Below are 279,187 nucleotides of genomic sequence, written 5' to 3' on the forward strand. Positions count from 1 at the left end.
ACCAGCAACCATTCAGCCATTATTGCTCTCATCATCCAAGATCGTTTATTAGCATACCCCTCCAAGTTCAGTTTTTTGAAGTCAGTACCCTTAAAACATCTAGGCTTCGTAGCCTTACCAATAATTAAAGGCTTTTCAAATTCGCCTATCGTAGTAACATGCCACTGAACAGTGAGTCGTCCTATTGAAACTTTGCCTTCTGAACAGTTTTCATATTATGGTCGTTGTTTTGCAGGGAAGTGTTCGGAAGAAAAGAGCAGTCTCGTCATTGTTAAAAATGTTTATTTCTTCAAAACCCTCACAAATTCCTGTAACGTTTTTTTTTGCCATTCTGTTTTCGTCCACTAAACTGGATTCAACATACACGGTTAGAAAAGAGATGATATGTCTACTCCTAAATTTGTCAAGTGTGACGTATAATTATTTATATATAAATTTTCGGTGCCTACAGTGTCACGTCTTTCAGTGTCACACAAATTTTTGTTTTTAAAGGGGATCACTTAAGACTATTTCCATGGGTTCGCCCCTCAAATTTCTCCCTCATATCACAAAATTGTCGTCTGATGTAGTAGAAACTGAAAAAATAAATTTCTTTTAAAGCACAGTTTCGTTTATAAATTATATTCAAAACCTTACACCTGTGTCACAGAACAAATCCTACATCGAGAATACTTTACACAAGTTTAAGAGAAGAAATGCTTCCGATAATTATTACAGTATTTAAAGAACATCAAAATATTAACAGGCTGAAATGAAAAAACAGTACATGAGACTATGTTAATCAATTCAACTGTAAAAAGTTAAGGAGCATATTATTAGCAAAATGAGAAATATCTAAAAGTGAAAAGCCAAAATGAGCACTTCTCAATTGGAGTAAATCAATGGCTGAAAGAGAGCACAATAACTTGAGCCATAACCGAATAAGAGCTAAGCAACTAAGCAAATAAGAGAGTAGGCAAAAATGAGATGCCAACAAAATGAGAGCTGTCCGAACTCCGTCGGCACTTACATACGGTTGCGCTCGTGGCGGCACCTCGTGACCCGTACGCAACACGAGCGCCTGCGGTCGCAATGCACTCTTAGCGCTCGCGGCGGCGTCTAGCGGCCCGTACGCAAGTTGTGCGATTGCTGTCGCAGGTCGACCCTTTAATCTATGATGTTACACAAGTCAACGTATAGAGCCCTAAGTCTTTGACGACTGCTAGAGCTGTTTAGCGGATCAAAGGCCCACTAAGTGGCAAACTATTGCTGCGAGTGCGACAGAACCATTCCCAATTCGAATTGTCAACTTTTAAGTCTGGTGTGTTGGGAAAAGAGTGTTTACTGGTAACGTTTTCATTACTAGTCCACGATTTCAGAATGCCATTTTTGTTTCTTAAAATGTCACTGATCTGTGTTTTTTCCAGCAGCAGATCTCGTGGCCGTATCTCTTTACACTAAACTCTTCCTTTGTGTAGATATTGATTATCTCGACCTTTTCATTCAGCTTTAACGGTTTCGGTTTTTGTGATATCTTGGCACTACAGTACATAAACTCTGCCGCTTGAAGTCAGCAACAGTATGCATTTAGGCCCTCTTCAGACGGAGCCACAGAGAAGCGTTTCTCGGTCGCGCTTCCTCTGGGAAAGCGCTGGTTTAAATGTTCGTCTTCACACGTGCCCTCTGTGGTGCTTGGTGGCAGACTCGCCAAAGGCGGCGCCAATTAACCGGCCATACAGTGGGTCTGCACATATGAAAAGATGGCATGTGAAGTCTGTGTAGCAGTAGCGGCACCATCAAAGCTGTTCGCGGCAACATCAAAGTTGCAAAGAGCTGCAGCTGCGCCATGTGAAGGCATGCATGATTATGATTTTTGCTTTTAACTTAACAACCGTCATTGTATTCACGCTGTCCGTTATTTGGAAGTCTTAACTGTAGTTGGGAAGCACATTTCAGTGTCCGCATCAGTTACTGTGAATGTCCACTATTCGGAAGAGTTTAACCATAAGGGATAATGTGATTTGGCAGGAGAATTTTAAAAAGTCTACTACTTACAGGAGTCCACTATTGGGGAGTATCCAGGGAAGTTTTACTTTATTTAAACACTTATGCGGCTTAGCATAATAGTGAGTGAAATATTAATATAATTGGACATGGATATATCAAAACACATTTAAAACTTGATTGACGTTACTGGGTCCCGAAGGATAATGCACTAGCCTAATGCTCAGGTTTTAACTCAAGGTGTAATTAATTGTAACTAAAAGTGTAAGAATCAACTACGGAAAGGTGGCCATACTGTTCTAAATGGATTTACTTTAGTTCCTTAGGTTGATCGACAGAGTAGTGCGAAGTAAGCAGGAGGCATTCGGAAGTTCCAAACGCTTATCTCACAGTTCGAGGGACGTAAATCACAGTTCTAAAATACTGAAGATCCAAAGAAACTGGTACAACTGCCTAATATCGTGTATGGTCCCCGTGAGCCCACAGAAGTGCCGCACCAAGGCGTGGCATGGACTCGACTAACGTCTGAAGTAGTGCTGGAGGGAACTGACACCATTAATCCTGCAGGCCTGCCAATAAATCTGTAAGAGTAGGAGACGGTGGAGATCTATTCTGAACAGCACGTTGCAAGGCATCCCAGATATGCACAATAATGATCATGTCTGGGGAGTTTTGTGGACAGCGGAAGTGTTTAAACTCAGAATAGTGTTCCTGAAGCCACTCTGTAGCAATTCTGGACATGTGGGGTGTCACATTGTCCTGTTGGAACTGCCTAAGTCCGTCGGAATGCACAATGGACACGAATGAATGCAGTCGATCATACAAGACGCTTACGTACATGTCACCTGTGAGAGTGGTACCTAGTCGTATCATGGACCCCATGTCACTCCAACTGCCTGCACGTGCCCCACACCTTTACAGAGCCTCCACTAGCTTGAACAGTCCCCTGCTGACATGCAGAGTCCCTGGACTCACGAGTTTGTCTCCATACCCGTAGATGTCCATCCGCTCGATATAATTTGAAACGAGACTCGTCCGACTGGTAATATGTTTCCAGTAATCAACAGTTCAGTGTCGGTGTTGATGGGCCAGGCGAGGGGTATAGCTTTGTATCGTGTAGTGATCAAAGGTAAACGAGTGGGCCTTCAGCTCTGAAAGCCAGTGGCGTAGCGTGGTTGTAAAGGTTGGGGAGACTCCACATTTATTATAGGTAGACAAAATAGTACAATAAATAATAATTTAAACAAATGAAACAAAATGCATCAAATAAAACAACAACAACAACCACTACTACTACCACCACTACCGCCTCAACTAATAATAATAATAATAATAATAATAATAATAATAATAATAACTAACTTGTTCAAGGAACGATGACAAATTTGTGGAACTCCAACAGCAAGAGAAGAAGCACTTATATTTTCTTGTATACAAGTGCAATGCGCCTGTCTTTTCTTTCCACGAATGAGTCTATAACTCGGTCTACAAAGATCTGATCACTGGATAACTCTCCAAGTAGTGTCTTTTCTATTGTTAACGTGCTCAAACACGACAGCAGGGTGTTGGGCATTGAATTCTTTAAATAATTCTTCACTCGTTTAATAGTACTCATGCTTCGTTCACTACCTGCTGTAGTCAAAACCAAACGCAGGAACTTCGTTGTTTCTTCATAAACAGTGTTTAAATCATTGTTGACAATGTACTTTAAAAGTATTCTGGGAGATAAGTGTTTTTTCACATCAGCGTATATGTTACACAGTGCATTTCAAGTTGTTCTTGTTTGAAAAATGGGTACTGTACTAATAACTGAAGCAGTTTCAACTTTGGAAATTCTTTTTGATAGTTCGGGGAACACTTTTCGTTCAAAAGTTCACAAGACGAATTTGGGGAAACTCTTGAAATCTTCTTTCCATCTGAACAATTTGCAAATCCAGTATCACGTAAGTTAGTGCCCCGAGAGATGTCTTTTGGCTGTCACGGAATGATAAGTTGCCATTCAAACACAAACTGCATTTAATGCATTCATCAACGAATGTTTCCGTTCTTAATCGCCGAAAGTTTCTGAAAACAGTTCTTATTTCGTCGTGGCAAGCAGTGATTCTGCCAGATTTTGACTGAAGAACATAAAAGAATTGAACAACATAAACAAAGCAGCCTCGGTAGAAACAAAGCAAGCAGACAAACGTAGGATCATCCATCCGTCGTTTCATTCTCATAGCACAGCTCAAAGATTCTGGGTCCCACTGAGAGTCTGTATCATCAATTGTATAATTAAAAATACTATATGGCTCTCAGAAATGACTAGATATTGTTCAAGTTGCCCTCTAATGAAAGTTCCAGTGAGTGTTTCTTGCATGAGGCAGGTTAAATCCTTCCTCTTAGCAATACAGTTCGTTGTGATGATTTGCTGAAAAACGAATGGAATGCAGTAAAATCACTTACAAACATGCGTACTTGTCGTATGATTTTGGAGGCATGTAACAGTACCAAAATCAGTTGGTGTGTGTAACAACGAATAAACAGCGCATAGGGACAGAACTGCTTCACCAGTTGTTGTAATCCTCTTTTTCTGTGCCCGCCATTACGGAAGCGCCATCATATGTTTGACTAACCACTTTTCTTTCCACATTCCATTCTTTCAATACTGCATGAATAATGTTTGACAAACCTTCAGCAGTTTTATCTCCGGAAACATCGTAATATCCAACGAATCTTTCCTCAATTTTGTCTGCAATACAGTATCTGAATATTATACTCATTTGACTCTCGCATGACACGCCTAATATTTCATGAGCTTGAATCGAAATGAAATTGCAGTTCTGAATGTCAGATCTTATTTTCTCATTAAGTGCCAGAGTTATCATTCCTATTACATCATTATGTATATCTGGAGAAGTTCCTTTAAAGGTTGAAGATGATAACAGATGGTCTAGGATTAACTGCTCTCCTTAAGCTAGTAAATTCAACAATTCCAGATAGTTATCTTTGTAGCTGGAGGATTGCTCCTCTCAATGGCCGCGAAAGGCTAGTTCTTGTTTACAAAGAATTACAATTGGCTGAATAACACAAGCAACTTGTTCGTTGTATTTTATTGCTGTCAGACGAGCGGCTTCAGAAAGGGCGTGCTCAATTCTACTTTTGACCAATAACTGAAATGATTCTTTGTTCTGCAGGTGACGTTTTGATATCTGATGCTTTGGTGCTTTCCGGTCAAAGTTCTTTATTGTACAAATGCCCTCATTGCACCATTCCTTTTCACCACCAAACAGAAGACATATATAACAGTGTGATCAGTTATTAACTGTATTCGCAGTCAGCTAAGTATACTTTTCGTACCAGGCTGTCTGAAATGTGAGTTTTTGTTTGGCTTCACTTTAAACTACACTGAGTATAGGAGTAGGTCGTTTGTCCTTCTATTCGCACTTTTTTTCGTACGGTATGTTAATGTAGAAATAGGCGTTTTTATTAAAAATTCTATAAGGTGTTCAGTTGCTCGCTCACTCATATTGGCGACACAATGAAAATATGCACTAAAATCTCACAAGAATGACTATGAACACAAACCGCGCGACTGTTCACTTCCGTGTTAAAATCCTGCATAGAAGCGGCAGAGACTAGTCTCGATACCTGCTAGCTAGTGCAGCGCACCGGCCATCGTAGAAGAGGGGAAGTGGAGGGGGCGCAGGCGCACACAGCCAGCTAAGGAGAAGGGAGGCAGTGACTGAGAGCAGTCAAGTCTGAAGCAGGCAAATACACCAATACTCGGGGTGCGGCGCGGGCTACAAGACTGATGTCTTCGCACATTTAGAGCTCTTAGCAGAAAGTTATTCATATGTTTGTTATGTATTACTATTGAATCTTTTTTAAGCACGAATACATGGGAGTCTCGAAGTCTCCCCTCACGCTACGCCACTGCTGAAAGCCCACATCGATGATGTTTCGTTGAATGGTCTGCACGCTGAAGCTTGTTGTTGGCCCACCATAGAAATCTCCAGCAATTTGGGGATTGGTGGCACTTCTGTCTCATTGAATGATTATTTTCAGTCGTCGTTGGTCCCGTTCTTGCAGGATCTTTTTCCGGCCAGAACGATGTCTGGGATTTGATGTTTTACCGGATTCCTGACATTCATGGTACACTCGGGAACGATCGTTGGAGAAAATCCGCACTTCATCGCTACCTCCGAGATAATGAGTCCCATCGCTTGTGCGCTGACTGTAACACCACGTTCATGCATCCTTAAATCTTTATAACCTGCCTTTGCAGAACCAGCAACCAATCTAACAACTGCGCCAGACACTTAATATATCACATACGTAATTTTAGAAGTTTATGTATAGATTGTATTACTGGTTTACATGTTATTTTGATCACTTTTTAGGACTTCTGAAGAAGGCTATAATATTAGAGTTGAAACCATGGTCGAGATTTAGAATAAACATAATTAGTGCAACTGTGGGCTGTTTTTCATTCGAGATAACTGATCAGCAAAATATAATTTTTATCACTAGAATTATTATTATGTGCACACTAAGCTAACATCTTGTGACTATAAAGAAGAAAGTGTTTGAACAATGACAATGACTACAATGTCTATGATGATTATGAGGGCATCTAAGGTGGTCGAGTGATAACAACATGCTACTTGGAGTGGTTGCTGTGCTTGTATAACAGTCCCTCGTACTGACTCAATAGATTGAAGACCAGTTCTAGGTTGTTCGTGCACGCAAAAAATGCGGTTAGACAGAAAGTTATGAAATCCGTTGGCAGGTTGTGATATTTGTCAGTAAACTGCGAGCCAGGGCGTGTCAATATATGCAATGTATTTCACTTACACATTTCAAAAAAACAACAAACTTAATATCAAAGGCATTGTTCTTCAAGATAAGCGTAAATTAGTTAAGTGTAATGCAGTAGCAAATGCAAGTTGGCGTTTTCCACGCCGTGCCTCGTTATACTTCGCTTCCAAATTTCAAGGAACAGGAAACATAGTCCTCGGAGGAAAATATCTCTTCTCCTGTATGCGGCATGGATATATTTACTGGCAATAACAACAATTTTGAAATTTCAACATTTTGTTGATGTAGGTTCATCTTTTTATTTCCTGAAGATATTATTACAAACTGTCAGTTGTAGTATATATATTTTGGTGATTAGTTTCGAATCGACTGGTTCATTCCCAAGGCTGACCTACTGAGGCTGCACTGAATGTGCCTCATGTTAACGACAACGATCTAAAATTGGCAATACATGCATCACATAGTGATTGCAGATAAATGTCATAATTTACTTATGCTCGTTAGACAAATGTGGGTTTCATTCTGACTTGTATAGTGAGTGTATGCACATTGTGACATGCACAATAAAACGGTCTACTTATTTTTTTTCCCCTCTTATACCCCTGGTGACTTTCGTACATACTGATTAATTTCGTTTGTGTTCCTCTTTATACACAGTCTCCTCCTTTGCGGCTAATGTATCCACTGATTAAGTGGGGTTGCGGCGTGTAGTAGCTAATGTCATATATAGAGAAATATTTCACCCACATACTAATACCTATCTCAAGTGTTAACACATATTCCACAATCAATATTTAAAATTATAAATAACTACATACCATTTTTAAAATTTTTCCACAGATTACAAAATAATACGTAATTATGTGAAGAAGTCCGTAAAATATGTTTGCATGAAACTAGAATAAAGGAAATTATTTGTTTGGTAGCTAGTCATAATCTGACAACAAATGAACGAAAGTTGGCGATCCTTATTGTATCAATCTGGTGAGTAGATTTGACTTGCATAGCTGCGATCTGTGACGAGCTGAAAATTGCCACATTAGTTTGCGAAGGAAATGTGCAACTCAATGGTTACCAGAATGACGGCAAGTTTGTAACATATTCACCTCCGTTTGCTATTTTTAAATGTGTAAAAAGTCAGCAGCTCCGCATTCTGCTGCAGATTCGAGGAGATGCTGCTACAGGGCTGCTTCAGCTATTTCAATGGCCATATGGAAATTTAAAAATTGTTCCATTCACTTAAAATCACTTCATTTCAGCAGAACTTATAAATATCAATCTATACTAAAATCTATTCATTGTACAGTCATTTTACAGTTCCTGCTTGTGGCAGCGTTTGAAAGTACTAAATGCTACATGGAACAGTAGACGTTGTTTTCAGGTATTTCATAATAATTCCAGCAGGTCCAATAAAATTTACTGACTGCATTAACATGTTTTTTATCGTATTACTTTGCTGCATTTTAGCACTTCAATCCGTTAAAATCGACTACATTGCTAAACTCCTCTCTGTCAGAAGCATTCCTGTAACGTAAAACGAATCTTCTATTTTACACGTTTATACTGCACGAAAAAGTAATGTCTCCTCTGACACAGATGTAAGACGATGTGCAACGTTTTGGTTCAGCTTCCTAATACGGTGAATAGTCTGTCTGGTATTTAATAATGTGGTTCTTAGTGGCATGTTCCGTTGTCTCTTTCTCCTGTGGTATGGGATGTACTTCAGGTGTATGTAACCATTTCGTGTTGGTACTTTGGTGACGACTGCATTTTATCATTGTGCTACCATTAATCTCATTTATCAAATAGTTATCAAAACTATAAATTCAGGCTCATTAGTTCTGGAGATAATTGACTACATTTCGCAGCTTGAGTAAAACAGTTAATAGACAGTTCTTTCATCAAGATGACACGAGGTGGACCATTACAGCATGCACTAACGTTTTTACTAGATCGTGAGGTATTAAATCAGTCATCTGTCGTTGCACTGTTCAATTGAATCAGCATCTCTACTCTACTAATCTTGATGTCGACAAGACTATAAAGGCTAATGATTCTCTCTGTATAGACATGTGGCAGTTCTTAATTAGACATAAAATTTTCATCCATGTGATTGGTACGTAGTCTCACCTACAGTATTCGCTAACACGATAACATGATAGACTTTCATAGAAGAGCCAATATTTTCTGCAGCGGAAAAGACATAGCCTACATTAATGAGAGAATATGAATAATTATTCACACAATATCAGCAATATTGGAGAAACTTTTAATGCTTATTTATTAAAAATTAAAACACGTATATCTTAAATATAACTTTGCTTATGGTCGCTATCGAAACGTAACTTCCCAGTATAAATCGGACTTCACAACGACACACTAATCTTTTGTGAGAATTTTTGATCATCTGCATTCGTTCTAAATCATATAAACGATGTTGTCTAAGAAAAACACAAACATCGCTTTGGTCTACAGACACCACAGAAAAGGCGAGGAAGGCTAGTAGGTGTTCCTAGGGCACGAGATTGGAAGCTGATAGATCTACGCCGCTTCATCGAGCAACGAAACAATGAAGTGGGGAACAACAGTACTGCAGCATAATAAGATGTTCAGTGGTTCTCAGGGGGAGATATGTGATGCACTCTGACCCGACACCATGTGGTCTAGGGATATGAAGATTTTGCTAGATCTGGTACGTCTGGTATCGAACGTACACAGAAACCAGTAACAGCAAGGTGTGTATGCCTTTCTCAGTCTACAGTGCTATGGAGTGGGCAGCAGCAGTGGGGACCAGAAGTAAATTCATCAATGCTCAGGTTGCTAGAATATGGATTCGTAAGCATTCTTTATGCTACAGCAATGCTTCAAGTCCTCACATGGGAGGCAGGACGGGCGTCGGATCTACCATCCTTGGCAGCGGTGCATTGTCATGCAGCGTGGGTCGGAGCAGAGCGTTCTCACTTGGCGCTTCCTGACAATGGCTGACGATGAGTAAGTGCTGATGCTGCAGCCATGGGCATACAGTGGCACAAAGATTTGTGGGGCTTGTGCTGAAGTTGGTGTCATCCGGGGAGTGAAAGTAGCTCCCCCGCCCCCTCGCCCCCCCCCCCCCCCCCACACACACACACATTCCACGATGTCTGGCAGGCAGCGTCTGGTGTCGCCAGTTATTACACCGGCAATGGTTAGTAGGATATCAGATCGACCCTCGATCCCGTCAGTGTCAGATGCAGAACTGTAGCAAAAGTATCCGGACACCCCCAAAAATATACGTTTTCATTTTCATATTAAGTGCATTTTGCTGCCACGTACTGCCAGGTGCTCCATATCAGCGACCTCAGTAGTCACCAGACAGGCTTCGAACGTGGTCAGGTGACTGGGTGTCACTTGCATCATACGTCTATACGCTAGATTTCCACACTCCTAAACATTCCTAGGACAGCTGTTTCCGATGTCATAGTGAAGTGGAAACGTGAACTGACAAGTACAGGACAAAAGCACACAGGCCGACCTCGTCTGTTGACTGACAGAGACCGCCAACAGTCGCAGAGGGTCGTAATGTGTATTAGGTGGACATCTACCCAGACCATCACACTGGAATTCCAAACTGCAAGTACTATGACAGTTAGGAGTGAGGTGAGAAAACTTGGATTTCATGGTCGATCGACTGCTAAAGAGCCATACATCACGCCAGTAAATGCCAAACGACGCCTCGCTTGGTGTAAAGAGCGTAAACATTGGACGACTGAACAGTGGAAAAACGTTGTGTAGAGTGATGAATTACGGTACACAGTGTGCGAATCTCATGGCAGGGTGTGGCTATGGCGAATGTCCGATGAACGTCATTTGCCAGCGTGTGTAGTGCCAACAGTAAAATTCAGAGGCGCGTGTTTCATGGAGGGGGCTTTCACCCGCTGCTGTTTTGCGTGGCAGTATCACAGCACAGGCCTACATTGATGTTTTAAGCACCTTCTTACTTGGCACAGTTGAAGAGAAATTCGGGGACGGTGATTACATCTTTCAATACGATAGAGCACCTGTTTATAATGCACGGCCTGTGGCAGAGTGGTTACACGACAATAACATCCCTGTAATGGACTGGCCTGCATGGAGTCCTGACCTGAGTCCTACAGAACATCTTTGGGATGTATAGGAACGCCAACTACGGGCAAGGCGTCACCGACCGACATCGATACCTCTCCTCAGTGCAGCACTCCTTAAAGAATGGCTGCCACGAATGAATATGCCGCTGGCAATGAGATGCAAGCATCACCTCCGCGGAGCTTCAGCGGTGGACCTACTATAGATCGAATGTCATGCACAGAGCCCATTTAGCGTGTTTTCCAGTTACAAAACACTCACAGACTTCCATAGTGGCCAGAGATCGACATTTTCTGAATAGAAGGTATACTAAAGAGTGGCGAATTTATAAACCTTTTGTATTTGTATGTGTTAGGGACTGAAGCTCCAAACACAGCAACGAAGTTGTGTACTATGTCCGCTGTTTGATATTAGATGTAGAGTAAATTAATGCCTGAAGTCACTGTTCATGAACGGCAAGCGTTCCTCGCTCCTGCATTCACTAAAAAACCACACAGCGTGGAAGGGAGTCACAAAATAAAACTAGTCATGCTCTACATTAAACACCAATAGCAGCTGGAGGTAAAGATAGTAGCCAAATTAATTAAAACACTCTGAAATATTGAAAATTTATAGCTATTTTTCTGGGACATGGAAGGAACAATTGTGACTGAAAAAAGAAAGCCGCAGTAACACTACATGCCGAGCGGCGTTTGGAAAGATATCTAAACGTTGAAATTATAACAGGAATAAAGGAAAAATAATGTGAACGATACTGTATACATAATTATAAAGTTCAGTATAAGAAAATAACTCTGCAAAAGTCTAACGTAATGATATATATAAATTTAATTTGGTCTGCAATGGTACACCGTTGTTAGCAAGAAAATGGTGTGGAAAGAATTAATAAATAAATAAATTTCAACAAATAAAAATTTATTGCAAAAGTGTTAGATCCCTTTTATGGGTATAGCTCTGTGTACATGATATTGATTCGATGATCTCCATATAGGTTTCAAGTTGCAATTCATAGTGAAGCTATGTTATTTTTCCTGTTTTCATACAAGAGTTCGATAGGGCCCTAATAAATCGACTCCGTCAATGTCAACATAATCCATTTTTAGCCTTCTCTTTTTTAAGTACAATCGTACTCAAAAGTAAGATTTCTTCTATCAGTGGACTCCTGTACAAAATAATACCAATAATTACACAACAGAATGCCTGATAATCATAAATTGGATTTTTTATGCACTGTATTAATATGTTACCGGAAAATATTCCTCTTAGCTGCCAGTGCTTTCGAACTAGCCACTGTGAGAGGCCTGAATAAATCCTTCTCTCATAATAGAGCAGTTCAGTCGTACTGAATGTCCTAGACAAATCCTTACTTCAATTTCATCAGCACACTTTATACAGTCCAGGTATGTTTAAACAATGTCACTTTAAAAACAAATTAAATATGTCAGTTACTTTACTAAATATGTATTTTACATCAGCAATTATTCATTTTTTTATCTATCAACACTTTAGTCGAAAAGAACCCAGAAAACTTTCTTAATTCACTTTTCTCAATCTGACACCACAATTAAGTTTTCAGGTTTTGAAATGAAATTTATTAATACATTTTGTCAGCGTCATTTTGTAATACGTGGGATCTACTTAATGAAACCTATTTTACTTTAATTTTAATAGCTTTAGTGTAATGACCTGCATCTACACACTGCTGAGGTTCGATCCATTCCTAACAAGAATAGAGATGATCGGCTGGCTATTGGTCAGGCAACACCAAAATTGTTACTACTCTGAAGCTACTGCAGTTTACTTCGCAATAATAACGCTTAAACACAAATACATAGCTGTTAGCTGCATCGTGTATCAGTAAATATGTATAGAGATTGTGAAATGGTGTAAAGTATTTTATTAATAATTACTTTTCACTGAGAGGAAATTATTAATTTTATTACAATAAATACAAAAATAATACATTCATCCTTAAGTAAATAAAATAAACGTACATGAAATTAATAATTCCATCTTACTGAGAAGAGAAAACTGAAAACTAAGTGAGCTATAATGGACAGTACCACAAGTTGCACTTGAGCCGTTTTCCGAAATTTCTTAACATTTGTCACATTTAAGTATCAGGATTATGTTCAGGGAAGATGAAACTGACATTTCGCAGTGACTTGTTACTTATACTTTAATGACATTTGTGTCGAGTTTTTGATTAAATCCTTTACTGGCATTCAGTATTCAGTAACAAGGTGCTGTTTCTCCTCTTCTCTGCAACCGGTGAATATCTGTAACATTTGTGAAGTTGAAGTATCAGTATTATATTCAACAACGTCTAAACCCCACATTAAGGGAGATATTTCGAAGTGCCTCAGTAATTATGCATTAAAGATGTTTGGTTCAAATTCTTAGTGAATTCCTTTCCTTTTAGTCATTACTAATCTGTAATGTGCTGTTTTTCCTCTCCTCTGCAATCAGTGAATGTCTGTAACAGGAAACAGAAATAATACATACATATATATTAAGAGGTAACTAATGCATTGTTAGCCTACCCCTAAAATGCTTTACAGCATATATAAACATATGTTGGAGGGAAAATTGCATTCCATAGCAGCTGAAGCACGTGGGACATTCCTTATATTCAAGAAACGATATAGAACTAATTGAGAAAATTATCGAAGAATAAGGTTACTGAATAAAACAGCAAGGTATACTAAAAAATCATTACAAAAGAATGAGCAAAACTGCTGTAGTCAACTTAACAGAAGAGGAAGCAAGATTCAGGGGACGAAAGTGCTAACATAACAATCTTGAATCAAACTGTAGAAAAACATACAGACCAGAGTAAGGAAATATATTGTCCTTTGATTTCATTAAACCGTTTGATCGTGATCTAGACAACAGAGGTATCTCTAACAGTTTAAGGGAAGTCATAAAGTGCATATATGAACAGTCGCTTGTATCTGTTGTAGGGAAGAGTATTCAAAATAGCTTTAGAGAGCATTGGGGATAAAGGTGCAGCTAATCCCTTTACTTTGCCCAAAAAATCAATTCTATAATCTTACTATACTATTTGATAACTAATAGGTAACTATTACTGACACTGAGAATAATCTGGGAAGAGAAGCATGTCAACAGTAAAGAGAGTTCGCTTCATGCAACCAGAAGTTACCTGGTAAGAAACAAAGACAACTGCAGTTTACGTGAAAAAGTAAATTTTGTCATGCATTGTAATACATGGGAAGTAGTAGAACAAGTAACAAATAATAAGTGCTTCGCTTGCAATAACTCACACGATGGCGGAATTGAGTTTGGAAATTAATGTCGAGAAACTGAGGTTAACGAATGGTAGCAATAACGTATGGGAACGAAAGCTGGTTAAAAAAATAAATAAGATGATGCACTAAGAATCCAAAGTGCACAAATTAAATTCCTGAGATGTGCCGTAGAACGCACACTTTCGAACAAGAAGTTCAGAAATAAGAGCAGAGTTACGATTAATAACATGAAATGAAAAATTAGAAGAAGGCTGAAGCAAATGTGAGGAGCACATCAGTAGGACGGAAGACAGACGCACAAAAAATACTACATTTATATTATGCAATATGAAGAAGCAACATGGGAAACGCTAAACGAGGTTAAAAGACAGACTAGTCTAAGTAGGCCAAACAGGTGATGTCTAATATGTACAGAAGAACATAACGATGATGACACCGTAGGTGTAAATAATAATAAGCCGTGAATTACAGTTCTCTTTTTCCTTTGCTTTCCCGGTCTTATCAAGATTTTGAAATAATTCTTGCAGGGAGGATCGTCCTCTATTAGTGTTTCGAAATTGTATAAAGGGTTTTTCCATACCGTTAGAAGAGTTTTTGCAGCAAGATATGCATGTTAGTACTTACCTCTTGTGGCATATCATATTGTGTCAGGAAATGGCATGAGTGGCACGTTCTCTCTCCAGAATGCCATGCGCTCGCCATATGGGTCGTGTGCGATCGAGAGGTTGGCCTGCATCAGTAGGTACCTGTGGCTGGCAAGGTCGTACGGCTGCCACACCACGGGATCCGCCTCAGGAGTAGGGTTGCTGTTGAGACACACAGTACATGCATTATCCGTTACGTCTTCTAGAGATCCTCATAAGAAAACGTGAATAGCAAGACTAAAAGTTACTTATTAATTACGTGATGAAGGAAGTTCAAAATAGCCCATGGTTAATTCACTGATATTCAGTTATATAAGCATTCCAGAAAAAATATCAGTAACCTTGAGGAGAACTGGCGACTGTTCGAAGTAACATCAACTCTATAATTGAGAATGGCTTCAGTTCCGCAATACCGAGAGGTATTAATTTTTTTTATCTTTATTGTAATTTCATGCCTCAGCTGAGGCGGGCCGGTAGCGGCCTACTTACGCCACTCTTCAGCCAAAAGACACAACATAAATACATGGAAGGCATAGAAAACAGAAAAAAACCATGATAAACACAAGATGAACACTGTACAAGGGGTCAAACGTCGTTCGATGGAAGACAGTGTGATGAAGGGTGGCACCACTTGAAAACAGATGAAGACGTCCAGGTGGAAACACGAACGTAGCAGAAAACACTGATGAAGACACTGTACACAGAAAGGGAGACACTGACGCACGGAAAACACTGGCGACGATCATTGGCGAAGCACTCACACTGACGAAGGGGGGGGGGGCTGCCTTCAGGTGGAGCCAGTGGGAGAAAGAAGGGAGAGTGGGGGGGAGGAGAGAGGGGGGATTGAAGCCTGGGGAGAGGGGTGGAAGCGGGAGACGTGGGAGAGAGGAGGGGGGAAGGAAGGTGAGGAGGGAGAGTGGGAGCCCTCCAGGAAAAAAGGGAGGAGAGAGTCAGAGCTGGTACAAGGGGCAGAAGCCACCTTGGGAGAGAGTATGGATGGTGTGAAGACGGAGAGCAGGTGGGATGCAAGAAAATAGGCATGGCAGTGGGCAGGGTTGGGCGAGGATAGGAGAGACAGGTAGGTGTGGAGGATTGAGCTTGCGGGAGGTGTAAAGGATCTGTATCCGTTCAACGAAAAGGAGAAGGTGTGAGAACATAATCAAGTTATATAGGATCCACATGGGGCATGGGAGACAAATGCGGTAGGCAAGGTGGAGCACAAGTCGTTCAAGGAATTGGAGGGACTTATAGTAGGTGGGAGGAGCAGAGATCCAGGCGGGATGGGCATAGCAAAGAACAGGGCGAATGAGGGATTTATACGTGTGTAGGGTGGTGGAGGGGTCCAGACCCCATTTGTGGCCAGGAAGGAGTTTGAGGAGGCAGAGTCGCGAATGTGCCTTGGCTTGGATCGTCAGATGGGGGTTCCAGGAAAGGCGATGGCCAAGGGTCACACCAAGCTACTTGAGGGTTGGGGTGAGGTGAATGGGATGGCCATAGATGGTGATATAAAAATCAAGGAGGTTGAAGGAAGGGGTGGTTTTGCCTTTAATGACTGTCTGGGTTTTGGAAGGATTGACCTCGAGCAGCCACTGGTTACATCAAGTGGTGAACCAGTCAACATGGGATTGGAGAAGATGTTGTGAGCGTTGCAGGGTGGGGGCGAGGACAAGGAAGGCAGCGTCATCAGCGTACTGGAAGAGGTGAATGGGAGGTGAAGGTGGCGGCATGTCCGCTGTATACAGCAGGTACAGAAAAGGGGAGAGGATGGAACCTTGGAGCACACCGGCGGAGGGGTAGAAGGTGTAGGAATCTGTGTTATGGATGGTGACATAGGAAGGACAGTGGGAAAGAATGGAGGGAATCAGATGGAGATAGTTAATAGGATGGGCAAAGGTTTGGAGTTTCAAGAGGAGACCGGAATCCCATACATGGTTCAAGGTCAAGGGAGAGGAAGATGGCGGAGCAACGGCAGTTGAGTTGTTTGGTTAGGAGGTGAGAGAGGTGGATGAGAAGGTCATCGGCAGAGAAGGATGGCTGAAAGTGGGAAGGAGGTGGTGCTGGTGGAGATGCTGCTGGATGCGTCAGGTGACGATTGATTCCAGGACCCTGCTGAAGACTGAGGTAAGACTGATGGGATGGTAGGAGGAGACAGTGGATGGAGGTTTGTCAGGTTTGAGGAACATCAGGATCTGGGAGGTTTTCCACAAGTTGGGGTAGAAGTCGGTGGACAAGACCACATTATAAAGTCGGTCCCGGGTGGACAGGAAGGAGGTGGGAGCTTCACGGAGATGATGATACATAACACTGTCATGACCGGGAGTGGTGTTGGTGTGGAGTCTAGAGATGTGATCATGAGTAGTGATTGGGGAATTGAGTTCAGTGTGTGTAATGTTATCCAAGTACTGTAAGCCAGGAGTGAGTGGAGGGGCAGAGGTGTCAGCTCAATCATGGACATCATGGAAGAAGGAGTAATCGAACTGGGGATCGTCAGGGATGGTAAAGACATCAGAGAGGGAAGAAGCAAAGTGGTTGGCCTTACTAAAGTTATCAGGAAAGGGGCGGTCATCATGAAGGAGAGGGTAGATCCAGTAAGGCGGTGGAAGGCTGACCAGTACATAGAGGTGTTGCATAAGACGGGTGCATGTCTGTCGCCAGTCCTGGTATTTCTTGGCCATGAGCAAGTTTCGGACGTGTCATTGGAGATGCCGGTGGCGTCGTAGTGTGTCCAGGACACGCGTGTGAAGAAAGGCATGGTAGAGGTGCCGGGTTTCATGGAGGAGGAGTATGGCCTGTGGGGATAAAGTGGGATGGTGTGGGTGGTTGGCGACAATAGAGATGTGGGCCTGCACGGCCTCAGACAAGGTCTGGTGGAGAAAGGAGGTGGCACATGTAATGTCATCAGGGTGGTGGTAGATGAGGGGGAGGGCTTTTGATCTGGGTAGTGAGGGTAGTGCGGTATGCATTCCAGTCGGCACAGGAATAGTCATGGACATATTTCCGGGGAGGGTCGAAGTGAGGGTCAGGACGGGGGTGACGACTGTCTGATACTGTGAGCACGACATTGAGATGATCACTGCCAATAGGGTCGAGGACGCCACCATCATGAGGCCAAGGAAGTTAGGGGAGTCCAGGATGACATAGGGAGTGGAATTGGATTCAGGGTGGGTGTGATGGGAAATGGGATCGAGGTCACCTTGGAGGGTGGAGAGGAATTGATGCCACCGCCGTAGCTGGGTGGTGGAACAACTGTGGATGTTCAGGTTGGCGGCAATCACGTAGCAGGAGAAGCTGCGGTCGATATGGGAAAGGAGGTCGAAAGGAATAAGGGCAGAGGGGCAGACATAGATGGTGGTGCAGGTAAAGGTAAGGCCGGGGAAGAAGAGACTGAGGATGAGGTGTTCTGTGGGAAGGAGGGGTTGGAGCCGAACAGGGGTCTGGCGGTGGTGGCCAATGACTGCCTTGCCACGTGCTATCAGGAAGGCATTATGAGAGCGGTGGAGGAGGTAAGGCAACATGTATACAGGATGTTGGGCTGGACAAGGGTTTCATTCAGGAGGATGGCATCCACGCACTTGGTCATGAGAGTATGCAGAAGGAGTTCTTGTTAATGGGAGGGGAGCGGATGTTGTTGAACAAGATATGGCGCTGTCGCGCCATGGTGGGGTTTAAACGAGGATGTCAAGGCGGGAGGAAGTAAAGTGGGTGAGCTTATGGGAGTAGGTGGTGAAGGTGTTGAGGTGAAAGATGGAACGGGCAGCGAGAGAGATCTGTTGGAGGGTATGGGAACGCTGAAAATGGTGGATATTTTGAAGGACAATGGTGATGAATCTGATGATATCCTCAGTTGTGGGGAGGGGGTGGTTGGTACACATTGTACTGGAGGCACCTCTGGCAGCAAACGGACTCGGGAGGGAAACGGGAAGGGTCGAATTTGTAATGGCGGTTAAAAAACAGGGCGTCCTCTTTGAAGAGGCGGTCGATGGAGGGGGCAGACTCTGAGAATTAAAAAAATGGTTCAAATGGCTCGGAGCACTATGAGACTTAATATCTGAGGTCATCAGTCCCCTAGAACTTAGAACTACTTAAACCTAACCAACCTAAGGACATCACACACATCCATGCCCGAGGCAGGATTCGAACCTGCGACCGTAGCGGTCACGCGGTTCCAGACTGTAGCGCCTAGAACCGCTCGGCCGCCCCAGCTAGCCTCTGAGAATACATGAAGAAGGTAGGGGTGGTAGAATTATGTATGCGGCGAGCCGCACAGATTTCAAGGTTGGGATGGGCGTTAAGCTCCGCCAACACCTCCTTCTCCTTGATCACTTGGCTAAGCCGAGGGTCGGCGAGTGGCACAGGGGTTGAGGTTGACGAGAGGAGGGGATGGATGGAGCAGGGGTGAGGGAGGCATTGGGGCCGCAGTGGATACGGGGGATTCACGAGAGGAATTAAGAGTTCTCTAGTATGCTATATGCAGCTGAAACCACTCACTAAAGATGAGATTCCGTTGAATAACCTAACTGCTACGTTTCGTCTACTGTTCGAAATAAGCGCAGACCATTAGGATGGGACTGAACTTGTGTAATTTAGACGGCCATTGCTGCTAAAATCTTAACTATTCTTCAAACCAGAATCGTGTGCAAGCAGCTCTGTGAACACACTGACGCCATCTTCGAACGCGGGAGTGTCCACAGCATACGCATCATCAAGATCTAGAACACAGGGCCACACCGGCTCACTACTAATGCTGTAATAAACGTTGTCGTTCACCTTAACATTACCCTCAATACGTTGACTCTAGTGATGGTACGGAAAACACCCACAAAACATTACAGGACCACCTCCGACCATAACTACTCTAGCGTACTCTCGCGTACACCGTGCGTTATAGCTGTCACCACGTCGTTGATGCTGGTTCAGACTGACCTGAATTCATCGACAGTGGCAATTTCTATTAGTAATATTTAAAAAATAGCCATAGGTTGCACAATAGACGTTATTAACTAAAGAACAACGTGTTTCGTTCGTATAGGGCATCTTCAGGTTATGTTAAAAAATTAGAAATTTTCTGCCAAGAAGCATTCGTCACGGAGGCAAGCTACTAAATAAAACTTGTCGAAAGGTAGCTTCATGAAGACGCTATTATGTCGGTCGTGGTCTGCGAGAGGTTATTTCATTCGGTATCATACCTCCTCACGGATGCTTTTTGGAAGAAAATTTCTGACCTTTCAATATAACATGATGACGCGCTATTCGGGCCATACGCGTTGTACTTAAGTTAATAAGGAATATTTTACTTTTACGACTGTTTTTAAGCAGTAGCAATGTGGCGTCGGTTCACCACCACACCAAGATGGAATTTCTAATTCCAATCGGCTCTCAAGCCAAATGCGAGTGAAAAAGTAACACTCGTCTTTTTACAGTGGATAGTCTCATGTTAACAAACCTAAATGTTTATAAATTCTTCTCTGAATCCCACCATTAGCGTTTACATTATATTGTAAGACTGTTTCTTCATTTCATCAGTTTTCAACCAGAAGAATTCAATTTTAGCTGTACCGATATATTCCTGTTTTCCATGGAGTGAAAAGGACTTTTCTGAATTATTGAAACACACTGTGTTACTAAATCGTAAGGTCGCAAATTCGCGAAGTACAACAAGTAGCTGGCGTTTATAAACACATTTTTCTCAATATAACTGATAAGAAATACATCTCGGCAAACAGCTAGCTGAATTACATTAGAAGAAAGAACACCATCGAGAAAGCTGTGAGGCAGTAGATCTGCCGTTTCAGTCAGTGCGCTGGTATCCATCTCACTGTGACAAGCAGATCCGTAGCATTTATCGACCTTGTAAAGTCGATAATGATACATAGAGTGTTTAAAAATTTCACCGTAAAACTTGGAAGGTATATAGAGTGTTTTGAGGAACAAAACGAGATCAGGAGCGTGTGTTCGGAAACGTCATCCGACACCCCACGTCAAAGTACCTATGTCCGTGTATGCATATATAGGGTGATTCCCAGATGATGCTACGTATTTCAGAGATTATGGAGAAGGATCAATTTGACGCAACGGGTCCTGGTCTGGACACGACCGAGTCGAAAATTACAAGCCACAATCTTTGTGGCAACTCACAGTGTAATACATGTACTGGTACCGTTGTTGCCAAGATTGTAGGGTAAGAAACTTCGAGAGGTGACAGTATGGACCAAAACAAGGTTAAAAAATCTAAGAAGGTAAACGTACGTTGCATTCTTTAAGAGCTATGAGCATTTGCTCAGTAGGGGAGATGCTTTTCACTACAGCGAAGATGAGCAAGTGCTTACAACTCCTCAGATATGCGTTGTAAAGCCCATGTTTACTATACATTTGTTCTTATTTTCGTCCGTATTACCACCTCTGACGGTGATCTACCATAAATTCTTAGCAGAAACAGTGTCGGTACACGCATTCCTCTGGCAGGGGTATTAAACAGATTTTCGTTTATAACTTTCGATTCCTTCGTTCCCGGACCAGGGTCCCGTACCTCAAACTGATACGTTTATCTTTCTCCGTAACCTCATCACGGAATCACCCTATTTGTACTTACGTTTAAGATAACGTGGCGGTAAAAGTACGTATGGCATGAGTACACATCAAGTTTTCAGTCCCGACGTACACATACATGCACATCAGGGCTTTTATAGTGTTATCCTGCCAAGTCTTTCCGCGAATTGAGACCTGATTTGCGCGACCGTGCACGTCATGCGGTTTCCGTTTTTGCCACTAGGTCGCGTGGAAGTCAGTTTCAGCGGGTTTTCTCATATCTTGAAACTTCAGATCTGAAGGATGGCGAGAAAAGTAAATTCAGTTTTAATATTCGTTTTTTAATTCTATTATTGTTTTTATCATGTTTTACTCCAAACAAGACATCAAGGAAGCGATATGTGCATGCAATTAAAACGATTGTTTCGTAGTTTTACAAACATCGACTGTTAAATTTGAAGTACACACTCATGTACATCAGGTCCTAGCTCACAGAATATAATGGTACTAACGCTAAGACCGATTCCCTTGCGAAATCGTAATTTAAAACGTAATTTGAATTAAAATCTGAAAATTTAGCTACTTATACTGTGGACGAGGAGTAAATTCGTTGTTGGTGTAATAGGTAGCGTGCTGTCTTGGTGACGTAGGTTTTGGGTTTTAGCTTTGCTAAACTCTACTAAGATTTTTATTTTTGTTATTAGGTTCAGTTTCATTTCTTTATTCAGTTACTTCAACAGTTACCTTCACTTCATTTAATTTTCGCTTCTCAGTTCTGACAGACGATGAAATTATAAAACTAGTTGAGACGAGTGACTTGAGTTCCTTGTCAGACGAAGATGAGGAGTCTGTTCATGAACTTCAAACTCCACCTGAAAGAATTGGTGTGCTTGAAATTGAAGCATGCAATGTGGATCTTACTCCTGAGGCACCTGTGTCTGACAATGACGCACACACTGTCGTCTACTAAGGTGAAGGCTATCTAAGTAGGTAGTACATTGGTGTAGTTCTGTGCGTCATCTGACACGATTTAGGTCAGTATTTTTCAGTGGTACTCAAAAATGGTTCAAATGGCTCTGAGCACTATGGGACTTAACATCTGAGGTCATCAGTCCCCTAGAACATAGAACTACTTAAACCTAACTAACCTAAGGGCATCACACACATTCGTGCCCGAGACAGGATTCGAACCTGCGACCGTGGCGGTCGCGCTGTTTCAGTCTGAAGCGGCTAGAACCGCTTGGCCACAAAGGCCGGCTCAGTGGTACTATTTGTTTGCAGAATTTGTAATCGACAACCTTCTGACGACAACTTTGGAGATCAGACAGATGGTGAAATGAGAAATCCTTCACAGTTTTTCTTCGAGTACTTCGCTAAAAATTTCTAGAAAACTGCTGCAAGATAAACTAATGTATATTATTGCCGAAAGAAGTCAAAAATTCTTGATACAAATACTAATGAAATTTTGTACCTTGTCGGCATTGAGATACTGATGGGTACATTGAAATTGCCCCAGAATATGCACTTGATATCCCCCTTGTATTATCAACCGCGACAAGAGATAACTACTACAAATTACGGAATAAGCTGCATTTTGTAAATAATTTGGAAGGTCTTGACCCAAATGACAAACTCTGGAGGGTTAGACCAGTAACTGATGCTTTTAGAATTAAACGTATTAGTCTACCCAGGTCTCAACACCAGTCTGTGTATGAACAGATGATTCCATTCACGGGGAGGTGTATTATGCGGACTTATGAACCTTCCAGACCTTATCCACTAGGCCTCAAAAATTTTATTTTGGTGTGATCTCATGGACTTCTCCTTGATTTTTCTATATAGACTGGCAAAGGAACAATTCCTGCAAGCTATCAAAAAGAACATGGCCGGCGAGCGGGTATACTCAAACTACCGGCTAGAATTGTACCCAATGATTAAAATCATGTAATTTACAGCGATAGATTTCCCACCAGTACAAAATCTGTTCAGCTTTTACTAGATAATATATTTCAGACAGGAACTGTGATGGCCAATAGAATAAAAGAAGTAGCTCCTAAGTTCAAGAGAGATTAGGAGCTTTAGCGGGGACAATGGGCTGAGTATGTAAGAGAGGGCCAAGAAGTTTGCGCCCTTAAATAGAAGGACAATAAATCCAACATTTTGTTATATGTGCGTAGGGAGCGAACCAGAGTGTACCAGAAAACGATGTTGTAATACAGAAAAAACAACGGTTAGTGTCAACCAGCTATCATCAAAAGTCATAATCGCAATATAGGTGGCATTGATCTTTTTGATAGATACATGGCATACTACAGGTCAAACATCAGGACAAAAATGTGGACAGTCAGAGTATGCAACCACTTCACTGATTTAGCCATAATTAATTCATGGATTATGTACAAAAGGTGTTGTCAAAAGAAGGGATACCAAAAGAAAAGTGGATGTCTCTCATTAACTTCAGAATTCACTTGGCCCACGACTTGGTAAAGGCTTCAAAAATTGTAGAGTCACTGGAACTATCGAAAGAAACTTCTCCGAGTGTGACACAGGAGTACGTCAGCAGTTCTGATAAAGATGAGCAGCATCAGCCCACAAAACGAAGTCGAATTGTAACAGCCAATTAGAGAAAGCAAATATGACAGGGTTGACCACCTTCCAGAAGATACTGAGAGTAGTTTTGTCTCAAGGTGTCGGTTACCAGTGTGAAAGTCACGTTCTCGCATAGTGTGTAAAAGGTGCAAAGTTTATTTGTGTGTATTAAAAACAATTGTTTTGCTAAATTCCATAAGCATGAGAAGTAATGTGTTCATAAAATGTAATGCTTACTTAAAAACGAGAAGTAGGGTGTACATTTTTCATTGTAAATAAAATTATGAGAATGCTATGAGATCGGCATTTTTTTGTCTGTCAAGACCCAATGTACACATATGTGTACATTCAGTTATTCAAACATTATATAAAATACAATTTCAAAATTTGTTTTTTCGTACTACTTTCAGATCAACTGCACCACAAAAAGCAACTGAAATATTTCTCCATTCTTTCTTTATCTTCGGGAAGTTCACCATTCTTCCGTCAAGCAGCGCATGCGTCATCATGTCCTTAATTTTATACTGGAAACTCATGGGAGTCGGACGCTTACACATGGAGACAACGCTGCAAGTCACTTTCGTACGTTTCGATGTAGGATTTAAATAATTCGACTAAGAGTAAGGTGAACCTAGATGTATTTAAAAATCAGATAAACTCATTACCGGATCTGGCGGCTGTAAGCTTCCATTGTCCATGACTTTAGTTGTGTGTTATCTGTAGATCATCGACAAAGAAAATAGTGAAAAGGGGTAAAATTATGCAGGTCTGTTGCGGTAGAAGTTCGCAGGGCATACTTTTATCCCATCAAGAAACTATCTGTGAAGTTTTTCGTTAGATACCTCATTATTCACTGTAGAGAACTTAATTTTTCTATTTTGTAGTTTTCCTTTCGTTGGGTAATGGTTTTTCAAACATACCTAACACTCAAACACACACCGAATATAAGCACGTCTTACATAGTGGTATTTTTTTTCAGGAACCGACCGAGAACATGAACGCGACAGCCATTGGCAGAGCCGTTCTACCATGAAGCTCCTGGCTTTACTGAAAACGTGAGCGCGATACGGCAACTATCCAGAGCTATCCCGTTTTCAGAGACTTCCTTAAAAAGACGTCTTACATATCACAGGTAGTGAGCAACTCGGCCGACTCACGAAAATATTTCCATTGGAGGAAGAATAAGTAATAGTGCATTACTGCATTTCCCTCGATAACAGATTTTTGGCTTTACTCTCACATTATTATGCTATTTACTTTCTGAAATCGCAGAAAAATAAACAGTTGCTAATTTTTTATTTCACATATTTATTTGCAATCCCTTCAGCTGGGTGTAAAATTACGCTCTGCGTACATTTTCCCCACGCGCACGTACTCAAAATTATTCTTCTAATAATAATTTGATAGCACTGAAACTGTTACTCAGTGTTACCAAGATGTCAAACTAGGTGTTGCATGCTGCCGTTCTTCATCTATATAAACGGTTTAAGAGACAATCTTACGCTGTTCGCAGATGTTGCTGTAGATAATCGCGTAGTAAACTTAGGACATCAAAAGAAACTGCAAAACGATTTAGAAAAGGTATCTGTTTGGTGCGAAAATTGGCAGTTGAACATAAACAATAAGAAGTGTGAGGTCTTCCACATGAGTGCTAAAAGGAATCCGTTTAACTTCGGTTACATGATAAATCACTAAAATCTGAAGGCCGGAAATTCAAATAAATATCTGAGAATTACAATTAGGAACAACTGAAATTGGAAAGACCGCACAGAAAACGCTGTGGGGAAGGCGAACCAAAGACTGTGTTTTATTGACAGAACACTTAGAAGCTGCAACAGATGTACTAAAGAGACTGCCTACACTACGTTTGTCCTCTTTTGGAGTACTGCTGCGCGGTGTGGTATCCTTATCAGATACGTTTAACAGAGTGCATCGAGAAAGTTCAAAGAAGGGCAACACGTTTTGTAGTATCGAAAAATACTGCAAAGAGTATCACTGACGTAATAAAGGATTTGAGGTGGACATTATTGGAACAAAGGTGTTTTTTGTTGCGGCGGAATCTTCTCACGAAATGTCAATCAGCAATCTTCTCCTCCGAATGGGAAAAAATTGTATTTGCGCTGAGTTACGTAAAGAGAAACGACTATCATAATAAAATAAGGGAAATCAGAGCTCTCACGGAAATATACAAGTGTTCGTTTTTTCCGTGCCCTGTCCAAGATTGGAATAACAGAGTATTATTGTCAAGAGGGTTTGATTAACCATCTGCCAGGCAAATTTGCAGAGTATCCATGTAGAAATAGACTTAGATGTAGATTTAGTTGATGTAACATTGCTGCAAGTTTTTAAAAACGTTTTGTAAAACAGAAATCCATACTTTTATCCCCCCCTCCCCTCCATACTATACAGGAGCCAGTGCCCTGTAACTACGAAGCTGTGTTGCGTCGTTGGTTCAAATGGCTCTGAGCACTATGGGACTTAACTACCGAGGTTATCAGTCCCCTAGAACTTAAACGTACTTTACCTAAGGATACCACACACATTCATGCCCGATGCAGGATTCGAACCTGCGACCGTAGCGCCTAGAACCGCACGGCCACTCCGGCCGGCGTTGCGTCGTTGGATGGCGTTTCCGGACATAGATTCCTATCCTCCTTTTCTCTTAATCCATCAAGTGGGACTGTAGCCGGTCAGGTTGTACTTGAATAACGGTGGAAAAACCAGCGGCTTTATTTGAATATAATGTCGTTTATTCTTTTTAAAACATGCTACCAGTTTGAGCTGTCGTCTGACCATGCAGGGCTTGTTACTGCCCCAGAAGGTATGGAATGCAGTTAATTTTGGCCCACTGCATACAATTCTGTTCATTCACATGAAAACGGTTTTGGATAGAAAGTCATGTTCAGGGCCTGAGGATGACACCATGTGGTGTCGAAACTGGTTGCATATTTTAAAAAGAATAAACGACGTTAGATTCAAATACAGCAGCTGGTTTTGTCGTAACTGTTCAAGTACTATCTTCCTTCTGTTGCTCAAGACACCTTTTACAGACCATCTAAGTTTGCCGGTGTGATTTTGAAACACTGTGTATCCATCGTTCATTAGCACCTTTAGGTAATTCATATTCCCCAGTATACGCACTCCACCCGTTCCAGCTACTGCCAACTTACATTCAGTTGTGTACTACTGCACTAGTAATAATTGAGAGCAGGCAGTAATGCGTCTGCGGTGGGAGAAGCCCACGACTTTTAACCGTAGCCTTCCCGGTACAGATTGTTGAGGCTATTAATGTCAACTTCAGCTGCAGCCTTGTATTCAGAAAATGTAAATTTATCAGATACCGCATTGCTGTAAATGTGCACTCTAATTTCCATGTTTTAAATTTTCGATATTCGCAGTTTCAGTCAGCGGAAATACCTACCCATACTTTGCGAAGTTCGTCCAAAGACGCAGCATGTTTCTGCGCACTTTGTCTTCTTCTGATTCAGGATCCAAGTTATACTCTGTATCTTTTCTCAAGAACAACATAGGCAACTCTCCTCCATGTGAAACTCCTGAAAGAAGAACGAAAGAAATGACAGATGGAAAAGATTTAGTTATGTTAACATTGAAACCAGTATACTGAATATGGCAAGCAAGCCGTCGACTTTCTTGCCGTCAAAGAATGACACAAAGCCCGCCCGGCTGGCCGTGCGGTCTAACACACGGCTTTCCGGGCAGGAAGGAGCGCCAGTTCCCAGAACGAATCCGCCCGGCGGCTTTGTGTCGAGGTCCGGTGAGCCGGCCAGTCTGTGGATGGTTCTTAGGCGGTTTTCCATCTGCCTCGGCGAATGCGGGCTGGTTCCCCTTATTCCGCCTCAGCTACAGTATGTCGGCGATTGCTGCACAAACAAGTTCTCCACGTATGCGTACGCCACCATTACCCTACCACGCAGACATAGGGGTTACACTCGTCTGGTGTGAGACGTTACCTGGGGGTTCCACTGGGGGCCGAACCGCACAATAACCCTGGGTTTCGGTGTGCGGCGACGGAGGGGTGAAGTGGACTGCGGTAGTCGTCGTGGGGTTCCGGACCACTTATGCTGCGGCGGGGACGGAGCCTCTCCGTCGTTTCTAGGTTTACGGTTAACATAACATAACATGACACAAACATACACTAGGATTTTACATTTTTACCAATTTTCTTAGAATTAATGACACTCCTATACATTTAATTCGACCTAGATTTGTTGCAGGTTACACTTGTTGTAAGGTAAATCCAGAACTGGTAATCAGAACCAAATATTCTTAATTAGGATCACCATTGCCACACTGACTGGAAAAAAAATCTATACCTTGGGTTGGATCTTAAACAGATCTCTCTCCCTTTCGTCGCTGAGAGTGAAACGTATTTAAAAAATGATTTCTGCTTTCGTAGCGGAAGTAAAACCTAAGCCACAGCTTTATTTAGAAAATTTAATTTAATATGTTGTATAAAGAGATTGTCTGAAGCACAAAGCTATGTAATTGGTTTACCACAATTCCTTTAACCCATATTACAAATAATGTAACGGTCCTTATCAAAGACAACAATAAAAAATGTTTTGCCACCTTTTGAAAAGGGGGATATGGCCTGTAACTATAAAGGGATCCTATATTTATGACATGTGCTAATATACTGTATTTAATGACAGAGTATAACCGATAGTGGGTGCTCGGATGCACAAGCTTTACACATAAAAGTAATCACTAAGAGCTTTTTGGTGCTCTCCGTAAGTTCTTCCTCGAAATACGAGTGATGGGCAATGCAGAGGTGAGAAGAAGAGAACCATTGCTCACTGGAGAGAAAGTACAGTGAAAGCTTTATTACTGATACAGGGGAATCATCACCATCCGGTTTTCTAACCTAGAAAAACTCCCCCTTGAGAAAGATAACGGATGAGCTAACCTCTTCACAAGTGAACAACGAGCCTGAAGTCCTCAGAAGACTCGCCAGTGGGGGAATCCCGTTTTGGATAAGCTGGGAGCCGTCGAGCTGTTATTGAAAACCGTGAGAGCACTTGTTCGATGAATTTACTATTCGCAAATGAAATTTTTTTGGGGACTTTCACTGTCTTTAGCAGAATGTGGGCATGCGGGAGCAAGTAATCAAGGAGAGGAGAATTTCCCAGCCGTCAGTGAATAATATGATCGTAACGACAAAGTTTCAGCACTCGAAAGCACAAGGTGGAGAACATCTACATCATGGCTGGTGAGTCCTTTTCGGCGGAATTTTTCTGTGGAGACACCCAATGAGGATTGAGCATTCATTATGATTCTTTTGAGAGACTTCATGTTGGGACTTCACCTCAAGACTTAATGGTTAGGACTTAACCTGCGCTGACCCATGGTTCTGAACCGATTCAGTGAGGACTTTATTCTACTCCATGTTGTTCTGATTCCCATTACAGTCTTAACTGTAGCTGCAGCCTCGTATTCTGCCAATGTAAATTTATTAGACACTTCATTGCTATAAATGTGCACTCTAATTTCCATTAATTCAGTCAAGTTACTCAAATCTCAGTGTCGCTGGCTTTCCGACTGTGGGCGTGACCCGTGACGTCAAGGTAATGTTTCGGCTATAAATATTTTATCCGTCGGCTTTCCGATCGCAAATAGAACCCGCAACATGGGGAGGCTCTGCCGACTGTTTTACAGCAACACTATTCTCTTCACATTTAATCTAGGCTTAGGAGTGGTTGTGCGCGTAGCAGGCACACTTATATTTTTTATTTTTGACAGCTTTTCTTAATTTTTCCTTTTCTCTTTATACCAGATTACTGGAGAAAGTGATTACACGTCTTGAATTATTTATAAATTTTAAATTTTGACTCGTTTTTGTAAGAAAGCCAGAAATTAAAAGTATCTTAAAACCTTATGCAGAGTGACAAGGAAAGGTCTCAGAAGCTTTTAAGGGTGTTGCACGATAGAATGTGCCAAGAAATAATTGTTGTGAAAAAACTTCGATACCTTGTGCAGTTTTTGGTTAACCAGTAAATGCAAATGGTCCGCCAGAGACCGTGTCGCCAGACACTGGGCTTTTCTTCCCTTATGGGCATCCGCGATTCATCGGCGCTGGTGGATAGAAGGTGTCTGAAGCGAAAATTGTGACCAGGAACAGATTTTTCGGGAAACAATGTCTTCATAGCTTTAAATATAGGCATTTCAAAGCCTAGCACTGCAGCTTCTGGTGACCACCCAAGAACCCATTTTCTGATTCCTGGGAAAGCTTTCATATATATTTTCACTTCTTCTGTAGTTCCGTCGTTAGCACGTATACTGTACAGTTGTCTGAACTGTTTCGAACAACAATCAGATGTCTCGTTAAAAAGAAGGCTTCAATTCTCGAACAGGATTTTATCTGCTTCTTCACAACCGAACACCAGTGTTATTTTCTCCAGAACAGAATCGTCACCAGTTTTCAGAAGACTGTTAAACGAACTCTTCGCCAGGACATGAAGATTTTTTTGACAAGTAGTAAGCTGAATCGAGAAATGTAAAACAAAAAAAAAATGTGACAGATGATGTTATCTCCAGACTCCTCAAGTTCAATCACCAGGGTTTCCAGAACATTCATTCCAGATCAGACGGCTCTCGTGTGTTTCTCCTTCCCCAAATATACTTTCATCTTCCAGCAGTACCTTGTTGCTCTGTCACAGATTGTCCATACCTTTATTACTGTATGTACTAGGTTTTGATGGCATGTATGGTCGAAATGAATGCGACATCGAAATGTGACCAACTGTTCATCCACGATCCTGGAATCTAAGTATCCCTCAGTTTCCCTCATCTCAGAAACTTCTCTGATTTGTTCCAGTTTGTCATTTGACATATGTTAACATCAGGATATTCCACGGTCAAAGCGTAACACCCTCAGTATAGCATGGAAGCGATTGCGAGACATTGAGCATTGAGCAGTGGTCGCCGTTCTCCACACTTCAAAGGTGAGTGATATCTTCATTTCTTGACTGGTAAACAGTCGGGAAAAGGATATAAAACAACTTTCCACTCCATCCTAATCTACTGTATATCCACCTAGGCTTTGTAAACGATTCAACTTTCCTTGTTTGTCCACAAACACACTTTCTCCATTAGGGGTACATGAAAAAACAACACAAAAAAGACTCTTCATTATCACAGATCCTAATCGAATACCTTGTAGGTCCCTGGTCTTCTTTCAGTACATCATTTTCGCACTGCCAACCAGAAATACCAGCCAGAGCATCAGTAGTCCATATTTCATTCCAATTACTAGAAAATTACTACTCGTACTCAACAGAATTTGCACTAATTCGTGACATCATCATCTTCGAGTTGTTCTCAGTTTTTAGCGACTTCTAGCTCACTATGATCATCACTGAAAAATTCAAATTCACTAGGTGGGTTTTCAGAACCAGACGACTGCTGCAACAGTTCCCTTATCTCGCCATCTAACATTTTCTTTTTGTAGAACAGACAACTGTTATGAAATAATGCACCAGACTAAATATGTGCTTATCACTCGGATGACTGTTGAAGTCTAAGATGCGAGGCAACAATAGCCAATAATGTTACAGACGCTGAGCAGACAGACATTATCACGATTAAAAATTGCATGTGACAGGACGGAATTGTAAGGCGAGTACTGAAGAAATCAATATGTAAGGTGTCAGGCAAATCCAACACCTTCCATGAAAACCCTGACATGATAAGCCAATCCAGTCGTATGTCACATAGCTCCGAATAAATCGTGACATTAAGTTAACCAAAGTAATACGAGTAACGAGTGAGCAAATGGAATACTACAGACTAACACAAGAATTCCAAAATGCATGTCATACCTTCCCACCGTGAGACAGACGCAGTTCCGAGGGGAGAAACGAGAACAGAAGCCGAGAGCAGAACCGTGTTAAGCTAGAAGGCCCTACGATAAGGGACAGACACCCACGTCACCAGCTAACCGCTAGGACCACCCCCCAGCCCATGTTAAAAGCTAGAGCCCTCCAGAAGAACAGTATAGATCTTACGATAACACAAAAAGGGCCACACCAGCCGCAAGTTTCAGCGTGAGACTTTTTCGCGTCTCTGTTACGTTGCAAACGTTAAAAACATTGCCCCACCGCAAAAAGTATAACGTTTCTCATGGGATAGAATTTTTGTAGGCGGAGCTTAAAGTTAACATTGAGACCCTGATTGGTCAGATGAAAACACAGCCAGATAGTTTTTTTTTAAACCAACATCGGTAAATTTTAGTAAGGAGAAGTTAGGAAAGAGTTGCTTCCTAGACGGCGAGGTGAGCGGAGCTGTGCTGCCCGCCGCCCCCTGACGAACACTGACAATGTAATGAACGCACGCGATGCTGCATTTTTGAGCTCATAAGGCTTCACTCAGAACTGCAGAAGTCTCATCTGTTACATCCCCTTTTTACGTAATACTAGTATCGATCGTCAATTGAAGCTCATGGTATTCACATTTGCTACGTAAGTTAAAATCTGAAACCCGATGATTTTTCTGTTATATAATTATTGAGAAGCCACATCAGCCACTGTAATTTACAAGTTAGATAAGTAATTAAAAATAATTGAGTGTCACTGTAGACCATTTTAAGAGTTTTCTCTTTTGTGAAACTTAATTTAAACCTAGATTATAGATGTGATATGGCATAGGTCATCCTTCGATCCATTGTAGAACTTGGAAACCCATTCATGGAATATTCGTTCACATTTTTGTTGAATGCAGTTGGTGTTTATCATCCTGTATTAAAACATTTCCTTTTATCAATAGTGCAATTTATAAACAATGTTTTGTGAGTAGAATAAAATTTCCAATGGTAAACTTAACTGCTTTTTCGACGTTATTTTACCAGCTAACTAAAAATAGGAAAGCCTTGAACCCCTTCCACTAAATTTAGTTAGTATTAAGATTCTTTCACAGGGAGTGCAGTGGAGCTGACGCTGAAATCATTAAGTATTTGGTTTTATCATACCTAGTCTCACTGAACTCTTCTGAACTCTGCATGCCATGTGTGGTCTGGCGTCTCCTTACCAGCAACAGGTCCCAGGTTCAGACTTGTCAATTCCCTAAAAAACACGCTCAGAGCGCCGTTGCGCGAAAATGGTAGGGAGACACGACTTAGAACAAACAGACTCCACGCAGAATGTTAGAAGTACTATACCATAAAGCCATAGGGAAATTTTTATAACTGATTTCTAAAGTTTTGACTAATGAGACAAATTAGGAAAAAGCCCTAAAATTTCATTGAAGCAAGGCATATAGTTACTAACAGAACGTAATAATAGAATGAGATTTTCACTCTGCAGCGGAGTGTGCGCTGACATCAAACTTCCTGGTAGATTAAAACTGTATGCCAGACCAAGACTCGAACTCGGGACCTTTGCCTTTCGCGGGCAATTGCTCTACCAACTGAGCTACCCAAGCACGACTCACGCCCCCGCCACACAGCTTTACTTCTGCCAGTATCTCGCCTCCTACCTTCCAAACTTTACGGAAGCTCTCCTGCGAACCTTGCAGAACTAGCACTCCTGAAAGGAAGGATATTGCGGAGACATGGCTTAGCCACAGCCTGGGGGATGTTTGCAGAATGAGATTTTCACTCTGCAGCAGAGTGCGCGCTTCCTGCCAGATTAAAACTGTGTGTCGGGCCGAGAAAGACAAAGGCAAAGGTCCCGAGATCAAGTCTCGGTCCGGCGCACAGTTTTAATCTGCCAGGAAGTTTCATATTAGCGCACACTCCGCTGCAGAGTGAACATCTCATTCTGGAAACATCCCCCAGGCTGTGGCTAAGCCATGTCTCCGCAATATCCTTTCTTTCAGAAGTGCTAGTTCTGCAAGGTTCGCAGGAGAGCTTCTGTAAAGTTTGGAAGGTAGGAGGCGAGGTACTGGCAGAAGTAAAGCTGTGAGGACGGGGCGTGAATCGTGCTTAGGTAGCTCAGTTGGTAGAGCACTTGCCCGCGAAAGGCATAGGTCCCGAGTTCGAGTCTCGGTCCGGCACACAGTTTTAATCTGCCAGGAAGTTTCTACGTAATAATAATCATATAATGCCCTCTGAGGGCCAGTGGTAGAGCGTTAACGGAAGGGAGCCATCTTTCTGACGTGACTCTTCTTCAGCCGGACTTTGCTCTCCAAAGCTTAGTCTTTCAGCAGCCGAGACACTGTTATGAGGCTCCTTCCTTGCGTTGTAGTTACAAGGTGAGTGATGCGCAACACAGTGGCCTATCCCTCTTAGCCTCCCCTCACCCGCGGAGACCACACTGGTGGCTAGGGTGGGGGGGGGGGGGCGATTACCAGCCCTCCCTCGTGTTATACCCTTTCTAGTTGGGGACTGTCAGACAGATATCAGAGGAATAGGTCCTCTTGCTGGAGGTGCCAAACCCCATCGCCTATGCAGCCAATAGATCCTGCTGAGGGTCCTGTACGAGACACAGCACACAAATGCCCTGAATACGCCCACAGTTTCACCAGCAAGTCCGGCTTGGGGGTCCATCGCCGCCGACAACACTAGGTGGCTGCCAACGTGGCCATCAACATGGACGATAAACTCGTGATGTGGACCAAGGAGGAGGGCCTCTCGCTCGCCCAGGCAGAGGCCGAGTTCTACTATGGGAGGGACTGCCGGTTATTCTTCACCAACAAGGAGCTCCCTTGCACCTTTCCCGACAGGGTTCACGCCATCAAAGGACTGAGACGTAAGCCTGTACATCACCAGCGCGTGCAGTTTCTGGCCATCCTGCAGGAGAGAGACGAGGAGGGACAGGCGTCCAGTCTAGGGCCAGCGAGGTCGCCGCCGACGACCAGGGGAAGGACAGCACGACACCGCCAGGGATGCCGCCGCCGGATGCCAGTGTTGACATAGCCATCTGGGAAGACCTCGCGGAGCTTTCTGCAACTGCACAGCGCTTCTTGGCCTGGACCACCGCATCATCGGTTTGGGGCTGGGGATACAGCCCGCCACCGTCTTGGGCATGCTCCCAGATGCCCTCACCTCAGTCGGCTCCATGGAGGGGGAGATTCACAGGTTCACGCCACACCCCCCCACCTAAATAGTAGCAGCCGCCTCAGCGCTGGAGGAAGTGGCGCCGGTGGGAGTTCGCACGCAGCCTGGAGGCCCTCCAGCGGTCCTGCACATGTGGCGTGTGGGGTCTCCTGCATGGCAGTCTGCTGCAACCACCACCTGACATACCTGTTGTGCACGATTTCTGGGCCGGCCTCTTTCAACAGCAGCCACTGTTAACCGCTGGCGCCATTCACCTCTTGCTGCACTCGCAGACTGTTGACTTCAAGTGCCTGTGGAGGCCGGTCACAGTAGAAGAGGTCGCCGCTTCCCTGCTGCCCAGGAGCTCTGCGCCAAGCCTGGACGGCCTGCCGAGCTGCGCCGCCCGCCAAGCAATATGGTGGTTAAGATAATGAATCTCCTCCTTCTTGCACGAGCACTCCCTCGCCCCCTCCTCCATGCCTGGAACACCTTACTCCCCAAAACGGTTCCACCACTGACTTTTATCCCATTAGTGTATGCTGAGTACTTCCATAATGGTCTAGCCTCATGCCTGATGCGTCTGTGTGCTGTAGATGTACATCAGTGGACCTTCATCCCTCGGGGTGGAACGCTGGAAAACACGTTCATCTTGGACTAGGCTCTCATCGACGCAGTCCGCTCCTGCCATTCTGTCTTTGTTGTGTCTCTCGACGTATCTAAGGTGTTCGACTTGCTAGACCATGCTACCCTATGCACCGTTCCGAAATCGCATGGGCTCCCGAGCGAATTTGCCGACTATGTTGAAAGCTACAGAGACAGCATGAGGGTGATAACGGATGGCGGCGGCGTGAGCGTGGCCGTGCAGCAGTCAAAGGGCATCCGTCAAGGGGCGTCCGTGAAGGGGACCCTCTCTCTACCCTCCCTTTCAACAAGGCCATGACATAATGCTTAACAACCTGCCTTCCCACACAGGATTCCGGATTTTAGGTCGCAGAGTCAATGATGCGGTCCTCACTGATGATATCCAGCTGCCTGCATCGACGAAGAGGGGCCTGCAATTCCTCATAGGTGGAGCCATGGCACCCCTCGCCCATTTGGGGCTGCATATCAACTTGTGGAAGTGTTTCGCCCCTGCTTTAGTGGCCTCTGGCCACGAGAAGAAGGTGAAGGTAGATGATTCTATCACCTTCACAGCTGGCAACGCCACCATGCCGGCCCTACGCATGGGTGAGACCTTCCTCTACCTGGGGCTGCAGTTCTCCTCTTCTGGTTGGTGCTTGTTCCACCATCGCCGCCATCGTCACCAGGGCACGCCTAAAGCCGCAACAGCGCCTCCTTGCCCTCGTCCACGTGCTGCTGCCGGGCCTGTATCATGGGCTGGCCCTCAGTCGCACCTGGATAAGTGCCTTCAACACCGCGGACACCGCGAGGCGTGCAGACGTCAGGAGACGGTTCCGCCTCCCAGAGGACACACCCTAGGACTACTTCCACTCTCCTGTAGACCCCGCGGGCCTTGGCATTCCATCACCCCACTGGATGAGCCTAGCCCCACGGCGGGCCCGACTCCTGACACTGCAGAGGATGGGGCCAGCTGCAGACGATGCAGGCCTGCGCGAGGTGCAGTTTGACGTCGCGGCAATCGAGCGGCACTTGATGTGGGAAGACCATCTCCTCACGACCTCAGAGCAGTTCGAGGACTTATGGGCGGCCCGTCTACACGTCGCCTTCGACGGTGCGACCCTCTCCGAGTGCGCCGCCATCCGAGGTACCACCAGAGGGTCGCCTATAGCCGTGTCTCCTCTCCGGGCGCAGCTTCATCAACGCCATCCGCGCCTGCATCAACGCCTTGCCCTCCAAGGCGCGGCGTAGACGCCGGCTCGCGGCTGACAACCGATGCCGTGCGGACGGCAGAGCCGACGATACCGTCAACCACGTCATCCAGGATTTCGGACATTGTCGTGTAATGTCACGACTCTGTTGTGAAGTACGTCGCGCGAGGACTCGTGCACAGGGGCTACGACGCCTCGGTGGAGCCCTGTCTTCGAACACCGGAAGGAGTCCGAAAGCCTCACATCGTTGTGATCAAAGACGCCCAGGCCTGCATAGCAGACGCCCAAAAGAACAACACGGCGTCCATCAGGCGTGCCGCCCTCGACCTGCGTCCCGGCGTTCAGAGTGTCACCTATTCACCGGCGACCTCCAATTAGAGGGGAACACAGTCCGCGGTCATCTTCATGACGCTGGGCTTTAAGGTGCGCGAGTTCTCCATCATCTCATCTTACGTCGTGCTGCGCATCATTCAGGATTTGTGAGAGTATGACAGCACAGCGTCTGATGCCCAGGGCTGGTGTTGGGTAGGGTGCTGGTCTCTCTCTTCCTGACTCCTGGGGTCTGTCACAGGAGCAATATTGTCTTTGTCCTAACGTCGAGTCATTCTCCAAAAGAATGTAGGAACATCATAACGACAGCTCGCAGAGATTGTTGGCTGCCGTACAGTGACTGAAAAACGACTGGGAGCGAGATCTAAGGACGACACCGTGTCAAGAAGACATTGCACGGTTCCCTGCGAAAGGACTGCACTACGAGAGGACCATAGGATTGTTTGACTGGTCCTGACGGACAGACGAATTATAGCAGGGGCAACCTGGGCAGAGGTTACAAGCAAATTGTCACAACGTAACGTCGGGAAGCTGGGTTGTGATCTGCAGTTGCGTTGCGTCTTTTGGTGCTGACTCTACATCACAGTCAGCCAGATTATAATGGGACACTGATTAGGTTTACGTAGTGCCGAGCGGCGTCTCGTTTCTGTCGATGATATCCGATCAACACAAACGTTTCAGTAGACGATCTGGTTTCGTTCTACACGTCATTTTAAAAGTCATCTGCAATTGCCTAGTGTATACTGTTTCTTGAAGCCTTGCGGCGTATTAGTCGTCGAACACTGTTCTTCTTTCTTCACAGTAGCACACCACAGATCAAGAGCGTGAACCATGGAAGCATCAGCATACTGGCCGGCTGTCGTGCTGTGAAGATTTCATCAAAAAGGTTTCGTTCTCTTCCGCGCATTTTTATTCGAACCTCCTTCACGGGCCGCGTATAGCGGAAGCAAGCGTGCAATTCAGGACGACCTCTGCTGTAGCGGTGGCAGTAGCAGCGGCGACTTGTGGTAGTTAAACCGCTCACAATTATTGAAGATTTTCTTTAGTTTTATTTGTTAAAGCCTGCCAAGCGAAAACAGAAATAATAGTGACATTATCGATATCATCAGGTAGCACAGTGATTATTTTACTCACCCCATGGATTTGTGAGAACGATGTCTCCTCTGTAGTCGAATATATAGAAATAAAGTGTCAAGTTAGAGACCTCGACGACTTTCTTTATCATAGCGTCGTTGGGATCAGACCATGCGAAGTCTTCGAAAAACTGAAAGGATAGAAATAAATACGACAAATAAACTGTCTTTGCTTCACAGAAGGAAAATGGAAGGGCAAAATGTGAATAAAAATTAAAAGACTGATTTGAACTAACGTAAGCTACTTGGAATCACTGAGCCGTTACTGATCGAACATAACAGACGTACTTATTGTAAATATTCGCCCGACTAATTTTCTCTGCCTCGTATATGTTTTACACAAATTTTAAAATGTGCACTTATTGTTTCTCGTAAATGTTTTACTGACAGGTAAAAGTGAAATACGATGGTCTAGCGAAGGCCTATACAAAACCAATACATCGACAAAGATCTTCCCAGTTGGGATAAATGGCAAAGACATGCGTGGTATTTACAGCGTCCTTAAACACGAAGCGAAAAATATAAAAATAACAAAAGAAATAGATAACAGTATGTTAAAGAAGGCTATGAGAAGAATTGTGGCTAATTGTAAAAATTATTTTCTTGTAACGTCGAATAAGAAACGGAAAAACTGAAACTAAAATTAATGTATACATACAAAGGCACACATTAATGAAAAACTTTAATGTCAGCAATGACACAGTCCGTTTGGATGAAGGTAACAAAAACTTATAACACGTGACTGGAATGGTTGAAATGCTTAACAAACAATTATGTGTTAAGTGAAACAAAGATGGAGACACGCAGAAAAGTGTTACAGAATTTTATGCAACATTGAGGAAGTGATACAACAAGAAAGGTAGTTTCATAGACGTAAATTTAACATCGTCAAATATTGTATTTCAGTTGAAATTCATTTAGCTCTAATTTTTCATCACATTCTCGTGTGATGTGACATCAGAAGTAGGAAACTGAAATATACTGATATATGTTGCTTAAGGAACACCGATAACCTATGCTATCATAATACGTAGAAAGAAAGAACATAAGTAATAAAGCCTTTGCTATAAGGAATAAAACTTAGGCTGATCATAGTTCAGTCTTCAGGGTTACTTAACGTTGTCTTGTAAGTAATGAAGTTGTGGGAGATCTTAATACGTAGAAGGCACTGCTGTAGTTGTCAACGTTGGGTGTCGAGAGATGAAAAGGTTAACATAGGCCAGCAGTGAAAAAACATTCATTAACGTACGGATATGTCTATGTAGAAAATAATCAGTGATCTCAGATTAATACCAAACATTTTAGTATTAATTAAAAGTATGCATTCCATAATTAGCAATTTCTTGATAGTGGTAAGTGTAGCAGTCCTGGGAACTCTATTAATGGTGCTTTATTCCTAACACGTGTGTCGTGTCATCAGTAAACACTTCCGGGCTAAGTTGCCGTGGTCGATCTGTAGAACTTCTTCTCCCTGACGTTTCGTTCTCAACTACGGAGAACATCTTCCCAGGTGAGTCGACTCACCTCGGAAGATGTTCTCCGTAGTTGAGAACGAAACGTCAGGGAGAAGAAGTTCTACAGATCGACCACGGCAACTTAGCCCGGAAGTGTTTACTGATGAAGACGCCGGCCGTGAAAGCCTACATGGGATGATACGTGTGTCGTGTATTACAAAATGTGACAAATCCGACGCCTATGTTTAACGATGATACTTAGGAAACGAAACTACCTTTCGTAAAAGTTCGCAATAGTGAGGTCGGCAACGATACCCGATGCTGTGCATTTCGACAATATCGAAACTAGGAAGGGTTGTAGGTAATTCACAACCATTTCCATAAATCTAACAAAACTGATGTTCTACCCGAACAGGCAACCATTTGTTGTTGGATATAACTCTTTTTATTAGACAATGAAAAGCGCAAAATAACGGAAAGTTGTTTACAAAGGATTCCTGTGCCGGTGTATGAGTTCCAAGTCGATTTCAGTGTAGGGAATAAGGATTCTGGCGACTAAGTCAGCTAAGCATGTAGTTACGTAACTTCGTACTTATGAAAACAGTTGGGCATCGATCAAAAATGGTCCCACGACTAGAAGTTGTGCCGTACCATAATGTCAATTCATTATCAGACGTGTTTATTTACGCACAAGGCTTTCGCAACTTTTCAAAGGAATCTTTAGTGATGGCGGCTGGCTTTCTTCAATCCGAAGCTCGACTTCTGATTAGTTTCAGACAATTTTACGACAACCACTGAGATAACAACCTAAAACGTAACAAACATTAAACCTCGAACGAATCTTTAATTCTGCAGGGATATGTAAGCTATAGTCGAATCTCCTGATTTTTTAAATTGAAAACGCTCAAGCTACAACAGTTCGAGCTACTGTAAGTTTTCCTTATCCCTAGCAGTACCAACGCATTGTCCATAAGCTACATTACCGCGGTGGGATACGTCATGCCCGCTATGAAGAGATAATGAATTATGAGCAGGTTCCAGAGCATGAAAATATCTTTTAGCACATTCTTAGCGATATCAACGCACTTTAATAATGTACACTACCGACCGGCAGGGGGAGGCGAGAGGGGTCGGAGGCGAAGGTTATTTTAAGCCAGCATAAAAATATTTAAAAAGGTAACATTCGTTAAGAATTTGATGTCTAAGTAATGTCTTGAACACAGAATTCTCAATATGACTTACACGGAGGGAAGTGACATTTACTACTACGACATACGTTTTTGGGTTACGTTTAACAGAAAAAACTATGGAATCTGCTAGAAGTATTCATTAAAAATAATCAACCTTTTCTTCAAAATTTTAAAATTTAATGTAAATGACTACTTTACAATATTTTCAAAAGGTTGGCACTCAGTACCCCCTCCTCCTTGGTGCGGCGAAGGTTAAGCAAAGATGCTTCACGAATGAAAAACGGGATTGTAGATTTTTTCCGTATTGTCATATTTTGAAATTTTTCTGTTGTAGGTTGCGGACTATTTTTGTAAAATTCTCAGGTATTTCTCCGGAGTCTGTTGTGAGAGTACTTTCTAATCTCAGTATGCCATGTGCGGCAAGTTCACTACGTGCACCAAAATCACGGAAGACTCGTTGTTTTTCGGTCCGAAGACGCCAAACGAGTAGCTAATATTCAATACATGAATGATGTCTTTCCTCACCGATTCAGTATCCAATTTTGCAAAAAACGTTTCATGCTATATTCCGATACACTCGGCGCAGAGTTTATCATCTTTCCCGAGTCGTTTTGATTAACTGAAGTAGAGTTTTGTTGTGGTCGTATATGCCACAAGTATGTACTGAATTGATGACCAAAATTGTTCGATGGGGGACGAAAACATTGGTAGATAAGGGGATGGGCTACATTTATCGTCTTTCTCCTTGGGATAGTTAGATCACTTGAAAATTCTGTATACAAGAACCTCAGTACGTTTGTTATATATTTTCTGTATTACCACTGTAGACTGGAAATGCGATTTTTATATCGAACATGTTCCTTTACTTCATACTTTTAATACTGCAATAAATATTTATCATCGGTACAGGTCTCTGAAAAACTTTTTCATGTTTTTGGAAGAGTCACGGTCGATTAAGAGCTCGCCTTGTTCTTAAATTGTTAAATAGCTAAAAGTAACGCTCTTATAACACTCTTTCATGGTACTCGTACTCCGGAAGGTGCTTATGTATCTGACGGTTACAACCGTTTAAGGATAGTCCGTACACTTCTCTCTGATGGGAAGTTCTGTGTGCAGTTACTTAGCTGATCAGGTATTCTGTAAGCTAGTACCTCGTTCACTACTACAGGAAGTAACTGTATAGAATGCCCTCCGGAAGTAAAGTCAGATGGCTTCAAATGTTCCAGAATTGTACAAGAGAATTTCGTTGCTGATAGAGACGACCTTTGGTTCACCGAATTACCTTAACTGATGCCACAGGGGGAGCAATTATTTTCTCTTAATCTATGCAGATTTGCACACGTGGGTTGATTTTCTAATCCGTCATTAAAATCGATCATATCGGACTTCGTACAACTGAAAAGAGGCACTGTGTTAAATTACTCCGCAGAGAAAAATTTTTAGATGATCAGTTGGACCTCAGCTCTGCCATTTTTCGTGCTCCCACTATCATCAACGAGTGACTGAGCAGATGATTTTTATCTACAACTATTGGTCAGGTCAGTAGCAAAATTAGAATTCGTTGGACGATTATCGTATTGGTCTTCTTAGCGAAATTTCGTTGCAATGAGCTTCCGTTTGTCGGCAACGCTTTGACTTTCTTTAAATCCACATAGAGCAACCACATTGAGTTACCGAACACTTTTATTCACATTGAATAGATAACCATGAAAATAAGGAAGTAGTGTTAGTACTAACTAATTACTCACAGGGATCAGAGTGTCTGAATCGTCGGCAGAAATTGTGTTGTTGTCGAAGTAGAAGTCTTTCACCTTCCATGCGGCCTCTGTCTGCTGTTCCACGGTAGGCAGGTGTAAGCTGGGACCTATCACAGCCGCGAAGTCTTTGTTCAAACCGGCTATGAGTTCCGGTCTCCCAAGAAGAATGTATCCTGAAATAAATTAAAAAGAATCACCTAGAGCAAAGAACTACGATGTGTAGAATGACTCGGACTACGAAGCAGACTCAACAAACGCCCAGTCTACTGACGAGTACAATACACATACACTTTACCGAAATGGGCAAGGGTGAAGATAAATCGATTAATATGGGAGAGAGTGTGATCACACTGAGGAATACTGACACTAGACAACATGCGAGTATACCAACACAGAACCCGTCTCAGATTTATAAACATCTAACAGCAAAATTCAGTAACTCGGAACACGAAACAGGCACACATAAAGGACAGAGAAACCAACCTCCGAGACAACTTACACGTTGACACATAATATAGGGTATTACCGTAAGAGCGTGCAAAAATTTAACTGCATGTAAAGGATGTTCCACTTATCAATTTGAGGTAGGGAACATGGAATCGGGAAGGCAGCTTAAGGAGATAATACTATGTACTTTTTTATTTGCGATAGTTACAGTTAATGGCAAATATCTTAATTGACATAATTAACGTACTGTTTGTATTTTATCTTACAAAATATCTTCAAACTGACGGCCATCAACCTCAATGCAAGCATGACATCGGGGAACAAGTTTCTGACACCTCCTAACATATATCCCTAATGTGTTTCGAATAATATCACAGGCAGCTAATTTCATATCCGTATCCACTGAATCATGGACCTTGCCGTTGGTGGGGAGACTTGCGTGCCTCAGGGATACAGATTGCCGTACCGTAGGTGCAACCACAACGGAGGGGCATCTGTTGAGAGGCCAGACAAACGTGTGGTTCCTGAAGAGGGGCAGCAGCCTTTTCAGTAGTTGCAGGGTCAACAGTCTGGATGATTGACTGATCTAGCCTAATGACACTAACCAAAACGGCCTTGCGGTGCTGGTAGTGCGAACTGCTGAAAACAAGGGGAAATTACAGCTCTCATTTTTCCCGAGAGCATGCAGCTTTGCTGTATGGTTAAACGATGATAGCGTCCTTTTGGGCAATATGTTCCGGAGGTAAAATAGTCCCCCATTCGGATCTCCGGGCGGGGACTACTCAAGAGGACGTCGTTATCAGGAGAAAGAAAACTAGCGTTCTACGGATCGGAGCATGGACTGTCAGATCCCTTAATCGGTCAGGTAGGTTAGAAAGTTTAAAAAGGGAAATGGATAGGTTAAAGTTAGATATAGCGGGAGTTAGAGACGTTTGGTGGCAGGAGGAACAAGACTTTTGGTCAGGTGAATACAGAGTTATAAATACAAAATCAAATAGGGGTAATGCGGGAGAAGGTTTAATAATGAATAAAAGAACTTGGAGTGCGGGTAAGTTACTACAAACAGCATAGTGAACGCATTATTGCGACCAAGACAGACTCGAAGCAAACGCCTACTACAGTAGTACAAGTTTACAAGCCAACTAGCTCTGCAGATGACGAAGAAATTGGTGAAATTTTGTTGTTCTTGCGGTCTTTAGTCCTGAGGCTGGTTCGATGCAGCTCTCCATGCTACTGTAACCTGAGGAAGCATCTTCATCTCTCCGTACCTACTGCAACCTACATCCTTCTGAATCTCCTTAGTGTATTCATCTCTTGGTCTCCCTCTACGATTCTTACCCTCCACGCTGCCAACCAATGCTAAATTTGTGATCCCTTGATGCCTCAGGACATGTCCTACCAACCGATCCCTTCTTCTAGTCAAGTTGTGCCACAAACTTCTCTTCTGCCCGATCATATTCAATACCTCCTCATTAGTCACGTGATCTGCCCACCTAATCTTCAACATTCTTCTGTAGCACCACATTTCGAAAGCTTCTATTCTCTTCTTGTCTAAACTATTTATTGTCCATGTTTCACTTCCATAAATGGCTACACTCCATACAAATACTTTCAGAAACGACTTCCTGACACTTAAATCTATACTCGATGTTAACAAATTCTCTTCTTCAGAAACGCTTTCCTTGCCATGGCCACTCTAAATTTTATAACCTCTCTACTTCGACCATCATCTGTTATTTTGCTCCCCAAATAGCAAAACTCCTTTACTACTTTAAGTGTCTCATTTCCTAATCTAATTCCCTCAGCATCACCCAACTCAATTCGACTACATTCCATTATCCTTGTTTTGTTTTTGTTGATGTTCATCTTATATCCTCCTTTCAAGACACTGTCCATTCCGTTCAACTGCTCTTCCAAGTCCTTTGCGCTGGCTCTGACAGAATTACAATGTCATCGGCGAACCTCATAGTTTCTATTTCTTCTCCCTGGATTTTAATACCTACTCCAAATTTTTCTTTTGTTTCCTTTACTGCTTGCTCAATATATAGATTGAATAACACCGGGGAGAGGCTACAACCCTGACTCACTCCCTTCCTAACCACTGCGTCCCTTTCATGTCCCACAACTCTTATAACTGCCATCTGGTTTCTGTACAAATTGTAAATAGCCTTTCGCTCGCTGTATTTTACCTCTGACACCTTCAGAATTTGAAAGAGGGCATTCCAGTCAACATTGTCAAAAGCTTTCTCTAAGTCTACAAATGCTAGAAACGTAGGTTTTCCTTTCCTTAATCTATCTTCCAAGATACGTCGTAGGGTCAGTATTGCATTATGTGTTCCAATATTTCTACGGAATCCAAACTGATCTTCCCCGAGATCGGCTTCTGCCAGTTTTTCCATTCGTCTGTAAAGAATTGGCGTTAGTATTTTGCAGCCGTGACTTATTAAACTGATACTTTGGTAATTTACACATCTATCACCACCTCCTTTCTTTGGAATGGGAATTATTATATTCTTCTTGATGTCTGAGGGTATTTCGCCTGTCTCATACATCTTGCTCACCAGGTGGTAGAGTTTTGTCAGGAATGGCTCTCCCAAGGCCGTCAGTAGTTCTAATGGCATTTTGTCTACTCCCGGGGCCTTGTGTCAAATGAGGTCTTTCATAGCTCTGTCAAACTCTTCATACAGTATCATATCTCCCATTTCATCTTCATCCTCTTCCATTTCCATAATATTGTTCCTAAGTACATCGCCCTTGTATAGACCCTTTATATACTCGTTCCAACTTTCTGCTTTCCCTTCTTTGCTTAGAACTGGTTTTCCATCTGAGATATTGATATTCATACAATAGTTCTCTCTTCTCCAAAGGTCTCTTTAATTTTCCTGTAGGCAGTATCTATCTTGCCCCTAGTGAGATAAGCCACTACATCCTTATATTTGTCCTCTAGACATCCCTGCTTAGCCATTTTGCATTTCCTGTCGAACTCATTTTTGAGACGTTTGTAACCCTTTTTGCCTGATTCATTTTCTGCATTTTTATATTTTCTCCTTTCATCAGTTAAATTCAATATATCTTCTGTTACCCAAGGATTTCTACTAGCCCTCGTCTTTTTACCTGCTTGATCTTGTGCTGCCTTCACTTTTTCATCCCTCAGAGCTACCCATTCTTCTTCTACTGTATTTCTTTCCTCCATTCGTGTCAATTGTTCCCTAATGCTCTCACTGAAACTCTCTACAACCTCTGGCTCTGTCACTTTATCCAGGTCCCATCTCCTTAAAGTCCCACCATTTTGAAGTTTCTTCAGTTTTGATATCCAGTTCATAACCAATAGATTGTGGTCAGACTCGACATTTGCCCCTGGAAATGTCTTACAATTTAAAACCTGGTTCCTAAATCTATGTCTTACCATTATACACTCCTGGAAATGGAAAAAAGAAGACATTGACACCGGTGTGTCAGACCCACCATACTTGCTCCGGACAGTGCGAGAGGGCTGTACAAGCAATGATCACACGCACGGCACAGCGGACACACCAGGAACCGCGGTGTTGGCCGTCGAATGGCGCTAGCTGCGCAGCATTTGTGTACCGCCGCCGTCAGTGTCAGCCAGTTTGCCGTGGCATACGGAGCTCCATCGCAGTCTTTAACACTGGTTGCATGCCGCGACAGCGTGGACGTGAACCGTATGTGCAGTTGACGGACTTTGAGCGAGGGCGTATAGTGGGCATGCGGGAGGCCGGGTGGACGTACCACCGAATTGCTCAACACGTGGGGCGTGAGGTCTCCACAGTACATCGATGTTGTCGCCAGTGGTCGGCGGAAGGTGCACGTGCCCGTCGACCTGGGACCGGACCGCAGCGACGCACGGATGCACGCCAAGACCGTAGGATCCTACGCAGTGCCGTAGGGGACCGCACCGCCACTTCCCAGCAAATTAGGGACACTGTTGCTCCTGGGGTATCGGCGAGGACCATTCGCAACCGTCTCCATGAAGCTGGGCTACGGTCCCGCACACCGTTAGGCCGTCTTCCGCTCACGCCCCAACATCGTGCAGCCCGCCTCCAGTGGTGTCGCGACAGGCGTGAATGGAGGGACGAATGGAGACGTGTCGTCTTCAGCGATGAGAGTCGCTTCTGCCTTGGTGACAATGATGGTCGTATGCGTGTTTGGCGCCGTGCAGGTGAGCGCCACAATCAGGACTGCATACGACCGAGGCACACAGGGCCAACACCCGGCATCATGGTGTGGGGAGCGATCTCCTACACTGGCCGTACACCACTGGTGATCGTCGAGGGGACACTGAATAGTGCACGGGACATCCAAACCGTCATCGAACCCATCGTTCTACCATTCCTAGACCGGCAAGGGAACTTGCTGTTCCAACAGGACAATGCACGTCCGCATGTATCCCGTGCCACCCAACGTGCTCTAGAAGGTGTAAGTCAACTACCCTGGCCAGCAAGATCTCCGGATCTGGCCCCCATTGAGCATGTTTGGGACTGGATGAAGCGTCGTCTCACGCGGTCTGCACGTCCAGCACGAACGCTGGTCCAACTGAGGCGCCAGGTGGAAATGGCATGGCAAGCCGTTCCACAGGACTACATCCAGCATCTCTACGATCGTCTCCATGGGAGAATAGCAGCCTGCATTGCTGCGAAAGGTGGATATACACTGTACTAGTGCCGACATTGTGCATGCTCTGTTGCCTGTGTCTATGTGCCTGTGGTTCTGTCAGTGTGATCATGTGATGTATCTGACCCCAGGAATGTGTCAATAAAGTTTCCCCTTCCTGGGACAATGAATTCACGGTGTTCTTATTTCAATTTCCAGGAGTGTATAATCTATCTGATACCTTCTAGTATCTCCAGGCTTCCTCCATGTATACAACCTTTTTCTATGATTCTTGAATCAAGTTATGGTCTTTGCAAAATAAAGCGATACAGATGGCCATACCCTAGGTGGAACCACAACGGAGGGGTATCTGTTGAGAGGCCAGACAAACGTGTAGTTCCTGAAGAGGGGCAGCAGGCTTTTCAGTAGTTTGCTGGGGCAACGGTCTGTATGATTGACTGATCTTGCCTTGTAACACTAACCAAAACGGAATAGCTGTTCTATTACTGCGAAAGGCTGAAAGCAAGGGGAAACTACAGCGGTACTTTTACCGAAGGCATGCAGCTTTACTCTATGGTTAAATGATGATGGCGTCCTCTTGGGTAAAATATTCCGGAAGTAAAATAGTCCGCCATTAAGATCTCCGGGCGGGGACTACTCAGGAGGACGTCGTTATCAGGATAAATAAAAACTTGTGTTCTACGGATCGGAACGTGGATTGTCAGATCCCTTAATCTCGCAGGTAGATTGGAAAGTTTAAAAAGCGAAATGGATAGGTTAATGCTAGATATAGCGTGAATTAGTCAAGTTCGGTGTCAGGAGGAACAAGCCTTTTGGTCAGGTGAATATAGGTTTATAAATACAAAATCAAATAGGGGTAATGCTTAGTAGGTTCAACAATGAATAAAAAAATAGAAGTGCGGGTAAGCTACTACAAACATCATAGTGAACCCATTATTGTGGCCAAGAGAGACACGAAGCCCACGCCAACTACAGTAGTACAAGTTTATATACCAACTACCTCTGCAGATGATGAAGAATCTGATGAAATGTATGATGAGATAACAGAAATTATTCAGTTAGTGAGGGGAGACGAAAATTTTATAGTCATTTGTGACTGGAATTCGATAGTAGGAAAAGGGAGAGAAGGAAACATAGTATGTGAATATGTTTTAGGAGTAAGAAATGAAAGAGGAAGCCGCCTGGTAGAATTTTGCACAGATCATAGGTTAATCATAGGTAACACTTGTTTCAAGAATCATAAATAAAGGTTGTATACATGGAAGAAGTCTGGAGATACTAGAAGGAATCAGATAGATTATGTAATGGTAAGTCATAGTTTTAGGAACCAGATTTTAAATTGTAAGACATTTCCAGGGGCAGATGTCGACTCTGACCACAAACTATTGGTTATGGACTGGATATGAAAACTGGAAGAAACTGCAAAATGGTGGGAATTTAAGGAGATGGGACCTGGATAAAGTGACAGAGCCAGAGGTTGTAGAGAGTTTCAGTGAGAGCATTAGGGAACAATTGACACGAATGGAGGAAAGAAATACAGTATAAGAAGAATGGGTAGCTCTGAGGGATGAAATAGTGAAGGCAGCACAGGATCAAGTAGGTAAAAAGACGAGGGCTAGTAGAAATCCTTGGGTAACAGAAGATATATTGAATTTAACTGATGAAAGGAGAAAATATAAAAATGCAGAAAATGAATCAGGCAAAAAGGGTTACAAACGTCTCAAAAATGAGTTCGACAGGAAATGCAAAATGGCTAAGCAGGGATGTCTAGAGGACAAATATAAGGATGTAGTGGCTTATCTCACTAGGGGCAAGATAGATACTGCCTACAGGAAAATTAAAGAGACCTTTGGAGAAGAGAGAACTATTGTATGAATATCAATATCTCAGATGGAAAACCAGTTCTAAGCAAAGAAGGGAAAGCAGAAAGTTGGAACGAGTATATAAAGGGTCTATACAAGGGCGATGTACTTAGGAACAATATTATGGAAATGGAAGAGGATGAAGATGAAATGGGAGATATGATACTGTATGAAGAGTTTGACAGAGCTATGAAAGACCTCATTTGACACAAGGCCCCGGGAGTAGACAAAATGCCATTAGAACTACTGACGGCCTTGGGAGAGCCATTCCTGACAAAACTCTACCACCTGGTGAGCAAGATGTATGAGACAGGCGAAATACCCTCAGACATCAAGAAGAATATAATAATTCCCATTCCAAAGAAAGGAGGTGGTGATAGATGTGTAAATTACCAAAGTATCAGTTTAATAAGTCACGGCTGCAAAATACTAACGCCAATTCTTTACAGACGAATGGAAAAACTGGCAGAAGCCGATCTCGGGGAAGATCAGTTTGGATTCCGTAGAAATATTGGAACACATAATGCAATACTGACCCTACGACGTATCTTGGAAGATAGATTAAGGAAAGGAAAACCTACGTTTCTAGCATTTGTAGACTTAGAGAAAGCTTTTGACAATGTTGACTGGAATGCTCTCTTTCAAATTCTGAAGGTGTCAGAGGTAAAATACAGCGAGCGAAAGGCTATTTACAATTTGTACAAAAACCAGATGGCCGGCCGCGGTGGTCTCGCGGTTCTAGGCGCGCAGTCCGGAACCGTGCGACCGCTACGGTCGCAGGTTGGAATCCTGCCTCGGGCATGGATGTGTGTGATGTCCTTAAGTTAGTTAGGTTTAAGTAGTTCTAAGTTCTAGGGGACTTATGACCACAGCAGTTGAGTCCCATAGTGCTCAGAGACATTTGAACCATTTTTTGAACCCAGATGGCAGTTATAAGAGTTGTGGGACATGAAAGGGACGCAGTGGTTAGGAAGGGAGTGAGTCAGAGTTGTAGCCTCTCCCCGATGTTATTCGATCTGTATATTGAGCAAGCAGTAAAGGAAACAAAAGAAAAATTTGGAGTAGGTATTAAAATCCAGGGAGAAGAAATAGAAACTATGAGGTTCGCCGATGACATTGTAATTCTGTCAGAGCCAGCGCAAAGGACTTGGAAGAGCAGTTGAACGGAATGGACAGTGTCTTGAAAGGAGGATATAAGATGAACATCAACAAAAACAAAACAAGGATAATGGAATGTAGTCGAATTGAGTTGGGTGATGCTGAGGGAATTAGATTAGGAAATGAGACACTTAAAGTAGTAAAGGAGTTTTGCTATTTGGGGAGCAAAATAACTGATGATGGTCGAAGTAGAGATGTTATAAAATTTAGAGTGGCCATGGCAAGGAAAGCGTTTCTGAAGAAGAGAATTTATTAACATCGAGTATAGATTTAAGTGTCAGGAAGTCATTTCTGAAAGTATTTGTATGGAGTGTAGCCATGTATGGAAGTGAAACATGGACGATAAATAGTTTAGACAAGAATAGAATAGAAGCTTTCGAAATGTGGTGCTACAGAAGAATTCTGAAGATTAGATGGGTAGATCACTAATGAGGAGGTATTGAATAGAATTGGGGGAAGAGGAGTTTGTGGCACAACCTGACTAGAACAAGGAATGGATTGATATGACATGTTCTAAGCCATCAAGGGATCATCAATTTAGTACTGGAGGGCAGCGTGGAGTATAAAAATCGTAGAGGGAGACCAAGAGATGAATACACTAAGCAGATTCAGAAGGATGTATGTTGCAGTAGGTACTGTGAGATGAAGAAGCTTGCACAGGACAGAATAACAAGGTGAGCTGCATCAGACCAGTGTCTGGAACGAGGACCTCAACAGCATCAACATTCCACTGAGGTCTCATACAGTTCATACACAAGGTAGATGTCCCCATAAGGATAAATCAACGGGATTCAGTCAAATGACCTCGCAGGCCATGGAATAGGATATCCCCTTCCATTTCTGTGAAGAGGATATACCGACTGAGAAATCTGCGGACATCCACACTAAAGTGAAGTGGTGCACCATCATATTGTATCCACATCCTCTCACGAACAGCCAAGGCTACGTTCTCCAACAACTCAGGTAGAACTCGTTGTACAAACCTCAATTTCAGGTGGCCACTCAGACGGCCACGTAGAAGATACGGTCCAACGAGATTGTCGCATACAATTCCGGCCCTGATATTCACAGCAAAGCGTACTTGATTTTGTGACTCTACTACAGCGTAAGTATTTTCCTTATTCCGCACATGGCTAATCATGCTGTTCGAAATACCATTACGATCAAATGTGGCCTAGTCAGTAAACAGCACGATTTCGAAGAAACCTGGTCGATCAATCCATTGTTGGAACAACCACTAACACAATGCGACTCTCTGTCCAATGCCAGCCACAAGCACTGCTTGGACTCGTTGTGGGTGATATTGGTGTAATTGTTGTTCGTGGAGTACTCGGCACAAGCTAATTTTTCCAGCCCCCATTTCACCTGTAATACGAGGAGTGGGTGTAGTGGGATCCTCTGCAACACGTTACGGCACCTCCTCTTGAAAATCGGCTCTGCGAGTGGTCATCGTGTTGCCAGGTTCTCGTTTTTTCTTTTCAACTCGCCGGCGAGTTAGTGCGACGGCTTTCTCACCTGAAGAGGGTGGCCGGGCGGACTGCCGAAATTTTGTGTGCAGATGACGATATGTTCCGGCTGCAGACCCGTTGTGAATATCACAACCCAGGTACTTATTTATGAATTCACACTGCACCTCCTACTGTGGTAGAATATAATGAACCGACTTCGATGTCTTTATCAAAAACGATCCACCAACTAATAAGCGCAAGTTCCACGCCACGCCACAGTGCGTCGCACCAACTCGTCTCATCCCCTGGATATTGTACTGCCACTGCTGCTACCCACTACTGCTGGCATCTACCATGCTTCTGTGATGCGGGGTCCCAAACCCCCTTGCAGAATCACACACCCTCTCGCGTGTCTCAGGCGGAATCCCGTGCCAAGATGACTTACACATATGGGGGTGCACTTTGTTCATACTTGTTGCCTTATACTTGCTGCCTTATACTTGCTGCCTTATATCGCGAGTAGAAGCTTGCAGAGACAGTATATATGTCATTCGACTCACTCCCGCGAGCTCAATACAGAGATACTATAAGAGAAATCGGAGCTCACATACAGCAATGTAACAGTGTAATACTTTTTTTATGTCGGCTCTACTACACACTAAAACTCATCATTCTCTCCAGAGAGATATAACTAGAAGCTCTGCTACTAATCATGTGAGGGAAGTGCTCTCAATCTCAGTAGAATCAAGAGTTACCAGCCCTCTTAATAAAGCTGTCTAAACAACTTGTGTCCTAAAATAAACAGAAATATAAAATGGTATTGAGATAGCGAATTTATACAGAAGAGAGTAACTAATTTACTGTCCACTTTATCATTCCGATGAGGTACTGCGAACTGTTCAGTGATAGGGTTCTTCTCATCAGAAGCGACAGCAGAATAACACCGACAACAATAGTTCAGGTGTACATGGCGGTGTCGGTAGCTGATGATGAAGATATAGAGAAAGTGTATGAGGATATTGAAAGGGTAATACAGTATGTAAAAGGGGACGAAAAACTAACAGTCATGGGAGACCGGAATGCAGTAGTAGGGGAAGGAGTAGGAGAGAAGGTAACCGGACAATATAGGCTTGGCACAAAGCATGAGAGAGGAGAAAGACTAATTGAGTTTTGTAACAAGTTTCAGCGAGTAATAGCGAGATGGAAAGGTGAAGAATGCATTTGAGGATACTGAACGGGTAAGTCAGTACGTAAAGGTATATCAAATTCTAATAGTCACGGGGAATGGTATGCTGTTGTAGGGGAAGGAGTACAAGAAAGGATTGTTTGACAGTATAGACTTGGTACTGGGAATAAGACAAAACAATGACTAATTGAGTTTGGGAATAAACATCCTCAGTAACAGCGAATACTATGTTCAAGAATTACAAGAGGAGGAGATATACTTGGAAAAGGCCAGAAGATAGGGTAAGACTTCAGTTAGATTACATCATGGTCAGACAGACATTCGGAAATCAGGCACTGTATTGTAAGTAGTATCCAGGAGCATACACAGTTCACAATGTAGTAGCGACGAAGAGTAGGCCTAAGTTTAAGAGACTAGTCAGGGAGAATCAATGCGCGAAGATGCTGGATACGTAAGGACTAAGGGAAGAAGAGATACGCTTGAAGTTCTCCAAGGCCACAAATACTGTAATAAGGAATAGCTCAGTAGGCGTTCCAGTTGAAGGGAACTTGAAAGGAAGTAACTGTCAAGCAACCATGGGTAATGTATTGGTGAAAGAAGGAAGTACAAAAATGATAAGGGAAAATTAGGAATACAGAGGTTCATGTCAGTTAGGGATGAAATAAATGGGAAGTGAACGGAAGCTAAAGCGAAACAGCTGCGTGAAAAATGTGAAGAATTCGAAAAAGAAATGATTGTGGGGAGGACTGGCGCAACATATAGAAAAACAAAACCACCTGCCGTGAAATGAAAATATAGGTGGTAATATTAAGAGAGTAACGGGAATTCCAATATTAAATGCAGAGGAGAGAGCGGATAGGTGGAAAGAGTACATTGAAGGTCTCTATGAGGGGGAAGACTTGTCTGATGACGTGACAAGGAGAGGCTGGAGTCATTACTGAAGAGATTGGGGGTCCAGTATTAGAATCAGAATTTAAAAGACATTTGGAGGACTTAAGATCAAATAAAGGATAGACAGTATTCCATCGAAACTTTTAAACTCGTTGGGAGAAGTGGCAACAATAAGATTATTCACGTTGGTGTAGAATATATGAGTCTCGCGATATACCATCTGATTTTGGGAAAAAGTGATCCACACTGAGAGCGACAGGCTGTACAGCATTGTGCCAGAATCATAAGGATCGTCTACAGTCAGCATCCAGTCTGCAGTCAGCTTCTGTGTGAGCATGAGCACTTGTATTCGTCGCACTATACTTATGTTCGCAAATATGGTTTATGTTAAATTTGACATGCTGTTATCCAATTATTTCCTTGATCTTCACATGCGTACGCATGATACGACATGATACATATCACAGATGGAAAAGATTATGTGAATTTGTAGAGCATAAGGTATAGTACTTTTCCAAGGGTATGGACAATTAATTTTGTACATCGTTATACTTGTCTTGTGAACCTATTACCCAGCCAAATTGATTCTGTGCAGTGTAGTTCCGAAGGTGATTATATAGTCTTATCGAAACTGGTTATAAAAATTAAGGCTTTAAAAGATATCTTGGATTCTGAAGTTTTCCTTTTCATTTTACTGCCGTAAAATCTTGTCGGTTTACTATTCATTCTTCTCCTTATGAATTTAAAATTTTCTTTGTTTCTGGTTGAAACATGTGCACATAACGTCTCAGTTAACTCTGCCACAATTACATAAAATTTCTTACCGTTTGTTAATCGCTATTATTATTATAACACTAAAACTCAAATTTCAAACAATTAGAACACGTAACAAGCTAAACAAATACTGCAAATAGGATCTGTTGCATAAAGATAGACAATAAGTCTCAAGGCAGCAATAAATAAATCCACAACATATCAAATAACCAAACTCCTATGTTGAGAGAAGTGATCGCACTAAGTATTATCAGATCTCAAAGCTATATCATTATACGTCATTAACTTATTGAAAAGAAGCAATACGACAGTAAGATTTGAAATTTTTTATGTTTCATAAATAGATTTCAAAAGGAAGGAAAACAGTTCTTAGTAATTGACTAATTCCTCTCCGAATTAAATGTCAAGGCTTTTTAATATTTGGAATGGAACAGATGTGATTATCTGTAGAAAATAAAGTGATGCAGAAAAAGACTACGGTAAGATTAGTGTGGAATTCTTTTTCTGTAACAGTGTGTAGATGTTCGAAAAAATAACATATTCTTCAGTATACCTGTTCTTTAATACGTGCGAGTGTCATATCTTATGTGAACTAGAGAACGTTATGATTCATTAATTGGAAATCAGATGATTATTTATTGAGAAAATTGGTGTACCGTGGATATATCAAAGACAATTTCGTTATTTTGTCTATAATTAAACTAAGTTTCATGTGAGTCAGCGCTCTGTAATTATGGATCCTATGGATATTAGTGTTCCTGTTTTTCCTGTAGGAGCAAATAAACTCAAATTACTAATGTAGAGTTTTCTTCAGAAAGGTGTATCCCAGCTGTTTATATGTATTTCTAATACTGTGTCACGTGAAACTGAGTCCTGATGAGGAACATCCTGAAACTTTTCTGCAGTCATCAATCACAGCTGAAACGTAAGCAAAAATTCGGAGTATTTTGGGGATACGTTCAAAATACATAGGTGTAATTTAGAACAAGAAACGTTTACTGGACGCAAAATGTTAATAAGGGGATGAAATGGACTGTCACTATTATTTGGGGTAGATGGTGGTGGTGATTCAAGGGTTGGAGTTGGGGGAAGATACAACCATTAACTATAGATGCATTACCTTATAATATCTCTTTCATTTAAAAGATTTTAGTTTTCGTACATTAATGAAATAGGCCACTAACTCTGATACAAATGCCGTGACCACCAGAATGACAAGAGTCAGCTGTTGGAACAAATACTGGAAGACGCAAAGAAGTTACAGAAAATTTATCCGAAACGTTTTCCGTTTAAATTTTGTACTAGCCTTGTACTGACCGAGAAAAAACCCGTCATGCAGCACGAGTGTAGCAGCTACGACTCGGATGGGGTAGACAAGGAATACGTACCAGTTTCGGCAGAAGCAGTGCCCATCATGATTGGCACGTTGTTGAAACGGCCGTCTATGAGCATCTGATTGGGGGACTCAGTAACTACAGCATCCTCCACATCTGGCTCGATATTTGGTTCCCACGGATGGTGTATAATTTGCTTCTTTTCCTAAAATGCATCAAAAGAAAATATAAGTCACACTTACAGCCTTTTAAGAGATGTATGTACCAAATCTTTGCACAGCAATAAGTGTTACTTCGCGGTGTTCACAACATTATGCGTTTTTATCTTGTGGAACAAATGCCTAGTGACAATAGGCATTTTGAATGAGAGAATTGTTTCACCAATGTAATTATAAGTCAATTTTGAAATGTCAGATGCTGGTTAAGAATTTTTCACATCGGCAGCAGTTGTTTTATTTGCTGGCAGTCACCATGTTCTAGTTATTTTTGCACAGAGTACAAAAACAGCGCAAGTACTGAGCACCGTGCGACAAGAGATGGCAAAGTACACCGTGAAGTGATACACACTGTTGCAATGGAAATATTAATTAAAGAAATAAAGGAACTGATATTCTCGTAATGTGTCTAGCAATAGATGCTGTGACCGGAGAAAATTATTTGATCACATAGTTATTGTTATTTCAAATTTGATGTTGGAAAGCAGCTGCTGCCCCTGTGTGTCCTAGAAAGTAAAATTAGGATCTCCATTCTACCCCACGATATCCAAAGATATATTGTCTGTTTGAATTTTGTACTCATCTTGTATTGAGCAAGACAAAAGTTGTCATGTATCACAAGTGCAGCAGTTACAATTCGGATGGAGCAGACACAGAATTTGAATTTCCATAAATTATTACTACTTCGATCACTTACGAATCATGTTCAGACATATAATTAAAGAAGAAGTAGTAGCAACTATCTGTGTAGGTAGATAATAAGAACTGAAATGGTTTAAAATTTAAAGTTCTTGAAACTGTTCCTTACTACTCACAAACTGAAAAAGTTAATTATTTTTGTATAAGAATTCAGAGATAAGGCTACAGTAAAAGGAAGGGTGCTGTACCAAACCTGTAACAGCGTTTAGTGGTATCGAGCAAGTTATTATTTCCAGAATAACCTCGTACACATCACAGTGTCATGGATGATGACGTTGATGCTGGCGATGTATCTATGTGGCTGCATCACAGGAGGGTCTCTAGCACCGGCAATAAAATTTTGAGTTGGGTGTGGGTTAAAGTCGTAGGATACAAAAATTTAACTTCAGTTGAAAAATAATAAAAATGGCCTGATGACATGCATATATACACACCACAAATAAAAAAATCTTCAAAGAACATTCTTTTTCTAGATCTAAGACTTACAGAAAAAAGGAAGAAGCAGTGGGAAGGATTAAAATAACACAGAAGATAGCTCTTTCAGACTATTGCCGGAATATAAAGGATGTGCCAGCCGCTCTGAAACACACTAAGATTTCCAGGCTAAATCTGAGGTTGGAGACCAAAATCTTCACAAAGTTGTCAAGGTTTATCACACTCGTATCACACTTGACCACTCATCACATAAGATATAGATCAGGTCTCCACCTAAATTTGCATCTGCTGTCTCAGCACAATAAAAAGTGCTCTCAGTTTAAAGGTAGCGTATTATGATTTCGACAACGTATGTCAGGGGACAGTGCCCATTCGGAGAGAGGTCAGGGTCACTTGATCCAAGGAGAGCGACCAATGTGATGGACGCTTTGGCCAGATTGTTGGCTCTGCCACCAATTGCTTAGAGTATCTCTCCGCCAGCCATTTATCCTCCCACAGTGTCACAGTTCTGAGTCAACAGCAGAATGACTGCAGGGGGGGGGGGGGAAGGGAAACTGTGCCACGTTTTGTCCCCTGTAGACCCCTTTCGCTGCTTGGTCTGCTTGATTATTTATCCGAATTTCCGCGGGCACTGATACCCAGCGCGGAGATACAAACTTCCCTTGCAACTGAGAAAGAAGCAGATTTTCTTCAATTTATTGTAACATTTTCTCTGAATAGTACAATTGTTGTAACATTATAGGGCACTAAGGAAATTTTAGCAGACAATGAACTTATTGTTGTGAAAGCACATCATTTGCCCCGAAGCCTTCAAGATCTCTGTGTCAAATACGGTGTATTCATTCGAAAGTCAAACCCTGAAGATGCGGTTGTGAAACACTACTGAACAGTCGAGAATGTCCCTTTGCTTTGAAACGCCAGTTGACATGATTTTAAAACCTTGATGCATATCCAAAAAGCTATAAAAGAAAGAAGTGCGATCTTTATGAAACTCCGTCGAATCGGAAATATCTGTGAGCCTCTTTAGGAGCCAAGGTGGAGATCTGCCCCAACCTTGGTTAAGATATCAAAATCAGACGTAGCCAGCTATAAGAGGCAATCCGTCCTACCGAATGAGGCCTTTATCTCTAGACCAAATGAGACTCGCAGGAACCTCACTGTGCCCTTAACATGAGGAGCAACGTGGCTCATTCTTACCCCAGTAAAGTGCAAAACAGAGCGTTAACATTTGGAAAAACCGCACACAGATTTTTCGGTTGAGAAATTAAAACCTCTCCTCTCCGCCAACTCTTCCAAACTTCTAATAGTCTGCAGCAATTGATGAGTGGTTGCTGTAACGCTGGAGGAGGAACAGAAGATGGAGAAACGTCTACAAACAACCAACACTGAACAGGTCTTATTAATGTCAACATTGTATCATTGATAACTACAACGAAGACTGTCACATTAAAAAAAACTTGGGGGACATGGTTCTCTTGTTCAGGTCGATTATGGAGGACGTCGCCGATTCGATATTTAAAATAGAGATTTTTTTCTTTTTTTTTTCTTAGTCATTAATGTTGTGACTGGTTTGATGCGGTCCGCCACGAATTCCTCTCCTGTGCTAACCTCTTCATCTCAGAGTAGCACTCGCAACCTACTTCCTCAATTATTTGCTAGATGTACTCCAATCTCAGTCTTCCTCTACAGTTTTTGCCTCTCTACAGCTCCCCCTAGTACCATGGAAGGCATTTCCTCATCTGTTAACATTCTCTTATCATCCTATCCCTTCTCGTTATCGGTGCTTCTCACGTATTCATTTCCGATTCTGCGCAGAACCTCCTCATTCCTTACCTTATCAGTCCATCTAATTTTCAACATTCGCCTGTAGCACCACATCTCAAATGCTTGGATTGTCTTCTGTTCCACTTTTCCCACTGTCCATGTTTCACTACCATACAATTCTGTACTCCAAACGTACATTCTCAGTAATTTCGCAGTGCGGAGTGGCCGCGCTGGTAGAGGCACCATATCACTGATTGCGCGAAATTCACACACATTTGAACATAGAAATTTCTTCCCCAAATTAAGGCCGATATTTGATATTAGCAGATTTCTCTTCGCCAGGAATTCCCTTTTTGCGATTGCTAGTCTGCTTTTAATGTCCTCCTTGCTACGTCCGACATTGTTTATGTTACTGCCTACGTAGCAGAATTCCTCAACATCATCTACTTCGTGACCATCAGCCCTGGTGTTAAGTTTCTCACAGTTCTCATTTCTTCGATTTCCTCTCAATCCATACTCTGTACTCATAAGGCTGTTCATTCCAATCTGCAGATCATGTAATTCTTCTCCACTTTCATTTAGGATAGGAGTGTCATCAGCCAGTCATATCATTGATAACCATTCACCTTGAATTTTAGTTCCATTCCTGAAGCAATCTTATATTTCCGTCATAGCTTCTTCGATGTAGAGATTGAACAGTGGTGGCGAAAGCCTACCTCCCTGTGTTACACCCTACTTAATATATTTAATCTATGTAATTCGTTCTCCACTCTTGTTATTCCCTCTTGGCTGTTGTACATATTGTATATGACACATCTCTTCCTAGAGCTTACCCCTACTTTTCTCAGAATTAAAAAATCTTGCACCATTTTATATGTCGAATGCTTTTTCCAGATCAACATATCCTATGAACGTGTCTTGATGTTTCTTTAGTGTTCCTTCCATTATTAACCGCAACGTCAGAACTGCCTCTCTCGTGCCTTTATCTTTCCTAAAGGAAATTGATAGTCATCTAGCCAACCTCAATTTTCTTTTCCATTCTTCTGTATATTATTCTTGTAATCGACTTGGTTGCATGAGCTGTTAAGCTGACTGTGCGCTACTTTTCGCACTTATCGGCTCTTTCCGTCTTCGGGATTGTGTGGATGATGCTCTTCCGAAAGTTATATGGTATGTCGCCAGACTGATACATTCTAGACACCAACGTGAATAGTCGTTTGGTTGCCACATCCCGCAATGATTTTAGAAATTCTGATGGAATGTCATCTATCCCTTCTGCCTTATTTGATCTTAAGTCCTCCAAAGCTCTTTTAAATGCACATTCTAATACTGGATCAACTATCTCTTCTAAAAATGGTTGAAATGGCTCTGAGCACTATGGGACTATTCGGGAGGACGACGGTTCAATCCCGCGTCCGGCCATCCTGATTTAGGTTTTCCGTGATTTCCCTAAATCACTCCAGGCAAATGCCGGGATGGTTCTTCTGAAAGGGCACGGCCGACCTCCTTCCCCATCCTTCCCTAATCCGATGAGATCGATGACCACGCTGTCTGGTCTCCTTCCCCAAACCAACCAACCAACCAACTATGGGACTTAACATCTGAGGTCATCAGTCCCCTAGAACTTAGAACTACTTAAGCCCAACTAACCTAAGGACATCACACACATCCATGCCCGAGGCAGGATTCGAACCTGCGACCGTAGCAGTCGCGCGGTTCCGGACTGAAGCGCCTAGAACCACTCGGCCACACCGCCCGGCTATCTCTTCTAAATCCACTCTTGTTTCTTCTTCTATCACATCAGACAAATCTTCGCCCTCATAGAGGCCTTCAGTGTACACTTTCCACCTATCCGCTATCCCCTCTGCATGTAACAGTGGAATTCCCGTTGCACTCTTAATATTATCACCCTTGCTTCTAATGTCACCGAAGGATGTTTTGACTTTCCTGTATGCTGTGTCTGTCATTCTGACGGTCATTTCTGTTTCGATGTCTTCACATTTTCCCTGGAGACATTTCGTTTTAGCTTCCCTGAACTTCCTATTTATTTCATTCCTCAGCGACTTGTATTTCTCTATTCCTGAGTTTCCCGGAACATTTTTGTGCTTGCTCCCTTCATCGATCAATTGAAGTATTTCTTCTGTTACCCATGGTTTCTTCGCAGTTGCCTATATTTTCCTTCCCAAGTTCTGTGCTGGTCCATTTTTGATACGTCCATTCTTCAAGCGTATCTCGTCATTCCTTAGTACTTACGTATCCCACTTCTTTTCTTCCTGACTAATCTCTTGAATTTCAACCTATTCTTCACCACTACTACATTGTGATCTGAGTGTATATCTGCACCAGGTACACTTTACAAGCCAGTATCTGATTTCGGATTCTCTGTCTGACCACGATGTACCACCTGGCCTTTTTCAAATATAACTGCTCCTCTTGTGATTCTTGAACAGAGTATTCGCTGTTACTGGTTGAAGATTATTTCAGAACTCAACTACCCTTTCCCTCTCTCATTCCTTGTGCCAAGCCCATATTTCGCTGTAACCTTTTTTTCTGTTTCCCCTACAACTGCATTCCAGTCCCTGACGACTGTTAGATTTTCATCACCCGTTACGTACTGTATTACCCTTTCAATATCCTCATGTATACCCGAATTATCGGTGTCGGTTTGCTTTCGATTCTGATGACAACCACCAAATCACTGAAGTGTTCACATTAACACGCTCTCTGCACTATCTTCCTGTTCATAATGAATCCTACTCCCTTTATACCATTTTCTGCTGCTGTTGATATTGTTGCAGAAGAAGCAGAGTAGTTCCGGGGTGTTGTGGTTATGATACTAAACTGTAGCATGGAGGGTAGTGATTTCAAAACTCACCTGGATTGTTCAATTTTAATTTCTATATTCTGTTCTAGTACGCTCTAGAAGTATCCACAAATATCAAGAATCATTGTACTGGAATGTTCTGTAGCAGTATGTGTACTTCATGTGTTCTGACCGGAGCAGTTCGCTCCGCGCTGTTGTATGCGCAAGTGCTGAATAAACCTTCGGTAGGTGAAGTTAGTGTCCGTCACTGATCCTTTTACACCTTCTTCTACGTGACATAATTCTGGTGGAGACCCTGGATACTGGAACGTGTAGTAGCGCACATTATCTACGACACAGTGGCTCCCATCAGGCCACGACAGAGTATCCGTTTACGTGGCGAGAAACCCGAGTTCAAGCCATGTTCAACAGATCACGATCTATCGGAGACAGAAGAAGAAGTGGACGTTATGATGACAGCAACTGTGTACCATCAATGAGACATTCTTTCAGTTTCTATGGTGACGATGGCCAAGATCCAAACATGTGGCTGAAGGTATATGAGCGTATAGATGCATGTACAAAATGGGATGACACCGTGTGTTTGGCTATGGTATTTTTCTACTTGGTGCGCACTGCCAGGCAGTGGTATGAGAACGAGGAGAAGTTCACAAACTGGGAAATATTCCAGGCGCAACTGCGCAAGTATTTCGGCGACACACAATGATAGAAGAGCAAGGATGAAGATAAATTAAAGTGCAGGGCACAGCTTCCAGAAGAAACTACAGCGTCTTACATTCAAGACGTCTTGGAGCTGTGTAAAATAGTGGATCCTAGAATGAAGGAGGAATATAAGGTTGCACATTTCATGAAGGGTGTTGCTGAGGACATGTATCAATCCCTAATCCTGAAGGAGGTTTGTACAGCAGACGGCTTCGTAAAATGGTGAAAGTATATCGAGAAAAATGCATCAAAAAAGAATTACACGCAAGAAGTTCGAATGGCTTCCAAACGTCGTATCGATGTCCGTGATGGAGGAAGCAACTGATTTCACAAGTGTTCTTCGTCAGATAATGAGAGAGGAATTTCAGAAGGCACTTGTTTTGAACAGCGAGCAAAAAACCGACACGCTTCAATAGGTCATAAGGGAGGAAGTGGAACAGACTTTGAACCCCATCTCTCGTCGTTAATTTCCCTTTGAAACGGTGAAAAAGTCGAGACCCAGGCGGAGTTACGTTCCCACAATGCCGCATGAGGAACCTGGTTGGGCACCAAGGAAGAGTGACGTCTGTAGGACCCAGGATAACCAACCAGTATGTTTCCACTGTGGACGACCGGGTCATGTGGTGCGCTATTATCGAGACAGGCGGCGGATATTTGATGACACCCGCGCCAGCAGACAGCAGACCGATCTTAGCCGACGACAACTCCGGGACGACGAAGATGAACAAGAAGATGTGGGTGCAGGACGACGTAGATCACGATCGCCGCAAGATAGCCGCTGGAGAGGACGCTCCCCAACACGCCGATCGATGTCTCCATCGTCGTTTAGAAGCTCCAGACGACCACCTAGCCGACACAGCCTGGAAAATTAAAGGGTGCAATCTTCCTTGGAAGTGAGGCCTCCGAAGAGGAAAATCCTCCGCCGTCGATCACTACAAAAATGATAGTAAACTACGTCGATATCCTCATGGATGGCCCACCACCCAGCTCTTGGATTCTGGAGCATCATATTCAGTTATTTCCTACAAGTACCGTCGACAGTTGCAGAAAACCGTATTCGTCGACAACAAAACATCTCTACTGAAGGTGACTAATGGGAAATATGTAAAACCTACAGGAAGATGTACCATTCGTGTGGGTATAAGTGGCCATACACAGCCCTTAGAATTCATCGTCTTACAATAGTCATGACGTCATTCTCGGATGGGACTTTTTGAAAGCTTCTCAGGCAATTATACATTGTGGTCGCTCCTAGATTATGCTAGACGAGATGAGACACTGCGGACAAGAAGATGCGCACCAGAGTATGTGGAGACTATGTGTGCTGGATAAAGTGATCATTCCTGCATCCGCGCTAGAAAGGTAACTGTCACGCGTCATGCCATGCATCGACCCAGTGATCTTGTGGTGGAATGTAAGAGAAGCATACCACTGAAGAATAACTTGGTCATCCCACCATCTGTCGTCTCGTTTAAGAACGGATTCGGTGAATTGTGGATAGTTCACTGTCGCCGAGAACCGCAGATCCTTCCAAGACGCATGTGCGTAGCAAACGCTGAGCTGTTAATTAAGAACAGCTGAGTGTCATAGAAATCTCCCATGCCGAGTCTGTGGGCGAAATTTGCGCTACCACTACAAGATCTTTTATCTCGACTATCACCAGATCTCACTAAGTAACAACAGAATAAGCTACTTGCCATTCTTCAAGGGTTCTCCATAGGTGAAGAGCAAATTTGACAAATCGACGGTGTAGCACCGGATTAGCATTGGAGACCATCAACCTATAAGCCAGAGAGCATACCGCGTGTCATCAACGGAACGTCGAATAATTCATGACGAGGTAGAGAAAATGATGAAGAATGACATCATTCAGCCTTCGCAGAGCCCATGGTCGTCATCAGTGGTCCTCTTCAGGAAGAAGGATGGCAGTTGAAGATTTTATGTTTATTACAGGAAGCTTAATATGATAACTAAAAAGGATGCTTACCCTCTTCCACGAATTGACGATACACTAAATTGTCTGAAGGGGCTAAGTTTTTCTCAACCATGGACATGTACTCGGGATGCTGGCAGATCGAAGTAGATGAGGCTGATCGTGAGAAAACTGCATTCATCACCCCTGAGGGCCTGTATGAGTTTAAGATAATGGCATATGGTTTGTGTAATGCACCAGCAACTTTTGAACGGATATCGATAATCTTCTAAGGCACCTGTAGTGGACGATGTGTCTTTGTTATTTAGATGGCATTATAGTGTTCTGAGAGCCATTTGATGAACATATAAAAAGACTGAGGGCCGTTCTTATGTGTCTCCAACAAGGCGGACTGAAACTTAATCCAAGGAACTGTCTTTTTGCAGCAAAAGAAATCAGAGCACTAGGACACCTTGTGTCAAACGTAGGTGTGAGGTCAGACCCAGAAAAAGTGAGATCTATAATGGAATTTCCCATTATTAAATGTATTAGAGATGTGATAAGCTTACTCGGATTATGTTCTCATTACCGTCTTTTTAACAAAGACTTTTGTATCAAAGCTAGGCTGATCCAAGAGTTGTTAAAAGCTGATGCCAAATTTATCTGGAGTGGTGCTCAACAAAATTCTTTAGATGTACTGCGAAAAGCTCTGACGACTGACACTGTACTTGGTCTGTATGATGAGAGAGTACCTACAGAACTACCCACAGATGCCAGCGGGTATGGGATCGGTGCTATTCTGGTGCAAATTTCGGATGGAAAAGAGAAGGTTATAGCCTATGCTCCTAGGACACATACAAAAATCGAGAGAAACTAGTCAACTACAGAAAGAAAATGTCTAGCTGTGATCTGTGCCATGTGTAAATTTCGACAGTATGGAAGGCCTTTCACAGTTGTTACAGGCCATCATTCACTTTGTTGGTAGACGGATCCAACAGGACGAATCGCCAGGTGGGCACTACGTCTTCAAGTGCATGGCATTACCATACTATACAAAATTGGAAGAAAACACTAAGATGCCGATTGTCTCTCAAGAGATCCTATGCAAGACCATCAAGACTTTAATGAAGATAGTGACTGTCTCGCTGCACTCCAGGATCTCTCTGCTGAGCAGAACAAGAATGCTAAGATATCTCCAATTACGCTTGCCTTAAATTGGTCAGAGGATGTGAAAGAACAATTTAAGGTAGTTAATGGATTACTTTGCAAGAAAAACTTTGATCCGTTTGGATAGAGGTGGCTATCAGTTATTCCTAAATACATGCGCTTAGATGTTCTCCAGAAATTCCATGACACACCTGAGGCAAGGCATCTAGGATTTATTAAGACATACGATAGAATCAGCAAGAGATTTTTCTGACCAGATTTATTTAGGAGTGTCTGTCGCTGTGTGTCGCACTGTCGAGAGTACCAGAGGAGAAAGGCAGTTCCTCAGAATCCACCTGACTGGAACGACCTCATCGGGCGATTTCCAAAGGTGGCAATAGATGGATTATTGTTTGCACTGATTATCTGACACGCTATGCCATTAGAAAAGCCATGAAAACAGCCGAAGCATCCGAGATAGCGAAATTCATCGTGGAAGACATTGTATTAAAACACGGTGCCCCAAGGTCGTTAATTACGGATCGAGGGAACGTTTTTCAATCGAATCTTGTGACAGAGATAAACCGTCGGTGCTACATTACTCATCACATGATGACTGCCTACCATCTGCAGACTAACGGGCCAACTAAACGACTTAATAAGACCTTGGCCGACTTGCTATCAACGTTCGTCAGTGTTGAGCAACTGGGATGAGGTGCTACCTTTCGTGAACTTTGACTACAATACCGCCAAACAAGACACCACAGGAATTACGCCATTTTTCCAGGTGCATGGGCGTGGGGCGACTACGACGCTGGACACTGTGTTTCCGTTACATCCTTATGACATGGATGACGACAACATCTGGCAGGTGTTAACCAGAGCTGAACAAGCTCGGCAGTTAGCTCGGTTCCGCACGTTGCAGGCTCAAGAAAACGGTCGCCGAAGGTATGACGCGAGCCACCGCCCTGTTGTCTATCGGCCTGGTGACTTCGTCTGGATCTTCACTCCTGTTCGGAAGGTTTGTCTCTCTGAGAAGCTCCCCAGGCGCCACCCTGGTCCTTATAAGGTTGTAAGACAGTTGTCTGATATTACTTATGAAGTTCAAGATTTCGACCCCGACACAAGACGACGAGAGATCAAAGATATGGGCCATGTCCTTCAAATGAAGCTCTATAAGGATCCTGCAAACCAGGGTAAATTCGAAGCTCCAGCGACAGGCGACAAGCGGAAAGGTGACGAAGAGCATAGCGGCAAAAGAAGTTGTATGAAGATCACCGCCAGGGCGAGAATCAGGAGACGGAGTATGCAGGACCGACGACTCGTTTCAATTGGTACTTGCGGTGCTATTTTGTTTCTATTCTCGCTTGTACTTTCCATAGTTGTGGAAACTCACAACAGTCTTCACCAAACACATGTGTCGTAGCAGTCATACAAACACCGTTCGCCATGTTCTCAAATTTTCGGTCAGGAAAACTTTCTGGTAAACGCGTCAAACATCCCCTACGTTTGACAAACTTGTCAAACATCAGCGTGCTCCTTTATGAAGGACATGATGTTCGCCATTGGCTGTACAAAATTATTTGTTCTCCTTCAGTTTTACAGTTTAGGCCTTTAGGCAACTGTCAAGTGGTACTGCGTAAGATTTCGCTTCAGAACATATTAACTCCTAAAATCTTCCGACACCTGCCTACATGTCATCGCCAGAGCTAAGCTTTTTCACTTTAGGAATACTGTAACAAACAGTAAATCGTTAAATGTTCGGCAAACGTAGTGAAGTTGACAAATTGTTTGATCGTTTGCAGGAGCCTTAACTCTGACGAAATATTGCGCCATAGTCTGGGCAAAGTTTCTCGGGTTAGTCTAGAGGTTTCCGTTCCCCATTGCAACAGCCACTTCGCTTCTCCCACCTCTCCCAGAAAACCTCCAAATGACCTTCTATACGACTGAACTTTCAGTGGAACAGTTTGTGATGTTTCCACGATTATTTATCACCATTTCTAATAATTAAGTGACATTTCACCTTTGCAGCCCGAAAGGCTGCGAAGTTCTTTGCAATTGGCCGTTCCTTGAACCTACCGTCAACCGTTTGCCTTGCTTTGACTTCTGAGTGGCCTCCATGCCACCACCAAATGAAAGGCTGCCATTTTAGCCGGCCTGTAGGTGTCTACATCTGCAACTACATGATTACTCTGCCTGGTAGCGGATTCATCCAACCAACTTCGAACTATTTCTCTACCATTTCTCTTTCGAACATTATGGGGAAAAACAAATACTTAAATAGTCCCGAGCGAGCTCTGACTTCTCTCTGCAGTAAATTTGGTTTTTTGGTAGGTAGTTTATTTTTTAAAGTTTAGGGGGATAGGAACTCGTGAATGAGACTAACCCTCATTCTCGATCCGAAGTAAAATTGACAAAAGAAAATTTATTTCTATGTGAACAAATTTCTATTACAGTTTTCTAAGTCGCCAAAAGAAAGTGTTTTTAATGCAGTATTGAGAATGTAACTTTTCACGACTGTATCGGACAATATGGGTCAATTTACTACAGAAATAACAACCTTGCATAATTTTTGAGATTTAACAGAGTGAATTTGCTTTTAGAATCCCTTTTTACCTAATTTTACAGTAGGCTGTGTAGATCTTCGTTTTCTCTTGATAGCTGCTGGTCAGGCTACTGTCTCCGTTGATTTTATCCCTCCGATTCTTGAAGTAGGTAGGTATGGAAATGATTTTTTTTCTAACTCTTGATCTTGCTGTTTTTCATATTCATTTATTGCTTGTACTTATTTACGACCAAACGAAATTGAGTTGCAATGAGATCTGACATTATCGAATTTCAGACTGGTCAATATCATTTACAAGAATACATCAGTCACTTGCACTGTTCCTATGAACTGCTCTACGTGTTATCAGAGTAAGAGATCTTAATTGCAACTGCTGCCGCTCTCGACTGGCGGACGTCTATCAACGCTACCGCACCTCTTTGGTCAGAGATAGCAATGGCTTGTCTTCGCTGCTTCCGACCAAAGAGCGCGTTTACAAGAAAATTTATTTATTTATTTTAATCTTAATTTACAAAAATGATAATTTAAATAATTAATTGCGTAATTTCATTTAAAATAAAAAATAAACATTTTCCTTTTTCGTCATTTGCGTCAGTGGGGAGGGTTCTGTTCCACTACATCTCGTTTTATTGTGATGATCAGTTCTCCCTGTGCAGATCTGCACTAACAAAATATTTTCACAATCTGAGGAGAGAAGCGTCTGCCACAACGAGAAACGCTTTTGTTTTAATGATTCCCAGCTCAGTTCGCATATCATATCTGTGGCACTCTTTCCCGTTTTTGGCAACAATACAAAACGCCCTGCCACTCTTTCAATTATTTTGATGTCCTATTTGATGCGCATCCCACAACGCATAACAATATTCCAGAAGCAAATGGAGATTCGTAAAACAAGCAGTCTCTTTAGAGACTGTGAAATGGATGTTTCAGTGGCGTAATGCATAGTCTCGGTAATATGATCGACCCATCCTTAGACACTGCCACAGTGCATAAACGCCAAAGTAGGCTGTAAAGCACCCAGTCTTCCCTACTGAGCACTCAAATTGGCTGCTGCCTTTTGGGTACCAATCTGTTTGGCAGGTGAGTGCAGATCGAGAAATGGTCACTTGACTGCAAGCCATAGATCACATCCCATTCAGTGTGTGCAAAGGCTCGAAAGTATACCAAGTGGTCAATAGCAATGAACGACCATATTGAAGTGTTGATGTGTGGGCAGTGCTCTCTGGTTAATTTATACTCCTGCTATGACTTTACGAGGCCCTCAATCGGTGTATTCGACGGCCATGTGGGTGCAGAAACACAAAAAGCAATCTCTGTGTTAAAATCTCCATTATGGTGTGAGGGTGGGAGAGCTGAGAATGAGTTCACTGGGAGCCAATGTATCCATTACTTCATGTTGGGGCAGGTTGAGAGACCATATTGTAAATCTATGTTGCGCATGCACTGATACAGCGACTGCTTGAAAGCTGGTGGATAGGGGCAGAGGCGACGAGTCTTATTAACGCTTACGAGAATAGCCATTCCTGCATTAAATTTAATCTCACGAAGATTGTCATTTTTGAGGACGATGTAGCCGCACAAACCAGGGGCATGAAATCGTTTAAAACTGGAGACAGATAACTGTGCATCTCTCCAGCCCTCGCATACTGCTCAATGTGAAGTGGTCCGTGGTCTGCACTCAGGTGACCATTTTGCAGTCTCGACTTACATGCTAAACGTATTGGTGCCTAACAGGCAGCGGTAAGGACGGTCAGGCTGGATACTTTACAGTACTGTCAGGTGACATAAACAGTTAAGCAGTCACAATTACTGTCTCCTACTGTCCGCGGCTCGTGTTCTTGCGGGGTCAGGGAGTACCTCTTTCTGTAAAGAGGTACTCTGTCACTTTATATGTCTGACAAATCTTCACAAGAATAACCTACACGACCTTAACTAGTAGCCTAATTACATTATACTGTAAGTGAATCCTCACATTAAAGCATATTAAAACCATTAAAATTGGTGAGTGGTGCAAAGGAATTGCTTTACACAGAAACAGAGAATAAAATACCTGTCGCAAAAGGTTAGTCAGGGGTACATGAACTGGTCAATTATCCCCCAATCTGCTACACTTGGCTCATTCATGCTATGCAAGGTCTAAATTAACTATAATTTGTACTTCATTACATCATACCTACCAAAATTTATTATTTCTACAACCACATTGTTTTAATTACCTATACGAATTCTTCTTTGTCTGCACAATAATTTGTACTATCAAGCAAGCAGTGCTACATAACACATTAAAATATGTTCATAAAAATCCTAATTCAAGATCGATAAAATTCCTTTGTTGATTACTAGATTCAGCTCATTGATGAGCCATCTGCGATCAAAAAAATAGAAAATTGCATAACAGAGGTGAACAACAGCAACATATATCTGGTATTTTAACTTACATTCTGTCATGAAAACGAGTAAAAGTTATTACCTAATTCAGGGTGCATCAGCCACCAGGCATTACACATGGTCATAATGTTTTAAGCTGAATTGCTTTTGTTGTCATATACACACTGAAAATCTTATATAGATTGTGACAAAAAAGGCCTAGAAAAGTACAAATTGTAAGTGTTGTTAAGTTATAATCTTACCAGGAGTACAAATCTCCAAGGCTGCAGTTGTCTTCTGTTCCAGTTCTCCCACTGTCCGTGATTCAATACCATGCATTGCTGTTCTCCAAACGCACATTGCCAGAAATCTGTTCCTCACATTAAGGCCATTGTTTGAATCAGGAGACATCTCTTCGCCAGTACTGCCATCCTTGCCTGCGCTAATCTTCAGTACATGTCGTCCTTGCTAACAGAATTCCTTAACGTCGACTACTTCGTGATCCCCAACTTTGATGTTGTGTCTCGCCATTCACATTCCTGCTACATGTCATTCACTTCGTCTTTGTCTAGTTTACTCTTAATACGTGTTCAGTAGTCAATAGACTGTTCATTTCATCCCAATCTGGAGGACTGCTAAGATGATGATCAAGGAACGGTAGTCTCGAGAGCGGCAGCTGAAAGCAGTTCGTGTGCTGATCATGGTGGTGTGGTGGCGGCAGCGTCAAAAATTAGGCTGGGCGTCATTGTATGCCCCGGTCGTACCGCTCATATGAAGCTTGTTCTGAGGATTTAAATGCCACTGTTCAAGGCTGACTTTGCTGAAGAAGCGGGAAACGTCTTTTATAGGGCAGTGCTTTAGATGCTATTGTCAATACACAGAAGGTTTTCGATGCAAAAAGGGCCTAACAGGAAGGGTTGCTGCATCAACACATCATTGTTCACAGCTGCTAACAGTGACAGTAGCTTGTTTACTACTTTGAACTGTGGTGGAGTTTTACTATTTTGAAGGCTACGTATAGTGCCGCCACCTGTCAGAGCTTCATGAAACTATCGAGGCTGAACCGGTAATATTTCAAGATGCCGTACAACAAATTCCGCATTTTTTAATCGAAACTGGCCGAGAAAGAAATGTATTGCATTATGTATTGAACGCTCCTCGTATGAGCATTACTGCGTTTATCTATAGAGGTTATCACTTTTAAATTTATATTAGCGAATTATGTATATAACTTTTAATAGCAGACTGTACTATTTTTCTGGCCACTCTCTCTAGAATTTTCCTCTACCCCTCCCTGTCATCCAGGGTGTAGTACTACCAAAATTATTGGCCTGGGTATTTAAATGATGTGAATTAGTTTTCAAATAATTATATAAATGGAGTAACAGAGTATTTCCATATGTAAAAGACGTAACCTTCATCAGCAGCAAAACAGACACAGCCACCCACCCACCCACCCTCCCACACCCACCCAATCAGCCACCCATCCACTCCCTCTCTCTCACACAAACACACACCATGTTTATGCCATGTGCATACATGTTAAACAGTACTTCGGAACAACCACAGTTGAGTTGAATATTTCCATATTTAAGTTTTCTATAAAACACATTATGCTTAACAAGGATCAAAAAATTAACTGTGCATAGAAACACAACTGATCAAACACCATTTTAGGGGGAAGTAGTGGTTTTGGAGAGACATTTATTGTGTTGTATATCTTCAACTGCATATTTTTGTGATATGGAAGCATAACTTTGTAATGTTCCAGATACAAAACGTTTACATACACCTTGTCCAAAGACAATGGTAGCTAAACAGTATCATTCCCATGTCTAAATCTGTCAAAACGTGCTCTTAGTTTGGCTGAAACTGATATCAGAATCAGCCTACATTACTGTGGCCCAATAGTATGGTATCAACTTTATCTTAAATTAGAAAATGTTTGTAATATAAAGATGGCAATGATAACAATGCTGCCATAAATACTACATGTGACTTGTATTATATAGCGTGCTGTACAGTAATAATGCCCATTAGTATATGTAAGAAATGAATATTTAAAAACAGGCAGTATTCTGAAATGAAATAGTATAGTGAAACTAGAATGCGACAGTGTAAATGCGATAACTTCATACTGTGCAGTAGCTACTGGATTTTAAAATTGCATTGTAACACAGGAAGCTAACGGTATATGCGCCATAACATGACAGTGGGTGTCAGCTACAGGATCTATGAATGTGTAGTCAATCTGCTATGAAATGGATCGGAATTGATTAAAATGTCAAAAACATCTCACATTGCATTTGAAATGGATGTATTCAATTACATCTACAAAACTAAAACCAACAAAATCAGTTCATAACTACAAAACAAAAAAATCCACAATTTAAAATAGTGTCATTCACAGACAGAGCTTCATGATAGAGCAGAATGAATGAGGGTATCAAAAAATACCACAGTGCATTTCAAAATGGCACATTCACTCAGAGACTCTCAAAACTGAATGAAATGGGATATGACGGGAACAGGATCCAAAGAATCTTAAGAGCATTTCGAATGGCAGCGTTGATACTCACCATTAATGGACTGAGATATCAGTTTCACAGACATCAAGCAAAATTTAACAGTTATTAAGTTGAAATTTACCAGTGCCAGCAACCCCAGACTTGTTTCATCAAGAAAAATGCTGTCATATTTGTGAGGTCAAGTGCATGTGTCAGTGCTCCATGTATGACATCACAAGCCCTTTATGGCTAAAATTGCAACAAATTGATTCATACATTGATATGTAACAGCAAAATTGTACCAAACTGGCTCACATACAATTTTTTTTCATCTGCTGATTGTGCTAATATAATCACACAGTGGAGACTACATTTCACTTTGAACTATACAACGCTAGTTTACTGAAAAATTGCGACAAAATGCTACATACATCACTACTGCCACACAAAATTGTAAAGATGATACTATAATTACTACTGGTGCAAAAAATTTTGCCCTGTGCAGGACAGTGACCATCACTGTATATTGTCAAAATCAGAAAAGCGGTTTGGTGGCTTTGAACATAAAACTCCCAATCAGTGTGTAGCTGCAACCTTGTACTGTGTCTTCATGCAGTCAGTATCAATGACCTGCATATGATGGTATAATGTCACAGTAATGGGGTTATAGATTGTTTGGTCATCTACAGGATATTGACCTCCACACATAATGTCACACAGTGGTTTGCCTGCTGAAACAAATCTTCACTTGGTAGCAGCAACAAGCCATAACTGCCAAACTAATAATTTTTCTTGTTAAAAGTAGTTCCGACTTGGCAGAATGAGTCTCAGTTAGCTTAGTCAGCGATGTAAGGTTTGTTACTGCTTGCTGTGACTATGGTGGTGTATGATGGAGATAATTTGTTACTATTTTATGTAATAGTAATTATGTATGGGGGTGTTTGTTACAATTTCATGGGACAGATGTGATTTATGGAGCACTTACAACCTTTTATGCTTTGTTACTATATGAGATCCGTTATGTGACACCCACTGTCAGGTTCTGGATCATACACCAGCAGAATAGCTGAAGGTAACAAACGTTTTGTACATTGGACTAATTGTTGCCCTCTTACTGTAACACAGTGGTGTGTGAACCTATATGTTACAATGTTTGGCGTAGCGTGACTTTTGATATCTATATGTTACAAATATGCATATGATTCAGTATTATTTGAGATCCATGATTTGACATCGATTATCAGGTTATGGGTCATGAATTAGCATTATCAGCAGAAGACGACAAACGTTCTGTACATGGGGCAAATTGTTACATGTTTACTGTAGCACAGTGATGTCTAGACCAATTTGTTCAAAGTTTTGTTATGTCATGTCTTTTGACCTAATCTATAGGGTACAGATATCCACCGTGACTTCACAAATCTGACAAATGCACTACTCGGACCAATTGAAAAGCCGTCTGCTGTAGCCGAGCGGTTCTAGGCGCTTCAGTCCAGAACCGCTTTGCTGCTATTGTCGCAGGTTCTAATTCTGCCCCAGGCATGGATGTGTGTGATGTCCTTAGGTTAGTTAGGTTTACGTGGTTCTAAGTCTAGGGGACTGATGACCTCAGGTGTTAAGTCTCATAGTGCTTAGAGCCATTTGAACTATTTGAAACAATTGGCAGCTACTGGTGTTACAGGACGGTTCTAAGATCGTACATCTGACAGACACTGTCAAATCTTGACTTGCTGATATTAATGAAACAGCTTTTGGTTGTTGGAATGCATCGCAACTTGAAACCACTTTTACCCGCTACTACATAATGAGCGAGTGCAGCAAGAATATGTCAAGGTTTGATGTTAGCAGACAATTCCACTATTACCCCCTCAACTGCTATCCCCACAACCATAATGTAAAAAATATCTTCCCAAGAACCTTTGACACTGATATCTTAATCCATTGACAGTCAATATGAAACCAGCATCTGCATTACATTTCCAAATTTTGTGAAGATCTGTACCATCCCATCCAGTTATGTTCCATTTTGAAGTTCTGTGTTTGATTGTCACAATCTGAAATTCGTTGTAATTTCTTTTTTAGGTTTCTATGAACTACATACAATAACATTTTCAAAATCAGTGTCAATGCATTGTGGAATTTTTATGACATTCCAATCCATTCTATTCCGTGCCACTGCAGGGTGGCCAACATTCTCCCACTTACAAATGGCCAGCTGTTGGTTTTAGAATACTGGTTTCAGAGCCCTGTAGTTTAAGAACAATGTATTAATGCCGAAATACATTGTTCATATAAGCTGAGAGCTACTAGTGTTCCATTGCAGTTTTGAGATCTTGTATCTGGCAGACAGTGTCAAGTAGTGGCCTATCAAAGGACAGCTTTTGGTGTTACAATGCCCTTTGAAAATCAGTAGCTGCCACCCACTATCAAGTTATGGAACATGCACTGTCAGATTCTTGTTTTGTAATACTATACGATTGTGTATTTGTTTCAGTCAACTGTCACTGCATCGCCTGCCTAGCATTGCAGCTTCCACTGTGTGACAGAATAATTTAGCATTATTAGCAGAAGATGACAAAGGTTTTCTACTGCAAGAAACACCAACATGGAGTCGCTATAATATTTAGGTGGCTTTGGAAGTGGATAGCTGAAACTATAGATACCTCGTTTCGTAACTATGTCTATATCTTTCTGCATCTGAAACCTTGTCCACTATGTCTTTGGCCAAGTTGTATTCTTCTACCCGAAAATGACGCTTGGTCAGTTCGTATGTGTTTGGTTATGTTCTGTGTTTACGTCTCATATTCAGAGCTTTGTGACAAGAATGTGGTATCATTTAGCAGTTGATTATGATAAATACAGTATTTACTGAGCCTTTTAGAGAGCTTAGGCACCATAGTACCACTCGGCAAAAGCCACGAACTTCTCTGAAAGTTCATCTTTTCACATACTCTCCTTTAGGCCTAAAATAATCACTGCCTGCTTTGTGCGTTACCTTAAGTGATATATATATATATATATATATATATATATATATATATATATATATATATATATATATATACTCCTGGAAATGGAAAAAAGAACACATTGACACCGGTGTGTCAGACCCACCATACTTGCTCCGGACACTGCGAGAGGGCTGTACAAGCAATGATCACACGCACGGCACAGCGGACACACCAGGAACCGCGGTGTTGGCCGTCGAATGGCGCTAGCTGCGCAGCATTTGTGCACCGCCGCCGTCAGTGTCAGCCAGTTTGCCGTGGCATACGGAGCTCCATCGCAGTCTTTAACACTGGTAGCATGCCGCGACAGCGTGGACGTGAACCGTATGTGCAGTTGACGGACTTTGAGCGAGGGCGTATAGTGGGCATGCGGGAGGCCGGGTGGACGTACCGCCGAATTGCTCAACACGTGGGCCGTGAGGTCTCCACAGTACATCGATGTTGTCGCCAGTGGTCGGCGGAAGGTGCACGTGCCCGTCGACCTGGGACCGGACCGCAGCGACGCACGGATGCACGCCAAGACCGTAGGATCCTACGCAGTGCCGTAGGGGACCGCACCGCCACTTCCCAGCAAATTAGGGACACTGTTGCTCCTGGGGTATCGGCGAGGACCATTCGCAACCGTCTCCATGAAGCTGGGCTACGGTCCCGCACACCGTTAGGCCGTCTTCCGCTCACGCCCCAACATCGTGCAGCCCGCCTCCAGTGGTGTCGCGACAGGCGTGAATGGAGGGACGAATGGAGACGTGTCGTCTTCAGCGATGAGAGTCGCTTCTGCCTTGGTGACAATGATGGTCGTATGCGTGTTTGGCGCCGTGCAGGTGAGCGCCACAATCAGGACTGCATACGACCGAGGCACACAGGGCCAACACCCGGCATCATGGTGTGGGGAGCGATCTCCTACACTGGCCGTACACCACTGGTGATCGTCGAGGGGACACTGAATAGTGCACGGTACATCCGAACCGTCATCGAACCCATCGTTCTACCATTCCTAGACCGGCAAGGGAACTTGCTGTTCCAACAGGACAATGCACGTCCGCATGTATCCCGTGCCACCCAACGTGCTCTAGAAGGTGTACGTCAACTACCCTGGCCAGCAAGGTCTCCGGATCTGTCCCCCATGGAGCATGTTTGGGACTGGATGAAGCGTCGTCTCACGCGGTCTGCACGTCCAGCACGAACGCTGGTCCAACTGAGGCGCCAGGTGGCAATGGCATGGGAAGCCGTTCCACAGGACTACATCCAGAATCTCTACGATCGTCTCCATGGGAGAATAGCAGCCTGCATTGCTGCGAAAGGTGGATATACACTGTACTAGTGCCGACATTGTGCATGCTCTGTTGCCTGTGTCTATGTGCCTGTGGTTCTGTCAGTGTGATCATGTGATGTATCTGACCCCAGGAATGTGTCAATAAAGTTTCCCCTTCCTGGGACAATGAATTCACGGTGTTCTTATTTCAATTTCCAGGAGTGCATATCAGCGTCTGGCATTGGTGGCCGGGAGACCCCTCGCGGGGTGGTTCGGCCGCCGCTCCAGAAGTTCTTTAACGCCACTACGGCGACTTGCGAGTGAATGAGGATGAAATGATGACACACAACACCCAGTCATCTCGAGGCAGAGAAAATCCCTGACCCCGTGAACATCCACCTACAAATGGTATGTCTAAATAATGCACATATACATGCATTGAAATGCCATATGCGGTCATTATACTAATTATTGCTGTACATTTTCATGATTCTATCCATGGGATGGATGGTGTGACTGAGGCTGAGACACTACCACACAGTACACAGCATGAGTGACTAGCTGTTGGCAGAGGCCACAGATGGTTCACCTTACGAGAGAGTATATAGGACGTGATTGTTAAGTAGAAGGAACAGATGACATTCGGAGAATCTGATAGCGCCGATGGGAGACTATATCCATCATTGGGATGAATCACAGAGAATGAGCTTTTACATACCTCCCTAAACTTGTAGAAGTCTGAAGTACCTGGAGCATGGCGAAATCTGCTCCACATATATTGATGAGTACATCAGGTGTTACACAAACAGTACAAGCAACCAGTGAGGTGACAATGATACGACCTGTGCCACTATAGCTAACAATTTTGAGAGAAAACCATCACATATACGTATATGTATGTTGATTCCTCTGTGCACTAAGTAGAGTACAGAACAGTCTAGCCTCCATGTCAAATATGTTAAATTTCATTTTAACAGAGTAAACGATATGCCTTTCCTGTACTAATTGTATTGTAACTTTACCAAAGTAGAATGTATGAAAGAGATGTTTCTGTGGTACTGTCAACAGTGTAGATTAAGTACTTCACAAAATTTATCAAATTATAACTAAAAATATTATTTTTCATGAACTCCCCCAGCAATTATGATGTAGGTTTCTTTAAAATATTTGTAACGAACAATGTTTTATGATGAAATTGTAAGTTATTTTATTATTTTTAGTAATGTTACCTGGTGTGAAAATTATTACATCTCCAAGTCTAAAAGAAGCTGTTGTGCTAGATAGTGCATTGCATTAATTTATTTAATCCATCATAATCATATTTATAATAATGTATCTGCAAAACATCTACACCAAATTTAATGTTATTAAGAAATCATTTGCATTTAATATTTCTGCCTAAGTCTATTTTTACAGTTTTGTATCTTTTTACTCATCAAGATGAATAATTTCCATTTCTATTGTTATGACTGAAACTCACATTTTGCTCAGCAGATGTAGGTGAAAAATATCTCTTATAACTATTTATTTTAATATTAAATTATTTTCCATCATTCGGATTCTTGATAGTCCAAAGTGATCTATATCTTCTCATTAATTTTCTTGATATCCAATAGTCAATCTTAAACTTATAAAATCAGTAAGTTAAAGACACATATGCCTTAAAATATTGTATTAACATACCTGAAGGGCTTGCCACAGTGATGATCAGTTTTCAGTTACAAGAAAAGTCTTCCCAGCATGATGATCAGTTTTCAATTGCAATCAAAATGTTTAAATTTTGGGAATTTATCGCAGAGTATTGTGTAAAGACAAGCAAAAAGGCTTCATCATGAGGTTACCCTGACACATTTCATGTAGAAGTTCTTTACTTACTTATTCTTACGAAATAACTTTATCTTTTGAAAAGTGTTATGATTTTATGTAATAGTTTGCATAGTCCTCTATTGGTCTCCTCCAGAGAACGTTTCAAATCTCTCATGTTCGGGAATTTCATTTTTCGACCATATTTTACTTTTAGTAGATCTAGATAGTTACTTTTGTGAATTCTTTGTGTGTTTCTACCAACTCACTTTCGATTTAGCGATACAAACATTCTGAGCAACCTCTTAGCATGGCCACTGAGGCATTTTTGTTTCCTTGAACTCAGTTTGATGTTAACCAATTGGAAGCCTTCGTCGGTTAGAAACCATGGAGCAGTTTTGTTTGAAATAGCATTCACCATTCTAGATCAGGGTGCCACACTTGGAGTTATCTTCTCGGCTACGACTTGGGAAGAAGACTGGCTCTGTATGGCGGTGGCTTCTGCTGGTGTGGAGATCCCATATGGATGAAATGAAAGGGTGAAATCATTTCAGCTATAAGCCATGATTGAAAGGCTACACAAAATGGTTATTTCAGGACTCCTTGCGAATTTCTACACGGCTTACATCTGCTTACCACACGTTGGAGTCACCATATCCTTATAAATAGTGAAACAGAAACTCATAGATTAATCAATTTTCATTAAATAGAAGCGGATTATAGTGACAGCCATTATTTTTGAATGAATAATGTTGTAGATACAAAGTTATCATCCTCCCCTGAATTGTAGAACTGTTATTGCTTTGTTCAAACAGACATTACATCTCGAGTGTTCCTTGCTCAACTAATTTTATTGTCTGCTACATTGAGAATTACTGTGGGCTTTTGCATCAGTTACCTTCTTTTTGCAAAAGTGTGTATTTACAGAAACGATATTGCTTCTGAACTAATCTATCCACAACTAGTCATTTCTATCTAAATAATGAACTACCCAATACCATGCAACATTGCCATGTTACTGGTGCCATTAATTGATCCTAATCTTGTGAATGACACCGTATAACGTTGTGTGCCTACCTTATTGCTGCAACTAGTTGTTTCTGACCATGACCAACGAATATTCTGATGTATCAGAGGACACACAATGAAATAAAGTCTCAAAATATTATTTATAACCACTGTCTTTTTGCGTACTACTAGATTAGTGACCCAGAGAAGTAGATCGATGATTGCTGCTTCGACAGTGACTGTTGGTTAAATGTGCTGTGGAGTGATCTGACAATTTATTGTAATGTTTGATGGAAATTATAATTTATGTTTCAATTTTGATATCTCAGATACTCTCTTAAGCTTAATATCAGTAATTAGACATCCAAGGAACATACTCATGACCACTGCTAGATGCTATAAGTAGTTTGTCAACACTTTCACACTTATTCAGTTCTTAATTACTTTCTTGATGAATCACTAATCACTGCTCAATGTTCAAATGGTAATTAATTAAAACTCTGTTTCAGTGTGTGTGTGTTTGTGTGTGTGTGTGTGTGTGTGTGTGCGTGCGTGCGTGTGTGTGAGAGACTACTATTTGTAGATACCATCAGGTGTCAGATTGATTTTCCAAAGTATTATCTGAGGTATAAATTTTTGTGCTTGCTGTATAGCTTAAAAGTTCAGGGTTTAACTATCACAACTTATGGGGTGTAGTTCAGTCCTTTCTACACTATATGTACCTTCCCAACTGATGCTTCAAATATAAAACTTGATTTATTTGTGCTATATTTTCTTTAATAAAAATTTTTCGGTTGTGTGAATACCATATTAACCCAATTTTTATTGTATTGATCATTTATTTATGAAATACTCTCTTTTTATTTCATGGGCTAGTAAATAGTTTCTGCCCTTGATTTTCCTCTTTTACTGTAATACTATCTCTTCGTAGATGTGTTCAGTTTGAACTTTTTTAAGCATTTTAGTGACTGCTTGAGCATTATAACCAATATCTACAGCTACGTACTTCGAAATGGCCACTATTTTTCTTTTCTGCATACTGATTACTAGTTTAAGCAAGACGTTGATTGGCGAAAGAAAGTGAACCATGTTGTATATTCTATGATGAAATGTGTGCAAATCGGTCTCCTGCAATGCCGCAGTTATGTTCAATCCTAAGGTTTAGTTTCTGATGGAGAACACGAAGCTTTGTGGGAAATTAATTTGTCTTTTTCACGTTCCATTTTAAAAATAAAGTGGAAATGAACTGAATGTAAAATCTGTGAACATCACCTACAAGAATCACATGAAAAACTGTGTCGCTAGTGATAAAATCTTTTCGGTTGATAATGGAGAATCGTTAAATGAAAACCATTTTACACCCAACGTGAAAATTTATGGGATTTTTGGTTTGATAGAAGCGTTTACAGTATCGAATGCAAATGGGTATTGCACTATATCGGAGAAATGGAGGGATGCATTTCATAGTGCCATACGGAACACATCAGATATGTTCGAATAGGGCAGACAGTCAAGTCCGTGGTAGCAGAGCATAGCTTCAATAAGGGACACATATCCGACTTATAATTAAAGAAGAAGCTATGCAGTGTCTTTGGGTTGTGGGACCTGATTCTTAAAGAGGCGATAGAAATACGTGTACACAACACGGGTTTCAACCCAGCACACAAATGCAAAATAGCTACCGCAACGCTCTGTTCTGAAGAAGGCAGTGTCCGCGGACAGAGTGGACAGACATAGCGACTCGATGCCTTCATCGTCGCCGCGGTGCGTTTCCCCACCACTAGCTACTCCACACTCCCCCTCCACCATCGCAGCACCCTCTTCTGGATTGGCTGCCCACAGATGTGGTCAGCCCAGTGGATATATAATTATGTTGCCAGAAGATGACGGCTTTTTTTTTTGTCATCAGGCTTCTGACTGGTTTGATGTGGCACGCTGCCAATTCCTCCCCGGTGCTAACCTCTTCATCCCAGAATATCACAAGCCACCTACGTCCTCAATAATTTGATGGATGTATTCCCACCTCTGTCTTCGTCTACAGTTTTTGCCCTCTACAGCTCCCTCTAGCACCATGGAAGTCAATCCCTCATGTCTTAACAGATGTCCTGTTCATCCTGTCCAATCTCCTTATTGGTATTTTCCACATATTCCTTTCCTCTCCGATTCTGCGCAGGACCTCCTCATTCCTTACCGTATCAGTCCACCTAATTTTCAACATTCATGTGCAGCAACACATCTAAATGCTTCGATTCTCTTCTGTTCCGGTTTTCCCACAGTCCGTGTTTCACTACCATACAATGATGTACTCCAGTCGTACAATCTCAGAAATTTCTTCCTCAAATTAAGGCCGATATTATATAATAGTAGACTTCTCTTGGCCAGGAATCCTCTGTTTGCCATTGATAGTCTGCTTTTGATGTCCTCCTTGCAACGTCCATCATTGGTTATTTTACTGCATACGTAGACGAATTCATTAACTTCATCTACTTCGTGATTATCAATCCTTATGTTAAGTTTCTCGCTGTTCTCATTTCTACTACTTCTCATTTCTTTCCTTTTTCTTCGATTTACTGTCAATCCATACTCTGTACTCATTAGACTGTTCATTTCGTTCAGCAGACCATGTAATTTTTCTTCACTTTTACTCAAGATAGCAATGTCATCAGCGAATCGTGTCAATGATATCCCTTCACCTTGAATTTTAATTCCGCTATTGAGCCAGTCATTTATTTCCATCATTTCTTCCTCGATGTACAGATTGAACAGTAGGAGCGAAAGGCTACAGCCTTGTCTTATACCATTTTTAATACGAGCACTTCGTTCTTGTTCGCCCACTCTTATTATTCCCTCTTGGCTGTTGCACATATTGTATATGACCCATCTCCCCCTATAGCTTACCCCAACTTTTCTCAGAATTTCAAACATCTTGCACAAATTTTGTCGAACACTTGCTACGAACGTGTCTTGATTTTTCTTTAGTGTTCCTTCCATTATTAACCGCAACGTCAGAATTGCTTCTCTCGTGCCTTTACCTTTGCTAACGCCAAACTGGTAGTCGTCTAGCGCATTCTCAATTTTCTTTTCCACTCTTCTGTAAGTTATTCTTGTAAGCAACTTAGGTGCTTGAGCTGTTAAGCTGATTCTGCAGTAATTCTCGCACTTGTCAGCTCTTGCCGTCTTCGGAATTGTATGGATGATATTTTTCCGAAACAAACTGCGTATTGCCTTCTGTCTCGGGTTCTTCGGCCGACGTTCATCTGATGATTTTACTGACGTTTCGCCACCAGGAGCGCCTGGCACTGTCAAAGCTTCACCTCCATTGCCGGTGGTGAACTGGCAGTGGAGGGTGAAGCTTTGACAGTGCCAGCCACTCGTGCTGGCGAAACGTCAGTAAAATCATCAGATGAATGTCGGCCGAAGAGCCGGAGACAGAAGCCAATAGGCAGTTTGTCAACGAATGGCGACCAAAGCCTTAAGAATTTTGTATTTTTCCGAAAGACAGATGATATGTCACCAGACTCATACATTCTACACACCAATGTGAATAGCCGTTTTGTTCCCACTTCCCCCAAAAGTTTTAGTAATTCTGATGGAATTACCCTTGAGCCTTATTTCATCTTAAGTCCTCCAACGCTATTTTAAATTCTGATTCTAATACTGGATCCCCTATCTCATCTAAATAGACTCATCTATCTTCTTCTATCACACCAGACGAATGCTCCCCGTCTAGAGGCTTTCATTTGTTCTCACCTACACGCTCTCCCCTCTACATTTAACAGTGGAATTCCCGTTGCACACTTAATATTATCACCCTTGCTTTTAATGTCACCGAAGATTGTTTTGACTTTCCTGTATGCTGAGTATGTCCTTCCGACAGTCATTTCTTCTTCGATGTCTTCACATTTTTCCTGCAGCCATTTCGTCATAGCTTCCCTACACTTCATATTTATTTTATTTCTCAACGACTTTCATTTCTATATTCCGAGTTTCCCGGAACATTTTTGTACTTCCTCCTTTCATAGGTCAATTGAAGTATTTCTTCTGTTACCCACGGTTTCTCCGCAGTTACCTTCTTTGTACCTATGTATTCCTTCCCAACTTCTGAGATGGCTCTTTTTAGAAATGTTCATTCCTCTTCTACCGTACTGCCTACTAAGCTATTCCTTATTGCTGTATGTATAGCCTTAGGGATCTTCAATCGTATGCCGCCCGGAGTGGCCGAGCGGTTCTCGGCGCTACAGTCTGGAACCACGCGACCGCTACGGTCGCAGGTTCGAATCCTGCCTCGGTCATGGATGTGTGTGATGTCCTTAGGTTAGTAAGGTTTAAGTAGTTCTAAGTTCTAGGGTACTGATGACCTCAGAAATTAAGTCCCATAGCGCTCAGAGCCATTTGAACCATTTTTGAACTTTCTTCAATCGTATGTCGCCCTTCCTTAGTACTTCCGTATCCCATTTCTTTGCATATTGATTCTTCCTGAATAATGTCTTAAACTTCAGCCTACTCTTCGACACTACTATATTGTGAGCTGAGTCTACATCTGCTCCTGGGTACAATCCAGTATCAGATTTCGTAATCTCTGTCTGACCATGTTCTAATCTAACTGACATCTTCCCATATCACCCCGCCTTTTCCAAATATACCTCCTCCTGTTGTGATTCTTGAACAGAGTATTCCCTATTACTAGCTGAAACGTGTTACAGAACTCAATTAGTCTTTCTCCTGTCTCATGTCTTGTGCCAAGCCTATATTATCCGGTAACCTTTTGTTCCACTTATTTCCCGTACAACTGCATTCCAGTCTACCATGACTATTAGATTTTCATCCCGTTTTACATACTGTATTACCCTTTCAATATCCTCATACATTTTCGCTATCTCTTTATCTTCACCTTGCGACGTCGGCATGTATACCGGAATTATCGTTGTCGGAGTTGGTTTGCTGTCGATTCTGATAAGAGCAACCCTGCCACTGAACTGTTCACAGTAACAGACTCTCTGCCCTATCTTCCTGTTCATAATGAATCCTACTCCCTTTATATCATTTTCTGCTGCAGTTGATATTACCCTATACTCATCTAACCTTAAATCCTTGTCTTCTTTCCACTTCATTGACCGCTACTATATCTAGATTGAACCTTTGAATTTCTCTTTTCAGGTTTTCTATTTTCCGAACCACGTTCAAGCTTCTGACATTCCACACCCCGACACGTAGAACGTTACCCTTTCGTTGATTATTCACTCATGGTAGCCTCCCACTAGGCAGTCCCCTCCTCGTGATCCAAATGGGGGACTGTTCCGGAATGTGTTGCCAGTGGAGAGATCATCAAGACACTTCTTCAATTACAGGCTATATGTCCTTTGGATACAAGTTACGTGTCTTTCATGAAGTGGTTTCCATTGCCTTCTGCATCCTCATGCCGCTCATCATTGCTGATTCTTCCGCCTTTAGGGGCAGTTTCCCACCCCTACGACAAGAGAGTGCCCTGAACCTCTGTTCGCACCTCCGGATTCCTTGAAAAGGCCGCTGGCAGAATGAGGATGGCTTCTTATGTCAGAAGTTTTCAGCCGTCGATGCAGATTATTAATCAAAACTTAAGAAAAGACGGGATTCGAACTCGGGACCGAAGACGTATTGATTATGAATTAAAAAGTTACCCCAGACCACTTGTGCATGATGGGTGAAAAAGTGCTTGATACGTTCCTACATGATAACGGCACAATTTGGCTGGTAGCCCAACCATATGCCGAGAAGGCCTCCAGTAACATTTTTCCTCACTGTGACTTCAAGAGTTCTGTGTATTTCAAGAATTATGAAGACATGGATTGATAGGCTCAGCCCCACCTGGTGGAAAACCAACTTAGCAGCTCACCACACTTACATGTGCTGCTGTTATTTTACATGTGATGAAAGAGATCTTTCACTATAATTTTTGACTTTTGACGACTGATGACTAGTCAATGATAAGATTAAGAATTTTAAATTTTTGATAATTTTGAAAAGTGTTACCCACTTACTTAGAGACTTATATCAATGATTTATTTCCATTTATAGACACTAATGTTACAATTAAATGATTGAAATTTGTGACAATTTACTACCGATACTATTAAAAATAAGTACTTTATTTAAGTATACATTTGCAGCATCTCTCATGATAATGTTGCTATTGTTGTGGTTTGACGCAGTTCTCCATTCTAGTCTATTGTGTGCAATATTCTTCATCTCGCAGTCTACATGCCTGCTTACAATATTCAAGCGTTGGTCTCCTTCTGTAAGTTTTACCCCATACGCTTCGTTCCATTACCAAACGAAAAATTCTTTGATGCCTAAGGTGTGGCCTTCTTCTACACGAGTTATGTCCTAAACTTCTTTCTTCCAAATTCGCTTCAGTATATCCTCCTTAGTTATTGGGTCTACCCATCTAAACTGCAGCGTTCTTTTACAGCACTGTAATTCAGAACCTTCTGTTCTCTTCTTGTCGTAATAGCCTTTCGTTCATGTTTACATTCGTACAAGACCTCGCTCCAGAAAAAACCTCCGGTAAAGACTTCCTAGCTTCCTCATTTGTGTTAGATGTGAACAAATTTCTCCCACTCAGAGATGCTTTTTCTTGTTAATTCCGGTCTGCATTTTATAATTTCCGTACATTTGCAATCATTAGTTTCCTGCAGCCCAAAAATAAAACTCATCTACTAATTTAATTGTCTCATTTCCCAAACTAATTCCCTCAACGCTACTAGCTAGACTTCGACTACATTCAATTAGCAAGATTTATTTTTAGTGATGTTCATCTTATAACATGTTTTCAAGGCATTGTTCATTCCATTCGAAGGCCTTAGCCTTTGCTGACAGAATTACATTATAATTGGCGAACGGTTAAGTTTTTATTTATTCTCCATTAACATTAATTCCTTCCCAAATATCTCATGGTTTCCTTCACGGCTAGCTTAGTGAATAGATGGAGTAACGTTTCGGATTGGCTACAACACTGTATCACTCCCCTCTTGTAACTGCTGTCTGATTTCCGCACAAGTAGCAAATAGCACAAGTAGCAAATAACCTTTGGGCAAAGTTATTTTATCCCTGCCATCTTCAGAACTTCAAAGAGTGTACTCCGGTAAACAATGTCAAAAACTGTCTACATTTTCAAATTCTATAAACATCGGTTTGCTTTTCATCGACTTATTACACGTAGGATTTGTTTGTTTGTTGTTGCTTTGGCGTGCAAAACAGTTGACGACATAAGCGCCGGCAGACGTAGTGTGATTACTGACTCAGGTGTTTCTACATTTTTCCTTATCTACTCCAAGATCTGACTCTACTGGTTTCTTCATTCTTCTGTAAATTATTCCTGTTAATATTTTACAAACACGACTTATTAAACTGATTGTCAGTAGTATTCACACCTGTCAGCACACGTCTTTAGTGGAATTGGAATTCTTACATTCTTTCTGAAGTGTGAGGGTATTTCGCCTGCCCCCTATGTCTTACACACGAGCTGGAATTTTTTTAACGTGGCTAGCTCTTCCAATGGTTCCGTAATTCAGAGGGTACCTTGTCTACGTCAGGTGCACTGTTTTTAGAGTTATGTCCTTCAGTGTTCGGCTGATTTTTTGTTGTTGACAAATGTCATGTCTCAAGTCTCCAGCTACCTCTTCTGCACTTTAAAATTCGTCCTCAAGCTCGTTCTCTTACACAGGCCTTCTATGTATTCCTTTCATCAAACGACTTTACCTTCTTTGCTTAGTAATGGTTTGCCGTCTGAGCACTTGTTTTTCATTCAGTAGCTTCCCTTTTAGATAACGATCCTTGTATTTTCCTATTCTTCCCCTAATTAAACTTCAACTTGTCGTCTACCAATCCACACAGGACTATTTTGCAGTGTCTGCCAGTAACACTGTCTATGTACCTGTAGTCCCTTTCGCCAACTCCATTTGCTTTATCTTTAATTTTTGACTTTTCGTCGGTTACATTCAGTCTCTCCTGAGTTATCCAAGTTATTAAATTAGTACTTGTCTTTTTATCGATGCAATTCTCTGCTTCGTTCCTATTTCATTCCTCAGAGCTACCCATTCGAATTCTGTAGTACGCTTATCAACAGTTTCAGTTCAAAGCGGACAAACGCTCCCTCTGAAACTCTCAAGAACCTTTCATTCCTTAAATTTATCCAGGTTCATCTCCTTAGTTTCTCACCTTTTTGCAATTTCTTCAGTTTTAATCTGCAGGTCATAAACAAATTGTAGTCAGAGTCCACATCCTGGAAATGTCTTACACGTTGAAATCTGGTTTTGTTATTTTCGCGTTATCATTATGTCATCAATCTTAAATCTTGCAGTGTAGCAGAGACCATCCACGTATATAACCTCGCTACACGATTCTGTAACCAAGTATTAGTGATGACTGAAGTACGCTCTGTGTAAAATTCTACAAAGTGGCTTCCTCTTTCACTCTTTTTCCCCAGTCCATGTTCTCCAAATACCTTTTCCTTCTCTTCCTTTTACTACTACCGAATTGAAGCCGCCCACCAAAATTAAATTTTCATGTCTTGTAATAATATCCTTTGTCTTATCATGCATTCCTTTACTTTCTTCATCTGCGGACCTAGTTGGCATACAAACCTGTACCACTGTGATGAGAGCTGGTTTGCAAGTTTATCTCGGCTACAATAACGGGTTCACGAGGCTCTTCGTAGCAATGTACCTGTATTCCTATTTTTTTTTTCAGGTTTAGGGCTAATATTGCGTTACCCCCCCATCCAGTTTTGTGTTGATGATCCAGTGCTCACAAAACCTAAAATCCCGTTCTTTATTCCCCGCCCAAATTAAAGGATCTAACATTCCACGCAATTTGCTCTGCCAGTCCTAGCATTCCTTATGACGACTTCCACCACCCAGAGATCGAATTGGGGAACCATTTTATCAACGGAATATTTTACATAAGAGGATCCCATAGTCACAAACTGCATGGTCGTAGCACAGAAAGTACTACAGTAGCTGTCCCCTTTTTTCAATAGCTTACATTACCAGACCAGTAAGACCATGTTGGCTAAACTTAAAAAGCTAGACCCATCAGTCTTAACGACTGTTTCCCCTAGACTACTGAAAAGGTTGCTGTTTCTCCTTAGGACGTATTAGACAGACCTCTCCGCAGATACCCCTAAATTGTGATTGCACGTGTTATCTGCGTTATTCAGGCAAGCAGTCAGCCCGATCTCGGTAAGGTCCATGATTCACATGGGACTCAAGATATTTCGTCATCTATAACCAGTTATCAGTTTGAAGAAACCTAGAAGATATAACAAACATTGCGTGACCCCAAGTCCCCCCTCACACTTTCCCCTACCATCACAGTTCAAATCTTGTTCACACTTTCGCTCATATGCAGTACACAGAAGGAAAAAGTTGTATTTTTACGTACCACTTCTGTCTGGATAAGAGAGTCGTTTACCAGAAGGTCTGTTACGTTCACAGATTGCAGAAAGTCGAGCAGCTGTTGTGAATCGTCGGTTTCGTAGCCGAGGGTGGCTCCTAGTTTGAAAGAATGAGTCCGGGCATTTGCTGTTGACAGCGGGTTTGCGACGACGAAGTTACTACTCTGAATAATAGCTCTTGAGAACAGACCTGCAAAAGGACGTATTACACATTTCAGTTAGTGTCGGCGCTGAGAGGTGTGTCACAGGTATTGCACTCAAACAGAAGCCTTGTTACTTATTCACCTTGTTACTGTCCCTCTGAAAGTACGCTTCAATGGATACTATTTCTGGGAAAGTAATAGGTAATCAGTTGTTAATAAGAAAGTGAATCAGTAAAAAATAAATCGTGTAATCAGACTCCTGCACATAATGTATACCCTCGACCTGATGCAAAAATATTTTGGTGGATCATCGAGACTCTGATAAGACATAATCCTCAAATTACAGAAAGCAATAAATTTTTACGGTATAACTTCTGTATGACATGATTAACATCTCACGTTCTAACTATTAACTAAGGTAAGTACGTCACTAAAGAAAAGAAAAAAAGTAGAGAATTAATAGCATAATAAGTAATCGGGCATAACTCGAGAAAGCAACTAAGCCTTGTGTTCAATAGAAGAAGGAATTCAGGAAGCTCCAATGTGGATTCCTTTAGCCCTTTGTTAGAGACTAAAACAACCTTGAACGGTATAAACTCTGAAGAAGAGTATTCTGTACCTGAAAACAGCAGCGATACAAGAGAAGCAAGACGGGAAATTTGCAGGTTTCTAAAAAACAAGAAACCTGTAATTGAACACAAAACATAATAGTTAATCTGTTAAAGAAATCTATTGGGGTAGTATTTTGTGGCGTCTGTGGGAAATTACCAACTGAGAGGTATTTTATGTTCACATGGAAATGGTACTTAGGGGGCTATATCTGAAAGTCTGTCATGAAGTATTACAGATGTTAACAAGTGCCTCGTTAGAACACTTTCTCACTATGCATACGTTGATATGTGCAAAAAAAGTATTGCGAGGTTCAAGAAATAGGAATATCTCAAAATGCATTTGAAATATTATTAACAGCAGCTGGCTATAGTTCAAGTGCAGTTTCTCATAGAGGTCCAGTGTGGACTCCAATTATCGGATGGCAGCAGAACGTAACAGATACGCTAAAGCTGTTAATGCGTAACCGATTTACGCTGGAAAAAAAAATTGTTCCAATATTGGCCACCAGGTGCAGATCTCGTCTACGCCTTCGATGCTCATACTGAATAAACTGTGTAAAGAACTTACTTACTGGCTTTGCCTTTTCTGCCCAAGTCCCTATGCTACTCCTTTACATATGGAAACATTGTTGTACGTCTTTCTTTGCATTCACAGCGGGAGATATGCGCCAGGTAGCGAAAACTGGAACTAATTCTTTTTCTTGCGTTAATAGGTTCCACATTAACGCAGTAGAGTATCTGGCAAGTGTCGTTGCCATACAAGAAGTCTGTACTGGACCTCTGTCAGTAGCTCACTCTAATTAGAATCAACCACTAGTTGATGGATCGGAGCCTCTGCGAGTCAACAGATCTGCACATAACGATCTGCAGGGGGCTCTTGATTATCTGTCATCACCAGTACAGCCTCTACGGGCAGTGATTCGAGATACTGGCCGGCAGTCAGCGAGTATTCCCTGGCAGTTTTCGTAAGACTGTTCATGTGTGCGCGGTCTTGCTTGCCTGTGGGACCCTGGGAGTTGCGTAGTGGGTGCGAATGTGACCAATGTGACCAGTAGTGAGAGGCGTTCAGTATATATGGCTGATTCTTCACGTGCACAACAGCCGCAGTACATCGCACATCCCACAACACTGCTGTAAAGGACGTAGTTCGGATCTAGCTATCGTCCTGCAAACGGATGTTATTCGAGGGTTATTTCAATTATCGACACACTAAAACAACGAAAATGACGTACCATGAAGGAATTATCAAACTGGTTCGGATATCGGTAAATGTGATGCACAAGCGCAGGCAAACAAATGATTACAATTTCATAAATGATGGATGACTTATACTTGAGGAAGAGATTCACAAATTTAGCAAGTGAATCACACAATAGTCCACCTCTGGTCTTCATGAAAGCACTTGTTCAGATTGTCATTGATTGATAGAGTTGTTGGCTTTCCTCCTCAGGGATGTCATGTCAAATTCTGTCCAATTGGTGAGTTAGATCGTCAAAATCCCGAGATGGTGGGAGAGCCCTGCCCATAATGCTCCAAACGTTCTCAGTTACGAAGAGGTCCAGTGACCCTGTTGGCCAGTGCACGGTTTGGCAAGCAGGAAGAAGCAGTAAAATCTCTTGCCACATGTGAGGTTGCTTTAGGTTTGGAGAAATGTAAGCCCAGGATGATTTGCCGTGAAGGGCAACAACAAGGGGCGTTATCGTCAACGTATCCCTGTGCTGTAGGGTATCACGAATGTTAAGCAGAGTGGTCCTGCTACGGAAAGAAATGGTACTCCAACCCATAACAGCTGGCTGTCGGGCCGTATGGCGAGTGATAGTCACGTCGTTACCCCACTGCTCTCCGGGACGTCTCCAGATCCGCCTTGGGCCTGGAATCTCATCGACTGCAGTAGTCTTTATGCTGATTCCCGCTTCGAATTAAGCCCGCCGACCAGCGAATACGTGTCTGGAGGCGCCACAGACATCAATAGGGTACCAGCGTGACTGTCGCCCATCATACGGCGCGTCATCCAGGTTTAATGGACGGGGTTGCCATTTCTTTTTGTCGGAGAACCCTTTGGTTGTCGACATTCGGATCCTTACGGCACAACGATAACTCTACGTTATTCTACGTCCCGTTTTGTTGCTTTTCATTGTAAGCCAACTTGGGCTTCCATTTCAGCTAGATAATGTCCGGACGCACCCATCTAGAGTTTCTAGAGCTCGTCTTCGTGCTTGCAAGGTCGCCGCGTCTCTCACCACCTGAGAACGTTTGGAGCATTAGGGGCAGGGCCCTCCTACCAACACGGGATTTTGACGATCTAACGCTCCAATTGGACAGAACTTGGCACTATGTCCCTGAGGAATGTATCCTAGAACTTTAACAATCAACGACATGCCGAATAACTGCTTCAATAAGGGTCACAGGTTGCACCAACATGTTACTGACACTCTCAATTTGTAAAGCTCTTTCTCTTGAATAAATCATCAACTTTTTTCTGAAACTGAACACCACATCTACCGATGTACGTTCTTTTCGGATAATTGCTTCGTGATGCGTCGTTTTTTTCTGTCTTATGATGTACATGTCAAACAAATTAATGTTGCGTGTACACGCGAGTTGGTGAAATCACTCTTGTTAAAGAAGGAACTTTCTTATAACTTGCGGTGTTCGTTGCACATTTCGGTTAGTAATTTTTTTATTTCAGTACAAATCAGCAGTTGCTAACTTTCACAACTTACTTTGAACTCGTCGTTTTATATTGGTCCCGTAATTTTTTTCATGTGTTAAATCTGAATAATTTTCCTTAACGACCATTTTCTTTCAAAAGGAAGATTGTTTTAATATCAGAAGTAGATTAAAATTTACCAAACGTTGGCAAGATAAGGCGTTAATCTTTCTACAGTTCTGATTTTTTTTTCAAGAAGGTGACGGAACAAGGGATACAGTCTTCGTCAATATCAGATGATTGTTAAGCTATTTCTACTTATTGTTGTAACAAACGGTGAAACGAAATGATCGTATGGCATTGATTGCTAGAAGTCCCCAGCCGGTGACGTTCTGCTGCCAAGTTGCAAGTCTTTTCATGAGACGTCAAATTAGGCGAACTGCGTGTCAGTGATGATGAAATGATGATGAGAACAGCACAACACCCAGTCCCAGAGTGGAGGAAAGCTCCGATCTGGCCGGGAATCGAACCCACGCCCAGTGTATTGCGGTCAGACGCGCTGATCACTCAGCTGAGGGGGCGGACTGCAACAAATGGTAACTGTTCTTTATTTTTTGTAAGCTAGAAGTAGAAAAACCAGCAATCTTAACTTCAGGAACCCGTGTTTCTCCTGTTACAGCTTCTACGCAGTGGAATTCCATCGACTGTACTGCGATTATTCCTGAATATGCTCTTAAGACTCGATTAACTAATACACTATGTGATCATAAGTATCCGGACAGCCCATGGACATTAGGTCCATTGTGCTGCCACGTACTGACAAGTACTCCATATCAGTGACCTCAGTAGTCATTAGACACCGTGAGAGAGCAGAATGGGGTGCTCCGTGACACTCACGGACTGAGAGCGTGGTCAAGTGATTGGGTGTCCCTTGTGTCACACGTCTGTACACGAGATTTCCACACTCTTAAACATACCTAGGTCCACTGTTTCCGATGTGATAGTGAAGTGGAAACGTGAAGGGACACGTACAGCAGAAAATCGTACAAGCTGACCTCGTCTGATGACTGACAGAGACCGCCTTCATTTGAAGAGGGTCATAATGTGTAAAAGGCAGACATCTATCTAGACCATCACACAGGAACTCCAAACTGCATCAGGTTCCATTGCAAGTACTGTGAAAGTTAGGTGGGAGGTGAGAGAACTTGGATTTCATGGTCGGGCAACTGCTCATATGCCACATGTCACGCCGGTAAATGCCTAACGACGCCGCGCTTGGTGTAAGAAGAGTAAACATTGGACAATTTAAAAACGGACAAACTTTGGAGTGATGAATTACAGTGCACAATGTCGCGATCCGATGGCAGGTTGTGGGTATGGCGAATGCCCAGTGAACGTCATCTGTCAGCGTGTGTAGTACCAGTAAAATTCGGAGGCGGTGATGTTATGGTGTGGTGTGTATTTCATGGAAGGGGCTTACACACCATGTTGTTCCGCGCGGCACTATCACAGCACAGCCCTACTCTGATATTTTAAGCACCTTCTCGTTTCCGACTGTTGAAAGGCAATTCTGGGACGGCGAGTGCATTTTTCAACACGATCGAGCACCTGTTTATAATGCACGGCTTGTGGCAGAGTCGTTACACCACAATAACATCCCTGTAATGAACTGACCTCCACAGAGTCCTGACCTGAGTCCTAAAGAACACCTGTGGGATATTTTGGAACGCCGACTACGTACCAGGCCTCACCGACCGACAATGATACCTCTCCTCAGCGCAGCAATCCGTGAATAATGGGCTGCCATCCCCCAAGAAACCTTCCTGCACATAACTGAACGCACGCCTGCGAGAGTGCAAGCTGTCATCAAGGCTAAGGGTGGGTCAACACCATACTGAATTCCAGCAATATCGATGGAGGGCGCCACGAACTTGTAAGTCATTTTCAGCCAGTTAACCAGACACTTCTGATCGCAAGGTATTCATTCACAGTATACGATGCTGATTTATATGCGACCATAAGGGCTTTGGATGTGATGAGATGTAATCACGCTACCAAATTCCTCATTTACTAGGGTTCCTACAAGCTGTGCTTCACTTATAATCGGAAGAAAGACACACCCAATTAATCAACGACTACCCGTTTCATCTACAAGTGCATGGAAATGGGGTGTCATTCATCTGGGTAATATGATATGTCGTAATTGAAGGAGACGAAGTAGCAAATGAAGCGGACGAGGCTGTCTTAGTGCGAAACACAATTTTATATCGCGCAGCACCGGCACATGCAGCTATCTCATTGTAGTGACACAGTATCACATATCTGTTGGAGGAGGAGTCTCTCATTTCACCTACCTTTTGGAAACCACGTACGTTTCACTACTAATGAGCACATATTGTTTCAAAATGTAGCCACAATGGAGTGGCCGCCGTGGGCTAGTGGTGCGGACACGGTAGTGCAGCGTATTCGTTGAGCCCACAGACCGCTATCTGTAGCAAATAAACTGATTGAAGTTCTCATACATGGACTTTGAAAGATGTCATGCGACATATGCTCTGAAATGCAAATGAAAAACCAACGAAGAACCAAATGGAAAGAAAGAAAAGGGATTAGCGTCTTTGATTAGTAATCAGAACATACCGGGTCCCCGGATAAATCCGCGTTTCTGTTGAAATTCTGAATAAAAATTATCAGCAACGGCGATCGAATACCTCTCGTATAACGAGTCACTCTTGTTCTGCCAACGGCCTTGTCAAAGACGATGAAGGAGCAGACAAAATTGTGGCAACGTTCTTGCCGTTGGTGTAATCAACTGCCCTTAAAAGGTGGAAGAATTAGCAGCGATCGAAGGTGTGAGCATGAAGAAGACACTAAGAACCACCGAATTCAAAACGCGTAATGTGTATTCACATGACATGAGGATGTTATTGAGAAAGTATCATCATCATATCTCCACTGGCAAAAGATTCACTACTAATCCTCCCTTCGCATCTCCTGTGGGGGTCTGCCATAGTGAAGGCTGCCACGAGAGAAAGAATGAATAACATACGAAAGTATAATATTCTAAGAGTCAGATCTTAAAACGTTGGTCGCCTGAATACGATAGGGAAGCCAGAAAATCTGAAAAAATGCGAAGCGTATGTCTCGATATAATGTGGATGAAAGACGTGAAATAGAAACATGCCAAGAATGTCTGGTCAGGCAAGTATAGGGGTAATATGAACAGCAGCAGAACGTGGTATAACGGAAATAGGATTCGTCATGAATAGGAGGCAGCACAGAGCTACTGTGCTCAGCGATAGGTTTATTCTCATCAAACAGGTGACTACAACAATAGTTGAGGCATGCATACCAATATCGCAAGCAGAAGATGAAGAAAAAGAAAAAGTATATAGGGACTTTGAAAATGTAATAAAGTATGTAAGTAGAGATCAAAATCTGATATCCATGGGAGAATGGAAGCTATATTTGAGAAGGGAATGTGAGACGGTATGAAGGGATGATGTGGAGTCCGCATTAGAAAACAGAGAGGGGATAGATGAATTGAGTTCTGCTTTAAAATTCAGTTAGTAATTGCTGGTCAGGGTAATACCAACAGCAGCAGAAAATGGTATAACCTGAGTAGGATTCGTCACCAATAGGAAAATAGAACTGAAAGTAAGTTAATTCGGAGGGCTCAGTGACAGATTTGTTCTCATCAGAGTCGACAGAAAACCGACACCAACAACAATAGTTCAACGATACGTGCAGACATCACAAGGAGAAGATGAAGGGACGAAGAAAATTCAATATGTAATAGTAAATGATCTAAAAACCATGGGCGAATGGAACATAGTACTAAGGGAAGGGAACGAAGAAAACGTTACCCGATAAAATGGTCTTATTTGTAGGAATCAAATACGAAAGGTACTAACTGGATATTGTATACATCCCAGTAGCAGCGAATAAATAATTTAAAAGTCACGAGTGGACGAGCTATGCTCGAAAATGGCCTTGACATACGGAAAGATTCCAGCGGGCTAACATCATGGTCACACAGAGATTCCGAATCAGTATTGGATTGTAAAACGTATCCAGGAGCACATACGAACTCCGATCGTAATTTAGTAAAGAAGAAGAGTAAAGTAAAGTTTAAGAGAATCGTCTGCAGGAACCAAGGTGTGAAGCAGAGGAATAGTGAAGTACAGAGGAGTGATAGATGTGTCTGTAGTTCTCTGAGGCTATAGAAACTGCGATAATGAATATCACAGTAGGTAGTTTAGTTGAAGAGGAATTGACATCTGTGAAAGGGCAATCACAGAAGTTCTACAGTCAAACATAGGCGTAAGAAATGTAACTGTGAAGAAACAGCTGGCAACAGAAGAAATACTTCAGCTGATCGACGAAAGAAGGAAGTATAAAAGTATCGGAGAAACTGAGGCATACAGAAATATGTCACTCAGGGATGAAATAAATAGGAACTGGAGGGAAGCCAAGGCGAAATAATCTTCGGAACAACAGATGCAGCGTAAAGAAAAGTCAAATCAAGTTTCAGTAAAATTAAAAGCAAGATCATCAATATTAAGAGTACCAGGGAAATTCCAGTGTTAAACGCAGAGGAGAAAATGGATAGGTGGAAATAGTACATTAATGGCCTTTATGATTGAGAAGACTTGTCTGCTCACGTGATTGAGGAAGAAATGGTAGTCGATATGGAAGATGTAAGAAATGCAGTATTAGAGTCACAGTTTTATAAACCGTGCAAGACTTGCTGTCAAATAAGGCACAAGAGATAGCTAATAATCCATTGGAATTTCTGAAATCATTGGTAAAAGAAGCAACTAAGTGATTTTTTTTGAAAGGCGTGTAGAATCTTTGAGTCTAGAGGCAAACCACTAAACTTTCGCGAAAATATCATCCACACAAACCCCACGATAGCAAGGGCAGATAACGGCGAGAACTATCGTACAATCAGCTTAACAGTTCTGCATCGAAGATGCTGACAAGAATAATATACAAAAGGATGAGAAAGAAAGTACAGAACCTGTTACATGACAATCAGTTGGGCTGTCAGAAAAGAAGAACACCACAGAGGCATCACAGACGTTACGGTTGATGATGCAAGCAAGACTTACGGAAAATCAGGATATGGGCATAGGATTTGTCAGTCTAGAAAAAGGGTTCGACGACGTTTGCCGGTTCCCGTCAGATCACCGAAGTTAAGCACTGGCGGGCTGGGTTAGCACTTGGATGGGTGAACATCTGGTCTGCCGAGCGCTGTTGGCGATCGGGGCGAGGCAAACTGAGGAGCTACTAGACTGAGAAGTAGCGGCTCTGGTCTCGTAAACTGGCATACGGCCGGGACAACATGCCCCTGCATAACCGCATCCAGTAACGTTTGTGGGCTGAGGATAATACGGCGGCCGGTCGGTACCGTTGGGCCTTCCAAGGCCTGTTCGGACGGAAAGTCTTATGTTAAATGGAGCGAGACATTCGAAATTTTGAGAAAAGTTTGAGTAAGCGATAGGGAAAGACGGACAACACGCAACATCTTCAAAAACGAGAGGGAACGATAAGAGTAGAAGAACAAGTACGAAGTGCTCGTATTAAAATGGTGTTTAATAGGGATGTAGCCACTCATCCGCAGTGTCGAGTCTATACATCGAAAAAGCAATGATGAAAATTAAAGAAAATTACATGAGTTGAATTAGAATTTAGAGTGAAAGGATGCTAGTGATAAGATTCGTTAATGACCTTGCTGTCTTCAGTGAATTTAAAGAACTGCACGACCTGCTGAATGGAATGAACAATCTAATTAATAGAGAAAAGGGATTGTGGCTAAACTGATGAAAGTCGGAAGTAATATGGTGTAGTAGAAACGAGATTAGCGGGAAACTTAACATCAATATTGGTAACCAAAAGGTAGACGAAGTCAGGGAATTCTGCTACCTTGGGAACAAAATGGCACATACCGGACGATAGAAAGAGGAGTTAAAAACAACCTAGCGCATGCCAAGTGGCCATTATTGGTCAAAATAAATCTAGTAGTGGAAACTACCTTCCTAATAAGAGGAAGAAATTTCTAACATTCTATGTCTGAAGAACAGCACTCTATGGGAGTGGATCGTGCACTCTGTGGAATCACGAAAGGAAGAGAATAATGCGTTTCAGATGTGGTGCAGTAGAATGATGTTAAAAGTTTGATTGATTAACGGGAAATAATGTTGTTGTCATAATCGGCAAGGAATGGAACACATGGAGAATACTGACCAGAAGGAGGGACAGGATCATAGAACATACGTTTAACATCAAGGAATCAATTCCATGGTTGTATAGGGAGCCGCAGGTGGCAAAATCAGTACGGAAATATAAAGACTGGGTCGTACACAGCAAATAGTTGAGCTTCTGGGGTGCAAGTCCTACTCTGAGAAGAAAAGAGTGATATAGGAGAGGAACTCCGGCAGGCCGCATCAAACCAGTCGGCGACCCAAAAGGATACCATTGTATAGCATCCGACGCATTACCAGTCCGATACAGTGGACCAGTCCGATACCACCAGTGTGGTGGTCTTTTTCTCTTCTAACATTGTTCTTCATCAAGAAAACTCACTGCCATTGGCAGAATTGTTCCGCTCCACAACACTGATGGTGATGTCACTTGTGACATCCAGATCAATAGACGGCTGGAAAACATCATTCTGTGGGATAAACAGTGACTCATATATGAACGGGACACTATTTGTTCGCCGTGGACAACGGTTTCGATGAAACATGAGATGAGCTCGTGTCATGTCGGCACCTGATCGTATCTAATTGAAGACACACATTGCGTCAAAACACTCTGATCATAAGCTGCTGTCTGTAACTTTACAGCCAAGGAATTTTCGCCTCCTTAATTCACACTCGTAAACCAGGCTTTAGCACGATCTTTAAGATGAACCCCATTAGTGTACAGAGACTGGGTGCGTGCAATGCAGCACTTCTCGTTGTTGAAGATGAGGTAGAAGAGGTGAGCATGCAGTTTGGTAGAAAATGGCGACCACAGGCGGCTGTGAACTTCATTACAGGCACATTTATTTTTGTTACGACGCTACTGGCAATGTCCCCGCCACAGAACATTATTTAGCTGGACACGTGCGAGCAGTGTGGTTCGGTATCCCCAAATGCATTAAAACTTCAACTGCATGAAACTCTCTAAGGGCTCCATAGGTGCAAAGTAATCCAACACCAGAATCCATCTAAGAGATCTCTGGACAAACTGGTTAACCTTTTCAGTCCGATAATACTCAGCAGGAAACGCGGTTCGAGAGGTGACTGTGTAGTCTCTTACTAAAGCATGTACTCTGCTGGTTGCACCTCTTTGGTTACTTAAAGCAAGTAGTCTACCACAGAGTTGTCACATGGTGTGTATCTTTCCTATACTGCCACGGGCTGTTTCCATCCTCTTTACTACTCCCAGAATCGTGGGATGATCCTACAGGTGACACTCAACTCCCAATCCACCACTCATTGACTGTGATCACTTTCTGTCACTTAAGCGATATTGAATAATGTCATCCGGATGTGTTCGCTGTGCTAGCTACGACTCGAATACTTGACGCCAAACATAAATAATAAGGTAATGAGAACGCTGTCTAAATAAATCGATTTAAACTGACGTCTGCATGCACACTTCGCTTATGTTCTCTCCCAACATCGTTTTACGGACACAGTGAAAGGTGGCTACACTGAGTCACAGCGCCAGAGATTGCGCCAAAGAGTATGATTCCGCCGCCTCCACTGGGCAGTTGTAGTTCAGAGGTTGCCGTGGGCAGTTGTAGTTCAGAGGTTGCCGTGGGCAGTGCTTGTTGAGAGGATGTCGATACCAGTACTAGTTGAGTGCATGTCGTGTGCAGTTGTTCTGTTGGGCGAAATAGCAGATGCTGTTCGATTGGGGATGTTGTAATGATCACAGTGTATTTTTCGTCAATATATATGCCGATAACAAAAATTTTTTTATTTCAAATTTCCTAAATAACAATGTCTCTTGGTCACAGGTTCAGTCAACAAAGCATCTGGCTTGTGTTCATGTATTAGACTGTAATTCTGGTTTCTATGTGCAGTTATAGTATTTCTGGTTTTTTAATTACTTCATTGTAAATGGTGTTTAAAATATCTTGTCGTATTGAGGAAGAACCGAGCCAGATACGTGTACGTTGAGTCACACTTCCACACACAGAACAGTTACATTTGTGCTTTGTTGTTTCGTAGTTTTTACAGTTGCTGGGGACTTAATTAATCAATTGTGTTAACGGAAATTTCCTTTCACTCTTTGTTGTTATTCTATGCAGTCAGATTGCGTACTAATACTACTCAGGGCCAACCGGTTACGAGACTTCGTAACCGGACATACAGCTACTAAAATTATTGCATTTTCATTTAAATAATTAAGCCCCCATGCACGTGGCGACCGCTGCTTCGGATCGTCCCTTGGAATTCTTTGATAGTGAAAATAGTAGACAGTAGTATTGTTGTAGTAATTTGTAGTTTAGTAATTGTAGTCTATATTGCATGTGTAGATTTGGTAATTGAACATTTGTAGTTGTCTTGTCATTCTTGTAATGGTATTTTTGCAGAATTAATATTGATGAGTCGTATACTGGTTTGACAATTTTGTCCAATTATGAAGATTTGAATTGTTCGTTAATCGTGTTTGTCGGGGAGCATTTCGTGTGAATGGTATTGTTGGTGATAAAGTGGTATATTTTGTGTAATTTTCGTATAGTGACGAGTTTTGTATGTTTTATATGTGATTACGCGATCGATGAAAAAGGCAGAAAATGATGGATAGTCAGAATGACGAAATTGTTAACATGGCGAACTCGCCAACACAGGAGAACAGTATGATGAAGTAGAAAGCAATTTAATAAGCCGGGAAAATAGTCCGTAACCAGTTCAAAGTTTTTCACAATCGGAAAATTTTCAGAATATGAGATTAACGATAGAAGATTCTGAAATAGTATCGAACACAGGTAGCTTTACTGCTATGACAAAGTAAGTTAGTGTTACGGGAAATGTTAGGGGCGAAAAGAATTTCGAACCAGTTAATATGGAGCAGTTGATGAGTGCAATATTAAATTTGGGAACATGGTTAGACTCACAAATAGGAACAATTAAAACTGATATGGGAACAATGGAAACATGGTTAGACTCACGAACAGGGACATGTTTCAAAAACATGAAAGATGAATTAGAAAAAGAAATTAGAGAAGAAGTACAACCGATTTTAAATGTTCACAATAATAGATTAATTTCGATAGAAATCAGACAAAAGGAACAGGATAGAGAACAGGAAGAAAGAGATCGCGCGATAGCACAAAAATTTTCAGAGTTAACTTTACAACGTGTACACGATAGGGAAGAAATATTTGAAAGAATCGATGAGTCCGTACCAAATGACAGAATAAATAACCTAACACAACAATATGAACAGTTAACTACTAAATGTGTCAATACTGAAACCCGAGTCGCGACACTTGAGGAGGACGTAAATAAACAGAAAGAACAAATAAGTGACTTATGGGAAAGAGATGAGGAGATTTCAGATAAATTTACAAGTCTTAGTTTAAATGGGGACAGAGATTCAGATGATACAGCTCCATGGCCATTTGCAGAAACCGAAGAGCACCAGAGCATAAATAAACATGTTGAAAATCAGGGAAAATTTAATGAACGCGTTAAAAGGGAATTTGAGGTGTTACGAAAGCAAGTTAAACAAATTGAAAGCGAAATCGTAGGAAAAGACAGTAGAAGAAATTTAGAATCACAGATAGCAGCGGGTTTTGAAGAAAATAATTTATTTCATTTACGAGATGAAACAAGAGAGCGCCAGGCGCGCGAACTTGATAATAATCGACATTCGGACTGGGACAGACGCGGTAGGTCTTCGTTGCCACGAGGCGAAAACTTTGACTATAAACACTTTTTAACTGTTCGGAAATTTAAGATCTTTCGCAATTCTAAAAATGACATACATCCAAGTTCATGGTTAGATCAATTTATGTACGCACTTCCACCAAATGGGCGACTAAGTCACAAAATGGAATTTATGTGCGGCTATTTAAGTCCTCAGGGGATTCGCTGGACTAAGTGAATATGTGCCGTAGTGTGCACAGGGCCCCGACCTGTAGTGGTGCTATTTCCCTTTTAGTTTTCTGCACCGCTGCCTACTGTTTTACTATTCTTTGTATCCATCAAAACAACTCTTCAACTATCAATCTATCTACAGCGTCGGTAAAGAATAACCGGATATGATTATTTTACCCAAAAGTGATTTCGGAAATTACCGTTTGGACTTACTGTATCTTCTGCAGCATTCATTCGTGGTTTAAACGAAATTTTACCTGTTTATCTTCGTGACAATATTACTTCATATGTTGACGATATTCTTATTGCTAAACGTTCTTGGAGTGAGCATAACAAAATTTTGGATTCATTATTACGTATTTTTGCAAGAGTTGGCATTACAGGGAACTTCGAAAAATCTGAATTTGGTCGTTCTCAGGCCAAATTTCTGGGTCATATTATTTCTACAGAAGGTATTCTTCCTGATCCAGAGAAACTAGACGCTATTCGTAATTATGCTGTTCCTACTACAAAACGTCATGTTCGTAGTTTCCTTGGTGTCTGTAACTTTCTTAGACGCTTTGTTAGACTGGACAATTTGGCCACACCTCGTTTATGTGAACTATCTGGAAAGAATTGTAATTGGTGTTGGGATGAGGAAGCTCAATCAGAATTTGAACAATTTCGTGATGCTTTAGTTGCTGCTCCACTTCTTTCACATCCGGATTTATCTAAAGACTTTTGTTTGGCGACGGACTCATTATACAAAGGCCTAGGTGCACACTTATTTCAAGAGATAGAAGAAAACGGCGTTGTAGTACAGAAAACTATTGCATTTGGAAGTCGTGTTCTCTCTAAATCAGAAAAGAATTATTCGATTACGGAACTAGAAGCCTTGGCTGTTGTTTGGGCTTTCACAAAATTTCGCATATTTTTGTATGGCAGACATACTAAGGTTTACACCGATCATCGAGCTCTGGAATTTCTTATGTCAACAAAATTAACAAATGGAAGATTGTCACTATGGGCGCTGTATCTACAGGAATTTGATTTTAGTATTGTTTACATACAGGGCTCTTCACATATTATTGCTGATGCTTTATCACGTGCATCTATGGGTTTGAAACAAGGTGCTGAGGAGGACTGCAAAGAAAACAATTATTGTTTGATGTATATTCAAGACGTTGCGTTTGAAAATTTTATTTCGTCTTCGCTCCAGGACATCGCTAAGGAGCAAAACAAAGATCCAATCTGGAAGGACATTAAGGAGATGTGGAGGAGAAAGGAAAGCGTAGCGATTAGACAGTATTATTTAGTTCGCCATGATATTCTTTTTAAACGAAAATCGGTCGACAACTCTGTTTGGTTAGTTCGCATTCCTGATGAGTGGGTTAATAAATTGATTTGGTATACTCATTTCAGTTATGCACACTTTGGTCCCAGAAAATGATTTCATAAATTACGAGAAAATTGCTACTTCAGTAATATGGAAAAACGTATTCAATCTGTTCTTGCCAAATGCAAATTATGTCAAAAGACTAAGCCGCCAACTGTTTCTCACAGAGCACCGTTGTTTCCTATCATTCCAGCGAAATTAAAGGAGATGGCTGCAGTCGACTTGATCATCCCAGTGGTACGTTCTACTAATGGTTTTGCGTACATTTTGGTTGTAGTGGAACTGACATCAAAATATGTGCGTTTTACACCTTTACGCAAAGCAACAGCTCGTTCAGTATCTAATGCTTTCATCAAACATTTTCTTAAAGAAGTGGGTCATGTTGATAAGGTTATACCAGATAATGGATCACAGTTTCGCTCTAAAATTTGGCTTCGTACTCTACGGCGTCGTAAGATTAAACCAATTATCATTTCACTTTTTCACCCTTAATCTAACGCTTCAGAGAGATGGATGAAGGAAATCAATAAATTGTGTCGACTTTATTGTCATCAGAATCACAGAACGTGGGATCAGTATCTTCATATTTTTCAAAGCATTCTAAATGAACTCCCTAATGATTCAACTCCTTTACCGCCTATATTGATATTAAAAAAAAACACCGACAAATCGCATTTCTGAAATCGTTCCTTTTCCGCCTACACGGAAACTGCGGCATTCTGGAGTTGTCAACCTGGCTCTACGAAATATTGCATCTGCGGCTGCTAGAAGAGAGAAATCAGCTAAACGTCCTGGTCGTTTAAAAACCTTGTCAGTTGACCAAAAGGTGTTAATTAAGTCTCACCGTTTGCCTCACAAAGGGAAAGGCTTGAGTCGCAATTTTTTTGCTTTATAACGGTCCATATAGAGTTCGCAAAATTATTCATGATAACACTATCGAAGTAGAAACTCTTTAATCTCGGCGCTCTAGGGGAATACATCATATATCGAACGTTAAAATTTTTGTGGAATGATACACGCAGAGAATAGAAAGATACCGCGCCGTTTTCTGGCGGCGGCACATACTCAAAGCAACAGTCAAGTCTGCTCGCCGCACAAGGCAGTCGTTGACCGCAAACAATTACTTCCTACGTCACCCGTACCTACAGCTGATCGAGCGCTCAGTGCGAACGCACTGACAGCCGTAAACAAACACACAGTCTAATTTCTCTGATTAAATTCAGTATAAAGCTATAGAGTTATTAACGTTCAGTTTTTTTCAGGATACAGTTGTATAAGATATTTAAGAACTTCAGGTAAATTCTGTGTGTGTCCGACGTTAAGAGGACTTGCTATCGACAAAATTTCAGGAAGAATGCAATTTCGAAGAAGAAAGTAATAAACTAAAAAGGTAACTATTAATTGAGATTATTTTTCAGGTAACATATTTCCACTTAGGTACATATTTTAGACGTAATTTGCTGCTCGCGATTACGTGATTTATACTTTGTGTTAATTGTTTTTGACAATGATTGATTAATGAACAGGGTTGTTACTTATGTGTATTATGCATCGCTTGGCTGCACTCCTTTTTCACTTATGTCACATTTTTTTTTACTATGTGCCTGCTTGCTTATTTATTTAAATTATAATTGTCACCTAATTAGTTGTGCTGATATGGTTATGTATGTAAGTTATACTTTGTGATTTATCTGCTTGCGCCTTCATGTTTACTTTTTAAGAGTACATATGAACATTTATTTGTTTATGCCGATATGATGCTAATGGCCTGTTTATTATGTAAGATATATATTTGCTGCTTTGCGTATGGATTGCGTATTTACACATGTCTGTTTTGTTGTCATAACTACTCTATAATTTGGTATATAGAAATGCTGATATACGGTGTACGAACATGGAGTCTAGGTCACACTATTGTATTAATTATAGATTGTTCGCTTGGCAGAGCCTCGTTCTAGGGATTGTGCTACATCCACTTGTTCACATTCTGTTCTCTACTGGTATCTATAATCTATCTACTCGCTATTGCATGTTTTGCTTACGCTCAGTGCTTTATATTTTAAGATAAGAAAATGAACTGCTATAATTCTACGAACGACATTGGTAGAAGAAACTTCATTGAAGTCACGTGAGCTGGAGGTTTTATGGAAGCTGTATAAATTTATGCTAATAGGAAGGAAGCTAACGACATATACCAACACTAGGTTTATACCATTGACAGATACACTGCATTCTTCGTGAGCAACTGAAATAGCAAGTAACACTTGACACAAGAAATACTCCACATGTTTGCTTCTGTTTTGGCATGATTCTTGAAGTGGTGTACACACTGTGAAATATTACGATCATTCACACTCCATACTCGTACTTACTTACTGAACGTTATTCAAACTAAAGGCTGTTAGAGGTCATGTGTGCATTTCTTTTATGTAATGATGGACAAGGTAACCAAAATGTATTTTATAATTCATAATGAGTAGAAGATTTGGGCCAGATGGATTACACAGAGGTTGTGTGTGGACATTGTGTCTTCGGATTCTATGGGATGATGAATTGAAGTTTGCACTAGGTTTTTATCTGTACTTGTTCGAGGAGACTGACTAGAGGAAAAGAGTAGTTATGGAAGTGAAATGATATTGGCGATAAGGTTTATATGTATCGATGTATTGAAGAGGGATTACTGAGGTATTGAAATTGTGTGAAGTTGATGATTACTGGAGTTTTGGTGGACAAGAGGTAAGGTAAATGATATTGATGATGAGGTTTATATGTATCGACGTAAGAGGTATTATTGAAGTATTAAGATTATGTGATGCTGATGGTTATTGGAGTTTTGGTGGATAAGAGGTAAAGTAAGTGAGGAGCATATTTTGTTTTTGTTGGTTTATATAGAACAAGGAGGATGAAGATGGCAGACTAGAACACTCAAGTGGAAGGAAGATTGTTTACACACACACTTTGTTAAATCAATAAGTAGTATATACTTTTTTTTTTTTTTTTGGAGAGAGGAAGTATTTGCATATCTTGGCACACTGACAGTTGTTCAGCAACCGTACATTTGATTTGGCTTGGAAAACATTGGTCTTGACATGATGCCGATGACGTTCACTAACTATTATTGACTGATATACACTGCTGCCACTACTACTTGATACACATGTTGAAGATCAAATTTTTGACAGAATTGCATTTACACAGTTAAAACTATTCAATTAGAAAGATGAGTGAGTGTGTTTTGTGGGTTTTCCTTCCCTAATCCCAAATAATTGGTACAGACCTACCTCCTAAATATTATTTTACTTGTTTGTTGTGGCTTGCACTGACGCCCATAAATATTATAGGTTTACTGATATTTGTGTATTTGTAATAGTTAATATGACAATTATCTGATATCATTTGTGTGTTTATTATAATTTGTATGTTTAGTGTAAGAGCATTGATAATAATTTTGTAAAAGCAATTGTGTGTGCATTCAAACTGTTGTTCGTGCCTGCACCTATCATCATTGATGGGTAACACTTGGAAATGTTTAATTTCTGCTGATAAACTCTGATGAACTGTCTGATTAGTGATAGTGAATATTATGGACTGTTACCTGCACTTGTTCAACATGATGCGTGCCACTTGGAAATGTTTAATTTCTGCTAATGAACTCTGATGAACTGTATGTAGTGATAGTGAATATTATGGACAGTTACCTGCACTTGTTCAACATGACGGGTGCCACTTGGAAATGTTTCATTTCTGCTGATAAACTCTGGTTAACTGATTGATTAGTGATAGAGAATATTATGGACTGTGTTTAATTTCTGCTGATAAACTCTGATGAACTGTTGATTAGTGATAGTGAATATAATGGACTGTTACCTACACTTGTTCAACATTGCTGGTGCCACTGATGGAAATGCTTCTACTGATATGATGTCACTTGTTGCTGTCTGCACCTGTTCCACATTACTGGGTGCCACTAAAGAACTGCTTCTACTGAGATAATGTCACTTGTTGCTGTCTGCACCTGTTCAACATTGCTGGGTGCCACTGATGGAACTGCTTCTACTGAGATGATGTCACTTGTTGGTTCAAATGGTTCAAATGGCTCTGAGCACTATGGGACAACATCTGTGGTCATCAGTCCCATAGAACTTAGAACTACTTAAACCAAACTAACCTAAGGACATCACACACATCCATGCCCGAGGCAGGATTCGAACCTGCGACCGAAGCAGTCATGTGGTTCCGGACTGAGCGCCTAGAACCGCTAGACCACCGCGGCCGTCTCACTTGTTTGTGTCTGCATCTGTTCAAAATTGCTAGGTGCCACTGATAGAACTGCTGCTACTGAGATAATGTCACTTGTTGGTGTCTGTGCCTGCTCACCATTTCTGAGAGGCCACTGTTGGAGCTGTTTAAATACTGCTGATGAAATGTTATGAGGCTGCTATTAGCACCTGTTGACCATTGCTGGGTGCTACTGTTGGAACTGTCAACTACCCTGAGGAGTGCTACTTGTTTATTGAACTATTGTAAATATTTTGTGTGCATATTTGTATAAACTGATTTTTTGTGTATTTACTGTTTATGAAATGTTATGAGACTCTTACCTACACCTATTCGTCATTGCTGGTGGCATTGATTGAATGATACTTGTGTAAACTCTTGTGTAAAATCACATGTGTCAAAGCATTTGTATTCCTTACTGTATTTTATGTATTAGGTTATTGAACGGTCAGTGCAAAGCCAAACTTTATTTAGTTATGTGATATTTACTTATTAATATTATCTTTTATTTTGTCTGTATTTTTTTGGACGAATTTGGTGGTATTTTCACCACCAATGCTGGCAAAAATACCATCAAATTCTAGCCCGTGGAGGAGGGGCATATGAAAGGTGGCTACACTGAGTCACAGCGCCAGAGATTGCGCCAAGGAGTATGATTCCGCAACCTCCACTGGGGAGTTCAAAAGTTGCTGAGGGCAGTTGTAGTTCAGAGGTTGCCGTGGGCAGTGCTTGTTGAGAGGATGTCGATAGCAGTACTAGTTGAGTGCATGTCGTGTGCAGTTGTTCTGTTGGGCGAAGTAGCAGGTGCTGTTCGATTGGGGATGTTGTAATGATCACAAGGTATTTTTCGTCAATATATATGCAGATAACAAAAATTTTTTATTTCAAATTTCCTAAATAGCAATGTCTCTTGGTCACAGGTTCAGTCAACAAAGCATCTGGCTTGTGTTTATGTATTAGACTGTAATTCTGGATTCTATGTGCAATTATAGCATTTCTGGTTTTTTAATTACTTCATTGTAAATGGTGTTTAAAATACCTTGTCGTATTGAGGAAGAACCGAGCCAGATACGTGTACGTTGAGTCACACTTCCACACACAAAACAGCTACATTTGTGCTTTGTTGTTTCGTAGTTTTTATAGTTGTTGGGGACTTAATTAATCAATTGTGTTAACGGAAATTTCCTTCCACTCTTTGTTGTTATTCGATGCAGTCAGATTGAGTACTAATACTACTCAGGGCCAACCGGTTACGAGACTTCGTAACCGGACATACAGCTACTAAAATTATTGCATTTTCATTTAAATAATTAAGCCCCCATGCAACAGTAACGCCATAATTCAGTATTCAATGTGTAGTTAGGTATAGTACAGGGTAAATGACTCATTCGTTTTCAGAGATCTGTATGTTACAGAGTATTACATGTTCAAATATGATTGATCCATGAATAGAACCGTATTAACACCTTTTATGTGCCCACCAGATGGCGTTACGAGAGTAGTGCCTAAAAATAAAGCGACAAAGGCAGAAAATAATTTTTGTGTGTTGGAATATGTGAGTGCCGATTCAGAAGGAATTATGGAAAAGAACCGCTATGTAAAAAGAGAACTGTGCGTTGGTATCGACGATTTTGGGCCAATGATTGTTGCTCTGAACAGAAAAGTACCGATCGATGAAATACGCCTGATCCAATTGCGGGGTGAGCGAGGGGACGTTTCGAACATAGTCCAAAGAAATGTCAACCTGCCGCGCAATCTACGAACTGTGATTACCGAACCAAACTATGTGGAAGATTTTGCGACAGCGGTTATATTTTAAACTGTACCATCTGCAGTTCACGTAGCAATTAAAACCGAAAGATTATGGATGGCGCATCACTGAGTTGGTGGCAGTGGTGAACATAATGTGGATCCGTTCTCTTGGCCCTGTAGGTTTCCTGACCTGACGCCTTTCGAATTTTTCCTTTGGCGGTACATTACGGACCGTTTCTCTGTACCCCCACTTACAAGAGCAGTGGAACAGTTCAGAGAACGTGTCAACGCCGCTGTGGTGACTATTGACAGGATGTTGCTACGTAAGGTATGGAACGAATATGACTAGCGATTGGACGTGTGTCATGTTATTAGAGGGGCGCTTATAGGACGTTTTTAGAGTTCAAAATGGACAGATGGCGAGTTTACACTTCTATTCCTGCATCAATCGTATTTGTGCATGTAATACTTAGTGATATTGAGAGCTTTTGAAACGAATGAATCATTTATAATAGTGATCTTATGTACACAACTTTGTAATCGCCATTTAGAAGTACGTTATAAAATAGTTCATGATGAACTACAGAAATTCTCCCAGAGCATCTATAAGGCAAACTTTAATACAAATGGATGAACTCTGTCAGAAGTTTTGCTCACCTGAGGACTGTGGCGAGATGAAGTGATAGCAGGTAGACAGTGCACCGGCGCTCTGTCCGAATATTGTGATTTGCTGCGGGTCGCCGCCAAAGCGCGCGATGTTTCTCTGTACCCAGGTCAGTGCCAGCCTCTGGTCCTTGAGGCCCGCGTTACCAGGGGCGACAGCGTCTCCCGTGCTCAGAAAACCTGCAATTAACCATGGCAACCAGGACATAAGAAAGTGACTAACAACAGAAGCAAGCTACCATGGCACACGGGCACTTAATGACAAATGGAAGTATACTGATCGCAATTATGTTTATTCAGTTTTCATGATGTGTTTGAAAAGCATATGCAGATGTATGATGAAGATATCTTAATTAACCACACAAAAATTACAAAGCAAAACTAATGCGACGCATGCCAAGATAAAAAACGACATTTTAAAATGTGCACGATCCAGTTACGTTAAAATGACCACTGCCTGTGTGCAACGTCAACGTGAAACAGTACATAGAGATTATACAAGGCCCCTTAAGAAATATAATAAATGCATCCTTCGTATCGGACATTTCCAGAGCAGTTAAAACAGGCAAGAGTTGTATCTTTACTTAAGAAGGTTATGTAGAAGACATAGAAAATTACCTGACCATTCCACTGCTGTCACCATTCTCAAAAGTAATACAAGCAATTATGAAAGACAGATTAATGAATTACCTGAATAAATAAAATCTATTAAGCGAATCAAAGTTTGGTTTCCAAAGTGGCAAAAATACGGAGTCAGCCATAGTAGAATTCACAAAAGTTGTACTTGATGCCCTTGATAAAGATGAATGTGTCACAGGCATATTTTTGAATGTTTCTAAGGTCTTTGATACAGTCGACCACAAGAATTTACTAAATAAAAAAGGAGCATTGGGAATAAGAGGGGTAGCTAATGACTGGTTTCGATCATACGTAGCAGATAGGGTACAAAGAGTGGAGATAACACATACTTCAAATAGATCCAAACATTCAGTAAAACAGTTATCAGAACCAAAATACATTAATATAGGGGTTCTGCAAGGTACCATATTAGGGCCAATACTATTCCTGATATACATCAAAGACTTTCCCAGTAGTGTTACTCATGGTGGAAAGATTTTGTTCGCTGATGACAGCAATATTATAGTCACTGAGAAAACAAATGAAGCTCTCAAGGAGGTTTACGATAGGTCAATAAGCAATACAATAACATTGACCAGAAAGAAAACTAATGCCATTAATTTTAGTTTGAAGATGGAAAAGGACAATTTTAAATTAAATGTAAATGCAACCTCTATAGATTGTGTAACAAATGCAAAATTTCTAGGAATAAATATTGATTCTCAGTTGAAGTGGTATAAACACACAAAGGTACTTGGAAACAGAATGTCATCAGCATGTTGTGCCCTTAGAATCCTGTCATCAGTGTATAACATGCAGTGTCTTTTAGTTACATATTATTCATGTGTACTCTCTATTCTTAGCTATGGCATTCTTTTTTGGGGAACAAATGTACAAAATATGAACACAATTTTCAAACTCCAGAAAAGAGCCATAAGAATAATAACCAAAATTAGTAGTCGAGCTCACTGTAAAGATCTGTTCAAAACACTGCGGATTTTAACTGCTCCATGTGAGTACATTTACCAGTCAGCTGTACACATCAAAAATATCATTGGTAATTAATGCACAAACAGCTCTGTCCATAACTGTGGAACAAGAGCTATACTCAACTTACTTTTACCAAGAAAAAAATAAACATAAAACTGAAAACAGCATTTTCTACCAAGGAGTAAAACTGTACAATAAATTACCAAGAGAGATTAAAGAAATTTCAAAAATACACTTATTTAAAAAGGCAGCTATAAAGGGTCTGTTATGCATTACATTTTATACATTGAAGGATTACTTAGATAATACAAAGTAGGGGCTTGGTAAAAAAAAATGGTTCAAATGGCTCTGAGCACTATGGGATTTAACATCTGAGGTCATCATTCCCCTAGAACGTAGGACTACTTAGACCTAACTAACCTAAGGGCATCACACACATCCATGCCTGAAGCAGGATTCGAACCTGCGGCCGTAGCTGTCACGCGGTTCCAGACTGAAGCACCTAAAACCGCTCGGCCACACCGGGTGGCGCAGGAATTTTTGAGACAAATTTCAAACTTCTGTGTCGCAAAGAGAGACAATGTCGGGGTTTCGAAACAGTGATCCTTTAAATGCATTGCACATTGCAATACATAAACATAATGAGTCGATCATTACACAAACCTCAGTACACAAGCACGTGCCCCCTTCAAGGTAGACAGCCTTCTGATGATCTGGATTATCAATGAGTTTTCTGAATTGAGAGCGTCATTAGAAGATTTTGACTATGTCAAAAAAAATAAGGCTGTTGAATGCCGATTGTTATGGCTTTAGAGCAGTTTTACTTTTAAGTTTTATCCGCTTCTTCATCTTCTTTGGTAACACCATGGGCTGAGTGATTGTGATGCCTTGTTGCGGAAGTATTCGTCGACCATTACACGTACTCCAAAATTAAGCAGTGGCTCGTATCGAACCTGTGACCCAATACCTTCTCACTGCCTCTAGATCAGAATATCGGAAAGCAATACTCACCAAACTGCCCCACGCGATAATTGACAGTGATGAGTATGACGCCATAGGAGACGAGAAAGTCTGCGCCGAATTCCTTATCAGAAGCACTGCCGCCTCTGAATCCACCACCGTACATCCAGAACATCACAGGTAGGTTGGTGCCCTCTTGTGGAACGCCAGGCACGAAGACGTTCAGGTAGAGGCAGTCCTCGGAACCGCTGCCGTCCTGTTGGACGCAGTCGCTGCCGTATTGACTGGCATTGCGTACTCCTTCCCAGTTTCCTGCCGGCTGCGGAGCCTGTAAGGCATTCCTAGGGTAATTTCAGATTTAGCAGAGGTTTATCACAATGTAATTTATGGAACATTTGAGGAATGTCTCACTATGACAGGTATAGACGTTAACCCCCCAATAGACGCGCAGGTTTTGAGGACACAGATACTGACGCGGAGTACAAATGTACTCCACCACTTTTTTGATTGAGAAAAGTCTTCTTTATTAAATTATGTTATTTGTTTGTTACGTCCTTTACGATGCATGAGTAAGTTGGTTACTAATACTTTTTAAACGAGGGAAGGAATTAAACATTTAATTTTTTAAACACAAAATTAGTTTTTGTCACTCCACCCATTTATTGCTCACAACATGTAACATTACACAAGAAGTAATGAAAGTATTCAAAATAACTTTAATGAAGAAGCTCATAATACACAAAAAAGTAATCACAGAGAATATGTACAATAAGAAATCACGTACAATTCTTACAAACAACGGTAGTCACATTTTGCACACACTCTTCGTGTTGATTTATTTCTTGGTCTTCCACATATTTTACAACACCCTCTTTCCTCCTTCTTTAGTTTGACTATTTACATTTTTTCTTCTGAGTTCATGAATCTGTGGTTTCACCATTTGACAACTAATTTCGTGAAGGAAATCAGCTCGTTTCACTTTGACATAGTTTTTGTTTGCTGAATAAATACATAAAGCATTGATAGCGGCGATATTTAAAATGTTGTAAAAATTGCTGTTGGCCATCTTTTAGTAGTTCTTGCTGTATCATAATTTGAGCAAAGTTGATCGAGTACGTCAACTCCAACTTTTGTGCGATTGTAGAATGTAACAAACTCTGGTTTGTTTTTTGAACTGGTGGACTCGTCAATCGATGGACGATTGTGCATACTTGAAAGTAAAATTACTGCTTTCTTTTTCTTTTCTCAGCAGTGTTGCATCATGTGTAAAGCCGAAAACAGAAGTGTTCATTTCTCGAGATTTTCTGGGTAAAAATTCCTGAGGTAATTCTTTCTTGTTGTGTCTGATTGTTCCAACATAAGTTTGTCTTTTTCTCAAGCAGTTCTTGGAGCAGAGGATAGATAGGAAACCAATTGTCGCCCTGATGTTACGTCCTGTGTTTAAAACTGGTTTCGCAATTCTCATGACGACGACCTTTCCTACATTGCTTACATCAAAAGGCCCCGCCGGCTGTTTTCCACAATAAATTTCCATATTCACGGTATACATTATTCTACAATCCGCTAATGCAAACACATTCACGCCATAACGAGCAGGTTTACTCGGTATAATCTGTGTGAATGAACGTCTTCCACGAAAACCAACCTGCTGCACATCAATTGCGAGGTACTCCCCACGAGAATAGTACTTCTGAAAGTTTTCTAACAACAAATTCATAAGTTCCCGTATTGGTCCCAATTTGTCGAGCTTTCTTCTCTCAATTTTGGTGATTATGTCATCAAATCGGAGGCAACGAAGCAAGAAATGAAACCTACTCCTCGACATAGTCAAATAGACTCTTTCAATACCATTGCCTTCCTCTTTGTCATATATTTTGCAAGTATTCAACTTGGAAGAGTTTAAAGTATCAGTGAAAAAGATTATACCAAGGACATGCACTTCACATTAATCTGTAAATTTTGCATCTCTTTCTGTAGAAAACTTGTTCCTGATTGTTTCTATATAATTATTGGTACTTTCCACGATCAACTCTATTATTCTCTCATCAATAATCAAGTTAATGCAATCGATTTGAGATTTTCCATTATTTGCCTCTCCTTTTGGACCAGGAACACGAAGAAAGATATTGCTGGCCTTTATTCAACATTAGGACAAGGGGGTAATTTATTCCATTTTGTTTTATCTTTTCCAAAACAAAAATCAGATTCTTCCCTTGCCTTGAAGTTCTCTTCCTTGTCGACATTATGTTCTTCCGATTTTTTCCACTTGCCTTGTTGAAGCTCTCTTCCATGTCCTCATTGTCTTCTTCCGATTCTTCCACGGCATTGTTTTCAGGGTTCGCACGTCTGCTCGATTATCACCCTCGCTTCAATCCATCGCACATCTCAGAATCACAATAGGAAGGCTCATCAGTCTGCAGTTCTTCGTCTAGCCATTGCATCCAAATCCTTTCATCAGAAGTGCGATCTGCCATTATACCTAAATAATACGATAAATTAATTCTACAATAGCAATCCAAACATATTTCAAATATAATAGAAATTAAAATTTTAACTTACCATATAAAATATGTACTGGTAATTCGATACTCGCGTGGAGTAAACGTATGCGCCAAACACGACAGGGAACACTCAAGACTTCCCCATGAGAAGATCGTGCAGGACGACGCACGGCACTTGTTGTAGGTACGCCAGACTCTGGGAATTTTAGCCCCGCCACTCTTGTCAACAATAAGAAAATAACGTGTAGAACGACAATGGGGTACATTTGCACTCGGCGCGAATAAGAGAAGGTTAAGAGAATACTATTCTCCCACAAAACTTTTCTTCTCTCACTGATGAATTCAGTCAATTTGTTTTCACAGAATAGAAGGTTTCCAATCACCACGTTAAAATAAAATATAAAAATGATGTAAAAACGTGACTGCTTTCTGATAACTTATTTCCTCGCACACTTCTTTTATGGGAGCAAATTTAACTAATGTTAGAAAAGCGATGCGCGACCCCTCCCGCCAGATGTTCGAGTCCTCCTTCAAGCATGGGTGTGTGTGGTGTTCTTATCATAAGTTATTTTAAGTAGTAAGTTTAGGGACCGTTGACCTAAGCAGTTTGGTTCCTTAGAAACTAACACAAACACAAAAGCGGTACAAAGGGTTCGTACCACAATAACGTGATATGTATTTTCCAATATCAACACAAATTATTTTCGGCGCCTTTCATTACATTTAGCATGTTACTTCCCGTGATTTGTTTTCTCTTTCACAACACACACAGAATTCATTTGAAGTCCAAAATGTTCTGAAACACAAATAATCCTTGTAATATAAATTCATAATATTTAGTTTTCAGCCAACAGACATTTCCTTTTCCATCAGATTTGCTATTTTAAATACGATACCTGCTCGTACTCGTACTCGTAGCTGTGCAGTCAGCGCAGCGTATTAGTAACCAAAGGATCCTGGATTCGATTCCCGGCCGGTTTGGAGATTTTCTCATTTCGAAGACGGGCTGTTGTGTTGCCCATACGTTCGTATCATCAAAACAGTCATGTAATTCTTGAGATGGCTGCATGGATAGTCCCCAAACGCCAGTAAAAGAAAAAAATACCCTGTTCGTAAAAAATGAGGCTCAGAGCGCTAGCTCACGAGATAATGATTTGGGCTCTACGCGGATCTATTATCGTAGCGCATTAACGAAAATGTGCTCGTAGATCGGCCAACCTGACTGTGGCGGTTATTAGGCGATTTCGCAAATGTGATACACAAAAGAGGTGAAAAACGAGAAAATACAAAACGGATTCTACTCGTTTCGCAGATAGATGACGCACATGCGTTTTGCTCAATTTGGTCCACTTGACAACTGTGCGTCAGGAGGGCATCTGGCCGCACAGTTTAATAATGAAATAAAATTTGTCTAGTATAGAAAAAATGGACCTTGTACATACGGAAAAGAGAAAGACTGTGGAAAAGAAATTTATCCTTAATACTTTAAGCAAACGCTACTATAAGAAAAAATGTATTTTCCAAATAGAGTTACGTTTGTTATTCATATCATTATTATTGCTATTGCTTTGATTTTTGCATCGAATATACTAAATATGATCACAGGAACAACAAGTAAAGCAAGACTTTTTTTTCTGAAATCGGGTTGGTTTTATTCTGAACTGCAGTACACCACAATATCCTCCACATTTTAGACTACAAAACTCTAGTTTTCAACATAATCTCCAATGCAACGGCCTTATGTTACCACCGAGCGAGGTGGCGCAGTGGTTAGCACACTGGACCCGCATTCGGGAGGACGACGGTTCAGTCCCGCGTCCGGCCATCCTGATTTAGGTTTTCCGTAATTTCCCTAAATCGTTCCAGACAAATGCCGGGATGGCTCCTCTGAAAGGGCACGGCCGACTTCCTTCCCGTCCTTCCATAATCCGATGAGACCGATGACCTCGCTGTTTGGTCGCTTCCCCCAAACAGCCCAACCCATTATGTCACCATACTGGGAGGGCCTGCACGCTTGCTTGGTACCCCTCTACTGGTAAAAGTCAGAGCCAACGTGCTGCTGCATCAGTAACCTGTCAGTCATCCACGTACTGCGTCCCACGGAGTGCATCCTTCTTCATTGGGCCAAACAGATGGAAGTGTTAGATCTGGGCTGTAGGGTGGATGTGGGGAAAGAGTTCAATGAAGTTTTGTGAGGCACTCTCGAGTGCGCAGACTTCAGGCTTCATGGAGAAGGTGTACTTTAATTGCATTTTTGTGGCGTTGAAAATGCTGGAGTCATTTCTTCAATTTCCGAGGGTAGCGTAACCATATCAAACAAATTAGACCCATTGGAGTCCCAAAAGACGGCCGGCACGACTTTACCGGCTGAGGGTGTGCATTTGGACTTTTTTCTTCGGAAGACAGGTGTTGTGGCGCCATTCAGGAAGCACCTATGAATGCGATGCTTTGATTTTCTGCCAAAATTAAATCAGTGAGATTTCTCTGGTGGAAACGCACCTCCGTTATAGACGCCACTTTGAAGACCACATATAGCGCCACCACCAGTCTGAAGTTCGTGAGGCTATAGGGGCTGAAGCGGAAATATTCCAGGATACCCCACAACAAGTTCTGCATTTTTCCAACCGAGAGTGGCCAAGACAAAAAAGTTGTTGCATCACTTTCGTACATGCCTACTGCCCCTTTCTCTCAAAGTGGCACAGCACTTTGTAACTGCAACTCGAGCTTTGATATTGTGGTTGTGTCACTGTTTGGGTTATCTTTGCATTGAATTGCTACAGGCACGAATTCGGTTGTTAGCTTCGACATGATGCGATCATTAGCACACGAAAAGCTTTCCAATACATTATCATAAGAGATTCAATCACTGGTTTGCTATGCAGCTGTACCTCGGTATGCATTAAGAATTTTTTGTATCTTCGCTCCAGTTCACAGGCTTCGTTGCCTATACTATCACTCCTCATACAGTACTCTCAGAACAATGATTACCTCCAGGCTTATTTCTTTGTTTCATTTCATTTTGTTTTCCAACAGTAATAACATCGACAACTATTTCGAATCTCTGAATGGTTTGTCGCAGTAATAACTTCGGTGGATGGCTAAACAGTGCTCATCATTTACTGTTCTATACAGGAGGAAGTGAGGAGCGCTCTCATTACAGTGAGTCATCATTTAACTTCCAGAATGACAGCAGGCTTATTAGCATTAATTGCGAGGATAGACGCCGCGTAGAGCGGGGAAATTTACACAAGGGGGGCGCTGCAAGTGACAATCGCACCTCGATCAGCCTTGTTGTATCACGAGTGGTGTCTCATTGATTTCTCTGGAAGAATATAATGAAGCACCATGACGGCGCTGCATGTCCAGATCCCTAGTATTGGGGCCTAAAGGCTGCTGTTAGCCAAGCGCCAGTAGTTTTACAAACCAGATCACGCCTGGAGCTAGTTTTTAACGATACCTCAAATCTCATCGGGAAATAGCCATTTGAGAGAATGACATCGTATAAAGAACTACCTCTGCTCCCTCTTCTGTTAAAAAGATAAGCCGAAAGGGTAGGAAAAAGAAAAGATGCTTTATACATTGCTTGATTGACCATAGAATTATATTACACTGTTTGACGATCTAAATGCGGACGACAATAAATTTTTCAACTTTCAAATGTCGAAGTCATTGTTTTACAGACTGCTTGGCTGCATAACAAAAGATACGTCATACAACTGGAATCGATACAGAACTAAACAAGGAGAGAAATAGGTCCTCGCGCTGTAGTGGTTACTATATTTTTCATTATATATCTTCAATAGTGTTCTAAAATTCGGAAAACACTTTATGACTTTCTGTGACCAGTGACAACACAGTAAGCCATTGGTAAATAAGAAACTTCTTGGCACATTAAGAATGAGTGCCACACCGAGATTCGAATTCGCGACCTTTGTCTTTTGCTGTACCATCTAAGGTACTCAAGCATGACTCAGGACCCGCCCTCACAGCTCCACTTGCGCCAGTATCTCGTCTCCTACCTTCCAAACTTCACAGAAGTTCTCCTGCGAACCTGCAAGGTTCCTAAACCAGTACATCGATCTCAACCAAACTTAGTACTCACACAATGATCAGCCAGAACTTTATGACCACCGATCTTCTACCAATATAAACCCCTCCAGGCGATAGCACCGTCGCCTGGACAACAGTGACTCTTGTTAAACACAAGCACAGTGCATGTAGTATCAGTAGACTGGGGAGGCCAAGCGATCTACCTGAGGGCAGATTATGATAGCTCGACTTGTCGAGTGTCGGAGGAGTGCTGTGGTGAGTATCTCCAACACGTGGCGAATCCAAGGTGAAACCGCGTTCAGATACCGTGGGATTGGGTGGCCACCCTTCATCACAGATGTTGGACGTCGTAGGCTGCGCAAGCTAGTAAAACAGGACAGGCGGCGAAATGTGGCGGAACTGACATCAGACATTGGTGCTGGGCAGAGTAAATTCTAGCGATGGGCCTCCGCAGCCGACTACCCATACATGTCATGTGTCAATGTTAACACCACGTCATCGGCAACTATGACTGAAATGAGCACATGACCATTGGCACTGGACGGTGGCGCAGTGGCAGAGTGTTGGATGGTCTGATGAATCCCAATACCTAATTCATCATGCCGATAGGAGTGCGCGAATCCGTCGTCTTCCAGACGAACAGCTCCTTAACATCTGTACTGTGGTACGGAAAGAACCAGGTGGAAGCTCCGTTATGCTCCGGGGAACATTACTTGGACATCCCTGGTTCCACATGAGATGCAAAGCACCGCCGGCCGGGGTGGCCGACCGGTTCTAGGCGCTACAGTCTGGAACCGCGCAACCGCTACGGTCGCAGGTTCGAATCCTGCCTCGGGCATGGATGTGTGTGATGTCCTTAGGTTAGTTAGGTTTAAGTAGTTCTAAGTTCTAGTGGACTGATGACCTCAGATGTTAAGTCCCATAGTGCTCAGAGCCATTTGAACCATTTCCCAAAGCACCATGACGTCCAAGGAGTATCGTACACTTGTTCCAGACTACGTACATCCCTTCATGAACATCATGTTTCCAGGCGGCAGAGGCATTTTTCAACATAATATGCTGAACGGGTTCAAGGAAAGCAGTGCTGGCCTTCCAACTCGCCAGACCTGAATACTATCTAACACATCTGGGATGCGACTGATTGTGGCGTCGGAGTTCGTCGCCCCCTCCCCGAAATTTACGGGAATTAGGTGACTTGTGTGTGTGCAGATGTGATGCCAACTCCCTCCTGCGTCTTATCAAGGTCTCATTGCTCTTCGCCACGGCGCATCGCCGGTGTTATCCGTGCCAGAGGTGGACATACCGGCTGTGACCTAGATGGTCATAATATTCTCGCTGATCATTGTATACCTTACTGTCAGGCAACTATCACTGTGGGGGGCAAGAGCAAAATACCTACAAAAGGGGTGGCGTGCGTGGGGGGGAGACGTGGTAAAAAAGAAGCGCAGCCCACAACGCGTGAATTGTCAGTATTCGAGAATGAGAGCACTCAGCCGACTTGCACCAGACTTTAGACATAATTTCAAAACGTCTCGAAATTTTTCTCCATGACAACCCCTACTAAATGATCAAAGGTAATAAATAAATGACTACCACTTTTCCGATGTTCATGCACGAGGCATAACGTTGTAATTTATTACTTCCTTACTACCAACTGTATACGCGAAACATTTTGCAGACGATATACACATATACAGGTGAATGTATCTGCAAAATTATATAATTGTTACACGCATATTTAAGAAGATTTGACGTCATAAACAATGAGATGCGTGGAAAACTGTCACATAATGCATGGCGTTTAAATTTATTACTTCTTTGCTACTAAACCTGTTCGCAATAACTTTTTTTTGGTAAGTCATCAGGCTTGTGACTGCTTGGATGTGGCCCGCCATGAATGCCTCTCCTGTGGCAATCTCTTCATGTCAGAATAGCACTAGCAACTTACATCCTATATTATTTGCTGCAAGTATTCCAATCTCTGTTTTCGACAGTTCCCTCTAGTACCACGGAAGCTGATCCGTGATGTCTTAACAGATATCCTACCACCCCGTCCCCTCTTCTTGTCAGTGTTTTCCATATATTCGTTTCCTCTCCGATTCTCCGCAGAACCTCCTCATTCCTTACCGTATCAGTCCTGCTAACGTTCTTTCGCACACCACATCTCAAATGCTTTGATTCTATTCTGCTCCAGTTTTCCCACAGTCCGTATTTTACTGCCACACAATGCTGTTCTCCAAATGTACAAGGGTTGCCCAGAAATTTATGCATCGCATTTTTTTTTCTCATCCGAAAGCAATGCTACGAATGCGAAACGTTATGCATGTATTATTTGAAGTCTCCTAAGCGAGCGCGCCAAGTTCCTGTCACTTCCAACAGATAGTGTAACTGCAGGACGGTTTCAAATGACATCTGTAGGTGCTGTATCTTACAAGCAACGTGCCTTCATTGAGTTTCTCACTCCAGAGAAAGAAACTGGGAAGATTGGTCACAAACTCTTGTGCAAACTCCATGGAGCATCTACTGTCGACAGAAGTAAAGTTAGTCGCTGGGCACAGAGGTGGGGTCACCAGAAGAGCTCCACGATTTGCTGCGGTCGTGAAGACCATCCACCCTTGCCACACTTGACATGTTGCAGCGAGATGATGTTGTCACTGGCGAGGACAGAAGCACTACGACTCGGCAGTTGGCGCTGCATCTGCCAATGCTGAGGAGGTGATTCACACAATGAAGCAATGGCTCCGCCATCAGAACAAGGAATGGTACCGACATGGGATGGACGCCCTTATTTCGCTCTGGAGGAAGGCCACAGAACGGGATGGATATTACGTGGAAAATAGGGTGAGTAATGTTTTGGTTGGCAGGAGAGCCAACACCGTGTTACTAGAAGGAGGCCGAAAGGCACGCGTTTTAGCTCACGCAGCCTGGCGTGAGGTCTGGAACAGGACAAGGAAATTAGAATTTAGAAAAACGGACGTAGCTGGTGGAATACTTAACTTTAATCCGTTAATGAAGAACGTCGGTCTTGCCGGTACATGATTCACAATATCAATGGTAACTGATAATGGCGCCTTGCTAGGTCGTACCAAATGACGCAGCTGAAGGCTATGTTAAACTATCGTCTCGGCAAATGAGAGCGTATTTTGTCAGTGAACCATCTCTAGCAAAGTCGGCTGTACAACTGGGGCGAGTGCTAGGAAGTCTCTCTAGACCTGCCGTGTGCCGGCGCTCGGTCTGCAATCACTGATAGTGGCGACACGCAGGTCCGACGTATACTAACGGACCGCGGCCGATTTAAAGGCTACCACCTAGCAAGAGTGGTGTCTGGCGGTGACACCACAAGTAGATAAAACACCATTCTTTCCTGTTTGTAATTCTCGTTACGTTCAATAAAGAATTGTTGAGGGAAGAAAATGCAGTGCATTACTTTCTGGGCAACCCTCGTATATTCTCAGAAATTTCTTCCTGAAATTAAAGCGTATATTTGATACTAGTAGCCTTCTCTTGGCCAGGAATGCTCTTTTTGTCAGTGCTAGTCTGCTTTTTGTACCCTCCTTGCCCCTTCTGCCATGGGATACTTTGCTGCCTAGGGGCCGGCCCGAGTGGCCGAGCGGTTCTAGACGCTTCATTCTGGTAACGCGCGACCGCTACGGTCGCAGGTTCGAATCCTGCCTCGGGCATGGATGTGTATGATGTCCTTAGGTTAGTTAGGTTTAAGTAGTTCTAAGTTCTAGGGGACTGATTACCTCAGAAGTTAAGTCCCATAGTGCTCAGAGCCATTTGAACCATTTGCTGGCTAGGTAGCACAATTCTATAGTTTCATCCACTCGTGACTGTCAGTCCTGATGTTTTCTCGCTTTTCTCATTTCTGCTACTTCTCAGTACTTTCATCTTTCTTCGATTTACTCTAAATCCATATTCTTTACTCTTTAGAGTGTTCTTCCGTTCAGCAGACCATACAGTTTTTCTTCACTTTCCCTCAGGATAGCAATATCAATAGCGAATCATATCATTGATATCCTTCCACAATAAATTTTTGTTTCCACTCTGGAACGTTTCTTGTATTACCGTCATTGCTTCTTCGTCATATTGATTAAATAGTAGAGGCGAAAGTCTACATCCATGTCGCACACCCTTTTTAATCCGAGCACTTCGTTCTTGGTCTCGGACTCTTATTTTTCCCTCTTGACACTTGTACATATTGTATATTACCCGTCTTTCCCTATAGCTTACCCCAATTTTTCCCATAATTTCGAACACTTTGCACCATTTGACACTGCCGAGTGCTTTTTCCAGGTCGACAAATTCTATGAATGTGTCTTGATTCTTCGTTAGTCACGCTCCCACTATCACCTGCACCTACAGAACTGACTCCCTAGTGCCCTTACTTTTCCTAAAATAAACCTAAGCGTCGTCTGACACATCCTCAATTTTCTTTTCCATTCCCCTTTATATTAGTCTTGTCAGCTATTTGGATGCATAGTCTGTTAAGCTGACTGTGCGATAATCATCGGAATTTTGTGGATGATGACTTTCGAAAAGTCAGATGTTATGTCGCTAGATATACATTCTACTCACTAACGTGAGTAGGCGTTTTGTTGCAACTTCAACAAATAATTTTATAAATTTTAATGGAATGTTGTCAGTCTCTTCTGCCTTAATCGATCTTAGGTCTTTCAAAGTTCTTTTAAATTCTTATTATATTTCTGCATCCCTTATCTTTTGTATATGGATTCATGCCTCTTCTTCTATTCCGTAATAAGACAAGTCTTCCCCTCGTAGAGGCCTTCAACGTATGTTTCACGGAGCTATTTCACCTTAACTTTCCTGCGCTTCCTATTTATTTCATTCCTAAGTGACTTGAATTTCCCTGAACATTTTTGTACTTCCTTCTTTTATGAATGATCTGAATTATTTATTCTGTTACCCATGGTTTCTTAGCAGCTACGTTCTTTGTACCTATGCTTTCCTATTAAACATTTGTGACTGCTGTTTTTAGAAATTTCCATTCTTCTTCAACTGAGCTATTCCTTATCGCCGTATCTATAGCCTCAGAGAACTTCAAGCGTATTTTTTCGTTGCTAAGTACTTCCGTATCCAATTTCATTCTGCATTGCTTCTTGCTGACTAGTCTCGTAAATTTCCATCTACTCTTCATTACTATTAAATTGTGATCTGGGTCTATATGTACTCTCGGGTATGCCCTACAATCTAGTAACTGATTTCGGAGACTCTCCCTTACCATAATGTAATGTAACTAAAATCTCACGTATCTTCCGGCCTGTTCCAAGTAAATTTCCTCCTCTTGTAATTCTTAAACAGAGTACTCGCTATTACTAGCCGAAATTTACTGCAGAACTCAATTAGCGTTTCTCCTCTCTCATTTCTAGTACCAGGCACATATTCCTCCGTAACATTTCTTCTACTCTTTCCCCCACAGTCGCATTCCAGTCCTCCAAATCTACTAGATTTTCATCTCCCGTTTCGTACTGTGTTACCATTTCAATATCTTCTTGAAATTCTCTATCTCTTCATATTGAGCTTGCAATGTCAGCATATCTATCTGAACTATCGTTGTGGGTGTTGGTTTTCTATAGATTTTGATAAGAACGACCCTTTGAGTGAACTGCTCACATAACTCATTCTCTCTCCTACCTTTCTATTCATAAAGAATCCTACTCCTGTTATATCATTTTCTGCTGCTGCTGATATTACCCTATACTCATCTGACCAGACATCCTTGTGTTTCAATGTCACTTCACTGACTCGCCAGTATATGAACACTGCGCTTTAGCATTTAGTGTTTCATATCTTCATGGTTCCCTATCACGTTGAAACTTCCACGTATGCCGCTGGATGCACCTGCAATGTTACATAATTGTACGAAACATAGTTCATAGAGCATGGCGTTATAAGCATTAAACAGAAGGCCAGATGTTGCGTGGGAGAGGCGTGGACGCAGAGTTGTAAATTAATACCTGGGCAACGCAGGGTTTCTTCGTTAATTTACTTATATATGAGGAAAAAGTAAACATGCATATGCTAACACTCTCACTGAAAACGAAGTTTATATTTGTCTGTGATAGGCATCCGACGGATAACATGTTACCAGACGCTTTAGCAGATATGTTCTGTACTTACTGTACATGGAAACGGTTTATTACAAAGGGCGTTCACTAAGTAAAGCAACACATTTTTTTGTCGGCCAATTTAGGTTAAAAAAATAGGGAATTTGTTGTGGGACATTCTCGAATATCACCGCTTCAGCCACTATAATTTCATGAAGTTTCGATAGTGGCGGTGCTATACGTTGCCTTCAAAATGCTGTCTGTAACGGTGGAACATTCCAAGCAGAGAGCTTCTTTTTGTGGAAAAACAAAGCATCACAGATATTTATAGGTGCTTGAAGAGTGTCTGTTAACTCCTGCCGGTGAACAAGAGCACAGTGAGTCGTTGGGTGAGGCCTCTTTCAGCAGTGCAACGAGGTCGCGTAAGTCTGTTCGACCTCCCTCGTACCGGCAGGCTGCACGCAGCTCCGACTCCTGTAATATTGGAACGTACGGAAAATATTACTCGAGGTGATCGATGGATTACAGTCAAACACCTCGCTGCATAACTGGACATCCCTATTGCCACTGCTGACGCTCTCGTTCCACCAGCTGGGGTATTAAAAGATGTATGCCCACTGGGTTCAAATGGCTCTGACAAGGGAACCTCCCCATCGCACCCCCCTCAGATTTAGCTATAAGTTGGCACAATGGATAGGCCTTGAAAAAATGAACACAGATCAATCGAGAAAACAGGAAGAAGTTGTGTGGAACTATGCAAAAAATTAGTAAAATATACAAACTGAGTAGTCCATGTGATGATAGGCAACATCAAGGACAATGGGAGTCAAGGAGCGCCGTGGTCCTGTGGTTAGCAAGAGCAGCTACGGAACGAAAGGTCCTAGGTTCAAGTCTTCCCTCGAGTGAAAAGTTTAATTTTTTATTTTCAGTTTATGTGACAAACTCTTATGTTTTCATCACTTTTTTGGGAATGATTATCACATCCACAAGAAAACCTAAATCGGGAAAGGCAGAAGAATCTTTTTTCCCATTCGCTAAGTGTACAAGTTAGGTGGGTCGACAACATATTCCTGTCATGTGACGCACATGCCGTCACCAGTGTCGTATAGAATATATCAGATGTGTTTTCCTGTGGAGGAATCGGTTGACCTATGAACTTGCTATCAAATGTTTTCGGTTCCCATTGGAGAAGCACGTCCTTTCGTCTACTAATCGCACGGTTTTGCGGTGCGGTCGCAAAACACAGATACTAAACTTATTACAGTGAACAGAGACGTCAATGAACGAACGGACAGATCATAACTTTGCGAAAATAAAGAAAGTAAAATTTTCAGTCGAGGAAAGACTTGAACCAAGGACCTCTCGTTCCGCAGCTACTCACGCTAACCACTGGACCGCGGCGCTCCTGAGTTCACATTTTCCTTGATGTTGCCTATCTTGCGGATGGACTACTCAGTTTGTATATTTTACTAATTTTTTATCATAGTTCCACACAACTTCTTCTTGCTTTCTCGATTGATCTGTGTTCAGTTTTTCAAGGCCTACCCACTGTGCCAACTTATAACTAAATCAGAGGGGGGTGCGATGGGGAGGTTCCCTTGTGAGCACTATGGGACTTAACATATATGGTCATCAGTCCCCTAAGAACTACTTAAACCTAACCAACCTAAAGACATCACACAACACCCAGCCGTCACGAGGCAGAGAAAATCCCTGACCCCGCCGGGAATCGAACCCGGGAACCCGGGCTTGGGAAGCGAGAACGCTACCGCACGACCACGAGATGCGGGCCCCACTGGGTTCCTCGCCGCAGAACAGAAGACCATAAAGAACAATGAAGGACAATCTGTGTGGAATTGCCGTTGAGTTGCGACGCTGATCGTGATAACTTTTGGCCGAAAATCGTCACATGCGATGATAAATGGGTTCATCACTTCCAACAGGAAACAAAGCAGCAATCCATGGAGTAGCACTACACCAACTTACCTTCGAAGAAAAAGTTGGAAGGGGTCCCTTAGCCGGTAAAAGTCATGACCATCGTATTTTGTGACTCAGAAGGGGTTATTGTATTTGAAGCCCTCCCTCATGGTGAAATGATCAGATCTGAAGTGTACTGCGATACCCTCAGGAAATTGAAGAAACGACTCCAGCGTGTTCGTCGTCACAAAAATCCAAACGCACTACTACTTCTCCATGAAATGCAGGGCCTCACACAAGTCTGCCCACCCAAGAGGAGCTCTCAAACTTTCATTGGTTTGGTCTGCCTCATCCACCTTACAGCCCGGATGTAACACTTTCCTATTTCCATCAGTTTGGGCCAATGAAGAACACACTCTGCTGGAAGCAGTACACGGATGGTGTGGAGATTATTGATGTAGCAAGACATTGGGTGCGACGTCGACCAATAGAGTGGCGCCATGCGGCCGTACAGGCCCTCCCAGCAACGTGGCGTAAGGCCGTCGTGGTGGAGAATAAGATGAAAAGTAGAGTTTTGTAGCCAAAAGAGTGGAGAATAATACGATGTATTGGAATCCCGAATAAAAGTAACATGCATCCCGAAAAAAAAAACTTGTGTTTGATAAGTTATTGAATGGCTCTCGTAATTTCCCTCACAACTCGATCTACGTAATTTGGTGTTTCCATATTTGCTCAGTTGTTAAAGAAATAACAGCAATACACACGTTGTGCCCTGTATTGTAACAAAGAGTTATTGAACAAGTGTAAGGCAGAGACATTGTGCTCGGATGATATATTGTACGCGCGTGCAGGTCCATCGAGGGGAAGTGAGGCCACTAGTCGCCCACAGCTGATAAGCTCCATATACCGCAATGCGTCTTGAAGGCCTTGGGCGGCTCCAAGTGAACAGAGCGATGGGCGGGCCCGGCAGCCAGTGGATCAATGGCGACGCCCTTTATCGTTGGTTAATATGTTTACGCATCTAAACGTAAGACAAAACGCACCGAACCCACTGGCAGTCAGAGATGTCACTCGTGACGTCAGGAATGGGCCACTAGCGCCTTCAGCTAATAGCGGTTTCGCAGCTCTGCTTCCACCGTCAACAGGAGACGGATATATGGACCGCAGCTGGGTTCGGCTGCTGTAAATAGTGCGAGCTGTTACATGCGGGCGACAGGTGTTCGGCTGAGAAGACTGAAAGTAGAGCTCCATCATGGATCTAAATGTCAGGTGTAATAACAACAAATTCGGTTTTCTGTACGATCAAGCTGGACAGAGAATCTCAAAAATCGAAATGTTCCCACATCACTGATTGGCTTGAGCGACAATGGACGTAACGTGATTACAGTTTTGTATCGAATACCGTCCACGTAAAATAGACATTGAAACTATCCATGGGATCGTACTAGATTGCAACGGAAAAGAGATTCGCGTCTCGTACTGGAGATATCTAAAAAGTTACTGTAGCCCACGCCGAGTTGGGTATGAGCAGTAAATTACCTTTCGAAATTTCTGGAGACCCTATCGCAAGAGCCTTAGCAACTTATTGGACGACCCACAATTAACAAAATCAATGTTTACAAAACACGAGTTCCATCTGTGTGCCGAATAGTGTGAGAGTTATCAAAATTGATCTACAGAAAGACAACATCTTATCCTCCTCACTCCTTATGTGGGAATTGAGCTACGAGATCGAAATTTAATTTCTCCCTAGCTCTGAGAATGAACTAAACCTCATGTGCCCCACTGTAGCATACACTTTACGCAATGTTCATCAAATGTATTCGTTCCTGCTTACTCACAGAAGGTGGCAGCATTTGTTTGAAAAATAAAACAGTTTTTCCCATGATCAGCACGCCTTTGCTTAATAGAATTAATTCCTGTTTCCTTTCAGTACTTTTGTAATATAATGGGTTTAGAAAAATCTGTAATCCGCTAATATACGCTACTCTACCGAATGAGTGATTGTTCATTTCCTCAGAACAACACAATGACATATGTTTTCGATGTAGCAATGGATCTATATTCGACAACGATCTATGTAAGTTTATGTCCTACAGAGTTGGCCTTTATTTTCATTCTCAATTTAAGGGATATGGTACTGAAGAATATATGAAATATCCGAGTTGTTCCCTAAATTTTTTTGGATGATTTTTCGTTTGCTATAGGGATGGTTGCCTTTTTCGTGTTTTATCTAAGGGATCACCATTTAACGATATAATTATGTTGAGCTTTTCTCTTACATTATTAGCTTTGCTCTTCCTTTTTTAGGTTTCCTCTTACATTAATTGTGTTTTAATTGTCATTTAAAGAACAACTGTCCATTTTCACGCTATCGTAAAAGATTTGAGTTAGCGTGGTAGTAAGAATGACTGAGTAGGCTGGAAGAAAGTGCGTGTTTCTTTAAAAGCTTGTTATTTATTTATTTATTTCATTTTAACCGCATTCATTCCTACCTACAACTGTACGGGCTCTGATAACCTTGCCGTTGATCGTTCATCAACCACAAACTCTCTTTCTTTCTCTCCCTCTCTCTCTCTCACTCTCTCTCTCTCTCTCTCTCTCTCTCTCTGGGAAACGGTTGCAACGGCCTTCTTCTGGGTCTACTAGTGCGTTCTAGCTATGCAGTGTCCCTTATATTTTGTTGTTATTGTTCACTGTGCATGCCATTACGTCATAATTTTATAAAGATAGTTACTTTCATTGGTCACTTAAGGAGGAAGGAGAGGGAAATTTATTTTAATAGGTTATTGCGGTGGAGGGAGAGCGTAACCTTTCTTGTCTATTGGCTCTTGTGTTATGTGCCACGACTGGTGGCCACCGTCGAATGAAAAGTTGGCTGCTGTTCACCAAATGCTGGAGGTCGGCCGCGCGGGGGCAGTTACTCGCCGGTAGTGCTCGTGCCTCGTGTTGACAAAAAAAAAAAAAAAAAATCGTTCAAATGGCTCTCAGCACTATGGGACTTAACTGCTGATATCATCAGTCCCCTAGAACTTAGACCTACTTAAACCTAATTAACCTAAGGACATCACACACATCCATGCCCGAGGCAGGATTCGAACCTGCGACCGTAGCGGTCGCGTGGTTCCAGACTGTAGCGCCTAGAACCGCTCGGCCACCCTGGCGGCTCGTGTTGACAAGTGTGGTCTGTTGCGCTCTGATTGCTGTCAGCCAAGATGGGGCAAGTCTGAGTCCATCCTCTGTATTCCAGTTATTAGGGTGTTTAAGTATTTCGATGACCTCTCTGATTTTGCGTTTCGTCATAGCCGCCTGCTTGGCGACATAGACGTATCACTTCTGTAGCAAACGGAACTGGGTAACATAGGGTAATGTGACGAGTTACGATTCCTGTGTTATCATGGGCACGGAAATCAACACAGCAGTACTATACCGCCAAGACTAGGAATGCATTTCACTGCTGTGTTGAAAGTTGCACGTGGCACTGAAATAGAAGTCAGTGGTTGACACGCATTAAAAATATATGCATTCACGGGAACAAGAGCCACAGTGGATGGACGTGAAGTCGTACATCTATCATGTTCTGTGGTGACTCCAACTGCGTCCTAAACCCCAAAGAGCAAACGGCTAGTTTTAACTCTTCTGAAGGGTTGTCTGTCTTAGTAAAAAGTGTGGATATAATTGATGCATGGGATCAGTTCCATCCGGGACAACTGGATTATCCCTACGCGTCTCCAGTAGAAGCCGGCCGGATGGACAGAGCATACATGGAAAAATCCGTAAATTCACAAATGTAAACAATATAGAATTTAGGCATGTAACACTCTGTGCCCATGTTGCCTACCATGTCACCATAAAACATCGGCCATAGAACGTTTCCAACGGCAGAGGCAAATAGAAGTTAACAGTGACCTTTTACGAGGTCATTTTATAGAAACAGACTTTCGTGAGATTTAGGGACGGATGTTAGTGAATATTCCCATGTATAGAACAACAAAAGAGAGACTCATAAACAGGGTCACCAACGGGCATGGGATTGTATCTTATACACATTCGGATATTAGAGTATTTACAAGTATTATACAACACTGCGATAGTGTCACAGAGAAAGCAGGCACTTGGCTTCAGCGGCTGGGTGTAATAGTATACCTTATCTGACAGCACAACATAGAATGAAAAGAAAAGTGTTTGCTGGCTTTTGCCTGAGGACGATACAGTCAAAACGAATCCTTCCTCAGAGACGATTTGAAAAAGTAATAAAGGCCGCGTCAAAGCATGGAGCACAAGACACGGATGTCATACCTATCAAACTGTACGACAAATATTGGGAAATAATGGGACAAAAACTAACAGAAACGTTGAATGAATTTCAAGGATAACTGCTTCGAGCTGTTTCACGGAGGATATTATCATTTTGTTGAAGAAATCCAATCCAGCGTTAATAAATTAATATCGCTCAGTAACCTTATTAAAGGAGGATTTAGAGCATATATACAAGACTCTTAAATGATAGGCTGAAATAAGTTATTTATCGTATTTCGGTAGGTCAATAACTAACGTATTGCCAGCATACACAGATCTGGTCCACTTCGATTCAGATTTGACAGTGAGTTTAACTTTTATAAATTTCGAAGGTGTCTACGATAAGGTTGAACATAAACACGTGGTAGAGACATCCTTATTCATTATCGTTTTCTTGTGCCCCTGTCTCCCATCGGCGCAGGGTCGACGTGGTTATTTACGGACGTGGCACGGTTAATTTAAGTGGTGGCCGCGTGATCTGTCACCGGAATTACGTGTTAGATTCGCTGCTGGTATTTGGTTTCTATAATCACTGTGTACCTGTACGGGAAAATTGCATGTGTAGTACCTTGAATGTAATCGAGTTCAGCTAAACGTCAACAGCGCAGATAAAATGAAGAAGAGCTTTGAGAGAAAAGCATTCACTGCTTGAGGATTACGTCCCATAGCCATGGAGCTGCTCCGGAGCAAGACTCAAGAGAGCTTGTCGGGACCAACGTTTAGCGGGCCTACTTTCCATGTCCGTCCGAGAAACGTGTAAGCTCTCTGATGTTACTTACATGTTTCACAGTGGTGAAGGGTTTGGCCTTTGATACCAGTTCGACATTACGAGGGTACTCCTGACTGTGTTGTCTGTACAGCAGTCATTCGTGGCCACGTGTGCATTTAGAGGGTTAAATACGCCTATGTAGGAGGTATAAGTACAATGGCAAATAATCAAGAAAAAGTGAATATTTTAAGTGAGACCACTAAAGATTATGACCTGGAGAGCGGGGCCAAAATGAAGTTACGTAAATCTCCCATCATAAGAGGATTGGAACCTGAAAAGGTATCATGTCCAAATAACACGTTTATCAAGAGAAACTGTGGTGTCACCGCCAGACACCACACTTGCTAGGTGGTAGCTTTAAATCGGCCGCGGTCCATTAGTACATGTCGGACCCGCGTGTCGCCACTGAGTGATCGCAGACCGAGCGCCACCACACAGCAGGTCTCGAGAGACGTACTAGCACTCGCCCCAGTTGTACGACGACTTTGCTAGCGACTACACTGACGAAGCCTTTCTCTCATTTGCCGAGAGACAGTTAGAATAGCCTTCAGCTAAGTCCATGGCTACGACCTAGCAAGTCGCCATTTGTAACATTGCATGTATCTTAAGAGTCTCACTTGATTCGTCAAGAGCGATGTACCACAAGGATGGAATAAAGTTAAGTATTTCCGCAGCTATTTACTTTTCTTTATAGCATTCATTACGTATCTTGTTTCAGACTTCACGCCATCCTTCGTGCGCTTATAGCGTGCATTTCGGCCCCCTCAAAAACACTGTGTCGGCACCTCTTGTCGACACAACAGAAACAAAAGACAGTTGTTTCTCTTTGTAAAAACTGAGAATGTATTCTAACTCAGATTTATGCTGCAACCGCATCACTTCTAAAACACGAGAAAAATTTCAAAATGAGCAATTTATTAACAAGTTCAAAGCGCCATTCCTGGAAATTGACTCGTTCTATGTGCCAGTACATAAGTTTTTGTTTCAAGTGCCGTGAATACAGAGCGATTACGATTTTCCGTGACGATACACGTAAAGAAATACAAAGGCAATATTTTGACTTGTACAGTTGTAATCAACCACAAAAATTTCTCGCAGCTTTTAAATGTATTACAAGAGAATGACAAACCTAAATTCAAGAAAAAGAAATCTCAGTATCAACCTCTGTTCCATACACACGATGGTCATCCAGCTGTGACCCGCAGGCCGCATACGGCCCGAACGAAGTATTCTTGCGGCCCGAGGTTCTCAGCCGTATTTCATAATAATCTGTAGCACTAACAGCCAAATACAAAAATCTCAACTAACCTTAAGAACCTCTTAAGAGTGTACTTTTCATGTTCAGTAACAAAAAATTCCTGAACTCGTTGGGAGAAATGGCAAAAAACGACTATTCACGCTCGTGTGTAGAATGTATCAGTGTGGCGAAATTCCATTTGACTTCCAGAAAAATTCATTCACACAGTTCCGAAGAGAGTTGAGAGTGTGTTAAATTACGATCAGTTTAGCTTTAGGACAGTCAGAGAGGCAATTCTGACGTAGCAGTTGATAATGGAAGCAAGACTAAAGAAAATAAAGGAACGTTCATAGGATCTGTCGACCTGGAAAAATCGTTCGACAGCGTAAAATAGTGCAAGATGTTCGAAATTCTGAGAAAAGTTGTGGCGAGCTATAGGGAGAGACTGGTAATATACAATAGGTACAAGAGCCAGAGGGAATAGTAGCAGTGGACAACCAAGAAGGAAGTACTCGTATTTAAAATGGTATACAACAGGGACGTAGTCTTTCGCCCCTGCTGTTCAATCTGCAATCTGTACTTCGAGGAAGCAATTATGGAAATAAAAGAAAGGTTCAGGTGTGGAATCAAAATTCAAGGTGAAAGGATGTCAATGATACGATTCGCTTATGACATGTCCTGAGTGAAAGTGAAAAAGATTTAGAGGATCTGCTGAATGTGAGAACAATATAAGGAGTACAGAATATGGACTGAGAGTAATTCGAAGAAAGACGAAAGTAATGAGAAATAGCTGAAATGAGAATAGCGAGAAACTTAGCATTACGATTGATGGTCAGGAAGTAGATGCAGTTTAACAATTCTGCTACCTAGGTTGTAAAATAACCAATGACCGACGGAGGAAGGAGAATATCAGTTGCCGAATAGCATTGGTGAAAAGGGCGTTCCTGGCCAAGAGAAGTCTACTAGTATCAAATATAGGCCTTGATTTAAGGAAGAAATTTCTGAGAAAGTACGTCTGGAATACAGAATTGTAAGGGTATGAAACACGGACTGTGGGAAAACTAGAACAGAAGATAATTGAAGCATTTCAGATGTGGTGCTACAGACGAATGTTGAAAATTAGGTGGACTTACAAGGTAAGGAATGAGGAGGTTCTGCACAGATTTGGAGAGGAGAGGAATTTATGGAAAACTCTGACAAGGCGAAGGGACATGATGATAGGACATCTGTTAAGACATCAGGGAATAATTTCCATGGTACTAGAGGGAGTTGTAGATGGAAAAAACTGTAGAGGAAGACAGAGATGGTAATACATCTAGCAAGGAATGGCTGCGGTTACCTTTGACGCTGCATCACAGACAGGAGCGCCTGCGATGGTGTACTCAACGACGAACCTGGGTGTACGAATGGCAAAACGTCATTTTTTCTGATGAATCCAGGTTCTGTTTACCGCACTTTGGAAGCGTGTATTCATCATCGGCATACTGGCGTATCACCCAGCGTGATCATTGGTTACACGTCTCGGTGGCCTCTTGTTCGCAATGACGGCACTTTGAACAGTGGACGTTACATTTCAGATGTGTTACGACCCGTGGCTCTACCCTCCATTCGATCCCTACGAAACCCTACATTTCAGCAGGATAATGCACGACCGCATGTTGCGGGTCCTGTAGGGGCCTTTCTGGATACAGAAGCGTGAGGCGCGATCTGTACCGGGAGATCGATCGTCACGTAGTATTCTGGACAAAATTTGTGAACTCAAATGGAAATCCCTCGAGCGAAGATGACGTCCTTTTCGTGAAACAATTTTGAGAAAATTTAGTGAACCGGCATTTGAAGATAACTGCAGAGACATTGTAATGCTGCCAATGTACGATTCACGTTTGGACCAGGAAGGGAAGACGAGAGAAATTAGAGCTTGTATGGAGGGATAGACGCAGTCGTTTTTCTTTCACTCCATTTGCGAGTGGAATAAAAGACGAATTAACTACTTGAGGTACGAGTTACCCTCCGCCATTCCGTGAATTCCTAAACCGCTCCTGGCAAATGCCGGGATGATTCCTTTGAAAGTGCACGGCCGAGTTCCTTCCCCATCCTTAAATTGATCCTAGTTTGTCCTCCGTCACTAATGAGCTAGATGTAGACGAAACAAACAGTAATCTCTCTTCCTTCTTTCCTTTACGTCTAGGTACCTGTAACGCTATACAAATTACAAATCGCATGTAGAATAGCACGTCAGTGTTGCACAAGATACCTCGGTGGCTTTCAGGAAGGCGAGTTGCCACAGGTAATCCTTCAGATCCTCGTCAAGCTGAAAGTTTCTTCTCAAGAAGAATGGCGCTATTGGTGCCTCACATGTCGCCTTTAAAAGAATTGTATCTCACAGCATGTAATAATCACTGTTCGCATTTATATTACTTGTTTTATGCCAAACTGACATCCCATTTATATATTACAAATTATTTCTAAGTTCCAACACGAGTTATTTATCCGAAACGCTGTTTGTTACTCCCTCTTTTACCAGTTTGCTACATTTTAGATACACGTCGACACTTTTTTCTTTTATTTTGTTAGTTTTGCTAAGATTCCTCGGTGGACTGAAGCAAGTGCAGTTTAGAAACTGTGCGCCCAGTCACTTTCTGACAGCTGTCCAACTTTACTCACTAACAGTTGAATACTCACCTGGAAACGCAACTTTCCGGTTGGCGGCACGGCATACGGGATACCCAAAAAGGCCGTGTAAGAGGTGTTGTAGACGCTCGTGGCTGTGGTTCCGCGTAGTGTTCCCTGCTGAACGGTCACCAGCATATCTTCTCCCTGCAACAGGAGTGAATTTCACATGGGTATGAGAATGGGATAAAAAATCTCCGTTACCAAAAGCTTTCGCCAAAATGTAAATAAACTCATTACCTCGATCATTAAGCCTGGAATGTTTCAGTAAATAAAACTTAAAACTCTTAAGAGAGAATCAATGCCACACTGACCCTCACTTTTGAAGTCATGAGGTGAATACAGATTGTAACTTCTTTGAAGTTACTGGATAAAGTAAAGCTCTGAGGACTGCTCAAGAATCATGCTTGGGTAGCTCAGCAGGTTAAATAGCACGCAAACCGCAAGTAGCGTTTGGCCACTTTTTCATCAGAGTCGCTAGACACGCAAACGTTTCCTCCTCGAGACGGTGCCCTCGGTCATGTTAACGTCCATGCAAAAGCGGCTGTCGTTTATGTAATTACGATGGTTAAATCACAGACCCGTCACCTAACCGGGTTAAGGGGCAGCCTGACTGTTGAACTGGCCCCTCCCTCCCGCGTGGGACCCATTGCAGTAGCACACATTTCTGCCTCCACCTCACACGCCATCAGCTCTCTTGCATCGAATACCGTTATGTACATACCGACTTGCCTTGTACCAGGAACCCACGGGACGTGACATGTGTCGCCTAATGATAGGATATGATACTTCGAATGTGGTGGGAAGCCGATTCCTACGGCCGCATGGCCCGTGGTCTGGCGTTGAGTTCACTATGTCCTCCTTGACACGAACGCTCGTCAGACCTTGTATCTAAATACATGACACATCTTCATCCATATGCCATTAACATGACAGATTCGCAGCTTTCCCCCAACCATGAACGCCCATTGAAATGTGCATCCTCTGCAGATGTGTGGCAGCTGATTCAGAAAATGCTTGCCTTTCGTCTACGTACGGCTCCCAATGCCATTGCACAGAAGACACTTCTGTTCCCCGCCGAAACTTATTTATACGAAGACTAAAGCGGTGACCCGGGTAAAAGGTGTATCAATCTCTTCCTTTTTCCATGTAGGAGATAAAGAGTGTCCTTGGTTTTTTAAAATTCTTGCAAGATCGATTTACCTTTCTCGTCCATAATCTGCGATACTTTTGGATAGCTCATTCTTGGACCGCCCCCCCCCCCCCCTGCATCTCGGGTGTCCTGGGTATGAATAGGTGCTTTCAATGTTAGAGTGTAATACCAGGACTCCGACCAGTGTATCGGAAAAATGGAATATTCCTAGAGAAGACGGGAGTGTAACATGCCAGATTGACTTCGGATTATGAGTGCACCTACCCACAAGTTGGTGGCGCGCGGATGCCATTTTGTTTGTTTCCACAATAATGCGTTTTTAATTCCATTTATGTTTTGTTTGTTATTGACGCTAACTGCACATCATTATTCTTCAACTGGAGGGCGTCTTATTTAATTGTTTATCATTTGGAGGAAAAAAGGAAAGAAAGAATGAAGGGCGGTAGAGCACTTCCCCGCGAAGGGCAAAGGTCACGAGTACGATTATTATCGGTCTGGCAACAAGTTTTTATCTGGTAGGAAGTTTCATATCAGAACACATTCCACTGCAGAGTGAACATTTCATCCATGAATTTTCGTTGTTTACGAGCCGCAAAAATTGGGTGTACAAATTAATGCTTCCGGTGTATTACATAACGTAAAAATGTAATTAATTCCACTTAAAATAAGAACTCGTTTATCACACAACTGCAATCATTTTATTTTCTTCAGTTAGCACCCCTGCCCTGTGAAAAATCTACATATACCAGAATGAGATTTTCACTCTGCAGCGGAGTGTGCGCTGATATGAAACTTCCTGGCAGATTAAAACTGTGTGCCGTACCGAGACTCGAACTCGGGACCTTTGCCCTTCACGGGCAAGTGCTCTACCAAGCACGACTCACACCCCGTCCTCACAGCTTTACTTCTGCCAGTACCTCGTCTCCTACCCTCCAGAAGTAAAGCTGTGAGGACGGGGCGTGAGTCTTGCTTGGGTTGCAGGTTGGTAGAGAACTTGCCCGCGAAAGAAAAAGCTCCCGATTCCGAGTCTCGGTCCGGCACATGGTTTTAACCTGCCAGGAAGTTTCAATCTACATATTGGTCGTAGTTCATGTGTCCACTGCAGCTGACTTCACAATTCCTGTCAAGTGTTTATTTCCTTCCGAATAATTTGTATGCTGCCTCACGTTATTCTTGAGCAGAAGCAGACTTGATCTCTTAATTTTACAAATTCTGAAGACTATCGAAGTGATCTGTAGTAAGTAGGAGAAGTCATAGGTCTCATGCTCAATCAGAAATGTTCATTTTATTTCTCTGAATTATTTTTGTGTCCAGTGTGTAGTATTGCTTACATATTGTAAGGTTTCTAGCCGAAAATTTCATCTTAACGGCAATTCATTTTTAATATCCCTCTCTGATTTGAAGATATTGGGTTAGAAACGTAATATGTTCGAGAAAGTAGTTCTGAAGTGAACAAATGTGAGGATTTGAGTGAAGATCAGTGGGGTAAAAACAACTTCGTAAGAATATCAAATTATACGAATACTGAATATATTTACGTGTACCGGGCAGAAAATGAATGAAAACTCTCGTTTCTTACATACAAGTCCCATCCAAAGGAGCAAACGAGATCAGCCAGTTCGGATAGCTGAATAAAAATTAGATATTCCCATATTTTTCATAAAAACGTGAGCTCTGACAAACATGTAACATTATTCACTGTGAAATAAAACCGCAAGCGCTTTGAATGTCAATGTAACGTAAGTACGCAAAGGCAGTGCAAACCGGGAACCGTCTCAGTATAATTCTAGACGATGTATCTTCAACATGCCCATTTCCGTTTCAAAAGACATCGTCTATAATAGGCAAGTTGACACGCTGATGCTGCAGCAAACGCAAGAACATGGTGCGTCGCTTCGTACACAGTCCATTGGTTTTTGCTAACCCAGCCTCCCTGCTAAGCAATACTATTGGCTGGTTTACATAAGAGTTTAAGCTCCTTGCTTATGACATGCGTTCCAGTTTCGTCCAAAGGTAAAGTTCTTCTTCCACATAGCTGTATGACTAAGGCTCTGTGAGACACGCTAGTGTTTATCGTTGTGCATATGAATACATTACATTAAACGTTTCAACAGAAGACCACTTTTATTTTAACATGTAAAGAATCAGGAACACAAATATGTCTGTATTGTCATCAACCTCATCAGGTATCTTACTCTTCGTTCTCTAAAGCCTTTTAAGGCATTTCTTGTACAAGTGCAAAAGCGTCATTAAAATCACACAAAGGAGAAAAGTTTATGACTATTAAAGACAGTTAAGGTGCGACATTGCACTGCGTTTCCTTAACCTATTTTGCATAATCCATATAAACCTTTTCAACACCATTGCGACGATTTTATCATGTTGTGAAAATTCCCGGAATTATGAATCTTTCCCAGATATTACTTCCAACAAAGTTTACGAGTAATAAACCTAATTTTCAGTTTTCTTTCTACGTGAAATGTCTGTAACATTTCGAACAAATTGCTTTATGAAAGTATTTTACGATATCGTGAGACACAGCCATCACTATCTGTGTTGGCTAATAAACAATATACTAAAAAGTTCGTATAGACTATTATTTACAATGTCATGTCAGGTTCATATGGCCACGTTATTACCACGGCCTCATCAGAAATACTGGACATCAAAAGAATAAACAGGTATTCACAATCAAGAGGTAGCCCATCAATCGTTATATTTCATATCTCATGCACGACCTCTTGAGTACGAACACCTCTTTTCTTCTACTGATGTTCAGCACCTCTGAAGGACTTACGTAAATAAAATTGCTCTGTGAATACGGCATGACATAATGTAAATAAGATATGAAATTTTGTACTGTGATGGTGGTTGGTATCCAAAACCAGTAGTAATAATATGGGATAAATAGACGTCCGTGTAGCATGCACTTTATAAAATACTTTAAATCTGTTGGCAATCGCCTTCTAAACGTTGGGACGTCGACCTTATAATGCCACCTGTTGACTCTGCGTCCACCACTCTGGCTACAAGCCTCAGAGTGTCCGACACTCAGGGATTACCTGGTAGAGGGAATCAACCAGTTGTCTGGGGTGTCCACCTAAAAGCCCTGCCACAGTGAACCCAATCCCTAAATTCAGCACGATCTTAAATCCTTAAGTTCATTTTAGAACTTTCCTCCCTCCATCCCTCCTTCCTGCCCCCCCTTCTTTACCCCCAGTCTACCTCTCTTTTCGCCACCACCACTCGGTGCACTCCAACATTCTTCCGAAAGTTCATACATACATCTACTAAGGATTCCCCAATGTGGCTAATTACTGTGCCCCCACTGACAAATGCTCCACTCTCTGATAACAATACCTTCAGGTCATTGCCCATAACCTACCATCCTATATCAAAGTCACTACCATATCATTCACCGATTCTTCACACTTCGTGTTCCTTTACCAGCCAGCACCCTGCTCTTCACTGTTGAAATAACCCCCCTCTGCTTCCTCTAATACAATGGCCTTACTGCTGTTGAACATTACTTTTCCCAACTCCCAAGAGACTGCATGGCCAACTTCATCCTCATCCACATTTAATTCTCTTTTGAAGGCATCATCTACAAACAAACATCCAGTACAGGAATTGGCATCTCATCCTGTGCCAGTCGATTCGAGGATCATCTAGAGCAATCCTTTCTACACACTCAGAATCCAATTCAGATTCATTGAGGACATATTCGTGGTCTGAAGGTGAGGCCAATCTATGCACATTCCTTCAGGCCTAAACGTCTTTTTCCCCATTTAATTTATCTGGTCATCCTCTGCGAACAAGCCACCTCGATGTTGAACTCCACCTCAACGATGGATAGATCGGTACCTCCATCCACATATAAGCAATTTGTCACCAACAACACTTCCACTTCAACAGTTGTCACTCATTCAGTACTAAGAAGTCCCTCCCATACAACCTCGACATCCATAGTAAAAGCATCACGCTACAAATATGCCAAGTGTTTCACTGGCACTTTCACAGATCGAAATTACCCTGCCCAACTTGTCCATAAACAGTCGACTTGCCTCACATCACCTATCACCCCCCCACCCCACGTACCCTTTGACCAGTAACAAAGGAGCAATCCTCTTTTGACTCAGGACCACCCAATACAAGAGCAAATGAATCACATTCTCTGCCAGGTTTCGACTACAACTCATCATGCCCTGAAATGAATAATATCATCCCCACTATCCTCCCCACCCCATTTACAGTTGTATTCCTCCACCCACTTAATGTACACAATACCCTTATCCGCCTCTACTCTAACCCTGCACCTAACCCCTTGCTCCATGACTTGTATCCCTGCAGTAGACCTAGATGCGAGACTTGTTCTACACATCCTACCAGTACCACATACTCCAACCCTATCAGAGGCATCTTCTAACTCATCAGATTTAGGGCCACCTATGAAAGCAGCCATGTGTCCTTCCATCTCAGCAGCCACCACTGTGCTGTATCCTATGTGTGCATAACTACTGACAAGCTGCCTGTCTTAATGACTGGTCGAACTGTGCCCAGTACTAAACACACCTTCTATCCCATCTACACACCCACTTATTACTTTCCCCTCTCCATATGTCCCCCTGTCTCGCCCCTTCACCCTCACCACAGCCATTGCACTTAGCAATCTATCCTGTCCTGACCACCTCCATCTGCATTTCCTCAGGCAGCACTAGCAGTGCCCCCAGTCCTATCCTGCTGTCCTTCCCCTCCCCATCCCTCACTTAATACCAAAGCCCCACCCCAGCCAGATGAGTGTTCTTATACAAGATATACAGCAACAGTTGGGTATTAGTTCCTGGATACAGTGACCATGTGTGTGTGAGTTGTGCCTGTGTGAATGTTTAAACGTGAGTTGATTCCTACTTTATAAAATGGAATTTTTCCAGAAGCTTACTTATTCAACATCCTTTTTCACGGCATCTGTCTGCGACTTAGCACCCCATACTAGAGATGGGGGAACCGCTCCTGAACTGTTTTATAGAGTTGAATCTTTCAAAGGAGTGAACAATCAGTGATTCAGAAAAAAAGAACGGTAGCTCCAAACGTTTCCCACAGCAGAGAGAGAGAGAGACGGATCATATCAGCGGGGCCTCTGCTGGTCAGAGCACACTGCGCGCCACACAACACAGCCAGCGCAGGCCTCTGCCCTGCTTCTGCCTTGGCTGCCTGCATTGTGCAGTGCCCCATTGGATTTTGTGTTTCACATATCCCGTGCCGTCCCTGTGCTTCCTCTGCCGCGTGCAGTGTCTGGTGCACCTTAGCATCGCACTCCGTCGGCGATCGTTTCAGTCTCACGTCCTGCCCTCTGGGCAGTTGATGCGTGCAACAGGACAGAGCCTCCTAGCGGAGAACATAAGAACTACTTGCAACAACTTGCTCGCAAGAGAGCGGACGATTTGTCTTGGAGCGGGTGACTGGTGGCCGCTCACCGCTCCCCACACCCTCGGAACTCGCCCGCTCAACGCTCACCCCACCGTTCTCGACTCTAGCCAGAGCGTTGAGCAAAGCAACTCAGGTGTCACTCTGGTCTCTGCGGTCTTAGCTCACGCAGCAATACAGCTCGCGGCTCGACCAGCTTGACTCAGCGCCTCTGCATCGGAGTTCGTCTATACTGGATATTGTTCTTTGTACTAATGTCGATGTGTATATTACATAATTATGTTATGTATACATCATTTGTTTTTATTTTATTTTTATTTGTTTAAACTGAGCAGATGAGGTTCCTGACGACTCCTCTTACTATAGGATTTTTTATTATGGACACTCGAATTTACACTTTAATTACGAGCGAACCAATAAACGTATCGCAAAATGTGATACACCAATATTGTTTTATTCTGCATAAGGCTATATGCAGCACTTTGGTCTTACAGTCAAATTTATATTATTTTTCTAATTGTAGTACGGATTTTGCGATTTTGGGCGTCTTAGGAAGGAAATGTTCACTTTAAAAATATATGGCTTGGGCTGTATTTGTACGAGGTTAATGAAATTTTAATACATTATAGCCAAATACATTGTTAATGTAAATCTCAAGTTACAAAATTTTCCGATCACCCAAAAAACCACGATAGTGCAAAATAAATCGATAATCAAAAACTTTGTCATATCGTGGAAATTTCAATAAACAATACAAAATTCTTACTCATTATCTGTGTTACTTCAAAATAGGATCAAATAAGATCAAAATACAGGTATAGTACTGGAATAAACCAAGTTTAAAGGGCAATGTGCCTTCCATTTATTTTCTATTGTGAATGAGTGGTGAGTCATGAAAAAGACCTAGTTCATTTCAGGGAGTGAACAGTTCGGAGCCGATCTCTGAAAAGAACAGTTTTGCCCATCTCTACCCCATACAGAAGGCGGGTAACAATCTGTCCTTATTGTTTTTATTCCATCACGGACCTTACATCATTTGAAATGCATTATTTCGTTCACTTTTCGAACTGTCTGTCGCTTACACTGAAGTAGTGGATAACATAATGTCTTACATTGGCGCAAGCTGCGAAGGCGAGAAGGTTTAATGATGCACTCGATGATAGGCTTGGCTCCATAGCTGACGGTGTCTCCCACCGACAGGGACCACTTGCATAGTGAAAAGGGAACTATCAAGAGATGGGTAGTAAAGTTTACTGGACAGGAGGAATTCTTATGCTGACATCTGCTTGAAGTGGGTGTAAAGTGATTTCATAACTTCAGCATGTGTTGTTCTGCTAGAACTTGAGATACTCTTGAGCTGAGGAGGGACTGGGGATAGGAGGAGCTAGACTGCTTGACACAAGTCTGAAAGGCTGTATAATACTGGGGTAAAGTTGGTCATGGATAAGATTTATGAAGAATTGTCGTCCCACACGATGTATAAGGGGGGAAGGTAGCTCCAATTTGTCTTTTATAAAATGAGTGGTACATGTATGTTATCTTGTAGCTCTGTGATACAATTCGCCAGTCGATAAGAAGATTTCTAAAAAGAAAACTTGAACCTCATTCAGCCTGCTCTTCTCTTTCATATCAAAGTGTTTGAAACTTGTTCACTATAGGAATATGGAATTAGCTTGTTTCCAATTTTGTGTTAATTAATAAGGTGACCCTATGTCACCGTTTGAGACACCAAACGTTCTTTTTCAATAGTTGGTTATGCTTGCATTATTTACATTACTCATTTTCAAAAGGTGTCAAAACGCTTTGTGATTTTGTCCATTATAAACGGATTTTTTGAAATCCTGCACTGTGAAAGCAATGGGTTTGTTTATAAATAACTTTTCGGCTACCAATCACAATTTTCTTTTACTCGTATTTTACACGACACGTTTTTGGAAATGATTCCCGTTTCCAAGTGTGTTTTCTCTTTGTACTATGCCATTCTTAAGTAATGTTTTCGATGTGAGAGGTTGTGCTTTGTTTTATTCTCCGTACTGAAAGTAAACAAAATGCGCAATTTTTAGGTAGTTATCGACTTTTATATGTAATTAGTGGCGAAATTCTCAAGAACTTGTATTTACAGTTTTCTTATTGTCCGTTCGTGCAGAATCTCACACACGTTATACATCATGCACCATTTTCAATGCACAGTACACATCGAAAATAACTTGCATAAACAGACAGTTGTCAAGATGTTTTTATATGTAGTTAACAGTGATAATGTTACAGGTCTTTCATAGATACGCTTTTGTATTGAAGGTATCTACCTTCTGCGAACCTTTCCGAGTCATCGGTTCGACGACTTCTTTGGTAGGCTTGACTAGCTGAAAACATGACTTTATGTCAACTTGTGTTTCCCAGAGAAACGCTCAGAGTACCGTGGGCACATGTACGTCGCCGCAGATATGGTGAATTACAACTACTATATTCACGGAAGCCAGATTGATATCTGTCAAATAATTTGTTTGTGGTTAACTAATTCGTAATCTGCTCGTAGACTACGTATTCTAGGACCTTACGCATGGCTGGAAGATAAAAATTGGGTGATATAGGGCTGGGAGCTGTGGCGGGGACTTCCTGTGGTAGTGGTTTGACAGGTGTCTCTTTCCAGGCAATAGGGAAACCAGATGTCAAGGACTGATTGAAAATATCTGTTATATGGAAAGCAGTGGGTTCTGGCATTAGGACTGAGACCTAACGGGTCCAGTAAATACTGATGTAACACGCATGACAGCTTTTTTTTAACAGAATTGTTAGTAATCTAACATTTCGATTGAGGCTGTTATGTCAACTATCACATTTACTTTGCAACTATATAGAACACGCAGTTTTTACTATTCAACGTCTGGTTTACATCTTTTGTGAGTTAATGCCTGAGCTTAGTGTTTCTCACGGACTGACTAACACTGTTGCCTTTGTGATAGTAAGCAACATGATATTCAGTTGTACCTGATCTATGGAATCTCTGAGTTTCCTGAGTTGTTTTACCTCAATCGTTTTCACATACGCTGGTTTCCTCTTATTTTTCCAATCTATCTGGAACAATAATTGTACCGTAATATAATGGAATACATTTGTTGGTCATCAAATCAGAAGGTTTCTCTTTTATGTTCCTTAACGTAAGGTACGTTATCTACCAATCTGTCACTTGTATCTTTGTTGCAGTTTAAGATACACTGATGAACTTAATGTCTGTGTAAGTAGTCAGTTGTGTTTTCCTTTCTTGAACATTCTAGCGAGCACAACTTGGAATTTACGTTACAGGCACACATAACAGCTGTGGATATTTGAGTTGTGCAATTTACTCTCTTTGAGGATTTCACTGCAAATGTATGTATTAGGCTGTGACAGTTTACTGTATAATGAGTAAGGTGAAGCCGAAGTGGCTTTAGATTTGAAGAAGAAAGTAATATGGTATACATGAACATACAGTCGAATTGTTTCTCTTCATTAGTGTTGGATGTATATAGCTTGATAATACGTCAGAGCTTATTTACGCCCTCTCACATGTTAAATCTGACCTGTTCTAGAAGACATAGATGAATGGATTTTCTCTGTTGAAGATCGCTTGCTTTGTTTCATGTCTCTGGCAGAAATTTTATATGCATGTTTGCATCTTGAAACATATGGTGGAACTTGTCGCGATGACAGGCCAGAGACTTAACATTTTATGTAAACTGAAGGTTGAAGAGTTGGTTGTGGGAGGGTGGAGGGAGGAAGGGAAAAGTCAGAAATTCGTTATGGAACTTTACGCGGAGTCAGTGTGACGAGTCAAAATGTGTGCTTGACCGGGATTCCAACCTAGGATCTCTTGTTTACTAGGCAACTACGCTAATCACTGCACCACCTGGACACAGCGTCTATCGTTATTGTGCAGACTCGACTGACCAAAATTCCTACCTCGCACCACCTAACCACAGTGCCCATCTATGTCCACCTTGCTCGCTACTTTGAGATTCCTGCAGGGGGTCGAACGTCATTGTACATTCGTACTGACGATGTCAGGCTCATAGCTCATCGAGGCGAATCAGGTATATGAATGCATGGTGTCTGTTGTTTCGGACATGGCCAAAAGCCCAGACACCATATCAGAGTCAAAGCATGAGGTGTGTGCTGAAGGGGTTAGTTAGGTTTAAGTAGTTCTAAGTTATAGGGGACTGATGACCTGAGATGTTAAGTCCCATAGTGCTCAGAGCCATTTGAACCATTTGAAGGTGCATGGAAACTGGAAGAAGGTAGGAAGGATGGTTTTGTGATCGAGGCTAGCTGGGTTATACAGCTGTTACACGAAAAAGAAGAGGTAGTGGGAAGTCGAATTTCACTACATAGACCAAAAACAATTCTCACACAACAGTAGATAATGCAAGATAAGAAATGGTAGCGGATGATTTAATGTCAATAGCTCTAATGATAAGTAACACCAATTATTTGGTAATAAGGCGCTAAATAAAATATAGTAAGGTTAAGCCACTACAGCCACATTAAAAAGCAATAGTAATAAAGTAAAGTAATTCAATATCAAATGGGTAAGTCACATCTATGTTGTACGGAAACAATATGATACAAATATATAAATAGTCGCTGCATGAAATGACGTGTTTTTAGGTTCTACTTGTTAGGTTTTCAGTTCATTTGCAGTGAAAACTGTATTTCTTAGCAGCTTCTTCGTCATTACCGTGTCTTTAAGGGGATACAAGTTGTCTAACTCACATCTGGAGACTCCCAGCTGTTGTCAGAGCTCACAAATTTCTTCTTCTCTCTTAAAGTATTCCTGTATATGATACATATATCACGGTCTCGTTTACACCACTTTTTGACTTCCATCGTCATTTTCTGTCAGTGCACCCCTAGCTCCTCTCAGGCAAGATTTATCACTGTACTTTCGAAGTTCTCCTTGCCGTGATCTGGAATTCCAAACAGTGTAAGATCTCTGATAGTGATCCAGCTAGTCAGATTTTTCTGTTCGACTACGTTTGGGTAATCAGGCCATATTCACAGTTCCCTTCAATTATTTGGTCAGGGCACAGACATGGATCACATACACCTACAGTGTTTTCAATACGTTTCACGCAACACTGTTGCAGTGACAGCATCAGCAACAGTCTGGACCATTGCCCTGAAGCATTTTTTGTACCTGTTTTGTTGCACTCACGTGGACCTTGATGAATTCACCTCTGCGAACAATGCCCAGTTGTGTGTTCATAGCATTCTCTGTTGGCTCGCCTCATTGGCTCTCACCGGCCTGGCCATTGCTGCATACTGCTCTTTCGTTATCCATTTTAGATGCAGTTACATATTAAATATCATCAAAAAGAATGGTAATGAGGCATTAGATCACAGATCTCGAAAATATTTAGCAGTGTTTCTATATAAGAACAGCTTCAAATATCAAATAATCTGCGAAACAAACAAACATGCATGACTCACTAGCAGCTAAATATGTTTTAGTCTTCTCTACATAGTTTGATTCCAAAACTCTTTCTAACTCTTATTTCAATAATGAGTCTCCTATATCTTCTTCTTCAGTCATAAATGAAAACAAAATCTCCCATCACATTGTCGTCCTTCAGACACTCATTCCACCTGCCAGGTCTGTTTAACTCTAATCATTCTGTTGCACCTATAAAGTTGATGCCCTTTCTTTGTTCGTTAAGGAACAATCAAATAATTATAATTTAAATGAATGTAAATGTTATTCTGTTATATGAATTTGATCCCAAAGTACGGTGGTTTCATTATATAGGATAAGTACCATTTATTATAAATGATTTATTTTACTGTTGTGTTAACTGGAACAGTAATAGGATTAATATTAACCCTAAGAGATGGCTACCTCAATTTTGTGGCAAATTCAGATAGAAGGATCAAATACTGACAATAAAGTTTCATCTCTTTAGTATAAAATATTTTTCTCTGTTATTTGTATAAATGTTGTTTAATTACATAAATTTAACAAGTTTATTTCATTATATAAAATTAATGAAATGGGAAAGTAATTAAAGAGATAATAGTGTAGTGATTTTGAAACTAATTATGCAATTCACCAATGTCCCTTCAATAACAGCTGGTGTCAGTTTAGGCCATGTTTGATGAATGTGCACTGTGTAAATAATAATCCAGGCAGAAGGATTGTAAATCTTCCTTAAGTTTATGATTTTGGTGTTACATCACTCTTAGCTTCTAATGCTGTAACTGTTCAGGAATATAACACATCTGACGGTTCTGTTGTGATTAGACATTGTGTTCATATGTAAAATTGTTAAATTTTTACATATAGAGTCCAACATACATGAATTTACAGTTATCTTTCTTCTTTTATGTGAACATCTGCTACAACATGAATAAAATCTGAATATCCATATCTTCAGTTCGAATGTCATCCATGAATTTAATCGTGACCATTGATTCAATAATATAAACTAAAAAATAAAACAGCTCTATTTATGGTGACATAATAAAATTCATCTTATAATTGATAGGAATGTTCAGATAGTTCTGTTCAATGTCCATGAAGTATATTTAGTAAATGGTGTCTAGTTTGTGACTGGGGCATTACCTGCAAACATTGTAACTGAAAATAATACCACTATTTTGAGAAACAACTATATTAGCTCTGTTAATGGTGAATTACTACCTTCTAATGACATAACTGATCATGTTGTCATAATGTTCCATTAAAATTGCAATCCAACAGTACTAAACTCCTATGTTGTGATGTAAAAATTGTGGCAGATATGGACAGCTGTATTCTACTGCACAGCAATTTTATGGTCATTGTGTTGAGCTACTAATAACAGCTCTAATTATTAGTACCCATTTTGTAACCATTCTTGTCATCTCATAACAATGAATATAATAATATCAACAATGTGTTTCTTGACCAAATACTTTAGTAGTCTGAATATCATTCAAGTATACCTGCTAATCCTGTATATTGATGAGCAGAAAATATTAACTTTCTTCCATCACATATAGTTGTGAATTGGGATTTTAATCATGTGCTGTTTTTGTTAATATAGTGCATATTTCATAATTATCTCCTAAAATTGCAAGTATTACTCATAGAGGTAATACACATAGAAACTCAAAGACAACTTAATAGGCATCATGTGAAATGGAACAATTAAGCAATGTGATATCTGTTAGACCTCCAGTTACAAAAAAGAAGAAAAAAGGTATATGATATATAGAGATGCAATATATGTCATGTGAAAGTTTATCAAGTGATTGATGTATCAGTATCTGGTATTCTCACACTATAAATCCTGTTGGTCTGTTTGTTTATGCAATATAAATTATTTCGAATATTCCAAATGATTCTAACTTTATGTGAAGAAATATTACATACAATTTTTAACATGGCTGTCTCTCAACAACTGTAGCTTTTTTATGAATATTCTATAATATCATGTGGTTTAAATAATAATTCCTGTATAGCCTCATATATGGCTGTGTTGTACTTTATTTCCCCTACGTTTTTGTAATTTCAAAAGTGCATTAAGCTCTTTTCCTTTGAATTTGGTTTTCCTGTCAATTGTTGTTTAGTTCAGATGTTTCTGTCATAATGGCTCAAGTGGGCATATGCAACTGTTTGCGTCTGATAGGGGGCGCAGCTTGTATCATTTTCTTGACAGCAATGTAAGCCTCTAGGCCGATCAGTCTGATGTTGCCCCTAGCAAGGCATATGTGCCAAAAGGATGAAAGTGTTTAATTTTAATTTTTGATTTGAGCGTATCTGTTCTAAATCTAGACCATTGCTTTCTCGTAGTGTAACTCCACATAAGTAACCTTTGAATGCCATGACAATTACCTTGGTTAATAATTTTGTCAAACATATTTTTCTCTGTATTATTTTGTAGGGTCTCTTAAAATTTCATTCTAAGGGAGACGTCCCTAGAGGAGTCGAAACCTAGGTCAGTGTACCAAACAGTTACTTACATGCAGTTGGCTATGTAATATTAAATATTTCAAATCTAAATCTCTTCATGTATGAAGAATTACAAGATTTGTCGACATAACACAACATTACTTAAATTTCGCTCATGGGATACCAACAAAACTTAAATATGACTAGCCATATACAGATGTGAATTGTTTAAATTAAGTGAGTAAATGCTCCAGTTAAATAAAATCGCTTTTATTTCAAGAAAATGCACCATTCTGGAATATTTTAATGTGGGTAACAGCAAGAATGATACGAGTCATGGAAGTACATTTGCTTGAGAGCAGGTACAGCCAAGCCATATGGAATAAGAAGAAGAAATTTCTCCAGAGGGTCTAAGCAACCACAGATGCCACTATTTTGAAAAGTAGAATATGAAATGCTTGACCCATTCGATGGTAACTATGAAAAAGAGTATCTTTGCCATTACATGCTGCTAAAGGGTGTATTAAGTATTTCTACTGTATTATTTGTGCGCTCTGAATAGAGTAGAGTATAGCAGATAAATTAGTGATAGTACAAATGAAAAACGATGTTTAGTAAAGACGAGGAAAACAGTATCTCTTTCAAATATAAATGTAATGAAATAAGAGAAACAATCCATTGACAATAACCACAAATCCACTTGCCTGTAACTGTTGCGCTGAGAGTCTACTTTCAGATAAACGACACTTATTAATACTTGAAAGAGAAGTAAAAAGACTGTAGGGAACGATCAGTGGCTGACATTTTTGCGCTTCTGAGATAGCTGTAATACTAAAGGTGATGTTAGTTACCACTACACTACGTTGCGTTGTTATACAGAACTACAGAAAGACTGAATAACCTTCACGTGTTCTCTCTGGTCACATAGTGGAAAAACCGGGTCTGTGAAGGTGTGTTACATGCGGCTTGTCTCAAACGGAAGATGCCCCTACCAAATGAGTAATCCGAACATTTTCTAATGCCATACTCGAATCTGTTGGTACTCAGAATGAATCTTTCATTCGACACCGGAGTGTGTTCCATATTAAAGCACACTGATTGGTATATACTATTTTTGGATTGTTCAGTATTTAAGAGAGATTACGACAGGTTTACCTAGATATTTACTCGAAGTAATTGTTCTGCATTTGTGTATTCATATAGTAGAGGGGCCTTCTGTCTATGTATTTGTAACTAACCCTCAACTTACACAAATGTAAAGCATTGCGAACACATGGACAGAAGGACCCTTTATTGTATGACTACAAGATAGGTACAATCACTGGAAACTGTTCCTTGCATAAAATGTCTGTGAACGTGCGACTGAGAGATCTGAAGTGCAACGACCATACAAAATTAATCGGGAAAGTTCTCAGAAAGTGTACCCCATCAACAAAGGAAGTACCTTACATGACACTCATTCTATCAATACTTGAACATTGCTCGTCAGTCTGGGATCCGTACAAGACACGATTAATAGAGGAAATGGAGAAGACAGCAGATGAACAGCACGTTTCGTTTAAGGTTCATTTAGTAAGCGTGAAAACGCCACGGAGATGGCCAATAAGCTCCAGTGACAGACGCTGCAACACAAGGATTCTGCATCACAATATAATCTACGGTTATGTTTCTGAGAGAGTACGTTTGTAGAAGAGCCAACCAATATACTGCGTACTCCTATGCATATCTTGGGAAAAGAACGTGAAGAAAAGGGTTTGGGATGCTCATCGAAGCATCTCAGCAATTGTTTTTTCCGCGAAGCATTCACAACTGGAACAAGACAATGGGCAAATGACATTTGAACACAAAGTACTCACCACCATACACCATAGGCTTGTGGAGTATAGATGTAGATGTAGATTTGTCTATTTCCACGACGTAGTTTTAATACATAAGGAATTTTCTATACAACATGCAGAGTCAAGGAATTTTTAAGAGTCTCTTGCGGATGATGTCTGAAACGCTACTGTAGTGCAATAGGAACAGGTCTGAGAGATTGCGCAGAATATACCGTCATCAATATTTACCTCGCAGAGCGTCACTAATGCGACGATTGCTAGCGTGGCGGTGATTGAGAGATTAAGCTGCATGGCTGGTGCGTTGTTATCTTGTTTCACTGCTGCGGAGAGCGCCGCAGCGTCCTGCAAATCACAAGAGTTCCACTGAGATAAGTTTTGTGATATTCCGACACTTTATATACAGCAGCGATGTATTCGAACATTGTGCTAGGGGTTATCTGGTGAAGCTGCTGTTATCACCATTAACGGCGGAAGTTATGAAACGTCCCATAATTATAAAGCTTCTTCGCTGAGAATACCTTCTCCTGTTGGATTACAGTGCAGTGTACGTCTCAGATTTCTCACATGTGAAATTTCTAGTAATGATCATGCACCATGTTTCAGGATGTAATGAAAGTTTTCAGAACTTTATGTTGATAACGGATGGTTGCACAAGGTGGCAGCAGATTTGGCATCTTTGCTGTGGCGTCGGTCGGATGTCCAGGTTTCGAGGAGTCTGGTATTTCGTCAAAGAGACGAGCAGGAAAATTTATATTTGAAAGCAAATTTTTACTGGAAATACAACGAAGGTTTGGGAGAATCAAACTAATAGCAATAAACGACAAAATCTACTGAAGAAAAGTACAGAGCAAGTTAGGAGCCGTGAAAAGAGCAGCTGACAGCCGACAACGTGTATTTGTAAAGGAGGGGGCACAATTAATGACAGATGTGCCACCTCTAAAATGTCTGAAACAGTCGCCGTAAAACCTTTCTTAAATTCACTGAATATCGTTGTCAGAATTAGTTAAAGGGCTTTAATTCTTGCAAATGTGTGCAACGAAGTTTTGAAAATGGTGGAAGGGGGAGGGGCGAGAGGGGGTAAGGGGACAGTAAACAGCTCTGAAGGATGAGCTGACTGTAAGCTGGTAATATACGCGCAGTCGTGGTGTGACAAACGTGACGACTGTGGCTCTCCTAACAGAAAACGGTCGCGAGTGATTTCTACGGTAGCTTCCAATGATATCGTGGCCTTGAAAGGTGTCCAGCCACTACACAAAGGCATAAGTCGAAAGCGACGTGTGGTTTTGTTTCCGTATTAATGTCTTAGAGAATATCCTATCGGTTTTAAGTCAAACAAAAGCTATAAGTATATTCTAGTATATAGATCATGTAGAAATCTAAAGATAAGGATTTAGACCGACGCCGCTTGAGTCATCTGTCGACACTAAGATGACATTACCTGCAAAATCTTCGAGAATTGAGTAATCGTCTAGTGCCCAGTGAGAAATACGTATTGCACAATATCATTAATAATAGAAAATAAACTTAAGTCAACTTTCGAATCAGTAACGCTTTTACTTTCTGCTTAAACCATGTACCTTAACAGAGTAGAAGATCAGCAACAGCACTTAAGGTTTCCTTCCAAGAGTTACCCTCCGCCATCAGCTCTCTTTTTCGAAAGTCTTGACCACTAGGGAACCTTGTAACTAACTGTAGCAACTGTAGTACTACTAAGGATGCACATCCATGTGTTGAAACTTTTCGAGTCTCGATTCGATTTTCCAGCATTGTTACTTCTTAGATGAATGAAAGAAAGAAGGAGAGCATGCTGACAGGGCCATCCCATCAAGGCACGGAAGATGGTTAATGATCTTTGGGGCAGAGGATCGGTGACAACTTGAAGACGTTGAAGCATGAAGAGGTCATAGAACAGCCAGGTGGGTCACATGTCTGCTACAGCCGTCAGGCCCTGTTTGTATAGACCACACTAGTGGACGATATAGGCCTTATGCTCCTGCAAAATAAATTAACCCAAAGTCACTATATCAGTCACTCGATCAGCAAAGCTGATAACAACAACCACTGAAAGAATTTTTATTTATTGTTCAATCTCAGTAGCACATTTTTTATTTTATGACACGTTTCGATCACTGTGGACCATCTTCATATCTAAGTAGTATCGTCGTCAGCCCGTCTTGTATATTCAGACCGCTCTGGAATAATTTTCCGGAAAGACAAGACGGCCTGCTGGGGCAACTATTGATCTGAAGATGACCCAGAGTAATTGAAACATGTCATAAAACGATAAATGTGCACTGTCGGTAACAGTGAAAATTGGCCGCTTAGTTCTTAACACGGTTCATGGAAGTTTACCCGATGTATGTAGAAAGAGTGTCGGTCTCTTGGATGATGATGATTACTGTAAAATTAATTGACGAGAGAACGTTGGAAACTGTGGGCAGCCAATGAGCTGGCCAGGACAAACACGATGACGCTTTAGAATCGCTGTTGACAGTTGAGTGTGCTTTGTTTCGAAATTTTGTGGAAGATTAATAATGGCAGAAGTCAAAGTCGGCACATACTTTTCTTCGTGACTCCTCTTGCCGACTAATTATGACTCCCGAAATGCCTTGAGTGCTTTAATTTTCGTAAAACTTTCCTCTTACAATAGAATGGTCACAGATACGCTCTTGCATTCCTTGCTGTACCAGTATTTCAGAAGGACATACATCACGGAGAATTTACTTGGTGCAGTCAAGGTCTTCTCTTCAAAACTAATCTTTCGGTCTGTATCGGTGTATTCGCTGTTTCGAACGTGCGTCGCAGATCCGTTTTAGACCATCGGAAAGCAATTTCTTCATTGTTTTGTTTCTTCCGAGCGTACTACAAAGTATGAATAAAGGAGTAAATTTCCAGGGCGTGTGCCATTCAGATGGCTCTTCTAGTAACTAAAGAATTGTAATATCGAATATATACTTACTTTACTTTACTTTACACGTGGCTAAGGCCTTATCGACCATACACCTGCTCTACGAGCCTCTTCCAATTATTTCTATCCAGGGAAATTGTTGTCCAATCAGAGTTGATGCCCATCCTAGCTGCATCTTCCCGGATATTCTCCATCCACCTAATTCGAGGTCTTCCTCTTCTTCTCTTTCCTTCTAATTTCTTAGTGGATGCTATTTTGGGTAGTCTGTTCTCCGGCATCCTTGCTACATGACCAGCCCAGTTCAGTCTTCTTTTCTTTAACATATCCACAATGGTACTATGTTTGTACAGCTCCCGTAGTTCTTCATTTTTCCTTATCCTCCACTCCATGACATTTTCATCGAAGATTGGTCCAAATATTTTTCTTAGTATTTTTCTTTCAAATATCAACAGTTTTTTTCATCTTTTTTCCTGAATGTAATAGCTTCACATACATATAATGCTACTGGTACAATAGTTGACTGATAAAAACGGATTTTGAATTCAGTACTAAGTGATCTCATCCTTAAAATTTTGATACAGCTGTAAAAAGTTCTATTAGCTGCTGCTAGCTGGGCGTCTATTTCTATTTCTGCTCTATTGTCTCTGCTAAAAAGACTCCCTAAGTACTTGAAGTGGTCAACTGCCTTGAAAGTGAGACCATTTACGGTCAGTGGTGTATTCTTTTGGAGTTTTTTACTTATGACTAGATATTCTGTCTTTTCTTCATTCACATGAAGTCCAGCTTTCTCAGCTATTTTGTAATAATTTTGCATCATCCTGATTAATTCAGCTTTTGAAGTGCTTATTAAGGCTACATCATCTGCATAAGCAAGTCTAGTAATGTTCTGTCCCTGCAGTTGGATCCCTTGTGGATTAGTTTTGGTGAATTCTCTATCAATCTTCTCTAAGATAATATTAAATAGAGTAGGTGAGATGGCATCCCCTTGTCTCAGTCCAGTGTACACCTTAAAATTTTCAGTCTCTCCTGCAGGTGTCTTAACTTTGCATATGGTTTCTTCCAAACACATTTTAACTAATTTGATTAATTTTAATGGTATTTCAAATTCTTTCATGGTGTTTAAGCGTGTCTGTCGGTGTATGCTATCATAGGCCTTCTTGAAGTCTATAAATAGAATATGGATATCTACATTAAATTCCCATGCCTTCTCATTTATTTGTCTCAATGTGAATAAGTGATCCAAAGTGGATCTGTTAGTGCAGAAACCACATTGGTAGTCCCCAATCAGTTCTTCGGTTATGGGAATCAGTCTGTGTAGTATACACATCGACAAAATTTTATACGTGACATCGAGTAGGGCAATTCCTCTGTAGTTATCACAGACAAAGGGATCATTCTTCTTAAAGATGGGGCATATAATTGCAGTTTTCCAATCGGCCGGTATGTTTTCTGTCTCCCAAATTGTTTCAATTAAGGAATGTAGTTCTATTTCCAATTGTGGTCCTCCATTTTTTAAAAGCTCAGCATATACCTGGTCTTCCCCACAGGCCTTGTTGTTCTTTAATTTCTTTATTGTTTGTCTTATTTCATTTACTGATGGTGTGGTGACTTGTATATCAACTGTATCTGGTTCTTCAAATGTAAAGTAATATTGTGGATCATTGCTGTTGAGCAGCTGTGTAAAGTATGTCTTCCATGTTTCTTGTATGTCATTCTTGTTCGTAAGTATTTTCCCATTATGGTCCTTTATAAACTGTTCCCTTTTAGTGAATTTTCCCAAGGACTTTTTTATATTCTGGTACATCTGCCTTGCTCTGTGATGCTTGAAATCATCCTCCGCTTCTCTTACCATGTTGTTGTAGTGTTTTCTCTTCTCTTGTCTTAGAGTTCGTTGTGTTTCCTTGCGGATTTTATAGTATCTCTTCTTTAGTGTAATATTGTCCATGTCTTGTAACCATGCCTTCCTCGCATTTTGCCTCTCCAGTACTCTTTCTTGGCACTTTATATTAAACCAGATTTTGTTAGTTCGTTTTCTTTTACCTATAGTTTTGGAAGCTACATCTTGAATACTGTTTCTGAGGTGTCTCCATCTACTTTCCACGTCTTGCTGGTCACTATGTGTCAGTCTAGATTCCGATAGGTTAATTTCCATTTCTTTCCTAAAGTTTTCTTTTATTTTTTCTTCTGCCAGATTTTCTACATCGTACCTTTTAATTTCAACCCTATTTGTACTTTGTTTCTTTTTTAGCTTTATTTTCATTTGGGCTATGATTAACATATGATCTGTCTCCCAATCTGCTACCTTAAAAGTTCTAACGTCTTTAATACTGTTTTGAAATCGTCTTTGGATGGCGACATGGTCAATCTGGTTCACTACTTTTCCATCTGGTGATATCCATGACCCTAAATGAATGCGTTTGTGTTGGAATTTTGTGCTGCTTAATGTGAGACCATTTGCCATTGCAAAGTTTATGAGTCGCACACCATTCTCTGAACTTTCATCATGTAAACTGTAATTCCCAATGGTTGGTTTGTAGATATTACATTTATAAATGTAATATCAAACCACTGAGCCTGGATTGTAATGTGTGATATTCGGTTATTAATTGATTTGAATTCCTTTATTGTGTCAATTGCTGTTTAATGAATGTAAAAGCCCGTTCCAAATTCATGGCGCTGACCGCAGTCTCCATACATTATTGTCCCGTCTCCTATTTTCATTGATCCCGTTCCCTGCCATCTTATTTCTTGGAGCGCTACCAGTTGTACCTAACACTTAATATCGAATATATATCCTTCGTAATTTCTTTTCTGATGTACGGCCACTGGATTCATCCCACACAGAACTGCTAACTAGTGGCCCATTTTTCTAAAAATGTTTGAGTGAATTCCACTTTTCAGAATGTGTCATTCAAATTATTTTCATCAGAGTAAGCACCTTGAGATTTTGGAATGAAACCACATTCTCTAAACAGCTACTTTTCCAAATTAAATTAACTTAATTCTTGCAAATATCATTGTAGGTTACATTCAGTATATTTTTGATAAGTACACGTCTTTATTAAAAACATATAGGGTAACCCATCTCACTTACACTTTTTCTTTCTTCAGAGAACAGCCACGAGTAAAACCTACACATGTCTCCCGTTGCCATGTTAAAATTTGTTTCTTTTGCCAAAACTCAGCGAAATTTAGTCTCAGCTCACTAACGTGTTGTGCAGACGCAATTGCGAGAGAAATCTGAAACTGTGGTTTATTAAGTGACGAACTGAGGAAAAGTAAAGTCAGAATTTTATGAAAAAGGACACCCTCGGTACAAAATAATTCAGCAGCTGTCAATGACCTTTAAAATTTTCACTCTTTCATGGGAAAAGTCTGCAGTTTGTGGAATAACACAGTAGCTAATGAAGTTTTGCGTAGTAACCATGCAGCGAAACACTCCCCTCTTTATGTGCTGTCATTTGACAAAATCTCACATCGATACCTCTACATTTATGAAACATGAGGAATGTTGTGCGTAATTCACCTTGGCTTTGTCGCTGGCGGGGTGCGATCGCAAATGAGTGCACTACGTCAGAACAATTTCCTCGACATTGGTGACGGATGGAGACCTCCAACCAAGTCTAAAGAAAAATTCAATATGAGAGCTAAATTTCATATGCAGCAACATATTATGTAATATTCACCAGACAGAAAGTCATAGCGACCCGTTTTACATTGGAAACATTTTCCAATTTCGCGAAATGTCCTACTGATACGTAAATATCCCAGTAAGTATGAACATTAACGAAATATGGGCACATCATAATGAACCTGACATATAAGGCTACAATTAAAGAAAAACGAAAATTTTTTACCGAATAGTTTCTGTAAAATCATTCGAGAAAGATTGCAGGGCGTACGCGCCTGTTTCGTCATCGCCGGCCGTCCGAAAGGAGGCAAATTCTTGTCGGCCTCCCGTTCTTAACAACCGAATGAACTCTCCCACCTTTTTGGACTAAAATCGCTCACTGCGCATCGACCACCGTAGCATTCGCCAGTTATACACTGAAGTCAACGCGATTTATGAGGGTTCCCTGCACATTAAAAATGGTGGGACTTGGATGTCTGATCACCACTGACGGCAGTGCTCGCTCTGAAACGTGCTGCCGTGCTGGTCACAGGTTTGTAAGGAGTTCTTGTCACAGGGCGCTCCATTCCTCCACCAGCACGGTTGACAGCCGCTGGATGGTCTTTGCTGAATGTGGATGTGCTGCATTATGAGATCGCATTCGTGCTTAATGGGTTTTTAAGCAGATCAGACCATTCACTGAATGTTCTAAAGCTTCAAGACTTTCTCCACTTGCACAGTTGGAAGCTGTCGCACATTGTGATCCACTAAGATCATGTCAGAGCCGAATGCATCCCTGAAAAGATGCGCATAGGGAGGTGTTACAGTGTCACAATTACATCGACCGTCGTATGGTGAGATGAGGGAACACCTATACCCAGGAATGTTGTCGAAAATGATTGTTTTGGTTATAAAAGTGTTATAGTGTGAGGAGACAATGTTGCAAAGCTGACCTCCAAATTTTTAAACATGATACACTGGTCAATGTTATTGCAACACTGTACACATTCCCTACATACGTCGTTTCAGGGTACATCTGGCTCTGACTTCATAACTACATATGCAGTGTGCTACCGCATCGAACTGTGCAGGTAGAATGGGTCTTGGAATGGGACGATATATGCGGCTAATGGATTGGCCTGCCTATTCCCGCGACTGAAATTCCATTGAGCAGTGTGGGATGCATTGGGGCATGTACAGTATTGCAGCACGTGCAGATGCACCAACCACCACCCAGCACATGTCAAAAGTGCTAGTGGATGGATGAAACGCCCTACCACAAGAACTCCACATCAGACTTGTGGCCACTATGGGAGAACATTACAGAGCATGGATTCTCGTCCGTAGTGATCACACACCTAGTTAAGGACTGCATGCATTGCCAAGACGCCATTATATCTTTCTTTTAATTTAATTTTGTTGAGTTTTGGGATTCATTCTTTAATAATTACTGTTAGAGGCTCAGTTTATTTAATATAATTTCTGTCTTTGAATAGAAGTGTCCCTACTGTCCTTCTTACTACATATTTCTTTTAGTTACCTTCTGTACCACACTGCTGCAGCTCTTGGTAAGTATGGTACACGTTCCATTGGCCTATGATACTTCTTTAATGTTTCTTTAATTTTTGCACATCAGTGTATTGTCGGAGTCAAGGTAGATACGAAGCCACTCCCCAACCAGCTGGGCAGAATTTAAGAGAAAATATAAAGTTCTGCAATCTGGCACTAGACAGATCCTTCGGGGCCGATTGTCCAACATGTGATCCTCTGCCAGTGGCGTCACCCTCTGTCAATGACATCATGCTCTGCTCAAGACTTCATTGGATGCGACTTGGAGCACACCGCTCTGCACGCCTTTGTTGGGCTAAAGAATGTATATTGAGATGAAATTACTCAGATTGTTGAACAAGACGTAAACGCGTAACGGTGGCTTGGAATTCGATATTAGGAGAAAGGAGAGATGGAAGAAGTATAGGAGAACGTGGACTGGGGAAGAGGAATAGATGGTTAAACAGCCTGTTAGAGTCTTGCTCGGAACATAGTTCAATCCTTGGCTTAAGGATTATGAAAGAAGGCGGAAGTGTACGTGGAAGAGACGTGGGGACGAAGGCTTCAAATAAAATACATTGATAAGACATAGATTTTGAAAACATAGTTTAAACTTCGAATCATATCGAAACGCATTTGCCTGTTTTCACTATAATTTACTTACAACGGTTAGCAAATTAGAACTGAAGAAATGGCAGAAAAATAAGTGAGGTGAATAAATTGAAAAAAAAAAGATTGACTGTGGAGATTTTCAAACTGACACAGGGGAAAGGAATACGGGACAAGACGGGTGGGTAGAGTAGAGAGATGAAATAGTGGAGGCAGCAGAAGATCAAATACACAAACGTACAAAATCCAATAGAAATCACTGGACAACAGAAAATATTTTAATTTTAATAGACGAAATAGAATAATACGAAAATATAAAATAACAGGAACTGAAGCATACAGAAAGGAATACAAACGTCTGAAAAATAAAATTGACAGGAACTGAATAATATCAAAGCAGGAATGGTCATGTGGGACATACAAAGCTGCAAAGGGAAGCATTACTAGCAGAGAGATAGACGTCACCTATAAGAAAGTTAAAGAAAGCTTGGGAGAATAGAAGATATACCTCTATGAATATGAAGAGGTCTGGTGCGTAGGTTGTACTGCGCAAGGAAGAGGAAAAGGGAGCTGTGAAGAGAATGTAGAGGGCGACTCCAAGAAGATGTTAAATACTTTCAGACATGATGGAGAACTGAAATTGTATCAGTTGGATGTAATGGCCACTGGTCCAGATACGATCGAGTCCGAAGTTATCAGCGAAAATCGTTTTGATACCTCTTACAGAGCACAGGTATTATTGTAACTCTTCAGGCCTTCCCGGCGAGATCTTGACATGTGGAAATATTGGGTCTACTGCCGGATGTTTGTGTCGCTCTGGCGCAATATTTCGGCCACGTAACTCATTGCCTTCTTCGGGTGCTACCTGAAACTGCCGTGTTGGAGTGTCTTGTCCAGTATTTATGCCCAGATGCCGCTGGGTGCTCTCTTTGCCGTCCACGCCCGCCTGGCGCTGCTTGTAATGTGTTGTCTCTTCCCCGGTGTTCCCTAGTACGTCCGCGTCCGGCCAAGGGCCATCAGTGGCAGCTCTCTGTGGCCTGTCCTGTGTCGGGCGTTCTGTTCGCGGTCCGCGCCAGTCAGGTGCTGCTCCTGAAGTTTTTACCCCTCCCTGGTGCTCCCACAGACGTCCGCGCCCAGCTCGTCCGCTATCTGTGGTCGTGACAGTTGTCTGCGGCCGGACCCGCATGTGGCGTTCCGTTCGGTGTCTGCTCCCACTTGGCGCTGCTCCCAAGATGTTGGCACTTCCCTGGTGCTCCGACGGACGTCCGCGCCCGCCTAGTCCACCATCTGCAGTTGTGGCAGCTGTCTGAGGCCCACCTTGCGTCGGGGGCTCTCTGTTCGCGGTCCACGACCGCCTGGCACTGCATGTAACGTGTTGTTTTTTCCCCGGTGCTCCCTCAGACATCCGCGCCTGACTTGGTCACCATCTGTGGCAGCTCTCTGAGGCCTGTCCTTTGTTGGGCGCTCCATTCGCGGTCCGCTCCCGCCTGGCGCTGATCCTGCGGTGTTGGCACATCCCTGGTGCTCCGACGGTCGTCCATGCTCGGTTCGTCCATCATCTACGGCTGTCAGAGGCCCGTCCTGCGTCGGGAGTTGCGTTCGCAGTCCGCACCCACCTGGCGCTACTCCTGCAGTGTTACTACTTCTTGAGGAGTTTGTTGGTTCATTTCGTTGAGCCCTAATAAGCTCCAGAGCCGGACTCCACGCCGAGCTGGTAACCGCTGTCTTTGTTTATTAGGTTGTCAGTGACCTTGATCTCGATGGCCTCCTTTATGACACTATCCCAAAATCTTGGCGTCTGTGTCACAATTTAGATGTTGCTGAAGTCCATTGAGTGGCCGTGCTCCAGACAGTGCTCCGCTATGGCAGATTTTGTTGCCTGTCCGAGTCTGGTGTGCCTCTGGTGTTCTTTGCACCTGACGTCCACCTACCTGGTTGTCTGGCCAATGCATGACTTTCCACACTGGCACAGGATGTTGAAAAGCCTGGTTTACGTAGCCCCAGGTCGTCCTTCACACTCCCTAGCATGGTCTCAATTTTGGAGGGTAGACAGAAGATACTCTTTATATCATATTTTGAAAGAATTCTGCTGATCTTTGCAGAAATAGGTCCAGCATATGGCAGGTAAGCCACCTTCTTCGCCTTCTCTGGCTCCTCTTGTGTACCCTGTGGTTGACTGGTAGTACGAAGTGCCCTTTGGATGTCTGTGGAGGTGTATCCATTTCTGCTGAACACCAGCTGTAGATGTTCTATCTCTATGGCCAGACTTTCCTTATCTGACAGAGCTCAAGCCCTGTGAACTAACTTTTTCAAGACTCCATTCTTCAGTGCCGTGTGGTGGCAGCTACTGGCTTGAAGGTATAAGTCAGTGTGGGTGGGCTTACGATACACACTGTGCCCCAAAGTGCCACCTGCCTTCCTCTTGACCAGGACATCCAAGAATGAGAGTTGTTCATCCTTCTCTAGCTCCATAGTAAATTTTATACTTGGGTGGCGTGAATTTAGACGTTCTAAAAAGTCATCTAGCTTCTCCCTACCATGGGGCTAAATGACAAAAGTGTCATCGTCATACCTAAGAAAGCACTTGGGTTGGTGAGTGGCTGATGCAAGTGCCTCCTCTTTGTACCTTTCCATGAAAAGGTTGGCTACCACTGGTGATAAAGGGCTGCCCATTGCCACTCCTTCCATTTGTTCATAAAATTGACCCCCATAAAGAAAATATGTTGAGGTCAGTACATGCTTGAACAGGTCGAGCAGGGCACCATCGAACTTCTCTCCAATGATATTGAGTGAATCGGTGAGTGGCACTCGTGTGAAGAGCGACACCACGTCGATACTGACTATGATGTCAGAGTCCACGACGTGTAGCTGCCTTAGCCGTTGTAGGAAGTCCTTCGAGTTCTGTATGTGGTGTGCACATTTGCCCACATATGGTGCCAATATCTTCTTCAGGTATTGTGCAGTGAGGTATGTCGCTGCGCCGATGTTCCTGACAATAGGTCGAAGTGGGACCCCCTCCTTGTGGACCTTGGGGGGTCCATAGAATCTGGGTGGTAAAGGTGCTTTGGGATGAAGCTTCTTGGTGACCTGTTCAGGTAGACCTGTCTCCTTCAGCAACTTCCAGGTCTTCTTGTCCACCTTGTCAGTGGGGTCACCATCTAGTGGTTTGTAAGCAGTGTCTTCCTGAAGTTGTTGTACCTTCCTATCATACTCCAACTTGTTTAAGATGACTGTGGAGTTACCCTTATCAGCTGGCAGAACTACAATGCTTTCGTCCTCCCATAGCTGCCTGAGTGCCACCCTCCCCTTGCTCGAGATGTTGGATTTGGGGGGCTTCGTCCTCGTGAGTGCCCTGCAGGTCTCCCTGCGGATCCCTTCAGATACGTTGGAATTTAGTGTGTTGATGACTTGCTCAACCGAACGGATGAAGGCTGCAACAGGTACGCTTCTGGAAGTCACTGCAAAGTTGAGGCCCTTGCTGAGTGCTTTTGAGGTGCCCTCATCGAGCTGCTTGTCGCTCAGGTTGACCACTGTTCGTTTGTCTCCATCCTGCTCTACCTTCTTGTTAAGACGCTCAAACTTGGCCTGTTGACATGCTGTTGATTTCCTCATGGTGCATTCCGCCAAGGACCAGGAGGCACCATCAACCTGGTCCCAGTCTTCATGGGTCAGGGTGGCTGCTATGGAAGGGTGGAGATACAGCAAATCCCTAGACGTGACATCTAGGTGGTGGCGCATGTCACACACTATTTGTCTTATCGGTGTGAAGCTGGGTCGGTGTTTGATTCCGTTCGCCATTCTGGTGTTAACATGATGCTTGAACATGGCGAAGACAGGAACTACATCCCCCTCTCAGCATCGCAGAAGGAAACTGAGAGAACTCAGCATCCTCCTCTTCCTAAGTCGAAGCTTATCCAGCTTCTTGATATTACGGTATTACGGTACATCTTCCCCCCGTAGAGTCATCTGATGTAACTCTTCAGGCTTTCCCAGCGAGATCTTGAAATGTGGAAAAATCAGGTCTACTGCCGGAAGTTTGTGTCGTTCTGGCACAATATTTCGGCCACATAACTCGTTGCCTTTTTCAGGTGCTACCTAAGACTGCCGTGTTGGAGGATCTTGTACAGTATTTATGCCCAGAGGGCGCTGGATGCTCTCTTTGCCGTCCGCGCCCGCCTGGCGCTGCTTGTAATGTGTTGTCTCTTCCCCGGTGATCCCTCGGACGTCCGCGCCCGACTTGGGCGCCATCTGTGGCAGCTCTCTGAGGCCTGTCCTATGTCGGGCGTTCCGTTCGTGGTCCGCGCGTCAGGTGCTGCTCCTGAAGTTTTTACCCCTCCCTGGTGCTCCGACGGACATCCGCACCCGGCTCGACCACCATCTGTGGTCGTGGCAATTGTCTGGGGCCGGACCAGGACATGGCGTTCTGTTCGTTGTCTTAGTGTCGTCGAAGCACCAGGGAAGTGCATACACCTTGGGAGCAGCACCATGTGAGCGCGGTTCATTGACCGGAATTCCAAATGCGGGTCCGGCACCAGACAACTGGCACGACCACAAATGGTGGACGAGCCAGGCGGGGGCGTCCATGGGAGCACCAGGGAGGGGGAAAAACCTCAGGATCAGCGCCAGGCGGGAGCTCACCGCGAATGGAGCGCCCGACACAGGACTGGCCTCAGAGAGTTGCCACAGACGGCGCCCAAGCCGGGCGCGGACGTCCGATGGAACACCGGGGAAGAGACAACACATTACAAGAAGCGCCAGGCGGGTGCGGACGGTAAAGAGAGCACCCAGCATAAATACTGGACAATAACCTCCAACACGGCAGTCTCAGGTAGCACCTGAAAAAGGCAACGAGTTACTTGGCCGAAATATTGTGCCAGAGCAGCACAAATATCCGGCAGCAGACCTGATTTTTCCACATGTCGAGATCTCGCCGGGAAAGCCTGAAGAGTTACATCAGAAGACTCTACGGGGAGGAGATGTACCTTAATATCAAGAAGCTGGATAAGCTTCGACAGTGGAAGGGGAGGATGCTGAGTTCTCTCAGTTTTCTTCTGAGATGCCGAGAGGGGGATGTAGTTCCTGTCTTCGCCATGTTCAAGCATCATGTTAACACCAGAATGGCGAACAGAATCAAACACCGACCCAGCCTCACGCTGGTAAGAGAAAGAGTGCGTGACATGCGCCACCACCTAGATGTCACGTCTAGGGATTTGCTGTATCTCCACCTTTCCATAGCAGCCACCCTGACCCATGAAGACTGGGACCAGGTTGATGGTGCCTCCTGGTCCTTGGGGGAATGCTCCATGAGGAAATCAACAGCATGTCAACAGGCCAAGTTTGAGCGCCTTAACAAGAAGGTAGAGCAGGATGGGGGCAAACGGACAGTGGTCAACCTGAGCGACAAGCAGCTCGATGAGGGCACCTCAAAAGCACTCAGCAAGGGCCTCAACTTTGCAGTGACTTCCAGAAGCGTACCTGTTGCAGCCTTCATCCGTTCGGTTGAGCAAGTCATCAACACGCTACCTTCCAATGTGTCTGAAGGGATCCGCAGGGAGACCTGTAGGGCACTCACGAGGACGAAGCTCCCCAAATCCAACATCTCGAGCGAGGAGAGGGTGGCACTCAGGCAGCTATGGGAGGATGAAAGCATTGTAGTTCTGCCAGCTGATAAGGGTACTCCACAGTCATCTTAAACAAGTTGGAGTATGATAGGAAGGTACAACAACTTCAGGAAGACACTGCTTACAAACCACTAGATGGTGACCCCACTGACAAGGTGGACAAGAAGACCTGGAAGTTGCTGAAGGAGACAGGTCTACCTGAACAGGTCACCAAGAAGCTTCACCCCAAAGCACCTTTACCACCCAGATTCTATGGACTCCCCAATGTCCACAAGGAGGGGGTCCCACTTCGACCTATTGTCAGTAACATCGGTGCAGCGACATACCTCACTGCAAAATACCTGAAGAAGATATTGGCAACATATGTGGGCAAATGTGCACACCACATAAGGAACTCGAAGGACTTCCTACAAATGCTAAGGCAGCTACACATCGTAGAGTATGACATCATAGTCTGTATTGACGTGGTGTCGCTCTTCACATGAGTGCCACTCACCGATTCACTCAATATCATTGGAGAGAAGTTCGATAGTGCCCTGCTCGACTTGTTCAAGCATGTACTGACCTCAACATATTTTCTTTATGGGGGTCAATTTTATGAGCAAAGGGAAGGAGTGGCAATGGGCAGCCATTTATCACCAGTGGTAGCCAACCTTTTCATGGAAAGGTACGAAGAGGAGACACTTGCATCAGCCACTCACCAACCCAAGTGCTTTCTTAGGTATGTCGATGACACATTTGTCATTTGGCCCCATGGTAGGGAGAAGCTAGATGACTTTTTAGAACATCTAAATTCACGCCACCCAAGTATAAAATTTACTATGGAGCTAGAGAAGGATGGACAACTCTCATTCTTGGATGTCCTGGTCAAGAGGAAGGCATATGGCACTTTGGGGCACAGTGTGTATCGTAAGCCCACCCACACTGACTTATACCTTCAAGCCAGTAGCTGACACCACGTGGCACAGAAGAATGGAATCTTGAAAAAATTAAATCACAGGGCTCAAGCTCTGTCAGATAAGGAAAGTCTGGCCATAGAGATAGAACATCTACAACTGGTGTTCAGCAGAAATGGATACACCTCCACAATCCAAAGGGCACTTCGTACTACTAGTCAACCGCAGGGTACACAAGAGGAGCCAGAGAAGGCGAAGAAGGTGGCATACCTGCCATATGCTGGACCTATTTCGGCAAAGATCAGCAGAATTCTTTCAAAATATGATATAAAGAGTATCTTCTGTCCACCCTCCAAAATTGGGACCATGCTAGGGAGTGTGAAGGACGACCTGGGGCTACGTAAACCAGGCATTTACAACATCCCGTGCCAGTGTGGAAAGTCATACATTGGCCAGACAACCTGGACGGTGGACGTCAGGTGCAAAGAACACCAGAGGCACACCAGACTCGGACAGGCAACAAAATCTGCCATAGCGGAGCACTGTCTATAGCTTGGCCACTCAATGGACTACAACAAACCAAAATTGTGACACAGACGTCAAGATTTTGGGCCAGTGTCATAAAGGAGGCCATCGAGATCAAGGTCACTAACAACCTAATAAACCGAGACAGCAGTTACCAGCTCAGCTCGGCGTGGAGTCCGGCTCTGGAGCTTATTAGGGCTCAACGAAATGAACCAACAAACTCCTCAAGAAGTAGTAACACTGCAGGAGTAGCGCCAGGCGGGTGCGGACTGCGAAAGCAACTCCCGACGCAGGACGGGCCTCTGACAGCCGCCACGACCGCAGATGATGGACGAGCCGAGCATGGACGACCGTCGGAGCACCAGGGATGTGCCAACACCACAGGATCAGCGCCAGGCGGGCGCGAACCGCGAATGGAGTGCCCAACAAGGGACAGGCCTCAGAGAGCTGCCACAAATGGAGACCAAGTCGAGTGCGGAAGTCTGAGGGAGCAACGGGGAGGAAACAACTCTCTACAAGCAGCGCCAGGCGGTGGCGGACCGCGAACAGAGAGCCGCCTACGCAAGGTGGGCCTCAGACAGCTGCCACAACTGCAGATGGTGGACTAGGCGGGCGCGGACGTCCGTCGGAGCACCAGGGAAGTGCCAACACCTTGGGAGCAGCGCCAAGCGGGTGCGAACAACGAACGGAACGCCACATGCGTGTTCGGCCCCAGACAACTGCCACGACCACAGATGGTGCACGAGCCGGGCGCGGACGTTCGTGGGAGCACCAGGGAGGGGTAAAAACTTCAGGAGCAGCACCTGACTGGCGCGGACCGCGAACGGAACGCCCGACACGGGACAGGCCTCAGAGAGCTGCCAGAGATGGCGCCCTAGTCGTGCGCGGACGTCCTAGGGAACACTGGGGAAAAGACAACACATTACAAGCAACGCCAGGCGGGCGCGGACGGCAAAGAGAGCACCCAGCACTCTCTGGGCATAAATACTGGACAAGATCCTCCAACACGGCAGTCTCAGGTGGCACCTGAAGAAGGCAACGAGTTATGTGGCCGAAATATTGTGCCAGAGCGACACAAACATCCGGCAGTAGACCCGATTTTTCCACTTGTCACCAGTATTGTTGTTTCTAAAACGGTAGGGTAGACAACTTTGAGAGTTGGTAGTATGAACCAAAACAAGGAAAAACGTCGAGTGAGCATAGGCTCTAAAATTCATACTTTAATAGCTAAGAGCACATGTTAAACTTCGATTGAAACTCATTTCTTCTACTGAACACGTGCTCGTAGCTCTTAATATACGCATTTTAGAGAAGATTTTTACTCGCTATTTTGGACCATACTACAACCTCTGAAAGTTACCTTAGCAACAATTGTACCGGTACATCCATTCCACTGCCAGAGGTATAAAGGAGATGTTCACTCAGGGTGGCCGGAGTGGCCATGCGGTTCTAGGCGCTACAGTCTGGAACCGTTCGACCACTGCGGTCGCAGGTTCGAATCCTGCCTCGGGCATGGATGTGTGTGATGTACTTAGGTTAGTTAGGTTTAATTAGTTCTAAGCTCTAGGCGACTGTTGACCTCAGAAGTTAAGTCGCATAGTGCTCAGAGCCATTTTGTTCACTCAGTCGTTTCCTGCCAGGGTCCTTACCAGAAACTGGTACATATTCGTTCTTACCGTCCTTGGTAGTTTGTAACATCATCACGGAATCAGCCAGAATAGTGCACTAACGGCCAAAGTTCCCGATCGCCCATGATAAAAATTACATACTATATTTCGATGTACAAACACACTGTACAAAGTAACTCGACTAACAAATAAATATTCTCTTCCTCTGTCACTAAGTACAATACGATATGGTTTAGATTTTAGTGCCTTCCAAGTATTCACCCTTTGCCCTCAGAACAGTTGCACAAACTCTTGGCAATCTAAAGATACGTTTTTGTTGTGATTTTTCAGATGTGGCAGTCCTAAAAATTTGTAAACTATTCCGTAGATCTTCAACATTGGCTGGCTTAGTTCTGTGACCTCCCTGTCAATTTTAGTGGGCTTTAAGTCAGGTGACTTAGTTAGCAAAATCATATTTTTCAGTTTTCCACATTTCTCTTTCCTGTTGACGTACTTTCTGTGTAATTTAGAAACATTCGTGTGATCATTGTCATGCTGCAGAACTAAATCGAGACCAATAAATCACTTGCTAGGTTGAGCTGCATTGTTGATCAGTATCCCTTGATATCCTTCATTTTTAATGTTCCATTATTTCTCACTACAACGCCAACTTTATCACTCGAAAAACACACATCTTGACCGACCCTCCACTATGCTTCATCGTTGGCGTCACACATTGACTCTTCATATGGTCTCCATGACGTCGATGGACCAACACTCGAGTACGGCTTCCGAATACGTCAAACGGATTCGTCAGTGAATAACACCTTTGCCAATTACTGCACGTTTCAGTTTTTATGTTGATGTGTACATTGCAATCGTTTCACGTTATTTTGTTTGCGTAATAAACGCTGCGTCGATTACCCGTTTATACCTTGTTCACGAAGACAGCGTTGCACCGTTGAAACAGAGACTGGAGCTGCTCGTCTAGTATTTACTTCCTGGCGAATATCAGCTGCAGCACGCGTCCTCTGACGTTTACTCTTTACACATATTAAACGATCTCCCCTGGTTGATGTTACTCGGTATCTTCCAGACTGCGAACCACTTGCATTGGCACCAGATTGCTTGAAAATCTGTAGTGGTTCAAATGGTTCAGCTGGCTCTGAGCACTATGGGACTTAACTTCTCAGGTCATCAGTCCTCTAGAACTTAGAACTACTTAAACCTAACTAACCTAAGGACATCATATCACACACATCCATGCACGAGGCAGGATTCGAACCGGCGATCGTAGCGGTCGCACTCTGTAGTGTATACACCATAGCACAATGGGTTACGTCAACTGTTATTGCTATTGTCCCAGTAAAATAGCCTTCATGATGGAGAGATACAATTACAGCTCGTTTTTAAATTCCGTTCTAGTACTACCGAGTCATTACGAAGTAATATGGTATTAAACTGGACAGGTACACAAACACACTGCTACATGCACACAACGTACTATAAATTAATGCGAACTGATTGCTACACGAACAGCTTAAGAAATGAGGCCTATTCGATTGGAACCATCATAGGTGAAGGAGTGACATTGTTGTGGATACTCATCAGAGTCCCTGTATGCGAACAATCAACCAAATACACGACAGAGCGCTTAGCGTTTACGTTATTTTTAATTTACTATCAGAATAGGTATAAGACTGAATATTCGAAACAAGATATCTGTTTTAATTACAAATGTATAGTTGCGACAGGTGACCGAAAAGTTCGGGAGCGTCTCCGGAGAGTGCGCGCTTGTCCACCTGTGAGACTAGAAAGCACTCACTGCGCCGATTTTAGGAGCCTGAATAATTTTTTTTTTCTTTAATGCAATCTATGATCACAAAATTGTTAGGTCTGTAGACTACTGGTTTCGGTTAGCAGTGACCATCTTCAGACCTATTTATATTATAATAGGAAGTCTTTTAAAACAAATCTGAAGATGGTCATTGCTGACCGAAACCAGTAGTCTAAAGACATAACATTTCGTGATCATAGACTGAAATAAAAACATTTATTCTGCACTTTCTCAATCACCGTAGTATTTGCGATTAAGTCGCAGCTTGTGATTTGAAGAGCTCTGTTTCACATCGTGCAGGGGCCATGTACCAGGAGGGGCCGCTGGACTATCGCTGAGTATTTCTTGTGTGCTGTTCTTAACCGAGAACCTGTTTGCGACTTGTTGGATTTAAGGAGCAATAACTCCGTTTGGGATTTTAGATTACAGCGTGTATTTAAAGTACTGTGATACCTATAAGTCTCTTCGTTTGGAACCAGTCACTCGGAATTGTCATACCATTAATGGACAGTTCTTTTTTTTTTCGTCAGTCTTGTGACTGGTTTGTTAGGGCCTGCCGCGAATTCCTCTCCTGTGCTAACCTCTTCATTTCAGAGTAGCACTTGAAACCCACGTGCTCAATTATTTGCTGGATGTATTCCAATCTCTGTCTTCCTCTACAGTTTTTGCCCTCTACAGCTCCCTCTAGTACCATGGAAGTCACTCCCCTCATGTCTTAACAGATGTCCTATCATCCTGTCCCTTCTCCGTATCAGTGTTTTTCACATACTCCTTTCCTCTGCGATTCTGCGTCGAATATCCTCATTCCTTACCTTACCAGTGTACCTAATTTTCAACATCTGAAATGCTTCCATTGTCTTCTGTTCCGGTTTTCCCACAGTCCATGTTTCACTACCGTAAAATGCTTTACTCAAGGCGTACATTCTCAGAAATCTCTTCCTCAAATTAAGGCTGGTATTTGATATTAGTATACTTCTCTTGGCCAAGAATGCCCTTTTTGCTAGTCTGCTTTTGATATCCTCCTTGCTCCGTCTGTCCTTGGTTATTTTTCCACCTAGGTAGCAGAATGCCTTAACTTCATCCTCCTCGTGGTCATCAATCATGACGTTAAGTTACTCATTGTTCTCATTTCCACTACTTCTTATTACCTTCGTCTTTCTTCGATGTACTCTCAATCCATACTCTGTACTCATTAGACTGCTCATTCCTTTCAGCAGATCATGTAATTTATCTTCACCTTCACCTAAGATAGCAATGTCATTAGCGAATTGTATTATTGATATCCTTTCACCTTGAATTTTAATTCCACTCCAGAACCTTTCTTTTATATCCATCATTGCTTCCTCGATGTACAGATTGAACAGTAGGGGCGAAAGGCTGCATGCTTGTCTTACACTCTTTTTAATATGAGCACTTCGTTCTTGGTCGTCCACTCTTATTATTCCCTCTTGGTGGTTGTACGTATGTATATTACCCATCTCTCTCTGTACCTTTCCTCTACTTTCCTCAGAATTTCGAATATCTTGCACCATTTTACATTGTCGACAAGTCCTGTGAACGTGTCTTGATTTTCTTTAGTCTTGCTTCCATTATTAACCGCAACATCAGAATTGGCTCTCACGTGCCTTTACCTTTTCTAAAGTCAAACTTTTCATCTACGCATCCTCAATTTTCTTTTCCATTCTTCTGTATATTATTCTTGCAAGCAACTTGAATGCATGAGCTGTTAAGCTGATTGTGTGGTAAATCTCGCATTTGTCTTCTCTTGTGGTCTTCGGAATTGTACGGATGATTCTTTTCCGAAAGTCAGATGGAATGTTGCCAAACTCATACATTCTACACACCAATTTCAATAGGCGTTTTGTTGCCTCTTCCGCCAGTGATTTTAGAAATTCTGATGGAATCTTATCCATCCCTTCTGCGTTAATTGATCTTAAGTCCTCGAAAGCTGTGTTAAATTCTGATTCTAATACTGGATCTCCTGTTTCTACGGTTTCGTTATTTTACGATTCTGGAGCTTAACCAACCCTAACATTGGTTTCTCTTTACTGAGGATTCAAACTCCTTTATAATGATCTGCACAGATTGGAATTGATTCGAGTTCAGTCGTGTATCATCTGGATTGTCCACAGGACCCGTCATACTTTCGTTGGACTCCATTTTGTTGTGGACCTTAAATTGAAAATTTAAATAATCTAGTAGTGTTTAGTACGATCTTTCATGAACATTTAGAGGCAAGGTCCGCTAAGCAAGAAGGTTAGGCAAGTACCGCTTCATTTGTGTGTCGCATGTTTGACTGTTAAGCCACGCACTGTAAATCTTGGCAGTCATGGAATTTTATAGGTAGGGAATTTAGTTTCTACCAGTGGAGTGAAGGTACCAAGGCCATTCGGAATTCTTGTCTTCCCTGAAAACGAATGACATTTCCCGTTTCGTGGGGACGCATGAATGCTTACTTGAGGGGCACTTGGGCATCTACAAAACTGCTATGAAAATTAAGAAGCACCTCATCAGTCCGACATTGAGTAGGAATGTTATAAGGCTGGTTGGTGAGTGAGAGGCCTGTATAACGGCGAATCCAAAATCTACAGTCGTTGGGGTCGCCTTCTCTCGTGAGGAGATTTCGATTGGGAAGGTTTTTACCCATTAATTGCTGCCTCCTCCTCGTACCCAAAAGGGAAACAAATACATACTTTCGATAATGACGCACTTTCTGTATTCTGGGTCTTCTGTCTTGTATCATGGTGATGTCAGGCTGACCGTTCAGCATCTAGCTACCGGTTTTATATTTTTAGACCGCCTAAGATCTTACCTAGCGGTAACGCACAAGCTTCTGCCTCCAGAGAGCTTAAGAAATTTCGTTTCGAGAAAGCGATATCAAACGTGAGGAACATTCATCACTATTCGCAGCGATCCTTAACTGAGAGAATCTCTAATCTGCCTTCATTATTTTTTACTCTCGCATGTGGACGAAGTGGGACAAATATATACCATGCCTAAACATGACTTATGGTCTGTAAACGACCTCCTCGTGGAGCAAGTCGCACATAAGGTCATCTGGAAGAATTGCAACAATGAGCAATATTCATTTGGCACATGTGAGGGAGGCGCAGCACTACGAGGGTAGCCTGGTAGAAAAGCAAGAAAAATGTTTGTTTCGTGCACTTTTCTTCTTACTTCTCAACATAGTCACCTTTAAGGGATATGCACTTGATCCAGAGATCCTACAGTTCTGTCATCTCATCGGAAAAGTAGGTTGCGTCAAAATGTGCAAAATACTTGTTGACTACAAGTATCACTTCCTCATCTGAATGAAATTTCTTCCCAGCTAGTCAATGTTTCAAGTTAAGGAACAGGAAGAAGTCTCTTGAGACTAAATCTCGAGAGTGGTGTGCATGAGGAACCCATTCAAAGCATAGTTCATGCACTTTCGCCATAGTTATCGTTGATGTGTGGGATGGTGCATTATCTTGGTGAAAGAGCACCTTTTTTGTGTCAACCTTGCCATTTTTTCAGCCAATGCAAGTTTCAAAAGCATGAAGCACAATAAGGTCCAGTTACAGATGTACATTTTTCCAAGTAATCTATGACCATTATTTCCCAGGACGCCCAAGAAACGGTGGATATCACCTTGCCAGCTGACAAAATGGTCTTTGCCTTCTTTAGTGCACTTTCACTAGCCATTATCCGTTGTTTTTACTGCCATTTTGACCCTGGTGTGTAATTATGCATTCAGGTTTCATCAACAGTCACAAATCGCTGCAAGAAGTCTTGCGGATGTGATAAAACATAGCCAGACATTATGCTGAAACGTTGTGCCGGATGCGCTTTTGATTGACTGCGAACAGTTGTGGCACCTGCGACACACACAGCTTCTTCACAGATAATTCTCAGTAGATACCCGTAGCATCTTTGATTGTAATGAAAACGTTGTCGGTCCCGGATTCGAAACCCGCGACCTCTCAAATCTTGATTAATAATCAGCACTGGCCGCCGACGATTCCCAGCGTAAGAAGTCTCCTGAAAGGCCTTTCAAAGTGGGCTGAGAAGCGGACAGAGGTTCAGGTCACTCTCTTATCATTAGGGTGGGAAACTGCCCCTAAAAGCGGAAGAATCAGTGTGAGGATGCAGAAAGCAAAGGAAACCACTGCACTGAAGACACATGACGTATACCTGTAGGACACGTGACCTGTAATCGCATCTCTGGAGAAGACTGCCGGGGGGGGGGGGGGGAGTAAACCTGTAGATATGGTGGAAGACAGTAAAGTGAAATGCAAAGAAGACGATGATTCCTGGTCCGATGAGTATAGGGTATCATCAACAGCAGCAGAAGATTGTATAACTTGAGTAGAATTCGTTATGAAGAGGAAGATAGGACAGAGAGTGTGTTACTGGTAACAATTAAGTGATAGGGTTGTTCTTGTCACAATCGACAGCAAACCAATACCGACAACGAGAGTTCAATTAAACATGCCGACGTCAAAAAAAGCTGAAGATTAAAAGATTGAGAAACTGTACGAGGATACAGAATGGGTAACATATACGCAAAAGGAAATGAAAATCTAATACGCATGGGGGACTGGAATGCAGTTGTAGGGAAAGGAGTAGAACAAAACCAAATGTTACACGTGAAAACGGACTTGGAACAAGGAATGAGAGAGGAAAAACACTAATAGAGTTGTGAAATGAATTTCGGCTAGTAATAGCGAATCCTCTGTTCAAGAATCACAAGAGGCGGAGATGTACTTGGAAAAGACCAGGTGATACGGGAAGGTTTCAGTTAGATTGCATCATAGTCAGACATAGATCCGAAATCAGATACTGAAGGGCTACACAGAAGCAGATATAGTCTCAGCTCACAATTTAATAATGATGGAAAACAGACTAAACTTTAAGAAATTAGTCAGGAAGAATCAATGGGCAAAGAAGTGAGATACGGAAGTACTATGGAATGACGAGATAGACTTGAACTTCTCTAAAGCTACATAGAGAAAATGTGAAGAAATCGAAAAAGAAATGAATAACAGAAGGACTGTCGCTATATAGGAAAGTCAAAACAACTTTCGGTGAATTAATAGCAAAGGCGATAACATTGAGAATGCAACGGGAATTCCACTGTTAAATACTGAGGAGAGAGCGGATGCTTGCAAAGAGAATATTAGAGGCTTCTATTAAGAGAAAGATTTGTCTCATATGGTAGAAGAAAAACCAGGCGTCGATATAGAAGAGATAGGGGATCCAGTATTAGAATCAGAATTTAAGAGAGCTTTGGAGCATCTAAGATCAAATAAGGCACAAGGGGCGGACAACATTCCATCAGAATTTCTAAAATCACTGGGCGAAGTGGCAACAAAACGACTATTTACGTTGATGTGGAATGTATTAGTTTGGCGACATACCTTCTGACTTTCTGAAAAATATCATCCACACGATTCTCAACACAGCAAGAGCTGTCAAGTGCGAGAATTATCGCCCAATCAGCTTAACCGCTCATGCGTCCAAGTTGCTTACAAGAATAATGTACAGAAGAATGAAACAGAAAGTTGAGGATATGTTACATGACGATCAGTTTGGCTTTAGGAAAGGTAAAGGCACAAGAGATACAATTCTGACGTTGCGGTTGATAATGGAAGTAAGACTAAAGAAAAATCAAAATGCGTTCCTATGATTTATCGACCTAGAAAAAGCGTTCGACTATGTAAAATTGTGTAAGATGTTCGAACCTGTGAGGGGAGAATCGGGTAATATACAATTAGTACAAGAGCTAAGACGAAATAATAAGAGTGGACGATGAGAACAAAGTGCTCGGATTAAAAACGGTGCAAAATATGGAAGTAGTCTTTCGCTCCTACTGCTCAATCAGTACATAGAAAAAGCAGTGATGGAAATAAAAGCAAGGTTAAGGAGTGGAATAAAAATGGAGGTGAAAGGATGTCAATTATTCGATTCAGTGATGACATTTCTCTCCTCAGTGAAAGTGATGAAGAATTACAGGATGTGTTGAATGGAACGAAGAGTCTAATGCGTACAGAATATGGGTTGTGAGAAAGATGAAAGTAATGAGAAGTAGCAAATATGAGGTCAGCGAGTAACTTAACATCAGGATTGATGGTCATGCTGTAGATGAAGCTAAGGAATTCTGGTACCTATGCAGTAAAATAACCAATGGAGGACGGAGCAAGGAGAACATCAAAAGCAGTCTAGGACTGGGAAAAAGGGCATTCATGGCCAAGAGGTGTCTACTGGTATCAAACATAGGCCTTAATTTGAGGAAGAAATGAGCGTTTTGAGTACAGCATTCTATGATAGTCAAACATGGGTTTCTGGGAAACTGTAACAGAAGACAATAGAAGCATTTGATATGTGGTGCTGTAGACGAATTTTGAAAATTAGATGGACTGATAAGATAGAGAATGAGTAGGATCTGCACATATCCAGACAGGAAAGGAATTTGTGGGAAACACTGACAAGGCACAAGATGATAGGACATCTATTAAGATTGGCTTCGGTCGTACTAGAGGGAGCTGTAGAGGCCAAAACTGTAGAGGAAGACAGACATTGGGATACATCCAGCAAATAACTGGGGACGTAGGTGGCAAGTGCTACTGTAAGGTGAAGAAGTTGGCACAAGAGAGGAATTCGTGGCGGGCCGCATCAAACGAGTTAGAAGGCTGTTGTCTCAAAACGGAAAGAAAAACGCGAAACAGCAAATCCTCTGCGAACTATATTATGCAGTTACTCAGTTGAGATTCCTGCAGTATCAAGGCTCATAAGTCTCATTAACTTTTATTCAACTTTCTTCCATCACCAACTTTCTTCCATCACCATGTCATGGATTTTGTGAATGGTTTTCCTTACCGTGACTTCAACTGAATGGCCGGAGCGCCCATAGTTTTCGGTGCTTGACCGACAACGCTTAAATTCATTAATCCAAAAATAAATGGTTTACAGTGGCGGTGCAGAGCACGTGAACTTCATCCAAGTTATGTTTTGATTCTTGCCGTAGTCCAAGTCTTCAGTTGAAAATGATGACAGCACGAAACACGTTTTTCTTCATTGTCCACCTTAGTCGATACACTGACCAATTAAGACTCCTGTCACAAAAGAAACGATTCTTGGGGTAATCAGGCTTACCAGCCATAAAATGGCAACAAAAATGTTTCATTCTTTCTTGGAAATTTACCACATTTATCACACCACCCTACTATAATCGGGGTTGGCATCGTATCAAGTAGAATGTGGCTGATGTCGTCCTTGTCAGAAATTTTTGAGCCCAAGACCACAGGGTTAAAAGAATTTTGTATCAGTTGTTACCAAGTTTTGTGGGACATTGTACGGCCGTTAAAGTGTTGACCCCAGCTGTAAAGCAGTCTGACAATAAGAGCTGCCGGATTCACCTAAGCCAAGTTAAGAATGGCCACTGTATATGATCACTATAAAACACCCCTGTGCTATTTCTCGGAGGGCGTGATTCAGCAGTGTCGGCTCGTATCGATAGTGCTCTTCCACAGTTATCCATGCTAATACCGCAGCAGTGGGTACACGAGCATCTCCTGAGATGGCGCAGCCTGTTGCTTTGCAAGGCTTGAAAGCTCTCGCCGCTCTGGCTGGAGTTCTGTTTTCGACCTCGGATAGGGGTGGATGGTTAGAGGCTGCGCGGACTGAGCACAGCACACCGGGGCAATGCGGAGTCACAAGAGGAAGCGGACATGCTGGTTGTAGGCTGCTTGCGTTCAATGCGAAGGTGGTTATGTGGCACGACTGGCCTCACTGGTGAAATGGCTGTGGAGGCCTGCAGGGTGCTGGGTTCACTAGTTTAGGCCCGGCCATAATAGGAAGACGAGGGTTTGGTTAGCACTTTTCTCGATATTTGTATCCGACATTAGTGCAGTCTGGGGAGATTCAGCGATGCAGAAAGTTTGGCAAACTATTGTGGCAAACATTGTTTTGACTTTTTGACATTCCTGTTCTGTATGTGAGTGCTGGTCTGACAACTTGAATTAAACGGGACCTGATTGGTGCTTAAAGCTTCACAGGTAAATTCACTGGAATGAAATGTTTCTTGCCTTTAATTTATTTTACTCTATAGTGTGGATTACTGTAACTACAGTTTACAACAATATTAAAGGATCACTTTTTCGAAGTCCAAATTTTGTTAAAACGTGCCTACAGTGTTCCCCTGTAACGGTGCAAAGGCGTGGCGTCGCTCTGCAATGTCACCATAGGGCTTGGACACGCTTCAAACATCAAGGTGTCGAGAGATCTGAAAACAGAGCCACAACTCAGAAGTTGGTGTGACATGTAGAGTGATTTAACAACGTCACATTGGAACGAAATTTCAATACAGTTTTGAAAAATGCCACCGTGGACGTGTCACACGATGAGAAAGTCGTCATAGCCTCGATTACGCACATTTCACACCTTCTTTCGATGTCTCTGCGATAGAGGTCAGTACCGCGACATTTGGCCTTGAAATCACGCAGTTTTATAATGGGTGGCCGAGGGTTACATTTCAGAACACCACCGCTCATTATCATATCAGAAGAGCAACATTTCTTCAATGAAAAGGGCTGCGCTGCGCAAGTTACTGGAAGATCCTCAGACGGTGGTCCTTCAGGCGGATAAGGGGATTGCCACTGTGCTGTTGCCACGTGATATGTATGATCAGAAGATATATAGTTTGCAGAGTGAGACAACGTACAGGAAGCTCGATAAAGACCCTACTCGGAAAGTAGAAAGGAAAACGTCAGAGTTGCTAAACTCCTCTTTTCTGACGCAAGAAGTTGTGAAAAGATTGAGACCTCACAGTTCTGTCCCACCGAGGTTATATGGTCTTCCAAAGATCCATAAGGATAATGTGCCCTTACGCCCCATAGTGAGCAATGTCGGTGCTCCAACATATGATTTATCTAGTCATCTAGCTTCGCTACTGAGACCTTTTGTTGGCAAATGTACGCACCATATTCGCAACTCTGCGGACTTTATCAACAGACTGAGAACACTACAGCTGAAGGATTCGGACTTGTTAGTAAGTTTCGATGTCGTTTCACTCTTCACGAGGGTCCCTCTTTTGGATTCATTGTCACTTATCGGCAATAAGTTTACGGCCGATATAACGGCGCAGTTTCACCATGCCCTGTCCTCTACTTACTTTCAATTTAATAATGAATATTTTGAGCAACTTTACGGTGTTGCCATGGGTAGTCCTGTGTCCTCTCTGGTAGCAAACTTTTATATGGAAGACTTGGAGGAGTGGGCTCTCGATTCGGCGATGTTGAAACCAACAGTCTTCTGGCGGTACGTCGACGATACCTTTGTAGTGTGGCCTCACGGTGAAGAAGAGCTTTCACGGTTTTTACAACATCTGAATTCCATCCACACAAACATTCAGTTTACGATGGAAGTTGAAAAGGATGGCTGCCTACCATTTCTGGACGTCATGGTTAAACGCAGGGTGGATGGGTCATTGGGGCATTCTGTCTATCGAAAACCCACGCATATGGACCTGTACCTGCAGGCGTCAAGCTGTCATGATATTATGCACATCAGGTCAGTACTGCTTTAAGGAGGAAAAAACGTGACCACCCACAGGATCAAGAGGAAAAGGAGGTGTTTAAGTCCAGAGCATTTCTCCCATATGTCGGGAACATTTCATCGAAAGTAGGCAGAATTTTAAAGAAACATCGTGTGAAAGCAATCTTCCGGCCACCTACAAAGACTCGTGCTCTTCTGGGCTCAGCCAAGGATGATCTGGGAGTACGGAAGGCTGGAATTTATAAAATACCTAGCGAGTGTGGGAAAGCCTACATTGGTCAGACCACACGCACAGTATACGACCGCTGCGTTGAACATGAGCGCCACACTCGCCTTTTACAGCCCAGTAAGTCGGCCATAGCCGAACATTGTATTTCCACAGGACATACTATGGATTATTCGGCCACGAAAATCTTGGCCCCATCGAGATCTTTCTGGGACTCAGTTGAAGGAATCCGTGGAAATACTTTTAGCGGAAAATCTCATTAACCGTGATGGCGGCTTTTTATTGAATAAGGCCTGGGACCCGTTGATTTCTTTAATTTCAACAAAAAGAAAACTTTTTATGGCATCTGACATGTCGAGCGACAAGTAATTTTAATTTTAATATTGAAATTTTGCATTTTATTGTTTTGGACATATCTGCGTGCATGTTTTACTTTTTTCACGCATTCGTTTGCGCTCCATAGATGCAGTAATATTGTAGAGGGCCTTGGAGTCGACAGGTGGCGCGCATGCTACGGTAACTTAAGCATGCGCGCCGGCGGTACTTTTACGTATAAATAGAGCGACTTGCACTAGCAATCTCCCCTTCGGTGGGAATTGAAAATCAATAAAAATAAAAAAAATTGCAATCTCCAGTGTCAAACACTCGCTTGAAGATGGCTGTAAGGTTGTCAGCCGAAATATCGTGGAAAGAAGTCGATGAGATCCGGCTGCAATCCCGAAATCTTGTGGAATATTCGATACGCCGGGAAAATTTCAAGAGTCACATAAATAGGCTTTGATGCTTTGGATCACGTTCAGATTTCGTAGTGGTGGTTTCAAGCTGTACATGAGGGAAAAAGGTGAGCTCGCGCTGCGGTCCAAAGGTATTTGATCGCATTCAATGGCGATTTCGACCGCAAAATGTGTGGAATCAACGCCCCAAGGGAAGGAGTGATTTCATTGACGCCCTTTGTGCCACCCTGAGTGGCCTTTTCGTGCTTGAGCCGTGGGGTTTCTGATATGTTATCCTCGGCCACCCATAGGAAAATTGCGTTATTTCAACGCTGTATGACGCGTATCTGACCTCAATCGTTCTTTTTTTACAAATGACTTTACTGTATCGTAAAATATTGTTTTTTTTTTTTTTTGGTATTTGCAGCTGCTTATTCATTCTTATCTATAATAAACCGTACGAACCACTCAATAAATTCCCTAGGTGTTATGTGAAGTTGTTAGTGTATATTTATTTCAATGAGTTCTTTTCTGAATGTTCTACAACGGCCAGTGGCAGCGGGAACTTAGACGAAGAATTCGGTGGAGCGGCATCTTCAGAACTGGTGGCCAGCGCCTTCTCTTTTAGTGCATTACCTGCTTACTGCAAAAGATTTTGACGGTCCTCCAGGCACGTTTGGTTTTAATTGTACACCTTTTGGCCGATGGTGGTCCTTAAATTCAAAATTCATTCCTCGTTTCAGTGAATATAATTCTGTCCTTGTATTCGAATGATGTGTATTTGGTCGCCTGGCACTTCCCCTCCCAGCTCGTCCTCACTACCTTTGTCATATTGTAACTCTGACAGTGATAGAGCGGGACTCGGCAAGTCAGCTCATCATTCATTGAAAAGCCGACGCTAGATATTTAATGTTGTTAATCGTTCACACCTAGGCTAGTAGCGTTAAATTAATGATTCTTTAGTCAGAACACTCTGGCTACAGCTGAATACTGGCTATATTTCTTTTACCAGGGCATCAGCAGTGGCCTAATATGTACAGGGTGCCAGGAGTATAAGAGCAGATATTGTGATCATTGGCACCTTAGTATTTACCCCCTTCATGTGTTGGTTGTTTTTTTCTCTGCGTCTTCCCGCAAATATATGATGTCATTGACTACCTCATGTTGCCTGCATAGTCGTACACATACCACTAAGAAGACTATGCTTGTCAGTGTAGACCAAACGTTTAGCGTCCACAGTTACACATCTGACCTGCTGGCCAGGATAAAATAATGGTCAATGGTTCGCTCTTGTCAGATGTGCTTGTAGGTAGTCTGCCAACCCCCTATAAAAGTGCTACTCCTTATAACTACAGTTATTGCTCTTCACGTGATGTAAATGCTCATGTAATGTTGTTCATTACTATATACTCAGTCCCCAGGATATATATTCTGGGGACTGAGTACGATGTGATGAACAGCATTACACCAGATTTTACATCATTTGAAGATCAGTGACTGTAGTCATGAGCGCAGGAAACAAACCGCACACACACTCTTCCACCATGTCGCTCATATTATGCACTTTTTCCAACGGTGAGATTTACGAGGGAGTGCGAATAAGTAATGCCCCCTAAATTTTACGTCAAAAATCTTAAATCTATATAAATAAAACAAACGTTATTAACATTCTACATCGTTATTCTTCATGTCTGCATATTTATTTCTGAACATAGTCACCCTGCCGAAGAATACTACCGGCCGGTCGCAGGTTCGAATCCTGCCTCGAGCATGGATGTGTGTGATGTCCTTAGGTTAGTTAGGTTTAAGTAGTTCTAAGTTGTAGGGCACTTATGACCTCAGATGTTGAGTCGCATAGTACTCAGAGGCATTTGAACCATTTTTTGAAGACTACATTTCGCGCAACGTGAGACCTCTGCTTGCACTGCTTCATCACAGTGAATGCGAATTCATAGAAGATGTTTAAGTTTTTGAAACAGACGACAATCATATGGGGCCGCGACGGGATTTGTGGAGGATGATCGATGACAAAGAACACAAGGCGTCGGATTGTTGCACATGTCGCAACGTCGCGCCGCTAGTGTACGGTGTGGCGTTGCCCTGAAGAAGACCGTGTTCCATATTATAGTACTGAGTTCCTCACTCACCGACATAGTTACGTTACAGACAGCCATGTTACAGACTACAATTCTTAGCCCTCTGCCGTCAGAGGGCTGCAAATATGTAGACACGAAAATGAAGATGTAGTATGTTAATAATATTTGTTTTATTTAATAATCTTTAAGATTTTCATATAAGAAATTCGGAGGCATTTGTTTTCAGCAGTTTCTCGTATATTGAGCAGCCTGCGATCATAGTTTGAGTGTCTGTATGTGTCAGCTTTTTGGCTAGGTTTTTTTTAGTGAGTTGGTAATTGATAAGTGTGGTCATTGATAAGTTGCTTGCTCTGTACTATAAGTGTGACGTATTTATTGGGATTATTTATTGTGATGGTTTTCATGCCTTTATTTAAATATTCCACAGATATGGAGAAATTACAGTCACACATCGAACATCTGATGTGTGCTTTATATCTTGTGTTAAAATTCCTGTTTGTCATTCGAACATACGCTGCATTGTAGCTTTGACCTTAAAGTTGACTTATATTTGATATCTGGAATTTCACACTCTTCAATGTAGAGGTGGTTAAATACGTTCGCATACTATTTAGAGTTTTATTTGCTAGCAGAAGACCTGGTTTCATAATCATGTTCTCAACTCTGTGTGTTTATGTGTGTACAACATTGTCTGCCAAGTTGTTTCGTTTGTGTTGTGTCTCTTTTATTGTTTGTACCTCAGAATCTATGTAGAACGCGTCCGTTAAGGCATCAGTCACGCTTTGCTACTGGAAATGTTACCGGTGTTGCTCGATTAATATATCGAACAAATGAACTTTTTTGAGAATTTAACACAGTGTAGGTTCGTAAGGACAGTGAAGAAGAATGGAGAGATGTAGATGCGTAGCAGATCCGTTCACTGCGGGATGTCTAGATCTGTCATGCAACATGACTGCTACATCCTCCAGTACCCAGAATTTGGACAAATAAAACTTCAGTTAACCGTTTCTTGTAAATGAAAACACCGTTATCCTGTTCCAGTTTATCCTCAGTGTCGACCCACAGGAAATTTATTTACGATAATATAAAATGAAATCAACCGAAAATTAAATCATCAGAAAGAAATCTGCAAACGAAGAGGCTCCCTTCTACCCCAAACAAAAGTTTCAACGTCGCAGTATAAACTTACAAACACAGATACGAACTCAGGCACATGCATAAGATTATTTCACACGACATTGATTAAAGCAATAAGTCGTAGTGGAGTGGAAGTGAAATAAGAATTATTGTCTCAGGTTATTACGTGCCATCGGACAAAGCCGCAGACTGCCAAGATAACAGTGGCAGCTTGAGCACACCTATCACAAGCCTTTGAGGTAATTCATCTGGCCGTTATCAGCTGCTAAGGACCAGCGCGTAAACCTTTATACTCCAGATAAAAGTGAGAAATACTTACAGATGTTCCTCCTCTGAAGACGTTTCCAGCAGAGGACAAAGTTTGCAGCCAACACGGCTGCAGCCACGACCCAACTGCCGGCACGCCTGCTCTCAAGGTCACCAGCCAGCACAGTAAGCTTCCCCTCCCCTCCCCCCCCCCCCAAAAAAGCCATCCACCACTCTTTCGGCTCTGTCCACCACACCGACCTCATCCTCCTGCTTATGTAACCTCCAGGACGACAGCAAAAATGTGCTTGCCATAGTTCGTCATTTATATACTGTGAAATAACGACGGTCATTTACTTCTGTGCTTGATGAAAAGCAAGAAAAGACACTACAAAAATTATACCAAAATTCAAGAGCTATGTAACTTCCTCACAAGTCTTCAAAGTCGGCAAAATTACTTTATCTTCACCACAGGCACCTTTGATCAACTTGCTGCAATATCTGTTCATATACAACTTCACAATATTACGAACTTAAATTTAAGGGCACTCTTTTTCTTTTATTATTCCTTGTAACCGAAATTTACTGCGTAAGTGATTCAGGGAACTTACGCATACGAGTCCTGTCAGTAACACACTCAATCATCTTAAAAAAGAAAACGTGCATCAAAAGAGTGCGCCGTAGCGTTCCCTCTAAAGTTGTTAGACAAAGAGAAGAAGAATGATTAATGTTTCATGTCTTGTCTGCAGTATGGTCGTGAAAGACAGGGTGAAAACTAAATCAAGTAACTCAATGGTCGTCGTGTAAACTGCGAGTCCAGTGTGCTACCCACTACGTTGCCTCGCTCGGTAAAAAGATAAAGCAGATAATGTTATAGACGACAGAGTCACTACCGTGAATTATCATATTGTAAAATTTTTAATAAGATGGAATGGAGAAAGCTGTGATACACGGTTTGTAATTATTGGCTGCTAACTTTGATAACCCAGAGTCACAGGAGCCACCGTTTTACTTTTACTTTTTGTTGAATTTTATTCTCTGTTATGAGTGTTCTAACTAGTTTGGTGCAGTCTGCCAAAAATTCCTCTCCTGGACCAACCTCTTCATCTCAGAATATCACTTAGTTGTTAGATGTATTCCAAGCTCTGTCTTCCCCTCCAGTTTTCATCCTCTATAACTCGCACTAGTACCTTGGACTCTATTTCCTTGTGCCTTAACACGGGTCGTATCATCCTGCCCCTTCATCTTGTCAGTGATTACGATACGTTCCTTTCTTCACCTATTCTGCGAAGAACCTTCTCATTCATTTTCTTCTTAGTGCACCTAATTTTGAACATTTTTGTGGAGCAGCGCATCTCAAACGCTTCATTCTCTTCTGTTCGGTTTTCCACAATCGACGTTTCACTACCATACAATACCTTGCTCGCAACATACGTTTTCGAAATTTCTTCAAGTCTTATATTTGATACCAGTCTGTTACTCTTGGCCATGAATGCCCTCGTTGCCTGTCCTAGTCTGCTCCTTATGCCCACCTTACTTTGTCGAACATGGGTTATTTCGCTCTCAGGGTAGCAGAATTCCATATTTTCCTCTGTTTCGTGATCACGAGTTTAGACGTTAAGTTTTTCGCTAATTTTAATTCTGCTACATCTCATCACTTTCATCTTTCTCCTGTTTTATTTATAACCTTATTCTGTAAATATTAGACCTTTTCATTCATCAGGTCCTGTAATTCTACTTCACTTTCACTGACAACAGTAATGTCAACAGCGAATATCGTCACTGACGGATTGAATATCAGTCCCACACTTGAATCTTCCTTTATTTCCGTCATTGCTTCTTCGGTATGTAGGTTGAGCAATAGGGGTGAAAGACTGCATCCCTGTCTCACACCCTTCTTATTCTGACCACTTGGTTCTTAGTATTACTCGTATTTCCCCATATTTTACTCCTTTTTTTCCAGAATTTCAAACATTTTGTACCAATTTATGTTGTTGAAAACTTTGTCTAGGTCGGCAGACCCTATGAACGTCTCTTGATTTTTCTTCAGTCTTGCTTCGAATGGCAAGCGGAAAGTCAAAATTGCCTCACTACTGCCTTTCCCTTCCTAAAGTCTAACTCATTGTCATCTAACTGGGTCACCTACCGTGATTCCGATGGAATGTCTTATATCCCTTCTGCATGAATTCATGACTAGTCTTCCAGAGTTCTTTTAAATTCTGACGCTGATACTGTATCGCCCAAACCTTCCATATAAATTCGAATTTCTTCCTTTATCACGTCATGAGGCAAGTCCTCTCCAGCGTACTCATTCCACCTATCCACTCTTTGTCTGTAACACTGGTAGTGCCATCGCATACTTAACGCTACCAACATTGCTTTTCACTTCAGGCATCTTTTACTTTTCTATATGTTGAATCAGTCCTTTCGATGATCGTTCTGTTTCGATAACTTCACATCTGTCCTGTAGCTTTACGCTATCGTATACAATTCTTCAAAAGCCAGGAAGATAATAGGTGTTTCTGTCAATCGTTCATAGTCCAGAAGCAACGAGGTGGCCATTTAAACTATGTAGTGCAATAAAGTAATATTACTAATTTTAGTATTAAATTGTGTCTACACAGTACTGCAATCGGTCACTTTAAATTTTACGATAGCTACAAGTCCTTTAATGTCGTTAACTCACAATATGCAATGACGTCTTGAACGAATACACACAACAACATAATTAGCGGAGGCAGACTAACACCAAACACTTTCGGAAAACGTCATTGTCTTATAAGCAAGAACACGTGGAGGAAAGTTTACCAAAGCAGCAGAGTGCTAACTGGATAACGTCAGGCGCTGAGAACGGTCTTACAATTATTTCCGCCGCCTCGAAGTGTTGCTATCCCGTACGCGCGCAAAAGCAGCTGTCGATGGCCCGTGTTGTGGCTGACCTTGACCGGAAGCGTCTCGATTCATCACGGTGTTGAATCACGTCGCGCGGTGGCAGGAGTGTTGCTACAGCTTGTGCAACTACACGCTCTTACATGCTCTGTGGCGGATGTCTCGAGTTGGTGCTGTGAGAAACGTATAACTCGTAGTGCCGGAAGAGATGACATCACATCACAACCGAAAACAGACATCTGCATCCGTTCTCTGAGTTGGCCATAATTTCAGCACTTGACACTGGTTCCAGTTATCGTGCAGACAGTGCTCCAAAGCATTTTTCGTCTGCTTTATTTGCATATCAGCATGCATCTGAAGATAAATGGAGTAATTTTAGATTGATTTCGGATTGCAATCAACGGGAAATGGCATAATTTATGTGCGATATCTGGCTCGCATTCGAAGAGAAATGGCACAATTTTAGTGCCGTATTTGCGGTGTGTTGTTGCCTATTAGTGCACGATACCTGCCCGTCACTGTACAATACAGTCGTGATACTTGTCCTGCCGTGTGCGTCTTCAATGGGCCAAGATGATACTGGACGTCTAATATGTCCCAACTGATCTCTGTTTTAAGTCTTTTGAATTACGCAATGCATCGAGTACACCGATGGCGAAATTAATTTAATCCGATATGTGTGAAATATGTAGTTCAGGCAGTGAATGGTGCTTTGACGTTTTGGAGGTATTTAATGTACCATGACTTGTCACCAATGATTCAGATTACGGTTACAATGAACCAGGAGAAGTACTTCTATATTCTTCGTGCATATCTAATACTACAGTTTCTTGACAAGTCCACTACGGACACTCCCCTAGATCGAGCTGACAACAGCCACGTTCACAGAAGAACATCCACAACATCTTGCTTTGACGAACACTCAAGCCCCCTGCGATTGGCCCACTAAACCACTCGAAGGGAATTCCGCAGTAATATCTGGGACTATATGGAAAAACAGATGAAGAGTAGTAAACAGCATGTGAGCAGGTTGGTACCTTCAGCAGATCTAATCATTAATGCTTGGGTTCAGCTGCAAACTCATAAAAGTTCGAGACGGTGTTACATATGGATGTGACTAATTTTTGGTCCCTTGTGTTTAGTTTTACTACCAAAACTATGGCCCTAGTGAAAAGTAGGCTGTTACAAAATGTATTATAGTTCATTGCTTTCCCCCCAACCATCCCACACCGGATAGAGCGGAAGTGGTCGGAAATGCCAGAATTCAAGTTATTCTAGGAAAAAGCTGTTTGAATCAATATGTTCCACGTTCGTAAAATGTTAGGCTATCTGCATGTACGTTAGAACTGGATAGTACAATGGATAGTACAATGCTGTCCCTGGGAATCAACGAGAACTTATTGTCGCTTGTAAGAAAACGTGACTGAGCACTTCCTTTGTAGTACACTGTTTGATAATCTTCTCTAGAAAGATGTGAGAAGGAAACAGGAATTATTAGTGCACAGTCTATGGAAAGGATCGGTCCTATTGTTTGAAGAGCATGTGGTCAGTGCTCCATCAGGGCTTAAGGTTGCCCTAGTCGTAGGATTCACGTACTAGTGAGCGATCTGCCTGTTTCTCTTCTTCAACGGCTTGCGATGTGTAAAACTAATTACAAAGATAACAGTGCAGTTGCCCATATTTGAAATACCGTTACCTGCACATACGTCAACGTAGACATTTACATACATACTCCGCAATCCACAATACGGTGCGTAGCGGAGGGTACGTCGTACCACAACTAGCATCTTCTCTCCCTGTTCCACTCCCAAACAGAACGAGGGAAAAATGACTGCCTATATGCCTCTGTACGAACCCTAATCTCTCTTATCCTTGAGGACATTCCGCGAAATATAAGTTGGCAGCAGTAAAACTTGAAACGTCCCCTTAGAAAAATTATACAAGACTATGCTTAAACTGACACACAATATTTTTAGCGCAACGCAATCTGACTTTCAAAAATCCCTACAAAAGAATGGCCTTGACTAACATTAACCTATACGCTTCACAAATCACTTACCTCACCAAAAATCTTCGTTACTCGAACTACTGCAATACAGCGAGCGCCACTACTGCCAGCTAAATAAAAGATTCAAACTACGGAAGGCACTAACTACTGATGGCCTAGTTAGCAAATGAAAGATTTTAATAGAGAACAAACAATGTATTTACCTCAATAGTGTTCAAAAGTCATAATGTATATAGCAGTTCATGATATCCAGTATTACAAATTTCAAAACTCCGCCATCTCTCTCCTCAAATCCACCACTGTTGGCGGCTCACCTCCAACTGCGCAACGCTACGCACTGTTAACAGCCAACAGCCCAACACTACAATGGCGAGTATTACAACAATGCAAAGCAGCCACAGACTGCACACAGCACAGCCAGTGATTTTCATACAGAGCACTACGTGGCGTTACCAATAAAAAAACCTAAACAGCCTACTTACATATCCCCCATGCTCCCCACAAAAAATTTTACAAATTGTTTTGGGCAGTGCCCAATAATGATTTGATAAAATTTTTCATAATTACAATAACAAAGATATCAAATGCACACACCTATTGATACAATGTTGGTCAAAAGCTAAAATTTTCTCACAGTCCATAAAGACAGTCCTGATCATTCATCACAGTAAAATTGCAGTGTTTTTTTTTTTTCTCAAAGTCTGAGCAGTAAAACAGAATGCACACGGAAGTAGTGGATTTCCATGCATTCTTGAAGAAGTAGTGTTGTCCTTCCAACGGAAAGACAGTGCTGACTCTTGACATGCAGACAGGTAATGGGCCACAACAGGGCAAACCCACAGCACCGTCAGTCGAAGTTGAAGAATATTGGTAGGTAGGTCATCACAGAGCAGACCCACTGTAGTCCTGGTAGAGATTATGGTATTGGTGGGCCACCAGAGGTGCAGACCCACCGCAGTCCTTATAGAAATAATGGTATTAGTGGGTCATCAAAGATGCAGACCCATTGTAGTCCTTGTAGAGATGGCCAGCAGCCATCTGTTGTGACTGTGCAAGTGCACAATCACCACTGAAGAGTCTTGCAGATACTGTAGCAAGTCCATAACCACCACTTGTGCACTCACAAAGTTTTTGGAATTGTCCTCAGAACCAGCAATGCTGTTATCCAGCCCCTTACTGAATTATTAACACAAGTGCAAACACTAACAGTCCCTACTTCTCACATATTGTCCAAATACTATGACCAACAGAAACATGTGCAGTGAAATGGAACTTACAAGTTACTTAATTTGATGAACTGGTGTCAATTACAATTTTATAACATCAGAATACAATTACAAAGGTACAAAATACATCATTAAAGAACATAACAATACAGATAACATTTGTAGTACAGGCTTTACAAAAGAATCGAAATAACATATACATCAGTGTTACAGGAATTATGACATAAGTTCATACATAAAAGATCAGAATAACTTTTGAAACATCAACTTCACACATGAGCATTAAAACAGAACAGAATTAATAATGTCTAACATCTTTACAAAGTAAATAACATATTGTTAATGCAAATTATATTTGGGGATAACAGTATTCCTCATCGTAGTCATGTAGCTGAGTATTAGAAGAGAAATAAAATTCTATGAAACAGTCCACAGAGACAGGAAGAAAACAAATACACAAGGGTACACAAACAGATAGTGGGATAACACAAAAGGAAAGGACAGGGTTCGTTTTCAGTGTAACATTTGGTACTGCAATCCAACCCAAAACTTCATTCCATAGATCTTTTTTTTCTTATTTCAACATTTGTTTCCACCAAAAAAATCCTATCCAGGCATGCTTTCTGTATTCTGTTCATATCCTCTTTCAAAAATAGTTTTTCTCCACTGTACACTACTTTTTTGGCCAAATCATTTTCTTATAGCTTCTCAATGCATTTCTTCCAATCCATCATAGTTAGTTTCTTATATAGTCTACCCCATCTTAAGCTAACTTCAATCTACTGAGCTCAGATGCTAAACTAAGGGACGAGGCAATGCAGCAGCATAAAACAATTAATACAAACAGCAATAAAAAATGGAAGTTGTCAAAGTAAGCTGCAGTAAATCGAAATTACCAAGCAATGCAACATTATAACTAATATAAGCCAATGTGCAGCAAAAAGAAAAATAAATCAGTAGTAAAACTAGATTAACAGAGCAATACAAAGTGAAATTTAGTAGCACTATGCCTGGCAAACAGCAGCAGCAAATGTAATAACTTATATCTAAATATGGCAAAGCTCAAGCAGAAAAAATATTACACTAAAGATGGCCATGTCTAATACCTATGTCACATCTTAACACTAGGGTGATGCATCACAATTTATTCTACAAAAGAAATTACCAAGTACTTGAAAAGAAAATTCTGTATGCAATTCCTGTGAAGCGAAATGTCTTTTTGTGCTCCTTCGTTTTTTTGAAGTACATCATAAAGTTATTCTATACTTGGTCTGTAGGCATAAAATATTTATATTAGTACATCTATAAAATTATATTTTAACCAATGCTGCAGGGCAGCTAGAAACTAGATACTAAACAAATTGAGCAATCTCTCAACTAGAAAGACAATAGATGTAAAAATGTTTCTCATCATTTCATTAGGCATAAATTAAGAGCTCCACAGTGTAATCACATGTTTTCAAGTTTGAGTGTGTCGTATTTACGATGCTTTCTACAAAGGAATGTCAATAGCGAGGATAATGACCCCTTTTTTTTCTCCACCTGTGTCTCTGAAAGGCACACACTAATGGCTTTTTTCCGGGCGTCTGTCGCACAGCTGGATGCCCACGACGCATTACATGAAGGTGGTCACTTAACTTTCTTACTGAAATATTTACGACAGCAGTTTCCGCTACAGTGACAGTCTCATATAAAAATATTTCGCAGGTCAAGAATTTGCGTTACAAATCTGTAGAAACAAAATGCTGTTCATATAACAGTGTCCAAAAAATTTTCGTCGCCATTGTAATACATTCACGCATTTACATACATTTCATAACTCTTAAAGTACGATTCTTGGTTTCCAACAACCTTTTTCACAAACCACAGTCCCTAAACACTACTCATTATTCCTTACCTTATTCGTCGACACTTCTTCAATATTTCGTCATAAGAGATACGTAGCATAATCAAATAACTCATATAGCATCAGCTTATTGATCATAAACATACCGCTACAGCATAATACACATAGTCATCGTAATAATAACATCATAACACCTCAGTCAACTCCCAAAATCGTCGTAGCTTCCTCCAATAATTTCAAAACCTAAAAAAAAATTCTCTGCTCATGTCAAAAGTGTCATCTGCCTCAAACGTACTTTAAAAATCGTGATTCCATACCAAATATATCATTCAAAGCTCTCATAATATCACAATGGGTCCAAAAAAATATGAACAGTTCACAAAGTACAGACAAAATACAATTTCGTAAGTGTGAAGTTATCCAACTGTATAATTACGTAAACATTTGTCACTGATTTAATAAAAAAATGTTTTTTTCTCTGTTAAATAATCAGATAGCTGTGTAATTTATGTGTTAGAGAAATATGGTACCGATGTGTAAAGTTGTATAAGCAAATACCATATTAGCGAGGGCTCCTTGTTCTTGCCAAACACATGGTACACAAAGTAAGCGTGTACCCACCTGAGGATTAATGTAATTATACCCTCAGGTGTTACAGATTACAGCAATGGAATGAAATGTATCACGGAAAACTTTCTTTGTAATTCAAAAATCTTTAAAAATAAATGTTTTAAGTACAAAATTAATCACTGAAATGCGTGTCCTGTAGCGCTAAATGTGCGTCTTGCTGTAAGATAATTCTGTTAAAGTGTCGTAGTTATCGTCCTCTGTAAGCAAAGTTCTGCTGAAGTCAATGTACTCACCTCATCATAAACAAAAGTGACATCGTAGTTATTATGCTTATTGCCGTGATGAAGAAAGTACTATAATGTAACGTATTGTTGTGCTACGAAAAAGCCTGTCTCATTGTAGCTATACCACAAAAGTTACTACTGAAACATGTTTTACTTTCCAGAATAATACAGAAAAACTGTGCAGATATAAAACAGATACACCGCAAAAGCAACATTGTAAATTGTCACTCATTAGTAGCGTCGTGATAAAATCGTGTAACTGTCACATAAACTAACCACTGTGTCACCTGGTATTTCACAGAAAGTACTTTAAATCCAGACTGTATTTTCAAGTAAACCAAAATGTTGCATTAAAATCTCATTAGCAGTACTGGTAAATGTTCTAAGTATGTGAGCCTTATAGTCGTTACGTAATCATGCAACTAACAAGCAAGAATGTACAAATAACAACATTGTGTCGTCTGTTCATTATAACAATGCATTCATAATTTCTGTTGAAATACGTTCTCTTGGTTCTTGACTGGATATTTAACTTCAAACATTGTTGCATATTAACAGATTCTAAGTCTGACAAAGACTACTAGCAATGTAAAGTGAAAAGTTATATGGCAAAGTCAAAGTTAAAAAGCAGATTATCTTTCAATAAACGGTTTTACATGTGAAATGTGGTGTAAACCTTTACTCTTCCTAGTACGCAGAGTTTCAACTTCAACGCAATTATCATGTGGTATACGTCGGATTCTGTAAGGTCCATTGTAAACTAGAAAGAATTTGTGACTCAAGTGTTCCTTCTTATGTGACAATGAATGAGCTTTAATGAGAACTTTCTGACCAATAGGTAATTTCTTTGCGTTTGCTTTACCGTGTAGTTTTCTCCTTTTGTCTGCTGCAGATTTTATATTTATAATAGCCAAATCAATTATGTCTTTGTGTCGAAGTTTACGTGTATTCGGGAAAGGTACAAGCTCTCTGATTCTGTTCGGTGGTTCTTCATTCTTTAGTACAAGAGTAGGTGGTAAAGCAGTGGAGTCATGAGGCATTTCATTCAGCACGTTTTGAAATAAGTGTAAATATCTGTCCCAATGCCGATGCTTTCTGTGACAATAAAGTCTGCAAAGCTTATTGATTTCTTTCATAATCCGTTCGGAGGGGTTACAATGTGATGAGTAAAATGAAATAAAAACAGGTTTGATTTTATGATTCCGAAGCATGCGTGACCAAACAGCAGATCTGAATTGCGGTCCGTTATCTGAAATGACTTTAGCAACGTGGCCAACTTCACGTAAGAAATTTTTAACAAAGGCGTTGGATACAGACGGTCCAGTGGCTTGACGTAACGGAGTGAAAGAAACAAATTTTGAAGTAAGTTCAACAGCGACTAGAACGTACGAAAATCCATTCGATGTTCTGACAAAGGGTCCAAAGATATCAACAGCAGCAAATTCTTTTAATTTAGAAGGAATGATAGGAAACAACGGAGCACAATGTGAGATAGTAGATGGTTTCGCCTTTTGACAAAGTTTACAAATACACAAGACTCTTCGAATTCTCTTTTCCATATTGTTAAAATAACAAGTCGTTCGAAGAATATGATAACATTTTCTTGGACCAAAATGTGCGTAGCTGAAACGAATGTACAAAATGAGCTTATTAACAAAATCGGCAGGAATGCAAAGTACCCATAGCTTGTCATCAACAGTACAGCGTTTGAACAGTATGTTGTTTCTAACCAGATAATAATGCCGAATCTGTGTGTGTGTCTTTTCATGCCATTTGCTCTTGATGTCTTTCCAAATCGGATCTTTATCTTGTTCATGAGCAATGTCCTTTAAAGATGTGGTGATGAAGTTTTCAAAGGCGACTTTCTGAATGTAAGGAATACTGAAATTTTTCTCGAGGTTGCCTTCTGTGTTACTTTTCTCAAGCCCAGCCGGTGCGCGTGACAGTGTGTCCGCATCAATGTTGTCCTTGCCGGGAATGTAGACTCTGTGAAGTGGAATTCTTGCAGAAACAATGCCCAACGTTTTAACCTGTCATGATTTAATTTTGAAGACATAAGAAATTGTAATGCACGATGATCACTGTATACTTTTACGTGCTGACCAGAAAGAAAGAAACGGAATTTGTTAAATGCCTAAACGATATCTAAAGCTTCTAATTCAGTAACGGAATAATTTGTTTCAGATTTTGTTAGCACTCGGCTAGCAAAAGCAATGGTTTTCTGAATGGTAGTGTCATTTTCTATGGCTTCTTGAAATAAATGGGCACCAAGACCGACTTTAGAAGAATCCGTGCTAAGGCAGAAATCTTGTGACAGATCTGGATGAGCTAGTATTGGCGCGTTAAGTAGCGATTCTTTCAAAGAATTGAATTCAAACTGTGCTTGTTCGTCCCAGTTCCAAATAGTATTTTTTCCAGTGAGAGAACAAAGTTTTGGTGTAACAAGAATTTGCATATTCAGAAAACGACGGTAAAAATTTACGAGACCTAGGAAACTGCGGACTTGTTTTTTTGTGGATGGAACTGGAATGGCTCTGATTGCTTCTAACTTTTTAGGATCCGGCTGAATGCCTTCAGAAGAAATAATATGTCCCAAAAACCTCACCTTTGACCTACCGAATTCAGACTTTTCCAAGTTAACTGTAATTCCAGATTCTGCAAAAATACGTAACAGACTGTTGAGGATGCGATTATGTTGTTCCCATGAAGCTTCTGCTGTTAGAATATCGTCCACATATAAGGTGATGTGACGTTTTAAGAACTCAGGTAATATGGAATTTAGCCTGCGAATGAATGCTGCTGAAGAAATGTTCAAACCAAAAGGAAGTTTCCGAAACTGATAACAAACGCCGAAACAAAGGAAAGCTGTGTATTTTCTACATTCTGGATGAAGTTCGATCTGATAAAAGCTGGATCTGAGATCAATGGAAGACAACACTTTTACACCATTAAAATTTTGCAGAATTTCTTCCAACGTTTGCGGGTTGTCTGTTTCAGGAATAATGATAGTATTGATTTGTCTCGAATCTAAGACAAGCCTGATCGATCCATTTTTCTTCTCAACAACATGTAATGGATTGTTGTATGAGCTTACTGCAGGCTCAATAATGCCCTCGTCAAGCATAGATTGTATTTCTGTTCTAACACGTTCCCTATAATGTGCTGGAATAAAGTATGGTCTAACACAAAATCTAGTATGCTCACGAACACGAAATTGGTATTGAAATCCCTTGATTGTTCCTGTTTTGTGAGTAAAAACTGTGGAATGTGCTTGTAAAATCTCAAAAAGGTCCTGCCTATCAGTGTCATTACAATTCTCAATTGTTTGAATTTTATTCTGAATCAACTCATTAATTTCAAATATGCCGTCGATATCATCCCTGTCAGTACTTGCAGAGTGATTGTTAGTGTCTAGTTGCGTAGAAAATTCCGAACTGTTGTCTAACAGAAGGTAAAGCCGATTAATTTCCTCGTCATGGTTTGAGAGCCAATCTTCAAATTTCAAAGCTATTGACTTACCTTCCTTCTCTAAACTTATTTCAGCATCGTGAAAGTTTAAGATTGCTTTGTATTCATTCAAAAAGTCTACTCCCGATATAATTTCCGTCGACAATAATGGAACAATAAGAAAGTTCATAGAGAAGCTGTGGCTTTGGCAAAAGGATTCTAAATTGGTTTGTTGGCGTACATCTACACTTTTTCCAAAGATTGCACCTTGTAATTTAATCTTACGTAACGGAAGTGTGGGGCAATCGTTCGATTTGTTGCATTTGCTAAAAGCTGTTTCACTAATTACTGAAATGGGACTGCCAGAGCCAAGTACTGCCGTAAATTTTACGTCATTTACAGTAATGTGAATCACAGGATATGCAATGTTGTTATGTTTTACGTCATGTTCCTGGAGTAAGATGTCCCTAATGTCTTCCATTTTTACGTAATTACTAGCTATGGCAGCTGCGTCGTCAGTTTCATAAATACGTTTTGTGGCTGCCAGCGGTATGAGTCATTGCCTATTGTGTCTTTGTTGGCGCGCGTCGTTATTGGGATTTGGAGACCTAACTTCTACAAATTCACCTTGTCGAGAGGGCCCTGCTCTGTTCGAATCCCGCCAGTTCTGATGCAATTCAGGTCTGTCGTTGATTGTCTCTGTGGTAGTCATTACCGCGGACAGGTGACCTTCCCCTGTAATTATTACTACTCTGCCAACGGTTGTCATACGGGTGTTGTCTGTTATGGTCACGATTTACGTTGAAAGAATAGCCTTGTCATGTATTATTTCTGTCATCGCGGAATTGTGACGGATGTGATCCGTAATTGTTGTGCTCCTGTTTTCGCGTTCCGCGATTGTCAGTGTCAATTTCCAGTTCTTGTAACAGTCCCTGAAAAGCTTCAATATCGTCTTTGCAACGTCCTGCTAAAATAATATGTCGTAAATGTTCAGGCAGTTTGATTAAGCAAATGCGGATGTGTTCTGAGGGGCTGTATGGGCTTGACAGGTACTGATTCTTGTGCAACATGTCTTCAAAATATTTCACAAGACTGGAAAATTCAGATTGTTCGAAATGTTTCATCATTATGATGCTATGTTTTACTCGGTCTTGTGTAGCTTGAGGCCAATATGCTGAGAGGAAGGCATGATAAAAATCTCCTTCACTGTGACAATCGTGAATGACCGATCGCATTCTTACAGCTGGTTCATTCTCCAAGTGGCCACACATAAATTCTAACCTGTGCTCCAATCACCAGTTGGGAAGAAAACAATGAGAGAATTGATGGAGCCACGCTTGTGGATGAATGTCGTTGGCAGAATTCTTAAAAGTTTTGAATTTACGTGTAGTAATGAACAGCTTATAGTCAAAAGCATCGTGTCGGCGAGTAGCATATCGGTCATTGTTACGTCGTGTTGGCGGTTCCATCTCAAAATTCGGTGCACCTTGCCAATTTCTTTCATAATTTCTGAAATGCCCTGTGTTATTATTTTGTGGCTTTTCCGTATTTCTAAGTTCCTCTTCCCGTGTTGGAGCGCGAGTGTCCTCTGAAATATGAAATTTTTGTATTACTTGTGCCAACTGATCTTGTACTTCCCGGATTTCTCTTTTGTATTGCGTATTAATTTGATTCTGATTTTCTTTGAATTTCTTAATTTGTTCACACTCTTCTGTGTCAGTGATGGCTACAGGTCTTGTGTCATTCAGATCATCATCTACCTTCGCAGATAAGTTAGTGAACTGATCCGAAAGTTCTGCTACTTTCTCTGATAGTGTACTTATTTCCTCAGTGTGTTTTTCTGAACCAAGTTTCAGAGTGTCCATTTGTGTTGAAATCGTATCTACTGTGTCCTTTAAGTTGTCTTGAGTTTTTGCAAGTTGCGTAACCGAATCGGTAGATGCAACTGAGTCAATTTTAGCTTGCAAGATGTCGTGATTTTCATGAACAATAGTTTGCAGTTATTTTATGGCCGCTTCGTGATTCTGTATAGCATTTTCATGACGCGAAAAAATAGGTTGAAAATACTCACAAATTTGTGTTTTTACGTCATTACAGACTTTTTGACATTTCGATTCGATGTTATGTAACTCAGTAGTTAAATCTTCACGTGTTTCTTCAAGCGTGGTGTCTAACTTTTGAAGATTTTGTTCCATTGTGTCTAACGCTTTAAGATTTTGTCCCACTGTGTCTAACTTTTTAAGATTTTGTTCCACTGTGTCTAACTTTTGAAGATTTTGTTTCATTGTGTCTAACTGTTGCTGTGTTTGTCTCTGGTGATGTTCCATTGTTTCTAACTTTTGAAGCTTTTGCTGTGTTTGTCTCTGATTTTGTTCATTTGTTGCATTAGCTGTAATAACAATGCATTAGTGTCTGGAATCTGTTCCTCTACGCTTTTCGGCAGTGCTTTTGCACCGGCAACATTCACATTTTGACAAACAGAAAATGTGTCTTGACTTATTTGAGAAAACGGTGAGGACGCAAAACCTGAATCTACAGTATTTGCAAAATTGTGTCCTGTCATATCGGATTCCTGAGGCGAGCTATTGCCGAGCGATCGATCGATAATGCTTCCCTGTTCACTAATTGTTTCACTGCCTACGCCATTGTTTGCCGCCCGCTCCATTTCCCTATGCACAATTACCAAATTACTATGTTGAACATTAGTTAATTCATTACACGGTGGCGCTAACACACTGCTTTCGTCTTTACTGTCATTTCTCAGTTTACTTTGGAGCCTAGTATTACGTTTTCACACGCCATAATTGTCACAATATTTCACACGATAACACAGAAAAGCACAATTTGAAGAGCAAACTAACAAAACATATTAACATAGCATTGAAAATAATATCTAATTAATTGCAAGCGCAGCTGTGAAATACTTGGTGCAAATCTACATGCATGCCACAACTGTGTACAACAATGAAAAACTACAACTACAAAGGAAATTCTCTCTATAATTACGCGCTAGCAATAAACAAAAGCTACACTAATTACACTAACTACAAGGAAAAAATCAGAAGATTCCAGTGAGGTATCCTCGGCTAAGGGTCGACATATGAAACGTCCCCTTAGAAAAATTATACAAGACTATGCTTAAACTGACACACAATATTTTTAGGGCAACGCAATCTGACTTTCAAAAATCCCTACAAAAGAATGGCCCTGACTAACTTTAACCTATAAGCTTCACAAATCACTTACCTCACCAAAAATCTTCGTTACTCGAACTACTGCAATACAGCGAGCGCCACTACTGCCAGCTAAATAAAAGATTCAAACTACGGAAGGCACTAACAACTTATAGGCATAGTTAGCAAATGAAAGATTTTAATAGAGAACAAACAATGTATTTACCTCAATAGTGTTCAAAAGTCATAATGTATATAGCAGTTCATGATATCCAGTATTACAAATTTCAAAACTCCGCCATCTCTCTCCTCACATCCACCACTGCTGGCGGCTCACCTCCAACTGCGCAACGCTACGCGCTGTTAACAGCCAACAGCCCAACACTACAATGGCGAGTATTACAACAATGCAAAGCAGCCACAGACTGCACACAGCACAGCCAGTGATTTTCATACAGAGCGCTACGTGGCGTTACCAATAAAAAAACCTAAACAGCCTACTTACAAACTGTACTGCAGTCAGCCTCAAATGCTGGTTCTCTAAATTTCCTCAGTAGCGATTCACGAAAAGAACGCCTCCTATCCTCCAGAGACTCCCACCCGACTTCCTGAAGCATTTCCATAACACTCGCGTGATGATCAAACTTACCTGTAACAAATCTAGCAGCCCGCCTCTGAATTGCTTCTATGTCCTCCCTCAATCCAACCTGATAGGGATCCCAAACGCTCGAGCAGTACTCAAGAATAGGTTGTATTAGTGTTTTATAAGCCGTCTCCTTTACAGATGAACCACATCTTCCCAAAATTCTACGAATGAACCGAAGACGACTATCTGCCTTCCCCACAACTACCATTACATGCTTGTCCCACTTCATATCGCTCTGAAATGTTACGCCCAAGTGGCAGTGTTAAAGTAGTAAATCGTTTGTGGCGGTGTCAGGGGACGAACAGAAAGGGATTTAGTAATCCTAACGATAATTCACAGAACAACATAAGTACTCTCAGCAGTTGTTTGCAGTGGTTGCTGACGAGACGAAATTTATTTCCGCATAATTGCAGTGGAGCAGCGTTTCTCAGTACTTCAGTATTCGGAGCCCAATTTTCAGTAATAATTGTCATGCCATAACGATAGCTAAAAAGATATAAACTTTAAAAATTACCAATAATTACTAAATTTATTGACGCTTCGCAATATCTATCCACTACAATGTAAAAACCAAAATCCATGGCTCTCTATTGCTCTCTCTCTCTCTATCTATCTATCTATCTATCTATCTATCTATCTTTCTTACAACAGATAGCAGGCGAATGTTCGCTCGAAAGTCTCTCTGCTGATGAAGAGTTCACAGCAAGTGGCAAAACTAAAAAACAGTTTATTAATTGCATGGGGGCTTAATTAAAATAAAATGCAAATATTGTTTAATTTTTCGTAGCTGTTTGTCCGATTACGAGTCTCGTAAACGGTTGGCCCTGACTGTTATTATTACGCAATCTGACTGCTTAGAACAATAACAAAGAATGAAATGGAAATTTTCATTAACACAATTAATTTATTAAGTCCCCAGCAACTATAAAAACCTACGAAACCAAGCACAAGTGTAACCGTTCTGTGTGTGGAAGTATGACTCAACGTACGCATCTGGCACGGTTCTTCTTCAACAACACAAGAAATTTTAAATATCATTTATACTGAATTAATTAAAGAAAATAAAAATACCATAATTACTCAAGAGAACCACAATTACACTCTAATCCAAGAACACAAGCCAGATGCTTTGTTGACTGAACCTGTAATGACGCATTATTTAAAACATGGAAATAATGAAAAATAAATCAAGTTTCGTTACCTTCATATATTGACCAAAATCACTCTAATCATTACAATATATCTCTACACCGACTCGCTATTACCACATCTCAACAAGAACTTTTCAGTATCACATCTCAGCAAGCACTCTCTACTAGCACATCTCAACACGAACTGACTACTACGAGTCCTCGACAAGCACTGCCCACTACCAGTTCTCAATAATCACTGCCAGTGGAGACGGCGGAACAATGCTCTCTAGCGATCTCTGGCGCTGTGGCTCAGTGTAGCCACCTTTCATATGCCCTTCCTCCACGGCTAGAATTTGATGGTATTTTTGCCAGTATTGGTGGTGAAAATACCACCAAATTCGTCAAAAAAATACAGACAAAAATAAAAGATAATATTAATACGTAAATATCATATAACTAGATAAAATTTTGGCTTTGCACTGACCTTTCAATAACCTATTATATAGAATACAGTAAGCAATACAAATTCTTTCATACATGTGACTTTACATAATAGTTTACACAAGTATTATGAGGTTAAACAATTCAATCAATAGCGTCAGCAATGACGAATATGTGCAGGTAAGAGTCTCATAACTTTTCACAACCAGTAATACACAAAAAATCAGTTTATACAAATATTCACATAAACGCTTTCCATAGCTCAAGAAACAAGTAGTTGACAGTTCCAGCAGTAGAACCCAGCAATGGTCAACAGGTGCAAAAACCAACAAATGACATTTTTTCAGTAGAAACAGTCCATCAGTGGCACCCAGTAATGTTGAATAGGTGCAGACACCAACAAGTAACACCATTTCAGTATAAGCAGTTCCATTAGTGGCACCAGCAATGTTGAGCAGGTGCACACAGCAACAGGTGACATCTTTTCAGTAGAAGCAATCCATCAGTGGCACCCAGCAATGTTAAACAGGTGCAGACACCAACAGGTGACATCTTTTCAGAAGAAACAGTCCATCAGTGGCACCCAGCAATGTTGAGCAGGTGCAGACATCAATAAGTAACACCATTTCAGTATAAGCAGTCCATCAGTGGCACCCAGTAATGTTGAATAGGTGCAGACACCAACAAGTAAGACCATTTCAGTATAAGCAGTTCCATTAGTGGCACCAGCAATGTTGAGCAGATGCACACAGCAACAGGTGACATCTTTTCAGTAGAAGCAGTCCATCAGTGGCACCCAGCAATGTTGAGCAGGTGCAGACACCAACAAGTAACACCATTTCAGTAGAAACAGTCTATCAGTGGCACCCAGCAATGTTGAGCAGGTGCAGACACCAACAAGTAACACCATTTCAGTAGAAGCAGTCCATCAGTGGCACACAGTAATGTTGACCAGGTGCCGACAGCAAGAAGCAACATCATTTCAGTAGAAGCAGTCCATCAGTGGTACCCAGCAGTGTTGAGCAGGTACACACAGCAACAAGTCACATTTCTCAGCAGAAGCAGTTCCATAAAATTCAGTATCACTGATCACACTGTTCATCAGAGTTTATAAGCAGAAATTAAACATGTCCTAGTGGCACCAATCATGTAGAAAAGGTACAAGTAACAGTCCATAATTTTTACAATCACTGATCACACAGTTCATCAGCAGAAATTAAACATGACTAAATGTCACACATCATGTTGAAAAGTGCAGCACCATCACTAATCAGACAGTTCAGGCATGAACAATAGTTTGAATACACTGTCAGGTCCCCAGAGGATTTAATTAACCAAATGACATAGCTATTCATAATGTAAAGGTTCAGCCAGTATTTCTTACGCGGACGCCGCGCAGTACCGCGGGCACGGAAGGGAAAGTGTAACACAGTACAAATAGCCGGAGCTAGTAAACACGTCGAGGGGACGAACAGCGCGTCTCCCAGACCTTGGAGGGTGAGAAGGAACTTTCCGTCAGGGACTCGGCTCGACATATCGAAACCAATGTAGGTCCACAGCAACGAAATGTCCGAGAAGACCGAAAAATAAGTTAGAGAAAGCGGATGCGAGGGCTGCGTCCGAGCAGGGCAGACCTTCACAATGAGTATTTAAGGGCATCCACGAGCAGCAAGAAGCAGAGTCGTCGCAGAAGTCGAAGAGGGCACAAGCAGCCCGGCAGCCTCGGGAAGGTAGCAGCCGCTACTAATGAGTTCATAGTAACTGCAACTACAAGAAGACGGTGATGCTCTGGTGGAATCAACTACAACTGTCAGTTAAGTAGAAGTTGTTACCGTGGAATAGTTTTGAACAGGGACAGTTTGTCTCGGTCTCAAGTAGCCTCTACAGCTAGTTCAGCAATAATAGGAACAAGTCACTGGCTGGGGCTTGTCTCCTGTGGATAGTATAAAGGTCCTTTAGTTAAACGAAGAGTAAAGTGGAGATTCTGGCTGAATCTATAGAAGTATACAAAGTAAGGGGAAGGGTCTGACACCTCACATGTTCTTTGTGATATTAATTGAATAAATTAAGTTAAAGGAGAAATCTCACCTTACTGTGTTTTCAGTACTGACAATTCCCCTTTGTACCCGCTACCTATGGGAAGTATTGTATAAGGTATCTACACCTTCTGCACGCCCTTAGCCAGTCCAGGAGATTCTACTCCCTCTCACCTCCGTAATAAAGACTAGTTAAAGGGAACCACAAACCCATAATTGTCGTCAACGTCCTGATTGCGCCACGCAGGCTCGACCAACTCTATATTGGTATCCGGGACCTGTGCCGGGACGCGACATTAAAAATTTTTGGTGTCAGATGTGGTGGTATGTGTGGTGCCGTGTATGTGTAGATCCATAATACCAAGGTGGGGGAAAGATAAGTAGCAGCAGACAGTTGTACCACCGAGTATCACCGCAAGAAGAAGAGGCCCGTACGAGTAGCAGTGTCCAAGACTCGACAGACCAGAGGAGCCCAGCAGCCCAACGAGAGATCGAGTAGCAGAGCCCGCAGTAGGAAGGCCCAGCAGAGCCCAGCGGACGGGACGAGCAGCGCAACAGTAGACAGCGACCAGAGGAGTCCAGCAGCCCAGCGAGTAGATCAAGCAGCAGACACAGGCAAGACAGCACGTCGAAGTAGTAATAAGGTCCTTTGTAATTGTAAACAATGACGTCCTCCAGTACTGATAAGAGTGGCATAAGCGCGAAAGATGCGTTAGTTTTAGTTCCTAAGGTTTTCGAGGGTAACCGAAGGAAATTACAAGAGTTCATTGAGAATGTGAATGCTGCATTCGAGGTTGTTAAAAGTGAGGACGAGAAGTTATTGTTCCAATATGTAAAGTCCAAAATAACAGGGGAGGCCAGGGCGAAGCTATTAGTACGGGATCGAACAAATGATTGGCCGGAGGTTCGAAGCATACTGGAAGAGAATTATTCGGATAAGAGAACCATAGATTTCTACGCATGTCGCATGTTCCAAGCAAGGCAATATCCGGGAGAATCTGTAGCATCTTGGGGTAATAGGATAGACGAGCTATCCAAATCGTTCAGAGTTGCCGTAACCCGAGTAACAGAGAAGGCGCAGCTAAAAGGCGCATTAGAATTGGTTTACGCACTAGGTCGTGCATGCTTTATTCAGGGGCTAGTAAATGATAGAATACAGACGATTGTGCGCAGCAGAGGGGAAGAAATAAGTCTTGGGGATGCAGTAGAAATAGCACAGCAGGAGGAAAGTGCACTGCTATCGATGAAAGAAAAGGGACAATTTCATAAAGGGGCTCGTAGAGAGACGGAAATTAGAAGTAACTGGGGAGAAAAATGCTATAATTGTGGGAAAAAGGGCCACATTGCTAGAGAATGTAGGAAACCAAAGATGATTAGTAAAGTACGATGGGTAAAGACACCCACTAGGGCAGAGGAAGCTAGGAGGTTCCAGAAGTTTTGTTATAATTGTGATGAATCGGGGCATACGGATGCTATGTGTAGTAAAATTATAATTTGTGAGAAATGTCAGAGACGTGGGCATAAGGCGACGGAATGCCGAACCCCTAAGTGTTTTATATGTAATAAGTATGGGCATACCGGATACCAATGTATGGAAAAAGTAAAAGTAACCTCAGGAAAGAAGAAAGTGGTTTCGGGAAACTAAGGAGGTGGGATACGGAGCAGTCTCGTGTTACCACCATCAAATGGCCCAAGGTTAGGGTGATAGACTGCAAGGCAGAAAATGATGTTATGACGACTCATTGCCAAGAAATCGGTAGAGGATTGAAGTTTTTAATAGATACAGGAGCACATATTAGTCTAATTAAGGAAGAAGATATGATCCCAGGGTTACCAGTTAACAGAGCACAAGTGCGGAGGTTAAAAGGGGTAACAAATGGTACAGTAAGTACGCTGGGTACTGTGATATTAACTTTGAGAATAGGCAAAACTGTGTTGGGGAAACACACATTTCACGTGTTAAGCAAGGGAACAGATGTCCCGTATAATGGCTTGGTAGGCAGAGATTTTCTACAAAAGCAAAGAGCAGTCATTGATTACCGAAATAGAAAGTCAGAAATAAATGGATGGACAACGCCATTATTAGCAGTGCCCGAAGAGGAAGCAACAAGGGAAACAAGCGAGGTACAAAGCATGAGAGAGATAAATGCGCATCAGAAGGGTAAGGACCCGACAAATGGAAAATGTAGGAAGAAACGATGTTATAGGCCGCGCCACGAAAATTTAAAGGACCAGAGTGTCGTCGGTGAAAGTAACGGACCGAGACAGCCATCAGGTGGGGTGATTCACAGCCAGGAACGCGAAAGTAGCGACAGAAGTGGAACAATCGGACCAAGGGAGAAGAAAGTTATGAGAATTTGCGTCAAGGGACACGAAGCTATTTCAGAGGGCGAAGAGATTATTGTACCAAAACAAGAGATAACACAGGGTATTTATGTTCCAGAAGCGATAGTACGAAACGTAAAAGGGAAGTGTATCATTAGTGTACTGAATACAAGAGAGGAAGAATGTGATTTAACTTCCATACAATTAGTGGCAGAAAAGATATGCAATGAAGCCACAATACGAAGAGTGCAAGATGCGCCGGAACAGGCAAAAAGTTATAGGGATCGCAGTTTAAAGGTCCGAGGAGCTTTACGAACGGAGCAGTTAAATGACAAAGAAAAGCATGAGTTGCAGAAACTGTGTAGTGCATATTGCGATATGTTTTATTTAAAGGGGGACAAGTTATCCTTTACAGAAACAGTAAAGCATACCCTTCCGATACTGCCTGAGCATAAAGGCAAGGTTATCAATGTTCGACCATATCGGATTCCAGAAGCACAAAAACAGATATTGAGGGAACATATAGAGAAAATGCTGGCTGATGATATTATTGTGGAAAGTCAGAGTCCCTGGAACGCACCCGTTTTGTTAGTTCCAAAGAAGATTGATGCTAGTGGGCAAATGAAGTACAGGTTGGTGACGGATTACAGGAAGTTGAATGAGATTTCAGTAGGGGAAGCGTTCCCAATACCGAATATATCGGAAATACTGGACCAGTTAGGAAAGGCTAAGTATTTTTCCACGTTGGACTTAGCAAGTGGCTACCATCAGATATTAATGGACCCTCAGGACAGAGAGAAAACAGCCTTCAGTGCCAATTATCAGCACTATGAGTACAAGAGAATGCCAATGGGATTAAAAGGAGCACCCAGTACATTCCAGAGATTAATGAATGTTGCACTAACGGGGTTACAAGGGACCAAGTGCTTGGTGTATTTAGACGATATAATTTGTTATGGAAGCTCATTGGTGGAACACAATGAAAAATTGAGGGAAATTTTCGATCGACTAAGGGAACACAGCTTAAAGTTGCAGCCAGATAAGTGTGAATTTCTGCGTAAAGAAGTAGTATTTCTTGGACATAAAATCACAGATAGAGGGGTACAGCCGGACGAGAGGAACGTAGAAAAGGTGAAGAAGTTCCCAGTACCGAAAACAAAAAAAAAAAAAGAGTTAAAAGGATTCCTAGGATTAATCGGCTACTATAGAAAATTCCTGAAGGACTTCAGTAAGATTGCAGCACCCTTGCACAAATTGCTGAAGGGAAATGAAAATTATGAATGGGGAGGACAGCAGCAAGAGGCATTTGAACAGTTAAAAGAGAAGTTAATCAATCCCCCCATATTACAATATCCCGATTTTGAGAAACCGTTCGTTATTACCACAGATGCTAGTGGGGAAGCGATTGGAGCAGTTTTATCTCAGGGGAAGATTGGAAGCGATTTGCCAATAGCATATGCTTCAAGATCATTAAACAAAGCAGAGAGGAATTACTCAGCAACTGAGCTAGAGTGTTTAGCGTTAGTATGGGCAACAAAACAATTCAGACCATATGTATATGGGAGGAAATTTACAATTGTCACAGACCATAAGCCACTAACTTGGATTTTCAGTGTAAAAGACCCATCATCGCGTTTATTAAAATGGAGGCTAAAACTAGAAGAATATTCATACGAAGTTATATATAAACCAGGGCGACTGAACGCCAATGCAGATGCATTAAGCCGAATGAGACAAAGTGACGAAGAGGCACAGGCGAAGGAAAGCCAAGAGCCAATACGAATGATAACCGAGACTAATGAGGTAGAGGAAGAGGAGGCAGAGCTAAGTGAGGAACAGAAAGCCGAAATTTTGAAGGAGGTACATGATAATCCCCTAGGAGGACACCAAGGTATTCACCGAACTCTAGAACGTTTAAAGAGATACGGTTCATGGAAAGGAATGAAAGGTGACGTCGAGCAATACATTAGAACATGTGATAAATGTCAGCGAAATAAGTTTACACAGAGTAAGATAAAGATGCCATTAGTTGTTACAGACACGGCAGAAACTGTGTTTGAGAAGTGTTACATGGACATAGTTGGTCCTTTAGACGTAACAACAGGAGGTAATAGATATATCTTAACATTTCAGAATGATTTGAGTAAGTTCACGGTAGCTATTCCAGTGGAGAGGCAAGACGCAGATACAATAGCCGAGAAATTCGTCGAAGAAATTATATTACGATATGGAATTCCATCAGTATTGTTAACAGACCAAGGATCAAACTTTCTGAGTCAAGTGTTTAAGAGATTATGTAAAATGTTGAGAATCAAAAAGATCCAGACCACTGCTTTTCACCCCCAGACGAATGGAGCGTTAGAAAGGACGCATCGAACGCTAGTGGAATATTTAAGGCATTTTATAAACGAGGACCACAGCAATTGGGATAAGTGGGTTCCTTACAGTACGTTTGTTTTTAATACTACCCCTCATAGCAGCACCGGGTATACCCCATTCGAGTTACTGTTTGGGAGAATTGTGAATGTACCAGGAATCTTACAGAAAGAGACAGCCACAATAGGGTACAATTATGACGGTTATGTAGACCAGTTCAAAACAAGAATGCAGGAAGCACATTGGGTAGCACGAAAGAAAATAAAAGAGGCAAAATTAACCAACAAGGCTTACTATGACAAGACAGAGAATTCACGAAACTTTAAGATAGGTGACAGAGTGCTGGTACATGACGAGACCGTGAGACGCGGGAGATCGAAGAAACTAGATTCCCAATTTAGAGGTCCCTACGAAGTAGTGGAAGTAGATTTGCCTAATGTAGTACTGAAAACGCATAGGAAGCAACAATTAAAGGTACATGCTAACAGGCTGAAGCCATACTATTAGGCTATGAAATTTCGCTTAAAGGCCCAGCATGGTGCCCAGACGCGCGACATTTTGGATTTGGATTGTCATCTTCATGGGGTGGTCATACTGTTTTCAAGCACCTGGTGAAACGGACAATGTCGTGGAAATTCACCCGATAAAGGCATCTCCAGGCCTGTACTACCACCATGAAGGAGAAGTAGAAATTACTAGTACAACGTGGAAACTGGTAACATATGTTAACCTTAAAACATTAGATGAGAAATTCTATGCTGCTGCAAGGATGGGAACAATGGCGGTGCAACAATGTAGGGAAAAATTAGCGCGTTTAAACATTAGTAGAACGGAGTGTAACGTATTAAGTAAGGGAGTCGAACAGAGTGTAGAAAGGTTACAAGAAACAAAATCACTTATACATCAATTAACTAGGCCCGGAAGACGTCAGAAAAGAGGTATTTTTAACTTTGTAGGAGAACTCAGTAAAATATTGTTCGGCACTTTGGACGAGGCGGATGCTGCATATTATAAGACGCATATCGATCGGATGGAAGCAAGATCCGAGCAGTTATTGAAGTTATCAAAAGAGCAAGTGGCTGTAGTCAGAGCCACGCTGACTGGTCTAAACAGAACGGTAGAATCAATCAGTTCAAATGAGCTATTGCTCAAGAACGGAATGGCCAAGCTAGAACAGTTTATCACGTATTCGTTGAAAACAACCGATCACGGTTTGAAACGGATGGCAGCATTCATGACGATCAATGAGCAGCTCCTGCAGTTACAAAACTTGTTTAATGAGATAGGTACGCAATATGAACAACTAGTAAGTGCCATAGTTCATGCACAGAAGGGTATCCTTGCACCTCATATTGTGAATCCAGTACAGATTGTTCAGAATTTAAGATTAATTCAAAACGACTTAAGAGATGTAAGATTTCCCATCCCTCTAGTAGAAGAATATGGGTATATACTTTTAAAAGTTATGGATCTTGATGTATTTGTAACCAAGGAAGTATTAGGTTATGTTATTAATATACCCCTAATTGAAAATAATGAATTTAATCTATACAAGATGTTACCACTACCAGGGGAAGTAACGGCTGGCACAGGACAGTTTACTTACATACAGCCGGAAAAGGAATATTTACTGTTAGATCGCTCTAAAAAGTTATATGCTAAGGTATCTTATGAGCAGTTAGAATGTAAAGAAATAGATAAGAATAGAAAAATATGTAAACAGACGTTTGGCCTAATATCAATGTATGACCAAGAGGACTGTGAAGTGAAGTTACTACAAGAGTCACAGATCCCAACTAATTGTGTTAAGAAAATGATTTCCTTGGAACGAAGTTTATGGACTCGTTTGAGTACCAATGAATGGTTATATATAGTACCTAAGGAAGAGGACATGACGATTTCATGCAGTTCACATCCGTCACAGGACGTAAAACTGCTTGGGAGAGGAATAATAAAATTCAAAAAGAATTGTAAAGGATATGGGACACACATATATATTCAATCAGATAAAGTGATTCAAAGCAACTATACTAGGAAAGATATTATACCTGACGTAGATATTAATTTAGATTGTTGTGAGGAAGTGAGAACGATAATTAATGAGTCGGAAATAAGATTTGATTTACCTTTGAAGCACGTCACTTCCAATCTAGATGATTTAAGAGTAGCAGGTAAAAGACTGGACGAAATTAGTAAATTCATAGACAAGGAACAAATTGAATTAGAAAGAGAGAAAAAAGTCCAAACATATTCAATTACTACGTATATCAGTATAAGTTTAATTGTCATAGTCATTGTATTTCTGTGTTGTGCGAAGTGTAATTGTTGTAAGTACTTATACAAGAAGTTGTTTGACGAGAATGGAGGAGGGAGCTGTTGTCGCTCGATTTGTGTAAGAACAACGGTAGTTAACGCAACTGAAACATCCAGACTACCTGTAAGACCCGGCGACAGAGACGAAGAAGTAGTAATTTATGAAAGGCATCCACGAGATGCGGACGACAGAGTATTCATAAAGAATAGACGATAGAACATAGCAAGTAGTCATTTTCTTTCAGGGTAATATAAGGAACATTTTTGTGATATTGCGATGTAAAGTTGTTTCTCTTTCAGGAAAAACAAAGAATTGTAATAATTTGATGTATTAACGGCACTTTGAATAGTGCGCATTAATGTACTTTTGGGGGGAGGTGTCAGGTCCCCAGAGGATTTAATTAACCAAATGACATAGCTATTCATAATGTAAAGGTTCAGCCAGTATTTCTTACGCGGACGCCGCGCAGTACCGCGGGCACGGAAGGGAAAGTGTAACACAGTACAAATAGCCGGAGCTAGTAAACACGTCGAGGGGACGAACAGCGCGTCTCCCAGACCTTGGAGGGTGAGAAGGAACTTTCCGTCAGGGACTCGGCTCGACATATCGAAACCAATGTAGGTCCACAGCAACGAAATGTCCGAGAAGACCGAAAAATAAGTTAGAGAAAGCGGATGCGAGGGCTGCGTCCGAGCAGGGCAGACCTTCACAATGAGTATTTAAGGGCATCCACGAGCAGCAAGAAGCAGAGTCGTCGCAGAAGTCGAAGAGGGCACAAGCAGCCCGGCAGCCTCGGGAAGGTAGCAGCCGCTACTAATGAGTTCATAGTAACTGCAACTACAAGAAGACGGTGATGCTCTGGTGGAATCAACTACAACTGTCAGTTAAGTAGAAGTTGTTACCGTGGAATAGTTTTGAACAGGGACAGTTTGTCTCGGTCTCAAGTAGCCTCTACAGCTAGTTCAGCAATAATAGGAACAAGTCACTGGCTGGGGCTTGTCTCCTGTGGATAGTATAAAGGTCCTTTAGTTAAACGAAGAGTAAAGTGGAGATTCTGGCTGAATCTATAGAAGTATACAAAGTAAGGGGAAGGGTCTGACACCTCACATGTTCTTTGTGATATTAATTGAATAAATTAAGTTAAAGGAGAAATCTCACCTTACTGTGTTTTCAGTACTGACAATTCCCCTTTGTACCCGCTACCTATGGGAAGTATTGTATAAGGTATCTACACCTTCTGCACGCCCTTAGCCAGTCCAGGAGATTCTACTCCCTCTCACCTCCGTAATAAAGACTAGTTAAAGGGAACCACAAACCCATAATTGTCGTCAACGTCCTGATTGCGCCACGCAGGCTCGACCAACTCTATATTGGTATCCGGGACCTGTGCCGGGACGCGACAACACATACAATGCTTTTACACTAAACATACAAATCATAACAAACACACAAATGATATCAGATAATTTTCCTATTAACTATTACAATACACAAATACCAGTAAACCTATAACATTTATGGGTGTCAGTGCAAGCCACTACCAACAAATAAAATAATATTTAGGAGATAGGTGGGTAGGATTAGGAAAGGAAAACACACAAAACACACTCACTCATCTTTCATCCACATTAAGTACTACTGTGTAATTGAATAGTGTTAACTGTGTAAATGTAGCTCTGTCCAAGATTTGATGTTTATCATGTGTACCAAGTAGTAGTGGCAGCAATGTATAACAGTCAATAATAGTTAAGTCAACGTCATAGTCATCATGTCAAGACCAATGTTTGCCAAACCAGATCAAAATGTACGGTTGCTGAACAACTGTCAGTGTACCAAGATATGCAAATGCTTCCTCTCTCAAAAAAAAAAAGTATATACTGCTTAGTGATTTGACAAAGTGTGTGTGTAGACAATCTTCCTTCTACTTGAGTGTTCTAGTCTGCCATCTTCATCCTCCTTGTTCCATATGGACCAACAAAAAAAATATGCTCCTCACTTACTTTTATCCACCAAAACTCCAATAATCATCAGCATAATCTCGATACTTCACTAATACCTCTTCAATACGTCGATACATATAAACCTTATCATCAATATCATTTACCTTACCTCTTGTCCACGAAAACTCCAATAATCATCACTTAATCTTAATACTTCAATAATACCTCTTCACTACGTCTATATATATAAACCTCAGCACCAATATCATTTCACTTCCATAACAACTCTTTCCTCTAGTCAGTCTCCTCGAACAAGTACAGACAAAATCCTAGTGCAACTTCAATTCATCATCCCATACAATCCGAAGACACAGTGTCTACACACAACCTCTGTGTAATCCATCTGACCCAAATTTTCTACTCATTATAAATTATAAGATACATTTTGGTTCCTTGTCCATCATTAAATAAAAGAAATGCATACATGACCTCTAACAGACTTAGTTCGAATAACTCTCAGTAATTAAGTACGATTACGGAGTGTGAATGATCATAATATTTCACAGTGTGTACACCACTTCAAGACTCATAGCAGAAGCAAACATGTGGAGTATTTCTTGTGTCAAGTGTCACTTCCTATTTCAATTGCTCACGAAAAACGCAGTGTAATAACTGTCAATGGTCTAAACCTAGTTTTGGTATGTCATGTCGTTAGCTTCCTTCCTATTAGCATACATTTATACAGCTTTCATAAAACCTCCAGCTCATGTGACTTCTATGAAGTTTCTTGTACTAATGTCGTTTATGTCGAATTACTGCAGTTCATTTTCTTATCTTAAAAATATAAGGCACTGAGCATAAGAAAAACATGCAATAGCGAGTAAATATACCAGTAGAGAACTGAATGTCAACAAGTGGATGCAGCACAATTCCTACAACGAGGCTCTGCTAAGCGAACAATCTATAATTAATACCACAGTGTAACCTAAACTCTATGTTCGTAAACTGTACATCAGCATTGCTATATTCAAAATTGAAGAGTAGTTATGACAACAAAACAGAAATGTGTAAATATGCAATCCATACAAAAAGCAGCAAACATATATCTTACGTGATAAACAAGTCATTAGCATCATATCAGCATAAGCAAATAAATGTTCATACGTAACCTTAATAAGTAAATATGAAGGCGCAAGCAGATAAATCACAAAGTATAACTTAGATACATATCAGCACAACTAATCAGGTGACAATTATAATTTAAATAAATAAACACAGCAGGCACATAATAAAAAAATATGACATCAGTGAAAAAGCATAGTAGCCAAGCTATGCATAATATACGCAAGTAACAACACTGTTCATTAATAAAACATTGTCAAAATCAGTAAATGTACACAAGCACGTCGCTTCACAAGTAAATTCATAGAACATGAAATTTATCACAAAGTATGAGTCACGTAATCGCAAGCAGCAAATTACGTCTAAAGTACGTACCTAAGTGGAAATATGTTACCTGAAAAATAAACTCAATTAATAGTTACCCTTTTTAGTTTATTAGTTTCTTCTTAGAAATTACATTCTTCCTGAAATTTTCTCCATAGCAAGTCCTCTTAACGTCGGACACACATAGAATTTACCTGAAGGTCTTAAATATTTTATACAACCGTATCCTGAAAAATACTGAACGTTAATAACATAATTTATCAAGTCACTATAGCTTTATACTGAATTTAGTCGGAGAAATTAGACTGTGTATTTGTTTACGTCTGTCAGTGCATTCGCACTGAGCGCTCGATCAGCTATAGGCGCGTGACGTAGAAAGTGATTGTTTGCGGTCAACGACTGCCTTGTGCGGCGCGCAGACTTCACTGTTGCTTTGAGTATCTGCCGCCGCCGGAACACGGCGCGGTATCCTTGTACTCTCCGCATGTTTACGTATAACTGTTGGTTTCTCAAAAGTATGTCATTCCACAAAAATTTTTACGTTCGATATATGATGTATTCCCTTAGAGCGTCGAGATTTAAGAGTTTCTACTTCAACAGTGTTATCATGAATAATTTTGCGAACTCTATATGGACCGTTATAAAGCAGAAAAAATTTGCGACACAAGCCTTTTCCTTTGTGAGACAAACGGTGAGACTTAATTAATACCTTTTGACCAACTGACAAGATTTTTAAACGACCAGGACGTTTAGCTGATTTCTCTCTTCTAGCAGCCGCAAATGCAATATTTCGTAGAGCCAGGTTGACAACTTCAGAATGCCGCAGTTTCCGTGAAGGCGGAAAAGGAACGATTTCAGAAATGCGATTTGTTGGTGCTTTATTTTTTAATATCAGTAGAGGCGGTAAAGAAGTTGAGTCATTAGGAAGTTCATTCAGAATGTTTTGAAAAATATGAAGATACTGATCCCATGTTCTGTGATTCTGATGACAATAAAGACGGCACAATTTATTGATTTCCTTCATCCATCTTTCTGAAGCGTTAGATTGAGGGTGAAAAAATGAAATAAAAATTGGTTTAATCTTACGACGCCGTAGAGTACGAAGCCAAATTTTAGAGCGAAACTGTGATCCGTTATCTGATATAACCTTATCAACATGACCAACTTCTTTAAGAAAATGTTTGATGAAAGCGTTAGATACTGAACGAGCTGTTGCTTTGCGTAACGGTGTAAAACACACATATTTTGATGTCAATTCTACTGCTACAAAAATGTAGGCAAAACCATTAGTAGAACGAACCACTGGACCGAACAAATCGACTGCAGCCATCTCCTTTAATTTCGCTGGAATGATAGGAAACAACGGTGCTCTGTGAGAAATTGTTGGCGGCTTAGCCTTTTGACATAATTTGCATTTGGCCAGAACAGATCGAATACCTTTTTCCATATTACTGAAGTAGCAATTTTCTCGTAATTTACGAAAGCATTTTCTGGGACCAAAGTGCGCATAACTGAAGTGTGTAAACGAGGTGTGGCCAAATCATCCAATCTAACAAAGCGTCTAAGAAAATTACAGACACCAAGGAAACTACGAACAGCACGTTTTGTGGAAGGAACAGCATAATTACGAATAGCGTCTAGTTTCTCTGGATCAGGAAGAATACCGTCTGTAGAAATAATGTGACCGAGAAATTTCACCTGAGAACGACCAAATTCAGATTTTTTTTAAGTTCACTGTAATGGCAACCCTTGCAAAGATACGTAATAAGTAATCCTAAATTTTGTTATGTTCACTCCAAGAACGTTTAGCAATACGAATATCGTCAACATATGAAGTAATATTGTCACGAAGATAAACAGGTAAAATTTCGTTTAAACTACGAATGAATGCTGCAGAAAATATAGTAAGTCCAAACGGTAATTTCCAAAGTCACTTTTGGGTAAAACATTCAAATCTGGTTATTGTTTACCTACTGTCTAGATAGATGGATAGTAGAAGAATTGTTTTTTTATAGATGCAAAGAATAGTGAAAGAGTAGGCAGCGGTGCAGAAAACTAAAAGGGAAATAGCACCACTACAGCTCGGGGCCCTGTGATCCCTACGGCACATATTCACTTAGTATAGTGAATCCCCTGAGGACTTTAATAACTGCACATAAATTTCAGTTTGTGACTCAGTGGCAAATCTGGCGGAAGTGCGCACGTAAATCGATCCAACCATGAACATGGACGTATGTCATTCCTAGAATTGCAAAAGATCTTAAATTTCCGAACAGTCAAAAAGTGTTTATAGTCAAAGCTTCCGCCTTGCGGCGACAAAGACCTACCGCGTCTGTCCCAGTCACAATGACGATTATTGTCAAGTTCGCGCGCCTGGCGCTCTCTTGTTGCATCCCGTAAATGAAATAAATTATTTTCTTCAAACCCCTCTGCTATCTGTGATTCTAAATTTCTTCTGCTGTCTTTTCCTACGATTTCGCCTTCAATTTGTTTGACTTGCTTTCGTAATGCCTCAAATTCCCTTTTAACGCGAACATTAAATTTTCCCTGAATTTCAACATGCTTATTTATGTTCTGGTTCTCTTCGGTTTCAGCAAATGGTAATGGAGCTGTATCATCTGAATCTCTATCCCCATTTAAACTAAGACTTGTCAATTTATCTGAAATCTCCTCAACTCTTTCCGATAAATCACCTATTTGTTCTTTCTGTCTATTTACGTCTTCCGTAAGTGTCGCGACTCGGGTTTCAGTATTAACACATTTGGTAGTTAACTGTTCATATTGTTGTGTTAGATTATTTATTCTGTCATTTGGTACGGATTCCTCGATTCTCTCAAATATTTCTTCCTTATCGTGTGCACGTTGTAAATTTAACTCTGAAAATTTCTGTACTATCATGCGATCTCTCTCCTCCTGTTCTCTATCCTGTTCCCTTTGTCTAATCTCTACTGCAATTAATCTATTATTGTGAGCATTCAAAATCGGTTGTACTTCTTCTCTGATTTCTTTCTTTAATTCATCTTTCATATTTTTGAAACACGTGCCTATTCGTGAATCTAACCGTGTTTCCATTGTTTCCATCTCTGTTTTAATTTCAGATCGTAACTGTGACCCCACTGTTTTTAATTCAGATCCTAACTGTGATCCCAGTGAGTCTAACCGTGTTTCCATTCTTCCCCTATCTGTTTTTAATTCAGATCGTAACTGTGATCCCACTGAGTCTAACCGTGATTCCATTGTTCCCATCCGTGTTTCCATTGTTCCCATCTGTGTTTTTAATTCAGATCCAAACCGTGTTTCCATTTTTAATATAGCACTCATCAACTGCCCCATAGTAACTGATTCGAAACTCCTTTCGCCCCTAACATTTCCCGCAAAACCAGTTTCCTTCGTCATAGCTGTAAAGCTATCTGTGTTCGATACTATTTCAGAATCTTCTATCGTTAATCTCGTATTCTGTGAATTTTCTGATTGAGAAAAATTTTGAAATGGTTCCGGACTATTTTCTCGACTTATTACATTGTTTTCCATTTCATTATTCATCACACTGTTTTCCTCTGTTGGCGAGTTCGCCATGTTAACAATTTCGTCTTTCTCACTATTCATCATTTTTGTCTTTTTCATTGATCGCATAATCATTTACAAAACATACAAAACTCGTCACTGTACGGAAATTACACACAATTGCACATCAAATTACACACAATTACACATCAACAATACCATTCACTCGAAATGTTTCCCTCAAACACGATTAACGAACAATTGAAATAATTGCACTAAATCGTCAAACGCGTATACAAGACAACAAATCAATTTCAGAGAAAAAATACCATTATAAGAATGACAATTACCAAATCTACACATGCAAAACAGACTCTAATTACTAAACTACAAATTACTACAACAATGCTACTGTCTACTATTTTTACAATCAGAAGATTCCAAGGGACGATCCGAAGCAGTGGTCGCCACGTGCATGGGTGCTTAATTAAAATATAATGAAAACAATTTTTAAATTTTTCGTAGCTGTTTGTCCGATTACGAGTCTCGTAAACGGTTCGCCCTGACTGTTATTATTACGCAATCTGACTGCTTAGAACAATAACAAAGAATGAAATGGAAATTTTCATTAACACAATTAATTTATTAAGTCCCCAGCAACTATAAAAACCTACGAAACCAAGCACAAGTGTAACTGTTCTGTGTGTGGAAGTATGACTCAACGTACGCATCTGGCACGGTTCTTCTTCAACAACACAAGAAATTTTAAATATCATTTATACTGAATTAATTAAATAAAATAAAAATACCATAATTACTCAAGAGAACCACAATTACACTCTAATCCAAGAACACAAGCCAGATGCTTTGTTGACTGAACCTGTAATGACGCATTATTTGAAACATGGAAATAATGAAAAATAAATCAAGTTTCGTTACCTTCATATATTGACCAAAATCACTCTAATCATTACAATATATCTCCACACCGACTCGCTATTACCACATCTCAACAAGAACTTTTCAGTATCACATCTCAGCAAGCACTCCCTACTAGCACATCTCAACACGAACTGACTACTACGAGTCCTCGACAAGCACTGCCCACTACCAGTTCTCAATAATCACTGCCAGTGGAGGCGGCGGAACAATGCTCTCTAGCGATCACTGGCGCTGTGGCTCAGTGTAGCCACCTTTCATAATAAATAGCCCTTTTAATTTTGGGAAGGGTGGATCGATGAGTTTTATTCACCGAAAACAAGAGCATTTCGTATACTATTACCATTTTCAATATTCTACCTTTGAAAAACCGAATTTCATGCGTTGGTTATTTTGAAGACGAAGTATAACTCTGAGCTGAACGTAGAAAAACAACTTAGAGCGTCTGTTTCTAATATCCTTCGAAATGCTTTTCTCTGCAAGCCAGACCGAAAGGAGGCCTTAACAACTACAAAACTTTATTTTAATTTAGTAGTAGAAAGTTATGTATCAAATGCGTTATGCAGTATGTTTATAAGCGATGTATATCAGTGTAAATGTGAATTTTAACTTTTATTTTGTCAGAATGTGTTTTGCTTTACTTTTCTTTCAATTAATTGATCAGTTTTTTCAGTCTTTTTTGTATTTTGTTATACCTATTCTCTGTTTTATCAAAACCAGTTTGAAGGATTTTACGCAAGGGGAACTAAAAAACACGGAACGTATTGTTTATCTTTATCACATTTTCATTTATTGAAAACAATGAAATGAAAAATATTTACATTTCAGCAACCAAGGATTTCAAGAATATTAAAAATTTAAATTCCGCTATGTGATGTATGTGCTTGCTTTTGAGAACAAAGTTCCTCAAGACGTGATGCAACAGGAGAAATGGCCACTCGAAGCTCTGTGCTTGTATTTAGCTTTGAAGAGGATTTCGACTACATAGATGTCGGAAAGCCAGTGTCGTACAAGTATGCTGTTGTGAAAGTAATCAGAACCTTCATTGCGTTTTGGCTCAGCTTTGTGGATTCCTTGCGAAACAACAACACAGGAACTTCATTATATTTACTTTTCGATGAAGTATCACAAATGAGGTCAGTAAATCGTTGTTCTTTTATATTCAGATGTAATGGTCCAGGAGCATTTATGAACTGATTTTCAACCCAATTAAATCTATCAATATAATCGCTGAAATACATTCCGAAAAGAACCTTCAGTGCTGCAAGATGATGAAGAAGGCAGGGTTTTACCGCCATTGGAATTATCGGACTCTCCCTGTCCTGTAACATAGACACTATAGAGGCGAACATACACTAAATGATCAAATGTATCGGGACACCTGGCTGAAAATAACACAAGTTCGTGGCGCCCTCCGTCGGTAATGCTGGAATTGAATATGTAGTTGGTCCACCGTTATCGGTGGTGACAGCTTCCACTCTCGCAGCCATACGCTCAGTCAGGTGCTGGAAAGTTTCCTGGGGAATGGCAGCTCATCTTCACGAGGTGCTGCACTGAGGAGAGATATCGATGTCGGTGGGTGAGGCCTGGCACGAAGTCGGCGTCCCAAGACATCCCAAACCTATTCTATAGGATTCAGGTCAGGACTATGTGCAGGGCAGTTCATTACAGGGATGTTATTGTCGTGTAACCACTCCTCCACAGGTCTTGCATTTTGAACAGGTGCTTGATCTTGTTGAAAGATGCAATCGCCATCCCGAATTGCTCTTCAACAGTGGGAAGCCAAAAAGTGCTTAAAACATCATTGTAGGCCTGTGCTGTAATAATGTCATGAATAACAACAAAGGATGCTAGCCCCATCCATGAAAAACACGACCACACCATAACACCATCGCCTCCGAATTTTACTGTTCGCGCTACATACGCTGGCAGATGACGTTCATCGGAATTCGCCATACCCATACCCTGCCATCGGATCGCCACATTGTGTACCGTAATTCGTAACTCCACACAACGTTTTTCCAAGTGTTAAATAGTCCTAAGTTTACGCTCCTTATACCGAGGTAGGCGTCGTTTGTCATTTACCGCCGTGATGCCTGTGTGGCTTATAAGCAGCTGCTCGACCATGAAATCCAACTTTACTCACCTCCCGCCTAACTGTCTATGACTTGCAGTGGATCCTGATGCTATTTGGAATTCCTATGTGATGGTTTGGATAGATATCTGCCTATTACACATTACGACGCTCTTCAACTATCGGCAGTCCCTGTCAGTCAACAGACTAGGTCGGCCTGCATGCTTTTGTCCTGTACGTGTCCCTTCACGTTTCCACTTCACCATCACATCGGAAATAGTTGAAAGGTGGCTACACTGAGTCACAGCGCCAGAGATTGCGCCAAAGATCATTTATTCCGCCGCCTCCACTGGTGCAGGGTCGAGTACAGATGTTGTTCTGTTGGGCGAGAAAGTAGATGCTGTTAGGTTAGTGTAATGTATAGATGGAAGATGTTGCAATGATCACAGTGTATTTTTCGTGAATATATGTTGAGTTAAAAAAATATATATACATTTCTTTAATGAAAATGCCTCTTTGTCATAGGTTCAGTCAACAAAGCACCTGGTTCGTGTTCATGTATTAGACTTGTAATTCTAGTTTCTATGTGCAGTTATAGTATTTCTGGTTTTTCAATTAGTTCATTGTAAATGGTGTTTAAAATATCTTGTCGTATTGAGGAAGAACCGTGCCAGATACATGTACGTTGAGTCACACTACGACACACAGAACAGTTACACTAGTGCTTTGTTGTTTCGTACATTTTATAGTTGCAGGGGACGTAATTAATCAATTGTGTTAACGGAAATTTCTTGTCATTCTTTATTTTTATTTTATGCAATCAGATTGCGTGCTAATACTACTCAGGGCCAACCGGTTACGAGACTTCATAACCGGACACACAGCTACTACAGTTATTGCATTTATTCATTATTCTTTTTAATTAAGCCCCCATGCACGTGGCGACCGCTGCTTCGGATCGTATCTTAGAATTCTTTTGATAGTAAAATTAGCAGACAGTAGTACTGTTATAGTAATTTGTAGTTTAGTAATTGTAGTCTATATTGCTAATACAGATTTTGTAATTGAACATTTATAGTTGTCTTGTCATTCTTCTGATGGTATTTTTGTAGAATTTAATTTTTGATGGGTCGTATACGGGTTTGACAATTTTGTGCAATTGTGAAGGTTGTAATTGTTCGTTAATTGTGTTTGTTGGGAAGCATTTCGTGTGGATGGTATTGTTGGTGATAAAGTGTTATATTGTGTGTAATTTTCGTATAGTGACGAGTTTTGTATGTTATGTAAAAGATTACGCGATCGATGAAAAAGGCAAAAATGATGGATAGTCAGAATGACGAAATTGTTAACATGGCGAACTCGCCAACACAGGAGAACCGTAGGATGAATAATGAAGTAGAGAACAATTTAATAAGCCGGGAAAATAGTCCGGAACCAGTTCAAAATTTTTCACAATCAAAAAATTTTCAGCATACGAGATTAACGACAGAAGATTCTGGAATAGTATCGAACACAGATAGCTGTACAGCTGTGACGATTGAAGTTAGTTTTACGGGAAATGTTAGGGGCGAAAAGAATTTCGAACCAGTTAATATGGAGCAGTTGATGTGTGCAATATTAAATTTGGGATCACAGTTAGGATCTGAATTAAAAACAGTGGCAACACGGTCAGAAACTGATATGGGAACATTGGCAACACGGGTAGACTCACAAATAGGAACAATTAATACTGATATGGGAACAATGGAAACACGGTTAGACTCACGAACAGGGACATGTTTCAAAAACATGAAAGATGAATTAAAGAAAGAAATTAGGGAGAAGTACAACCGATTTTGAATGCTCACAATAATAGATTAATTTCAATAGAAATTAGACAAAAGGAACACGATAGAGAACAGGAAGAAAGAGATCGCGTGATGGTACAAAAATTTTCAGAGTTAAATTTACAACGTGCACACGACAAGGATGAAATATTTGATAGAATCGAGGAATCCGTACCAATGACAGAATAAATAACCTAACACAACAATATGAACAGTTAACTACTAAATGTGTCAATACTGAAACCCAAGTCGCGACACTTACGGAAGACGTAAATAAACAGAAAGAATAAATAGGTGACTTATCGGAAAGAGTTGAGGAGATTTCAGATAAATTGACAAGTCTTAGTTTAAATGGGGACAGAGATTCAGATGATACAGCTCCATGGCCATTTGCAGAAACCGAAGAGCACCAGAGCATAAATAAACATGTTGAAAATCAGGGAAAATTTAATGAACGCGTTAAAAGGGAATTTGAGGTGTTACGAAAGCAAGTTAAACAAATTGAAAGCGAAATCGTAGGAAAAGACAGTAGAAGAAATTTAGAATCACAGATAGCAGCGGGTTTTGAAGAAAATAATTTATTTCATTTACCAGATGCAACAAGACAGCGCCAGGCGCGCGAACTTGACAATAATCGACATTCGGACTGGGACAGACGCGGTAGGTCTTTGTCGCCACGAGGCGAAAACTTTGACTATAAACACTTATTAACTGTTCGGAAATTTAAGATCTTTCGCAATTCTAATAATGACATACATACATGTTCATGGTTAGATCAATTTATGTACGCACTTCCGCCAAATTGCCCACTAAGTCACAAACTGGAATTTATGTGTGGCTATTTACGTCCTCAGGGGATTCACTACACTAAGTGAATATGTGCTGTAGCATGTACAGGTCCCCGAGCTGTAGTGGTGCTAGTTCCCTTTTAGTTTTCTGCACTGCTGCCTACTCTTTTGCTATTCTTTGTATCTATCAAAACAACTCTTCAACTATCAATCTATCTAGAAAAGGAGTCAGTAAAGAATAACCAGATAGGACTATTTTACCCAAAAGTGACAGTTTTCATGATACTGATGAAAACGAACCGGCGACGCTCATGCGCGCACTTATTAGAGATTGTAATAATTTAAATGACTTTTATGATGTATTTCTATCAACATATTGTTCCGAAAACACGCAAGACAGAGTCAAACATAGTCTTATTATGCAGCGTAATTTTAAAGTCTCAGTTCGGCACGCCGGCAGAATTCTTTGAATATATGATTCGAATCAATTCCTTTCCAACCCTTTTAGCCCGACTGAATTAATTCGCATTTGTTTAACTAAGCTGCCACAATCGATAAGACACATTGCTTTAGCCGGAAGACGTAAAGACGACATTGAAACTTTTAAGACTTTGCTACAAGAACTTGAGTATGACAACGACGACGGGACTTCTTGTAACTTTTTCAGTAACTGTAATCACAATAGATTTTCAGAGAAAAGGGATAATGATCGGAACGGACGTTGTAGCGGTAATTTTGAAAATGCTAGACGAAACAGACAGGACAATAGATACCAGCCTTATGACAATAACAGACGCTCTAACAGAAATTACACAGACAATTATAATAACGGAAATTCCTACCGGAATGATCAATCATATGGAAACAGGAATCGGTATCATCAAGACATAAATTATTCATACAATAATAGAAATTCGTACTACAGAAATAACTAGGGTGTTAGATCTAACAATAATTTCAGAAGTACAGTCGAAATTACACAAGAAGTAGTCATGCAGATAGCCAGGAAAATAGAAATTTTAATAACAGACACAACCAAGAATTTACATGTAACGGACAGGAGGGACCTAATTGGCATCCTCCAAGTGACAGAAATTCAGAGAGACAAGTGCAAATCGTAGAAATTTATCCGCGAAATGACGCGAATAATCAAAGACGTGACGCAAACAATCGACAGTGACTTGTAGCTTCGGCTTCTGGCAGCCATATAGACGGTTCAGAAAGTAATGACGCTACGACTTTACACTACGTGCGCATGGAAGACATGAGAGTTATTTTGCTAGACGAAAAGGAAAATAATTTAGACGCATTTTTACATCCCGTTATTGTTCATGGTGGTCCTAGTTCATGAACCACGGCCAACGTATGAGTGGCCAAGTAAGTGGTCCCAACAGTCGGGAAACCAGTTACTTTGGAATAAGGCTGGGCATCTCGGACATATTCTGAGTCGTGGTCACCTTTGTGCTCATACGGCAAAGACTACCAAATCCACCGGTTAGTCCCTCAACCGTTAGGGGTAAAACTCAATGGGACTCGGGGCAAGTAAGGCTAGCAACCTGCTTCCCCGGTACTTTAAATATGATGCTGGCAACAATCAGAGCAAAATGCCTCGGACCTTTGGAGGTGACGGAGTCCCACCTCTAACTGACAAACCATGGACTCCTAAGATACGACTTGGAAAACAAATGGTAATGAGATGGGGAGCTATTAATATCAATGGGGGCTACTCTGGGAAGAAGGTAGAGCTGGCAGAGGCTGCAAGTAAGATGGGCCTGGACGTTTTAGCTGTTAGTGACATTCGGGTAAGGGGTGAGAAAGAAGAGGAAGTGAGAGAATACAAGGTCTACCTGTCAGGAGTCAAAGCAGGAATAGCACAATGGGGTGTAGGGCCTTACACCAGGAAAGAAATGGAACCCAGCGTAGTTGCCATAAGGTATGTTTAACGAACGACTGATGTGGATAGATTTGACAGTGTCTAGCAAGAAAATTAGGATTGTGTCAGTACATTCGCATTGTGAAGGGACAGATCAAGATAAGATGGATAGTTTTTATGATGCACTCAGTGATGTAGTTAGAGTAAAGGACAAGGACAGTGTTCTGCTCATGGGTGATTTTACTGCCAGGATTGGAAATCGAACAGAGGGGTATGAAAAGGTTATGGGTAAATTTGGAGACGATATGGAGGCCAAAAGGAACGGGAAACAACTCTTGGATTTCTGTGCCAGTATGGGCTTAGTAATCACAAACTCCTTTTTGAAACATAAGAACATTCACCGTTATACTTGGGAAGGCAGGGGAACCAGATCTGTCATTATATAATAACAGATCAGGAATTCAGGAAGCTGTGAGGGACACACATGTATTCAGGGGATTCTTTGATGACACTCATGATTATTAAATCTGCAGTGAAATTGGTATTGTGAGGCCGAAAGTGCAGGAGGTCAGGTCCATATATAGGAGGATTAGAGTGGAGAAACTTCAGGATAAGGAAATCAGGCACAAGTACATAACAGTGATCTCAGATAGGTACCAGTTAGTCATTGGAAAAGGAATGGACAAGGTACAGGGACACAGTACTAGAAGTGGCTAAAGAATGTCTTGGAACAGTAGTGTGTGAAGGTAGGATGAAGCAAACAGCTTGGTGGATTGACACAGTCAAGGCAGCCTGTAAAAGGAAAAAGAAGGAGTATCAAAAATGGCTACATACTAGAACTCAGGTATACAGAGAAAGTTATGTTGAAGAAAGAAACACAGCCAATCAGATAATTGCAGCATCCAATAAGATATCTTGGGAAGACTTTGGAAACAGGTTGGAGACTTTGGGTCACGCTGCTGGAAAACCATTGTGGAGTGTAATTAGCAGTCTTCGAAAGGGAGGTAAGAAGGAAATGACAAGTGTTTTGGACAGGTCAGGAAAACTGCTGGTGAATCCTGTGGATTCCTTGGGCAGATGGAGGGAATATTTTGAAGAGTTGCTCAATGTAGGTGAAAATACGATCAGTAATGTTTCAGATTTCGATGTACAATGGGACAGGAATGATGATGGAAATAGAATCACATTTGAGGAAGTGGAGAAAATGGTCAATAGATTGTAGTGCAATAAAGCAGCTGGGGTGGATGAAATTAAGTCGGAACTCATCAAATACAGTGGAATGTCAGGTCTTAACTGGCTATACAGGATAATTGAAATGGCCTGGGTGTCGGGACAGGTTCCATCAGACTGGACAAAAGCAGTAATCACACCAATCTTTAAACATGGAAACAGAACAGATTATAACAACTACAGAGGTATCTCTTTAATCAGCGTTGTGGGTAAAATCTTCTCAGGTATTGTTGAAAGGAAAGTGCGAGTATTAGTTGAGGACCAATTGGATGAAAATCAGTGTGGGTTTAGGCCGCTTAGAGGTTGTTAGGACCAGATCTTTAGCTTACAGCAAATAATGTGTTATGAGTGGAACAGGGAATTGTATCTATGCGTCATAGATCTAGAAAAGGCATACGACCGGGTTCCTAGGAGGAAGTTATTGTCTGTTCTACGAGATTATGGAATATAAGACAAACTTTTGCAAGCAATTAAAGGTCTTTACATGGATAGTCAGGCAGCAGTTAGAGTTGACAGCAAATTGAGTTCATGGTTCAGAGTAGTTTGAGGGGTAAGACAAGGCTGCAACCTGTCTCCACTGTCGTTCATATTATTTATGGATCATATGTTGAAAACAATAGACTAGCTTTGTGGGATTAAGATATGTGAACACAAAATAAGCAGTCTTGCATATGCGGATGACTTAGTTGTGATGGCAGATTCGATTGAAAGTTTGCAAAGTAATATTTCAGAGCTAGATCAGAAATGTAAGGACTATGGTATGAAGATTAGCATCTCCAAAACGAAAATAATGTCAGTGGGAAAGAGATATAAACAGATTGAGTGCCAAATAGTAGGAACAAAGTTAGAGCATGTGGACGGTTTCAAGTACTTAGGATGCATATTCTCACAGGATGGCAACATAGTGAAAGAACTGGAGGCGAGGTGTAGCAAAGCTAATGCAGTGAGTGCTCAGCTACGATCTACTCTCTTCTGCAAGAAGGAAGTCAGTACCAAGACTAAGTTATCGGTGCACCGTTTAATCTTTCGACCAACTTTGTTGTATGATAGCGAAAGCTGGGTAGATTCAGGTTACCTTATCAATAAGGTTGAGGTTATGGATATGAAAGTAGCTAGGATGATTGCAGGTACTAGTAGATGGGAACAATGGCAGGAGGGTGTCCACAATGAGGAAATCAAAGAAAAACTGGGAATGAACTCTATAGATGTAGCAGTCAGATCTAACAGGCTTAGATGGTGGGGTCATGTTACACGCATGGGAGAAACAAGGTTACCCAAGAGACTCATGGGTTCAGCAGTAGAGGGTAGGAGGAGTCGGAGCAGACCAAGGAGAAGGTACCTAGATTCGGTTAAGAATGATTTTGATGTAACAGGCTTAACATCAGAAGAGGCGCCAATGTTAGCACTGAATAGGGGATCATGGAGGAATTTTATTAGGTGGCTATGCTCCGGACTGAACGCTGAAAGGCATAATCAGTCTTAAATGATGATGATGATGATGTTATTGAAGTATGTGTAAGAATAAGTTCACTGCTGTTTTAGATTCTGGGAGCCCATTGAATGTTATTAGTGAATGAGGTTTTCATATATGTGTAAGAACTATTGCTTGTCGTGTATTACCTGTTTCTAAAACTACAATTCGAGGAGCTATTTCTGGAAAAAGTGTGGAAGTCAAACAACAGACCAACTTAAATATCATTTGTCAAGGATATGAATTTTTTTGTGAATTTTATTATTGTTCCATTTCTCAGTACACAAATTATATTAGGTTTTGGTATACACATTTCAGTTATGCACACTTTGGTCCCAGATAATGCTTTCATAAATTACGAGAAAGTTGCCACTTCAGTAATATGGAAAAACGCATTCGATTTGTTCTTGCCAAATGCAAATTATGTCAAAAGGCTAAGCCGCCAACTATTTCTCACAGAGCACCGTTGTTTCCTATAATTCCAGAGAAATTAAAGGAGATGGCTGCAGTCGATTTGTTCGATCCAGTGGTTCATTCTACTAATGGTTTTGCGTACATTTTGGTAGCAATGGAATTGACATCAAAATATGTGTGTTTTACACCTTTAGGTAAAGCACCAGCTCGTTCAGTATCTAATGCTTTCATCAGACATTTTCTTAAAGAAGTGGGTCATGTTGATAAAGTTATATCAGATGATGGATCACAGTTTCGCTCTAAAATTTGGCTTCGTTCTCTACGGCGTCGTAAGATTAAACCAATTTTCATTTCACTTTTTCACCCTCAATCTAACGCTTCAGAGAGATGGATGAAGGAAATCAATAAATTGTGTCGTCTTTATTGTCATCATAATCACAGAACGTGGGATCAGTATCTTGATATTTTTCAAAACATTCTGAATGAACTCCCTAATGATTCAACTTCTTTACCGACTATGTTGACATTAAAAAATAAAGCACCGACAAATCGAATTTCTGAAATAGATCCTTTTCCGTCTACACGGAAACTGCGGCATTCTGAAATTGTCAACCTGGCTCTACAAAATATTGCATCTGTGGCTGCTAGAAGAGAGAAATCAGCTAAACGTCCTGGTCGTTTAAAAACTTTGTCAGTTGGTCAAAAGGTGTTAATTAAGTCTCATTGTTTGTCTCAGAAAGGAAAAGGCTTGTGTCGCAAATTTTTCTGCTTTATAACGGTCCATATAGAGTTCGCAAAATTATTCATGATAACACTGTTGAAGTAGAAACTCTTAAATCACGGCGCTCTAAGAGAATATATCATATATCGAACGTTAAAATTTTTGTGGAATCACATACTTTTGAGAAATTAGCAGTTACACTTAAACACGCAGAAAATATAAGGATACCGCGCCGTGTTTTGGCGGCGGCACATACACAAAGCGACAGTCAAGTCTGCGCGCCGCACAAGGTACTTGTTGACCGCAAACAATTACTTCCTATGTCACGCTTACCTACAGCTGATCGAGCGTTCAGTGCGAATGCACTGACAGCCGTAGACAAATACACAGTCTAATTTCTCCGATTAAATTCAGTATAAAGCTATAATGACTTGATAACTTATGTCATTAACGTTCAGTTTTTTCCAGGATACAGTTGTACAAAATATTTAAGAACTTCAGGTAAATTCTGTGTGTGTCCGACGTTAAGAGGACTTGCTATCGAGAAAATTTCAGGAAGATTGTAATTTCGAAGAATAAAGTAATAAACTAAAAAGGTAACTATTAATTGAGTTTATTTTTCAGGTAACATATTTCTACTTAGGTATGTACTTTATATGTAATTTGATGCTCGCGATTACGTGATTTATACTTTGTGTTAACTGATTTTGACAATGATTGATTAATAAACAGGGTTGTTACTTATGTATATTATGCATTGCTTGGCTGCTCTACTTTTTCACTGATGTCATATTTTTTTATTATGTGCCTGCTGTGCCTATTTATTTAAATTATAATTATCACCCGATTAGTTGTGCTGATATGGTTATGTATGCAAGTTATACTTTGTGATTTATCTGCTTGCGCCTTCATGTTTACTTATTGAGATGTATATGAACATTTATTTGCTTATGCTGATATGATGCTAATGACCTGTTATTATGTAAGATATATACTTTCTGGTTTGTGTATGGATTGCATATTTACACATTTGTGATTTGTTGTCATAACTACTCTTTAAATTGGTATATAGAAATGCTTAATACTGTGTACGAACATGGAGCTTGGGTTACACTATGGTATTAATTATAGATTGTTCGCTTGGCAGAGCCTCGTTGTAGGGATTGTGCTGCATCCACTTGTTGACATTCTGTCTCTACTGGTGCTTACGCTCAGTGCTTTATATTTTAAATAAGAAAATGAACTGCTATAATTCTACGAACTACATTGGTACAAGAAACTTCATTGAAGTTACATGAACTGGAGGTTTTGTAGAATCTGTATAAATTCAAGCTAATAGAAAGGAAGCTAACGACATGAAATGCCAACACTAGCTTTACACCATTGACAGTTATTACACTGAGCCATTGAAATAGCAAGTGACACTTGTCACAAAGAAATACTCTACATGTTTGCTTCTGTTTTGCCATGATTCTTGAAGTGGTGTACACACTGTGAAATATTACGATTTATTCATTCAAAGTATTATGTGATCATCCATACTACGTACTTGCACCTACTTACTGAAAGTTATTCAAAATGAAGGCTGTTAGAGGTCATGTATGCATTTCTTTTATTTTATGATGGACAATGTAACCAAAATGTATTTTATAATTCATATTGAGTAGAGGAATTGGCTCAGGAGGATTACACAGAGGTTGTGTGTAGACATTGTGTCTTCAGGTTGTATGGGATGATGAATTGAAGTTTGCACTCTGATTTTATTTGTACTTGTTCAAAGAGACTGACTAGAGGAAAGAGTTGTTATGGAAGTGAAATGATATTGGTGATAAGGTTTATATGTATCGACGTGTTAAAGATGTATTATTGAAGTATTGAGATTGTGTGATGATGATTATTGGAGTTTTGGTGGATAAGAGGTAAGGTAAATGATATTGGTGATAAGGTTTATATGTGTCGACATATTGAAGAGGAATTATTGAAGTATTGAGATTATGTTATGCTGATGATTATTGGAGTTTTGGTGGCTAAGAGGTAAAGTAAGTGAGGAGTATATTTTTTTGTTGTTGATTTATATGGAATAAGAAGGATGAAGATAGCAGACTAGAACACTCAGTGGAAGTAAGATTGTCTACACACACACTTTTTTAAATCAATAAGCAGTATATACTTTTTTTGGAGAGAGGAAGTATTTGCATATCTTGGAACACTGACAGTTGTTCAGCAACCGTACATTTTGAAATGGCTCAGCAACTGTACATTTTGAAATGGCTTGGCAAACATTGGTCTTGACATGATGACTACGACGTTGACTAACTATTATTGATTATTATACACTGCTGCCACTACTATTTGATACACATGTTGAACATCAAATTTTGACAGAATTGCATTTACACAGTTAACACTGTTCAATTACACAATAGTACTTAATATGCAGAGGAAAGATGAGTGAGTGTGTTTTGTGTCTTTTCCTTTCCTAATCCCAAATAATTGGTACCGTCCTACCTCCTAAATATTATTTTACTTGTTTGTTGTGGCTTGCACTGACACCCATAAATATTATAGGATTACTGATATTTGTGTATTTGTAATAGTTAATATAACAATTATCTGATATCATTTGTGTGTTTATTATAATTTGTATGTTTAGTGTAAGAGCATTGATAATAATTTTGTAAAAGCAGTTGTGTGTGCATTCAAACTGTTATCCGTGCTTACACTTATTAACATTGGTGGGTGCCACTTGGAAATGTTTAATTTCTGCTGAGGAACTCTGAGGAACTGTGTAATTATTGCTGGAGAATATTATGGACTGTTACCTGCACCTGCTCGTCATTGCTGGGTGCCACTGATGGAACTGCTTCTACTGAAATAATGTCACTTGTTGCTTTCTGCACCTGTTCAACATTACTGGGTGCCACTGATGGAACTGCTTCTACTGAAATGATGTCACTTGTTGCTGTCTGCACCTGTTCAACATTGCTGGGTGCCACTGATGGAACTGCTTCTACTGAAATGATGTCACTTGTGGCTGTCTGCTAGGAATACTAGTGCAGATATTGTGATCATTGGTACCTTAGTGTTTACCCACTTCACGTGTTGGTTGTTTTTTTTCTCTGCGCCTTCCCTAAAATATGTCATGTAATTTACTACCCCATGTTTCCTGGTTAATCGTACCTGTACCACTAAGAGGATTATGCCCATCAGTATAGACTAAACATCTTGCGTCCACAGTTCCACACCTGACCTGCTGACCAGGAGAAGACAATGGTCAACGGTTCGGCCTTGCCAGATGTGCTTGTAGCTAGTCTACCAACCCCCTAAAAAAATATACTGATAACTATAGTTATTGATCTTAAGATGACGTAAATACTGATGTAATGTTGTTCATTATGCTGTACTCACACCCCAGGACAAATATTCTGGAGACTGAGTATGGACTGATGAACAAATATACATCAGTATTTACATCATTTGAAGACCACTGACTGTATTCATCAACTTAGGAAACAAACCGCACACACCGTCTTCCACTATGTCACTCATATTATGGACTTTTGCCAACGGTGAGATGTATGAGCGAATTTACGTCAAAAACCTTAAATCTATATAAATAAAACAAACGTTATTAACATTCTACATCGTTATTCTTTATGTATGATTGTTTATTGCTGAACATAGTCATCCCAGCGAAGAATACATTTCTGTCAACGTGGGACCATTTTGTTGAAGCGATCACTGCAGAATGTTTGACTTTATTGAGCAGACAACAGCCTCACCTCTACTTGCACTGCTTCATCACAATGAATGTGAACTCATCGAAGGTGTTTGTTTTTTAAACAGACGATAATCATATGGGGCCACGCGAACACAAGGCGTCGGATTGTTGCATATGTCGCACCGCTAGTGTATGGTGTGGCGTTGCCCTGTAGGATAGTGTGTTCCATATGTGGAAGAACTCTTCGAAGTCCAAATTCAATTAAGTACTGCGTTTCCCACGCACAGACATAGATAAGTTCCAGTCAGCCATGTTACAGGCTACAATTCTTAGCCCTCTGCCGTCAGAGGGCTGCAAATATGTAGACACGAAAATGAAGATGTCGTATGTTAATAACGTTTGTTTTATTTAATAATCTTCAAGAGTTTTCATATAATAAATTCCAAGGCATTGTTTTTCAGCAGTCCCTCGTATATCGAGCTGCCTGCGATCAAAGGTTGTGTGTCTGTATGTGTCAGCTTTTTGGCTAATGAGTTGGTGTTTATAGGTGTGTGGTCATTGATCAGTTGCTTGCTCTGTACTGTACGTATGACGTATTTATTGGGATTATTTATTGTGATGGTTTTCATGTCTTTCTTTAAATGTTCCACAGATATGGAGAAATTACTGTCACAGTTTGAACATCTCATGTGTGCTTTATATCATATGTTAAAATTCCTGTTTGTCATTCTAACATATGGTGCATTGTAGCTTTGACCTTCAAGTTGACCGATGCTTCATTTCTGGAATTTGGTACTCTTTAGAGTAGAGGTTGTTAAGTACGTTTGCATCCTATTTACAGTTTTATTTGCAAGCACTAGACCTTGTTTCACTATCATGTTCAAAACTCTGTGTGTTTATGTGTATATGACACTGTCTGCCAAGTTATTTCGTTTGTGTGATGTTTCTTTTACAGTTTGTACCTTGGAGATCTATGTGGAACGAGTCCGTTAAGGCATCAGTCACGCTTTGCTTCTGGAAACGTTACCAGTGTTGATCGATTAATAAATTGAACAAATGAACCTTTTAGAGAATTTAACATAGCGTAGCTTCGTAAGGACTGTGAAGAGCCAAGGAGAGATGTAGCTGCATTGCAGATCCGTTCACTGGCGGCATGTCTAGATCTATGATGCAGCATGACTGCTACATCCTCCATTACCCAGATTTTGAATAAATAAACCTACAGATAACCGTATCTTGTAACTCAAAGCAACACTATCCTGTTCCAGTATATTCTCGGTGTCGGCCCACAGGAAATTTATTTACGATGATAAAAAATGAAATAAACCGAAAATTAAATCATCAGAAAGAAATCTGCAAACGAAGAGGCTTCCTTCTACCCCAAACAAAAGTTTCAACGTCGCAGTATAAACTTACAAACACAGATACGGACTCAGGCACATGCATAAGATTATTTCACACGACATTGATTAACAGCATAAGTCTCAGTGGAGTGGAAGTGAAATAATAATTATTGTCTCGGGTTATTACGTGCCATTGGGCAAAGCCGCTGACTGCCAAGATAACAGTGTCAGGAACAACACAGCACTGTACGCCGCTGGTGCAATTGGCAGCTTGAGCACACCTATCACAAGCCTTTGAGGTAATTCATCTGGCCGTTATCAGCTAAGGACCACCACGTAACCCGTTATACTCCAGATAAAAGTGAGAAATACTTACAGATGTTCCTCCTCTGAAGACGTTTCCAGCGGAGGACAAAGTTTGCAGCCAACGCAGCTGCAGCCACGACCCAACTGCCGGCACGCCTGCTCTCAAGGTCACCAGCCAGCACAGTAAGCTTCCCCTCACCTCACCCCCCCCCCAAAAAAAAAAAAGCCATCCACCGCTCCTTCGGCTCTGTCCACCACACCGACCTCATCCTCCTGCTTATGTAACCTCCAGGATGACAGCAAAAATGTGCTTGCCATAGTTCGTCATTTATATACTGTGAAATAACGATGGTCATTTACTTCTGTGCTTGATGAAAAGCAAGAAAAGACACTACAAAAATTATACCAAAATTCAAGAGCTATGTAACTTCCTCGCAAGTCTTCAAAGTCGGCAAAATTACTTTATCTTCACCATAGGCACCTTTGATCAACTTGCTGCAATATCTGTTCATATACAACTTCACAATATTACGAACTTAAATTTAAGGGCACTCTTTTTCTTTTATTATTCCTTGTAACCGAAATTTACTGCGTAAGTGATTCAGGGAACTTACGCATACGAGCCCTGTCAGTAACACACTCAATCATCTTAAAAAAGAAAATGTGCATCAAAAGAGGGCGCTGTAGCGTTCCCTCTAAAGTTGTTAGACAAAGAGAAGAAGATTGATTAAGGTTTCATGTCTTGTCTGCAGTATGGTCGTGAAAGACAGGGTGAAAAGCAAATGAAATAACTCAATGGTCGTCGTGTAAACTGCGAGTCCAGTGTGCTGCCCACTACGTTGCCTTGCTCGGTAAAAAGATAAAGCAGATAATGTTATAGACGACAGAGTCGCAACCGTGAATTATCATATTGTAAAATTTTTAATAAGGTGGAATGGAGAAAGCTGTGATACACGGTTTGTAATTATTGGCTGCTAACTTTGATAACCCAGAGTCACAGGAGCCACCGTTTTATTTTTACTTTTTGTTGAATTTTATTCTCTGTTATGAGTGTTCTAACTAGTTTGGTGCAGTCTGCCAAAAATTCCTCTCCTGGACCAACCTCTTCATCTCAGAATATCACTTAGTTGTTAGATGTATTCCAAGCTCTGTCTTCCCCTCCAGTTTTCATCCTCTATAACTCGGACTAGTACCTTGGACTCTATTTCCTTGTGCCTTAACACGGGTCGTATCATCCTGCCCCTTCATCTTGTAAGTGATTACGATACGTTCCTTTCTTCACCTATTCTGCGAAGAACCTTCTCATTCATTTTCTTCTTAGTGCACCTAATTTTGAACACTTTTGTGGTGCAGTACATCTCAAACGCTTCATTCTCTTCTGTTCCGGTTTTCCAAAATTGACATTTCACTACCATACAATACCTCTCTCCAAACGTACGTTCTCCGAAATTTCCCCTTCACATTAAGTCTTACGTTTGATAACAGTGCGTTACTCTTGGCCATGAATGCCCTCGTTGCCTGTGCTAGTCTGCTCCTTATGTCCTCCTTACTTCGTCGATCAAGGGTTACTTCGCTTCCAGGGTAGTAGACTATCATATTTTCCCCTGTTTCGTGATCACCAGTTTTGACAAGTTTCTCGCTAATTTTATTTCTGCTACATCTCATCACTTTCATCTTTTTTCTGTTTTTTTTCCAATCCATATTCTGTACACATTAGACTGTTCTTTTCATTCATTAGATTCTGTATTTCTCCTTACACTGAGGATAGTAATGTCAACATCGAATCCTGTCAGCGACAGACTGAATTTTGATCCTACTCTTGAACCCTTCTTTATTTCCGTCATTGCTTCTCAGATATGTAGGTTGAACAATAGGAGAGAAAGACTGCATTCCTGTCTCTCATCCTTCTTATTCTAAGCACTTGGTTGTAGGTTCTACTGTCTTACTTTTCGGTCTTACTTCGAATCCTGCCTCGGGCATGGATGTGTGTGATGTCCTTAGCTTAGTTAGGTTTAAGTAGTTCTAAGTTCTAGGGGTCTGATGACCTCAGAAGTTGAGTCCCATAGTGCTCAGAGCCAAAATTCGGTATTACTTCTTGTACATGTTGCATATTACTCGTCTTTCCGCATATTTTACTCATTTTTTCCATAATTTCAAATATTTTGTACTTATATCGTCTAAAGCTTTTTCTAGGTCGACAGACCCTATGAGCGCCCCTTGATTTTTCTTCAGTCTTGGTTCGAATGGCAAGCGAAAAGTCAGAATTGCCTCATTAGTTCCTTTCCCTTCCTAAAGTCTAACTGACCGTCATCTAACTTTGGTCACCTACCCCGATTCCGATTGAATGTCATCCATCCCTTCTGCATTATATCATCACAAGTTCTCCAGAGCTCTTTTAAATTCTGACTCAAATACTGGAGCTTCTATATCTTCCATATAAATTCGAATATTTGCTTCTGTCACGTCGTGAGGCAAGTCCTCTCCCTCATTTAGACTCTCAGTGTACTCGCTCCACCTATCCATTCATTAACAAAGGAAACCCAATCGCACACTTAGTGTTACCACCCTTGCTTTTAATTTCAGGAAGGGTTTTTTTATTTTTCTGTAAGCTGAATCAGTCCCTTCGATGATAATTTTTGTTTAGATATCTTCATATCCGTCCTGCAGCCTTTTCGCTATCATATAAAATTCTTCGAAAGCTGAGAAGGTAATAGGTGTTTCTGTTTATCAGTGTAGTCCACAAATAACGTGTTGGCTACTAAAATTACAACAATATGGTACAATAAAGAAATTTTATTAATTTTAGTATTAAGTGGTGCATACACATTACTACAACCCATCACTTTAAATATTACGATGGTTCGAAGTCCTTTAATGTCGTCAGCGCATAATTTGCAGTACACAATAGATTGTTCACAACAACATTCTTGGCGGAGGCAGACTAACATCAAACAGTTTCGGAGAACGTCAGTGTCTCGTAAGCAACAACTCCTGGAGGAAAGTTCACCAAAGCAGCAACGTGCTAACTGGATGACGTCAGTCACTGACAAACGTTCTTACAATAATTTACGCAGCCTCGAAGTGCTGCTGTCCCGTACGCGAGCAAAAGCAACTGTCGATGCCCCCTGTTGCGGCTGACTTTGACGCGAAGCGTCTCGATTTATAGCGGTGTCGAGTCACGTCGCACGGTGGCAGAAGGAGCGTTGCTACAACTTATGCAACTACACGCTCTTATATGCTCTGTGGTGGATGTCTCGTCTTGGTGCTGCGAAAAACGTAGCACTCGTAGTGCCAGATGGGATGACGTCACATCACAACAGACATCTGCGTCCGTTCTCTGAGTTAGCCATAATTTCAGCGCTTGACACTGGTTTCCAGTTATCGTGCAGAGAGTGCTCCACAGCACGTTTTCGCCTGCTTTATTTGCGTTCCAGCACGCATCCGAAGATAAATTGCGTGATTTTAGAGTGATGTGGGATTGCATTCAACGGAAATAGCGTTACTTAAGTGCAATTTTCGGCTCGCATTCGAAGAGAAATGGCACAATTTTAGCGCCCTATTTACAGTGTGCTGTAGCACATTAAATCAGGATACCTGTCCGTCATTGTGCAGTGGAGATTTGAAGCGGGGAACTTCTTCAAAGTGTCTTGTTCTGGCCGTCTCCAGTGGGCCAAGTTGATACTGAACGTGTAGTGTGGCGCAATGGATCTCTGTTTTACTTCTTTTAAATTACGCAATGGAATACACCGATGGCGCAATTAGGGATTTAATTCCATATGTTTGAAGGATGCAGTTCAGGCAGTGAACGGTGCTTTGATGTTTTGGAGGTATTTAATGTACCATGACTTGTTGCCAATGATTCAGGTTACCGTGACTATGAAGCAGGACATTTACCTCTTCATTCTTTCTGCATATCTACTACTACAGTTTCGTGACAAGTACGCTACGGACACTCTGTATTCCGAGATGACAACAGTCACATTTACAGCACAGCATTCATAACTTCTTGCTTGGACTAACACAAAATCATCCTGCGATTGGCCCACTATATCAATCGAACTGAATTCCGTAGAAATGTCTGGGACTATAGGGAAACACGTATGAAGAGCAGTAATCAGCGTATGGGCAGTTTGGTTACCTTCATGAGATCCAGTTATCAATTTGTGGGTTCATCTGCAAATGGCATATCCTGAAAAACTCATGGACTCACTCCCTGGTCGAAGTGATGCCATTATAAGAGTTCAAGACACTGTTACATGTGGATGTGACTAATATCTGGTCCCGTGGTTTAGTTTTACTACCAAAACTATGGCCCTAGTGAAAAGTAGATTGTTACAAAATGAATTATAATTTATTGCTTTTCCTCCAAATATGTCTCACAGTATAGAGCGGAAGTTGTCGGCAATGCCAGAATTTAAATTATCCTAGGAAAAAGCTGTTTGAATTAATATTTCCCACGTCCTAAAATGTTGTAAGAACGTTGTCAGTGACTGACGTCATCCAGTTAGCACGCTGCTGCTTTGGTGAACTTTCCTCCAGGAGTTGTTGCTTACGAGACACTGACGCTTTCCGAAACTGTTGTGTGAAGGAAACCAGCTCAGTATGCTAAGATTAGGAATGCACAATCTATGGAAAGGATCGGTCATATTCTTTGAAGATCATGTAGTCAGTGCTCCATCAGGAAAGTTTGGCCTAGTCGGTGGATACACGTCCTAGTGAGCGATCTGCCTGTCTCCATTCGTCAAGGGCTTGTAGTTTATAAAACAGAATGAAATGGTAGCAATACCTTTATTATTAAAGTACATGTGCTAATATTGGAAATACCGCTCCTTGCACATACGTAAATGTAGACTTTCTTGGCGTATACTACCCATGAAAAGCTCTTGGTTCTGCAGCCGGGTGGCAGTGTTAGAGAAGCACATCGTTTCTGGCGATGTCAGGGCACTAGTAGAGAGGGATTTAGCGATTCTAACGATAGTCTACAGAACAACATAAGTTCTCTCAGCAGTTGTTTTCAATGGTTGCCAACTAGACGAAATTAATTTCCTCATAACTGCAGTGGAGCAACGTTTCTCAGTATTTCAGTATTCGGGGCCCAATTTGCAGTCATAATTGTCATGCACTAGCTAAAGCTAAAAAGATATAACTTTAAAAATTACCAAAAACAAGTAAATTTATTGATTGTTTGTACTGTTCTAGGGGTCTCCAGCCCGGTGCAGTCGTTTTCAAACCGCGATATTTCGACAGCGTTCCTTGCCGTCATCTTCAGGTGATACCTGCAGACTGAGCATCTCCTTTTTTTTTTTTTTTAAATAAGAGGTGGAGCCCCTCCACGCCCACACCGGCATGATGGCCAACACAAAAGGTCTACTGCCATCTCCTTATAAGGGTTAGTATTCACTAAAGTGAGGTGTCGCAAGATGTGGGTACTGCGATGTTTGCGTACGTCTGGTTAGGATTAACCATTAATACGCGCTCATCTGGAGATAGATTGGTCGAAATCTGACGAAGGGCAGCGGTTTTAAGGGCAGAGGGAAAAAAAGTGCCAAGGCAAGTTCCAAGGGAAAAAAACCTCTGCGAAAGTTGGGTCGGTTGGTAAGAGCAGAAGCGGTTGTCTTGCTGCCTGCGATAGGTTGTGCAAGGATAGGCTTTGTTAGTAGTGGGTATCATGCATGTCGAAACCTTGACGTTGTGCGTTTGAGCTGCTCGGCGGCTGGCGCTGGATGCTGGTACAGAGTCCTCGTTCAGCGTCAGCAACCTGCAACAGTTAGGTTTGTTATCGGTCTTGTGTCCGATAGGTCATATACCGGAGGCACAGTGTGAGGGAATGTTGGCAGATTGTTTGTGCGTCTGTGGGCGAGCTCGTCGGTGTCCCTGCTGTGGCCTGTTGGTCGGCTCTAATAGCAGCTGGTAGTTGCCAGTCAGTGTTGCTGATATGCAGGGACTTGCCGACGTTTGTCGCTGTTTGCGTATGTTAGTTTACCATAGGTGGCTATGCCCTAGCTAGCAGTGTCTTTGGCCGCTTGTGCTTCCATCTGTGGTTGTGATCGTAGTTTCCCAGAGTGAGGATGAAAGGATTGTTCGAGTGTCTCGAGTTCCTGTATAGTCGTGTGGCGTGTTTTTTGAATACTTCCTCGAGGGTATCAAGGCGGTATTCATGGTGAAGATCCACGGTGCGTGTGTAGCGTGGAGCGTTGCTAATGATTCGTAGCACCTTGTTTTGTATGATCTGCAGGCGGCGCAGTCGTGTAGGAGCTGCATATCCCCAGACGGGAGCTGCGTACGTCATCAGAGGTCTAATCAGTGTCATGTATATGACCTCGACGCCCTCCTATTAAGTGTGCTTTCCCTGTTGAGCATTGGGTAGAGCTGTCTGAGCCTCGCGTGCGCTCGGTTGGCAACGTATTCGATGTGGTCGCCTCATGTAAGTTTCCGGTCCAGCCAGACACCAAGGTACCTGACTTTCTCTCGGAAACGTATTCTACGGCTTTATCCGTGAACTCCTGGAGGACACGGTTTTGAATGCCATCAGGCCCAGGGGCTTTTCTAGCGTTGGTGTGCTTGATAGCCCTTGTGATCTCATTTGTGCTAGTACGTCTTATTTCGTTGCGCGAGGGCTGGGCTACAAGTCGTGCAACCTCCTGGTCCGTTTCAAGTGTGAATGCTGGGTCTGAAGGAACCAGATTCGGCATGAAGGACGCTTCAAGTGTTGTGGCCGTAAGCTCTGCCTTTTCCGTCGCGGAGTAGGCCGGGCCGTCTGGTCCTTGTAACGTGGGAATGTAATGTTTCTCCCTGGTGAAGTGTCTGGCCAGCTGCCACACGCCAGGACGTGTGGTATCCAGCCCAGCGAGTTTCTGTGCCCATTGCTCGTTTATGAATGTTTGTATTTTATTCCGTATTATACCCTGGAGTCTGTTGACGTGCAGTTTATAGAACGGGCGCCTGGTACGCTGCCAGTATCTCCTGAGGCGGTTCCTCATTGAGATAAGGCCCAGGATTTCCTGTGACAGGGCCGTCGAGTGTTGTCTTGGTGTTGTAAATGGAATGGCGTCAGTCATTGCGTCTTGGACGGCAGTTGTGAGAGCCTCCACAGCCTCATCGATTTGCTGTGTGTTGTTAGTTTCGCGGGTGTCAGGAATGCGACTATCAAGCGTTTCCTTCAACAGTGTCCAATTCGCACGCTTGTAGTTAAGCATCCTGCATGGTTCGATGTCCTGCAGTGTCTCTTCCATGTGCAGTATTACAGGCATGTGGCCTGAGTCCAGATCGTTTTCAACCGTAAGGTTGAGTGTGCATGTGATGCCCTTTGTGAGGGCTATGTCTAACACGTCTGGCCTATGTCGAGCCTGTGTAGGCACGAACGTGGGAACGTCCCGCCCAAGTGAAGCATCTCCTCTGAATCCCCTTTATACTCTGATCGCTCCCCACCCTTCCCCCGCGTCCTGCCGCACGCGGCGCTTCGTGGGGTGGTGGTGGGGAGGGGCGGGCTGCTGGCGGCTGGGTGCGAACTGGGGACCATCAGATGTCCTGTGGCCTTCCTCAGGCGCGGAAGTCGCTTTGGGTCGGCGCTGTGCTTTTAGTTGGCTGAGTGCTAGGTCCCAGGATTTGCTGAGGTTGAACCCGGCGTTTCTGTAGATCAGCTCATGAGCTACACGTAATTCAATCGCCTCCTTCAAAACACAGTCCCCAAAAGACGAGGCCTGCCTTAAAACTTCCGTTTTCGTGTACTCCATAGTATCTCCAGTATCGATGTAGTGTTCCGCAACCACAGATTTTGTAGACTGCTTCAGTTCAGCGTGCCTTCAGTGTTCCTGTGTTCCTGGCATCTTTCTTCGATTGTTCGTACAGTTTGCCCGATGTATCCCTTACCGCAATTACACGGAATACGGTCACCCGGTTTGGGGAGCTCCAGGTCATCTTTTACTGTACCTAGCAGGCCACGCGTTTTCGGAGGTGGGCGGAAGACGCATTCGATATATTTCAGAAAAAAAATTTGTTTTGTTTTCCTGTTAATTCGCGATATTTGGTTTCAAGATGTTCCTTAACTTGTTACGCTTCATGTTATCAACAGCTAAAATGGTTACACAAATTACACAATGCAGACGTTCATCATCACTGATTGTAGTTTTCGTGAAGCCTAGCAATAAGTAATTCTCATAATACCTTCTCATTTTCGCCTTTGGAGTACCTCCATTCTTTCCGCCACTTAAAGGACAACCCTTGTTTCATGCCTATCACCAACCAGGGACCGCTTCATATTGCAATGAAATCTTCCTTGTCAAGTCTAAAAGATTGTAAAGAGGTGTCGAGATTCAGGAGCCAAAGCTTGCTTGCACTGTTCACGTCAGTTAATGATACAGTTACACTGCACCCGACAACGGCCCATTCCGCAGAAGGCCATAGTCATTAAAGAAACAAGTGCTAAAAATACAACCGCAGTTTCGCTGTCGTCTACCGCGTCTGCCATAACACCGACGTCGAGCGAAATTCAATTCAGATCAAGGGCATCTTTTTTGTGCTCAGGAAATGATAAACATAAGTGTTTGTCACAAAGAAATTATTACGAAATTATTTGCTTCTGCACCAGCAATTACCATGTGAGCTGTTAGTTACATAACAACCTGACAGTACTCCCATCTTCAGCGGTAATGTTGAATGGGAAGTGAGACTGCATATCGTATCCATCGTGGGAATTTGATTTCCAGTGATTTGTGGTTGGCAGATTTATTGATAATACCGAATTTTTTATGTAGATCTCGTTTACTTGACTCTGTTATTGATAATGAAAAAAAGTGTATACCTCTAACAGTAGCTTTAAAAAATGTGATAAGAATATTGTAATAGGTTTATAAAATGACTTGTTATTAGACAGCCGGCCGAAGTGGCCGTGCGGTTAAAGGCGCTGCAGTCTGGAACCGCAAGACCGCTACGGTCGCAGGTTCGAATCCTGCCTCGGGCATGGATGTTTGTGATGTCCTTAGGTTAGTTAGGTTTAACTAGTTCTAAGTTCTAGGGGACTAATGACCTCAGAAGTTGGGTCCCATAGTGCTCAGAGCCATTTGAACCATTTTTTGTTATTAGACAATGACACGAAAATGAACATTACAGGTGCCCAACGTTTCGTGAAGCAACTTTACACGAAATGTTATTACGTAATTATTTGCTTCTCCATCAGCAATTACCTTGTGAGCTGTTAATTATATAACTGCAAGAGGAGACGGCATTGAGCCACAGCAAGGTTTTCACGAGTCACGCCTTATGTCAACGGAACAAAAAGATCTCGGTCGCTTTTTATAATGCTGCCGACAGTCCATTACAGTCGCCACCTGCTGCTTCCTGGCCGTCGCCTTCAACACAGCTTCCGCTCCCCCCCCCCCCCCCCCCCTCCACTCGACCTAACCGATGATTCACTTTACACCACTGCAGCGCTCTGAGGCAGTACACAGAAAGAAAGTACAGTGACTACATTTTTTGTGGCGTCATCTATACCCAGTAGTAGTTCTTTTGTGCGATTCATCTTCTTAGTGCACTTTCTTGTACAGTCGCAATTTGTAAGCGGCATCTGTCTTGTGTTATTTTGTGTTTCTTAAATCTTACCAGTCTTCATTATACACTTGAATGATGGATAGGTAGTGGTTTTGAGTAACCGATCTGTACAGTACTTCAAAGGCAGTCAAGAAACTATTGTCCGATTAAAATTATTTGATACTTGACGTCTGTCACGTGCCACTACAATGTATTCACATCTGCTGGCCTTTACGGCGTCGTTATAGGTGACACAGAAACACTGTGGATCGCTTCACAAATGCTGTCAATGTGTAACAAAGAGCAATGTTGGAAGTATACCCTGTCAGGTAAGTCGGAAACAGGAAATACTCTGTAGACAGCTGTTTTTAAGTGACCATTGACTAAACTGTGGATCACGACGCGTTTTGTAGCACAAAATTTAAATTCACTTCCCACGCTTACCATAACATCATGATGTGCAATGCGTCCAAGGAAACGGTTGTCAACAGTCAGCGGCACAACTGAAATGACGATTACTTTGTCCTCAGCGATGAAAGCTAACCTATACAAGCAAACTAAAGACAGACAAGCAGTCCTCGTTGATACTTGGCTGCAGATTATAGGCAGCAAAGACATATTCCGAACGACAAAAGACTGGCAGGAAGAAAAATAAGTGCAAATAAAAAACCAAATACGATGATGAAAATTATGCAGCAAAGAAAAAGCAATAAAGAAATTACATTAAGCTAATTAACACAATAATAGTAATAATCAAATTCTTTCGATTATATTTAGAAATAAAAAGAATTTCGCTACATTTGATGAGATTTGAACCTAATGATCCTCCGCATGTCAGGTTTATGCGCCAACCAGTGTGGTAACGCACAAGACTCAGTTAAGTTCCACGTTTGTGATTGTGGTGCCTTAGTCGCAACAGTGAAAAGCAGCCTTCGAAAACTCGGCTTATCTAGTGTGACTATGATAACTGTGATTATGATAACTCAATATGAGAGGCTGAATCGCGTCTTGTGCAGAAGTATCCAGTGGTGTTTGGTTAGTGCTGTGTGTGAACATGTGTATTTCACTATCATCGTAATGTATTTTGTTATTTTTTTTGTTTGGTTATCATATGTGATGAAATACAAAATAAAAGTGCCAGACACAAATTGTAGATCCAAACACATCAAGAAATAACACTGGACAAGGAATTCGACGTAAACCGTCCAACTGTTGTGGTTCTTTGACAACAGCGAATGGTTCGGGCGGACGGTGAGTCTGATTCGAGGAAACCATCTGCAAGGCGTCATGTGTGAAGTATAAAGTAATAACCGAACTATAGACACCCGATGGTCCCACTCACTCCCTATAGTCCGCTGGCGCTAAGTGCTGCGATTCACCCACGTCCTTGCTTTGTTGCTGTATGTCTACTGTTAAGAGGCGGTAGGGCAAATAAATGTTCTGTGTTACTGTGAGATATCGTGTGTTCACATGTGGTTTCAGTCTTCTGTGAAATGGTGTACTGACGTGTACTTGATAGTGAGAGAAATGTAGGTAGATTGCATGTGTGTTGCTAATCCAGTCAGTGTGGGCAAAGAGCGAAAAGACATTGGAAAACAGCGTAACCAACGTGCTGAAGATGTTTTACTGGTCTGGCCCACAGTGAAGAAGCCAGAATACTAAAAATTGATCGCAAGATCAAGAAATGACAACAAAACTTACTTGTATTTCCGAATCGACTGTATTTCATATTAAAAGTGCAGTAATATTGGCGGAATCTCTTAATGAACTTGAATAATGGTAATTAAAAGCAACAGCTGTATTGTAATGCCGCTGTTGCTAGCGCACAGTATAAATAATACAAATTCAGAGGGCTGCAGGTTGTGTAAGCTAAGGGACCGATGACCTAAGCAGTTTGGTCCTATAAGATCTTACCACAAAATTACAAAATTACAATTTTTCAAATTCAGGACCCTTGGATGCTTTAGGTGAGTGTATGTGTCTACTAAAATTAATTCAAACACAACTTAACTGTACATATCAGCTATTGAAATTCTACATCCAGACATACAAGCATCAACAGGAGTAAAAGAGGGATCTTAATCCACTGTTATTCTCTTTTCTGTATACTCTCTATGCTACACAGGTAGTCTCACTCATATCATGAATTCAGCGCTTTATCTGAATGCTTCCTACCAGAGCTACTGTCAGGTGCTAGGCCCCCATTCATGCACGTAGAACCACAAGTTGTCACATTGTATGTGCTGGTGAATAGTAGCATTCTTGTGGGACGTACCTGATGGTCGATGAGTTGATGGAGTTCTGGTGGTTGTACAGAATAGGGTGAACGACAGTAGGTCCGATAAGTATGGAGGGTCCTCTGTTGACCGGTGCTGCTGCTGTGGCATTGCAGATTATACATGTATATTGAACACTTCAGTATATTTGTCTAGCACTTCCACTATGGCGTCCTGTGCTGCTGCAATTAAAAAAAATAACGAAACGTAACTATAAGTGAATATAATTACAAGTGATTAAGTACACTATAATCATTATCTGTTGAATGTATACCTACTTTCAAACTTATCGCGCTTTCTGACCTACTTTCAAATTTGTTCTGTTATTTGACCAATCTCTACTCATATCGCTTCTTGATGATCTTTTCCCACCTTGTACAGATATGATATGATCTCTATTGGAAGAAGCAGAGACGGGGGGGGGGGGGGTGAAGAAGAGGAGTGGGGGGAAGGAGAGGAGAGGAGTTCGGGCAGAGGGAGGAGAAACGTAGGGGACAGCCTTCAATAAGGCAAACAAACATGTAATATGACACCACTAAAAAAGTGCTAAAGGATGCTGAGTCAACGAATCCGGCTTGTTTTCTCAATGCCACTCTTGTCGCAACAGTCCTCAGGGTGCTACATGATTCCAGCGTCCACCTGTTAGGCGCAGTTAATCAGTATTTCAGTTTCGGAAATTGATGTATTTTAGGTTTTGTCCTAAATTTCCTTCAGTTTCAAATGAATTTCATCATCATCCTCATTGAATGAAGTTTTGACCTGTTCTCTTTTAGAGATTTATTCTACTTCCAAATCCTATATCTTCTGATAAGAAAAATAATTTTCAACAATTTATATGTTAGCTGTAGGCAACTGAACTACACTGTATACCACATACATAATTTTTTGAGCTTTTAATTTCTGTCCCTTATTTGATTAAAACATCATCAAATGAATTTTGCGGTCCTTCCATTTCTTTTATCAAATTTAAGGTCTTTATGTGGATCTTTTGTTTGGATGTATTTCATTCTTGATTGGTTTTTCACAACAGATTTACTCAAATTTGGATTGATGTCCTAAATGTACAGTATTTTTAAATGTGTTTGGTGATAGACTGATCAAGCTGATTTTTAGTTCATTTTACTGCTTTGAATTCCACATCAGAATTTTAAATTGATTTTTCGATAATTTCCGTGCATTTTTGAGTCATTTCATTGAAGCCCATTAGAAAAACCGTCAGATGATTCTCAGTTACTGTAGTCTTTACCCGAGTGCTTTCATCTGATACTTCACTGTGAACATCCATACCGACTGTATCTGCAGATGCATAGGAGTGCGTTAATTACGTAACATTCGTAATTTTCACTTAAACTTTGTAAACAGTTATTTCATCAATCAATTCACTGGCACCAACATCTGAACTAACCGAAGTACTCGTGTTGTGATGATCCTCCATCACGTATTTAGAGGATTGATCATCATCATCTGCTCCTAACTATAGTGTTCATCATGGAAATAGTCCCCTCAAGATCATCTCACCACATTACAGCATTCCACAAAAGAAAATAAGAACCAGCATTACAAGAAATACTGTTGAAATTCTTTTTTAATTTCTTTAATTCAGCTTGTGGACAAAACAGAGCCACTAACATATTCGGACTGAAAATAAAATATGAACTTTTTCAAAGTTTATAGATGCATGTGATATACATTTTACAGTGAAAATGTAGACCTATTCTGAGATAAAAATCAAAATACCGCGAGAGGAGTGAAACTGTTTCTCCTGTGTAGCGATAACTGTCGTCGCTGATGAATTTCCTTTCAGTAGGACCTCGTAGGAACTTCCAGTGAGAAAGTTGTTAAGACACCTATGAAATTAATTTTCATAACATCTGAGACATCATTAATATATCAAGTATGAACTTTTTCATTTATTTATTTACTTTTACGGGGTCTCCGTGGTTGACAGCGTGCGAGTACTTGTATGACGGCATCAGCATTTTAGTTCCGACGGCTCGCCTTAATACGAGTGAGAGAGAATGCTCCCTCCCTCCAGACACCTTGTTTTATTTGCAGCACTTACTGACATTCTGCTTCCTCTGCAGGTCCGGGGCTACAATAGGCCTGAGCTATTCCTGCCTGTCGTAAGAGGCGACTAAAAGGCGTCGCAAAGGTTTCGGCCTTTCTGTGATGGTCCGCTGTATGTGGACCCAAGTGGGGAAGGGCGCCTTACGTGCTGCATCCTGTCCATCGTGCACTGGGATCTTTAGTACACATTATCGTCGTGGATTTGCAGTTCTGCTTATTATCCAGCTGTTGGGCGAGGACACCTTTGTAGTTGCCTTTTCCTCCATCCACTGTTCGGTGTCTTTTTCTGTGCCAGCGATGATCATGGATTCCTTTGCACCTCATATCCAGCACTGTAGCCAGTCTGTTGTGATGTGGTCGCCGTGTACTCTGTTGGTTGATGCCCCCTGACTACACATGGATCGCTCTGCTGATGCCTGCGCCCTTAAATCCACATGTATGCCAAGGCATAGATGCCATTGGGATTCCCAGCAATGGCCATCCTGCCAAGCAGCCTTTGCTGAGGCTGGGTGGCGACCGTTGGGTGGGCCCCTAGTCGGAGTGGGTGGCATCAGGGCAGATGACACACCATTAAGCGTACTACGTCAATACTTGCCGGCGGTCAAACATCAGCAATATCTAAGTGCTCCAGGTCCCAGTTTAGTACAAGGAAGTACAACCCCAAATCGTTCCTCTCTCTGTTCACACCATGGGAGAAATGCCTGGCTAAGGATGGCAGCGGAGCTTATTCACCCAAGTACCTTGTATGTACGAGGGCTGATGGGGAATCCTTCATATCGATGAAGCCTGTTTCTTGTAGAGCATTTAGATGACAAGTTTGGAGAGGTGTCGGTCTTGGTAAAAACAGCATCTTCTGCCCAGTCATGGGCATTACTCATCTGTGACAAGCTGGGGGATGTTTCTGATACCATAATGCCCCATAAGAGCTTAAATATCGTGCGGGGTATTATATTCCACAGGGACCTTCTGTTACAGTCTGATGACGAGCTGCCCGCCAATTTAGAGTGACGAGTTGTTCATTTCGTCTGGCGCATCCATCAGGGTCCGAGCGATAATCAGATTGCCGCTGGTGCCCTCATCTTAGCCTTCGAGGGTGACACATTACCCGAAAAGGTCAAAGTGATGGTCTACTGCTGTGATACCAAGCCATATATCCCTCCCCCAACGCGGGGAATAAGTCTTCCCGCTGTACTTCCAGTGTCACCTGTCGATATTGTCGACGTCCATCATATCCCAATACTCCAAGGACCCGCCTCCCATCTGTGTCAATTGCAGAGAGCACCATTCCCCTTGCTCGACAGTCTGCAGAATTCTACAGAAAGAAAGTAAAATCGTGGAATACAAGACACTGGACCAACTGACCTACACTGAGGCTAAGAGGAACCTTGAATGCCCACATCCTGTGCGTATGACATCTTCTTACGTTGCCGCTACGGCAAAAGTTCTAGCCCCATCAGTTCCTCCAATTCCAGTCAGCTCTCAGAGTCGTAAGACTACACCTGTCCTGTTGATGGTGGGGGGGCTCTTTCCTACCTGTTGCTCCCACACCACCTACCTTGGAAGCACTGACCCCTCAACCATCAGGGACATCAGACCGCACTTCTCAGCTGGAGAAGCGTTAGTCTTCTTCGGCTCCTCTCGCTAGGAAGAGGTCCCTTGAGTGAGTTCCCAGGTTACTACCAGTGGGAAAGCAGACACCTGCCTGTGGCTTAAGCGCCCATAGGCAGCTGGTAGTAGGGCTTCAGTCCCAGAGACTGAATCAGTGAAGCCCTCCCAGCCAGAGAAACCCAAGGAGCAGTGAGAGAAATCAAAAAAGGACACCCCGTAGAAAAAGGAAATTGCGGTGGCATCCACACCACTGCTTCCTACAAGCTCTGCATCCGAGGATGGAGATTCTGGCCTGTGCTGAGGTCCTACATCTCGCCGGGCTCTGAGTCTTTGACAGCAGGTGACCCTGAGGCATAAACTGCCTCTTTTCTCGCTTCATGCCTTCCCAGCCCCAGGACGATGTCAACCTGCAATGGAATTTCGGCGGTTTTTTTTCCACCACTTGGCTGTGCTACAACTTTAAGCTTTGTACCCGCTTTCTGTATTGCCCTCCAGGAAACGTGGTTTCCGCCCTTTGTGGCTGTATGGGGTATTAGAAGAACCATAGCGACTATAATAGAGTGTCAGGAGGGGCTTATGTTTATGCCCTGAACTCGGTATGTAGTGAACCTGTGGCCCTTCAAACTCCTCTTAAAGCTGTGGCTGTCAGGATAAGGAGGACACACGAAATAACCATCTGCAACATATATCTTGCTCCATATGGTTCAGTACCCGTGAATGTGTTGGCTGCACTGATTCATCAACTCCCTAAACCTTTCCCACTTGTGGGAGATTTTAATGCCCATAAACCCTTGTGGGGTGGCACAATGCTTACTGGCTGGGGTAGAGATGTCGAAAATTTACTGTCTCAATTCGACCTCTGCCTCTTACATACTGGGGCCCTCACACATTTCAGTGTGACTCATGGTATTTACTAGGCCATTGATTTATCGCTTTGCAGCCCAGGACTTCCCCCATCTGCAGCGCGGCCGGAGTGTGAGGAGCTGTTCCCATTGTTACCAGGCTTGTGGCTCATCAATCTTTACTTAACCTACCAACCAGCCCCAACTGTTCACATTGTGTCGTTTGACTCTCGTTGTGGGCTGTTGGGACATTCCCACGAGCAACAACGTGTGTTTTCAAGTTGGCGAAATTCTAGCTCCTCTCCAGCGGAATCTTCCGCCTTGTAGCCGTTAACTTTCCGGTTACCTGCCCTGGCCATTGACGTAAATTCAGGCAGTGTATTTTCCTCGTCATGTTGTGGCTGTCCAGCACAGTGTGTAGTTTGACAGCTGAATGTGTAATTTGTTGTGGGCGCTGATGCCTTCTGCTGTTGTTCCAATTAACTCCCTTTTGTGTGCTGGTCGGGTAGAGCGGAAGTTATCCTGTCGCTTGGTCCGTTGACTGTCTGTCGGCTGGGTTGCCGTCAGATTGAGAATTGTTGGGCCGACTGCCTGTCTCACCTAAGCGAGCTTTAGTGTTTGAATTCCAGGCTGACCCTTGGAAACTTCTGAGCGCCGTTTGATGTGCTGCCTTTTATTATTGGTCCTTGTTGTTTGTTTATGTATGGCTTCTAGCCGATTTTAAATTAAAGTTGTTTTGCCCTTAAGCCGTGTGATTGTTTGGGTCTTCAGCCCGATTTAAAGAAATTGTAGGATAACGCATTCTGCCATTTAAAATTCAAATTCCTGTTTAGAGCCTTAAGTTATTGGCCTTCAGCCGATTTTAAGTTAAAGTTGTTTTGTCCTTAGGGCGTGAGATTGTTTGGGCTTTCAGCCTAATTTAGAGAAATGTTTTAAGATAAGGCCTTCGGCCTTTTAAATTCAAATTTCTGTTTTTGTGTCTTAAGTTATTGGACTTCAGCCGATTTTGAATTAATGTTGTTTTTCCCTTAAGGGTTTTTGAGCCTTCAACCTAATTTAGAGAAATGTTTTAAGAAGAAGCCGTCTGCCTTTTAAAATTCAAACTCTTGTTTTTAAGTCTTAAGTGACTGGCCTTCAGCTGGTATTAAATTAGTTTAGCTTGAGGCGAGAGATTGAATGGTGCATTTAGCCGGAAATTAAGTTCTAAAATTAATAATTGAAAGGCAACAGCCCGCAGTCACTATTTTTAATGAATTAACGGGGTTTCAACACTGCTTGGAGTGTCTTCCTCAGAATTTAAATCAAAGAATGGTCTATAACATGGTCACAGAATTATGACTAAAAACGTCTGAGGAAGACACTCCTAGCAATGTTGAAACCCGGTTAATTCGTTAAAAATAGTGACCGAAGGCTGTTTTCTTTCACTTGCAACTATTCACGGTCTCTGAACATGCATCCATGTACAAAATTCTAAAAGTAATGTTTGGCTTGCTATGTTTTTAATGTTTTCATTACTCTTGTAGTGTATGTCAAATGAATAAAGTATGCTCGAGTGCAACTGACAGCCACACATTTTGGCCACTTTCCAAAATTTAAACTATCTGTCCTGTCCTGGGGGTATAGCAGGGGATCTCAGTGACCACCTCCCCGTCAGTCCTCTGACGTCATGCCCATGGACGCCTACCCAGATGGGATTTAAACAAGGCAGACTGGTAAGCTTTCACCTCTGCCGTCACCACTGGATCTCCCCCACGCGGTAGCACCGATGAGATGGTTGAGCGAGTCACCAGGACGATCGTTTCTGCGGCGGAAAACGCGAACCCTTGTTCCTTAGGACGCCCCAGGCGAAAGTCGGTGGCTTGATTGTCACCGAAAATCGTTGAGGCAATTAAGGAGCTTCTCCGAGCTCAACAGCGACATAAGCGGCACCCTTAGCTTTCAAACGGCTCCATGTCCGCTTTTGCCAGCTTATAAAAAGACACAAACAGGAGTGTTGGGAGAGGTATACGTCACCTCCCCGGTCTGGACGTATATCTGATGTGTTTTTGGACACCATATCCTGACAGGTGTTCTTGGCATTAACATCAATGGCGTGTTATTTACCGACGCAAACGCAGTTGCCGAGCACCATCCTGAGCGCTACGCTCGAGCCTTTGCAACGCAGAATTACCCCCCACCCCCCAGCTTTTCGCACCCTCAAGCGGCGGGTGGATGGGAAAGTTCTCTCATTCACTGAACGTCCCAGTGAAACCCATAATGCTCCATTTACCGACCGGGAGCTCCTCAGCGCAGTTGCACATTGCCCCAACACAGCCCCTGGGCTAGATCGGATAAACAGTCAGATGATTAAACATCTCTCGTTGGACTACAAGCGACATCTTCTCGTCATCTTCACCGGGACCTGGTGCGATGTCGTATTTCCATGGTAAGGGCGGGAGAGCACCATCGTTCTAGTGCTCAAACCTGGTAAAAGTCCACTTGATGTGGATAGATATCGGCCCATCAGACTCACCAACGTTACAACTTTCTTTGTAAGCTGTTAGAACATATGGTATGTCGTCGGGTGTGTCGTACTACAACTGATAAATTTGTGTCCCTCGATTCTGCCATCAGAACAGTCTTTTCTAATCGTCAACAATTGGTTGCCGTCTTTTTCGATTCAATGAAAGCTTATGATACAACCTGGCGACATCATATCCTTGCCACTTTATATGAGTGGGCTCTTTGGGGGCCGCTCCCAATTTTTATCCAAAACTTCCTGTCACTCCATACTTTCCATGTTGAGGGTAATGCCTCCCATAGTTCCCCCCATATTCAGGAGAATGGAGTACTACAGGGCTCTGTATTTTTAGTGGCCATTAACGGTCTAGCAGCAGCGATAGGGACATCGGTCTCACCTTCTCTGTCTGCAGACGACTTCTGCATTTCATACTGTTCCCTGTTCCTCCAGTAGTGGTGTTGCTGAGAGGCACCTACGGGAGCAGTCATGGCTCTAGCCAACAGCTTCCACTTTTCAGCCGCAACGTCGTGTGTCATGCACTTCTGTCGCCGTCGTACAATTCATCCTGAACCAGAATTTTATCTTAATGGCGATCCACTCACGGTAGTGGAGACATGTCGATTCTTCGGACTGGTTTTCGATGCTCGATAGACTTGGCTTCCTCATGTTCGTCAGTTTAAGCGGAAGTGCTGGAAGCACCTCACCGGCCGGGGTGGCCGAGAGGTTCTAGGCGCTACAGTCTCGAACCACGTGACCGCTATGGTCGCAGGTTCGAATCCTGCCTCGGGCATGGATGTGTCTGATGTCCCTAGGTTAGTTAAATTTAAGTAGTTCTAAGTTCTAGGGGACTGATGACCTCAGATGTTAAGTCCCATAGTGTTCAAAGCCATTTGAACCATTTGGAAGCATCTCAAAGCCCTGCACTGCCTGAGAAACACCATCTGGGGTGGAGATCGCTCTACGCTGCTGCAGCTCTACAGAGCCCTTTTTCATTGCCGCCTTGGCTATGGAAGTCTGGTTTAGAGTTCGTTGGCGCCCTCAGCGTTGCGTTTACTCGACGCAGTGCACCACTGTGGCGTTCGACTAGCGATGGAAGCTTTTAGGACGAGTCCGGTGGAGGCTGGAGTCCCTCCATTGAAGGTTAGGCATGCACAACTGCTCTCCAGTTACGTTGCACACATTCGTAGCTCTCCTGTGCATCCGAATTATTGTCTCCTTTTCCCAACCACTGCGGTTCATCTCCTCTCGGCGGCCCAGGTCAGGCCTTAAGGTCACACACAGTTCGTATCCGATCCCTGCTGTGTGAACTAGAGTCCTTTGCTTTACCACCTCCCCTCCGGGCCCATCTGCGTACACCTCCATGGTGTTACCTAGGCCGCGCTTCTTCTGGACCTTTCGCATGACCCTAAGGTCTCAGTTTCTCCCGCAGCTCTCCACTGTCACTTCCTCTCGATTCTTGACATGTCCCGGGGCTCTGAAGTGGTTTACACAGACTGATCGATGGCTGATGGTCACGTTGGCTTCGCTTATGTTCACAGAGGACATATTGAAGAGGACTCCTTGCCAGATGGCTGTAGTGTTTTCACTGCAGAGCTGGTGGCGATATCTCGTGCCCTTGAAGACATCCGTTCATGCCCTGGCGAGTCGTTTCTTCTCTGTACCGACTCCTTGAGCAGCCTGCAAGCTATCGACAAGTTCTACCTTTGCCATCCTTTGGTAGCGACCATTCAGGAGTCCATCTCTGCCCTGGAACGGTCCAGCTGTTCGATGGTGTTTGTCTGGACCCCAGGACACGTCGGCATCCCAATCAATGAACTTGCTGACAGGCTGGCCAAACAGGCTACACAGAAACCGCTTATGGAGATCGGCATTCCTGTAACTGACGTGCGTTCATTGTTATGCCGCAAGGTTTTTCGGCCCTGGGGGACGGAATGGCATAACACTATGCACAACAAACTCCGTGTCGTTAAGGAGACTACGAATGTGTAGAAGTATTCTATGCGGGCCTCTCGCAGGGACGGCTCCGTAATGGCCACGGTTTGATGACTCACGGCTAACTCCTGTGCAATGAAGACCCACCTCACTGCCGATGCGGTGCCAGGTTGACAGCGGCCCATGTACTGTTAAGCTGTCCTTTTTGGCTGCCCTGCGTCATACTTTTCGTTTACCGGACTCGTTACAGCTAATTTTAGCAGACAACGCCTTATCAGCTGATTTAGTTTTACGTTTTATACATGAGGGGGGTGGGGAGTTTATCCCTCTAAATTTTAGCACTTCTCCTGTGTCACTCTGTTTTCTCTCTCATTCTACTTTTAGGCTAGAGGTTTTAATATGTTGTAGAGAGGCTGGCTTATCCTTTTTATTCTCGTGATCAGCCAACCATGGTAATCAGCTCTTTGTTTTAATCTTGTCTACCTGTTTCTTGCGTCTCTCTGCGGTTATCTTGGTTCAAAATGGCTCTAAGCACTATGGGACTTAACTTCTGAGGTCATCAGTCCCGTAGAACTTAGAACTACTTAAACATAACTAAACCTATGCACATCACACACATCCATGCCCGAGGCCGGATTCGGACCTGCGACCGTAGCGGTCGCGCGATAGCGCCTAGAACAGCTCGGCCACTCTGGCCGGCCGGTTTTCATGTACTATTTAGTTCCTTGTAGTGTTGTTGCCCTTCTGTCGTTTTGCGGTTTTTCCTTCCTCTCGGTATTGTGCTGTATGTCTCGTTTATTCCATTTTTCCCTCATAAGAAGAAGGGACCGATGATCAAGCAGTTTGGTCCTTCCCCCCCCCCCCCCCACCCCACACCTTTTAAACCAACCAAACCAATCTTCTGTCACTACACGAATCAGTCAGATCGCTGATACACTCTATACAAAAGTCACTATAGGTACTTCCAGGCTATATTCCCGATAAAATCGAACAGAATGTATTTTTCTGTTTGTGTCCGTGAAATCCAAGTTTTATCGAAGTATACTACAAAACTATTCTACTCAGTAGTCAGTTAAGTGAATTTTGTACCAAACTTCGTGCTTGCTTCAACAATGTCTCTGCACTCCATTAAAAATTTTTGTCAGTATATATACACTACCACAGTTCATCACGAGTAGTGACTGGCGTATTGTGACGAGCCAGTTTGTAACGACAACTGTACATATAATAATTTTTTTCTTTATGAATTTAGATAAATTAATGTAAGCAATGTTTTGAACTTCTTTTTCAGTTCGTATCGTCATGTTAAAGAAACAGTGAGCAACTTTTGGAATGAATATTATTATTTATGTTGGATTTCAAATAATGTGGTAATCAAAGAGAAGTGTATTTAATGTTAAAACTATTGTAAGATGTGAAAATTGTAATTTATACACTTGGTCCATACGTAGGTAATGCATTAGGATATGTGTAGTAGAAAACCTGTGGTGAATACCCTACCTGTAGGGGAGCGGGAAAAGGTGGAGGCAGGCGAGCGCGGGAAAACGCACACTGGCGCGGTTCAGCACAACGGGCTCAGTAACACAGTCGGAGGCGAGCAACAGTCGGAGTTGTGAATCGGTCAGAGGAACACGTACTGTACCGAGGCGGCTACCCAGGAAAAGTGGATTCCATTGAGCCTCGGATGCACCGATTCCGACGACTACTTGGCATGGCTATATTCTGAGGCACAAAGTTGGAAAGATTACGACGCTAAGAAGAAGGAAAGTGCCTATGTAGCGTGAGCCTTAGCCGTGTTTGTATGTGTGCCGTGCTGCCCGCTATCTCGCTGCCCGCCAACCGCCGCACCGACTTGCACAGGTCAAACATTTATTTCTTCTTTAGAAGTGTATCTGTGTGGACCAGTGTCAAAAACGTTTCTAACTGTTCAATAATAACGTGACTTTTACCAGAATTGCCTTAGCCATGACTTATCCTGATCACTGACCTAGACAGGATCCTTACCTCGTATTGGGCAACCCGAGTATCCTGAAGTGAAAGTTTAAAATTAGTGTTAATAAGAATTATCAGTAGATCAATCTATGCTATAAAGAAGTTTAAAGTTCTATGTGTTATTGCAAATGTTGGTAAAGAACAAAAGTATGACTAACTTGGAAGAGAGTTTTTTGAATTGAGTTAGCGATATTATTTAATTAATCTGAGACAGAAATAATGACAGTTAAATTATTCAGAAGTAAGACAAAAGAGTAGTTATCCATAGATTGATAATTTTGAGTGTTAATTTGCCTTTTAGTACTTAATAGTTTCAGTATAACAACCATAACAGTTTCATCCCCCCCCCCTTCTCTTGTCCATTATTTCAAACCTTGAAATGTGCTGATCAGATTTGACCAGTAAAGCTAAGTTCTATATTAATCCTAAGTGTATTAGTGTTGTTTTCCAATTTTAATAGTGACATTGTATGTGTGCTTTCAAAACTGCTCATTCTAGGACAATCTATGCCCGATTTCAGTCTGATCAATATACAAAATGCAGTTCGTAGTAATCATTGCTGTGTGGTGTTGTGTGAATTTATCTCGTCCAAATTAGTACGAAAAGAGAAAGCTTTAGTTCAGTGGATTTTTCTGGTTCCAAACTTTGCCATATAACGCATCGTTACTACGTGTTACTATGCTTGTACATGCTCCCACTTGTACAAGGAAAAACTCACTCATTGCCTAAGGAGGCTGGCGACCGAATTATTAATTATAGGTAGTATCTACTGTGTATACTTCTTGTCCATGTGAACGAGCAATTATACTTTACATTTGCTTGATGCATCACTGTAGTTATTGACTGAGTACAAGTCCGATCTTGCTTCTATTAGGTACACGCGGTCAACTTATGTACTAAAATCCTTGTTTATAGGGTGAAGCCCGTGAACTTATTACAGTACAGGCTTTATTTAGCTAACGTACGTCCGAGTAGGGCGGGAGCGTTACAAGTTGCTCGGCCATCATTGACCAGACGTTTTCAGTTGGTGAGAGATATGGAGAATGTGCTGGCCAGGCCAGCAGTCGAATATTTTCTGTATCCACAAAGGCCCGTACAGGACCTGCAACATCCGGTCGTGCATTATCCTGCTGAAACGTAGGGTTTCGCAGGGATGAAATGAAGGGTAGAACCACGGTTCGTAACATATCTGAAATGTAACGTCCACTGTTCAAAGCGCCGTCAATGCGAATAAGAGGTGACTGAGACGTGTAACCAATGGCACCCCATACCATGACGCCGGGTGTTACACCAGTATGGCGATGACGAATACACGCTTCCAATGTGCGTTCACCGCGGTGTCACCAAACACGGATGCGACCGTCATGATGCTGTAAACAGAACCTGAATTCATCCGAAAAAATTACGTTTTGCCATTCGTGCACACAGGTTCGTCGTTGAATACATCGTGCAGGCGCTCCTGTCTGTGATGCGGCGTCAAGGGTAACCGCAGCCATGGTCTCCGAGCTGATAGTCCATGCTGCTGCAAACGTCGTCGAACTGTTCGTGCAGATGGTTGTTGTCTTGCAAACGTCCGTATCTGTTGACGCAGGGATCGAGACGTGGCTGCATGATCCGTTACAGCCATGCGGATAAGATGCCTGTCATCTCGACTGCTAGTGATACGAGGCCGTTGGGATCCAGCCCGACGTTCCGTATTACCCTCCTGAGCCCACCGATTTCATATTCTGCTAGCAGTCATTGGATCTCGACCAACGCGAGCAGCAATGTCGCGATACGATAAACCGCAATCGCGATAGGCTACAATCTGACCTTTATCAAAGTCTGAAACGTGATGGTACGCATTTCTCTTCCTTACACGAGGCATCACAACAACGTTTCACCAGGCAACGCCGGTCAACTGCTGTTTGTGTATGAGAAATCTGTTGGAAACTTTCCTCATGTTGGCTCGTTGTAGACGTCGCCACCGGCGCCAACCTTGTGTGAATGCTCTGAAAAGCTAATCATTTGCATATCACAGCATCTTCTTCCTGTAGGTTAAATTTCGCGTCTGTAGCACGTCATCTTCGTGGTGTAGCAGTTTTAATGGCCAGTAGTGTACTATTGGAATCAAAAACCAGTTTAGCGGAGTCGACGAAGAACGACGATCTCTCAGCCAGAATAATACATTTTTTTCACGAAGACCACTTTGTATTTTTCTAGTCATTGGCTACATTCCTCTGTCGCAGTAATGATGTACTGTTCTACACACAAAATTTTTGTTAAAATAGTGAATTCCGAATTTTTGTTCTTTTGTATCCCTTTGTTGGAAAACCAAAACACATCCTTTGCGATTGTTACTGCACTGTTATTACAGAACACGGTAGATTTAGGAAGATGAGTAGGCTTTGTTAACATTTTACGATCTTGCACAAAATTTTTATTATTCCTGACTTATTTACTGTTGGTCAGATCAGTAACAAATCTTCGATATGACAATTTTACACTGTTTTTGAATATCTTTTTGCGCTTTATGCACACCAGCTGGTGTAGCACTGAACGTACCCCTTGCTCCTGCATTTCGCTCACTATCAAACACAGGTCAGAGAACAATACTAAGGAAAACTGAAATCACATCTGAACACACGCTACCACACAGAAACGCAGGACATTTATCTGGCACTGACCTACTGCTTGTTAACAGTGTACATGCGACAACAAAGCAATGAACCGAATGAATTGAAGCGCTTAGCACCGGTGGACTGCAAGTAGCAAGAGTGACCTTCAGCTGTCTAATTTTGTGATGGCCTCTCTGGTACTGTAGAGATCGGTTCCTCAAAAGCTCCACTTTTTCGTTACCAAAGTGCATAATTAATATTGGTGAGATTAACAAAGATGCAAAAATATAAAAAAAAATTAAAACAGCACTGCTCCTATTTAGAAACAGTGACTCTAAAACTAATTGCACTATAAAACGAATTACGCTGAAGAATTATCGCTGGATACAGCTTACTGCACAAAATAAATGTTATGGTCACTTTTTGTTTACCGCCTCGGAGGCGTGAATTGACTCAGCAGGTGGCGAGTGGACCGTCGACAGCATGTGCCTTGGAAAGCGACGAAATTCTTACTGCTCTGCTGGCATACCGCATCACTCATAGACACCTTGCTGTGGAGCAATTGGTCTTCTCTTGCAGTCAGTTCAATTCATAATAATATTACGTGTAAAGCTAATTCACCAGATTTTTGATACATGTAACAATCAGTTTCATATCACTGCAGTATGTCAATTCAGTTTGTAAGCCCATTGCAATATTTTACTTGTTTTAAAGCTACTGTTTCTATATCTAGACAGTGTCAGTACTGTATATTAGTCTTATGTCTCTGAATTTTGTGTGAAACTTAGTTCGATTATAGTTTTTTGCTTAATTATTGCCAGTGAAATGCCAAATATCAAACTAAATGTTTACTTCTGTCCCTTTGTCGTCAAAGGCGAGTGATACGCATACACACACAAACACACACACACACACACGCACACGCACACGCAAAGATAAAAATTCTATGGACCTATGCTACCTCTCCAAGGCAAAAAAGTCTTTACAAGATTCAAGTTGAGTGGAAAAGAACTTGTGATGTGTATTTGCGTCTACCTGCAATGTCCATGTTAAATGTCATTTTAATCGATCTCACACATGCTTTGCCACGAGTTTTCTAGAAGGTGTACAGGATTACTGGCTAACAGGTGGGGTGATGGATACCTCGCATGCTAAACACCTCACAAGATGTATGATTCGGTGCGGCAGCTAGCTGGCTGCTTTGAATCAATGAATGGTTGTATTTACTGTGATATTTCAGGATCAGGTAAACTACTGCAAGAATTTTGGAAAGTTTACAGTGAAAAGTAGAAATTGCTATGAATTAGTATTTGGTGCATGTTAGGTCATATGGTGGTGTATATGAAATGTAGTTAACGTATTGAATTTTTCTTTTAACCTTAAGAGATATTGCTACCTACTACAGGTCTCGAGAAAACGGATCGTACGTGAAGTGCTTTGCCCCGAACTCACACGCTGGTGAAGAAGCCAGATTGAAAAATTCACAAAATTTCTCATATCCCGCACGTGATTTCAAGTATCGGAACAAGATTTTGGCAGATGATAGTAAGTAAAGAGGAGAGTGCTTCGCCATATGATTAATGCGTAAGACTTCCATATTTACCGCAATACTTATGGCTCTGAGCACTATGGGACTCAACATCTTAGGTCATAAGTGTGGTGTCACCGCCAGACACCACACTTGCTAGGTGGTAGCTTTTAAATCGGCCGCGGTCCATTAGTACATGTCGGACCCGCGTGTCGCCACTGTCAGTAATTGCAGACCGAGCGCCGCCACACGGCAGGTCTAGAGAGACTTACTAGCACTCGCCCCAGTTGTACAGCCGACGTTGCTAGGAAAGGTTCACTGAGAATTACGCTCTCATTTGCCGAGACGATAGTTAGCATAGCCTTCAGCTAAGTCAATTGCTACGACCTAGCAAGACGCCATTTATCCTTTGCTATGTATCTAATGAAGCATGTACAGTAACAAGACCAATGTTCACCAATTGTGGATTAAAGTTAAGTATTCCAGCAGCTACGTACTTTTCTTTATAGCATTCATTAAGTATCCTGTTTCAGACCTCACGCCATCCTGCGTGAGCTTATAGCGTGCATTTCGGCTTCCTCAAACAACACGGTGTTGGCACTTCTGCCGACACTTCATATTGGCGACGAGGATGGGATAAAGAGGATTTCACGTTCGTATTGCTCTAATTTACTTGTCATGGCTTCGCCACAATCTCCAGATGTACTGTCCGAATTTTATCGCTTGCAGAATCAGCAGACGCAGGCGTTATTGGATGCCCTTGGACAGCTCGTCCAGGGTCAGCGTGCAATGCAAAACGATGCGGCAGCCGCCGCTTCACCGCTACCGCGGCCACAACATGCTGTTGCACCCCAGTTTCGTCCATACGATGCGGCAATGGAAACATGGACGGAGTGGTCACGCCAATTTGGATTTCATCTCGCCGCCTACAGAATTCAGGGTAACGAGCGGCAGCCTCACTTATTGGCGTGTGTAGGGGTGCAAACGTACCGTGTGATAGTGAAATTATTTCCCCGACGCGACGTAGCAACTCTGTCCTACGAAGAAATTTTGTCTGCTTTAGATGCCTATTTCAAAGAAACAGTCAATGTAGTTGCAAAAAGGTATACGTTATTTCGTACAAAACGTACGGCCGGTCAGACTAATAGGGAGTGGGTTGCAACATTGCAAGGTCTTACAAGGGATTGTGCTTTTGAGTGTGAATGTGGACTCCCTTATTCAGATACTATGGTGCGTGATGCAATTGCACAGAACGTTTCTGATGTTCGTATATGGGAGCAAATTTTGAAACTAGTCAATCCCTCCCGTCAACAAGTGATAGACATATTGGATAGGCAAGACACACTTGACTTTGCTCAGGAATCATTTGAAACTTCGCCAGCTGTGTGTCACATTAACCGGCCCATCGGGCGAGCTGCACGGAACGGTAAACAGCCCTCGCGCACGTCCGCGCAGCCACGTGTGCCGCGCAAGCATGCAAATGCAGTGAAGTCATGCACGCGGTGTGCTACTAGACATTCGCGTGAGAATTGCCCATCACGCCAAGCTATTTGATTTTTCTGTAATACAAAAGGACATGTTCAGAGTGTTTGCCAGAAAAAGCTCGGATCGGACACTAACAACCATTCCAGGCCCTTTGCTTCACGCCGGAATCGGAATCGAACCAAGAATAGGCTCGTGAACCTTCGCCCATGGAAATTCATGTAGTTAATTCCACTCCGCCCAGTGCCACTCTCTCTAACAGTGACTGTGTTCGTCCCACAAAAAGTGTGCGTCGTCATCGACGGAAATCCCGTCACGTCGCGAGTGAGTCTGTACCAGTGTCTGTTCACGTTGCACGAGACAGTCGCTCTTGTCGTCAGCAGGACAATAAACTTTTTGTAGAGCTGCAGTTTCATTGATCAATAAAGACACGTACAAGCAACTGGGCAACCCTCCTTTGCGTGCCGCAAATGTTAAGTTACATAGTTATTCAGGACAGCATCTCCCTGTGTTAGGACAGTGCAGCCTTCTTGCAACATACAAGGGACAAACAAAATTTGTGTCATTTTACGTTCTTCGTTCCTCTTCTGCGGTGAACTTGTTTGGTTTAGATTTATTTGAGTTGTTTAACTTGTCTATCGTAAATCAGGTCCTATCAGTGAACCAGACTGTGCCTTCAGACAGTGTTTCTCGTCTATGTGCAGAATTTGCAAACATTTTTGCACCAGGCCTTGGTTGCGCTAAGAACTATGAAGCACATTTGGAACTGAAAGTAAACGCGCAACCGAAATTTTTCCGAGCGCGCAATGTTCCCCACGCATTGCGTGATGAGGTCGCACGAACCTTCCACGATTTGGAATCACAAGGTGTGATTGAATATGCGCAATGCCTCTTCTATTTCAGCTCCGCTTCATCGCTTACGCCGTACAGGTGTTCCGTTTGTCTGGACGACGGAATGCGAACGCGCCTTTCGCCAGTTGAAATCGGCGTTGCTTTCTCATACTTGCCTTACGCCATTCGATCCCCAGAAACCCCTTCCGTTGATGGTAGATGCATCGGATTTCGGGATCGGTGCTGTGCTTGCGCACAAAGATGGTTCGTGTGAGAATTGCCTTTGCGTCCAAATTGCTCTCGTCTGCGCAAAGAAATTATTCACAGATCGAGAAAGGAGCTTTGGCTCTCGTGTTTGGTGTTACAAAGTTTCACGATTTCTTGTATGGTCGTCACTTTACCATCATCACAGACCACAAACCTTTGACGTCACTTTTTCATCCGAACAAGCCTGTACCTCCACGTACAGCGCAGAAATTCATTCGCTGGTCTATTTTCCTCTCGCAGTACCGCTACGATATTTTGTATTTGTCCACTGCTAAGCACGGAAACGCCGATGCGTTGTCCCGTTTGCCTGTTGCTGAGGATAGAGCATTCGATTCTTCCGAACTTGCTTGCATGTTCATTGATTCGGAAACCGATGACGTGGTCGAATCGTTTCCGATTGATTTTCGTCGTGTAGCTACAGCCACAGCTGCTGACCCTGTCCTTGCTACAGTTTTGCGTTTTGTTGCTACGCAATGGCCCTTGTCAACGTCGCGGATCGCGGATCCGTTGGTTCGCCGATTTTTTGCTCACAAGGAGAGACTTTTTGTACGACGTGGTGTTTTGTTGTTGCGTTCTGATAATGATCAGTCCAGAGTCGTGGTCCCACGTTCGTTACAGTCCTCTGTCTTACGCTTCTTCACCAAGGACATTGGGGTATCGTGCGCACGAAACAACTTGCTCGTCAGCACTGTACTTGGTTCGGAATCGATGCTGCGATTACGAATATGTGCTCTTCTTGCATGGCGTGTGCCGAACAACAATCCGCACCGCCGCCGAAATTCTTTGCATGGCCGAAAGCCACTTCCCCTTGGCAACGCTTGCACATCGATTTTGCTGGTCCATTCTGGAATGCTCGATGGTTGGTTCTGGTCGATTCATTCAGTAATTTTCCTTTTGTTCTCAAGATGTCTTCCACGACGTCATCTGCCACCATCCAAGCGTTATCTGCTATCTTTTGCATAGAAGGTCTTCCACAGACTATTGTTTCCGACAATGGCCCACAATTCATGTCCGCGGAATTTCAGTCATTCTGCAAGGCCAATGGTATTCAACATCTGACATCCGCGCCATTTTCGCCTCAATCCAACGGTGCCGCTGAACGATTGGTCCGGACTTTCAAGTCACAGATGTTGAAGTTGAAAGAGTCGCATTCACGGGAGGACGCGTTATTGCTCTTTTTATCCTCGTATCGCTCTCAGCCCCGAGATGGTCACTCGCCGGCTGAGTTGTTGCACGGTCGTCCTCATCGAACCTTGATGTCTTTGCTGCATCCGCCGCATCAGGTTCCTGTGCAGCGGCAGCCACCTGCTTTTGCTCCAGGCGACGTTGTATACTATCGCAACTATCGAGGTTCACGGCGTTGGCTCGCAGGGCATTCTTCGCTGCCTCGGCCGCGCTATGTATCTGGTTTTGGGGGCCACTGGTGAGGTGCGTTGGCATCTCAATCAGCTGCGCCTCTGTCGTCGCACGGGTTCTGCCGCTCCCCATCTGCTTTCAGCGACGGTGCCGTTCGGTCAGCGCCCTGGGGACCCATCTACTGGCTCGCCTCATCCCCAGGTGTTACCGACGATGCCTTCCATTTTGCCCCATGGCGACGCGCCGCCGCCGCCGCCGCTGCCGCCGGTTCTCCCGCCGGCGCCGCCCGCAGTGGACGCTTCGCTGCAGCCGCCAAGCGCCTCCCTGGGTCACGCGCCGCCGATCGCTTCCCGTGACCTGCTGTCCTCCGCCATGGAACTCTTGCCCGCTCCGGACCACATGGCGTCTTCGCGCGTCGGGTACCCCGACGCAATGGAGGTCGACCCTTCGGCCCCTCCTGTCTCTTTACGGGCGCATACGCCGCATGTTGACGTGCACCCTGGACTAGGTTTTCAGGCGTTTCCTAGCTCCCCTCGGACCGAATGGCCGGGTGCGGGTGGCACAGCCTCGCCTGTTATTAGGCTCCCCACCTCATCACATACGTCAACATGGGGTCCTCCCCACGGCGGGCGGAAGCCTTATAACACGACCGTTCGTCGATTTGCGGTGGAGGAATGTGGTGTCACCGCCAGACACCACACTTGCTAGGTGGTAGCTTTCAAATCGGCCGCGGTCCATTAGTACATGTCGGACCCGCGTGTCGCCACTGTCAGTAATTGCAGACCGAGCGCCGCCACACGGCAGGTCTAGAGAGACTTACTAGCACTCGCCCTAGTTGTACAGCCGACGTTTGCTAGGAAAGGTTCACTGAGAATTACGCTCTCATTTGCCGAGACGATAGTTAGCATAGCCTTCAGCTAAGTCAATTGCTACGACCTAGCAAAACGCCATTTATCCTTTGCTATGTATCTAATGAAGCATGTACAGTAACAAGACCAATGTTCACCAATTGTGGATTAAAGTTAAGTATTCCAGCAGCTACGTACTTTTCTTTATAGCATTCATTAAGTATCCTGTTTCAGACCTCACGCCATCCTGCGTGAGCTTATAGCGTGCATTTCGGCTTCCTCAAACAACACGGTGTTGGCACTTCTGCCGACACTTCAATAAGTCCCCTAGAACTTAGAACTACTTAAACCTAACTAACCTAAGGACATCACACACACCCATGCCCGAGGCAGGATTCGAACCTGCGACCGTAGCAGTCCCGCGGTTCCGGATTGCAGCGCCAGAACCGCATGGCCACCGCGGCCGGCCCCGCAATACTTAAGCAATTTTTTCAGTGAAATGATTTAATATTTAAGGACCATCGATAATTGGTGAAACGAGAATTATTTTGGGTTTGGGACAATATATCAGAAGAAATTTCAGTTCATTATTATAACGTGAACGGGCATTTTCTTAAACAGTTTACTTGTCTTTCCATCAGTTGCTTTTTTATGATTATTTTGCAACTGCATTAAGATTTTAATGAGATGAATATTTACAAATTCTGCTGTATATTGGAGAAACAAGCAGATTTGAACACGGCACCATGGGAACTTATGTATTATTCAAAACTCATCAATGAGTTGTTTCTGAAGAGAAATAAAGGGAGTAAGAACCCTAATAACACGTCTGTTGAAATTTTATTGGAATTCTATACACTATTGTGTTTTTAATAATGAATTATCCAGACTGTCACTGGCCAAAGAATTCCATTCCTGTATCTCAATTATGTGAGAAATATCAAAACATTAAAATCTGCAAAATCCTGTCAACTGTCTGTCAAGAAGTAAACAAATTAGCAATATCTTTGACAAACTAAAATACGTTTGTGGCGATGAATCAGAATCCCTCATTTGGTAAAGGGTAGGACAGAAAAGATGGCATGCTGTGTGCAGTTAATTGCTTCCATATTTTTTAGATTATTGATATACAGAAATAAAATCCGTTGCTAAGTCTCAGTCCATATCATACGTTATTAAAAATATATTGGGGTATAAGATTTCACTGGAATTTCAACTGAAGTAGCGATTTATTTTACCCGGAACTATCATCACCTTTACTTTTCTCCAGAGAAACGTTAGCTGTGATGAGTTTTGAGCAGTCTTTAAGTATGCTGGTTGTCATGTGTTTCTTTCGCCAAAACACAGCGGACTATCTAAATATTCATTTCATTAACATTGTAAAGCAGTTGAAATAGAGACAGAATCATGCACTGATGTGCCAAACAAACTGGTATAGGCATACGTACTCAAATACGGAGGAATGTAAACAGGCAGAATACGGCACTGTGGTCAGCAACGCATATATAAGACAGCAAGTCTGCAATGGCAGGTTGTCAAGATTTAAGTGAGTTTGAACGTGGTGTTATAGTCGGCAATGGGACACAGCATCTTCGAGATAGAGATGAAGTGGGGATTTTACCGTACTGCGATTTCACGAGTGCACTGCGAATATTAGGAATCAGCACCACATCAAATCTCTGAAATCGTTGCGGCCGGAAAAAGATACTGCAACAACGGCGATTGAAGAGAATCGTTCAACGTGGTTCAGAATGGTTCAAATGGCTCTGAGCACTATGGTACTTAACATCTTAGGTCATCAGTCCCCTAGAACTTAGAGCTACTTAAACCTAACTAACCTAAGGACATCACACACATCCATGCCCGAGGCAGGATTCGAACCTGCGGCCGTAGCAGTCCCGCGGTTCCGGACTGCATCGCCTAGAACCGCACGGCCACCGCGGCCGGCCGTTCAACATGACAGAAGAGCAACCTTTCCGCAAATTGCTGCAGATTTCAGTGCTTGTCCATCCACAAGTGTCAGCGTGTAAACCATTCAACGAAACATCATCAATAAGGGCATTCCGAGTGGAAGGCCCGCTCGTGTACCCTTGTTTCTGTCGTCACGTCACGAGTCGTAGAAACAGCTCACCTATCCTTGGAATATCGAACCAGCTCGGCCCGACATTACGTAAAAGGATGGATCAGCTAGGAGAACCCCTTCTAGACTACTTGAATAACCTGTACTCAGGCCAGGAGCCAAGAGAGTGAAAGAGCTCCCGAGCGAGGTTGTTCCGAGAGGGAAAAAAAAAAAAATGCGTATGGCATTGTTGGCCGGGAGGGTCCACACGGGAAATTCGGCCGCCGAGTGCAAGTCTCATTTCTCGACGTCTCATCGGGCAGCTTGCATGCCAGGATGAAGATGAGGACAACACCCAGTCCACAAGAAATCTCCAACCCAGCCGGGAATCGAACCCGGGCTCATTTCATGAGAACGTAACAATTCAGCTAAGCAGGCGGACCTTCACGGAGCTACCCAAAGGCATTGCAACCTGAGAAATAGCGAACGGATAGGGGCTGTCGACTGTGGCGCAAGGAGGGGCAGCCAGGAGCCGCGGCAGGCAGCGTGGCCAGTGGCGGATTTAAAAATTTTGCGTCTCTAGGCGTATCATAATATCTGCGCACCCCCACCCCCCCCCCAAAAAACATGTTTTAAGAAACAACTATTACCCGACCATTTCACAATTGTCGTTTTCCGTGGGAGCACTGTGAGCGTTTCCGTACTCTGCTAATCGTTGTTCTGAAGGACGCGTCAGCAGTCTAGTCGCACTCAGTCAAAATGTACTATAGTTTCTGAACTATACTAGGTATACGGCAGCGGATAAAACAAACTTGAAACTGCATTGTGTTAACACATCCTTCTGTCGAAAGACAAGAGAAACGAACACAAGGAAAATAACTTTTCTTTTATGGCCTAAAAATTCAGCAGAGCGTGTAGGAGACAACGGATTTTTGTTATACATTCACTTTTAATTTGTTCGTTTACACGAAACCATTGAAAACGAAAATAAAAAAGTTGTTTTACAACTTAAAAATTTAAGCGGATTTGTGAAACATTAGAAATTTGCACATACTTTCACAGAGATACGTTCAAAATTAAAATTAAACTGTCGTTTTACAATCTAATAACTTGAATGTGTAGACGATAGAAGAAACACGTTCAGTATTAAGACGTGAAGCTATAAGAAAGCGTAAGAGCTGAAAATAAACAGACGAACAAACACAGAACGGGATTTCCTATTACATAATATTACAGACTAGTGTGGAAAAATCAAATTTGCTTTATTGTCTAATAGTTAACGTGTAAAGCATTAGGGTCTGTGTAGCTATACGCTGTCTTAATAAGCGTACACACTACCTTCAATCTACGTAAGGACTGAACAGTTTTGTACTGCAGCTACTGCTTTCACTATAGCTCTTTCTAACGGTATTTGCAAAGATTTTGCGTATTTATCGACAGAACTGAACTACGTTATTTATTAGCACTTTTTCATCTAAGCGCACTCTCTGATAACGTATATTTCCGAGATAACTATACATTTCAGCTGATTCCAAGAATACACATCAGTAGTAATATACTACAGTATCAGTATGACTTGACTGTACAGCGCCGAGCAGCCTGGGTCATTCTAGTATTGTAAGGCACCTTCGGTCAGGTATACACTGAAACGAGGTTTAGTTCTGTGTTCTGCCATCGGCAACTGTAAAATAAACAGGCAATACATAGTCTGTAAAACCAATGAATTTGCTCTAAGTTATAATAAAAATTGCATTATAAACTTAAATTTTATAACTGATACGAATAAATGAACAAACTTACCAGTCCGCAAAGTTTGCATCTGGCTTTGACGGCAGAAAACTCGTTGATCATGTCTCCATAGTTCAGACAGTTATCAGTTAGGAGGTCGGCTTCAATGTGAAGAATGGACAAGGCGTTCAATCTCTCCTCAGACAACGTAGAATGGGTTTTAGTCTTATTCTGCTGAACAATTTGTAATTTACATACACATAGATATTCTAAGGGCAATGTAAACATTCGGAAACACGGACTGTAACCTCTCTCGTTCTAAAAATTTACTCATTTCGACCAGTATATCACTAATTTTTGAAGATTTGAAAAGTTCCGTGAAATGCACATATTCACTAGGGATGGAAGGCTCTGTGTCCTATGACGCTTGGAGTTTTGCTGCACTTTCATCAATATCGTCAGGTGTTCTTAAGGTTATTGAAAACTGTGAAGGAGTCCTAGAGTGTTCTATAGCTTTCCTCCCTAATTCAGGTTCTCGACTACTGAGAGAAATGTTTTGATTCTAAATTTTTCCCTTCCAGTCAGAAAAACTTCTTTAGAGTCCGCTTCTTCGTCATCATGAAGTTTGCGTTTTCGTCATTTTTTGTAGGCGCGTTCTTAGTCTACATCAGTCACAGTCTCTATCTATTTATTTTAATAATAGTCGAACATGCCACTAGTAGATTCAGCCGTGTGCGGCTCGCGTTCATGCCATTTGTTCATTGGCATTTTGTTACATCGAGTGGCGTCTTGTTTCTTCCTTACTTACTGGCGTATCGAAGTTGCTGGCTTGCCTCCTTGAGTGGCAGCAGCAGCGCTTATCGATACTAGTACTGTCGTACTATCTTCGATGTGACCGCTAGTCCTTTCGGGTGGTGGTGTGGTGTGTGGTGGTCAGTCAGTTGGGACGGAGCAGCAAGGAAGTCTCCGCGGGACGAGGCCAGGCCGGTATCGATGGAGGCGTGCACGCGCTGTCGGATCGTGAGGCGCTAGCTGCGAGAGCGACAAAGTTTGTTGCCCACCGAACCTGGACGCTGAAGTTGAGTGATCATTTAACCTGTTATGAAACTTCAACTATTGTGACATCTCTTTGTTCATTTGCGGGTTGTTGCTCCCTGGGCCGTTCGGGCTATCAGCAACGTATGATGTGTTGGAGTCGGCGAAATCTTGCAGCCATCTTCCTATATTGTGATTAATTATTAAATTGACTGTTACTTGCCACTGAAGTGCACCAGCGGTATTTTCTGCCATTTCGCCGTTAACGCCCCAGTTACCTGCCGTCATTTTCAGCGTACTTTTCAGACAGTGTGCCTTTCCTCATCGGGTTGATGTTGTCTGGCGCGGCGTGTATGTTCGACAGTCTTTTAAATTGTTTGGTTCATATTTTGCTTACAGTGTTTATTGTTCCCTTGGCTGGTTTTAGACACCTTGGACGATACTTTCCATCGTTGTGCCGTTGGTTGGATGGAAGGGAATTAATTAAATTGTTGGTCGGTCTTGTTGTTCAGGCCTTCAGCTGTTGTTTCAAATTTGTTTGTGACATTCAGTGGTGCATTAAGTTTAAAAAGAAATTTCTTGGTAAGAAAAATGGTTTATTAATGTGTTTTAATTGTAGTTGTCCTTCAGACTTTAGTGTAGGCATTCAGCCACTAACTGTTTTCAATACCATGTTTCTTTTTTTAAAAAAAAATTACCATCTATTTCAAATGGCTTTTGATTTCTAACCCAGGCCTTCAGCCATTCTTGTTTTGGTGTGGTTTTGGCGTTCAGCCCAGAAAGCATCTCAAATTTTTTTTAACTAGGCCTTCACCCGTATTGTGTAGCGATGTGTAAATAAGTGGTTCTTAGAAAAACAAAGTTGTGTGTTTGATTGTGGAACTCACAGTATCTGGTTACGGCCCCATTCACAATCGTAACCTTATCCTGTGCGTTCTCTGAGTACCTACCAACCAGGTTTTGTAGATGCAATAAACCCTACAAGTGATTCATATGATTAATGCACTGTTTTAGTATAAATATTTGCACTTTGTAATTTCTGATTTATGCTATTAAATCTCTGGAGTATGTCCTTCCAAACTGTAATCATGAATACTGTTTCTAGTCTGGTGATTTGATTCAAGAAAGCTGAAGCCTCATTTCGCACAAGTGGTGTTTCAAACGTATTATTGGAAATATGTGTGAGGGTATTGATAGTGCCCTCCCAGTTTTCATGCAGACTTACACGCGCTTCCACTCTTGCTGACCAATGTGTTTTTGATAAACTTTTTACTGTTTTGCTACCTACTTTCATGAAAAAAGAAGTTCAACCCTGTGCTGTGTCGAAGCAGAGAAAAAAATTATAAGGGTTTTGCACTAAACTGAAAAATGAGCATGCTTCCCGACAACAGCTTGCACTACTAGTGCCTACTAAATTCAAAGAACATGCTGCCCAAGGCACATAATGCAATTTCTGATTTCGTTCTTTAATGCATGCCTGCAAACGAGCGTAGGTTCCTCACATATTGCTTACATTGTCATATGGCTGGCCTCTGCGGTCAGTAATATCAGCGGAATTTGTAGACAAGACTTTTAGTACGGCCACACCTAAGTTTTCGGAATTGTGTCCCGGGTTTGGTAAAAACAGAAGGAAACGCACAATAGGTTCACTATTTTCGTTCGTATATCTTAACATGAAAGATAATTGATCAGTATGTGAAATTTCTGCAGTAGAATCCACTATTACATAGAGAAATATGTGGCCTGTTTTATTTCACTAACGATAATCCTTTTTATTAGTTCAGAAAGAAGGCCTATTATATCACCGCAGATTGTTAAAGGAAGGTGTATGTCCCTTCCCTGGATTTCCATATCGTCACTGTGCTCTGCGAGAAAAGGATCAAACTCAGTTATAAGTTCAAGAGACGTCATTAATTGACCATTAGGTAATGACCGGAATCTTTCAACTGGTCCATGTAGGGAAAGTCCTCGACTTGTTAGCTTCTTTACTACTGCAAACACCCTTTTCAACACACTGCGCCAGTACATTTTTTCTGTCCCAGCATATGATTCGGAAAGGTTATCTTTTGTTCCATGTTACTTTTTTCTTGTTAAGAGTGATAACGCTGAACTTTTATTTTCAAGTGAATTCTCATGATGAGATAAAATATTAGAAATATTTTTCCAATCTGCAATACCATTTGTAGCAATCCCGGCCTTACCGCTGAACAATTTACATGGTGCACAAAAAACATCAGTGGTGCTATGGGAGTATACCAGAAAATCACGCAAAGTTGATTCACCACTTAAAAGTTTACGGTATAATACATTTTTGTTCAAATATCTGGTTTTATCGCCTATTGATCATCTTAAATTAGAAAAGTCATGGTTACAATTTTGATTAATGCCTCGTTGTAAGAGAATGTCGATTGTTCATTCATTGACACACCATTCTGCAGGATCATCACTAACAAAGATATTTCTTTTTGTAATGTCTGACTCGACACTTAGTTTTTCGTTAAACTTGATATCAGCAACAATTTGCTTTTCTTCTTTTTTAACTTTTGTTTCGTCTGTATTTACTTCTTTTGCAACAGCTCTAGTACCAGAAATAGCATCCGTACTACTTGAACTCGACGTCAAACCAGCAACATTTTTTGCGAAAATGTTATCAATTCTGCCAAGCACTTTTAGAACATTGGTTTCTCGTTCTCGCCTCTCCTTCTATAATTTCCGAAATGCCACCCAACTTAATTTTGCACGTTTGCTTTTTTCACTGTTACTCATGTTAAGGTAATTACAAAATTGTCAACCAACAGTCAAAACAAAAGAAAAAAAATGTAAAACGAAACAAAGAAAGACTGTATCTAGCTCAAATCGTACTATACCGCACATGAGCGCAAAGCTTTTTACTTCAAACATGGCATGCGAGCACAAAGATTTTTCCTTTAAACACCGAGCGATGATCTGACCAACTCGGATTACTCGACGTAACTGTGCTATGAAAGAACACTAATGCAGAATAATTTCATTGCATTGTCGCCTGTTTCTCTGTTTTCGGTGAACAGTAGAAGCACACCTGCCAGCTGGAATTCGTCTCGTAAAGTAGCGGGACAGTCCCATTTTGGGCTTCTGTTTCCCGCGTCGCTGAAATTTTAGCTGGGATGCAAATATGTTCTGAAAATTCTTCATATTGTCTCTCTAATTTAAAAAGCAAATAATGTTTGCAATTTCTTGCAGTGAGGTGTGCTGGATCGACTCTTATCCCACTTATTCTTAAACCATTTTAGTGGTTTCTGTGGGCAGAGTTGTCAGACTACAAAGTTCAAGTTGTCTTGTTGACAGTTGATGTGGTGTGTTATCATTTGTGTCAACACTGCTATTATGTCTGCACGCAAATGCACCGTTTGTTCCAACATAAAATAAAAACAACCTTTCCTCGACGGAAAAAGCATTGTTAAGAAGTTTAATATAAAATTTGCTATACCACCAACTATACGACTGCACAGAGTGGGAACTTTGATATCGTGCAGGCTGCAGCATAATAAATGAGACAAACGAAGATTCGTTTTTTCTTCTTTTTTCACCAAAAAATGTAACTAAGTAAATAAGTAAATAAAATTTTTAAACTGTTGTGAAGTATATTTCGCATATTATTAGATATTCTGCTTATGTTATTTTCGTATTAAGATATGTTTAAAAATGTAAAACATTCCCAGTATCAACATGTTTTGTTAAACGGGTGTCATTAAGTCAAAGCTCAGATATTGAAGACCACAGAGCTTTCACATTAATTACAGTAATGGAGGAGTGATTTGATACTTCACCGTAATTTCGACAAGAAATTTAAGTAGAGCCGGTTTTTACATACTGATGCCCACACATGTTACAGTATTTAAGAAACTGGTGATTAGTTTATCACAGCTTTTCAGGGGTCTCAGTATGTTCCCGGGCAAAATATGGTAGGGATAAGTAGAAGCCGACAACATTCTCAGAATAATAACGTTTCAAACATTGTATTGGTGACTGCTGCCCTGACAGTTTACTTCAAAAAATGTTGAACAATCATAAAGATCATATCAGACAGAAACCCAGTGTTAATTTCCATTCAGCCACCAAGTAAACTACGTATACTTCAAAGCCTGTATTGCCGAATTTCGTTCTTAAGGCTTATTTAAACTCGCAAGTTGTTCAACAATATTGAAATTTTTTGTCGTCTGTAAGTGCAGTTATTTTAAAACATAGAAGGTTAAATTGAGTACAGAGCAAAAAATGCCGCTCCCCTTACAGTGCCGCCCCCAGGGCCCTGCCTAGTCGGCCTATATGCAAATGCGCCACTGAGCATGGGGTCGCAGACGACACAGACAGTGCAGCGACACCGGCGACGAGAGACAGCGGTGCGGGTCAGACACGGCGCGAGGCTGCCAGCATCGGCAGCAGCAGAAGCAGCGCAGACAGGCGCCCCATGTTGCTGACGGCGGTGCAGAACAGCAGAAGGCACACGTCAGCAGCAGCGGCAGCGGAGGCGACGGACGGCAGCACACAGGGCAACGCTTAGTTGCGGATGACGCACAGCAGCAATTGGAGCAATAAGAAATTGCACAGTGAGTTACATAGAAGGAATTCGCAGGCATTTCATATTGTAACCTCCCAACAGTTTAAAATTTTTATAACATTCACATTCAGTGTAACCTCCTAACAGTGTACTGATGTAACCTGCCGATAATATCTGACTAACCTCCCAATAAAAAATGCGACTCATATAATCTTTCAATAATCAACTGTCTGTGAATTTAAACTGGTAAATTTTAGACGTCAGCAGTGCCGTGTCATGGCCCTGAAATATCATACCGAATAGCTTGAAAATTCTTACCTCAGTGAAGTCGCCGGATAACGCATTTATATCTGCCCCTATAAGAAATTTATCTGGCACAGCCCTGTGCAATTCTGGCCGATAGATTTGTCATGTATAAAAAGAAACAATTAATTTTTGTTTACAATAATCAGGATGACCATGGATTGGAGAAATTAGTAAATTCTTTACATTGAGATGAATGATTGTCAAAAGTTACTTTTTATAAGAAAGATTATTATTAAGAGATTTTTTAAAAACATTTACATGGGACTTGATATAATCATAGTACATATGCGCGAGGCTGTCTTTACCTTATACTACATCTCTCAGCAACCGCCATCGCTCCCCACGACCGGCCCAGCCAACTCGATACACCAGAACTGCTCTCTACTACTCACTCCTACTGCCTCACAGTTCCTAATGTATACAACACTGCTCTCTGAGATTCTCTTATAGCTTACATATCACAGGCAGCAGGCAGCGCGTGAGCAATCAATCGAAATTACATCTGCTCG

The 279,187-nt window shown here is 41.8% G+C and overlaps 1 protein-coding gene across 5 annotated transcripts; it reads right to left on the reverse strand.

Moving 5' to 3' along the window:
• Positions 1-12,859: 12,859 nt before the first annotated feature.
• Positions 12,860-237,470, reverse strand: LOC126252073 (acetylcholinesterase-like). 5 transcript variants are annotated; one of them, XM_049952922.1, is made up of 12 exons: positions 237,436-237,470; positions 154,171-154,284; positions 137,634-137,768; positions 114,162-114,438; positions 111,537-111,722; positions 89,955-90,157; positions 56,381-56,531; positions 42,586-42,767; positions 38,195-38,324; positions 27,333-27,465; positions 14,778-14,959; positions 12,860-13,360 (listed from the first exon to the last, which is right to left on the reverse strand). In XM_049952922.1, exons 2-11 carry the CDS (start codon positions 154,231-154,233, stop codon positions 14,791-14,793), a joined length of 1,629 nt encoding a protein of 542 aa, XP_049808879.1. In that variant the 5' UTR covers positions 154,234-154,284; positions 237,436-237,470; the 3' UTR covers positions 12,860-13,360; positions 14,778-14,790. The 5 variants fall into 5 exon arrangements, with proteins under 5 accessions (XP_049808879.1, XP_049808878.1, XP_049808881.1 ...); XM_049952921.1 differs by lacking the exon at positions 237,436-237,470 and adding an exon at positions 187,129-187,190; XM_049952924.1 differs by lacking the exons at positions 154,171-154,284; positions 237,436-237,470 and adding an exon at positions 187,129-187,186.
• Positions 237,471-279,187: the final 41,717 nt, after the last annotated feature.

This window comes from Schistocerca nitens, chromosome 4 (genome assembly GCF_023898315.1).
Source record: "Schistocerca nitens isolate TAMUIC-IGC-003100 chromosome 4, iqSchNite1.1, whole genome shotgun sequence".
NCBI classification, from domain to species: domain Eukaryota; kingdom Metazoa; phylum Arthropoda; class Insecta; order Orthoptera; family Acrididae; genus Schistocerca; species Schistocerca nitens.

Excerpts from the sequence above, each read along its gene's own strand:
- LOC126252073 (XM_049952922.1), bottom strand. The coding sequence starts at position 154,233 with ATGCAGCTTAATCTCTCAATCACCGCCACGCTAGCAATCGTCGCATTA. Across the intron at positions 56,532-89,954 it reads CTCTTATCCAGACAGAAGTG|GAAAAGAAGCAAATTATACA; the intron begins GTACGTAAAAAT and ends GATGCATTTTAG. Across the intron at positions 14,960-27,332 it reads ACGAACTTCGCAAAGTATGG|CAACCCTACTCCTGAGGCGG; the intron begins GTAGGTATTTCC and ends GTGTCTCAACAG.